Genomic DNA, 220,957 nt, shown 5'->3' with positions numbered 1-220,957 from the left:
AGCTGCAAAATAAGTCAAAATTTAACAGGCAAAGTTCCACTGTTGCATCTCCTCCACCAAAGTCATGAGCGATAAGGGATCCAAAGAATTAGAATCTGTATATTACAGCAACATCTGTAATAGATGCTGGCTTACAAAAAAGCATACGCTTTTTTGAATTTCCAAGAATTTCTCTATGAGTGAGAGGGTTAAAAATCCAGGTTAGAAGAAGTGGAAAGTGGTACAGCAGTGGTGTTTAGATCGCTTACAAACATTTTTAGATAGCATACTGAATAAATAAACAAACCTTGGCCATTACCAACAAAAGATAGCGTAGTCTTCATTTTTTAAAATGAATACAACAGCTTGCTGTTAAAGAGACGTGGAAAAGAGGAGACAACAATCATATCTCCATTACCAAAGTGGAGATATGAGAGAGGCTTGAAAACCCATTTCTTTCTTTAAAGAATTAAAGAACTAAAACTGTCTAACCAATGAGGATTGTCTGATGAAGGGAAAGACTAAACTGTTGGACCTCTCACTTCCTAAACTCTATTACGTGCTTTGGGGGTTTCTATGTGGAATATTGAAGATCAGTTGCGAGCCATTATACTGATTACATAAATGTGAAAAGGTCTTTCCTGCCAAATGTCGATAATCCTGAACTACAGATGTGGGTTGCAAAGAAATAGGGGTTGTATTCCCCTGCTATCATCTAGTGCAGTGGTTCTTAACCTGGGCGATATTGCCCCCCAGGGGGCGATTTCATTTTTCAGGGGGGCGAAGGAACGAAAAGGGGTGATGTGAGGGCGAAGGAACGAAAAGGGGGCGATATGGGGGCGATGGAGCGAGAAGTTTTGGGGACACTTTTGAGACTTTTTCGTACAGTGAATCGCTGTATATCTGTCGTACAAAAACATCAGATCGCTCGCTATTAGTGGATTGAATTGCGTTTTCAAATGTTCCTCCAGCTAGCTTCAGTACAGAATGCCGTACATATGTGAATACGCATCGCTTTTCTTCATGCGCGTTGCGCAGCAGCCTCTGCCCATACAGTGGCGCGCCATTGACCAGAATATGGAAGATACGGGAAAAAGACTGGAAATAAATTATTTGCATCGATATGTAATGATGACAATTTTAAAGAAACAAAAAAGTGTTCGCATAAATCGAAGAATTATTTCCTAGGTTGTGATTGAGAGGTTATGTTGGGGGAGGGGGGCGATGACAACTTCCTCATTGGCTCAAGGGGGCGATTCGTTCAAAAAGGTTGAGAACCACTGATCTAGTGGTCCTCTGGATTTTTGCCACCTAAATCTGGTAGCCCTACCTGTAAGGTGGGCAATAGCTGACCTACACAATCACATCATAAGGATTTCCTTAAATTTCATTACTTCTGTTTCTGTGTGTGTCCGTATGTAAAGCAATTAAATAGGGGGGGATCACTAGATGAATAGGCTACTGCTTCACTTCCATATTATTCATTCCAATTTTTAAAACAGAATTTATTAATATGTTTTTTTCCTATTTAAGGATATCTTACCATAATGCACATGTGAACAAAAGGGTTGCAAGTTAGGATAGTGTTCATCCTAGCCCCATAAAAGAGAGGGATATATAAAGGGAATCCTGTTATGCTTGGTGGGGAGGAAAATTCCCTTATTAAACCAGGTGGTGTCATTCTACCTGAATGGGGGGAGGGGAAATTCTGCTATAGGAGGAATGAATTCAGAATATTCTCGCTTGCAGTATACTAAACCATAAAGCATGATGTTAAACTACAGTGATTGAGTTTATACAACAAGGTAAGCAAAATCAAGCAAAATGGATTATGACAAAGTGGTACCTTGTAATTTAGTGCCATCTGAGTCTATGTGAACGTCTTAAAACTTAAAACCATCTACATTAGAAATTCCTATCATCACACTTTTTTAGCACTGAATTCCATAAATGTTGTTTGAAGAAGTCCTTCCTTTGCTGCTCTGAGTCTATGGCAGATTAATTTCATTGGATGAGCTGGAATTCCAATATTCCCAGGAGCAAACCTTTTGTTCCACCACCTGTGCATTCTGGTCATTTTTTTCTCTTTAAACTAAAAAGACCTCAGAGCTTTCCCTCTTCCTTCTCCAGAACTTCTTTGATCCTTTGGCCATGTTGATTACTTATTTGTGCCTCCTTCAACTTCTAATGAATTCTTTTAAAGGGAGAGCAAACAGACTTGCATGGAAATCTTTAGAAGGATCCATTAGAGATTGAAGGAGATGCAAAAAATGTAACTATCATGTTCAAAGGGTAGTAGCAACAGATTTATGTGATGGTATTCCGATGCCAGCAGTTTTATTTTATTTTATTTAATAATCCCTAGCATGAATTTTTTTAAAAAGGCATTATTGTTTCGGATATCTACTGCTAAGTGTTAAATTCAACCTCATTCAAACTCCTCCTTTTTATTGCTGGATTATTGTATCCAGTTTAGATTTTATCTTGATTCTTAGCACAATCTAGATAAGTGACAGTAAGATTGCACCTTTAGACCAGAGGTCCCCAATCGTTTGGGCACCAGGGACCGGTTCCGTGGAGAGAGGTTTTTCCATGGACCAGAAAGTGCATGGTTTTGTGCGCTGTCTGCATCCCGCAGATAGGGTTTTGCTTGTTTGTGTGGCCTGGTTGCTGGCATGCTGCGGCCCAGTGCCGGTCCACGGACCAGGGGTTGGGGACCCCTGCTTTAGACTATAACACTTGGCCTTTGCTTGATTCAGAAACCTCATATGTTCTTTTTGTCTGGAAGACTTTTTTTTTCTGGAGCCTTTCACAACTCACACTAGCTTTCCCTATCCAAAATCTCTTGACCACCTCGATGCTCTGCCCTACTCTATTTTTGCACAATTTACTACCAAACTGAGCAGTTCGTTACCAGAATACAAATTCGAAAACAGATCTTGGATCCTTGCTGCAACTCTCTTCCTAAAGTGAAGCAGCTTGCCCTCCCCCCCCCATCCCGCCCCCGCCATCTCGCCCAATTATATCCTTTTTGTGTTTTGTCTATGGACCTGAACCAAGTTTTAAGTCCCCCACTGAGCAATAGCTAAGAAATGTTGCAAAGTCAAAGTTATCAAAATAATCCGGAGCACTGCAATATCTCTGTCACATGCTAGTTTGTGGCATATTTGAAATCACTCGGCTGCCCAATAAAACATGCTGATTAGTTGCTGAACTGGCTCATTCCTCAGTTTTAATATTGTGTTCGGCTGAGCCAAGCCAAACCCAAGCGACAACTTTGGGAACAAGTGTTGTATTTTTTCCCTTCCCTTATCCTAGTGATTTCTTATCATGTGGTGATTTTATTTTTTTATTAAACAAATATATACGGTTCCCCCACAAGTCAGACAGGGTGACTCCTGTTGGGGATAGACGCTACCAATAAAGTTGCTCCTCTGATTTTGTGAGCTGTAATGATTGCTTGCTTCCCTTAGAGGGGTGGGATTTCATTGACTCAGGGCTGTTCCCTTGAATTGTTTGTTTTGATTTTGCAGAAAATCCAAGGAGGAGAAATGTTATGATCAGATGGATTTGGTATCACGTTCCCTATAAATCTGTCGCTGTCTGCAGTTTTTGATAGACAGGTAGATCTCATGCTTGATTCCATATTTTGACTTGATTTCTTCTTCCTCTGAATTTATTCCAGAACTCTAAGCAACTCTCATGGTTTCCAAAATTAATTATAAACCCCCAGATTGATAGGTAAATAAGGATTAAAGGGGAGGAAAAAAACCCAAGTGATGAATATAAAATGTAACTGATAGATGGAGTAAAAGGGATTGTGGAATCTAACATTTGCATATCTGGCTGATTCTGTTGCATTTATTTATTTAGCATATGGCATCTACAGATGCCATGCAATCACTGATATACAAATTTAGCGTCAGCAATTATACATACACACACACACACACACACAATATAATATAGGACATAATATATTAAATTAAGATAAAACCATAATAAAATCACCATAGAATTGCAATGAGATAGATGTTATAATTCAAGATCTAAGGAGCAAACCATGTAACTGCTTCTGGTGTGGCTGCGATGAGATCATCTCAGGTACCTTTCCTAAGGAGACATTCTTGAACTATATGTGTTATAGTTTGTTCCAGTGCACTATAGTCACACTATAGATTCCTGGCCATTCCCCACTTAAAGAGATTTGTCTTAGTTCTGGCATGGCTTGTCTTGATTCTACTCAAGTGGCTCCATACTTTGGGGGGCAACTGCATTCCTGGAAGTGGTTTTGTTGGATCTGTGTGATCTGTTTGGTTGTGCTTATTAAAACGTTAGTCACCATTCTTCATTTAGATCAGCGGTTCTCAACCTGTGGGTCGCGACCCCATTTGGGGTCGAACGACCATTTCACAGGGGTCGCCAAACAACGCAGTCAGCCATTTTTCCCCCTTTTCCTTAGCTGTGCTACTCCCTTTTAGTCTATTGGCTTTTGAAAGCCAATAGAATAGACTCACTTGAATAGAGTCTAATTCTATTGGCTTTCAAAAGCCAATAGGAATTGTCCAGGCTGTCTCTGCCCTGCGGAGCCCGCCAAAAGTCCCATTCTGCAAACGGTGCTGCAAGTTGTCTGCAGCGAAGGCGAGCTGTATGGAAGTTTCCACCCCTCCCTGCTGAGCAACTACTAAAAATGTAAGTAAAAGAGGGCCAGGGGTGGGAGGTGGGAGGCCGGCGGGCGCAGGGAGGGTTGCTGGCGCATGTGGGGCCCGGCGGGTGCCTTACCTCCCTTGGGCTGGGCCAGCTGGTGGCCCAGCCAGTGGTCGGCCTGCTCCGTTTCTGCCACTTGCCAGCTACGCCTTGGCCGGTGCAGGGGGTGGCACCACGCATGCACGGTGCTCCAGGGCAGGGAAAGTCCTCGACTTATGACCGGTTGGGTAATCCTCGACTTACGACCGGTTGGGGTCACGGCATTAAAAAGGTTGAGAACCACTGATTTAGATTGTAAGACTATGGTATGTTATTCCTAATTGATTTCCTAGATTTAAGCCTAGTGAGAGGTAGAGAGTCTAATATTTTGTGTACTGGAAGATCTCTAGGAGTTGGTGGTGTTGCATGACTTGATATAAGGCAGAGTGTACATTAGATGCCTTCAAGTATAGATGTTTTTTTTTTTTTTTGTCTCAGATATCGTCTTCATTTCCCCTGAATATTCCTATAAGGTCTCCAAGCAGCCCAGAGGCATTGTGGGGAAACAGAAAAGATGGGCACAGTTCAGGTGCAGGGGTATCCAACTACCGGCCCGCGGGCCGGATGTGTCATCCAGAAGCCGCGCCCACCCCATTGCTGGCAATGGCAAAACTGTGCTGATATATTGCGCGATGTCACGTGACGTCGCGAGTTTGACATGTCTGGTTCAGGGTATAACTAAATGTTTTAAAAAAGAAAAAGTATTGCTTCTTTCCACCGTGGGCGAAACTGGGGTTAAGTAGGAAGGATCAGAGCAATCAAAGCATCAAGACAGAAAATTCAGCAAAACCTAGGTAATACGGTATATACCTTGAAAATGATTAGAAAGAAATGTTTTAGACAGCACCTCTACATTACAATAGCCTGTCCCCCTTGCCCTCCACCCTTTTTTTTTAATCTTCTGGCGATTGTGAAGAAAGGTGTGGCTGCTTGAAGAGTCCTTGGTTTTAAAGAACTAGCTTTTTATAGCAGCAGTGGGTTTTTTTTTTAAAAAAAAAAACGGCTTGGGTTAGAGACCTGAACAAAAATGGTTGCCTTGACAAATTACAGAGTTCTGAAGCACTTCTTCAAAATCATTTTTGAAGTATTCATAGTCTTAATAATAGTTATGGCTCTTCCTTCGGTGCCCTAGTTCAGGGCTTTTCAACCAGTGGTATGGGTACTACCTGTGGTACATTGGCACCTGGCAGGTGGTACGCGACCATCCTAGAAAAGGGGTAGCGGGGGAGGGGAATGAGCTGAACCGGTGGCAGCACCGCACAAGCCTGAGCGAGAGATGACTGGAGCTGCAGGGCTGTCAGGGCTCAGCGGAAATGCCAGGATCAACACTTCTTCGGGACTGTCAGGGCTCAGTGGAAGCACCAGGATCAGCGCCAGGCTCCAGCTGGAGCTCGGCACTGATCCTGGTGCTTCTGAGCCCAGAAGAAGCCCCGATCAGCTGGAATATTGCAGCATCTCCAGGGTCTTGTGATTTACATTCAGATGCTTGGCAACTGATTCATATTTATGACAGTCACAGTATCCCAGGGTCATGTGAAGTGACCAAAACTTGCTGCAACCACCCAGCAGATGGGGGAAATAAAAGCCAAACACCCCCCACCCGACCCCCGCTGCCAATCCTCAACAGAAATGCTCACAACAATGAAAACCTCGGACAGGAGGAAGAGCACCGCTGGGTGGGCGGGCAGGTATCTTGCTCGGTTGTGGCTTGGGGGGCACTTTTTTCAGTGCCATTGTAACTTCGAATAGTCATTTAGCAAACTGTTGTAAATTGAGGACTACCTGTACTTATCCCTTTTTTTTTTTTTTTGGTCACCAAGTTTTTGACATCTTGCTAGGCGACTGGTGGTACTCGGATATTGCCATATCCTAAAAGTGGTACAATGGGTGAAAAGGTTGAAAAGCCCTGCCCTAGTTTACCCAGCACAATAATCCATGATATGTTTTTTTTCCCCCTTTTGTGTTGTGTGACTCCAGTGCTGAAGAAACGGGTAAAGCTGCTATAGCAGGGGTCTTCAAACTTGGCCCTTTTATAACTTGTGGACTTCAACTCCCAGAATTCCTCAGCCAGCTCATGAGCTGGCTGAGGAATTCTGGGAGTTGAAGTCCACAAGTCATAAAAGGGCCAAGTTTGAAGACCCCTGTGCTATAGCTTGGTTAGTGTGTGATCCCTGCAATGAGGGCAACGTAGACAAAAGATGGTTTGAAGTGGCTACAAGGAATTTCCACAAGTACTTCGCTGAGAACAAAGAAGGGTTAAGAATATAATTTCTAGCCAGCCCTGAGTTTCCCACATCACTGTTTTAAAACAAATTCTGGAGTGGAGGGGGAGAAGGGTAGGTGGGATTGGAAACCTTATAAGCTCTTCATTTTGTGCTGGCATCTCTACTGTAGAACCATCATGATGATGGATAGGGTAGACTTATTATTACAGCTGCAAACATTCACGTAACAAAACACCGTTTGCAGATAAAAGCAGACTGAATAAAGCAAATTTACTTGCTGGCAATTAAAATTAAGAATGTTTATTCCAGGGTTAGCAGCAGGATTCGGCTGGGTTTTGGTCATTAACTGATGAACGGGTTGCAGGCTACCTAAAATCAGATGATTTTAATCAACTAAATCCACGGAATCAGATGACAGGGCATCTTAGGTGTACATTTATTCCCCTCCTTTTATAGCATGGCTCCCAAGCTTTTATTTATCTGTTTCTACAGGGCTAAGACCAATAGGCAAGCAGCATACAGGAGCCTGAGGTTTCCTGCTGTCCTGTAATGCATCTGCATTATGCATTAATTATTGCTGTTAAGTGACGACTATGTTGTGCACTTAATCCTGTGGCAAGAGCACAGCAACATTCAGCGGAGAGGTAATTAAATGCCACATGTGGCACCGCTTGCTACTGGGAAGGCCCAATAGGAACTTTGTCATAAAAGAAGGGAATGGGCACAATCAGGCACTAAAAATGAAGACATACTGGAAGCTCTCAGGTGGCTGTTGCCATTAAGAGCAGCATGTCCTGCAGATCTTACTTAGGCAGTGATAATATTGTCTTCTTGTGCTGAGGAAAGCTTTACCTGTAGATTTTGGTAGATGAAGATGCTCTTAAAGGTACAGAAAAAGAAGAAAAAGGAGAGGGGAAGGTTGTTTGCTTCGCAATGCTAGGACATCTTTACTATTTGTGATCAATAGATACTTGCCACTCTAATCTTAGGCTAGCTCAGTGTTTCCCAAACTTGACAATTTTAAGGCATGTGGACTTCAACTCCCAAAATTCCACAGCCAGCGTTGCTGGCTGTGGAATTCTGGGAGTTGAAGTCCTCGTGCCTTAAAATTGTCAAGTTTGGGAAACACTGGGCTAGCTGAAAGTCTTCTACTGGGCTCTTCTTCACGGCTATATTCCTGCAGTCCTTGAGTGGGTAGAAAAGTATCCTTTTGTGTTACCTGATAGCCAAATTCTATTTTGCCTCATTGACAGGATTGGTGACTGTCTATAAAGTTAGTGGATTCCCCTGGCTGTGTTTCTCTTCCTACCCTGTATTATATGCTAGCTTCCTGGAATGGAAGCTTTAGCTACCTTTCAGATTGCTGAGGGGCTAGCAAGGAAATTATTCCCCAAGCCCAACACAATGGATGGCCAGTTTGTGAACTGGATGGGATAGGAGTATCCACAGCAGCCAATAGGAATTGACTCTACCCTCTGACTGCGTTATCACCATCATCAGTGAAGAATCATAGGTCATTCTTATGTTTATTCATATGGCCTTTTGAAGAAGCTGGAGACTAAACTCTTCAAAGTAGTGGCAGGGGCCAGGATGATGATTAAAACTGATTTAATTTCATTTCCGTTAAAATTGAATAAAAATAAAACTCGTTCTATCATATGAAAAGTTACAGTTTAGTCACAAATAATTAGGGGAGTCATTGGACAGGACTTTTGGAGGATGAATGTGATCCTGCAGTCTGAGGTTGTACCTCTCTGGGCCTCAAAGCTTGGTACTTTCACCCTGGCCTGAAGTCCTTGCAGGTGTGTCTGTTACATTTTCAAATGCATCTGGATTTTGGGGTGAAACCAGTGCGGTGGGTCATCTTGCTGGAGCCCAGTCCTTTTTTTCCCCCCAGCTTCTCCTCATTTCACTTTGCAGACCAAATGCCTGGCTAGATGGATCATTGGCCTTACACTGTCTGGCAGCTCTTATGTTCCTGCACTGCTTGATTCATGCTAACGTGCCCCGGGGCCTCTTGTTCAGGATGAAAGTTGCTTTATGATGTAGTTACTGCACAAACATATCCCAACCACTAAAGATCACCCCTTGCAAGAATTGTGGCTTTAATTCCAACAGCCTGCCGGCTTAAGCCCAACTTGGGTTATTGCTTTCTCCTTTGTACTCATTTCCTCTGCTTTCCAATGGACATGTTTACACTTAATGGAGATTATCAATAACTAATTATGCTTGCCTTATCCTGAAATGGGCTGCATTTCAATCCAGGGCCCAGAGTGAGTCAGGTCTAACAACAGTTTTGGAAGTTGAAACCTGGGCCACGGTGAAAAGGAAAGCTTCCATTTATTTCCTTGAGTCATCAGGAAGATTGCTGCAGTCTGGTCTTTGAGACTGATAGATTGCAGCTATTGGTATATGTCCAGGTTTTGTGTTTCGGATTTCCTTGGAGCAGTTAGATCTGGCAGCATTGCCCATTCTTGATACTCTGCTTCTGTGCAAAAGTACTCTAGAGCAGGGGTCTTCAAACCTGACCCTTTTAAGACTTGTGGACTTCAACTCCCAGAATTCCTCAGCCAGGCACGCTGGGATTCTGGGAGTTGAAGTCCACAAGTCATAAAAGGGCCAAGTTTGAAGACCCCTGCTCCAGACCATTTAGAATAATTCTAGCAAAAACAGAATTCACTTTTCTCTTGAGTAAAGGCTTGAGGAAGTCACGTGCGCTGGATGCTAGAAAGGGGAGATTCTGGTACAATTATCTAATTCAACAGTTGGGCTTAGCCAAGCTTCACATTTCCAAAGGGCCCCAGAATGATGCTTGTTCAGAAACATCAGGGACATTTAAAAGTTGGCTGGATGTAGTTAGTACAACTCAGAGTGCTGGACAGGAAACATAATGGAGGTTGCATCCATGACTGGCATTAGGATAGTTATATACAACTCAATCTTTCAAGAAAGAGGAATGGGGCTGTTTCTTCGTAACAGTGAAACTGCTCCATTCTATCTAATGGCAAAATTTGCCTCGTCCAGTAAACCACAGTTCTCTTTCCCTTACCCTTTTCCATAGATCAGTCACCTGTCTAGGAAATTGCCAGGAGGACCATGAGAAGCTACAATCTCAGCACATCTGGGGGCATCATGTTGAGGCAGATCGATGTCAATGCCATTGGGAGCCCTTAGCGAAGCAGTCACTAAGTTCTTGCATCTCCTGTTTGGCAACACATGGTTGTGGCCACAAGGTTCGTTTTTATCTTTTTCCCCATTTGGCAATTATCAATCACTAAAAACTCTAATTGCCTTCTTTTTCTCCAATATCCCTTTTCTATTCGCTGGGACTCTCTCCCTTTCCTCCTGCTAATGTCTGGCGCTCTTTTTTTATCATGTTCTTGAAGCAATAACGAGACTTTGTGAAAGCAGTAGCTGAACAGAATCTAATTAAAATAACAGAAGAAAAACCAAACATCTGGGCTCAGGAAATAAAGATTTCACAGTGGGAAGCAGAGAGATAAATTGCACGTGACGTGTCATCTGGCAAGAATCGCACTATATAGGAGCAGATGAGGAGAGAGAGAGAGAGAGAGAGAGAGAGAGAGAGAGAGAGAGAAGAGAGGAGAGGAAAGGAAAGGAAAGGAAAGGGAATCCACAGGGGTGGGGGTAGTCAATTCTATTTGTCACTAGTGAGAATTTGAATGTGAGTGGTTTGTTTGTTCCAGGCTGATGGGCATATCAGGATATGTTTCCAGCAGTGTCTCCCAATACATTCCATGTATAGTTAATTTGCTGCACAGTTATGTTTCCCATTAGTAATAGGACTTGGAAACTCATAATTTGATTTAATACTGATACACTGATTTGACAGAGGAAAACAAGAAGATTCAGGTTAGTGCGGGTGGAAAACTGTGGAGGCTGAAGGAGCAATAGCAATAGTAGTCTTTTTTTTTTTTTTAGGGAAATTTGGGAAAGATGCTTAGGGCTTGCTTACAGAATGAGAGTCAGCATACAGCTTCATGCTATAATGGGCAAGCTGTCCTCAATTAAAGACAGACTCTGCCCAGTACTTGGGAGCTTTGTCAACACATTTTCAGAAAAATAAATAACAATTCACTTTTGTGTTCCTAGGGTTTTTCTCTCCCAGCTCAAAATATTGGCACATGCAAGTTAATTTCACATTTTGTGCTATGAGTCACAGATGTCTGTAATAAACCCCAATAATGTCACATGCATTTGAGATGTCCTATGCATTCCAATGTCATTATGCAAGTGTCATCATGGGGCATATGGCGTTTCCTCCTCCCCCCACCTCCTTTGTGGACCTTTATGTATACAGCCTGACATTCCCAACATCTTGTGCGGTGAAGAGTCACTTGGAAACTTAATTCTCTTATTTGAGGAATAAGACAAGTTGGAAGACAGGAGACAGCAACTCTGTGAGATGTATGCAAATTGCAACCAAGGAACCAATTCCAAATGATAATATATATTCCAGATAAAACAGTGCTTAGCTAGAGCAGTACTATAATCATGTAATTCTTGTGTTTCTCTCTGTCTCTCTGTCTCTGTCTCTGTCTCTCTCTCTCTCTCTCTCTCTCTCTCTCTCTCTCTCTCTCTATATATATATATATATATATATATATATATATATATATATATATATAAACATTCTTTAGTATTTAGCAAACAGCATATTGCCTGGATTCATGTGTTTAAAAAACAATAATAATTAGTTTCTATATTTTCATAATTAATATATTAGTTAATAATATATTTCTTAAATCTTCTCTTCACCCGATAGTCTTCTTCTTACTAATACATATTTGATGTTACATAGTACACATTACATTCCTTTCTCTCTAGCTCGTTTTTCTAGCCATTGATAAAAATTGTCCCATGTTCTAAAGTATACTGAATCTTCTTTCTCTTTTATCTTCAATGTTAATCTGTCCATTTCTGCACAATCTAAAATTTTCTTAATTAATTCTTCCTCCGTTGGTAGATTTTCATTTTTCCAATATTGAGCAAATACTATTCTCACTGCAGTTAATACATGTAAAATTAAGTATATACATTCTTTCTCGTAGTTTCCTACTATTATGCCTAACAAAAACAATTCTGGCTTAAAAGTCTATGTATTTTTTAATCATTTTCTCTGGCATATTTCATGGGCCTCTAACCTTCTGAAGATAGTGGTAGAAATCAAACCCTGCTTCACATTCACGGAGCAAAACAGGTATTTCCAGAAGCGGGACCTTGTATGTGTTGCTGCTTTCCAACACTGCTGTTGTTCATTGCTGTGTTATTGCTAAATGAGCCGAGTCTGTTATTCATCCTCCCACCTTAATTGCAGGGGAGAAAAGTCTTGTCAGATGGTGGGGGCAGGGAAGCACTCCCCTACAGTACCAGGAGCTACCTTTCAAGGTCATCCCTTCTGTCAAAGCATGGGATGGCTGACCAGGAGAGATGGCATTTTCCTACGGCCACTGACTTCATCTCCTTTGCTCCAGAAGCATTTTCACCTCATCCCACCTGCATCTTCCGTAGTATAACTGATCAACGGGAAAGCACAACCTATTCTGATCCATTGCCATCATTGTTGCAGTAAGGAAGCAAGTGGTCAACCCTCTGGTGAGATGATGGATGGGTGCTCCCCTTCATTTCAGTAGGGGAGGGAGGACGGCCAATCAGGCAAGAGCTAGGACAAAAACAAAAGTTCCTGCTGGAGCATAATTGCTCACCCTGCAGTTCCAGCATTCATGCTGCAGAATTGTTCCCATGGCATTTGGTTTGGAGGCAGAAGGACTTTAATTGGTTCACTTACATTAAAGACACAGAGCCAGTTGTAGAAATATAGGGTGGCACCAATTCTGGATGTGGAAAAATGTTTAAATAGACCAATATCAGATTGTAAAAATGAAAATAATCCCTAGAGGGAAGTAATGAATAAGTCTGCCTCTGTGCTCTATGCTGCCATCTAGTGATTCTCTGGATTTTTGCAGACCAGCTATGGAATAACCCAGGGTCTTCAAACTTGGCCCTTTTATGACTTGTGGACTTCAACTCCCAGAATTCCTCAGCCAGTGTGCCTGGCTAAATAATTCTGGGAGTTGAAGTCCACAAGTCATAAAAGGGCCAAGTTTGAAGACCCCTGGTATAACCCTATTATAGCCCTGTTATAACAGTGTAAAAGCAGAATTGCATAGTATGGGCCCAGTCGTGCTTGAAGAAGCAAAGAGCTAGAGAGCAGTAGCAACAGCCTCAATATCTTAGCAACTGGTTTTTGCCAAATTGGGATAAGGACTGTAGAAGACTGTTTTCTACCTGCTAGTTTTGTCCTGTCCAGCAGAGAAAAAGCTAGCATCCTTCCATCTAGGCCAAGAAAGGAGAATTCATCTCACTGAATGCTAGCAATATCTGCTTCTTAGGTCCCCAGGGATGGATGATATACTTTTTTCTAGATTGGACCCACAACAGCATCAATACAGCAACAGCCAATGGTAGCTCTACTACCTCAAGGCCTCTACAGTTAAAATGGAGAAGGATTAGTGTGTGTGCCTGTCAGTGTGATTTTAGGCCATGGTAAGTTTGAGCCAGGGCATTCAATGAGCCAGTGGAGCAGAAAGTCAGTCAAACATCTATTCTCTGTCCTCCACTGAGTAGATATTTTTTTTCCGGGATTGGGGGGCAGCAATGGACTCCTGCAGCCAGTCCAAGGGCTTCAAGAGATGTGGGTGGAATTTTATTAACATCACAAAAAAGGGCAGTTGTAACTTTGAACAGTTACTAAATGAACTATTATAAGTCGAGGACTACCTGTATTCCAAGTTGTGGACAAGGAAGGAAATGGGGTGATACTAGAACACTGGATAAAAACATGTGGAAACTGATTCAGTACAGGTAAAAACTCATTGGTAAGCTTTTTCTGTGGTAGTGAGTGCAGCAAAGAAAACTTTTTTTTTTTAATCTACCTCTGTGGTATCCTGAGGAAATTTTCCAAGTTGTAAAGAATATCTTGCAATCTGGCACAGAGAGAAAGATCATGGTACCCTTACAAATATGCTAGCTAGGCCTTTCACATATTTCTGTCACCTCATAAGAGACTTTTTTTCTCTGATAGCCAAGTGGCAAAGATGTTGCTAGTGGACTTATCACATTGACCCATGGCAATTGTGCTATGAGATTCCTCAGAGTTACATTTCTCCTCTATGGAATGTATGAGATTCCTCAGAGTTACATTAACCTCTAAACTGAAATTTTATCAGGTTAGCAGCAGTATGGCCCTAAATTCACCATTGTGGCAATGACATCCAGATAGGGTAGGGTATTGAGTTAAATGAAGGCTAACTGAGTAAGATTCGATGCAGGGAGAGATACAGGGATACTTTTTGGGAGTGGTTCACTTCTCACATTAAGTAGTGGCTCTGAAAGAGGGTTAATTCCATCTCAAGGATTAGCTGTGTGGTCTGAGGAAGCTGTTGAATCGACCATGTATCGCCACAAGTGGAACTACAGTTTAATCTACCTGGCACACCTGACTGCTGGCATGCAGTCTCATGCATATGTTTCTCTACAACAAGGAACCTTGATGCAGTATCCATTCCACGAAAGTGTGCTTTATATGAACCTCTTTTTCCTGTGGGTGCCTTTTCACAGAGGTGTCTTTGCAGAAGCTACTTTTCCACTAACAATTTTTTTTCTTTCCATTTTCTTTTCCATTAAGAAGCGGGGGGGGGAATGTAATGATTTGAGGAATTAATGTCTTAAGGTGTGCTGAGCAGAGGTTTGTTCCTCAGTGTGAAGTGTAGCTGGATAGCTTAAACTGAGAGAGGGGCTTCCTGCAGTCTCAGCAAGGTAGAAGGTTAATCTAGCAGACTGTTCAAGATTACTATTTAAAACACCAGTTAATTCAGTGTCAATGAACAAAAGTAGACCCCATGCAATTTCATTTTTATTTATGAAAGTATAAACTCCTTCAGTTGAAAGATTTTAAGTAGTAACCAAGAACAAAAGCAAAGCTATAGCAAGGCGACTTTAGGCCCTCTGCTCCTGTTGAGAATATTTAAAATATAATTCCCATTCTGGATAGAAAATATCACTCTTTAATTGCCAATTCACCAGGAAGGAGTGGGCTTACCGACCCTCCATTCAGGCCCCTCCCAGCTCTAGCTATTGGGTGAAATTCTGCAATGTATTCCACAAATGTTCTCAAATTGTAATTTTTTTTTCTCCTTCATTGAAAGAGGAAGGAAAAGTTGCACTGATCATGATAACCACAAGAATAACTGTGACCATCACAAAGACACAGTGTGGAACTTTAAAAGATGGACTATATAACATTTAGTCCCCCCCAAAGTAATTCACAAGCCTGTGGGACATGGTGAGATTGGTGAAACTCTAATAAATTAAATTGCATTTTAAAGCAAAATGAAAAGAAGAGTCTAACTTGGAAAGGCTAACCAGTTGGGGCCGCATATATTGATAGGAAACACAGAAAAATATGGTCAGAAATACCAAGCTGTAATCCAAAAGGTATATTGAACGCTGTAAGACTCTTTGGGCCAGGTTTATATAGTGATATCTACATGAGTATGTTGAGTCAAAGAAACTACTAGCCTAACTTTTCCTAACCATTCATTCGTAATGATTTTTCAGGCAACAGAAATGGGAATTGTGAGGATTGAAGTCTAATACATCTGGAGGTTTTCAGGCTGGACCCAAAATGAAGAAAATAACAATAACAACTACCACATCAACCATAATGTTGTTGTTAATCAGAGCGAATCAATTCCCTGCAGGACGAAGGCCCTTTCTTTGAAGGTTATATACGATGATCTATCATGCTGGTCCAATGCAGATTGGTAGGCAGACATTTTTTTAATTTCCCAGTCTAGGCCAGAGAGAAAGAGTCTAGCCTAAAGTCATCCAGTCAGCTTCCGTGCCTAAGAAAAGACTTAGGCCATCATCTTACCCTTCATACCATCATCTTACCCATTATACCAACCCGTGTGTGTGTGTGTGTGTGTGTGTGTGTGTGTGTGTGTGTGTGTGTGTTTGGTGCCTTTGAGTCAGTCTTGCACTAGCCCCTGGAGTTTTCTGTTTTACCATTGCTTTCCTCTCTAGGGCTGAGAGAAAGGGATTTCTCCAAGGTCACCCAGCTAGCTTCATGTCTAAGATAGGACTAGAACTCACGGTCTCCTGGTTTCTAGCCATCAGGAGACAGAAATCTTGAATCTTAAATCATGGACGCAAAGCAGTGTTGCAGCTTCTGCACATAACCTCTTTTACTCAGAGCTGCAACAAATATATCAGTGACCAGAATTTATGCAAATTCTTTTCTGGCAATGGTTAAACTCTGTTTAATATAAAGAGAAGCTACTGAAGATAGAAACATTTTTTTTTTTTAACAACAGCGGCTTGCTTTGTTCTGCTGCCTGGAGGGTAAACAGAAGATTGGACTAACAAAATTGGTTTGACAGGGATGGGGTGGGAAAGCTGGACAGTGATGTGGTTCTTGGAAGAGACACAAATATCTGAGTTACTATTTGATGACATCCCATGAATGCAAACGTTTCATCACACGGGAAAAATTCAGAGCAATAGCCAGGAACCTTGCTTATTGGTTTTGTTGTATTCCCTTTGCTCTGATAGGATTCACCCTATGATTTAAATATCTGGCTTTTAGGACATAATCCATGTGCTGCAAATTTAAATTGGGGTTGGGTTGGGTGGGTGGGACTTATTCCTTCTCCACAAATATATTTGAGAAATCTCCTCTTGTCAATTCCACCTCTTGTCTCTCCCAGAACACCCAAAATACCAAGTTGTATACTGAAGTAGTGTTATCAATTGCTGTGTGGTTGAATAGGAAACCTATGTCTCTCTGCATAAAAAACAGGATCGCCAACATGATCGCCAACGTCCGATAACGGATATGGCACAAGAAGTCTCTCTGCAGGTCTATTAATGTAGGGCAAGGAGCAGTATAACACAACTTTGTGGTAACCCCTTAAATATTGGAACACTGCCCTTAAACACTGGTTCAAGGTCACCTAGCTAGCTTCACGCCTAAAGTGGGACTAGAACTCCCAATCTCTAGCCCCTTAACCACCAAATTGGCTCTACTGTCCTGTTACCTCCGAGATTTGGAATGATTTTTCGCACAAGCTGTGAACCTTGGCTCTACAAGCTCACTGGCACAGCAGCAATCTGTTCAAAGCTTTGCAGGTCCCAATCTGGAGCTCTCTGCTTTCATCTTGAAGGCCATGAGGCCTTTGCCCTGTTTTTGGCAGCCAGGTGATGACAGCCTTTTGAAGAGAGCTGCTTAGAAGCTTTTGCCCATATCTCCCAGCTGAAAGTCCTGCCTTCTTTCCTTGAAAAGCAGGGTGGAAAGAGCCCTTTGTGCCATGCCTTGAAGCCAGCACCTGAGGGTTTTCATAAAGTCCTGGTTCAGGGAAACAGATTGGTTCTCTGTGCTTTCACCTCCTTTCAAGTGTGTCATTTCAGGTACAGGTGTGTGAGTAGAACATGTTGTCATTCTCTACCTTCTGCCATTGACAGAACAGTCACCACTGCTTACCTCAGGAAGCTGGGGGAGAAGGAAGCATCAGGTTATTTGAGACAGAAATGGGGGGGGGAGCTCTTCTGAATCCGAAAAAGAAATGATAATGGCAGAAGCCGTTTGAATTTCTTAGAACATGGGAATGGCTCAATATACCTTTAATACTTTCAGATCCGTTTCAGTTATATGAAACTTTCCCTTCAGGAATGTTGCCCCATTTTACAACCTTTCTTGCTACAGTTGTTGAGTGAACCACTACAGTTGTTAAGTTAGTCACATGGTTGTTAAATTAATCTGGCTTCCCCATTAACTTTGCTTGTCAGAAGGTGATCACGTGACACACATACCACCGGGACACTGCAACTGTCATAAATATGAGTCATTTGTCAAGCATCTGAATTTTGATCACGTGACCATGGGGATGCTGCAACATTCAGAAGTGTGAAAAACAGTCATAAGCCAGTCTTTTCAGTGCTGTTGTAATTTTTAAGTCACTAAATGAACTGTTGTAACTCGAGGACGACTATCTGTATAGCATTTCCAATTTTTCCTACACAATCTAGCAAGATAGTGTGAAGTGAGAGCAAAAGACCCAAAGTCTCTGATATGCTTAAGCCATGAAGAATATTTGACAGTAGTTAAAATAGCAATACCAATAGCAACAAAACTTATATACTGCCCATAGTACTTTACAGAACTCTCTGGGCAGTTTGCAATGTAGAAGCATTATGCGCCTATTGCCCCCCCCCCCCAAGCTTGGTGCTCATTTTACCAACCTCAGAAAGATGGAAGTCTGAGTCCACCTTGAATCCCGTCGAGATCAAACTCCTGGCTGTGGACAGAGTGTGCCTGCAATACTGTACTGCATTTTAACCACCGCGCCACCATTAGTGTTTGAAATCAAGTCTCCATTCATATCCTGAAGATGGTAACTCACTACCTTGTGATCTATGAAAGGGTCTCCCCAATAACAATAAAAAAAGATTTAATGTCACTACTGGAACACAAAACCTATTAGATACTTGTTATCTACAGCTAGATTCTTGGGGGCGGGGAGTTCGAAGAGTTGCAATAGCAATCTGGCATCATAAAATTTTGTTCGTATCTCTTCTTGAAAAAAAAAATTAACATATGAAATTAATTGTTGAAATACAAATGGAAATATGGACCTATTTAAAGAAATTTGGGAAATTTTTGATAAATTTTATGAATGGCAAAGAAGCTAAAGCTTATGTGAAGGTTTGGGAACCACAGTCTCTTGTTCTTGTTCAACGTCACTTTGTAATCCCAGTTAATCAGCCGGATAGTTAATTAATTTGTAGGCTTTTTTTAAAAAAAAGTTGCATTTTTTTTTCTTTTCTAATTTGATCTGAATGCCTTACTGTAATGCCGTAAAAACTTAACATTTATTATACATAATAATAATAAAAATGAGTAATTAAAGATTTCAAGTAAAAAGACTAAGGCAGGAAGCCCATTAATAACAAGGGAATGTAAACACTTCTGATCAGTTAACTGCATACATCTGAACTACTAAAAGATCTTAAATTTTTCCCCTTGCTTTATGCCAGACATATCAAACACAAGACCCGGGGGCCGGATGCGGCCCGCGAAGTGGTTTCATGTGGCCCAAAAGCCATCCTGGAAACAGTGAGGGAACAGCCCCCGCTGCCTTGGCCCTGGCCCAGGCCAGCTGGGAGCCAATGTACAATTTTGTGGTGGCCATCTTGGCGCTTGCCCTGGTCCCACCCCCTTCTGCCAGAGACCCTCAGATCTGTCCCACTCCTACCCAGGCCCCCATAGGCATCCTTGACGCGAATGATGTAGAACTGGCCATGCCCACCCAGTAAGCCACACCCACTCCATCCACGCCCACTCAGTAGGCTGCACCCACGCTGGCCACACACCCCCGCCCCCCCAGGGCAACCGCAATGCTGATGCGGCCCTCAGTGAAATTGAGTTTGACACCCCTGCTTTATGCCCACAAAATGTTAAAGTGCTTCAGGTAAATCACAAAAGTCCTAGTAAAAAGCACTTGAGAGTAAAGCCAACTCATTCCTGCCTGAGGCAGTACAGTACAGTAGGTTAATTCCTGAAATGTACGCTTTACTAATGGGCAAAGAATTCAGGGACAAAGCATATGCCTTTGTCCACAGAAGGTCCTGGATCCTTGATGGATTCATTGTCTCAACTCAAGGTCAACTCATCTTGACCTTGATGGACTCATGTCTCAATTGATGTGAGGGTAGCTTCCCATCTCCAGCTTAGCTGTATGCTTGCTTCTCTATTGTATGCCCATAAAAACAGTACACCGTGGCTTCCATTTATTCTCTTTTATTTAACTTAAATATATAAAAATATGAGGAAGTCCCCATCCAGGCAAAGGGCACAATCAAGGCAAGGGAATGGGAGATACTTTGCAGAGGGTGCGACCATCCTTGATAAAGTCCAGACTCAGCCCCTGCCAGCTTTCCCAGTTCAGCAGCTTCCAGCTCCTTTGCAGACTGCAGACACTCTATAGATATAATGACAGCGGAAAATGATTGACAGTCCCAAAAGATGGAATGGGAAGAGTATCCATAAGAGTCAATGACAGTTCACTCTTGCTTCCTCATAATCTGACCTCATTTATAGGCACAGAATTCCTGCTAATTCCAGGCAGAAGTGGTTGTGGCTCATTTCTATATCCAATTCTTGACTTGTCCTTCCAGCAAAAGGACCCATATTCTTTATTCATATACATGCCTCTTGCAACTTCCCCAAGAGGGTGCCAAGTCTGTCACAACCCGATAGTTTGTCTGAGGCATGTATGCATCCTGAACATTTCCTGGTGTACCTTATCCAATAATTAGCCCTAACTAAACTTGCTCATACACAAGTAGATGCATACATGCATCCTTGCCCGTGTATACCCATCAACACACACAATAGTCTCACAAACGAGTGTTGTAGCAACTAGACAGATGCAATTGGAATAATCACTTAAGAGGATTTAGACTCACAGTGCACCATACGATGCTCAGTATGATCTGATGCATGAAATGGATGTTAAAGGCAATGTAACCGGAGCTCAAGAGCAAAAGCTTATGTAATGATGCTTCTTATGCCATCAGCAGCAGCAGACAAGAGACCAGATGTAGAAATAAGGCAAGAATGGAACAGGCCAACCAAGGAAAGGGTTGTTTCTGTATCTGTCCCAGTGCACAGATAATATTGCACTGCCGCAGTTCCGATTTGCCCAATTGTCAGTAGAGCTCTTTTCTCAGCCTTGTTTCCTTCCTGAAAGCGGGATTTAAAAAAGGAACAAAGTGTTTGCAAGTATATTTGATTTATTGGTAGGCCAGTGATGTAAGCTGTATTAGTAACTGTTGGCCTCTTTCCAAGTTTGGCTACCTTGCCAACTAAGGACTTATGGTTCTTTCAAGGTGAAAACCGTGTTAGGAGTCACTGTTTGTGCCATAGCCCAACAGGAGAGATGTGTATGTGGCATTTGTGCAGTCCTAGATTCAATTCTTGTCTTTTTTTGAATGGATCACTGCTAGGATGAGCCCATATCCTTGGTCTGCCACCAGCATTCAGCGTAACTGAGAATATTTTGGACTCAAGAGCCTTATCAGGGCCCTTTAGAACCGATACCAATCTTGCCTGCTCCCCCTGGTGACTGCTTAGCTCAGTGTTAGCAATGCTGGCTGTGGAATTCTGGGAGTTGAAGTCCACATGCCTTAAAATTGTCAAGGTTGAGAAACACTGGTTTAGCTCCAATCTGCATTGGAGAGCCATCATAGTTTCTTAGTACTCAATGTCATGGATTGCCTAACATAACAGGGTTATTTTCACTTAATTTTAAATTTATGATTTATTGTTTTAATGTTTTATAACAGAAGTCCCCAACTTCTGGTCCGTGGACCAGTACCAGGCTGCAGCATGCCAGTAACCGGTCCACACAAACAAGCAAAGCCCCATCCGTGAGATGCAGGCAGCACACAAAACCAGACTCCCTCCAGTCCACAGAAAAACCTCTCTCCATGGAACCGGTCCCTGGTGCCCAAAATGTTGAGGACCTCTGTTTTATAGTACATTTTATTCCATGTCTGTAAGCCGCCTAAAGTCGCCTTTGGCGAGATGGGCGGCATACAACTTTGAGAAATAAAAGTAACAGGACTATTTTGAATGATTTGTGATGGCTCCCATAAAGTCTGAAATCTAAACAATACGTGTGCATTTGTGGAATACATTCAGTGAATGAACTATGCTTTCATTTGGAATTCAAATGCAGTAAAAGGAAATTGTGTCCTTTATATAAAATGACTAGAAAATCTAGGTGGAATTAGGCAGATTCATCCATAAAATTGCCTAATCTCACTTGTTCAATGTCAAAAGCTATTGCACAGTCAGTGATGGACACAACCACCTGCATGATTCTTAGATAAAGGTAGCTGCCTTTCGTGGGTGTGTGTATGACGCACCAAATATAATAGCCGAGAGACAAGCTCTCACAGAATTTTGGCTGTCTGCAATTTTGTTTTAACTTTGATGTAGTTAGTAGAAGTCTAGTTTGTAGACTAAAACCAATGTGGGTGTGATGATTCACCATTGGTCAGGCAGAAGCTGGGATAAACATTTGATTCATGATTTCTTATATTGTGCATTTTCTTTGCATTTTTTCTTTATGTGTAAACATTTCCCACAGAGCTTCCCGAGATATCAGCCCTAAATGGGAAGTCATAGTATCTTCAGATTAGATACCTGCCATTAATATGAGTTTGCAATCCCTCATTTCTGAACATGACATGATAGAACTTGCCTAACCAGTATTGTTATCACATATTCTTCACTTGTGGAAGTAAATATATTTAGGTGAAGGAAAAGTAAATTTTTCTAGGCCAAAACTGTCTTCACTAAAGGTGCAAGTTAAAACTCAAGTCATTCTCCAAGAAGTCAGATTGGGTTCCTAGATTTGATCTGGACATTTGAACAGCAAACAATTTCTAGTGTTTTATCCCCTGTAGCTGAACTGTAGGGATATCATGTAGTCCTGGGACTGCGCTTATTTTGGAATCTGGGGAAATAATTAAATGTTTGGATATTATTCTACTTCAGCAAAATTAAATGAATCAATCCAAGTTCTGCGTTCAGATTAGATGTAAGTAAAAGGCTTGAGTATGTCTCTTCTCTTTGATGTGCTAGATTTATAAAGGCAAGAAATGTTTGATGTAGGAACGGAAGTATTTCAAGCATGTGATTTCTTACCTACTTTCCCCAAAGTAAAGCAATTCAGAAAACATGTGATATTCCATATTTGTTCTTTAAAAAAAATAGTGGTATTTTTTTTTTAGTATAGCAGAAGATAATGTTCTCAAAACACAAACTTATCCTTCCTCTATTGATTTACACACCTCCAGAATTGATTTTTGTAATCTTTGCAAGAAGAGCAGCTGACAAGCAGTAAGAAATATAATGAAAATTCAACATCAAAGAGCCAGAATATAACCTAGTCATCCTGCTGCCCAAATTAACAGGCAATCCAAACAAAGTATCTCCTATATTCTTTTAAAGCCTCCAAACCATTCTATGCCACAAAGTGGCAGAGCAGAAACATAATAAGTTGCTTTTAGAATAACTCTTCCGATCGTGTGTTGAGTAAGGGAAGAAATAAAAGGGGACTAATGGGGGTTTTGTGGGGGGGGGGTTGGTCTTTTTTGTCAGAGTTGGAGAGAGCAATCTTTTTCTGGTAAGGCTTACATTATAAACTAAACCTAAATTAATGAAGGTTAATCTGCACGTTTACAGAATATGGTATGTCTAAACAAAATAGATCATATTCTGGCTTAATCCAATGAACTGCTTTATATAACATAACCACCCAATCCTGTTGAGTATGTTGTATGAAAATAGCTTTTCCATCCCTTAAGATCAAGTGAAAACTGGAATCAAGAACATTGGTACCAATGATGTATTCAGTACCCAACCTTCATCTTGGGAATTGCTGACTGAAACATTGCTCCAATTGCAAAAAAATATTCTTTGTACCTATTGAAAATTGCTGAAGGGATGTCCTGGATCGCTATTAAACAAGAGGATAGTTGCAATTTAATAAGCAAATATAACTATTTGTTGCTCTGAAAAGCCTCTTTATTGCCTCCCCAACACAGAGCATCTCTAACTATAGCAGCACACCAGAGCCAAAATGCCTTTGAATCTGAACAAGCTCTAATCTCATATGTAGTGGAGAATTTACATTTAAAAGACACTGTCACTTAAAGGTAAGCACTCCCAATCCTATCTGGACTGGACTCTGCCTGTCATAAGGAAAACCCAATTGTACCACAATGGAACGACTTGCCTCCGGACGTTGTGGGTGCTCCAACACTGCAAGTTTTTAAGACGAGATTGGACAGCCATTTGGCTGAAATGTTATAGGGTTTTCTGCCTGAGCAGTGGGTTGGACTAGAAGACCTCCAAGGTTTTTTCCAATTCTTGTTATTCTGTTAAATTAAATCCAAAGTCAGTTGATTTAGGAGGAAAACTGGAGAGAAAACCAATCCAGTGCAAGAAAAGACTTGCTACACTTGTCTCGATTACCTCATGGGGTGCCTTTCAATCTTGGGCCTGCCAATCAACTTTGAATCTGTGATGAAAGATCTAGTTAAGTGATCTGCTGAAATCAATCACTGCAAATCTGCAGATCTAATTCATCTCACATGCACATGCACACTTAACATATATACAGTGTATGTTTCTCCCTACATATACTAAATGATCTTGTGGGTACATGTCACTAAGGTGACAAGTAGGTGCCTAATGGGATACAAGTTTCTATACATACACGCTTTAGATTTTGCACACACATACATATTTTTGATTAATTTCAATCACTGTCTTACACATGGCTTGGATGTCATGATTCTACTCTCTCTCTCTCTCTCTCTCTCTCTCTCTCTCTCTCTCTCTCTCTCACACACACACACACACACACACACACACACACACAATCAATACTGTCCTGTCAACATACTATCTTACAACTTCCCATTTCTCCTGCTTTGCTCAGGCATGTGCCATATGCCATGATCTCACTCACATCCCAAGTACCCTCTTTACTTTAATTCCACTTGCCACATATTCCTAGATTTTATACGATGCTACCTCCCCCTTTCATCTCTCCTTATTGGAACAGGAAAGTTCAGGCAGCTGAATTTCCCACCTTAGACAAGTGTCCCTCAACCCTGCTGACATTTGCTCTTCTAAGTTATCCGATGAGACTTGAATTAGTGCACTTGGTTAATATTCTATTCCCCCACCCTCAGTTAGGCCTACGAGAATTCCAGCTGGATGATGTATGATATAGCCTGAGGAAGAGAGATATCTGTCACTGCTACTTGAACCTTCACATTCCATCTGGGAGGTATGATCCTTAGGGATGTGAACATGTAGTCAGTGTAAGAACCCCACCAAAGCAGCAGGGATTATGTATGCACAAAAGAGATACAGCCACGGCAAGCTATTTCTTTATCTTGCAGGGAATCCCCACGAGATGCTCACAAATGGCATCAGAAAGGGGAAGAATGAGTTGTGAAAACAATATTGTCCCTCTGGCCACTCTTCATCTTCCTAACGTCCTGGGAAAATTCACTGGCTACTGGAAGTGGAGTGTCTGATGGAACAACATCCAGTTCCTAAACCAAACCAGCTGTTCTTGTCCTATCAAGCATGGTTGGGAGTTCATATTTTTCTTTCCCAGTCATCCAAAGTTCTCACTCTCTGCTGGATAAAAATCACAACTTATTTCATCCCCACATCCCCATCCCTCCAAGGCCCAGTCCACTCATCAGCCAAAGTAAGGATTCTCGTTCTGGAAGTTATAGTCTGGACAGACTTTCTGAACCAGCTTGTAATCAATGCTGAAGAATGAGATGAAGATGCAGATGACCTTGAACGGTTTAGCACAGAGCCAGGCTGCATGGCTCTGTGTATGCTCAGTGAAACAGATCTTGGATGGATCGTACAGGCAGGGCTTATTCTTGCGTGCCCGGTTGGTCTTCTCATACTCCACATGACAATTGAAGGTCTTAGATTCCTTCGGCTCAGCTAAAGTGGACTGCTGGGGATGGAGATGTTGGGTGGGGATAGGAGGAACCAAGACATCAAATTCTACAACTTTGGTGGGTGGCACAATGCTTACTGAAACATTGCCCAGGCTGGAGGAGTTGTGTCGGAAATAGACACTGAAGGTACCATTAATGTGATCCACAATCTTGCCTGTCACAAGGAGGCTAAACTTCAAGGTCTTGATGTTGAAATAAAAGTCCCCCCATCCAAAGATTTTCTTGGTACGACCTGCCTTCATTGAGGGCTTCCTTTTGGCTCGCTGATTGAAGTGCTCCATGGCTGTCTGATTCTTGGTCCAGTCCCATGGACTTAGTGCACCACCAAAAGGGTCCAGCTTGGCTTTGGATGGCTCATTGGAAAATATCCGGCCAGGGCTGAGTGGGTGGGGTTTGAAAGAGCTACCATATGGTCCAGTCTTCAAGACACTCGAAGGACTCATTTCAAGATAGTTCAGGGTCTTGGTTACATGGCCCTCGGCACATACAACCTATCAAAGAGTAAACAAAGGAGGTTATATTAAATCAGCGGCTCCCAACCTTTTCTATTCCCCGCACCCCTAGAACACTTCTGATATATTCTCGCACCCCTTGCAAAAGTTTAAAATAAGGGCAATGAATTATGCATATACACTATAATTTTGAAAACCCAAGTTTTTGCACCCCCTGGAATATCGCCTCACATCCCCAGGGGGTGCAAGCACCCCTGGTTGGGAACCCCTGCATTAGATCATACGTACTATGTGATTCTTCAGTTATCCATATGATACACCCTATCTGAATCATGCTGAGTGCAAGTCATACAGAAATCTATGGAAGAGCTGCCTCCATCATGGCGCTTTCAAAATTCATAGAATAAAATCTCCCATAATCCATAACCTTGTGGCTGACAAATATGTGGAATGAGAATTATAGGAGCTTCAGTCTAAACACTTGAAAGACATCAAATTTGGGAAGTCTGATTTAAAGTTTGTGCCATATTATATTAGTATCTCAATGGGAGGTTGCATTGCTCTCAATCACTCCAGACTAATCTTCCCAAACTAATGCTCCCCAGGTATGTTGTGGTCCAACTTTGACACTTTTCAACCAGTCCATAGATCTGGAAGGGGGGGGGGATTAGAAAAAAGAATATACTGTCAGAGGATACTGACTCTGAAGCTTGGCAGCAAAGATTCCAAAACTCCACAAACTCCAAAAACTGGATCAAACTTCACAACAAAAAAAGGGTGCATATATTTATCCACACTACGTGCTTTTGGACCATCAGAGAAGTGCTGCCAAAACATCAGAGAAGTGCTGCCAAAGTGATAAATAAGGTCCACGAGAAGCCATGTTTAATTTGAACTCCATTAAATAAAATACAAATATGCTTAAGGCTGTTGAGTATCTTTCATAATACCCACCACAGTACAGCAGTTAAACTGAAAAGAATAACAGAATACCATCATATGTGAGTGGCCATCAGCCTAGATGGATACCAATGTGTAGGACACTGGGAAAAGCAACTAATGGTAAACAGCTTCTGTTTCTCATAATCATTTCTCAGAAGCACCCAATTCTGTCACAATTCTGGAGTCTAAGCTAAATGAACCAGCAGGCAGGCTAAGCCTAGCAGCTTAGATCTGCTGCAATCAATCCTTATAGTACGCTGGCTTTCTGCAATTTCAGAGACATCTTCTGTTTTTCCAACTCCTCTTGCCTCTTTCATTTGCATTCCAACCCAGTTTGTTTCATAGAATCTGTCACCTCTTTTCCCCCTCTTTTTTTTTTTTTTTTGCCAACACAACAGCTGGCTGACATCCCATGATGGATGAATGGTATTCCTTTGCCCAACAGCAGAATTATTTGATTTGCAGGCATGCTGCCACCACAACAGCAGCAGCTTTTGCTGGCCACACATGGACAGGTGAATCCTTCCAAGTGGAAAGTCTGGTGGGATGATTCATGAAGGGGAATTTATACTTTCAAAAACACAAGTCGGAACCACGGGCTCACAGGTAAGGGTAGGTAAAGCTGAGACTGCAATACTGCTTTGTATTTTTTTACCGGAACTTGCCTCCAGCTGAAGGGAAAACTGAAAACAGCAGTGAGGGAGATACAGCATGTCCTGAATGATGGTACAGGGAGAGACTCCCTGAGACAAACTGTACCTCTCAAAGCACTCATGATCGAAACCTACGAGAAATAGAATGTGGTTCAAGCCTGGAGGCACAGATGTCTATTTCCAAGAACTTTCCTGAGACCACAGCCAAAACTATGTATCGAATGCTCAGTTCAGCTCAGCCTTGATCTGGCAAAGTTTGTAGAGAGTGGGACACCTAATACTTGTCATTCTATGTCAGTGGTTCTCAACCTGTGGGTCGGGACCCCATTTGGGGTCGAATGACCATTTCACGGGGGTCACCAAACCATGCTGTCCGCCATTTTTTTCCCTTTTCCCTAGCTGTCCTACTCCCTCTTACTGGTGGCCACATCCACTTGGGGGTCACCACAACATGGGGAACTGTATTATGGGGTCACAGCATTAGAAAGGTTGAGAATCACTGTTCTATGTCATTGTCCTCAATGCTTAATGGCTGGGAGGGAGTAATGTCCCGAAATGATAACCTGAGCCAATTTGAATGCACTCCCATCTTCCTGCTATCAGTTCTTGCCCTGCCTCCTCTGGGAGATTAAGGAGACCGTTGGTTCCTAATACTTCACCCAGGGGAGGAAAAACATGCCGGCTGTCACCCGTCTTTTCCTGACAGAGGGTGAGGAGAGAGACAACAGGGCAGAATGATGAGGGACAGCTCCCCAGCAAAGTTATGCAAAACCTTGGACAAATGCCCACCCCCCCCCCGTCCCTTGGTTTCCTTTATGTGATGGAACAAAATCAGTCTATGTTTGCTGGGCCACCACCAAGTCCTCCCTGAGGAAGGAAGCCTCAAGGAACCATAAATCTCAGTCCTACAACCCTTCTGTATGAACAAAGGCCATGTAGTCATCCTGATTAAGCAGGTGGAGAGGAGTAATAAGAGACAGCGCTGTTCACAAGTAGAGGGAGTACATGCTGGGATACTCATTAAGAGAGAGACAAGAGCAATGAAAAGTGATGACTGAATCTGCAGGGAAGTTTGCCGGCTTAAGGCCTAAACAGGAGGAAAATGGAAGGGCCAAGGCCAACTCTGGTGTAAACCTGGTTAAATCAGCCCATAATGGCAATACTGGTCACTTCTGAACTAGGAGATGAGTGCACATCTGAATCCGCCATTTTGTTTACCATCAAGTGTGATTCATCCCAAAGATCAGAATTACTTGTCTAACAGCATAGTACAAATATACCTATCCACCAATTTTATATATCTGCTTGGCATAAAAATTATTTTAGAATAATTTCCCCTGCTATCCAACCCACTTTTAAAAACTATTCCTTAAAAGCAAATGATGGACGTTTTGCAATAGGGATTCTCAGCATGTTTTATTTAGGTACAGATATATCTGGTCAGTTCTAGTCAATATTAATTTTCTGAGCATTCAAACGTAAGTCCACTCCCTGCAGTCTTTTTAGAACTTTTAAAAATAAGTTGTATGAAAATTATCATTTAAATGATGTGTGTCGCCTCCTGGATATCATTTGGCCGGGCATCTTGATCAGAGAGTCTCATAAAAATTTGGAAATACACAAAATTTGTAGGCATTCCAATGCACACATTAATGAGTGAGACACTAATGAGGTTGAGTTCACTTCCAGAGTGTGCCAAACAACTTGACAAAGTGCTTAATGTTTTCCTTCCCTTTTCTTCCCCTAAGAGAAATAATCCAATATTCTTAATACAGAAACATCTATGGACCTTGAAACCTAGATCTACTCCTCCTTAGTCCCCACTTCCACACTAACTGTAGTGATGCACACAAGTAACACATCATATATTCTCTGCAAATCAAACAACTGGATTCAGCTGAGTTAAAAGTCCAGTCTTTGCCCTTGTGTGTATATATGTACATACATGTATATCATTGTTACTCCCAATTCTGGAGTTGAAGGAGAAGGATAGGACAGTATTTCTGTCACTTCCATCCAAGTAGCTTATTCAACCATCAAATTTTTTTTCCTACTTGATGCAAGATAAAATTAAAATCCCATTGCTCTGCCAGACAGAAAAGCAATGAATGAATCGTTCAGGTGTGGGACAAAAGGCATACTATTCCATAATGATTTGCTACTGTCTCCTTGTAATTAGCAAACCATTTGGAAGAGATACAGTGGATGTTCCCACTTTAACTGGGGTAATCTAACCTTGGGTGGGGACGGCAGCTCTGAATTAACCCATGACCCTTGGGAGATTTTATTTTAACTTACATTGCAGCCTAATGTGCTTAAAATGCCAAACTAAAATATCTTGGTCTGGAGCTGCCAACCGAAGAAGAGATCATCATTCTGAACATTACTTTTTTCGCCATTTAATCCACTTCCAGAAACAGCAGGACCACTTTAGAGTTTCAAATTCGTATATAATTTGCCCTTCTTGTTTTCACTCTTTGGCTAGAAGCAAAAACCACACATTCTTTGAAATGCAGAAACTTCCTGCCCCCCCCCCCCCACAATTTGAGTTTCCCCTCCTTTCCAGTGGTCTCCACAGCAAACTCTTATAACAGCAAAAGGGCAACACATGATGATGTCGTTATTCTGTGGTGGCATAGTGGTTGGAATGGAGTATTGCAGGCTAATTCTGCCGACCGCCAGTAGTTCGATCCTGACCGTCTCAAAGTTGACTCAACCTTCCATCTTTCCCAAGTCGGTAAAAAGAGGACCCAGATGGTTGGGAGCTATATGCTGACTCTGGAAACCACTTAGAGAGGGTTGTAAAGCACTGTGAAGCAGTATATAAGTCTAAGTTTTATTGCTATTGAAATGCCTATGTACTTTGTCTTGAAGTATGCTGAATTGGGTATGTAGTCCCTTCCTCCTCACCCAAGTCCATGCACACTAAAGTTCCATGCACACTAAAGTTCCATGCACACTAAATTTTCTCAAGTTCCACGCACTAAATTTTAAGCCTGTTTTAGTTCTAAAACATTGTGAGCGTTACAGATAGTCCTCGACTTACCACCATTTGTTTAGTGACCATTCATAGTTACAATAGCAGTGAAAAAAATGACAGGACCATTTTTCACATTTACAACCACTGCAGCAACCCCACGATTACATGATCAAAAGTTGAACACCTGGCAACTGACTCATGGTTATGACGGTTGCAGTGTCTTAGGGTCATGTGATCACTTTTTGTGACTTTCTGACAAACAAAGTCAATGGGGAAGCCCGATTCACTTAACAACCGTGTTACTAATTTAACAACTACAGTGATTTACTTAACAACTGTGGCAAGAAAGGATGTTAAATGGGGCAAAACTCACTTAACAAATGTCTTACTTAGCAATGGAAAGTTTGGGCTCAATTGTGGTCATAAGCTGAGGACCACCTGTATCAAATTCTCTGAATGAGAGCAGCAAACATTCTGAGCAACCTTAGAAAATATAGTTGTGCTTATGGGTTTTCCATTTCTTCTTCATCATCGTCATCGCTGTGGAGCGAAAGGAAAAGGAAAGCAAATGCAAAAATTTTTTTGCATAACAGATGAGTTGAGTCAGTGAAGGAAGAAATTCACCTCTGTGTGTCTCAGTGAAACGAAGGAAAAGAAAGCTCTCAAGAGCAATTGTTCAGTAGGAATTTACCTGTGAACAAAGTCTTGGTCTGAAACACTACAGCGAAGTCATGTTCTTACAACAACACATTTAACTGGGAGAATGGGAGGGGTGGCTGTGTTGAAATTATCCCTAGTCTATTACCTCCAAAGGGTAAAATTAACTCCAAGCAGATCCATTAATTCACAGTGTTAAGCTATCTCCACCTAGCCAGTTAAGCTTATGGAACATCTAATTCCAAACAACTGGCCTATTGTACGAATGAAGGCAAATATACATGTTCCGAGTTTAGTCTTCCAGACTTGTCCTGGAGCCCATCCTCAGGGAACTACTTGTGACTAACTCAGGTTGGATCCTGGCCCATCTTGTGTCTATAGTCTTCCAAGAAAAAGAGACAGAGAGAAAAGGGGGGGTTGAAAAGGGAAACTTTATTTCCAGAATTATGAGTGGCAATCAAGAACTCTCTTCACAGACAGGCGCTGACTTCAACAATATTAGCCATGGTTACAGCTACCCAGCAAAGAGGGAAAGGTTATATGATATTTTGTCAGTACTTTCATGCACAAGAGCTTATGGGATAATAATAATGATGATGATGATGATGATGATGATGTTGGAAGGGACCTTGGAGGTCATCAAGTTCAACCCCCTGCTCAGGCAGGTAACCCTATACCAGTGATGGCGAACCTTTTAGAGACCGAGTGCCCAAAAACTGCCCCGCCCCCGCTCCACCCCCTACCCCGCCCCTGCTCTCCCCCCCATCCCCCACCCCACCTGCCCACAGGACCACTCACCGCCTCCAGGGCCCACCGCAGATCGCCCAGGCAGCCCAGTAGCACTATGGTGGCCACACCCTCTGCCCACGCCCTGCAGCACCAATTGCATGATGGGGTGTGAGGGCAGAGTCTTGTCTACGCTGCCTGGCTACCATGTCCTTAGCTGCACTGCTCCGTGTGGACCACGCTCGAGGGCGACTCTCCTTCAGGGGACTGCTGGAGAGAAGGGGGTCGCGGGGGGAGGCAAGGCTGGGGCAACGGCACGTGTGCCCACAGGGAGGGCTCCAAGTGCCGCCTCTGGCACCCGTGCCATAGGTTCGCCACCACTGCCCTATACCATTTCGTACAAATGGCTGTCCATTTCTGGAGAAAAGAGTAGGATTCAAGTAACACCCAAATAGGTTACTTTGAATGCAGTTAGTATGATTATGTGTGTATGAAGCCACTGGTAAACAGGACCTAACTAATGCTATGCATGCTTACTTTTAAATAAGACCCACTTAAGTAAAAAGAATGTGTTCCCAATAGTAGCATTCAGGACTGCAGAATAAAGCTAACATCCTATACAGTAACTTTCTTCAATCTAATGCCCTCCCTCTAGACTACAATTCCCATCACAGTCAGCATGGTAGTTGTAGATTATGAAGGTGGTCATTTTAGCACCTTCATAATCTTCATAGTGACTAGGGAGACCAATATTCAAATTGACATTCATATTACAGATTAATATGAGGTTAAAGATTATAAATAAGGAAACCACCATGTCAATAGCAGTTGTTTGGCAACCTTTAGCCAGTTTTAATCAGTTTAAACAGGTGACAGGTCTGGGAAAGAAAGTGATACTTTGCAGAAAGAAGAACACTACTATAGCATCACAAAGCTCACTTATCAGGCTAATTATGAACAAAGGCTTAGCATTAAACCTGAGTTTTAAAAATAGCCCACTTAAAAGCTGGTTGTGTTGTACCATAAAGTGGGAATTTCCCTCCCACTGTGTAATGCAATTCCTACACACATTACAAGCTCATGCCTATCCTTATAGCACAATGCACAAAAGCCATTATTTTAAATCTTCTATGGTAAAGTAGAAACAACTGGCAACTGGTAAATTTAGCCTATTAGAATTGTGTAATCACCCTAGGTTGCTCAGCCAGGAGAACTGTACACTGTTGAACTCTAAGGTCCTTACCAGTTTAGCATCAGGCTGAAATAGCATAATAGCAATAGCACTTAAACTTATATACCGCTCCACAGTGCTTTACAGCCTTCTCTAAGCGGTTTACAGAGTCAGCCTATTGCCCCCAAACAATCTGGGTCCTCATTTTACCGATCTTGGAAGAATGGAAGGCCTGAGTCAACTTTGAGCCGGTCAGGATCAAACTACTGGCAATCGGCAGAATTAGCCTGCAATACTACATTCTAACCACTGCGTCACCATGGCTCATAATTGTGGAATGAACATGGAAGAGTAGCGAAGTTATCATTTGGCTGCCTATATAAAGAAATGAAAGGGAATCTTAAATAAAAATACTGCTTATGGTTGAGCTCCCTTCATGACTCCGAACTTTATTTTATTCCGTTCAGGCTACACAAGAATACATTTAGTAGGAGGACTACAGGAAAGAACTAGAGGTGACAGACAGTATTTTGCAGCCAAACCCATCCTTTTCCTGCTGTAATGCTGTGACTTAATTGTTGATATTTTTCCCTCTGGCTGATAATGTGCTGAAAAGAGAAAGGAATCAACCAACGTCTTTAGCTATCACACACTGCATACACGTAATCACCACAGTATCATTTGCTGGGGATTTGGAACAGAGTCAAGAGAGGCTATTTCATGCCAACACAATTTTCTGCTCTCTCAAAGGTAGGTGGAGAACACCAACTTAATTCTGATCAAAAATTCAGAGACTTCCTAACTATCATTGACCAGGCCAGTATCCACCATGGCCTTTCTTTCCTGCTAACAAAAAAAAAAAAGGGGGGGGGTATTTAAAACTAATTCTTGACATCAGTAATACATTTCTGATTTTAGCACCTAACCTGTCCGCTTTTCCTGGTAGATCAGACAGGCAACACAACCAGATGAGCTAATTCCACTTTATTCTAAGCTGCATGAACAGAATCTTTCAAGTCTGTAAGGGCAAATCTCCTGCCGTCTCCTTTACAGTTTAAGAAGCTAGGGAAGTCCCTCTTTCTCCATCCAATATGCAGCTGTAGGCTATGTCCTCTCTTATCTGACCATTCCATAGGCAGCACTTCTTTGCACCACTGCTTCAGATAGGAAGGCGGTGCAGAGAGCGGTGAGAATGGCTGAAAAGATTATTGGCAGTTCCCTCCCTTCCATCCAGGACGTAGCACATAAGCGTTGCTTGAGAAGGGTCCGCAAGATTGTCTGGGACACTACACATCCTCTTCATGACCTGTTTCCCTTGCTACCTTCTGGGAGGAGGCTTCGTGGTGTCCGTAGCAGAACATCCAGATTCAGCCATAGTTTCATTCCATACAGCATTAACCTTGTGAACTCTAAAGCTTCCTCATTCCATTATGTATTCAAGATGGACAGTGATTAATATTTATATGTTACTTATATGTAAGAGTGTAGGTCTATAAATATGTTGTATATAGTATGTTTAAATATGTGTTATGTATGTGTACACTTTGAAAGAAAGCAACTAAATTTCATTTTTAATGTGTGCCATTGTGCCCACAGTAAAAAAATGACAATAAATGTTATCTATCTGTCTGTCTGTCTGTCTATCTATCTGTTTATCTATCTATCTATCTATCTATCTATCTATCTATCTATCTATCTATCTATCTATCTATCTATCTGGAGCAGGGGTGGGGCAGTTTTTGGTCTCTAAAAGGTTCGCCATCACTGGGCTAAAGTAAGATATGGAAAGTCTAATTGGAAGAGCACTCTTATTGTCCTCACACAAACAATTTAAAGGACCTGTTCTAACTCAAGGCCTGGGGGAAAAAGTAGTGTTTAAGGATCACTTGATGGCAAGAAAAATATTTGATTAGGTTTTTGCTGGATAAATTAGCTGCAGTTAATTCTCACCAACATCAACAAGAGATACTAGATTTTTTAAAAAATTACTTTAGTGGGATTTAACTGTAACTAATTTAGCCTATCTTATTTCTTAGAGTACATATAGATGAATATTTTGGTTACCATGCAGTACACAGAAATTTACTCTGATAATATGGAGTTGGGCTCCCCCATCATATTGTATAATAGTAATGCTTTTCCAGCCTTTCTCAGCTTAATGCACCACAATTCTATGATGGGAATTGTTACCCATCACATTTGGAATGTTAGCCCTGTCTCTTTTATAAGAACAAATAGTACTGAGTATTTGAGCATCAGAGGCAGAGAAAATATTTCACTAATATGCAATATAGCAGAAGTAGTAGGACTTCAAACAGTAATCCAATTATAAAACAGAGGTGATAGAAGTACACTCAATTTATTAGTGGAATGATAGCAAATGATTATGTTTGTTCCATCCTCTAATTTTTTTAGAGGTCTTCCAGATAATCAGCCTTTCTACAATATTTAGCAGCCCTTTTCAGGCAACCTTAAAATGCCTCCAAAACTGAACTGTTTTTGACAGACCTATTCAGACTGAGCAAGGCCATTATGATAATCTGTGACTCAAGAGCAGCATTTCTCAACCTTGGCAACGTTAAGATATTCCCAGAATTCCCCAGCCAGCCATCCACACTTCTTAATAGTTCCCATATCTTAAAAGTTATCAAGGTTGAGAAACGCTGCACTAGAGTTTGCACAGAACCACCAGCCAATTCTTGCTTGCCCTTTTTTGGCTAGTTGCTGAACTCAAGATTACAGGCAGCTCAACTCTACTCATTTGCTTGCTGTCCTTTCAAGATGGCCAACAACGGAGCACCTTTTCCTGCCATCTCAGATTAAACTTGTCCATGTGGAAACCCCAGTCTTTTCTCCACCAGATAAAAAAGAAGGGAAAATAAATTGCAAATATTTGCCCCTCTCTCAACTTTCAGTTTTGGTTGGGTTTTTTATTTAAAATAAGAAAAGAAAATCCAGAGGCCATTTGAGTAAAAACTATACAAGGGGAAAAATGCAATGTTAAAAGATGAACATAAACAGATTGAAAACCGGGAGAAGTTTCCAATTTACCCACAGCCACAAACAAGCGTAACCTCTGGTGACATAATCCATTCAGGCACATTTCCCTGGCCAAGCCAACCTTGCTAGGAAAACTGAGGAGCTGGGAGACTGGGTGAGGCAAGATCCCTTCCAGTGAGAACTTCTCTTTGAAGCTCAGGGCAGGGGTACTGTCATGCCTCCTTCGGAGCCTGAATCTGCAGAGGAAAATGAGCTGGAACGGGACCCTATGGAGGTGGAGAGAGAGGTGTCTATGGTTTCAAGAGTAATGTAGGGAAGAGCAGGCCGAGGCAGGCCAGGGCCCTTCAGGATTGGGACAAGATGAACAGGAGAGACAGAGTTCAGGCAATGAGCAAGGGCCACCCCCACCTGATCCTAGAGCACGGAGAGTGGAGAGAAGGAGGGAACAATGCAGGCAGGCCCAACTACTCGGGAGGAGAGCGTCCCGCCCCTCTCCACAAGGCACACCTGGAGACTGAGACTTAAGGAGACGCTGTGGGGAGAGGAACAAATGCTGATTCCTTGAAGTTTTGTGTGTGTTGTTCACTTGTTCTGTGACTTCTGCTTGGAAATCCAGAAACTCTGATCATTGGACTGGCTGACAACATTGCTTGGATGTTCAAAGATCTCGGACTTTATTTTGGCTTCCCTTTTGACACTGCTCAGGCAAGCGTGTATTCACACAAACTCGTTAGGTTTATGATGTATGTATCATTCCTTGTTATCTCCGTTTCCTTGAGTAAATTCCTCTCCTAATCAGACTGTATATGAAATTAATTGCAGCCAGAAGTGGCTGAAGGTGTGTGTGTCTTCCTTTGTTTGGAGGCTTGCCAGAAACGTGGGAGCATTTGGGGAAAATCTGGAGCAATTAAAGGGTGGTTTGAATTGCCAGCTGACTGCATTGCCTCTGTTCTGTGCCCTGGGTCTTCATAGGTACATTGAAGCAGGAACTTTCCTGCGAAAAAGAATTTTGCCCCTCATGAATTTTTGCAATTGTTTCCAATTGCAAATCTTATCTTGTTTTCACTACCTGGAGTGTCCTTTTACAAGTTACCCTCGACTTGCAACAGTTCATTTAGACCATTCAAAGTTACGACGGCACTGAAAAAGTGACTTATGACCAATTTTCACAGTTACGACTTTTGCAGCACTCCCATGGATCATGTGATCAAAATTCAGGCCCTTGGCAACTGACTCATATTTATGACCGTTGCAGTGTCCCAGGGTCATGTGATCCCCTTTTGCGACCTTTTGACAAGCAAAGTCAATGGGGAAGGCCAGGTTCACTTAACAACTTATTAACTGCCGTGATTCACTTAACAACTATGGCAAGAAAGAGTGGGCAAAACTCACTTAACAAATGTCTCACTTAACAACAGCAACGTTGGACTCAATTGTGGTTGTAAGTTGAGAACAATTTAAGTAGGCTTCCTAATATTTAAATCTCAAGAAAACCATGGTTGTTTCCAACATATCAATGCTGGAGAAGAAAGGAGCTTGCAAGCACTACAGGAAGTCCTCGACATACGAGTTCATTTAATGACCATTCAAAGTTGCAACAACACTGAAAAAGGTGACTTAGGATTGTTTTTCACACTTGCAACCTTTTTTAACAACCTGATGGTCATGTGATCACTTTTTGTGACCTCCTGACAAGCAAACTCAATGGGGAAGCCAGATTCACTTAACAACCGGGTTAACTATCTTAACAATTGCAGTGATTCATTTAGTGACTGTCACAAGAAAAGTCATAAAAAGGGGACAAGACTCACTTAACAAATGTCTCATATAGCAACAGAAATTTTGGGCTCAATTGTGGTCGTAAGTCGAGGACTACCTGTGTGCTGCTCCCTCCCAATGTACATTCAAGCTTATATTGAGCTTGATCTCCAAAAATGAGAAGCTATCACGAGCACTTGGCTTTCTAATTTCAGGAATGTGAAACAAATGTCGTCTTTACTTATAGAAAGTCTGGATATTATACTAAAAAGTCTCTTGACAGTATTCTGAGATATTGAAAGGAGATGTGGGGAGAGCAGCTTTATTTCAGCTCCACTCCAAGGAAACCCAAGTGCAGGATTTACCGCATGGCAGTCAGTGAGAAAGACACTGAGCAATGTGTTAACACCTGCTCAGGGGAACCCAGAAGCCCATTAAAAGGCAGTGGGGGGCAGCCTGCATTGCCTTAAGCAGAAGCCACAAAAGCCTTTAATTGTGTTATTTTACCAAGGCTGCCGTGACTTGAGCCACAAAGCTCCTGCCCTCCTTGAGTGCACGCAGCGTCTGTGTGACATAAAGCTTCCTTGGGGGGCATGACATGTAGAGAATTGGAGAAATGGGGGGGAAGGGTGTCTGAGGCACAATGCAGGTGGGAGGTTGCAAGGCCACAGATTGCTAGAGCTCTCTGGAGCCCAGGCCCTGGATGCACAAGGAGGAAGGAGAAATCCTCCACGAAGCCGACTTGTGAATGTTCCAGTAGGTAAAACGGCCATATGTGGTCCATCCCACTGGAGAAAAAAGGGAACTAGAACCAAAGCAGAAATTCCTTTTAGGACAAAGGGATCTGTTCCTGGCAGCTGCATAATAATTGATCCCGGTCACATTTATACATCTGAAAATGTATAACATTTTCTGCCTAGCGGGCACTCAAACACTCCCGATGTTTCAGGAAGTCAGATTAACCAATCAGCATGAAGAGCATGCACTCTGCACAACGCACAGTTGGGATTTGGGGTGTGTGCACATTGGTCCCTCTGCAGCCATTGGCAACCCAGCCTTACCCATCAACCCCTTTGCAATGTAGGTATGCAATGATGCTTGCGCACAGTTGCGGACAACTCTAAATCAAGCTTAATTCTGCACCTCAATTCTCCTTCCTCCCCCCACTCTGAGGCCCAGTTTCCTTAACCATCTGACTCAGTCTATGGCAATCACACTTTTCAGTTCCCTCCCTGCCGGTATGGAGTTGTGTCAGGGCAAAGCAATTGTAGGAGTGGGCTACTGCCAAATGGATCTGGGTTTCTCCATGCTGCTCCAGCTGCCTTGAATGTCAGGTCAGCAGCGTCTCTCTATCGGGATCCAATCTGGCTTTCAGCCTGCCATGCTTTAATAACAGACTGAGCTGGAATTTTAAATCAGCACTGCTATGGGCTGAGATTGGCCTTAGGGAAACTGGCAAGAAACACAGCTTTAAATAATAATATTGTCATTTCCTTAGCCCACTCTTCTGAAATATGGAACTCGCAAATGGCAGAACATTCCACAAGCCACTGTAAGGAAAATAACCAGAACGCCTGGATCTAGAGAGCAATCAACCTTTTGAACAGGCCACTGTTTCTTCTGTAGCTAAAAGTAGCTGAAAACAAATACGCCGGTCTTTTCTGTTTCTGTAATCAAGTTTTAATCAGATTGTGCCATGATGTGGTTTATTAAACTTCCACCTAGCATTACATTTTAACCTAACTGTTATGGTTTACAAATCATATGTGTGAATTAGGGCATAATACCAGTTAAATAAAAGGTTAAAATACTAGCTATTGTATTTTTGTTGTTGTTCAGTTGCTAAGTTATGTCCAACTCTTTGCACCTCCATGGACCATAGCACCAGAGGCCTCCCTGCCCTCCATTGTCTCCTGGACTCTACTCAAACCCATGTGTGTTGCATTGATGACCTATATAACCACCTCATCCTCTCCTGTCCCCTTCCCCTTTCACCTTCAACCTTTCCCAACATCTGGGTCTTTTTCCAATGAGTCTTCTGATTTGGTGGCTTCAAAGTGGTGGCTTCAAAGTGGTGGCTCCAACACTGGAAGTTTTTAAGAAGAGACTGGACAGCCATTTGTCCGAAATGGTGTAGGGTTTCCTACCTGAGCAGGGGGTTGGACTAGATGATCTCCAAGGTCCCTTCCAACTTTACTATTATTATTATTATTATTATTATTATTATTATTATTAAGTATTTGAGCTTTAGCTACTTTATCTGTCCTTTCAAAGAACAATCAGGGTTGGTTTCCTTTAGGATTTACTGATTTGGTCTCCTTGCAGTCCAGAGGACTCTCAAGAGTCTAGCTCTTGTATTACAAACGATTAATTTGGAGTAATAGATTCTCCTGATTCCTGATTCAGATTAATGATTTTGCACAGAAGCGTTAACGGAATGTGGTTTTTGCCAGTTGTTGCTAACTTCTTTGCAGTTATCCCAGATCATATTGCACTGTTCCCTTCCCTCTATTTCTAACTTCCTTTGCTATCGTCATTGTTTCCTTTTTTATTACAACCACACCTGAGCTCCACTTTACATGGAATCAGAGAAGTCAGCAACTGCAGCATTTTATTCATTTAAGCAGTTTATATGTCACCTTTCACCAGTGGTTCCAAGGCGAGATCCAAATATTTCGCATACAAGAAAAGCAACAGTAAACGCAAACAAATCTAAATAGGGGATATAAATATAATTAAAAACCACAGAACTGTAAAGATGCAAAGATTATTTTCAAACACCCCAATGAATTGTTTTGTGAAAAATTAGCACCAGGCAAGCCTCCTTCACAAACACATTGCATAGCTTGGACACAATCCCAGAACCTTCACTTTTATTTTTGGAGGAAGAGGAAGTCAGATGCAGAGAAGGGCTAGAAGGGATGTTGAAAAAAGATCCTGGAAGAACGCAGTGGCACTTTACATTCATATCATGGCAAGAAAACTGCATTGATGGATCTGGGTAAGTCACTTGCAACTGAATTTTACTCTTACGGCCTGAACCTCAGGCTGATGGTGATTCCATCACATACCTGGGCTCCAAATAGATGACCTGTCCAATTAATTCAGGTTTGTACATCACACATACTTAGACTTAACACAGGGATGGGAAGTTTCAGCCCTCTGGGTGTAGCTGAATACAACTTCCAGCACCCTTCATGACAGGGAGACCATTTGTCCAAAATGGTATAGGGTTTCCTGCCTGAGCAGGGGGTTGGACTAGATGACCTCCAAGGTCCCTTCCAACTTTATCATCATTATTATTATTATTAAGGTGATCAGTGTACAGGTGGTCCTTGACTTATGACTGCAATTGAACCTGCTCATTATGGTTTTAAGTTGTGACACTTGCAAAGGGGGACACCGATGTGACCGACCTGATTTTATGATTTTTTTTCAACAGTTGTTAAGTGAATGTGGCTGTAGGAGATGACCAGGCTGAGCCTGAGGGAGGGGTCAAACGTGTTCATAATTCTCGAGTTCATGAAATCTAAGTCCAGCCCACCTTGAATTCCTTTGATGGTTGCTGGAACTGGGTATGTCTAGTTTAATGAAAAGAAGGAGGAGGGGTGACATGATAGCAGTGTTCCAATAGCTCAGGGGCTGCCACAAAGAAGAGGGAGTCAACCAATACTCCAAAGCACCTGAATGCAGGACAAGAAGCAACGGATGGAAACTAATCAAGGAGAGAAGCAACCTAGAACTAAGGAGAAACTTCCTGACAGTTAGAACAATTAATCACTGGAATGACTTGCCTCCAGAAGTTGTGTATTCTCCAAGACTGGAAGTTTTTAAGAAGAGATTGGACAACCATTTGTCTGAAATGTGGTCTGGGGGTTTCCTGCCTGAGCAGGGGGTTGGACTAGTCTCGTAGAGAGCTTAAGCTTAAAATAAACCTTTATATTCATTCTAAACAGCCTGGACTTCCTGAATTTCCTGTGCTTGACAGAGGCAGTTGTAAAGCAACTGCTGTGATCATTAAGTGAAGGCAACAGTCATTAAGTAAACTAATTGTTTGCTCTGGGCTGGTGTTGTCAAAATATAGAAGCAAATACCGGGTTTGTGCAAAAACGTCATAAAATGCAGTCATGTGACCACGGGATGCTACAAATGGCCATAAACAAAGGCCATTGCTGAGGACCTGAAATGCAGTCATGTCATCACAGGGGGAGCTGTCAGAACCTCAGAACTGGTTCATAAGTACCCCAGGGGAGGACCGTTGTAACTTCGAATGGTCACTTAGTCCTAAGTCGAGGACTACTGTATGTCAATAAACCATGTATGTTTGCATCCCTAGGAGGCTAATTTTCCAGCATCCTCAATGAAAAGACCTTGGAGAGAAGCACACAGGCAATTCCCTACATCAGACCCAGCAAGCCACTGAGGGGCCATTGCAGTACATCAGACAAAGCCCTGGTCTCTGTGACAATATCCAACAGCTCATTATAGCTAAGCTTTTAAGCTCCGAAGTCTTTAAATCTTTCCACAGAGGGACGCTGCCTACACCTTCCCGTCTTGCGCTGGAGGCCATCGGCCCCATCTTCAGAACTGCTCAATTTTTTTTCTTCTACAAAAGAATCTGACGGAACAAGACAAATGTATTCTCCGCAGCAAAAGAGTTTAAGGCACAAAGAAAGTGGCCATTAATATCATATAGACCCAGCTGTAGGAATACAGGTATGGATGATTTATCCAATTCGAACAACAGCCTTTTCATTTTTTTTTTTTTTAAGGAACCTATCAGGATAAAAGGAGGGAAGAGTCCAGCCAAGTAGCCTAAAATGCTAGCTTTCCATATGGAGGGAGTTTTTCATTTACACTCAAACATGCAATCATAACCCCCACTTTGAAGATGCTAAATAGGAACAGGGCTGCAACCAAAGATTATTAGAAGGAGCAAGCGCTTTATAGGCTAGAGTCCAAACTGTAACAACGCAGCAAAACCTGTGCTTAAAAAAGCTTCAAGGGGAGACTTTTTAGCCTCCAGCAAGAGATAGCTCAGCACGCATATAGGTAGCTGGCTTTGTAGTCAATTGTTCTGACCATCAAGAAGTTTCTCCTATTACTTCAGAACAAATCCTTTCCCCGAGGCAGCAAAATACTCATTTTTGTCCTCTTCCATTGACAGCCCCACTGGTATTTGCTTTCATATCCTCCTCCAGGCTCTTTTAATTCCTGCAAGTTCTATCTTTGAATATGCATTATGTGATTGGATTAAGTGGCCATTGCAAGTACTACTTACAGGTGAGTTTGCTTCTTTTTCCTCGTCTTTCCTCTTCCCTTTTTCCTTTTATATCATCTATTTCTGACAGCAAAGCTAGTCTCTTTTTCAATGCCATATATATAAGTTACTCCTCTCTTTTCAATAAGGAGAATGTTTCAAGCAAACAAACAAAGGTAACTTAAAACTGATACATAATAAAATAATACCTGCCTGCCTGCAGCCTGGAAGTTTTTAAGAAGAGATTGGACAGCCATTTGTCTAGAATAGTATAGGGCAGGGGTCTTCAAACTTGGCCCTTTTATGACTTGTGGACTTCGTGAGCTGGCTGAGGAATTCTGGGAGTTGAAGCCCACAAATCATAAAAGGGCCAAGTCTGAAGACCGCTGGTATAGGGTCTCCTGCCTGAGCAGGGAGTTGGACTAGATGACCTCCAACTCTGTTATTCTAGTAATTCTTACACTGCTGTATCTATAAATGACAGAATTTCAATCCAGGAAAATGTGAACATCAAGAATTTCTGCCTGTTTTGTCTGTTGGTCTGTCTGTTTATCTCCATCCATCCGTCCATCCATCCATGCACATACAAGGTCCCAAAACCTTCACACCACTCATATCATTTCTACTTGCCAGGTCTAAATCTGCTATAGTAACCAACTTCAAAAAAAAGAATTAATTCTGCAGCTGCTTTTAAGAACATATCCACAACTCCTATAAAAAAAAACCTGTCTGGCACCCAATTCCCAAATTTAGACTGGTGCTTTTGGGAAGCTGTTCAATTAAAAGAAAGAGTTCTTACATACGATGCTTCATTTTCACAACATCTTCTTTGACAGGACAAATCTGTTTCCCAAATCGGGAAAAAAGTGCCAGTCAGATGTTTTGTGAAACCCAGGGATTCAGTTCCCAGCAGTCAAGAGAAGAGGGGCTTACCTAAGGCAAATCAAAGTGGCCTATAGAAGCTGAGCAGATGCCAGTCCCTCGCCATACCATTAACCACCCTGTTGATGAAACATGGCAGATCAGGTCCACAGCAAAAATATTGGGGGATTGGTAAAAACTGAAATAACTAAGGATGACTTCAAACTGCCTCAGCTATGGGTTCAAAGGAGATAAAGGCAATGGCATTTGTCCACAGCCCACTTCCACCTGCCACTCTGCATCCATTTGTCATGCCATCCTCAACAATAGCAAGGAAAAGGAAAGGGAGAGGTGTTTTTTGAGAAGCTAAAAAGATCTTAGGAAAATTTACAGCCCAGGGAGTGCTTCCCAAGGTTAATCATGAAAGCAATCTGATGGAGGCAAATGAAATTAAAGGAAAATGAAAAGACTATGCTGAGAAACATTCAAAAATGGGATTGCATAATGAAAAAACAGAGAGAAGAGATATTGAAGAAGCAACACTATTAAGGGAAGTGAGAAAGATAATAGACTAGGTATCAAAAAGGACAGCATCAAACATAAAGGAACTGTTTAAAAGTTATAGAAGAGTCAGTTTAAGTGCTAACAGTTCCATGTCAACAAGTGTGGGGCTTCAGAGCCAAGAGCTTGGAAAGGAGCTTTATCAAATGAACGTGAATGTACAAATTAGCCACCCATTGCACTAATTCACAACACAAGAAGTGCTTTCTTCAGAACGTACAAAGAATACAGCTGTACACATAGAAGTAATGCCAAATGAACATGGGTTTTGGAAAAAAAGTAGAGGGACATGAAATCAGAAAGATAAAAGAAGAGGGATAATGAAGACAGCAAGAGAATATAAGGAGGAAGAACCTCTGTAGTGAGCCAGAAGGTGTTGTAAAAATTGAATTTAAAAAAAAATCAAAGTGGTTTAGAATAGAGAAGGGAACGAGGCAAGGATGAATATTATCCCCCTGTATGTTTAATTATACAGCAAATTTAAGAATAGCAGGATTGGGAGAGAGGACAGCTGGAATCAAAACTGGAGGTTTAAAGAATATGGGATTTGCAGGTGACAGCACTTTGTTAGCTGAAAGTGAAGAACACTTAGAAGAGCTCATTATGAAGGTAAAAATGGAAAGTGAGAAATCTGAGTTAATGTTAAATATTTAAAAGATAAAGGTAATGTTTAGGAACTTACAACTGATAGCAAAGAACTTAAGGCTGACAGTGAAGAAGAGATTAATCATAGAAAAGAAGGAAATAGCAGACGAGATCATGAAGAACAGGAATAATTCTATGACAACAAAAAACAGAATATCTAAAGCAAGGGTTTTCCAAGAACAATGTACAGTTGCGAAAGCTGGACTTTGAGAAAGGAACAATTGAAGAATACCATGGGCTGAAAACCGGTCAATCAAAAATTTTGGAGCAAATAAAACTAAATGCTACGTTAAAATGAGGATTAGCAAGCAGAAGCAAGAAAAAGCAAATGCACAGGTACAGTATAGGTGGTACCTTGCTCAACAGTAGTAACTGTGAGAGGGATCTCAGAGTCCTAGTGGACAATCACTTAAATATGAGCCAGCAGTGGGCTGCCTCTGCCAAAAAAGCCTAACACAGTGCTAGGCTGCATTAACAGAGGGATAAAATCAAGATCACGTGAAGTGCTAATATCACTTTACAATGCCTTGGTAAGACCAAACTTGGAATACTGCATCCAGTTTTGGTCACCACGATATAAAAAAGACGTTGAGACTCTAGAAAGAGTACAGAGAAGAGCAACAAAGACGATTAGGGGACTGGAGGCTAAAACATATAAGGAACGGTTGCTGGAATTGGGTATGTCTAGTTTAATGAAGGGAAGGATGAGGGGGACATGATAGCAGTGTTCCAATATCTCAGGGGCTGCCACATAGAAGAGGGAGTCAAGCTATTCTCCAAAGCACCTGAAGCAATGGATGGAAATTAACCAAAGAGAGAAGCAACCTAGAAATAAGGAGAAACTTCCTAACAGTTAGAACAATTAATTTCCAACACTGGAAGTTTTTAAGAAGAGATTTGTCTGAAATGGTATAAGGTTTCCTGCCTGAGCAGGGGGTTGGACTAGAAGACCTCCAAGGTCCCTTCCAATTATTATTATTATTATTATTATTATTATTATTATTATTATTATTATTATTATTTTGAACAGGTGATTCAAGTGGATGATGAACTAGAAAAATAGTACTGGGAAGGATGAGGAAAGTAGAAGGAGATCAGATAAGGAAGATGTACAGGACCTAAGAGATAATTTAAGCGACCTTGGAAGAGTGACATATTACCACTGTAGATGCTTGATTGGGCCCAGCTCAGTGCTCTAAGTATAGTTAGACTGATACTTGTTAGATACTTGTGGAGCCCTGGTGGCACAGTGAGTAAAGTGCAACATTGCAGGCAAATTCTGCCCACAGCCTGGAATTCAGTCCTGACTGGCTCAAGGTTGACTCAGCCTTCTATTCTTCCGGTCGGTAAAATGAGGACCCAGATTGTTGGGGGCAGTACAGTATGCAAATAATGCTTCAACATTGTAAACTGCCCAGGGAGTGCTGTGGATGTATATATGCCTAAATGCTATTGCTACACCCGGTTTAAAACCTCCAACTCCACCTTTCTCTAAAATGGTAGTAAGCTAGCAGCAAGCTACATCATATACCATGAGGGAAACGGATAAAAAAAGCAAGGAAGTGGGGAAGGAAAACATAACATTCTTTTTTTAAAAACAACTGAAGACAAAATAGCTGTTTTCTAGACCGGGATGTGGGAACAAGAGTCTTCTGCTTACCTAAGAAAAGAAAACCTGCCTTTACCATTTAACTTATTACCATTAACTTAACCTCACCCATCACAAAATTCATCACAGACCCTCACTTGACACATCCACACCTGAAGCCCTTATAAACAGAAGAATACCAACATCCCCTAAACTACGTTAAAGATGTTACCTAGCCTGGTAATGAAACGTTCAGAAACCAACCCACAAGCTCGGAGAACGAACCTTCACCCACATTTAACTTATTTTTCAGTGATCCTTGGTAGGTTTCACTTTAGTTCCCCTACCCACAACCCTCCCCCCCTTAATTTCTAAATCTCACCCAATCCCTATTACATTTAAAGCAAACATAATATTTCCATGGAGTCATAAAACATACACAAAGGGACTAAATCAATCTAGGGTTAAACAATGTCTAGACTATTCATCATCACCACCTCAGTCTGTAGACTATTTATCAATCTTAATTTATACCACTCACTGCTCTGGCCCACTACACCTTCCTGCACGCCAGCCACAGGCAAAGTTTTTTTCCATTCTCCACCTTGGCCTCTTACTCTCCCATCCATCACTTGGAGATCACTGGCTATAGTAACTCTCTGTTCACCCTCTCCATCATACAGGCATCTGCTCTGATGCCATATTTCTCCCCCTTCCCCTCCCCATAAAGCGTCCTCTGCGCTTCCAGCTGGTTCCTCCTGCTTGTTTTTTCGGCTATGCTCTGATGGTTTTTGATCATCATGTAGGTCTGTGTCAGCTTCGTCAATCAATGTCAACCACTGTCACATCTGACTTGGCAGACTTTTAACATTTTTTGCCCCGTTTTAAAAATCCTTAGGCTTGATCATAGGCAGCCCATTATCTTAAAAACTGATGTACTGGAGCTTTTCAGAAATGGAATAGCCGCAGAAGAACTGGATTGTCACTGGAGCAAGACTTGGAAATAAGGTAGCTTAGCAGCTGTATCAATTCTAATTTGTTCTCTTGACTAGAACCTGTTTTTCTGCTGGCATGATAAGTTGCCTGCCTCTCAGCCTAACTCCCTATCAACAAAAAGTCTGGCAATTTAGGTCTGTAACACCATCCAATTTTAAACACATCTTGTCCATAGAATCATATAACCGGAAGGAGTCTTTTAGGATATCAACCAACTCTCTATTCAGTGCAGACATTCTGATTAAAGAATCTTACAAGAAGATTCAGCCTCTGCTTGAACATATCTAGTGAAGAGAAGCCAGCCAGCACTCATCCCCTCCCAACCCCAGTCCAGACAATACAACTCAGTGCATCGAACCACCACAGTAATCCCATGAAATTAAAAATAATTCTGAAATCTTAAAAATGGCTGGTGTAATAATTCCTGAGACTGTGACCATTTTATGCCAGAGATCTTATTCAGCCTCATGTGATGATGTAACAATCTCATGTAATTCATACAAGCCTATCTCAGTGTTGGAAATTTCAACCCTAAAACATCTCTACGGGCAGCCTTCTTCTACCCCCTCATTGCTGAAGCTCAACCATGGAGGCAGCACAAATGAGATCAGTGTGCTTTTTGGTTGGCATACGGATAGAAGGAATACATTTTAATGCAGTCATGAAGCATTGCCCAGAGTTATATTGACCATACGTTATGTGCTTGTGGAACTGTGATGAAGCAGATAATTTTGTGTCTTGAAAGTAGAAAGAAATTGCTGAAACACTGACTGGGAAACAGTACCATTTGATTAGTGTGGTTGAGGTGTGATTTTATAGGGATATGTAACTCGGCCAACTGGCATCTTATCAAACAATATGGTATGTAACACCAGTGCTCTTGGGATTTACTCCGCTCACAAACAGCAGGCAATGAAACAGAGTGTGGCAAGAATTCCAGGCATGATGCTAGTCCATTGTGTGTTTTCTTTATATCATTGGGAAGATTAGAGAGGACAGGTATCCCTTGCCATTGTCCCCTGTATTTTAGCATGCCCCTACGTTTGTAACAAATTAAAAAAGAAATCACCCATACGAACAGATATGCAAGTGAGTCAGAGCCAAGGTATTTTATGCTATTATGTAAAACAACTTTTATATTTAATATAATGTCAAGTAGGGTTTAGGATGTGCTCAGTGCTGAACTAGCAGACGTGAGAAGAGCTTAGAGGAGTCATGTTAGGTTCAGTTCTAATTGCATGATAAAGAAGTGGAATCTATAAAACTACCATAATAGGTAAAAGGAACTAAGATAGGGATCCATGAAGTACAAAGGTGCACCTGTGAAGACTTTCATCCTGCCACGAGAAACACTTGCCAGATCATTTTGAGAAAACTGAGCTACAGATTACCATGAACCGTATGTTACGTATTACTTAACTTTCCTTGCATTGAGAATCTCCCTCCATCTCCAGAATAATCATATGAAGTAGGTTAAGTTGGAAGAAGGACTGGCCCCAAACCACCTAGGGAGCTTTGGTGGCTGAGGGTGGACAAGAACCTGGATCTCACAGTCCTAGACCAGCACCCTAAGCACTTACACCCTATCGCCTCTCATTATATTATATTATTGCAAGCCATTAATGGCATAATCCTATCCACGCTTTTACAATAAAGCGGGTGATAGAGTTGCTGGGAGACTCGCTCAAAATAAAGAATGCTGGCTTGGCTTCCAGCCAGGTGACCAGTTGAAGCAATCACCTGCTTATTTATTTATGAGACTTATATACTGCTTTAAGTGCAAGCACTCTCTAAGCAGTGTACACCAGTAAGCAATGTATATATATATTTACATTGCCCCCAACAATCTGGGTCCTCATTTTACCTACCCCAGAAGGATGGAAGGCTGAGTCAACCTTGAGCCGGTGAGATTTGAACCGCTGACCTGCTGAACACAGTCAGCTAAAGTGGCCTGCAGTACTGCACTCTAACTGCTGCGTCACCTCTGCTTTTTGATCTACATCTTCTGAAACAGGGATGGTGCTTTTTGCTCCCAACTCAATTGCTCTCTCCAATCCAAATGCTCCCATTGCCACTGAGTACAGCTTGCCTGCCACAGAAAGGCCCAGGTTGGTGCATGTGTAAACACACTAACCTTTTGGTGACAAATGCTTTCTCAAGGAGAAGAAGCCAGAGCGACTGTTCAGCTGGGCTGCATAGCGAGCAAATTCATAAGAGAGCTGGGAGTCAGTTGTAAGTAATAATTCCACTCAAGGTCTCCAATACAATATCATTGGTCTTTCTCCAATCAGCAGGAAACAGAAATTAAATGGTGTTTCCAAGTGGCACTAAATAAGAGATATTTTATTCCCTATGGCAGGCACTCAATGAGGCAAGTTCTCAAGTACATTTTCTCAAAATGAAGTCCTATTTGATTACTGTATAAAAGATGATGAACTTCTCAAATTTTAACCTTCCATATTGTAATTTATGCAACAACATGCCATCGTGCAAATGCCTCATGACACAAGTGTGCAATTGCAGCATTTGTGTGATGACATCATCAGGCACTATTACTGAAATGTTATCACAGTTTCTTACGCATGCTGATGGAATGATATGAGGGCATTACCTTAGGAAACATGGGGAAGAGCCAAAGGCCAGGGGAATGGTTGGATAAGAGGCAACTTAGACCACAGAAGAAATGTGGGTGCAGCAAATATTTCAGAAGGGACCCTCCCTAGTTTCTAGGGCAGTAAAGGCAACAGGGCAGAAATATTACTTTCAATCTTGCAAGATTCTATCTATGTAACCTTACAATAAAGTAGAATTAATTCATCTGAGCATGCTTCCTTTCTGGACTACCCCACAAGGGTAACAGCTGCTGCTGGTAGTATATTTATTATTATAAATATTCTGTTTTATGGTAGTAAATTTCTATATACTATAAATTTACTATATAAAGAGACCTGGTGACGCAGTGGTTAGAATGCAGTATTGCAGACTAACTCACTGCCAGGAGTTTGATTCTGAACGGCTCAAGGTTGACTCAGCCTTCCATCCTTCCGAGGTCGGTAAAATGAGGACCCAGATTGTTGGGAGCAATATGCTGACTCTGTAAACCGCTTAGAGAGGGCTATAAAGCACTATGAAGTGGTATACAAGTCTACGTGCCATTGCTATTTATTATTATATACAAAATAATGTGTATATCAGTTGCCAGTTCTTTAGCTGGTATTGGCCTTCATATGCCCTGAGTTCTAGAAACTAGAAGTAATGTATTAGCACAGTAGATGCACCCAAACAGTGTGGCTTTTTGTAAATGACAGATGGAAATATTGTTAATATGCAGATTATATTGCTAAAATTGGGACCTATACAATTGTTTCCTGTCAGCATCCTATCTCTAGCCACTAGCCTAACTAAAAACTGCCCGTAGCGAATTTAGTGGACTATATATTAGGGGTCCATGAATTCTACTTCTGCCTTAGGCACAAAGCCAGCTGTGTGACTTGGGTCCAGTCATTCTCTCAGCCCTAGGAAGGAAGAAAGGGCCAATAACTTCCAAGATCTTGCCAAGAAAGCTGCAAGGACTTGTCAAGAAGTCAAGACTGATTTGGATGCATGCATGCTCATACACATACACGCGTGCACATGCACACTCACAAACACAATCACACAGGACTTCACTATTTGAATGATAATTTCCCTTTTTTCACATCTAAGACAAATAATTCTGCCATTATTTTGCTCTAATTCTATAGCAATGGCACTTAAGATATATATAACATATATTGTTCCACCGTACTCAGCAGTTTATAGAGTCAGCATATTGCTCCCAACAATCTGGGTCCTCCTTTTTCCGACCTTGGAAGGATGGAAGGCTGAGTCAACCTTGAGCCCTGTCAGGACTGAACTCCAGGCTCTGGGCAGAGTCAGCCTGCAATACCGCATACTAACCACTGTGCGACCATGGCGCCAAGGCTATGTCATTTTCATGCAACTGAGATTTAGTGAAAAAGAAAATATGCATCTGGTTTAGAGTCCTTCTGTTTTCTTACAAATATGAAATGAAATTACAGATAGTCCTCGACTTACGACCAGTTATTTAACAACCATCGGAAAGTTACAACAGATGCCTTCAAAAGGTACTTACAAGCTGGTTCCAAAGGCTGCTCCCTCCACAATCGTGTGACAGCATTTTGGGTGCTTGGAAACTGGCTTGCATTTATGGCCCTTTCCAGCATTCCACAGTCACGTGACTGCGATTTATGTTTTTGCCCCAAACCAGAAATTATTTCAGGTTTTCAGTAAAAACACCCCAGAGCAAACAATAGGTTTGCTTAATGACCGCAGCATTTGCTTAATGACTGAGGAGTCACTTAATGACCATGGAGATCCACTTAACCACCACCATAGGTCATAAAATCAGGTCAGTCACATGATGACCTACTTTATGACCATCATAACTTACAACTGTAATAGGCAGACTCCTATTAAAACATCAGGAAGACAAACCTTTGGGCCTGGAAGGAATGGTCCTTCCTCCGGTCTGAGGTGGTGATGGCTTTGCAGAGTGGCCTTAGTCCAGGGGTAGACCACCTTGGCTCTTTTATGACTCGTGGACTTCAACTCCCAGAATTCCTGAGCCAGCATGGCTCAGCTTGGAAACCTCTCCCTTTCCCCTCAGCATGGCTGGCTCAGGAATTCTGGGAGTTGAAGTCCACGAGTCATAAAAGAGCCAAGGGTGCCTACCCCTGGCCTAAGGCCACTCTGCAAAGGACAGGGACCCTCTTTCATTTGCCAATGAACGTGGCTACACGTACTCTGCTTGTGGCTGCTCGTTTGTTACACAAATGCAACTTTTTCTCTCAGGCGTCAAATGTGGCTTCTTGGAGGCTTTGGATTTCATTCTGAATTTGACTGTGGCCTTTCCTTTTCCTCCGTTTGTCTTGGCAACACCCTAATACCGTAAAATAAAATTCCTGATGGAAAACCCGACACATGGAAGCAGAATGAATCATTCACAGCCAGGTAAATGTATGCATATATATTTAATCTCTGTGATTCCTTCTGATCACAGAATCTGAGCTTCTTGAAGAGGCCAATTTCTTTAAATACATTAAAACTAGATACTGGGGGCTCAAGTGTAAAAGCCTTTCTGTGCAGGAGCAAACAGTTGGTACTTGGGAGAAATAAGCATTCCATAGGATCAAAAGAGCCATTTTCTTTAGTATTCTTTTTGGCTGCAAAATGTCCCATATTAAGGAAGGTAATGAGGAGGAAAGGCTCAATGTTACGGAGTTGTCAGGGAGGGGCATATAACACGCTTTGCATGCTCCATTGTGTCCATCGCAAGGGAGGTCATGCCACAGCAGGAGAGGTTGTGTTCTCTCCCCTCAGCACCAATCCATATGGACATTGTGTCTTCTTCCCATGAAAGAGAAGGCCAGTCTTTGATCATAGGAGCCCTATGGATCCTATAGGAAGGATAGGTGACAAGTACACATCCTTCCACTTCCTACTTCATAAAGGTACCCGAAGGAACAAAGGTTTACAGAACTGCTTATCTGCAAGAGAGCAGAGACCCAATATGCTTTTCAGGCTGAGGGCAACACTAGACTTTTAAGGATCAGGGAAGGAATGTTCCCACAAATGGGCAAATCCAGGAAAAAAAATGGGCGGGGTCAGGACACAAGAGAATTATAATGCTAGCATGTTGCCCCCCCCCCTGCAATATATTCTTCCATGACCTTAAGAATTAAGAGCCATCTACTTCTAGGTGAGACACTTGGCTGGGCAAGGTCAGGGAAACAATAAAGTCTCCAGGGAAGATTTTTTTTTAATACAGGTAGTCCTCGAGTCCTGCGAGTCCCCTGGACTGCAAGGCGATCAAACCAGTCAGTCCTATAGGAGATCAACCCTGACTGCTCTTTAGAAGGCCAGATCCTGAAGTTGAAACTCAAATACTTTGGCCACCTAATGAGAAGGAAGGACTCACTGGAGAAGAGTCTAATGCTTGGAAAGACTGAGGGCAATAGAAGAAGGGGACAACAGAGAATGAGGTGGCTGGATGGAGTCACTGAAGCAGTAGGCGTGAGCTTAAATCAGCTGTTCTCAACCATTTGGGGTCGATTGACCATTTTTCGGGGGTCGCCAAAGGCGGTGATCCGCCATTTTCTCCCCTCTGGGGGTGGCGCTGCGCATGCGCGCCGCGCATGGGGGCGGCGGCGCGCCTCCGGGGGCAACGCCGTGCATGCTTGCCACACATGGGGGCGGTGCTGCACATGCACACCACGCATGGGGGCGCACCGCGCATGCGCATAACGTTTGTGTGACGGGGGTCGCCGTCACACAAACGTTGAGAACCGCTGGCTTAAATGGACTCCAGAAGACGGTAGAGGACAGAAAGGCCTGGAGCAGTGGTTCTCAACCCTTCTAATGCCGTGACCCCATAATACAGTTTCCCATGTTGTGGTGACCTCCAAGTGGGTGTGGCCACCAATAAGAGGGAGTAGGACAGCTAGGGAAAAGGGGAAAAAAATGGCGGACTGCGTTGTTTGGCGACCCCTGTGAAACGGTCATTCGACCCCAAATGGGGTCCCAACCCACAGGTTGAGAACCACTGGCCTGGAGGAACGTTGTCCATGGGGTCGCGATGGGCCGGACACGACTTCGCAACTAACAACAACAAAGTCCTTGACTTACAACAGTTCATTTTGTGACAGTTCAAAGTTACAACAGCACTGAAAAATGTGACTTATGACCGTTTTTTCACAGTTGCGACCTTTGCAGCATCCCCATGATCGTGTGATCAAAATTCAGATGCTTGGCCACGGGTTCATATTTATGACTGTTGCTGTGTGCCAAAGTCATGTGATCCCCTTTCGTGATCTTCTGACAAGCAAAGTCAATGGGGGAAGCCACATTCACTTAACAAAAGGGTTCCTAACTTATCAACTGCAGCGATTCCGTTAACAACTGAGGCAAGAAAGGTCGTAAACATGGGGCAAAACTCAAGTTAACAAAGGTCTCGCTTAACAACAGAAATTTTGGGCTCAATTGTGGTCGTTAAGCCGAGAACTACCTGTCTTAGGATTATAGATAAATACCGAATTGTGGAAAAATCGAGGAATTTCCAGCCCTCATTTATCACTGAGCTCATTAAGGTGGAAGATTTGAAATGCTTCTTCCCAGGTTTCCTGCCGCCTGGGCTGAGATGCCATTCATGAGATCAGCTGTCAACTGGCTCATCCTCTATTTTTTATTTATGGGTATGCTTCCTTCCATTCCTTCCCAGCCTCCCCCCAATCTTGCACAGTATAACGAATGCAACCTTCAAGCAGGAGCTTTTCCTCTACCAAATTGTTTAGGGACTGGCTATTATAAGGCATGTATGAAGGAACGATGGGAGTCGGGGATTGTGGCACTAAGCAGGCCAACCAAGTACAAAGAGTTCCCCACTAGCCTGCTCTACCCACCTCTTTCCCCTTTACTTTTCTGCATATTCTCTCCCTTGGCTTCACTGGGCCTTATCTATATTTCAAGGCATCTTCAAAGGCAGGTGTCTAAAGAGAGAGACAGTTTGGAAGATAGAGGGAGGTAAAGGAGGGGGGGAAGGGGGTGCAGGAGAGGTTAATAGCTAATTGAAGAGCTGAGAAAAGAATTTAATTAGGCCGAGGGAAGGTGGAGAAGAAAAAATGTGGTACAGCAAAACTGATTAGGAACAGAGAAAAGAGCAAAATGTAAGAGAAGCGGAGAAAAGCAAGAAGACTGTGTTGTGGTTGCTGCCTTTCAAATATTCACTTGGGAGGGGGGAGGACAAAAATCCCTGGGTTCTGCCAAAAACAGAGGTGGGTAAGCAGGGAACCATCATCCTTGCCTTCATATTCCATGAGGAGAGAGATAGATCAAGGGGGGGGGGTGAATCAGGAATAGAGTCTGGAGACTCTGGACAGGTGTAGAGAGTAAGAAAAATGTTCTTCATGGAAATATGCAGGAACTCTTACTTAGGCAAAAAAAAAGGTGGGGGGATGAAACATTTTTAAAGTCCAGAATATCACAATGACATTCAGAAGGAGCTCAGGCAGATGCCTCCCTAATTCACAAGAGTATAAGAAGCAGGAAGAGGTGAAGCACAGTCAGGCTTAGGAGAGTCTGTTATTATAATCAAGGTCAACAAAAATAGTTTTAGTCTTCCTGTGGAGTTGACTTCATTGTTATCAGCCCCTATCTAATGGGGCTGATAACAAGGAGGCAACTTATGTGCACACACTGTCACAGTTTCTAACAACATTCCTGAGTAACAGGGAATGCCAGATTGAGCGAAAGGGAGCAGCCCCCAGGAAAATAATTTACCCAGGAATATTGTTATAGTGCAGTGATGGCGAACCTTTTAGAGACCGAGTGCCCAAACTGCAACCCAAAACCCATTTATGTATCGCCGGGTGCCGGGTGGGTGTAGCCACTGGATAGGTGTGGCTGCAGTAGTCATGGCAGACTGGGTAGGCATGGCTGGGGTGGGCGTGGCCACAGAGTGATGGTGAACTTTTAGAGACCACGTGTGCTGGGGTGATGGCGCGTGCCCACAGAGAGGGCTCCGTGTGCCGCCTCTGGCACGTGTGCCATAGGTTCGCCACCACTGTTATAGCTGGTCTTTTTTTGTTTCTTTTCTTTGGTCCTGAACAAAGCATAATAAAGATGAACAATTTAATAGCAGCTACCAAGTCTATTTTACCAAATACTTTTTTCTCTGATTTAACCCCTAACTTAGTGTTGCTAAGAGAGGGAGGGAGGGAGGGAGGGAGGGAGGGAGGGAGGGAGAGAGAGAGAGAATAAATCAATCCATGCAGGACAAAGGTCTCTCCACTGAAAATTATGGGCCCTAATCTCATTGATTATAACTGTTGATTATGATTAGATGACCCAGGGCAGATTGACACATATTTTTTTGTACCGGTCCAAGATGGGTCAGCTGACTTCCATAATCCATTCCTAAGGAAGGATGAGAAACTAGGTCTCCAAGTCCAGCACATTAACCACTACACTACACTGGTTCTCAAATATACTACAAACATGTACAGATAGTCCATGACTTACAAGAGTTCGTTTAGCGACCGTTCAAAGTTACAACTGCATTTTTCACACTTACAACTTTTGCAGCCTCCCCACGGTCACATAATCAAAACTCAAGATGCTTGGCAACTGGTTCATACTTATGACCATTACAGTATCCTGGGGTCATCTGATCCCCTTTTGTGACATCCTGACAAGCAAAGTCAATGGGGAAGCCAGCTTCACTTAATAACTCAGTTACTCACTTAACAACTGCAGTGATTCACGTAACAACTGCGGCAAGAAATGTCGTAAAACGGGGCAAAACTCACTTAACAAATGTCTCACTTTAGCAACATAAATTTTGGGCTCAGTTTTGGTTGTAAGTCGAGGGCTACCTATATGTCTAAGCCGTGTTTCTCAAACTTAGCAACTTTTAGATATGTGGACTTCCAACTCCCAGAAACACCACCTAAGTAGTCCAGGGAGCTACAGTAAGTTGGTAAAATGAGTAATACTGATATGACATTGCAGATGTTTGCTATGAGACACAAGGAAATAACTGGGGTGCTAGGAATTTAGAAGCCCAGATGGATGTGCAAGGTGAATATAAAGATAACTGGGAGAAATAAGATAATTAAATCATGGGATAAGATCAGGTGCTTCTTCCTAGGCCAGGGGTAGGCAACCTTGGCTCTTTTATGACTCGTGGACTTCAACTCCCAGAATTCCTGAACCAGCATGGCTCAGCTTGCAAACTTCTCCCTTTCCCCTCAGCATGGCTGGCTCATGAATTCTGGGAGTTGAAGTCCACGAGTTATAAAAGCCAAGATTGCCTACCCCTGGCCTAGGCAAAGTGTAGTCAGCATACAAAACATAATTGGGGACCTTTGGAGGGGGGGGACATAGAAGAAATAAAAGTTGTGAAGCAGTGAGATGTGGAAACCCAAACGAAGGAGACCATGGTAGTCTACTTGTGACCGATGCTTTTGATGTGGAGATTGCAGCCCTGGATAGGAAAAAGAAAAGGAAGTGGCGAGTGTAGGAAAACCTCTTCGGGAGATAAAAGGGCATGAAAATGAAAGAGGAAAGAGGCAGACGGAAAGGTTAGGTAGCTTAAGAAGAAAGGGAGACAAGAGACAAAGTGCTTGTTGAGTTCAGAGACAGTCAGAAGGACAACTTTTGAGCAGGAACAAAAGGAAAACATCAACAGGTTTTCCTCCTCGCTGCTCTACGGACCCAAGTGGCATGGTAGCAAGCTCGCCCTGTGGAGGGAATTGCCCAGTATGTTGGCTGGGACAGAACTGAAAGTATTACATGCTTTTTGTGTGGCAAGTTGGGACTGGTAAAGCCAAGGAGGACATAAGCAGCTAAGCTAGGTTTGGACTGGAACCAGCAACCAGAAGTACTAAAAGACTTTTTTTTTTTTTTTTTTGCAAGACAGCTATGGCTGAGCCATCTAGCTAGGTGAAGAAATGGACTCTTGCTGTGTATGTATTTGTGTGGTGGAAAATGTACAGGTAGTCCTTGACTTACAACAATTCGTTTAGTGAGCAAAGTTACAACAGCACTGAAAAAAAAGTGACTTATTGCCATTTTTCACACTCATAACCGCTGCACTATCCCCATGGTCACACGATCAAAATCCAGGCGTTTGGTAACTGACTCCTATTTATGACAACTGCAGTTATCCCAGTTGTCATGTCATCATCTTTTGTGACCTCCTGACAAGCAAAGTCAACGGGGAAGCCAAATTCACTTAGCAACCATGTTCCTCACTTAACAACTGCAGTGAGTCGCTTAACAAATATGGCAAGATTAAAATGGGGCAAAACTCACTTATAACAAATGTGTCACTTGGCAATAGAAATTTTGGGCTCGGTGGCGGTGGTTAAGTTGAGGACCATCCGTTATTTCCTCTTTCAGAAAAGTATCGGGCGATGGAGACACTGAGCAAGTCTCCAGTCACTTGAGAGGAGGCTCTCGAATGACTGCATGAAAATATTCTCGCATCTGGGATGAGATTTGTATTGCTAATTCTCTCACACAAACAGCCAAGCAAAGCTGCTCTCGGCCTTTGGCTTTCAATACAGGAAAGTAAAGCTGTTTTCTCTTCATATCTAGAAATGTCCTGGGTCTAACTGGATCCATGAAGAGAGGGGACTCACCTCTTAGACCTCCTGGTTGGTTGGAGAGTTAGCAGCAGGTAAAGTGTTTGGTATTGTAGATAGGAATTAGGAAAAACAATTGATAAAGGACCCTATTGGGTGGGGGAGGAATTCAAAGACAGTTTCTTGAGCTCAGGACTAGCCATTGTGGACAAAGCAGAGTTTCCAATACAGCTGCACACAATAACTCATATAATTTGGCTATATCAAGGAGTAAATGAATGACTTCAGAAAGGATTGTTGCTGATTCTGCTAAGGGGCAGAACTTGGCTTGGTGCCAAGCTTGCTAGGAGTCACATGTCATCTCAGATGTGGGCTTGCAGAACCAGCAGCACCAACATCTCAGGGCTTCAGGGTAGGCTGGACAGTCAAGTAAACATCCAAGAAGATTATGGCAACCCCCATCAAGCTGAGCTTGATATCTGAGGTCTTCCCCTTAAGGCTGTTGCTTGAACAGAAAGCAAGAAGATCTGAACACGTAGACTGAAGCAGAGCTGCTTAGCTTGTTTTAGCTGTGGAGACAGAAAAGGAGCCTGGCCCTGCAAAACCTCAGACATTTTGTATGCAGTGCTCTTGGTGGCTAAATCAATCTACCTGCCTGGCAGCGCAAAGCAGAGGGCAGCAAATATTTGACAGGCTGCAATATAGGGTGGCAGAGCTGCCTTTCACTTGCTGGGTGACAAATTATATAGACCTGGCCTGGTGAGTTTAAGAAGGCTGGTGATCACAGATCTTTCTTTGCCTGAGGCAGCAAGCAGGCATAACTGCCAGCTGAGAGTTTGAAAACAGCAGACTCACCATGTGAACAAATAATAAAGTGGATGAGCAGGGACTAGAAAGATAATCTGCTGTAATCTTTCTGCAGTTATTAAAGTTCCAGTTTATGCATATTTATGGGGCCTTTTCAATACCTGGTGCAAGGGACCCAGCCGACAGCACAGGAAATTACCAGGAAATTAGCATTGGCGCTGATATGCGATCAAGGCTTCCGTTATCCAGGGCCTTTCTTGCTTAAAATGCATCATATTTGTGGAGGCAATAGCTTGTGTCTGTGCTGTATCTTCTTAGAAAACCCTGGGAGGTCAAAGACTGGCAGTTCAATAGGACAGATGGCAATGCTGGCCAAGCCAGCTTCCCAGCCAGGCCTCTGGTCCTTTTTTTCTCGGCAGGCACTCTGGCCACCTGTCTTATCGTGTGTATTCCTAAATCAGTCTTTCCCAACTCAGTGCTCTTGACCTATAATGGACCACAAACCCCTAATTCCACTACTCTCATGGCCAGCCTAGATTATGTCGTTCAATGCATCTGGACAGCATCAATCTGGGAACGCTGATTTAGCATGGCGAAGGTCTCATTTTGGCTACCGTAATCTAAAAGCCCAGTAATGATGGGATAGTTCTCCTTTCTTCAGGAAAGATGGCATTTGCTTCACGATATTCCACAAGTTTCTTTGCCACATATTATGAATTGGACCTTGGTGAACATCGTTCGGTTTATGGAAACCTCAGACGTGGAGGGAAGCCTGGAAAATTCATACCCATATTCACAATTCACCAAAGCAAGGGAGACACGGGTTCTTTTGCTAATTCCCTCTCCTGCTTCGTGGCAACTGTCCCCCTCCCATTAGAAAAGATTGGGCAAAGGGGTGAATGATGGGAAGAAAGACGGAGGAATCGGAGAAGCTATAGTTGATCAATCTCTTAACATGAAGAGAGCTTTTAGCCATATATAATAAGCATTCTCTGACTTTTGTATTGGTAACGCCCTCCTCCTACCCTTTTAAACTGAGCAAAAACAGTGCATGGCTCCTTCCCTGTGGGAAATTTCATTTATCAACCCCTTCTTCTTGGTGGGGGAGCAGAGGTGGGCTGGGACATGAGAAAGACCCTTCTTGAAGGTCCCACCAAAATTACACACATCTCAGCATGCCTACCTGTTAAGCCCTCTGGTCCACTTTCTACTGAAAAGTTTTCCACAACATATTGATGGCACAATCAATTTGTTTTACCACCGTACCTTTTTCTGTGCTTTTAATTGTTATGTTATTTTGCTTTATGCTGTTATTTTTTTTAAAAAAAATTGTTTGATGGCTACATCAATCAAGATAATACAATGAGAAGTTAAATTCCATGCCGGGGTTTAAGGGTTGCTGCGTGGCAATAATTGAGAATATTCTGCTCAGCTTCCCCGAAAGTATCATAATGCTGGAAAGGTCACAAAAAGAATAGAATTATAGCCTCTTCCCTGACGTTTGGAGGCAATTTTTTTTTAAGTTCTGAAGGTTAAAAAAGTAAAGGCAGTTATGAGAGAGGTACTGCTGGGCTCAGTAAAATTATGAACAGTGTGGCATAGGGATTCAGGAAGACATTTTCCCTCTTTTTAACATTAGATCATAATGGTACATAGGAATGACCTTGGGAGGGAAGAGTTGTGGCCTAGATCACAATCTGATAAATGAAATCTGAATCTGAAGGAGAAGTTGGGTGGAGGAAATGTCTCAGGAGCTTGAGAAAGTTAAACTATGATTCTGTTACTGTAACTTTACCGTAAAAGTAGTGTAAGCACTCATGGTCGATGCTTCTTTTCTGGATTATTTTGAAGGCAGGCATCAATCCTTCAAGTCTGAAAGCACCTCTCCCTGCTCTTATTTTTACTTTCTTGAAAACTAGGGAGAGTCCCTTCCAAGGCACTTTATCCATCCCCACCTCTCCTTTGGACTCAGGTTTCGTTTATCAGACCATTGTCTAGATTGCAGCTCTTCCTTCCGTCTCCCAAGGTGATTCTCAAATACATTACATGGACCTCAAGGCCACTCAATGAAATGAGCTGGCAGCGGGTTTGAGATGGACAATAAAAGATACTTTCTTTCAATAATGCTTGATAAACATAGGTCACTCGGAACCACAGGATGCAACCCCAGATATTAATCTAGCAGAAGAAAAAGCTAGGATACTCCATCACCAATTCAAAGAAGGAGAAATAAAGAAAATGGTATGATAATAGATGGCCAGCAGCAGAGAAATCATTATTACCACTTTGCTTTCACACTAAAATATTTTTGAATAAATAATATACCTACATACATACACCATTTTTTCATTCCAAAGAAAGCCACCCATAACTATATTTGCCTATTTCCTTGCATGTGTTTTCAGAAAATAGCAGTATAGCAGTGCAAGCATATTCTTTGGATATGTATGAAGTTATCGTCTCTCAAGGTATTTTTCTTAATGTTTATTTAGTTTATCATAGTCACATCTCACAAAAAGTGACTATGGCTGGTACACAACAATTAAAACAATAAATATATAAAACAATCATTATTAAAAATATATATAAAAGTCATTATTTTTTTAAAACAGAAACCACCAGGCATAGGAAAGAGTAGATATTAATGATGGAGCCATCTCAAAATGTCACCTTTTCTAATGGAAGACATTTGCCTAACAGCCTTTGAAGTCTGGTAACTACCAGCTTCTCCCTTCTGCTTGTGAGTAGATCTGAAAGGAGCAATTTGGCAGTTTGGCACCAAGCCAGACAAAGTGGGGAAAAAAATCATGCTTGGGCTTTGCATCTGGATGACAAGCAGCAGCCTTGGGGGAAACTGCCAGGATACAAGCTTATGGATAAAACAGATGTGACTGCCTGCTCTACTCAGTTCCCAAATTAGCAAATGTTGCAAATTTCCAGCATCTTCCTCAGCTGAAAACACTGAGCCGGATATGCTTTTCACCCATATATTTTTTTCGTTAAGCAAGCCCACTCCAAAAAGGTTTCTTATGTTCAAAGTCCCTGCATTTAAAACCATCATATTGATTTTATTAAAGCAGTCTAGAGGGTTGTTAAAACAGAGTTAAGCCACTTAAGTGCCATGCCTGTATACACACCTGTTCACCAGTGACAGGAATCGATGTCAAAGCTCACCAACCACTACCACGTAGACTACAACCCACTTCAATATTTAATCCAGTGAAGCTCACTGCGTGTGCAATTAAGAGCCACTTTCCTCAGAGTTATGGTGGCTTTGTTAACAAACTCCGCCGGTGCCATACTTTCTGAGAGAGAGAGAGAAAAAAAAACATGTGCTTTGAGATTCCATGGCATATGTAAATTTATCAGTCCCCCAATGTTATGATAGCCGAAGAGGACAGGAAAAAGTCCTGAATGCCTAGCCAGCACAGCTCATGAAAGTTTTGATGCTGCTGCTTGCACATTTTTTAACATATCATCTCCTTTTTTAAATGCAGAGCTGATTCTTAAATATCTGTTTGGTATGTTTTGGATAAGACTTGCAAGATTAGTCTTGGTACTTTAACTGAATGGGGCTGTGCTTAGAGCAGGGGTAGGCAACCTTGGCTCTTTGATGACTCATGGACTTCAACTCCCAGAATTCCTGAGCCAGCATGGCTCAGCTTGGAAACCTCTCCCTTTCCCCTCAGCATGGCTGGCTCAGGAATTCTGGGAGTTGAAGTCCACAAGTCATAAAAAAGCGAAGGTTGCCTACCCTGACAATTCAAGAGCCAGTTTGATTTAGTGCAGGGGTCTTCAAACTTGGCCCTTTTATGACTTGTAGACTTCAACTCCCATAATTCCTCAGCCAGGCACGCTGGCTGAGAAATTCTGGGAGTTGAAGTCCACAAGTCATAAAAGGGCCAAGTTTGAAGACCCCTGGTCTAGTGGCTAGAAACCAGGAGATTGGGAGTTCTAATCCCACCTTGGACATGAGAGCCAGCCGAGTGAATTTGGGCCAGTCACTCTCTTCTCAGCCCAATTCACCTCATAGGGTTGATGCTGTAGGGAAAATAGGGGGAGGAAGGAGTATTAGATATTCACCACCTTGAGTTATTTATAAAAAATAATAAAGGTGGCTTTTAAAATAAAATAAATCTTTTTTTAAAGTATCATTTAAGAACCAAATTTTTTTTTTTGAATCATCTATTACTAGCCAAGAAGCGATCTTATCTCTCACCCTACACTTATCTTCTCAACTAGGAAACCACCAAGTACTGCCACCTTCCATTTTGGAAAGGTCATCACCAATTAATTATGTTTTTGTTGTTAAGTTTTAAAGTTAGGCTTCTCTTTTGTCTGAGTATCCTAAAAGTGATCTGCATGTTTAATGGACAGCTGGAAAACAGGATTGGCTAGGCTAGCAGTTCTACCCTTTACTTGAAGAGGGTGTCAACCTATTCTCCAAAGCACCAGCAGGAAAGACAAGAAAAAATGGATGGAAACTAACCGAGGAGAGAAGCAACCTAGAACTAAGGAGAAATTTCCTATCACTGAGAACAATTAATCAGTGGAACGGCTTGCCTCCTTAAGTTTGGGGCGCTCCAACACTGGAGGCTTTTAAGAAGAGACTGTCACTTGTCTGGAATGGTTGGACTAGAATGGTTGTGCAGGGGGTTGGACTAGAAGACCTCCAAGGATCCTTCCAACTCTGTTAAGTGCAACTACTCACAGGAGTGTTGTGAGCCCCATAGCCTCTCTAATCACTACATCCCGATAGCCAAATGGGTCCCAGGCAGGTCAAATTTCTGCTGAGTGGTTCAACATCTTAAGGGAGCTGGCAGGATCTTTATATAAATTCTAGATTCTTTATGTAAGATTGGTAACAGGCATTGTGCTGAATTGGCACAGAAATGACCACCCACAAGCTCCTACTTAGTAAAATGGCCTGGAACTTTGGACACGGGATCTTTTCTTATCCTGAACAAATTGCAAGTTCTGCATATGCTTCCTCAGGTATATAGATTCTACTGTTCTACTGATTCCAATGCCCCCATTAAAAGGGCAGAGAGGTTCAAAAGTGCAAAATCCCTACAGCGACACTAACAATTTTAAACATTAGAATGAAACCAGAACTTGGTTGCTGGGACCAATCGACAGGCAAGTAGAAAAGACTTGCGGAATATTGTTTTTGTACATGATAACTGGAGCGAGATTATTACATGCACAACAATGGAAGGACTCTGAAATATCCACAATGGCTGCTGAAGGTGACAGAATTTGCAGAGGTGGCAAAACTGACTTGCTTGATTAGGGAAAAGACAACAATAACATTTCTTAGTGATTGGAAATCCTTTGCAGACTTTTTGCTGAAAACGGGGAAAAAATGAGCTTGTGATTTATGGAATGGATGATTAGAAAGCGTTCTAGATGGAAAGAAGGAAGCCAAGATGTACAGCAACTTTAGAGAGAGAGAGAGAGAGAGATGATAACATATAAATGCATTTATGATTGCTGTAAAGAAGATCAGAAGCCGCTTCTTCACATCTTTTATTCTTTCCTTTTCTTCCTTTTGTCTTTCCTTTTATTTCTTTCTCACTTTTCACTTTACTTTCATTTTTAAAAATTTATATTGTTTTTATTCTGTTAAAAGATATCCTTGGTTAAAGTCAATAATAAAAGAGGGCAAAATGCCTCTTTTGTAACATAATCAAAGACACAAGAGCCACATCCTCTTTTTCTGTCTTGACTGGGTAACCTCGGTATAGTAAAACTGCCGGCCCCACTCGCTCACAGAACTTAATGCCTGTAAGTTCTGTAATAGGCTTTTCAATCAATAATTTGGTCTTCTTATTACTATAATATAGACATCGTACACTGTTACACAAACATCCACACTCAGTGAGAGTATGTTTCTAAGCATCGGTTATGCTGAAGAAAAAAACAAGGAATGATGATCATAACCATGGCCTTGCCAGTTGCAAATTTCAGTTGTAACACACAAATGCACACTCACACACATAAAGCAGATCAGGGCTATGTTCCTTACCTAATATGGATATTTCTTTGACCTATGTGGCTGCTTGGTTGTTGCTTATTCATTTATTTATTTATTTAATCTCATTTTCATGTCTATTGGCAGACAAATGCAGAATGATGCACTCTCTTAATCTGTATTAATTTTCTGAAGAAGCTGGACACCAGGTTGAACATCATTTCTAATGGCCAGGAATGATGGGAGCTATAATTCTCCAACATCTGGGAAGACTTTGAGGTTTGAGCAGAAAAATCCCCCCCCCCATGGGAACAGATTAAGCGTGTAGGTAATGTACAAGGCTAAATCTTGAAGAAAATAATTCAAATACAGAGTGATGTGCCAAAAGCAGGGTGATCCTCCCTGAATGTAAGCAAGAGATGCATCGTCTAGTGAATTGGGGATAATAAGGAGGCTTGGTGTCGGTTGTGAAGCTGGGTCATTGGTACCAGCATGCCAATCAATTGTTTAGCAGAGGTGTGTGTTTGTGTGTGTGTGTGTAAATTATTAGTTCCAGGTGTCAAATAGGTACCTCATTGATTCTCCAGCATGGAAGAATGGAGAATCCATGAATGGGTTAAATTAGTCCTCTAGCCCAATTAGACCAAATCAGTCAAGTTGCCATGGCCATGCTGGACTAGGTCACACCCCAGTTTCAATTTGGTCTTAGCCCAGATGGATGTGGAAACTTGGCTCCCAGAACAAAATTTCAGGAGAACAGGTTGTACTTTTTTCACCCTTGTGGATTCTTCATTCACTTACCGGCTGATCAGTGTTGGGATCAATGCTGTTCCAGCTTGGTAAGAGCCTGCAGAGATCTCATCTGCCTAGACAGCCTCCCAGCATTTGCCCAGCTGATCGTCGTGATTGCCGCTTCTGAGCGCGGTGTGACGATAGGAGGATTTTCCCCTGACTGCTGCAGCCTCTAACACACTGATCAAACTCTCGATTTGTCTTCCTTCGTTTTCGTTAGTCAGGAAACAGTCCCCGCTCAGTCATTCAGCCTTGCATCGGAATTTTCTTCATCAGACGCCGCAGACGCCATTTTGGACCGCCATGCGGTCGGCGACTGCAATTTTTTTCAAGAATAAACATTTAACATCTATTAAGTATAGAGGCCATAGAGCGGGTACCATTGGACTAACGGGGGCAGAGCTTCTACTCCATCCTGTTCATGGTTCCGAAGTCCTCGGGGGGATGGAGTGCGATACTCGACCTCAAAGGTCTGAATTCACACCTATCATATTGCAAATTCGAAATGCAGGCACTCCAATCCATCCTAGCCAGCATTCAACGGGGAGACTTTCTGACATCAATAGATCTCACAGAGGCATACCTTCACATTCCCATTCGCCCGGATCACAGACAATTCCTCAGATTCAGTTACTCCAGCCATCATTACCAATACAAAGCTCTACCATTCGGTCTTTCATCGGCCCCCAGGGTTTTCACCAAGGTCCTGGCAGTACTTGCCGCACATCTCAGGTTGGTACCAGTCCGCGTTCAATGCTACCTGGATGACATCCTAATCCAGTCATCCTCTGCACTGAATGCGCTGTCGGACCTGGCATTAACAATAGCGACACTTCAAGGCCACAGCTTCTTGGTCAATTTTCAGAAGAGCCACTTGATTCCTTCCAACCGCCTCTTACACTTGGGTGCGATAATAGACACAAACCTTTGCCAAGTCTTCTTGTCCTGGGAACATCAGGCCAGCATTCGTAACCTGGTCCTCAAGGTCTGCAGGGAACGATGCGTGACCCTGGCCATGCTTTCCCAACTATTGGGAAAGCTGATTTCCTGCATTTCCATAGTGCCTTGGGCCAGGCTCCACACCAGACATCTCCAGTGGTTCTTACTCCCCTTCCAAAGACGGGGCATAAGTTCTTCCTCCCTGAGAGTACGACTTCCATCCCAAACATGCAGATCTTTTCTTTGGTGGATTTCCCCAGCATTAGCCAAGAGGTCCCTCTTCAGGGAGCCCGTTCGACTGACCCTTACCACAGATGCCAGTCTGTTCAGCTGGGGGACGCACCTCCAATTTCAGTTGGCCCAGGGCTGGTGGTCCCAGCGGGACCTCAGGAAAAACATCAATTGGCTGGAGCTCAGAGCTATACATCTGGCCCTTCGCCACTTCCACAGCACGATTGCGGGGCACCATGTGTTGGTCCTGTTGGACAATGTGGCGGCAAAGGTCCATGTCAACCAGCAGGGCAGCACTCGATCTTGGTCCCTCATGTCCGAGGCTCAGTTACTGGGGTCATGGGCAGAATGAAATCTCCTCTCCCTGAAGGCCAAGCACATATCAGGGGAGATGAATCAGCAGGCAGATTACCTGAGCCGCTCTACAGTAGACCATTCAGAGACCTACATCCAGGTCTATTCAGGGAGATCACGCAGAGGTTCAGTCAACCAAGTTGTGACCTATTCACCTCTCCAGCGAACACCCAGCTCCCATGGTTCTTCTCCCGTTTCCCCTCTCCGGGGTCGGAGGGAGCAGATGCCCTCCGCAGTCCTTGGCCAAGGGGACTACTATATGCCTTTCCACCTATTCCCCTGATTCCGGCAGTCATCAGGAAGATGCTACAGGAACAAGCGGAGGTGATATTCGTGGCCCCACACTGGCCAAGGCGACCATGGTTCGCAGATCTCATGAGCCTCGCTGTAGCCCCTCCATGGAGGATTCCTCCAGATCGGATAATCCTGTTTCAAGGAGTCATACAACACCCAGATCCGCAGTGGCTCCAGCTAACCGCCGGGCATCTGAACGCCAATTCTTAGCACGAGGCTCCTACTCCTCGAGAGTGATTTCAATGATTCAGGCTTCCCAGCGGCCGGCAACAAATCGCATTTACGATGCCACGTGGAGAAACTTCTGCCGCTGCTGTGAACGGAATCAATTGGCTATCTCCGCGATTACCATTCCACAGATACTAGAATATCTATTGGAGGGCGTGGATAGGGGCCTAGCACCCAACACTATCCACAGACAGGTGGTGGCCTTCTCCACGGTCTTCACCTGTGGCAATTCTGCGCCGCTGGCCCAGCACCCAAAGGTTTGATCCTTTATCAAGGGGGTCACCAACAGTAGGCACCCGTGGTCCATCGGTACCCCACTTGGGAGTTATTGCAGGTCCTACAGGCCATTACCGAGTCTCCCTTTGAGTCCATCAGGTCTTGCAACCTACGGTACTTGTCCTTTAAGGTGGTCTTCTTAGTTGTGGTTACATCAGCTAGGCGTGTTTTGGAATTAGCAGCTCTTTCCGTCAGGGAAGACTTATGTGTCTTTCACCAGGATAGAGTGGTCCTACGATTGGACCCTTCATTCATCCCTAAGGTCAACACCATATTTCACAGGGCACAGGAGATCGTGCTGCCGGACTTCTGTCCCAACCCGTCACATGACTTGGAAAGGCAATGGCATACTCTGGACGTCCGCAGGGCACTGCGCTATTACATCAAGCGGACAGCTGCCTTTCGCAGGTCGGAAGCCCTCTTTGTCTCTTTCCACCCCACTTCTAGGGGTCAAAAGGTCTCTTCTTCTACCATTAGCAGGTGGATTAAGGCCTGTATTGCAGAGGCGTATCAGGCGCGCTCCTTGCCAGTTCCAAATCATCTGACGGGGCATTCCACACGTAGTGCTTCTACATCGGCTGCTTGACATATGCAAGCCTCTATTGTTGACATTTGTAGGGCGGCGACATGGTCCTCGCCTTCTCCCTTTACCCAACATTATAAACTCGATAAGTTTACTTCTGCAGAGGCTTCCTTCGGCTGCCGAGTATTGCAACAGGTGGTTCAGGTGACGTCGGCACTGGCCCAGCCTGCTTCCCACCCGTAGGATCAGATGGGCTTTGGTACGTCCCATTCGTGGATTCTCCATTCTTCCATGCTGGAGAAGGGGCGTTGTCTTACCTGAACGCCTTTTCTCAGCATGACGAATGGAGAATCCACCCCCTCCTTTTAAACCGCAGTCAGGTCCAGTGTCAGGGGTCTGGAAGCCAACACATTGTACAGTCATTAGCTTCGCCCTCTTCGAAACTGGGGTGTGACCTAGTCCAGCATGGGCCTGGCAACTTGACTGATTTGGTCTAATTGGGCTAGAGGACTAATTTAACCCATTCGTGGATTCTCCATTCGTCATGCTGAGAAAAGGTGTTCAGGTAAGACAACGCCCCTTCCTTCCTTTCAGCCTTGTCTGCATTCAATCTTCTCCCTTATGGAATTAAGTCAGTGGAGGGAACCCTTATTCTGTGAGCAACACACTGCCTCTCTGAGCACGGTATTGTCTCTCTGAGATTTCAGAACCTCACTGAAGTCTCAGAGAAGAAGAAGGTTGCTCGCGAAATGTATATGGGTGTATATGTGCTTTGTTGTATCTTATGGGGGGAAATAGGGCAAAAATTGCAAAAAGTATTTATGAGGCTCCTAGTCCCTTTTTCATGCTTTCTTGGAAGGCTATGGCTAAGACAGAATATTTATTTGGTTTATTTGCATATTTAATAAGGCCGTGCAGCAATTTGGATTTGAAAGGAAAAAGGAGGTTCAGTCCACATACCAATATCTGCCAATATCTCTTCAAACCAAACAGGTCCTTTCCTAGGATATTACTGCAGATGCCTAATCCCAGGTAAAAAAAATCTACTTTTTCGACTTAAAGCTACCTTTTCCTTTCAAATCTACAGTGCCACCTAGCCCTAATAGTTAGTGAACCAAATATTCATCTCTATCCTTTTAAAAATTGCTTTGGCCTTGTTTTTAGGGATGCGGTGGGGGGGTGGGAGGGAGGGAAAGGAACAAAAGGGTAAGGACAGATAAGCAATCAGGAGAGAGAGGCTGAGTCAGTTGGCAGCTTATCTCACAAGCAGCAGTTCAGCCCAGGTGGCAAGGAACCTGTGGAGAAGCATCTCAGAACAATCAAAGAGACTCCGCCTTAATGTACTGCCCTCAAAGGAAGATGGAAAATTCTTAAGTTTCCAGAGCTTTCCACTTACCTTGGATTAGCATTAAAGATGTCTGATGGAAATCTGAGTGTGTACAGATTTATGACTGTTCACTCAGCAACCCAGAGCCTCCCCCCCCCCAGGCACTCCATGCTCCCTAGAATGAATGCAGTGGGGAGATCCAGGATTGCAGGGTGCCTTGCTTCATGACAACAACAACTTAGTGGTTCTAATGCTGGGTTCAGTTGTGGTTGTTAAATCAAGGACTTGTTGGAACACAGTGTTCATGTATTTTGTACAACTACAGCAGTATTCTCCAACCAGTAGATGGCAGTGTTTGTAAGTTTGTAGTTGGTATACTCTACGGCTTTTCTCTATATAAAAGTTTCCTTTTCCTTGTCACAGTTAAGCCGAAAAGCACATATTGATTGTACAGTTTGTTCTTTAGAGTTATATACAGAATTTCTAACAGGACTACCTGTAGTGCTTGCTTCCTTAATTTTTGCCCAGCTGGGTGGGGCTTAACACCCATTCCTCCTGTATGTCCCACCCACTTTTGGACTTAGGTCTCAATACAAACTACGAAGATAAAAACACGTCGTAATGTAGCCAATGACTGAAATGTCCTACTAAATATATAGAATAGGGTTTTGTTGAGACATATGAAACAGATTTTGCCATTTGCTTCCCTCCCCCCCCCACTCCAGATTTATTTTTGAGTGCAGTTCTAGACACATTTCACAAGACTTTCCCTCAAATGGCCGCACACTCCATTCCAAGGCATTATATAAAAATTCAGATTAATATTCCTTCTAAGCTACTGGAACCTTAATACTTCTCACTAAATTGGTGTAATTAAATTAACCGAGGCTTGCAAGGAGCAATCCTTCACGATCCAAGCCCCCTGCTCTGTTTGCCCCTTTCTTCCTGCCTTCCCACCCCACTCCCTGTAGCTTCAAGCACAATTCAGAGCCAGGCACTGTGGTAGATCCAAAGGTTAGGAGTGAACACACAGCAGTTGACAGATACCATTTATCTTGGCTCGAGCAAGGACGCCAGAGAGTGCTTTAATGCTATCGCCTCAATGAGGCCAGAAGAAATGGCACAACAAGGCACATCTGTCAGGACCTGACAAGAGCAGACCAAGAACAAGCCTTGGTGGGACATGAAGCCAGGGAAGGGAGAGGAAAGGAATAAGACATAGGGGAGTTCTGTTGTGGGTACACCAGAGAGAACAGGCTGACATCTGCTCTCTTGACCGACCAATGCCCCTCTCCAGAAGAAGTAAGTAAGGTGCAGAAGCCTTGCAGTTTAAAGTGCAGGACCGCAGCGAAGATTTCCAGATTGGGGACTGTTCACCAAGAGGGGACATCAATGCAAGTCAGGGTAGCTATGTCAATCAAAAGAGAGGGTCTGAGCTGGTACACCAGAAACCCTGAGCATAGCTCAAGGAAAGAAAATAGGCGGTGCACTCCTCCAGGAAGGGAGATTGAAGGATTTTCAACATGGGCTCAAAGAGATTGAAATCAAAGAGTACTCCAGGGTTGAATTATTTCTCCCCCATAAACATTTACCCTGTAAAATCCTGATAGAACCCTATGCATTTTCCACGGAGGTTGAGAGAGAAGGAACTTAAAATGTTCAATTTTGAAATGAACAATCCTAATAGAGCAGAAAAACTATCAAAGGCAGGCAAGCAGTCCAAAAACGATAGTTCAGAAGTATTAAACCATCTTGTTGGCATGCTAGTCTTCTGAGAGCATGAAGGGTTTTTTAATTATTTGTCATGGGGACATTTATCATGCTAGAGTGGACATTGAACAGGGACATCGGTGTGAAGGGAGCACAGTATCCCAAGCCGAGAATCCATGTTGTGGTAAAGCAAGACTGTGATAAGAGCTTGTTTACAAGGGGATATTTCTATGCAATGAATGTCAGCTTTCCTACCGGATCCTTGCAGGAAAAGGAAGACACAGGAACACCTTCATCCAACAAACTCCAGTTTACTTGAGGTAAAGCGATGACGTTCACACAGACCTTAGCAATCAGGTTCTATGCTTTACAAAGTTTGTGCTGGGAGCAACTGCCTCCCAGCTCTGTTTAAATACACTCTTGTAATTATTACCACACCCTTCACCAATTACTACCCCACCCTTCACCAATTAATCCTAAGCCACACACCCCTTACCGCTCTGCCTAACAACTTACAACCCCACCCTCGCGTCTCCCAACCAGCACTCGGCAGCAATCAGGGAAACCTCATCAACCTTGGAAGCTTCTCAGGGACGCCCTTGACTTTTATGTCCAATTGCCGGCTACCGCCTCTCAGCTGTGCACCGGCTCGCCGCTCATCAGCTGTTCGGCGGCTCGGCCTTCTTCTGCGCAGGCGCAGCTCGCCGCTCATCAGCTGTTCGGCGGCTCACCTTCTTCTGCGCATGCGTGGCAGTAGGGGCAGTGCTTTTACAAATTCATTTTTGTTTTCAGCCACCCTAGCACACTTGTCAATGCTGACTTTCCATTTCAATGCCTGGCGATCAGCTAATGTATGCTTCATACATCAGCAGCTTGTTTCAAGATACGCCCATGTACACATCCCATCAAAGATCAGGAGACATGCAAAAAAGCAGGAAAAGGAAGATATTTCATTAGCTGTCACTCTATGATCCTGGAAGTTTCATGCAGGCATTGAGTCTTTGTAGAATTCACTGAGAATTACATTAGCAACCCAGGCAAGCTATCTCAATATCTAGGTTCAAAGTGTCTGTGTGCAAACAAATCTCACATGCATGCATGCATACACACACACACACACACACACACACACACACACACACCAGCCAGGTTTATATTTGGTGTCTCCTGAAATCAGGACACATACTCCTGCTGGTTGAAATGTGCATCCTAAGATAAGACCTTCTGAGGTTGAAACAGATGTCTCTAGGGACCCAGGGCTAGGAATTTAGGTATTTGTCATACATCTCAAAAGCTACTAGGAGAAGTTGCAATTTGGAGGTGCAATTTGGAGGTGACAGGCTTGGGAAGATCCCTTAAGCTTTTCTGCAAACAAGCACAAACACCACCCCTCCTTTAAAACCATATTTTGTTCCTACCTCAGCAAATATGTCTGAAACTCTTGGTTAGATGGATGGGTGTGTTAAGAAAAAAATAATAATGGGCCCATTCTGCTCTCAGTTCTGCACAGCCTCTTGGGACTGGTAAAGAGATGGGAAATTCAGAGAGCATGTTGTGGGTATTTTTTTTTTAAAAAAAAAATAGCTTTGATAAGTGTGGGGAGGTGGGAGTGCTAATTTAAAAAAATTGATGTTATGTCACCAAATGCCCTTTCAACAACAACAAAAATATATACTGTAACCTACTCTCTGTCTCTTTGACGTTTGTTTCTGGGCAAGGAGGCCCATTTTTAAACAAAGCAAGGAGGCTGCAACCAATCACATTTTTTTTTTTAATGTTTCCAATCATGCCTAAAGAGGTGCGTAGATCCAAGAGACATAAATAATGACGATGCTAAAGACTGGTGCTTTGCTTCAGGAAAATACGGGTTTCCTGGGATATTTTTGAAAAAATATTTTAAAAACTCTAAAATAATTCAAAAATTGCCTGGAGCATGCTAGGCAACAAGAAAGGTGACTGATCTGACCTATTCACTCCCGGTTTTTTTAGAGCTTTCTTTTGAGTCCTGAGTTATAACCAAACATCCAATCTGGCTATAAGCTCTGATTTACACCAGCAACAGATAAAGAAATGAACATTAATAAATGCTAGAATGGACTGTTCCACTTCAGGACACTTCAGAAAAACAGATTCCAGATAAACAAGCACACTTTACACATTAAAGAGAAAGATTTTTCCAAGTCTGCCTTTTTTCTACTTTCTACTGCAGGTTGTTTAGCTTTTTTTGTGTGTAATACAGAAAACTATTTAAGCATTTCTTCTTAGCCAATATTGTGGTTTACTCTACTTCTCCTTTTTCTAATGAGTAAATCAGATCTAAGCATTGTTTTCTAATCGCTCTCCTGAACAGCATTAGAGTGGATGGCAGTATCTAGTTGGGTGTAGCAAGATTTGAAAAGAACTGCTGTAAAGAGTCAGTCCTTTTAGTAATGGGAAGGAACTGCACCAGGAAATTCAGGCTTGTAGTAGACTAAACTAGGAAGTTAAAAAGTATCCCAAGAAGGCAATGGTAAACCACTTCAATATTGTTATTAGGTAAGGAGCTGATCTGGACGCAAAGGCCTTTTCATATTCACTTAAGATAATACCTTTCAACTGTTAGCACTATATGTGTGAGCTACATTTTATTGCAATATATCACCTCTTAGAACGGTGGTTCTCAACCTTTTTAATGCTGCGACCCCCAACCAGTCATAAGTCGAGGACTACCCAACTGGTCGTAAGTCGAGGACTACCCAACCGGTCGTAAGTTGAGGACTTTCCCTGCCCGGAAGCGCTGCGCATGTGTGGTGCCGCCCCCTGCGTTGGCCAAGGCGTAGCTGGCAAGTGGCAGAGACGGCACAGGCCGACCACCGGCTGGGCCATTAGCTGGCCCAGCCCAAGGGAAGTAAGGCACCCGCCGGGCCTCACGCGCGCCAGCAACCCTCCCTGTACCCGCTGGCCTCCCACTTCCCACCCCTGGCCCTCTTTTACTTACATTTTTAGTAGTTGCTCAGCAGGGAGGGGTAGAAACTTCCAGACAGCTCGCCTTTGCTACAGACAACTTGCAGCACCGTTTGCAGAATGGGACTTTTGGCAGGCTAAGCAGGGCAGAAACAGCCTGGACAATTCCTATTGGCTTTTGAAAGCCAATAGAATTAGACTCTATTCAAGAGAGTCTATTCTATTGGCTTTCAAAAGCCAATAGAATAAAAGGGAGTAGCACCGCTAAGGAAAAGGGGAAAAAAATAGCGGACTGCATTGTTTGGTGACCCCCGTGAAATGATCGTTCGACCCCAAATGGGGTCCTGACCCACAGGTTGAGAACCGCTGTCTTAGAAGAAAGTGGAATGTTTAGAAGAGAAGTAAAGAATAAGAACACTTAAAGTCAAGTTTACGTAATTTTTTTCCCCAGGCTGTTAGCCCCATTTGCCTAACAGTCCTTTGTAAAACAATCCTTTTGTCATGAGGACAGAACAAAGAGATCAGCCCAAAATCAATGTAGACCCAGTTCTCGACTTACATCTATTCTTTTAATGACGATTCAAAGTTACAAGCAGCAATGAAAAAAAGTGACTTATGACTCACGGCATCAGCATCCCCACAGTAATGTGATCAAAAGTTGGGTGCTTGGCAACCAGTATATATTCACAACGGTTGCAGCATCCTTGGGTCATGAGTGACCTTGCCATCTGGATTCCGACAAGCAAAGTCAATGGAGAAGCTGAATTCGCTTAACAATTGCAGTGATTCATTTAACAATTGTGAAAAAAAAGACATAAATCAGATACAACTGATTTAACAACTAACTGCCTTGCTTAGCAATGGAGATTCTGGTCCCAACTGTGGTCATAAATCAAGGTTTACCTGTATAAATGTTAAATAATTAAAACTAAATTTATTGAATTTAATGGAGTACTCCCAACATATTAATTTTATTACAGAGAAAAAAGAGCGAACCAAAGAGCAAAGGCCCACAAAAACCTACATCTCCCACATCAGAGGTCCCCAACCTTTTGGGCACCAGGGACCAGTTCTGTAGAGAAAGGTTTTTCCACAGACCAGAGGGTGCGTGGTTTTGTGTGCTGCCTGCATACCATGGATGGGGCTTTGCTTGTTTCTGCGGACCAGTTGGTGGCATGCCGCAGCCCGGTACCAGTCCACGGACCGGGGATTGGGGACCCCTGTCCTGCATACTAAATAAAGCTAGTTTTACTTACATCTTCATGACATTTTCTAAAATTATTTACATTTAAAATGTTTTTTGTTAAAAATGGAACATTAAACATATATGCACTGCTTATACGGCTCAAAGTTCTAAATAATCCTGAAACTGGACAATAAAGTCCTTATTCCAATATGCAAAAAGGAGAGAGTCCTTTAGATTTTATTAGTCAGAGAATAACCTTCACATCCATTTCTGCCATCACAAAAATGTGTAGTGTCCATTCACATTGTTCTCCAAAGTGTTGGTATGAAATTCAAAAAATCACAGGCGTACACAAAAAACCAGTGAGTCTTCTCAGAATTTTTGACATATTCCCTGTATTTGGAACCTACCAACGGACACAGTTTTTTGGGGAGCTGGAGCTGGCAGAAAGAATGATCATAAAAGTGATTGACATGTGATATGCAACAGTGAATTGCTAAGATGCACTGTTTGCTCACATCTGAACACTGTAATTTGTTTCTCAACAATGGACCAAGGAAGAGCAGTATGGTCAAATGTTTTACAGTTATTCTGTTTGTAATACAATTTTCCGGGACATTTCTTCCTTTCCTTTCCTTTCCTTTCCTTTCCTTTCCTTTCCTTTCCTTTCCTTTCCTTTCCTATCCTATTTGTTTTGAAGCCACAGTATACAGCAGGGGTGTCAAACTTGCAAAGTCACGTGACATGTTGCAATGTATCACAACATTTTTGCCATTGATGGCAATGGGGTGGGCATGGTTTCGCTATGATGCATTCGGCCCGTGGGCCGGCAATTTGACACTCCTGGTATACAGTATTGCTAATACTGCTGTATGTATCTATTCTATTTCTTCTGAACATCTTCAGTTCATCAAGTCTTCCCAAAGAAAATGAATGTAAAATTGCTGTACTCCCAAATGGAGCACACAACCACAAATCACTCCTTTTGGGAATAGAGCAATTTGTGTACCATTACTGCATTTTAATATATCTCCTACAATTAACATCTAAAAGATGTGTGTATGTGTGTGTGTATTTTCAAGGCTTATAATAATCATTCAGTTCCATGTATGTATTGAATAATTTCTCCCTTCCATCACATGGAAAATTCCAACTTTCTGCCAAGCTGGAAGCTACCCTCAAGGCTGTTCAGAGCTACAAATGACTTTGGGCCATCAGTTGGGCAACCAACTTTCCTGAGAGAAAAAAGCCCTCCACCAGACAACAGCTGACTCTTACTTAATGCTGGGCATCACAGAAACCCAGGATAAGATCTGGTTCTTTAAATCCTTGGGATTTCTCTATATTTAATTCTTAGGGCAGCTGCCTCCCTATGCTAAAAGAGAGGGCCAGTCTTCTAAGAGGGAGAATTCTAGTAAATAAAATATTGCATATTTTAAATGGGAGGTTCTTTGAACTCTTAGGAAAAAGACATTATGGAGCGATTATGTTATTTCCCTCTTTCTTTTGGTGTGAAAATAAAAAAAAGAGCAAAACAGGAAGAATACACAGGAACTTTATCACTGAAGCATAGCAATCATAGAATAAAAGCTACATGGAGGAGTTGATGATATAATATTCATAATCACCCTCCGTGGTAAATTATAGGTCAGTGGTGGCGAACCTATGGCACGGGTGCCAGAGGCGGCACTCAGAGCCCTCTCTGTGGGCATGCACGCCGTCACCCCAGCCCTAGGCCTTCAGCTGGGTTTTATAAAACCTTTTTGCTTTAGGCCTCCCCCGCCATGTACAAAAAAAAAGGTTCAATCAATCAGTCAATTTCAACTTCTCGCAGGAAAAAAAAAGATCTTGCAAAGTTGGAATTGATTGAACTTTTTACTCCCACCCAGTCTGCTGTTACCACCGCAGCCACACCCATCCAATGGGCCACACCGACCCAATGGACCACACCCACCCGGCACCCGATGATGCATAAGTGGGTTTTGGGTTGCAGTTTGGGCACTCAGTCTTTAAAAGGTTCGCCATCACTGTTATAGGTTAAACCAATGCAGTCCATTACCAGGGCCAAATATTCGTCTCATCCATGCAACACTCATGTTTGATTGCTGTTCAGCAAAGGCTATGGGCAAAACCGACTGACAGGATCATCAGAAGTCAGCCTGGAAATTGTGTGATGAAGTCAGGGAAGGGAGCAGGAGATCCAAATCTCAAAAAATAGGAATGTCCTATATTGTGATCTATGGGAAAGGTGACACAAGGGAAGAATGTTCCCAAGCAAATAGCAAGGAAAAGGAAGTGGAGTTGGAAGATATGAGGATGATGGTAATGAGGAGGGGGGATGATGATGATGAGGAGGAGGAGGAGGAGAATGTTGGCTCGGTGGGGCCAAAATCTGAGATAGGATCATCTGAGAAGGCTCTCAACAGCTGGTGCTTGGTTTATCTCCAGCTTTTACAGTAATTAGCCTTCTAAAGTCATTCCAATTAGAACAATGACAAAAGTTTACCTAAACATAACACTTGTTCAGATAAGAGTTGATTTTAAGCGTTTGCTGTGGCTAGGTGCAAGATTTTGGGTTTACTAACAAGAGTGTTACAGAATGCCTCTGTAATAGACTTCTTTTTCTTTAACATATACAGTATTTTTAGACAGGCACGAGGCCCAGAACCAGAGTGAGAGACTGCCTCAGTCAGGGCAGGGATCAACTTTCAGTGAATTGGCACTGTGGAGTAACAAAGTTGTGAAACCCAAGCAAACGGGGGGGGGGGGGAAAAAAACACCCTAAAAGCTCAGCCCTTTGAAACAGAAATGAGCAAAAGAGAGATTGGGATCTACTGCAATATTTTAGATAGCATAACAGTGAATAAGTTTCTTCATGAATGAATGAACAGTAAACACACCTTTGGTAAGTGAAAGTAAGTGCTTTTCTTGGAATGTGTTCAAAGGGAAGGGCTACCAGTTCTGGGTGAAAACAGCTTACCATTACTAGAGGGCAGCAACAAGTTACATAGTGTTCTCTGTCTTCTTGTGGCCCTCTAGTGTTGACCCACACCTTTGCAGCTCAGATCTGCTAGCCCAGGGGTAGGCAACCTTGGCTGGCTCAGGAATTCTGGGAGTTGAAGTCCACGAGTCATAAAAGAGCCAAGGGTGCCTACCCCTGGGCTAGCCCTTAAGCAATGAAGAGTGGATTAAAGGCTTCTTGTAGATTCAGCAACTCTGAAGTCTGCTTGTTGAAGGCTTCCCTCAGCTTGCTGTGTGCAACACTTTTTATGACCACAAGCAAGGCAAACCCAGATAGCTATTTGCAAACTTCACATGCTTATTCTTTGGGGAAACCTCTTCAACTTTTCCTAGGTCTTAAACTCTTTGGTGTTAACAGCAAGTTACAAATTTCCCACACTTCAGTCCATTCCCCAAATTTTCCACTGATCAGCTTGCCCCACACAAAACTTTCAGTTCTTCATTTCACCATCCCATCCCCATGGATGCTCCCCTCCATTTCGCCCCCCCCCCTTCCATCCCAACATCCCTCCTGAAGGCAGACCTTTGGGATGTCAACCCCAGAGCTTGCTTGGCAAAAGGCACGCAAAAAATTCTCAGCTCAGGAGAGCTGGTTTACTGGCAGTGGTGGGATTCAGCCAGTTCGTACCAGTTCAGCAGAACCAGTAGCTAATTTTTTGTTGCCCAGACCCAGAATGGACTTCCAGAAGCGGCATCCACACAGAAAACCAGTTGTTCACCACTGTTTACTGGGTTTTGCAGGAAGTGAGAAAAAGCTTCTTACTATTTAAAAAAAAAGGGGGGGAGGGAGGTGCAACACAATTAAATCTGGGGGCTAAAAATACTGACACAGTGCTAATTCCTAGCAAAGTACATCTCCAATCAAAAACATTGAAAGGTAGCCAGCCTCTGGCTATGTGTGGAACCAGCCAGTTACTTTAACTCCCCTCCCCATCTCAATATTTTAATCACTTCTTGCCAAGGAGCAGAGCCTGGACACAGTGTCCTGGATCTGCTTATTCATAACCTGGGCAGACCCCAACTTCCAAGGCTTTGATCTCAATTTCAAAAAAACACCCTATTGAGAGTGCTAAATAATGGTGTGTTTGGTTTCTGCTCTTCCCCCTATTCTTTCTGCTTTCCTTTCCCCTTTCATTTTGGAGCTACCAAACAAAGCAACTATTTCTGGGAAAGGGAACTATCCCACCCCAAAGGGATTGGCTTGCTCCACTTGCTCCAGTAGAATGGGCATGCTGCAGACCCCATCGGCCAAGGAATTCTAACAGACAGGTTCCAGGAGAAGAGCTTTTTCTGCTTTGACTCCCACCCTCTGGAACATTGTACCTCCCACCCTTTTAGCCCTCTGAAAGGGCCTTAAAACCTGGCTCTACCAATTGGCTGGGACCTGAATGGGGTATACCACTCTGGAGGCAGTTACTGGATTAAATGGAAGATCCCACTTCCACCCATTGTATACTTCCCCTATCTTAATGAATTCTCAGTTAATTTTAATGTTATAACAATAGCAATAGCACTTAAGACTTATATATCGCCCCATAGTGCTTTGCAGCAGCAGTTCCCAACCTTTTTGGCACCAGGGACCGGGTTTTTTTTTAATAAAAAGTTTTTATTTTCCATTTATTCAACATACAAAACACAATTTACAAGATAAGATAAATTCATAACCATTGGTGCCACTTGCCCATTTCCCCCAGGCTGCGTCCACCCTCTCTGGTACCTTCCCTACTTCCCTCCTCTTTCTCTCCTCCCCCCCTACTCTCTTCCCCTCCCCTACTCCTCTTACCATCCTACTTCCTCCCTACACCTTCCTCCCCTCTCATCGCACCAGGGACCGGTTTTGTGGAAGACAATTTTTCCACCAACTGGGGGGAGGGTGGAGAAGCGTGCAACCTAAATCCCTCACCTGTGCAGTTTACAGTAGGGTTTGCGCTCCTATGATAATCTAATGCCTGATGATGTGAGGAGGAACTGAGGCGATGATATTGGGGAGCAGCTGCAAATACAGATGAAGCTTTGCTCACTCGTCTGCTGCTCATCTCCAGCTATGTGGCCTAGTTCCTCACAGGCCACAGACAGGTTCCAGTCTTTGGCCAAGGGGTTGGGGACCCCTGCTTTACAGCATCCTCCGGGCAGTTTACAATGTCACCATATTGCCCCCAATAACCTGGGGCCTCACTTTACTGACATGGGAAAGATGGAAGGCTGAGTCAAATTCAGATCGAACTCCAGGCTCTGGGCAGGGTTAGCCTGCAATATTGTGTTCTAACTACAGCACCAGCAGGGCTCCTATATTCACTGTTTTAGAATACTGTTTTTATTATGCTGTAAGCTACCCAGAGTTACGTGACAGTGAGTTGGGTGGCATATACATTTAATTAATTAACAGGATTCCTGGATTCAATCCAGGACATCCGGACAAAAGTGGGCATGGTCCCCCCTCTGCTTAAAACACAAAATGACAGTCCAGGCTCCAACTGGCTGATTGCAAGACTGCACCCTCCTACTGGGGTACTTTGTCCCTCTAGAGCAGTGGTTCTCAACCTGTGGGTCGGCACCCCATTTGGGGTCGAACGACCATTTCACGGGGGTCGCCAAACAACGCAGTCCGCCATTTTTCCCCCCCTTTTCCTTAGCTGTGCTACTCCCTTTTATTCTATTGGCTTTTGAAAGCCAATAGAATAAACTCTCTTGAATAAAGTCTAATTCTATTGGCTTTCAAAAGCCAATAGGAATTGTCCAGGCTGTCTCTGCCCTATTGAGCCCGCCAAAAGTCCCATTCTGCAAACGGTGCTGCACCAGTTGAGTAGTCCTTGACTTACGACCAGTTGAGTAGTCCTCGACTTACGACCAGTTGAGTAGTCCTCGACTTACGACCGGTTAGGGGTCGTGGCATTAAAAAGGTTGAGAACCACTGCTCTAGAGTGGTTATTTCTGCTTTGGCTGTTTTTGAATCTGCTTTGAAGGAGAGGGGGGAAGAGAACTTTTAGGAATATGGGGAGCAAGTTTGTGGAGAGTAAGCTTGTAACCCTTCTGAAATCTTGGCAAATTTTAGATATATTAAATATGGATCTTCATGTTCCCCCTTGAAAGCTGCCAGATGCAGTTGATTATTAATGGATAAGGTGCTAAAATGTGATCCAAATCACATGAGAAACTGGTGTTGTAAAATAACTTAAATTCGAAGGTAGTGGGAAAGGGGTTTTATTGGAATATTTGAGACAAACAAGATATCAATACTTCGAACTATTTGATTTTTTATGGTTGCTTTAAAGATTTTGAGAGATTGTGCTATGAATATGATTTACCTGTAATATCTGCTTTTCAATACACAAAACTGAAATATAGACTGACTAAAAAGTGTGGCTCAGATGCTTAATAGCCTCAGAGGTACTTGCAATCTTAGGATCTTTAAGAGATGCAGCACTTGAACTGACAACAATCTAATTTTATAAGAAACTATAAAGCAGAGCAAAAGTTAGTATTCGTTCTATAATTAATTCTATGACTGAATTGTAGAATGAAGACTTGCAGTATCAAATTTCAGAAAAATCAAAGAGGTTCGAGTTTTAAGAAGTGTGAAACATTTAACAATGAAATTCATCAAAATGTTATTTCATATCTATTGAGCTCCTCAAAAACTGTTTAAAATTATTGGACATTAGATTTTTTTTTTTTTTTGTATGTGTGCTGGGATTTTAAGAATGTTGAAGTCTTTCTAACTCAAATTGATATTGCTTTGTCCAGGTATAGATTTCTTTTGCTTTCAAATCATACACAGAAATATAATTTTGGAAATATAATAGTTTGGGAATATAATTTTGGAATACAGTATAATAGTTAAATCATAATGCTGATCAATAATCCTAAAATGTGTAGCTTTTCATTTCCAAAATTGGTGCAAGAACCATACAAGTTTCAGAAAGGCATCTTTAATGCTAGCTGGGGTCAAAACATAATCTTGAAACCTTTAAGAGTAAAATTCGCAGTCAGACTTTATATACTAAGTCAGTTAAAACAGAGTGTTTTGAAACACGTAACCTCTTGTTGTGTTGTGTAAACTGGCTACGAGCCAGCCAGAGATTTGTTTTTTTGTTTTTTTTTTACTTTATCAATTATTTTTTTTATTGAAAATTTTTTAAAAACTTTTACAAAGACAGAAAAAAAAACAATGACAACTACAATAAGACAAAACAAAACAAAACAAAACAATACAACCCTTCCCCAACCCCTCCCAAATCACCCCCTCCCTCCCCCCCCCGAGCTTCCCAGAGCAGAATATAGGCTTAATTAAAAGAAATTAACAAAATTATAAGATAATTAAGAACAAAATATATATGAATAAAGAATTATAAACCTTAAAAAGAAAAAATATTTTTTTTAAAAAAAAAGGGCAAAGAAAAGAGAAAAAAAGTAGAGTTTTTATACAAGTTATAAAAAAGCTAAATGGTATTTTTTCATATCCAATTTAAATTGTATAAAATTTATCCATTTTTCCCATACAGCAAAAAAATTTCTCTTGCATTTGCTCTTTTAAGAAAGCCGAAATCTTTGCCATTTCCGCCAAATAAGATACTTTAAAAAAACCACTCTTGCAAAGTAGGCAAAGATTCCTTCTTCCAATATTGACCTACTAGCAGCCTTGCGGCTGTAATCAAATTCAACATCAATATAACCTCCTTAGCATCACAATCAGTAACAATACCAAGCAAAAACAATTGTGGAGTAAATTTTACCCTCTTTCTAAAAATTCTCTGAATATTCCACCATATCTTAATCCAAAAAGCTTTTATATTTTTACACGACCACCAAATATGATAATAAGTGGCATCCAAACAGCCACATCTCCAACATTTAGGCTGTAAGTCAGGATACATGAGAGACATCTTTTATGGATCAAGGTGCCATCTATAAAACATTTTATAAAAATTCTCCCTTAAATTCTGGGCTTGTGTAAATTTAACATTTCTCACCCAGATAGTTTCCCAGGTATCCAGTAGAACTGGTTCACCAAAATTCTGCGCCCATTTAATCATACAATCTTTAATTAATTCTGATTCTGAATCCAGTTCCACTAGCACCCCATAAATTCTTTTAATATGAGTTTTTAAAGGGGTAGCTATACAAATGTTTTGAAGTTGCCAAGATTGGACAGCCCTGGTTTAGACAAAGAAACAAACAAATAAACAAACTCGTCTCCTCCTCCCCACCTCGCCATAGCCAGGTGCCAGATAAGAAAAGTGTGTGTGCGGTGGGGTGTGTCCTGTGGCTAGCCCTGCCAGAAATCAGATGCTGAAAACAGGACCCCTGGGGGGGGTCTAATATTGCAGGTCTTCTATTACCATAGTAGAGTCTTATTGGTTACCATTTTGTAGGTTCATTTGTTTGGCATGCCAGTTTTATGGGACTTAACTCCTCTGGCCTTTCTCTTACCTAGGAAATGGGTCAAATTCGACAAAGCTTTTTTGGCCACAAGGCGGACACCTCAAGGACCCATGAGCTACCCATGAAATATATGCGCTAAGACCCACAAATGATAAATGTGCATGAACTCTGCCAGCAGAACATGCTTATTTTCAGAAAGCAAAAGACCATTTTGGAAAGAATTTCCAATTCTCTCCCCTCCCCCCATTTGCTTATTCTCCCTTCCTTTCCATGTCCTGCAGGCAGGAAGTATTCCAATGCACAGAACACCCTAGACAGCCTGGTGGTCCTACATTTGAGGACACTCAAACTGGAAAAGTGAGTCAGATTGATGTAGTGGTGCTAGCCCTGCGAGGTAGTCCAGACAAGAAGCACAGCCAGCCCTATTAACTCTTATCTTTATTAACAGGTTGTTATACTAATCTTGCAAACCGAAAGTATTTCTCCCCTTCTTTCCTTTTAATGCCTGGAGGGTCCCTTCTGAAAAGTTTCTCTCACCCTCCCTCCTTCTATAGCCTATCTCTTACATGCTGGTTGTCCAGTCTGTGGCTCTCCCATCACCTGAAGTCATTCCCACTTACCGTTACAAATGGTTAAGACACCAGGCTAGAGACAGGGAGACGGGGAGTTCTAGTTCCACCTGAGGCACAAAGCCAGCTGGGTGACCTTGGGCCAGTCACTCTCTCTCAGCCCTAAGAAGGAGGCAAGGGCAAGCCACTCCTGAAAAATCTTGCCAAGAAAACTGCAGGGACGTGTCTAGGCAGTTGCCAGGAGTCAACAATGACTTGAAGGCATACTCCCCCCCCCAAAAGCTATAGAACACTGCTTCAGAACAAGCCCTCCTCGCCCCCATTATAAGATATAATCAATGAATCAGACTCAAAACTGGACTAACCTAGTACCTGTTTCCCCAGTAACAAACTGGTTGCAAATATGTTGTCCCTCCGCACCCGTTATTAAATGGCCTACTGAGGCTCCAGCTTCCACAAAGCTTGCAGGCCGAGGAACCATCCATCCACCAGCCTGCTGCACCGTTGGCGAAGCAATTTTCCTATCCCTCCAGTACAAAACTGGCCCCTCCCTCTCCTAGACTCCATTTCAATGTATTCCCATTCTTCCCCTGTCCTCCACCCCATATATACATGGCAGTATCCCCGACAGGAGACCAAAAGTGGCACTGTTATTAATGTGCCCGGCACGCACTCCAGCTAATAAATATTTCATCTCTACTCCCACCCCGCTCCCCAATTTCTCCAGCGCTTTATTTCTGCCACTTGTTTTCTGCCTCTTTCCTTCCCTTTATTTCTCTCTCTGTTTGAACATCGTGGCTGGGAGGTAACTCGGGGAGGAAAAGGGGGGGAAGCAATGCTTGATTTAACTCCCCCCTCCTCAACATTATCAAGCACCAAAGTCTGGAAATGGAAAACTGGGGTGGGCGAGCGGGGGAATGCAGTCACAGAGAGGACAATGAATCTGGGCTGGGGCTGGGTGATTCATTGGGTGCTTTAAAAAAAATGAAGAAATAAAGGAGGAAAAATATGAGAAAGGAATAAATGAACAGTCAATGGCGGCAAAAGAAAGGCAGGGATGTGATACGCAGAAGCTGGCAAGAGCAACCGGGCGACTGGTCAAAAGAATATGTTTGGCCACAGGCACGCCTCCTCCCACAGAAGCAGCAGAACTGGAGCCCAGATTTAAGCTGGCTGAAGAAAACACAATTTCTTCATGTTTTTAATCTAAAGCTCCAATGGTGATCCCAGTTTGACTCATCAGGGGAGCTTTGCAGCTTCAGGTTGTCAAATTGTGAGGGGACAGCAATATTGGGAAAGTCAGCTTGGCTGACGGCAAGGGGTGGTCCCTGGCTCAAAAGTTGACAGGATCAGCCATGGTCAAAAAAGTCAAGATGGAGGGCTGGGATGTTATTATGGAAACGCTGTGCATAAAAACAGGGCAGGCTTTGGTCAGATAGGCACAGCCATCATCTTGACATTTTCAATCATACCCTACAGATATTTCTGGGATCTGCCTTATTGTGAGTCTAAATGAGGCAAGGTTCAGGAAGAGACCCAAGTAAAGATAAGACTTTGCTTGAGTCAACATCAGCTCCTGATGAATACCTGGGCACATCCATGGGTTTTTTTTTCCTGCAGTACTAATGGGATTCCTTTTATTTTTTAAAATGTCCTAGTCCAGCCTTTACAATAGTCCTTAGATTTCCTAGTGGTGCCCATTCACAGCTTAACTTGTCCTGATCCTGTTTAGCCTTTTCAAAGCCAGCTAGGTACTATATACCGTAAATGCCGGCGTATAAGACGACTTCCGCGAACGCTGAAATCGGCGCCAAAGACGGGGGTCGTCTTATACGCCGAGTTGTCTTATACGCCGGTAATACTGGTAGTTTCCGGCGTATAAGACGACGTTCTAGGAATGCGGCCCGGCTATAAAGACGGGGGTCATCTTATACGCCGGGTCGCCTTGTACGCCGGCATTTACGGTAATCTATCCTGCATGTCCTAGCCCAGGGGTAGGCAACCTTGGCTCTTTTTTTTTGACTCGTGGACTTCAACTCCCAGAATTCCTGAGCCAGGAGTTGAAGCCCACGAGTCATAAAAGAGCCAAGGTTACCTACCCCTGTCCTAACCTAAGCAATCTTGCTGAATCATAACCTGTTTCGATGGTAGTTTTCTAGACAAACAGAAGGAGCCCTAACCTTCCAGAACAGAGACTTTTGTAAGGAATTTGCATAGCAAAGAAGATATGTACAAATTTTGGGACTATAAGGGGGCAGCTGGTTTGCCTGCCAGAACCTAGGGAGACAGAACAATTAACTATATTGTCTTTTCCCAAGAAAAGAACACCACTTTGTCTTCTATGCGAAATAAGGACCATCTTGGCCAAGTCTGGGTTTTACAAAGGGTTTTATACAACTGTTAGAATCAAGTAGCTGCTTCTTCCACCCAAACATTGGTGAGTCTTGATCAATGTATAAGAAAACTGGTGAAGTCCCATATTGGATTATGACCAAGAAAGCCAGGTCCAAATCCATCCTTAGCCACTGATCCTTATTGGCTAAGTTTGGACCAGTCATAAACTTAACCCAAGGTACTTCTTAGGGTTGGGGGGGGGACACTAGCATGCTAAGTATGCCAATTTAAATTCCTAAAAGAAAGGCCGGTTATACATCTAAAGTAAATAAATATTAGGTGGCTCATTAATCTTTCAATTCATGTCTGCATACATTAGAGGGACAAAGAATTAGGTGAGCTATTACTGGCTGTCTCTGAATATTCATGCACGGTCCAACATGCATATGCATGCAGGCAGCACATCCCAGCTAATCCCCGTGCCATATTATGTTGGGGGAAAACATATTGGTGGGTCACAAAATAATTATTTTATGTTCTGTAGATAGTGGGGAAAATGTGCCTAGTATTTGAGGGTAAATGATGTACTTCACATGAATCAGGCAAATCAAGAAAGTATATTTTGAAATATAATTGAAAAGGATTCTTTGAGGGAAAACTCACGGTCAACGATGGCTCCCTCTTTGTATGGAAAAGATGTATATACAGATGTGGTAGGTGTCCATTGCCCACCTCTGTAAGCTTATTTGCTAAATTTACATAGCAAACCATGACAGGTACATGAGGCTCTAAGCAGTTGTCCAAAGCATAGTTAACAAGAGAAGAAGGGCAGCATAGGTAGTCCTTGATTTACGACCACAATTGAACTAAATTTTCTATTGTTAAGTGAGACATTTGTTAAATGAATTTTGCCCCATTTTACAACCTGTCTTGCCTCAGTTGTTATGTGAATCATTGCAATTGATAAGTTAGTAACCTGGCTTAAGTGAATCTGGCTTCCCCATTGTCAGAAGGTCACAAAAGGGCATCATATGACCTTGGGACATTGCAACGGTCATAAATATGAACCAGTTGCCAAGCATTTGAATTTTGATCACATGATCATGGGGATGCCGCAAAGATCGTAACGGTGAAAAATGGTCATAAGTCACTTTTTTCCGTAATGTCGTAACTTTGAACAGTCACTAAACAAACTGTTGTAAGTTGAGGACTATCTGTACCTCCCACCCACATGTAGGAAGAACAACATAGTGCAAGGTCCTCCTGGACGCTTTCAAGGTAACAGGGGTTGCTATGAATTCGCTTAACACCCAATCTGAAATAGCACAGCGCCTGCAAAATAAGGGACTGCAAGGGAGAAAAAAATTGTCACATTTCTACAAGACAATATGATAGACACTAAAAGCAATACCATAGATTAAGACTTGGTCCCAGACAGCCATTTGCATAAGTAGGAGAAGAAGCCTATATCCGTCCAGCCAGAAGTGTTTTCCAAGTTTTTATGTTAGCTGATTACCTGCAGGAAGAGACAATCCTATTCCTTATGCAAAATCAACTTCTCCAATCTCTTGTCTGGGCTGATCTGTTGCAGTTAAAATTTCTGAAATGCCTCTAATGACTGATATGCTCCCTACCCCCATGACTAAAATTCAAACGAATATTTTATAAGGCACTTACAACAGCAAAGAAACTAACACTGATTGAGCTGGTGTGATAGAATGGGATGTTCTTAAACATTTCAACTATTCATGGGCCAGGAAGAAAGGGAAAACTGAGCAAGGAAATGAGATAAAGGAATAATAAAAGTCTTATGTCTGTAATAATATAAAAAGAGCATCTGATGATGTGGCTTCTGCTGTCATTGCAGATGGAGAGCTAGAAATCCAATATTAAAAAGGCAGTACCTAACTAATTTGAAACTTACTGAAACTATGGTTACAGGATTCTAATATCCTCTTCTATTTTTCTTTGTTCTGTTCAGGATTTCCTATTTGCAGGCTTGGCCAGCTGAGTCTTCCATTGAGAACTACTGTGTTTCCCCCCAAAATAAGATCCAGTCTTTTTTTTTTTTTTCTCCAAAAGAGGCATCAGGTCTTATTTTCAGGGGATGTCTTTTTCAGTCTCACCTCGCAGCAGCAGCACTGACAGGCCCGCCCAGCCGGCCCACTTCTTTTGCAGCCGCTCACCACCGCTCGCGCGCATTGCCCCCAGCCTCTGTTTCGCCATCAGGGGCCTTCAGGAAAGGCCTCTGCAGCCGAGAACCGAGCTCTGGATTGACACGTACGGTGCCCCCTGAAGGCCATGGGGGTGCCGCATGCGTCAATCCAGAGCTCCATTCTGGGTTGCAGAGGTATTTCCTTCAGGCAGTGATGGCGAACCTTTTAGAGACTGAGTGCCCAAACTGCAACTCAAAACCCACTTATGCATCGTCGAGTGCCAGGTGGGTGTGGCCCATTGGCTGGGTGTGAGCCATTGGGTGGTATGGCTCATTCGGTGGGCGTGGCTGCGGTGGTAACGGCAGACTGGGTGGGACTAAAAAGTTCAATCAATCAATTCCAACTTTGCAAGATCTTTTTTTTTCCCTGCAAGAAGTTGAAATGGACTAATTGAACCTTTTTTTTTTTTTTGCACATGGCAGTGGAGGCCTAAAGTGAAAAGGTTTTATAAAACCCAGCTGAAGGCCTAGGACTGGGACGACGGCGCGTGTGCCCACAGAGAGGGCTCTGAGTGCCGCCTCTGGCACCCGTGCCATAGTTTCGCCACCACTGCCTTAAGGCCTCTGACATCAAAATAGAGGCCAGGGCTGGCGCACACAAACGGTGGTGAGTAGCTACAGAAGAAGTGGGCTGGCAAGGGAAGGCAGGTGTTGGGGCTTGGGAGGCCTGGCTGCAATAGTAAGTGGGTGCAGGGCATGTGGGGCAGCTCCACCCCCCACCCCTGCCCTAGCTTGATTTTAGGCATGTGCCTTGCTCCAAAATTAGGGCTTATTTTTGGGATAGGGCTTATATTAGGCTCACCCCCCCAAAAAATCAAGCTAGGGCTTATTTTCAGGGTAGGTCTTATTTTCAGGGAAACACAGTACTACAAAGACCTAAACTGGAGTATATACACTATACATAGTGTTAGTATTTAGTACTTAAAAAAAGAGGGAAGCATATTTTTTGTAGCCCTTTGCATTTTTATAAGTGTTAGGGAACTGTGAGGAAATCTGGAAGTTTAATGAAAAAAATAAAGGCCTGCACTTTAGCTGACATGATGCACTTTTGTCATGCATCTCCTAACAACAGTAATGCATCAGTCTGTCAGTCCATATCTGTGAGACCATATATCCATCACCATCAGTGATTTGATCACATAAGAAATACCACAGTCATTAACATGGATTCAGAGATAACGTAATGAAACAAGAAAAGTAGGCCAAAGGGATTGCAAAGCAAATGAACTGAAATGTGTTATATTGTACTATCTGGGAGAGTTAACAGACTCATAACTAATTGAAAAGAGACACCTGTAAATCAGGATCAAAATGTTGAGCACCGTGGATATGTTAATTGGCTAATATGGATTTGCAACTAAATGTTGTGCATTAGCAGTGAGTATACAGGACATGTGCAAAGACAATAAAACAAAATTGGTAATTCAGAAGCTCAAGGGGGGAGTCAAGAGCTCCAACGGCCCCAAAACAAGAACTATCCCATTAGCAGCTTTTGAGAATGCAGATGGGTGGTGGAGACACACAATAACTGTCAAGTTACAAAAGTTAAAATGTCTATCTAGTACACTTCAACATCCTTGGATGGTTCTTAGCAGGTTTTGAATCCTGATCTTAATTCCTAAAACATTACAGAAGCCAAAAAAAAAAAAAAAAAAACGTAATTGGGAGCCAACCTTTTCTTTCTTTCTTTCACGGTTCAAATCATGTGATTGGGAGAGCAGATTTCTTAGAATGGCTCTGCGCCCCTTTGCTTTAAGCAAAGTTTATCAATAGGCAGAGAATTAATCCTTGTTCAGGATTAATCAAGCCGCACATGCCTTAAAGCAGAAAATTCCTGCTTTAATGTGGGAAATGTTTTTCCACCCGAGATTTCTTTGGTCTGTCAAGTGGACGTGGACCTACTGGAATGGGAGAATCCGGGCAGCCATTTCTACAATATTCTACCTGGAGATGGGAGAAAGGATATCATTTTCCTGGAAATGACAGGAAAACTCGGGGCAAAACATGTGAAAGCATCAGAAATGAGGCTGTGTGAATCCACAGCTAATGCAGGTGGCTGGGACTGAAATAGGAGGGAAGAGAATCCCCTAAGCCAGGTCTCCTCTCTGATGGCCGTGGGCAGGTTCCAGAAAGCCGGCCTTCTCTGTCTCTTTATCCCCTGTAACAATGGGATCGATAAAGGCCTCATCATTTAGAAATCCATCTTCTCCTCTAAGCGCACACTTTGGAAGCTTATTAAGACTTTTGCTTATCCTTGTGAGAAGGTAACGAGGTAATGCCCTGGTTCATCCTGGCTTGCTTCTGGAGATGCCAAGGCAGGACCTTAATCTCCTTCAGGCAAGTTTCCCTGCTGTGAATTGAATATCCAGCAGTCAGATGATTTGAGAAGCAATCATGACTTGTGTGCTTCAGTAGAGCCATCTTGCTCATCAACAGCCCAGCAATGTATTTGCGTTTGAAAGCTAACGGAAAAAAATGGCAGCTGGAAACAAGCACAACCATATCAGGCTGCAATTTTGCACGAATTTTCCTGGGAATACATCCCTTTGGAATCAAGGGGACCTAATGCTAACTAGGTATGAGATAGGCTTTAATCTTCACCAAATTTAGTGGAATGTTTGCCTGAGCCCACACGCTTCATCAGAAATATTCCTGTTTGTGGAATTCTTACAGGCCACTGCGAGGTGGATATGATGTCTAATCCAGCAAACTTAAATATGGAGAAGGAATGCTGACCTCAAGGAAAGGCTGTTGTAAAAGGGCCACCAAGATTAACGCTTCTCAAGAGGTCAGAACACTCTAAACTTTCTGACAGCTTATGTGAATGTTAAACTTCATTTTCCAATGATTTTCAAGCCTAAGTAAAAAGAGAAGAGTGAGGAACATGAAGCAGGGTGGAACAGAAAGATCTCTAGGCTGAATGCTAACAGGGAGCATCTTTTATTTCTAAAATGGAAGACTGATCATGCGACAGTGGGTGAGGGACCATTCTGAATACAAGGAATAATTGACTGAACTGGTGCAAAATGGAGAGAAAAAGAAACAGAAATAAAACAGAGAAACTGAAGCACCTTATTATCCGCATAGCTAATTTTGTGTCTTGCACTAATATCTCAGAGCCTGACTACAGCAAAGAAATCAATGTCTCCATTTGCCCCTCATTGATAGTACTGAAGAACATGTTATTTTATGCTCTTTTTCACTCCATTCTTAAGGCAGAAGGTTCTTAAAGAAAGGCCAGTACATATTCTAAAAAAGAAAATTCAAGGCATTCTTGATACTGAAGAGTGGAAGGGACCGTACCAGAGTAAATAGAGCAGATACAGTAATAAATAGCTACCAGATCTTGAATACAAAACAAATTGGTTTCATATATCCCTTTGCTGCCACCTATTGATTACCTGGGTTTTTGCAATCTTTACAACTTTTGGCTGCTGCATATACCAAACATAGCAGAGGAGTCTCCAACTTCTTTTCCATAACTCTAGAGTGTTGTCCAGTTAGATGAAGATGAAAGTGTGCAGCTATGTTCTCATCTGCTCTATTATTTCTGTCTGCGCTACAGCCTGGGCAAGACAGCCTACTTCACTGCTACAGCCATTTCAGAGGTTGCACTGCTTAGTTGAGAGAGTCGTTGCTTATAATATAATATTGTAGCAGATCATAAAGGGGGCTGAGACTCGTACGGTCTGGCAAGGCTGGATTATAAGTAGTCCTCAACTTATGACCACAACTGGCACCAGAATTTCCACTGCTAAGCAAGGTGGTTGTTAAGTCAGTCGCACCCAATTCTACAATCTTTTTTTTAACCACAGTTCCATGAATCACTGCAATTGTTAAGTGTACACCTCCTTCTTAAGGTAATTCAGCTCCCCCCCCCATTGATTTTGCTTGTTGCAAACTGGCTGGGAAGATCACAAATGGCAATGATGTGACCCTGGAATGCTGCAACCCTGTATATACACGCAGATTGCCAAGAGCCCAAATTTTGATCATCACTGTCATAAGCGCAAGTACCAATCATACATCACTTTTTTTTCAGTGACATTGTAGCTTCCAATGGTTGCCAAATGAATGGTTGTAAATAAAGCAGTACTGTGCTTAGTTTGTTCCCAAAGTCCAATTCCGAACCAAAATCAAGCATTCTGCAGTCACAGTTTCCATCTTCTTGAATGTAGATAGGCTGCCTCTTCCAGTATTCAAAACAGAAGTTGACATACGAATTAAGACCAAACACTGAATCAGGAACCTACTTTGTGGATGCCAGCTTTTGTATTCAACCTAATTTATAAGTTTAAGTACTGTAATGCACATGGGGATAATCAGAAATATGCAACAATCCTTCCCTGAGGGAGCCTACTAGCTATTGCTAAACCCAGGTTCTAGCTGTCAAATTCTGGTCACTTGACAATGGAAAATAAGCTTTGCATATGCTAAAGAGCACTCTTTTCATTGCTGTATTGCATCACATGTTGGAAGACTGAGTGCAAGTTTAATAAGTAGACATTAACAAATAGCCCCTAGCACCAATTTACAGCAAGATTGAACAGAAACTGCCCGTGCGCCTCGTTCTCTGCAATTGGCTCGCAACTAAAGGCTCAGGGAAAAACCCAGGAAAATAAAAGCAGCACTTCTCCTCTTTATGTCACCTTCATTTTTGCAAACCATTAAACAACAACTCTGATAGGGAACAGCAAGTGCCTTGGAATGCAAAGGCATTTTTCTCCTAATGTAAGGCACCCGTGCCTGGCAGCTGGGTCATTCTTGCCAAGGAAAAACAAAACTTTTGCCTGATGCTAAACCTGAGTGGGGGGGGGGACAAATGCCCCAGTGTTTCTGGTTTCCTCCGCTATACCACCAAGCTCACCATTTCACTTTATTATTGCAATAAATGTAGCCATAAAAATGGCAAATATCATCTACTCAAGGAGATCAGTGCGAGAGAGAGCTATGGAAATGTAATTTCGACTGTGCCCAGGAAATTTTATAAGATCTTATCAGGAAGGATCATAAATTGCATTTCTGAGGTGCCTTTCCTTGCATCATGCTGCACATCTCTTGATTTGTCAGAAAGCCAACTGTGGGTGGTATATAAGCTTAGATGAGGGAATGAAACAGTGGGGAAGCAAAGGGACACATCAGCTGCCTGCTATTCCCCAAAAAAATTCAAGATGAGGAACGAATTAAACACTGTAACTGCAGCGCCCGTTGTCCCAAATAATCCTGGCAATCTAGCCAGACTTACTTCCCCCACATTCCTGTTTGGTGGGTTGCCCATAAGGCTTCAATTTACGACAGGTGGCTTAGTGACCATTTAAAGTTATGACTGATTTCCCCAAAACCTACTTACAACCTGGTTTCAAAGATACGACATGTCCTCCCTATGGTCACGTGATTGCATTTTCAGCTCTTGGCAATCAGCTCACATTTTCAGCGCCTCATGATCATATGACTGTGATTCACAATGGTTTTGCCGGAAACCAGCATTTACTTCCAGTTTCTGATAAAGGATGCCCCATTGTGAACTAGTGGTTTGCTTCACAACTGCAACGTTCACTTAAGGACTGTGGCCTTTGCTTTAAAGCTGCCACCAAAAAATGTTGTAAAATTAAGTCTGATCACACAGTGACCCGTTTTATTTCTGTCACAACTTACGACTGTAATTGTAGGGCTCATGTAAGGTCCATAACTCAAGGATTATCTGTATTCCAGTTTGCCCTCCATCCTGTCTCCCCCTGTCGTTCCACTGAGGAAGGATAACATATATCAATCCTTGAGAACACAAAAGGTACCTGCAAAAGATCTCAAGCTCAGACCTTGCATTTCCTACTCCACATAGTAGCAGCAGGGCTGGGGAGAATTTGATGACCTCTAAATGTATTCAGTTGACAAAAACCAAGCTGGCTGGTCTTTCTGAGGAATGCCATTTAAAGACATTTGGAAGGGTGTGGATTGGAAAAAGCTGATGAAGACAATGTGGACTTAAGATCTCAATCTGTCTAATGAAGCTCCTGATGCAGAGGCCTCATCCAACCATGTCTGCCCATTATGATGAAAGGTTTCTGTCACAACAGCTTTAAAGGGTGGAAGAATGCTACATCCGAGCCCATTGCATTGTAAAAGCCTGTTAGGGAACATAATAAATTTGCTTGCATAGGTGGACTGAAATATTTGTACACCTTCCCTGTCTATATAACCCACTCTCCCTTGGGGCAGGAGGAAGGAAAATAGGAACGCAGATTAAAATCGCCATGGGAGAAGTCTTGCTTTAAAAAAAAAAAAAAAGCAATCAAAGCAGAGGAGCCAGAGAGAGAATTTGTTTTGCTGATAAATATAGTCAAACAAAAATAGCTGAGTTGGAAGAATGTGGAGGGGTGGAGCCCGAGGCATTTGGGAAAATGAGGCAGGGGACAGTGCTATTACCCTGTCTTTATTTATTTATTTTTGTCTCCCGGCTTTGCTCCTGAAATGAAATGAAGAGTTTTAGAAGATGTTGGAAAGATAGTGAAGAAATAAAAGGAAGTTTCTTATTCTCAGGGCAAAGATCAAATATTATGATGGAACAGAGCCCTACGAAGAAAAGTGGAAGAAAAAGCAAGCATCTGCATGCTTCTGTGATTTGTTTCTGAATTTCTAAACCAGAGTTGCTCTGTGAGGGAGATGGGTGGTTTCTAAATTAGATAGATAGATAAACAGGTAGAGCAGATGATAGATAGATAGATAGATAGATAGATAGATAGATAGATAGATAGATAGATAGATAGATAGACAGAGAGACAGACAGAGAGAGAGAGAGAGAGAGAGAGAGAGAGAGAGAGAGATAGATAGATAGATAGATAGATAGATAGAGATAGATACATTGATAGACAGACAGACAGAGATAGATAGACAGAGAGAGAGAGAGAGAGAGAGAGAGAGAGAGAGAGAGAGAGAGAATAGAATTGCTTATTTAGATCTTTGCATGCTGTCTTGTCAGAAACAAATAACAGCAACAATCCATCACAAGTCTCTATAAATCTTAGGACCAACTTCCACTAATTAATCCTTCAGCCAAAGAAGGACTCTCCTTTAACAAACATCTTCAGGACATAATTTGTTTAAGTAAAACAGTGAAATGTCGTGAAAGGGACTGGAGGGTCTGCCTGTTCTGATTTTTTCGCCCTAAAACTCACCGATGGTGTCACAGAGTGGCATTCCCATTCAGTGTGCATGCTACAGATTGCCCCTTGCCTTATTAGCAGCAGGAAGGAATCTGCAGTAGAAATAGCAAATTCCACCCAGAAGCCCCACCAAATAAAAATGGAAGTTTTGAGCTCATTATAGTGCAAGCAAAGCCATATGAACTGACTTCATTTCATTAGCCTTGCAGGAAAAGTTCAAGAATTACTAAAAGTGAAAAAACGGAATGTACTCTGATGCAGACGCTTCGTATTAAATAAGATGTTACAGGAATGATGCCTGTTCCCCCTCTCAGGGCTGCTTCCCATGACATTCCAGGATTAGAGAGAAAAGGGACAATGAAATGACAAGGCTGACATAATTAGCTCCTACATCAGCCAGAAGCCTGCCTCAGGGAACCAGTCACAGCCTGTAATACAATCATTTCTCACCAATCAGCCTGGAAGCATTATGTTCAAAACTCAAAGTGGTGGTACATTCCCAAAGCCTCTATTTTGCTGTCTGAGAAATGGATTCTTCACATAATGCAAATAACGACTCTGGGAACATAAGGCCCTTCGGTTTGGCAAACATATTTGAGGTAGATAAGTGAGCTGTATATTGAACTATGCTGAAGTCCCTTTATCCCAACAAAACAGACCCAGTTTGCTTTGTGCACAAGCCCACACGGGCACAAAACCTTCTCCTTTTTTTCCATTCAGGCTAAGTACAAGTGATAAGACGGTTACTTAAAACTTTCTTGCCCCTGATTTGTTACAACCAGGTTTCAATTTCAAACCCCAAATACAGAAAAGTGACCATAAAAGGATTGTGGTTGCTAAGTTACTGAAGCCTAACATAGACCAAGTCCCAAGGAATGGAAAAAATTAAGCCCACCAGGATTGGATGTGACAGGAATCTCTCTAATAGATTCTATCGAAAGAAGAGGATGCCTCTGGGGTTAAAAGAAGGCCACTATGTCATGAAGATAGGCTGCTTGTGTGGTGCAAGTAAGCAATCCTGGCCAGAATACACACTTAGAGAGTGAGCAAGAACCAGAATACATGTGCTCCTAGCAGTATCCCTTACGGTGCTACTTAGTGGCTCAAAGTTATCTTTCTTTGCAAAATGGGATGGTCTCCATGCTATTTTCTAGACAGGATAAACAGAGGATCAGATTCTGCAACTGTCCAGCTGCATTGTGAACCTTTAATGTTTATCCTGACTCCTTGAATAAAGGTTCTCGCGAGCACTTCAGTAAGGAGGCTGACCACTAAAGGGGTCACCTGAGCACCGTCTAAACCTTTCAAAGAGGTAGTTCAGTCTTTTTGCTTCCCGATCTATTCAGACTGAATTCAGTTCCAAAGGATTGTTCAGCCAAAGCAATCCACACTACAAGAAGTAGATGGAGGCTGATTTCTGGCTGCTGCTTCTTTGTATAGAACAGTGGTTCTCGACCTGTGGGTCGGGACCTCATTTGGGGTCGAACGACCATTTCATGGGGGTCGCCAAACAACGCAGTCCGCCATTTTTTCCCCCTTTTCCTTAGCTGTGCTACTCCCTTTTATTCTATTGGCTTCTGAAAGCCAATAGAATAGACTCTCTTGAATAGAGTCTAATTCTATTGGCTTTCAAAAGCCAATAGGAATTGTCCAGACTGTCTCTGCCCTGCTGAGCCTGCCAAAAGTCCCATTCTGCAAACGGTGCTGCACCAGTTAAGTAGTCCTCGACTTACGACCGGTTGAGTAGTCCTCGACTTACGACCGGTTGGGGGTCGTGGCATTAAAAAGGTTGAGAACCACTGGTATAGAACATTCCTTTCCTGATCTGGAAGATAAGCTATGGATTATACTAATCCTTGACAAAGTCCTACAAGATCTAGACCAGTGGTTCTCAACACTTTTAATGCCGCGACCCCCAACCCCCAAGTAGTCGAGGACTACTCAACCGGTCGTAAGTCGAGGACTACTCAACTGGTGCAGCACTGTTTGCAGAATGGGACTTTTGGCAGGCTCAGCAGGGCAGAGACAGCCTGGACAATTCCTATTGCTTTTGAAAGCCAATAGAATTAGACTCTATTCAAGAGAGTCTATTCTATTGGCTTTCAAAAGCCAATAGAATAAAAGGGAGTAGCACAGCTAAGGAAAAGGGGAAAAAATGGCGGATTGCGTTGTTTGGTGACCCCCGTGAAATGGTCGTTCGACCCCAAATGGGGTCCTGACCCACAGGTTGAGAACCACTGTCTTAGAAGAAAGTGGAACGTTTAGAAGAGAAGTAAAGAATACGAACTCTTAAAGTCAAGGTTGAGAACCACTGATCTAGACCTTGCATGAAGAACTAGTGATGATGGGTAAGTGAGGCATCAAGCCAGGAAAACAAGGTATTCCATGTCATGAGATCCAAATTCTTCTTACACCAGATCAGACCCCTTGCCTATTTAGGTCAATATTGTTCATTCTGATTTGCAAAGGAGAGGCCAAAGATGATCCTGAGCCTTATGTCTCCCACTGAGCTGCATCAATATTTTTCAAACTTAGAAACTTTAAGATGGACTTCAACTCTCAGAATACCCAGTGAACATACTGGCTGAGGAATTCTGGGAGCTGAACTCCATAATCTTAAAAGTTGCCAAGTATGAAAAATGCCGAGCTTCATGAACTCTCTCTGCCAAGAGTCCATAACTTTGCATTCCTTTCTTTCTCCCCCACAGCTTGATTCTATACTTGCTCAATCATCTGAGCCAACAATGTAAGTATATGCGTGGCTTAGCATACAAGGAGACATGCCAATTGGCCACAGCTTTAATAATTCTGTATTTGAATAGATAGGTCTGAAAGACCCTCTTCAGAATAATACTAAGGCAGAGACTGAGCTTGGGGAGACGTTACCAGCAACCATATTGCTACAATATTAGCAACTATTACCATAAAACATGTTTCTATTCACTTTTCATGTGTTTATCAAATAAAGGCATCCTGTATATTTGTGTATTTGCTGCTTAGGTTAAGGCAACAGGCGTTACATTTTGTGGACTTACATAAAGCATGAAATGGTATTAGTAATCTCATAGTTACAGGCTAGAAAGAGGAGTCTGAGCAGAAAGATGCGTGCTAAGTGTGAACTAAGCCAGTTCAGAACACTGAGTAACCTGGAAATACCAAAGGCAAAGGATTATGGGAAACACATCCAAATCCATATATCTAACTATTGATTATTTGATTATGTGCCATCAAGTTGTTCTCAATTCATCGCAATCACAGAGAAATTTTCTCCATTAGAGACTGCCAAACATTTGGTGTTTTAAGTGCAGCATTTGCAAAATGTCTCATTTCAAATGTGATACTGACCATTTCAAGAATATCGAAAGCGTTTCAGATCTCAAGCTGGAGTGTTCCAAAACCTTGCTTTTAAGCTTGAGATCATTCCAAAAAGCTTCAAGCGACCCATTTCACAACATTATGACCTCGGAACATTTTGAAATGAAATATTGTGAGCTGCTTATTTATTTTGCTTGCCCTCCACTGACAAAAAAAGCATATTCATTGCATTTATATTTTTACCTAACCTGATTCTAACTTGTACATTATCCTGGCCACACCTTGTGTAATGTTTTACACCAGGCTAGGCGATTCCAGGGGAGAAAGAGGGAATGATTCTGCATATTTGAATCTGAAATGCATGTGATTGATTGTGGGGTTTTTTTAAATAACAACAATAATAAGTGAAATTCTGAAATATAACTGATTCTGAATGACAACATCTGTCTCCAATGTGTAATAACTAAGGAAACAAGAGAGGGCAAAGGAAGGAACAGAGGCATACATAAATGTTCATGCAGCTCTTTTAAAAATAAGATGGATCACCTGCCTGAAGCGCAGAAGCATTGGAAGACTGATATGTAATTCACTGATATCTTCATTGGTATTTCATTTGTAGAGTTGGGCTCAAGAAAAAAGTTTGCTCCCTTATTTTTTCCACATCCCAATTTTTCTATAAGATAGCACATAAAAGTACACTTTCCTGTTTTATCTACAAAACAAATGCATGAAGTGAATTGGGCTGAGCGATGATAACTAGTCCAGATTCATCTACTTCAGATTCATAGCAAAACAAGGATATGAATGGGGGCTTTTGGAGATTACATTCCCCCCACCAACTTTATTTTTATAAATTGGCAGGAAGCTTGCCTGCACAAAATTCTCTCCAATCCTTACAGTTTAAGCTTCTTAAATACTAATCAGATGGGGTCTCAAAACAACATAGGCCAATTCTTTCCTAGCACAAAGTAGCAAACTTTTAATAATGTCTTGGGTGAACTTGACAAGTTCATAAGGCTCCAAGGGAGAAATTGTTTCTTCAGCTTTTTATGTCTTGAGTGCCAGACCAACCTTCCAGCTCCATTTTTTCCTTGAAATGCTCTAAAGTGAACTTCTCAAAACCGATATCTTGCTTCGCACTTACCAGAGGCCTTCTCTAACAACATGTCCCTTTATTCAATGATAGCACTGGTGGATTGAAATGAGGAAACGGCTATGTTCTGTGGGCACAGATACTGGTGGACATAATGGGATTTGACACAACTGACCAGTCTAGACTTCGTCATCTCAGTTAGGTTGGGTATCCTGACAACTAAAGTTTTCCCTTTACAAGTCATCCTTAGATGATAGTCTAGTCTAGTGCAGGGGTGTCAAACTGCCGGCCCGCGGGCCAGTTTCATCTTACCAAAGCCGTGCCCACCCCATTGCCAGCAATGTAAAAAGAGTCATGATACATCGCAACACGTCACGTGACGAGTTTGACACCCGTGGCCTAGTGCAATTCAGATTTGACTGCTGAGTCCAAGTTTTTAGAGAAGGTAAATCGGCACCTAGCTGAGAGCTTGTGGTACTTTTCAAAAGCAAAATATTGTAACTTTATATATTCCAAAACATGTACCTACATACACACAAAGAATTTTCCTCCTTACCCCCATCCCAGTCCTTACCATGCTGGATATTACATAGGGCTATCAAATCAGGCCTGCAAAACTGCAGAGGCCCACTAGGTAGCACAAAAATGATAAGAGATTCTTGTGGTCATCTGAATTTTGAGCAACCAGATGGAAGCTTATGAGTGAGTATGAAATAGAAAATACACCTTGTTTCTAACCTGAAACAAAACTATTGTGTTCTTGAAGTCCTGAGGAATCATTTTGGTTGGCTGTGGTTTGGCAGAAACAAAATCTGGAAAGGTTTTGAGGAATCCTTGGTGCTCTCTGAGCTTGTTTTCTTGCAGACGTTTCATTACCCAAAACAGATAAGATCATCAGTGCAAGGAAAGCTTTAGTTCCTGGTCTTGACAGAAACGAAGTCTAAAAGGATCCTGGGGGGGGGGGACTTTAGAGGGGGAGTAGAACAAAACCAGTGTGTCTTGATCTGCCTTGCCCTATTTCTTCATGACTTGTGTAACTCACCCATCCTAAATTCCAATACTTTTCCTCTACTTTTTTCTCTTGAGTGTTATGAAGATATGAGCTTTTCCTGGTCTTCTCCCCCACCATTATTTTCACCCAGAATCCAATATCTGGAACAGAACCAACCTATTTTATTTCATATGTATGCCAAACTGTCCAAACCACAGACATTTCAGTTCAGGCACAGGCCAGCTGTTCCAGGCACGGAATGGTTTGTGCACAGAAAAAAAATTGCACATCCCTACGGCAGCCTCAGGCTTTCAAAATCTAGTCTGTTCAGCATATATAAGGTGTGGGAGGGGGGCACATATTTTTCTCCTCTTCAATTGAGCAAAAGAAAGAAGAATTTGTCCACTGTGAAGGACAAATGTGAACCCAGCTGCCTCCAGCTGGTACCTGGAATACGTTTGGCAAGAGACAGGACGCTACAACAGGACAGAGCCTCCTGCATCGTTCCTCCAAGCGCAAAAGCAACAGTTTTTACAGCATCCCCTCCATAAGAGGAAGAAGAGGAAAATTAATTCCAATTCTAGAGTGGGGCTTAGCAGCTCTTAATAGCCAAGACTGCAGTCTTGGCGCTCGTTTGCTGAATGGCTTTTCGCCCAGCAATCTGGGGGTTGATTATTTCTTTAGCATCAATCCAGCCGGGTGCAGAGAAAAGTTTTCATCTTCTCAGGGCCATTTAGCCTTAGAGACAGAGGAGAATGCTGAGCAGAAGCAATTGGGGTGGGAGAGAGAGGGAGAAGGAACGGCTTTCCAATAACTACACAGGAAAGAGACATTGGTCATTTGTTCTAAGGGTCTCTCGCCCAGATGTGGGTGACCTTTAAATCCTGGTGTCACCAATGCACAAGACTTTGCTAAAGAGGGATAACAATTTTCCGTTTAATGTTCATTTGTGGCTGATTATCATGTTGTTAAGGAAAGGAGCATAGCATTGTAAATGTTGGACTAAGAAGCCACCTAATTGAGCCTCACAGCTGGACCACCAGTCTCAGGTTTCAACCCCTGCATCTACCCGTCCCATGGTTGTACTCCCCAGGTGTGCCGAAATTATCCTTCCCAATTAAAGAAGGCTGGGATCCATGAATATCTTCACAGAAGAAATAGCTCTAAGAGCATATAAGCAAATCGAGTCACAAGAGTACAGAGAAAAGTGCCACTTGCCTTTCCACAGAGGACTTTTGCCTACCTCCTGCTGTACTCACATTTTAGTGTAGTTTGGCCTCTTACCGAGCAAGGTGCAGAGCAGTTAGCTGTTCACTGTGGGGCTGGTTGTGTGTCATTTAAATAAATGTTCTTGCTACTGGCCAAAATCATCTCAAATCTCTTACCTTTTTTTATATATTCACTTGATATGCAAAAGGCCTTGGATTCAAGCCCTGATGTTAGTCCTGACTGCAACCTTAATGCTGCTGCCAGTCAGTGTTTCTTAAATAAAAAGTGAAAGACTTAGTTGGTATATTACACTAATCATGTCTATGGAGATTCTCAATCATCCAGGTCACGATTGTCCCAAAGGTACTTTTCCAAAAGGCAGCTGGACTTGATCGTTTTTTTCTTTGAAAACATTGTGCTTCTCATCCAAAAAGCTTCTTCAGTTCTAACTAAAGTCCAGTTGCCTTTTAGAAAAGCACCTTTGGGACAATCATAAGCTGGATGATTGAGAATCTCCATAGACATGATTAGTGTAAGATACCAAACTTCAGTGTTTCACTTCTTATTTAAGAAACTGGAGAGCTCTTGGGTGAATATGCTTATAGAGAAAAAAGCATCATTATATAATGAAATACCTAGCAGATATGCAGTAAGTAATATGAGAGCCGTGGTGGCGCAGTTGTTATAATGCAGTATTGTAAGCTGACTCTGCTCACTGTCAGAAGTTCGATCCTGACCGGCTCAAGGTTGACTCAGCCTTCCATCCTTCCAAGGTTGGTAAAATGAGGACCCAGATTGTTGGGGGCAATGCTGACTCTGTAAACTGCATAAGCACTATGAAGCGGTATATAAGTCTAAGTACTATTGCTATATACATACATAACATATATATATATATATAAACCTCAGAAAACACACACACACACACACACGTGTGTGTGTGTGTGTTTTCATAGATTTTCATGGGTATAAGTATGCAGGTCTTGGCGTATTCGGGTCTTTTCCCATGTAAGATTGAGAGTATCTTGGTGATGTTTCGACTACCAGACATCTGGAAACTAGCCCTAATCAACAAACGAGTCCTAGCCACGAAAACTGACACCGGACCCAGAACAACACAGTACGCCACCACCTTACCAGACCCAAACCCAAACCCAAACCCATCCCTCAGACAAAATGCAACCACCATCCAGAAGCCAAACCACGACGACATCACCAGCTGCTGCACCTCCCTCCGACCCCCACACAAAGCAAATGGACACACGCCATGAACACAGAGCTAGACCGCAAACTCGGAGCCAAACCAAAGCCCGGCATGTTACTTCACAGCCTTCTGCCCTGGACATCACACCACAGAACTCAGGAGGTTACAGTGCTAAAGCTCAGGATGTTACAACACAGCCTACCACCCAGGATGGTGCAACACAGAACTCAGGATATCACTACACTAGATCTCAGGATGTCATCACACAACCCATTACCCAGGTCGTTACAACACAAAAGACTAATGGGCACACAGCCAGCACCTCAGCTACTCAGGATGTTACGAAACAGCCAAACAATCCACAAACAATAACTCCAACACAGCCAACAAACCCTCCTACAGCAACTAAGGCAGCACTCTACACCCCCCCACCAATATTTATAGAGAGACGGCAGCTCCGATCATACTTTGCTCGCACAAGCATGAAGCCAAAGACCCCAGCCTGAAGATGACGAGTGGGACCTCGTCAAAACGTCGCCAAGATACTCTCAATCTTACACTGGAAAAGACCCAAATACGCCAAGACCTGCATATATATATACTACTAATTTAATGAAATTTAATGTGTGTGTGTGTGTGTGTGTGTGTGTGTGTGTATACACACACACACACACACACAAACATACATACATATACACACATACATACACACATACATTTTCCCCTCATAAACTTTTCTTCTACAGCCTCTCTAAATGAACAGCATCCACATATGGATTTCAGAAGAAGAGAAGTCCACATTAGTATCTAAAGCCCTTTTCTGAAATATCTTCAATAAAAATGATGTGACTGATAGCCTCAATCCTTAGCAAACCATAACTAAAGCACAACAGATGGATGGCTGGAATGGCACAGTGACACCAGCCCCGCTCTTGTTTTTCCCAGATTCTTCCAGGAAATTTAAACCTCTCTGCCTGAATGCTTGATTTTTCCCACCACCACCCACTTCAGGGATGCTGAAAATCAGGCCTATGTTTTCACATTACAGAATAAGCCCAAACAGCTCTTGTGGACTCTACTGCCTGATGGCCTGCCCACCAAAATACCGTGCTCTGCTTCCCACCACATTCTCCGTGCTGTCAATCTCTTGCTGCAACTTTTCATAACCTCCTTCAGATGGGTCTCCTCAGTTCTGACCTCCAGCCTCCCTGCTGATTCCAATTCCTGAATTGCTTTCAAATATAATCAGCTGCAGAAGGGAGGGGGGAACGGGGGGGGGGGAGAAGCAGCGAAGGGAGTATATTTCCTTCTTATTAAAAAGCCCTCCGTGTTTTTCATGGAAAAGAAGATTTTGCTCCTGCGTAGCCCCCCCCCCTTCCCCACCTTAGCTAGCAGTTCATTTCCATTCTCAATGAATGTAGCAGACGGGGTCCTGTGCCTCTTTATTGAATTGCTTGCAGCCAAGGGTTTAAAGGCCACAGCAGGGGGAGTATTATTAAAGGAGGGAAATGAGTCATATTGGAAAGCTTCAATCTGAATTAAAGTGTGTTTGTTCGGCAATATATTAGCTCTGGAGATGGCTTGAAAAGAGATTCAGCTCTTGAGTCTCTTAGAGACAACTTTTCAATCAAGAGTAGTCCTTTACATCAGCACCTTGGCTAGCACCCACAGAGGCAGAAATCAAGGCAGCATGCACTGCTTATAAAAATAATTATTATTTATTGTATATGTATCGGGGTCCTCTGCTTGCAAGCATAGTTGGTCAAAAAAAACCCACCAAAAAACAAAGATTCTATAATCAGAATAAATTTATACAAATGTAGGTAGTTTTGCCTATTTGACCTTATTTGCATAATTCATTCCTTTTGTTTTTTGTTCTGTTTTTTTTGTTTGTAGTGAGAAGTAGTGATCAGAAACCTTGACTAGGCAGAAATTTATTTAAACTGCTATCCTTTAATCTATGAGATTTTACCTAGCACTACCCATACACTTATCAGCCCTGAGGGTTAGAAACATACATGGAAAAAAAAAAGAGGATACTAAATTCTGCACAAATTCATGCTTTTGTGAGATATTCATGGAACTTCCCCTATCCCAGACTTCCTATGCCCATCAATAAGGATAGAAGCATTTTCCATATGTCTTTCTTTCTCACGAGAAATCTCCAACTTAAACCATAAAGATTGCAGTTTTTACTGTATAGGCATTTTTCCAATACAGTCATTTCTCTAACATGGTGACGGCGAACCTATGACATGCATGTCATGGGTGACACGCCATGTCATTTCTGGTGACACGCCAGGCCTCCAGACCCTCTGAAAGTTACATGAGAGGGCCTTGTTCTTGTGCCGCCTCTGGAATGTCTGAAAATCAAACATGAATGGATCTCATTTTGCTGCTCTTTTTGGAGGCTGCAAGGCCAAACAAGACCAGCTGAGTCAAGGTAGGTATATTTTCTGCTCCAGGTTTCTTTCAGTCAGGAAATGGGCAGGGGCTTACCAAGAGTCCCTCTTAGGATGGAGAACAACATCCTCTCTTTTAGGAGCACAATCTAAGGAAAGTAGTGGGACAGGAAAGCAATGGCTGTATAAAATGAAATGGGCATGTCTTCAGGGACCAACTATTTTGTTTACATGTATACAGACCTCTTCAGAGGTTTATGCAAGACACAGAGAAAATAATGGAAACCGGAGGAGTAAGAGATTGCAAGAGTTGATAAAGATTTGGCAACGTTCAATTGCTGTTTGCTGCTGTTATTTCTCAAGAGGCCATTGTATTAATAACTGCCCCAATGGGCTACACCAGGGGTGTCAAACTCGCAACATCACATGATGTGTCGCGACATTTTCTCCATTGCCGGCAATAGGGTAGGTGTGGTTTCGGCATGATGCAGCCGGCCTGCGTGCCAGCAGTTTGACATCCCTGGGCTACCCTGTACCTTGGGAGAAGAGAGCCAGTTTGGTTAGTGGTTAAGGTACCAGACTAGAAAGTGGGAGGCTGTGAATTCAAGTCCCGCCTTAGCCACGAAAGCTGGCTGGGTAACCTTGGGCCAGTCACTCTCTCTCAGTCCAACCCACCTCATAGGATTGTTGTTGGGAAAAAATAGGAGGAGGAAGTTCATTGGATATGTTTACCACTTGTAAAAATAATAAAGGCAGAATATAAATTAATAAATAAATAAAACCTATAGAAGGGTATTCCCCTTACGTTAGCTATTTATTTCATTTATAAATGTATAGCCCACCCTTGACATATTTGGCAATCCTATGTAGCACTGAAGTAATGTGGGACTACGCAAGGGAGAAGAGACCAATCCCACAATTATTCCGTCCACTGGATAACTTTTAACTCAGCCTTTTTGTCTTTTATTGCCAAAAGTTGGTAGCGATTCTGCACACAGCAGAAATTCGAGATTTGTTCAACTCAGAATCAATTATATTTTGGATATAAAACTTCACTTGGAGGGCAGGGGCAAGAGAAGAGCCAAGGCCAATTAAAAATACATGCACAGGAAATGGGGGAAAGGTTGCCTTACTTCTGAGGACCAATATGCTTTGAAGCATTTCTTTCAAACATCACAGGGGCTAGAAATTTATTTTTAAAATGTGTTACATAACAATTTTATACTAGAATCAGCTCTATAGTCTATTCAGAATTTACGTTTCTATTTAGAATTCATATATCTATATTCCATATTGGTTTTTTAAAAAATGGGAGAATTATTCTCAAGAAACTTCCAGGGGAAAAAAGTTAGAGGGGGGGGGGAGGTCTGGAACAAAAGATTGAAAGGAATGGAAATCAAGAGCTCCCCCTAATGGACGAACATGGAGCACGCAGGGAAAAGTGAAGATGGAAAAGAAACTAGAAGCAAAACCTTACTAGAGACAATGGCTTAAATCCTTGCTAATCTAAATAACAAGGGTGACTGGATGGCTTGGGTTAGCAGCCCCCGGGGTTCAAGGGTGAACAAGCCATTTCATAGTGATATCCCCTAACTCATACTGTACTCTTATTTTTTTTAGCAGTATGTTTGCATGAATTCAGGTCAAGTGCAGGTTGATCAAATTACAGATATACGGGTCCCATTTTATTTTTTACTGGGATCCCAAGATACCACAAGGCAGCCTGGTTCAAGAAACACACTTATAAATAAAGAATTGCAAAGGCCAGGACTGTCTTTTGAACATTAAATGAATTGCCAGTAAAAATATAGTTCTGGTTAACTGTGCCTTTAAAAACGTATTTCAGCAGCATAATTTGTGAGTAGCGTTTGGAGGGTTCTCTTTGTTGCTGTTGCAAGTGCTCATAGAAACTAGGGAGTCAGAAAAACCTGCTTAAGAATTGCAAATCCCTCCCAAGACTATTATTATTATTGCAAACCTCAATCTTACCTTTGGCGGCTCACTGATGATCTAACACAGAGACTAAGATGAGAAATGAACTCCAAGATCAGGCTGGAAAGAGGGTGGACTAAATTCAGCTGAAAGCCCATTATGCTTCCTAAATGTGCGTATTGTATTTACCTGAAAGGAAGGCAAGCTGTTTTGTTCTAAATACTTTATCATTAAAATGGAGGATTGTCTTAAATTCACTGAAAATACAGCAAGGGAGCTTTTTAAAAAAAAACTAATTTTCCTCTGGCAAGGGCCATCTTAAATTCAGGACCATCTCCTTTTCTAGTAATTATTTTACAATTCAGTGTTTATTTCAAATATGAGTCTGTCTTTATTCCAGTCCTCCCAATAACCCTTCAGAATAAGCCATCACTAATTGTTGTTAGAATAGATCCTGAGGCACCAAAACTCCCCAACCAGTCATTTCTCCAAAATTCAGCTGGATTTTAACTTAGCCTCAGTATCCTACACACTTCTATTTCCTATACAGGTGCTTTTCAACCATGGTTACTTTTTTAAGATATGCGGACTTCAGCTCTCAGAATTCCCTAGCCACCATGGAATTCTGGGAGTTAAAGTCCACATATCTTAAAGTAGCCAAGGTTGAGAAGCACAGTTCTACAGGGCTGACATTTGCTCAAGGTGGAGACTTTGAAGAAACAGAACAAACATTAGGAGAGTGAAAATTGTTTTACACAAGAAGGGCCATCTGGATATACTGTAGGATGCCGGATGTGCAGAGATTGATCCTCGGCCATTCATATATAGCCAGCCTACCTAATATGGGGCACCAGTCACATGCATCTAATTTTATTCAGCCATTTTGCAGAAAATTAGCCACTAAATGCTCAACTATACATCTCCCCCACTTACCCCTTCCATATCCTGGCTTAACTCTTAGTACCCCTTACTCTTTTCTCCTTTTCCTCATCATCCAAACAGTCTTTCTGTCTGAAACCAACTTGGTTAACAAGACTGCTTTCTATGGGATATAAGTTCCCCTCTCTCCAACTAAGAGTTGCTTGCTGGATGCTGCTTTCTTGTCAGTCACCATTCTAATGTAGTTGTGTCAAAAGTGGGTTCCCTTCCAAGCAGGAAGTGTGGACTTGGAGCACGTAGGTCAGTGATGGCCAACCTTTTAGAGACCGAGTGCCCAAACTGCACCCCAAAACCCTCTTATGTATTGTCGAGTGCCGAGTGAGGGTGCCCCATTGGGTGGGTGTGACCAATTGGGTGGGCATGGCCCATTGAGTGGTTGTGGTGGTAATGGCAGACTGGGCAGAACTAAAAAGTTCAATCAATCAATTCCAACTTTGCGAGATCTTTTTCCCGCGAGAAGTTAAAATTGATTGATTGATTGAACCTTTTTTTTTTTGTACACAGTGGTGAAGGCCTAAAGTGAAAAGGTTTTATAAAACCCAGCTGAAGGCCTAGAACTAGGGCGATGGCGCGCATGCCCACAGAGAGGACTCTGCGTGCCACCTGTGGCATGTGTGCCATAGGTTCGCCACCACGAACGTAGGTTGAGAGCCAGACAATTCGGCAAATAGCCCAATTCAGATCAACAGAGGGCCTCTGCATTTAGGGGCAGGATAATTTTAACTGATCTAATATTGCTGCAATGAGGAAAGCAACGGACACTTCCATACTACCACTCTTACCATATTACATACATAAAGACCCATATATTGTGTCCTATGATGCACCTGCCAACTTGAGTGCCTCAATTCATCCAGGTAGAAACCAGCCCCATTTCTCTATGGCAGGGGTAAGCAAGCTTGGCTCTTTTATGACTTGTGGACTTGCTGGCTCAGGAATTCTGGGAGTTGAAGTCCACAAGTCATAAAGGACCCAAGCTTGCCTACCCTGCTCTATGGGATTTTTAAAAAAATAATAATAAATCCCTCTGCCTCTCCAGATCCTATGGCAGTGCCCTGTGTACATGGATGATATGCTCCTCTGTAACCATGGCTGAGAGCAGAAAGAGCCAGGAAGTAGTTAAAACTAAAGAAGGGGGGAGGAAATTTATTATTTTATCAAAATGAGGCTGTGACAGCTGTTTAAATGCAGGAACATCTGGCAGTCGCATGACCCTGAGAAGCAGCAGGGCCAGAAGGGGCTCCAGGCACCCATCAGCTACTTTAAGTGGCTATTGAGCATAATAAATGGAAAAGAAGAAGAGAGCCAGTTCTTTTCCCTCAGAACAGGGCAGCGCTGAATGCAGCCAGCGAGGAGACCCAGCGAGAGGACGAGCTGAATTATCTGGGAAGGAGGACATATGCCCTTGTCCAAGGGTCAGAAGTATAAAAGCTGGCTATGTGCCATTATTTTAGGAAACTATTTCGTGGCCAGTAAGTGAATAACCCTGAAGTAGAGCAGACTGTCCCATTTTCAAAGGGGGGGGGCTGCTTTCTAAAATAGGTCTTGGTGAGGTAAGCCTGTTAAGTTCACAAGCCTCAATACAGGTAGTCCTCAACTTACAATAGTCCACTTATTGACCGTTTGATGTTACAACGGCTTTGAAAAAAATGACTTATGACCGTTTTTCAACTGTGTGACCATAGCAGCATCCCCATGGTCATGTGATTAAAATTCAGATGCTTGGCAACTGACTCATAGTTATGACAGTTGCAGTGTCCGGGGGGGGGTGTCACGTGATCACCTTTTGTGACCTTCTTTCTGACAAGCAAAGTTAATGGGGAAGCCAGATTCACTTAATAGCCATGTTACTAATTTAACAACTGCAGTGATTCACTTAACAACTGTGGTAAGAAAGTCCATTAAATGGGGCAAAGCTCACTTAACAAATGTCTCACTTAGCAACAGAAATTTTTGGGCTCAATTGTGTTTATAAGGCGAGGAATACCTGCAGAGGCTCCCCCCCCCCAGGTTGGAAACTCAGATGTTCATTGGAACCAGGAATAAGAAATCCTGAGAAACTCAGAATCAGTCACAACCCTTCTTCCTCCTTGAGAACTGAAGATAAAATTGACCTTTCCCTCAAAGTTATGCTCTGCCCGATGAGTTATGTGGTATCAATGTGTCTAAAGCCCCCAACGCTCACCAAGGGGATACAGGGAAAAGCGAGAAATGCAATCAGGCAATAACATCAAAAATTCTCCTTGCAGAGCAAAATTGGAAGCGTGCCAGTCTGCTTTGATGCAGATTCAAATTGTAACACGAAGGCGCTTTCGATGCAATTGAGACAAGAGCTTACTCATTCTTCCCAGCCACGCCAGAGTGTCTCAGTCCATCACACCTTCAACACTTAAATGTGATTACAGAAGGAATAGGGTCACAGGAAGCAAAGCTGGATTCAAGGAGGAGGAAGGAAAAAAAGGACTTGGTGTATCAGAATCATTGTAATGTACCAGTTGCAATTGTCTCTGGTTTAACCTGACTTGTTTTGTTTTGTTTTCTTAAGACAGTTCTCTTATAACACTGTCTCATAATGTTGAATTAATATATGAGGGCAGATTTCAGAAAATGGCTTCACTACAGGTATAAAACTCAGTTTTCTAGAATTCTAGAGTGTTTTTTTCTTTTTTAAGATTTTTTTTATCCTATCTTTATTATATTTATAAACAGCTCAAAGTGGCAAAAATATCTAATACTCTTTCCTCCTCCATTTTCCACACAACAAAACCCTGTGAAGCTTAGGCTGAGAGAGACTGACCCAAAGTCACTCAGGTGGTTTTCATGCCTAAGAAAGGCCCAGAATTTACAATCTCCTCGTTTCTAACCTGGCACCTTAACTAAACCAAACTGGCTTGCTGTTAGTTCAACTGTGCCTTCATTTTGCCCAAAAAACAACCTTCCTCCAAACATAGATAACTTTTCCCCATCATGCCAAAGCAAATGCTTTTTTTTCTAAACGCTCAAAAATCAGATGGTTACATATGGCTCATGGTAGAGATCATCTTCAGCCATATGTCTTCTAATCGTGTCCTTTCCAACGCCTTTACTTACTCAGTCACTATTTTCCCCTCCCCATAGTACAGACTGGGTAAGTAAATTCAAAATTGGGTAGTCTCCACTACACCTACAAAGTATGCATTCTAAGCAAAACTGCACGCTTCTTTCTCCTTGCAGTGTTTGGGGTGTTTTAATTTTATTTTATTAGCCACAAGCTCTGGATCGGCTTCTCATAATCTGCAAACATCTGTTGACAGTATCTGCTCAAAATCAAGGTAAGTTAAAAAAAAATAATTGAAGATGCAAAACCACAAGAGAAGTAAGGCAGCCCCATTCTTTAAACTACCAGCGGGCATAAGTATAGCTAGAAAATTTCCAAAAGTTGGTTCCCTGAGTAAGTACCATAAGTAACAAATTGGGTATAAGGTAAACCTCACCTGAACAAATTGCACCCAATCCTGTAGATTTTATTAGCAGAAGATGCCCCCGTTTTATTTTTATTTATTTATATTTCATATTTTAAAACTGCCTGACTCCCTATATTCAGTGTATGATGGCCAGTTGGTCTACCAATTTTATCTCAGCTTGAAGGCCGATCATGGTGGCAATAGGACCCTGGGCTCAGAATACTTCAAGCAGAATCACCTTGTAGCGCCTGCACTAAGATGCTGCCCTCTTTGGAAAGTGGATGGACATCCGCTTGTTAGTAACTGCCCTTAGCACCCATCTGCCCTGGCTGTAAAAGACAGCCTCTCAGCCATACTCTTTTATGCCAGGTAAAGAGTAGGATGCTTGTAACAAGGCACTCTTATGGGGCTTATTTGAGACTGAGGATAAATCCTAGAAAGTCATCTGAATTTTTGCAAATGATCCCTTTTGGGCAATATCACTAATGAAATTTAGCCTTTGTTCATCACTGGAATAAAAAGTAAGGCCTATCTTTTATATTAGTCAACAGATATAGCCAGCAGAGTGACTACTGATCAATAGTAGATATCACACTTTGCATGCCAAAGATTCTAAGCTGGTGTCTCTCGTTTTTGTTTAAAAAAATGTAGCAATGATATGGAAAAAGCTGTCATTCTGACACGCCATGGTGGCCCATATAGTCCAATCTAATACAAGTTAGCCTCCTAGATTTATAATGCATGAAACTGATTCTGACTCGTTCGTAGGTAATCTAAATTTAGGTAATCTAAACTAAACAAAATCCAGATCAAATTCTACATAAAAGTAATTGTAAATTTTGAACTGAATAGGAAGGGAGACATCCAGACACCAGAACCCAAATTCTGAATTCACTGGAATGCGTTTGGTTATGATCTCATGTGCCTTAAAGGAAAGACATCACCTCCCATGAATGCTGTTCTAGACTTTTTGTAAAAAAAGTGGTTACTTGAAATTCTGTGCTTAATGAAAATCAATAGCAACAATTATTAACTAACAGGAAATCACTAGATGCTAATATAGTGTTTTAAGGATGGATTCTACCTTCTGAAGACTAAAAAGCTGACCTTTTTCTTGCATGGACTGAAAGGAGATGTCAACATGATTAGATTGTGAGCATGGAGTGGAAACTACTGGATTCCACATGATCACATTGTATTTTAGATTCTACAATGTGAGATTGAGTTTATATTCTTCCTTCTTTGTTGTTAGATGGGGTTCCAGTGGGTTTGAACAGCAACTGTATCCTGAGATAAAAGCATCTTGTTTTTCTTAGGTCTAGAGTCTAGACCATCATGGAGGACTGTGGATAGGGAACACTTATTTGTTCCCCCAAAAAAGTATGGAAGACAGGAAAAATACAGAGGTTTAGAATGTAGCAGCTAGAAAGGAAATAAACAATGTCTGAATAAAAAAATCAAAATATAAAGCAGCCTAGATTGAGGATTACAACTAAGAAAGGTCTTGCAGACCAAGCATATCCAGTAATGTTTTAATACCTGGCAGGGCTTTCACATTTCTTAACTTGGTTTAAAACAAAAACCAGTTGCCAGCCATTTTCCAATTTAATTAGATGTACATGGGAAGGAGGGGAAAGGGGGAGAGGATGTCTGCGCTCATAGTGTGTTTTTACACAGATACACACTAGGTGGTTTGAAAAGCATCTCATTTATGCTTTCCCTAGATGCTCTTTTTTAATGCAAGGTATAAATAAATAAATAAATCCTAACACAACTAAATAAATACTAAACCTCTGCATTAGCAGCTACATCTCTTTTTCAAACCCAACACAAATCTAGTTTCTTTTATCACCTTTCCCACTCCCCTCCCCCTGCAAAAAAAATATATATCACTGATTATCTGTTTAAAACAAAGGTTTTTGCCATCTTAAAAGCAGCCTCTTTTGCTGATGAAAAAGGCTGGAGGTAACCTCCAAAGAATTTTCTCCTTTCCTCTTCCTGCCTTAAAGAACAGGATAAGCCAAAGAACCTCACCTAGTTAGATCTCTTTCCTCCTGGAGGTCTGAATGCAATGCCTTGAGAGGAGGAGGTGGGGGAGCAGATCAGCCTTCATGAAATTGTTGAAAAGTAAAAATTGATTGTTATGAAATCTGATTCTCACCGGCCCAGTGCTTAATGAGCCCATTCCTTATTTCTCCCTGCAACATTATAATGCCGTAAAAAGAAAAATAAGACACACAGAGAGAAAAATTAAAAATGAAGCTGAGGCACTTCGACTCCTGATTTGCAAGCACTAAAAATGGCAATGCCATTTACCTGTGAAAGAATTATTTTGCACACAGGCAGCTATGGATGCAGCAGGCAGAGAAGAATCAAAATTTTATGATCCTTTCTGGGAGCTACTGTTTGTTCTAAGAAGAAATAAGGAAGTTATAAAGTTCCAAGCCACCAGAAAAAAGCCACCAGACAGAGCTTGCTTTTTTAAAAAAAAGAAAAGAAAAGAAAGAAAAAAAGAAAAGACTTTTTTTAAAACATGGCACCTGATTTGGTAGAAGGAAGAAAAACATTCAAAGCCTAAGGGGATAGTAGCAGAAAAAGATGAAATGTCTGGGTAAAAAGGCCTCTGCAATTATTTAATATCACTTGCATTAAATGCTTCTTTATTCAGCTTAAGTAGATAAATTGGAGGCACAAACTTCCAGGTTAATAGTTAGCGGGACAAGTATATCCTTGGTTTAACAACAACAAAAAAAAAAAATCCAGGCTAACCTATTTATAATACACTTAGTGTGCTGTCTTATAAGCAAACTAATCTGGAAACATTGTCTGCAGCAGCACAATTGCCCCTGGTGTGTGTTATAAAGGAAATGATTGGGTTTTGGGGGGGGGTGCATCTCCTTTTCCAGCCATATTGTTTCAGAAGATGGGTGCAAGTGGCCCATAAGATCAGGAGGGGGGCAGGCAGGTTTTGTGCCAGCAAGAGGTTTACGAAGCCAGCTCCTTGGACCACCACCCCACCACCCCCCACCCCCACCCCCACCCCGTTTTCATTGTGTCTGCCTAGCCAAAATTCTTCCCTACAGAAATCTAGGGAAGCTGGCCTGGAAAATCTCCTGGGGGAGACTCAACAATGGATCAAAGGCTTCTCCACACCTGAAGACCGTATTTACACTGATAGAACTAAATTCACAATTAGTGAAAACAGGTACAAAAGGTCAACGCTTTGCCTTAAAATTACTCTGTTTAATTTGGATGCCAGGAATAGCCATTAGCATCTGCGAAGGTTGGGGAAAGGCCAGGAAAAGGGCCTCGGAAAAAAGCCGTACCCCTTCTTACTCCCGAAGCTGTGCTCTGAAAAAAGTGATGATCTGGAATTTAAACAAAAACGTCTTGGATTGCGGTGGGGATCTGGCCTTACAAATGATCCGTTCCATACAGCCTAGGAAATCTTCCCTACACATATAGCTGGATGTGTAGCACTTCCACGGAACCCTTCCCAAGAATATATACATCGATTGGAATTTCTGTGGGCGGGCTCACAAGTACAAGTAGACAACACACACGGCTCCCCGCTATTAGCTTGCGTGGTCTCTCCACCGCGTTGTCTATTAACGAGCCACAGTACCTCCAAAAATGTCATTCCCACGTATCGACACCGCACACCGTTACAATAAAGCACGGATCAACCCGGCCCCACAACAGCTAGCGGGAAGTGCACGGCCACGTGCCTGCGTTTGTACACACAACCAGTAGTACGTGACGGCGCAGCCGAGCTTCAACAGCTGGACCCGCGGAGCCCGAAAAGTAACGCTATATCCTATTCCGACCCTCCACTCAGAAGTCCCGGGCACGAACACGGGCAAAAGTCGCCCTGCCTGCCTCGGCTGGCCCGATCAGCTGCTCGAAGGGGACCGAGCGGGTGTTTTGCTTTCGGCCAAAGAGGCGCGAGGGGAGAGCGCGCGTCTCGTCCCGGGCTTCCACCTCAATCTGCCCACGCCAAGCCGCTCTGCAGGCGAAGATTAAACCCGAATTGGCAGGCCAGGCTGTCTTTTACGCGATTCACGTCTCGCGAGTCGCCAGACAGGTCGTCGTCGCCCGCCAGAAGGTGGTTGGTTTTTGTTTTTTGTTTCTTTATCACCTCGGCAATCGCGGCCCTCCGCCCCATTTTGATCGTGGCGGTGAAGCAGGCGACTTGCTGGCTGCCTCGCCGATTTGTGTCCCCCCCCCCGCGAGAAGGAAACAGGACTCTTCCACGCTTCCCCCCCCCCTCCATCCAACTCGGTTTGTCCCGCCACGGCGAGTCTCCCCCCCCCCCGGGTTCCAGCCGCTCCCCCAGCCACCAGCGTCAAGCGCGAACTTTGGAGACACGCGTCGAGTGTCCTCCGTTCGCTTCTTTTAACAGCCCAGAGTCGAGTCAAAGTTAGGAAAAGAGTCGTCGGGGAAAGCTCCCGACAAACGCGCCCTCCCGATCCACCTCGCGGGAGCCAGTTTCCCATCGAACCGGGCGCTGCCGGCTTCTCGACGCCCCGCTCCCTCTTCCTCCCGCCCTCCGGAACCAAGTTTGGTCCGGTGCGAGCCTGCCGTCCCCGGCCATGCCAACTTCCCCTCTCGCCCGGCGCTTTCCCCGCGTCTGCCGGTCGTCCTCCCGCCCGCCGGTCGACCTCCCCGCGCGCCTTACCTCTCGCACAAGCCACTGGCTGAGGGCGAGCCGTACCCAGCTGAGGACCTTCATGTTTCGAGGGAGAGATCTTTCACCAGCATTGAGAGCGGGGAGGAGGAGAGGAGAAAAACTGGAGAGAGCCAGAGGGAGAAAGAGAAGGAGAGAGGTTGGAGGGAAAGATGTGGGGAGGCCGAGTGCTGCTCCTTAAGAAAGAGCCCCCCCTCCCCCCCAAAAAAGAGAGAGAGAGACAGAAAAGCAGGCAATCCTCGGGGTGGGGAGCGGAGCGCGAAAGAGCTGAGCGGGAGAAGAAGGATGAGCAGCAGGTTCTCGGAGCAGCAACCCAAGATGCAATGAGCCCTGACAGGAAGGGGGGGGGGGGACAAATGCAGAAAGTTGACTCTGCACTTGATTGGGGAGGGGGGGCCGCCAGCACCGGCGGGGGTGAGTTGCACGTGCCCTGCCCAAGGAGCCTGGGAAAGGGGCGGGGTGCCGAGTTTTACCAATCCCACCCTTAACCGCAGCCCTGGTGGGAGAAGGTGTTGCCATCTTCTTCCAGGCCGTTCTGAGGGAGGTGGTGGTGGGGGGAGTAGGATTAAGGAAAGAACCCTCTCTACCATTTTAATAAGAGGCATGGGTGGGGGGGGGAGAGAGAGAGAGAGAGAGAAAGAAAATGGGGGGCGGGGTGTTCTTAAAATGTGGGGTGCAGCATAGGAGATTTTTTGCATAGGAGAATTGGGAGGTAGCTGGGTTGGTTCTGAACATGTGATCTCAAAAGGGTGGGGGTGGGGTGTCAAAGTTTACCCGTGCCACAAAATGACCATATATATATAGTCATATATATATATATATATATATATATATATATATATATATATATATATATCATATATGTGTGTGTGTGTGTGTTTTCTGAGGTTTTCGCGAGTGTATGTCAAAACGTCACCAAGACACTTCCAATTTTACGCGGGAGAAAACCTGAACAACATATATATATATATATATATATTATATATATATATATATATATAATATATATATATATATATATATATATATATATATATTATATATATATATATATAGGATATTTCGCATAACCCTGCTTGGTGTTAACTGGCAGAAGAAATGTTGGGAGAGAGTCGGAGGGATCCACGAATAGAAAAGAGTTATGTTCTGAGCCTTGGCCTCTGTTCTCAGCCTAAGGTCATATGGAAAGAAAGAAATACATAAGTACATTTTCATCCCGATGTCTTTCCATTGTGAGGAAGCGGTGGAGGGGTTTCTCCGAGAGCTTCTGTCCTGACTCAGAAGTGCCTGCCTGTGTGTGTGAGAGAGCGCATCATATATTTTAAGGAGACTTTACTTCAGTAACAGCACTCAATCAAAGCATCTTTGACACACATCCCCCTCGCTTTCTATAACATCTAGCTGCACATCTGAGATTTCGGAAGAAGGAAAACCAGAGTAATAATTAAGAAAACAATGACCAGAAGGGCATTATGATAAACTTGTTCATCTGCCACCAAACAATATTCTCCAGCTCATGCAGAGCTTCCTTCCTTTGCCCTTGAGACATTATAAAAATTTTGGGAATGCCGCTTCCCCAGCAGAGAACATGTATGTCTCTAGGCTTAAAGCCCAGTCCACCTGGTTGGACCCCAGGTCACATAAAGAATATGGCATCCCTCTGGATCTTCAAATGCACCCAGACACACATACTACAGAGAGTTATTTAGATGCCAGCCATTCTAATTCAGAGTATAATTATTGCAGGCTCTTAGACTGCCCATTCCTATTCTCAAGCCGGCATGAAAAGGTTGCCTCTTGTATATGCGGAAGGTGCTGTCTCATTGGCAGGCAGTAATTCTTTCATTTCAGCCTAAATAGGTATTCAAGGGTTATTTTTCTTTTCCCTCCCCTTGAAGGCTGACATGGCTCTTCTTAGTGCATAAGCAGCTGAGGCAGAGGGTGACTTGGAGAAAAAAAAGAGGAAATAGAGATTGGGGGGGACAGAAAGACAGAGGAGCCTCTGTCCCCCAAATCTAAGGTCTTTTGGCTGCTGGCACCAGCAGGTGCTTAGTCTTTAATTGGCCAGCTGGCTGGTTAGCAGCTGGTGTAGCAGGCATGCTGTTACCCCAACGGTGGATGTCCGGCCTGCTTGGTGTATGGAAATGGGAGCTCATGCCCAAGCTGAATAACAGATCTCCCATTCAACGGTTTTCCAGGCAGGGAAGACATAGGGCTTGAGAAAAAGCTCAGAGGTAGCCTGCGGTGGCAACCCATATTCTCAACGCTGTGTGCTTCTTGTGGCAAAGTATTAGCTTTTAGCCCAGGAGATTATGGACATCCTCTAGACCAGGGGTAGGCAACTTTGGCTCTTTTATGACTCGTGGACTTCAACTCCCAGAATTCCTGAGCCAGCCATGCTGAGGGGAAAGGGAAAGTTTCCAAGCTGAGCCATGCTGGCTCAGGAATTCTGGGAGTTGAAGTCCACGAGTCATAAAAGAGCCAAGGTTGCCTACCCCTGCTCTAGACAGAAGAAGACTGGATGTTCTATCTCTTTACAGTTAATGAATGAATGGTAAAACTGGATGCTTTTAGTCCTGGGAAACTTGATTGGCCAATTCCAAGTACCATCAAACTGTCCTCGTTTGCTAGTATTCCTACTAAAATACCCAGGTTGTCCAGCATCTCTAGCTTCTCTATTCTTTAATTGTTGGTGAGGGGTATAACCTGCTTGATGCTCCTGAAATAGAGGGCTGATGGATGTACAGGCATATAATGCCTTCAGGGCTACTAGGTGCAGTACAAATCAGATTCGGAGTCCAGAGAGATCAGGATTGACTGTCCATCTAATCTGGAGCATTGCAGTGGATGATTAGGAGAGATTGGAGATCCTGCCGGTGGACCATTTCCTTTGCTCCTGTTTATTTCACCAGCCAAGCTGACCTGCCTGTTCTTGGACAAAAGAGGCCACGAACTTCTGCAAAACAACTTTTGGGACACACTGGCGGCAGAGTGGCAGACTGAAGAATTTCACATCTACATTTGAGTGGCTGAGATCTCCATGTTACAATATGGTCAAGGTGAATCCCTACATTCTTCAGTGTGTTTTCTTTTTTAAATCTCAGTTGTTTCCCTCAGAAAGGCTTGGTTGTAAGGGTCACACACTTTGAAAATTACCACAAGAGCAGTGTTAGTTGCATCTTCCCAGGGGCACAACTGGAGGAGAAAGGCTCTTTTTTAGCAGATTGCAGCTGGCCTTTTTACTAGAGGAATTATCTCCTCCTGAGTGGTTTTTCCTTCTAAAACTTCTAAAATTCACCCCAATACACAGTTATTACTTGGTGAGTTTATTTTATTGACTTTATTCTCACTATCTATCTAAAGCAGGGGTGTCCAACCTTGGCAACTTTAAGACCTGTGGTCTAAGTTGCCAAAGTTGGACACAACTGATCTAAAAAGTCTCATTATCAGGAGGCATATAAATATTGTAAATGAAATAGATTTTCTGATATTGACCTGACATTGAGATCTCAGTATGTTCCAGGTCTGTCTCGGGTATGGCCCTACTCACACATTGCTTTTTATAGAGTTCCAAGTTTTTGATTATATCTAATGAAATTTAAATATGCTGGAAAAAATATGAGCCATCTATAAAGTTTTTGGTGCAGTTGTTGTAGCCCATGATATGGTGTATCTTGAAACAGACCGATTCCTGCTCTCGGATGTTATTTAGAAATGTGCCTGTAGGTCATGATAGCATTCTAGCAACCATCCCGAACCGGATGTCCTTTAGATACCTTGAAATTACAGCTCCCAGCACTTCCCAGCAGGAATGTATTACAGTTTGTTGCCACTGGATATATATATCAAAGGGTTTTGTATTTTTTTTAAATGTTCTGCATTTGCCAGGGGTATATTTATTCCATCTGGAGTGAAAAACATAACGTTAAATTGATGTTTTACTCGCTTGGGGTTCAGCTTTCCTCTCTGAATGGATGAGCTAATTGCCATGCGTCAATCTTACAAATGCAGGCCTGAGAATATAAATACAATAAAGATCGTGAGAGACCTTTGTCTAAAGGTACATATGACTAGTCTTGAGTATGAAACATTGAGCTAAGGCAGCGCTAGAGCTTGGATACAGCACATGCCTTGCATTCAGAAGAACTCTAGCATGACTTCCGTAAAAAGCAGCAAGGCCCAGAAAGACCTCAACCGGACCCTGGAGCCTCTATTAATCACAGCAGTTAGATGCCATCAAGCCAGGCCTGAGCCTTGATTGCCATCTCGCTTTCTCTGCTGATAAGCTGCAGTTCTTCCAAGCAATTTCCAGAGATCTCTTTCCTCCCAGTTAGCCTGTTGGCATTTGTGTTCCATCCATTACTGGAAGCTTTCAAAAAGAGACTGGACAACCATGTGTCTAAAATGATAGAGGGTCTCTTGTTGAAGCAAGAGGTTGGACTAGAAGACCTCAGGCCCCTTCCAACTATGCTCTATATTCTATGTTCCTATTTCTTAACCACGCCAAGTGGAGACACGTATTCTAGTCTAGCCCACCACAAAAGTACATGAGTTTAGTTCGTCAATCCTCAAAAAGGCAGTCAGGGGCATTTGATCTAGGACCATGGACTGGTTTTTTATGGTACTCCTGGAGTCAGTTTTGTGAGGGAGGGAAAAAGCTATATTCTCTGGCCAGCCAATCAAAATTAGGACTTTTCATTTGTCTTTGGGATAAAAGGAAGTGAAGGGACTTCAAAAGTGAAGGAAGAACTTTCCTGAATTTGTGGCCAGGTAGGACAACTTGGCCAATCAGATAAAGCCTGTAGGCTAAAACTTCTCTGGTCTTATGAACAGCATTATTCATACACCATGAACCATAGATCTATGAAAGAATGAGCAGATACAAAGAATTCTAGGATGTGAAGACAGTTGTAACGTTAAACTATAGAAGGGCATTTGTAAACTACTCTCGCCCATCAGCAGGGCTGTGCAAACCTCAGTTAGTTTTGAACTGTCCATTCCTCGTCTCATTATGCCTCCAAGAAAATTAAAGCTATAGAGCAGCAGAAAATGCAAGGGAAAAAAAGCCAAAGAGCAGTGAGGCTCATAGAGCAGTAAATCGGTCCATGGAGTCTCTGGTTTTCCAAACAGCCCTTTTTCAGTGAAAATGATTGTGCGCTGCCAGATCTAAAAAGGCAGGAACTTTGAGTCCACAACTGTATTGCAAGCATAGCCTGAATGTGCATTTCCAGAGTCGTGCATTTGAGACGGTCAGCTATGTAAATTGAAACAATCAACAAATAAAACAAATGTATGTCTGTATATCTGTTCCAATACCTTACACAAGATTAAAGCAATTCATTGGGTTTCCACCTTTTGAAAATAGCATATTGTTATTTTTTTTTAAAATTAATGGAGTGCACTTTGGGATTATTGCATTTAATAATGAAAAAGTGCAGTATAAACGGTAGAAATACATACATATAGTACATACATACAAAATAAAGACATTTAATCAATACTGTTAAGGACTCAAATACATCCCTACTTAGCAAATCTTCTCATAACCTCCTAGGAAGAGCCAGTGTTAACTGTATCTTTGCAAAGTCAGGTAACAAGCCAAGCCAATAAGAATGCGGCTGAAAGAATCAGCGAAGAACAAGAGGGAGCCTGTGTGCTTGGGAAACATTTGAGATCTGCAAAATGGCAGAACAAAATAAAGACCCAAAGGGAGAGCCTGGGTGGGAATCCTCTTAAACCCCAGACCATTTCAGCGAAGGCTGAACCATGGTGACTAGTCACAAGTAGCACAAGATGCAAAGGAAGATACAAAAAGATCTGAGGAAATTGGGGGTGTCGTAGCCTGAAAAAAAGAATCCCGGAGAGCATTGACTGTGTAGATTCTTAGTCATCCAGTTCTGACTGGAACTCAAGAAGCTTCTTGGATGAGAAGCGAAACGTCTTTAAAGAAAAAACGAGGTCCAGTTACCTTTTGAAAAAGCACCTCTGGGACTGACCGTTGCCACATTTTCTTAGAGGTTCCATTTTCTTATTCTAAATACATTTTGTGGATGGAATAGAAAATATTTCTTCAAAGCCAGCTGGTGGAGTCAGAGGTGAGGCTCCCTTTTAGTCAGGGATTTCCAAATGACATTATGTTTCATTTTCTCTGGCATAGATAATTATGGCTGGCTTTTTACTCAATTCTATTTCTCATCTAGAAGTCTATTAATTTTGTTCCCAGGTTACATATTTTCCAGAGCAACTGAGCTTCTCTTATTTGTGTCTCCCAGGCTTTCTCTAACTCCACCTTCCTCACGATGTGCGGCAGATGTTCCATCTTTGTTGTCAAAGTTAGGCGATACAGAAGTAATACGTTGGCTGAGTGTATCATGTTATTCACTTTTTTTGCAAATGAAATAACTGCTTCCTCATTATTGTGTTTGTTGCATGAAACACGTTACCTTGTCAAAATGTTGATATTTATTTAAATGGGTTCTTCCTTGTTGTCTACAAATGTAAACGTGTCTGTAGAAACAATTCTGTCCCTATAATTTGGGTGTCTTGAATGTAAATTGAGTAAATGTCCCCAAAGTAATAAATCGGAGAGAACTCTTTCCCCAAATAGCAAAAGGACTCCTTTCCAACAGTTCCATAGACCGATTCCTGACCAGACATATGCTACATTGGACATACAAACACGTTGGAAGATGTGTACTTCCAGCAACTGAGATGACATATTCAAAATCACACAGCAAGGTTTCAGCTGTTGAATCCGAGACATCTGTCTCCATTTATTCAATCATTTATTCATCTGATTGGCACATTGTAATGGCTGAAACAAATTTACAGAACCTAGTAGAAGGACAGGCTCAGAATTCCCAGGCATAAATTCCCAGGATCTCAAAGATGACTCTGACTCAAAAGTAAAGGAAGAGGGGGAAAAATTAATGCTTTTGGGTGATAAAGGAGAATCTTTAATCATGAAAAGGGGTTGACCTCAGAGTAGCTATTGTTGAGAAATATATATTAAGGTTCTTGTTCTGAAAGATGTTCGGCCTTTAAGATCTGCTGACAAGTAGGTAGGTGTTGCTTTCTTTCCAGCTTAATCTATTTTTGGTGTCCGGCATTCGATGTTGCTCTTTCAACGGTGATTATTGATGTTGTTATTTTAATTTCCCTTCTCTGCATCCACATAGATTTTTGCAGGCTGCCTTGTCTCGCGTAAAATTGCCCTAAAAATGTGCAATGAATAGGGCAGATCAACATCCGAGTTTCATTCCCATCCTGTTGAATGAGCAGATGTCCAGAGCCACAGAAGCATCTAGGAAATGGAAAAGATAGTTGGGGACCTTCCACAGGGACCTTTGGTGCAGCTGAAGAATAGATGCAGCCCTCTGGGCATTTTAATATATTTTTTTTCCTACCATTTCTGCTATTTCTGCTATCCCTGCTGAATTATTTGTGATGCAGTTGTAGTGTGACAGAAAATACAAAAAGAGGCGGCATTGCTGGAATTCCTCAGGGCCTTGCAAAAAGGAAAGGCTAACACCAGACCTACCCCCCCTCCACAAACACACAAACACTTCGCTCATCTTTTGAATGGCTTTCCTGTACTAAGCAGGGAGGTGGTGCCGCAGCACCTCATCCAACTCATCCCCTCCCCTTGAACGTCTGCATTTAATCTTTTCAGAATCACCAATGAAACCAATGTAATGTGGAAGGGAGGCAGGACGATCACTATAACCAGTGCTTTTTTTGTAAAAAGAAAAAAAAAAGGTGCCTGAACTCACACACGTCATACAACCCGCCTTGCCTACCCTACAAGGTGCCGGAACTCCGTTCTGAGCGTTCTGTGAGAAAAAAAGCCCTGATTGTAACAGACTTAGAACAATTCATTCAGTGACCGTTCAAAGTTACAACAGCGTTGGGGGAAAAAAAGTGACTGATGACCATTTTTTACACTTAGAACTGTCGCAGTATCCCCACGGTCATGTGATCAAAATTCAAACGCTTGGCAACAGACTCACATTTATGACAGATTCATTTAACATCCGTGTGACTAACATCTGCATTGGTTCCCCTAACTGTGGCAAGAAAGTTTGTACAATGGGGCAAACCTCACTTAACAAATGTCTCACTTGGCAACAGAAAGTTTGGGCTCAATTGTGGTCATAAGTCAAGGACTACCTATATTTCCTCCCTGTGGTAGGTTGGTTGGAGGGAGAGCACTCTCTCTTCTAAGATTTCGACAATGGAGGCACCACAAGAACATTCAAGTGTGTCTTAGCCTATTCCACAGGTTTAGAGAGTCAGAGTGGTGGTAGCCTAGATATGTCCTTAGATGTGTTTAAGAATGAATGGAATAATTACCCAAGGGAGAGAGCTGTGGATCATATCTGAAAAGAAAAGACTTCACAGCTGTATGCCTCCAGCGACTCAAGTAGCGGTGGCGTTCAGAGGATCGGATCGTAGCAGGCCTTGCAGAAGCTGCTCAGATATTTTGTGGCATCCCTACCTATAAAACTTGCACATCTGCTCAATCCAGTGAAATTATTCTGGCTCTGAACAGGTATTGCTTTTCCTCCCCGCCAGTAAAAATGCAATAGTAATAAATAATATAGTTAATAATGTCCTGCTCTTTCATAACTTTCTGAATCAACTCTTTACGATTTATTTATATATGGTGCCATTTCATTTCAAATTATATTTTTGATGTCTTAAGGTGCAAGAGGATCAGAGTTCTGAATGTGCCGAGGTTAAGCAAATGCCTGTAATTTCAAAAAAAAAATGGAATCATGAATAACGAGATATCTGAATTTTGCTTCCAAGCACCTAAGTGCACGAGAGTTGTACTACATTATCAACTATAGCTTTCCACAGGAAGTCTGGAGTTTGGGGCTTGGGTGAGAAACTTAGGAGAGTTTTTGTTTTGCTCTACCTCACCCACCTGCCCCCACCCTTGAAACTGTCAAAAGTTTCTTTGGAAAAAAATATAGATGACATATTTAAAGTTACCAAGTTTGAAAAACACTGATCTCTAGAGCATACTTGAATCCATGATATCCAAGGTGGGCCAGTTAAGGGCATTATACCATAAATACTTTAGGAAATTTGGGGTTTTGTTTCTGAAAAGCAACAGATATATTTTAAGGATTATTAAAAACCGATTGCATTAAGAAAATGTTGACTTCAATATGGTTCTTGTTTTAATGCAACTGAAAAATATAATACATGTGATATATAAATAAATATTAATGTAAGACAGGCATGTCAAACTCGCGATGTCGCACGACGTATCGCAACTTTTTCCCCATTGCCGGCAATGGGTGGGCACGATTTCTGTATGATGCATGCCTGATGTAGGAGATAGGATGAGCAGTAAGGCCAGCCCAGCTATTAGATAAATACTTGGTTTTCAGGACAGGGGTATGTTTATGTGCGTTTTGGGCCTCCCATGAATCTCCTCAATTGGCTTCAGGTGGCCTCAGGTGGAGTGAAAGAATCAACCCACCACTGAACTGAATAATGTGTCAACTGTCTGTCTGATCAATTTCTGTCCATGCACAGTTTGTCCTTGGTCCTGGGCAACCAAATGTCTTGGCCTCGCCATGGTGAGGGTTAGTTTGCTGACTTCCCTTCTAAACTGACTTCCTGGCTAGTGTGGGCAGTGGAATTCAGCATGACAGCTGTAGCCTCTGTAGGTGGGTGACGACGAATCTCAGTTTGGGGACAAGCTGCTGATGGAACTGCGGACAAAATCATAGCGGACATCTCTCCCCTGGAAGCAACAATGTCAAATTGGGTGTGACAGATGGGAAAGGAGCGAGCAGCATGAAATTGCTGTATAGAATGGCCTGTGTGGGTGAGAAAAACAGAAGAAAGGCCATCAACATTGCTGATAAGAGGAAGTCTCCAAATATTTGTTAGGTAGAGTATATTGGGGGCAGGATACCCCATTCAAAAGAGATTTCAAGAATAATTGGATCAGCTTTCATTGCCTTAGCAAGGTCTTATGTTCTCCAGCATTTCCCACATAACAGAAGAAAGTTCAAGCCATCAAAAGTAGCCTGATGTGTAATGGGCTTCTTAAGATCTATGACACAGGTGTCAAACTTGCCACGTCATGTGATGTGTCGTGACATATCACGACTCTTTGTGTTGCCAGCAATGGGGTGGGCAGTTTCGGTATGATGAAACTGGCCTGCGAGTTGGCGGTTTGACACCCCTGGTTTATGAGATGAGATTAGAATTAATTGCAAGCACATTTTTATCACATAGAATCCACTGATTATAGATACTCTCTTGAAAACATCTGAACTCCATTTTTGTGTTAGATTTATATTCCACCTTTCATCCAGGAGGCTGAGGTGGCATAGATCAGGGGTCCTCAACCTTGGCAACTTTAAGACTTGTGGACTTGTGCCCAGGACCAAGGACAAATTGTGCATGGGCAGAAGTTGATCAGACAGTCAATTGACACTTTCTTCAGTTCAGTGGTGGGTGGATTCTTTCACTCCAGCTGAGGCCATCTGAAGCCAATTTAGGAGATTTGTGGGAGGCCCAAAACACACATAAACATATACCGTAAATGCCGGCATATAAGGCGACTTCCGCGAGCGCTGAAATCGGCGCCAAAGACGGGAGTCGTCTTATACGCCGAGTCGTCTTATACGCCGGAAATACTGGTAGTTTCCGGCGTATAAGACGATGTTCTAGGAATGCGGCCCGGTTATAAAGACGGGGGTCATCTTATACGCCGGGTTGCCTTGTATGCCGGCATTTACGGTACCCCTGTCCCTAAAACCAACTATTTATCTAATAGCTGGGCTGGCCTTACTGGCTGAGGAATTCTGGGAGTTGAAGTCCATAAATCTTAAAATTGCCAAGATTGAGGACCCCTGGCACAGATAACAGTCCCTCTAATTTTATCCCAAGATGACAATTTATGAGTAAAGTATGTTGAGAAAGTGTTGCTGACCCAGAATCTGCCAATGAATTTCTAGGGCTGCAGGTGTATTTGACTTTGGTCTCCTTAATGCAGGCCAGCACCCTAATCTTTACAGTCCCTGACTCTCAATTTATTAATTCCTGGTGATATAGGTACCCCAGACAAGATGCCATAAAAGTGCAATACTTTGTTAGCGCAAAAGTAATGGTGGCATTCTCTGTGTTCTTTAAAACATCTACAATTCTACATTGTACACCTATAGTAGATAAGAAGGGCCAGGTAACCATTATTGCTTAAGCCCTCACTGGCTGAGGAATGCCTTTGCCAAGTCCCGTGACCTGGTTTGCAATTATGGCAAGTTCACCTTGCCTGTTTGGTGAACCAGATCAGTCTGTGAACGAGATCAGGGTATGACTTTCTCAAATATTAGGCTAAGGGCACCCAAACCACAGCACTGTGAATGTTTGTGAGATGCCTGGGCAGCAAAGGAGATGCCAATTTATGTTCTTAGTGTCTTCCTCAGGCATGACCTTGCCAGCTTCCCTGAATTAACCAGAAAATAACAGAAATCCCTCCCCCAAAAAAAACCAAGGGAGAGGGATGGAGGGAGAAAACACTTGCAATCTCCATTCTGATAATATTCCCCCCCCCCTCCTCATTTGACCTCCAGTGAGCCAAAAATGCTGCCTGGCATTTCAGCAAGTGCCTCAATTCCATCACTTGGCACCCCTTCAATTTTTTTGGGTTGTCCTCACCTGAATTTTTCTGGGTACCCCATTAATACATTGCTGAAGCCTTCCCTGTTGTCTTTGAAAAGTAACAAACACCCATATTAAATGGGTTGACAGCAGTTCTGAGCCTCAGATCTATTTTCATCTTAGCTCTTTGTTCGGTTATCGGCTCTGTAAATCTCTTCTAAAGGGTTTATTTTAGAAAAGGGAGAGAAAGAAACGGCTTTATTTTTTTTCCCTCCTCCCCATTTATTTCCTTCCCTTTTTAAATCTTCAGATGTTTCTTAGAATCCTTTTAATTCAACGATTTCCAGCCTCTTTGGAATATTAAGCTATGAGGACATTAAAGCCTCATTGCATATTCCAGGGTTTCAGGCGGCAAGGAATTGCAGTAGCAGACAAATGTTTAATTTTCGCCATCTTCAGCTCAGGAATAGCTGAGGTTAGGAGGCAGAGGTGGGAACTAAGGTGCTAGACTGGAGGCAGAGCTGCACGCTGCATTTAGTCTCACTTGTGCTGGTGCAGTTCTAATTTCTTTCTGGCCAACAAATGTGACACGTGCTTCTTGCTTTGCCCTCATTTGGGGAGCCCCCCAGATAGACCACGGTTTCTGAGAGAAGATACACAATAGGGCTTAAATCCTCAATTCTATCATGGACGGTTCCACACAAGAGTCTGAGAGAATAGGAACTTGATGAAAAGTCTTGAGGTTTTACTTCTCCTGGTCCTTCAAGTAGTTGTCCACGGTCAGAACTTCCAAATTCATCTCATTAGATTTCTCAAGTCAGGTGGTTGCAGCTGCCTACATAACAGGTATAATTTTCCAATTACCGACCGGCAGGTTTATCCAGGGGCAAGGAGAATACAGATAAGTTTCATTTCCCATAGTGTCATTATTTACCTGCGGGATTGCCTGTCACCCTCTGCCTTTCCCTGGCCATGCCAGCCCTATGAGAAACTAGTTTGGGAGGTGATTTAAGGAGCTGCTGCTGGTGAGGGAGATATAAATTCAGGAGTGCCCCTTGCCCAAAGGAGTCATCACACAGGGCTGTGTGAGATAGCCCAGTATTGTCTACATCATATTTCTTCAACCAATGGCCAGGCTGCCTGAAAATTAAGTCCAGCCTATCCAGAGAGCAACCATTTCAAGAAAACTGGCTTAACTGGTTTTTAACTGGTCTTTTAACTGGATTAGGAAAGACTGCTGGGATGAAGTCTTTGAGGGAGTTTACTGTAGAAAGTTTGGATCTGTTTGTGGCAGAAGAGACAAAAGCTTTCTCCAGAAATGGGATGATGCCTGATAACTTCCTGACTGTGCCAGATCAGGCCAAACAATTTGATCCAAGGTTGGTATCTTAGAGCAAATATGAAATCTTTTAAGTCTGGATTCTACCTGGGGTGTTTATCTGTTTGTCTGTCTATCTATGTATCATCTTATCTTCTCTCCCCTTTTTTTCCATTAATCTTCCTTTTGTCTTAAATTAGATTCACCTCAGGAGGAAAGAATAATTCCCTAATAATGGAATTATTATTCCTTCTTGCTAATGTATGATTTTTGTTCTATACTAGTCTTATCTGGTATAGTTAGCTTTTACCTACAGTATCAATAGAAGCACTATCTTTCTTCTTGAACATTTATAGAAAATGATTCCATTCTGGGCAAAATCCGTTTCCTTTCTTATAATTTTAATCACATATTTAATGCCTTCTGTGTGCCAGGTGTTGTTGACCCTTCTCCTTTCATTTAATCTAACCACACTGGGGAAAAGAGTGAACATTAGAACAGTCTTTCTATGTTTACATGGAGAGGGGAAGAATTTCATAGGCTTTGCATTCAGAAGCTAGGAGAGTGATCCACCGACCCTGTCATTTATTTTATCCTGTGCTTTTAACTGGAAAAGCAAAGCCCAATTTTAATTGTAAGGTCTTTTCTGCAAGTATCAAGTATGTCTTACCAAAATCTAGACATTGGGAAAAAGATAACATCTGAAGTGTCCATGTTATTGTAACTATATTGATTATATTGGAGAAAAGCAAGGTTTTACACTTATGCAGGAAAAAACAAAGGTACAGGTGAAACCTGGCTCAAAAACAGTAACTGTGAGAGGGACCTTAGTACAAGTGGATGATCACTTAAATATGAGCCAGCAGTGTGTGGCAGCAGCAAAGAAGCTGATTCAATCCTTGGTTGTATAAACAGAGGCATAGAATCAAGATCACGTGAAGTATTAGTGCCCCTTTATAAAGCCTTAGTAAGGCCACACCGGGAATACTGCATCCAATTTTGGTCATCACTTTATAAAAAAGATGTTGAAGCTTTGGAAAAAGTGCTGAGAATATAGTTTCCCACATTCTCAATCAATCAATTAGAATAGAGGTGGGACCTTGGAGGTCTTCTAGTCCAACCCCTTTCTCAAGCAGGAGACTCTACACCATTTCACACAAGTGATGTTCGGTCCTTCTTAAAAACCTCCAGTGATGAGGCACCTACAACTTCTGAAGGCAAGTTGTTCCACTGATTGTCTTCACTGTTAGGAAGTTTCTCCTAAATTCCAGGTTGCTTCTCTCCTTGATTAGTTTTCACCCATTCTTTCTTGTCCTGCCCTCTGGTGCTTTGGAAAATAAGGGTCCTCTTTGCAGCCTCTCAGATACTGGAACCCTGATATTATGTCCCCCGTAATCCTTTTCTCTAGACTAGCCAAACCCAAATCCTGCAACCGTTCTTATATTTTAGTCTCCAGGCCTTTAATCATCTTAGTTGCTCGTCTCACCGGTTTGCTGTGGAGTATGGAAGCTGGATAGGCTCTGAATATAGGGACAATCAAGTCCATATCCACAAATAAGAAAAAAACTTTATAGAGATACAATCTTGGCTTGGCATGTATGCCTCAGAGCAAGATTACATCGCCCAACCATACTGTAAATGCTGAAGTCAGGCAACTATAGAACCTGGTTTGTGCATTTCAAATTGGTTGTCTTTTTTCTGCTCTACAAATGAAGAAATTAAAACTTTGTAGCTGGATTTCAGGATGACACATATTTCTCATGCTCTATCCCTTATTTCGCACCCCCACCCCCACCTGTTGTGCCTTGAGCAATTTTGTGACAGACTGATTTTTGGGTGGCATGCTTGTCATTTTTGTCACACCATTAACTAAGAAAGGAAACAGCTGTTGAACTTCTGTCTGTTAAAGGCAACAGGTGCCTGTCAGCTGTGTGAGAGTGGAGAAATGGTAGAGAGGAAATTGGGATACATAAAGGCGTAAACTGCAAGAACAATGTTGATAAAGATCCAAGCCGAATTCTGGATTTTGCTGGGGGCAGAAGTATAGAGTTGAAGACTGCAGGAAAAGAAAAAGAGCAAAAAGATGGAGAGGTTTTATTCAGAACAGACAAGATTCTTATTACACCTATTAATTACAGTATTAGATTAAAACTGTTCCGTTCTGTTCTCCTATTAGATGAGAATCTCTGCTAGGGCCCTTCCTTCCTTCCTTCCCTTCCTTCCCTCCCTCCCAGATTTTACAGGGTTAATATTTGCTTCACTGCTCATTTTCCATCTGGGCTGCCCACTGTGCTAGCAGGAGACACATATCTTACATCCAGACATCCCTTTTGGACTATTAACATCAGGGTTCTTTTCACCTTCCTGATTCCTTTGCTTTGCTGGACTTATATTGGGGGGTCACCTTAGCAGGAGTGACAAGACACCATTCCATATTAATATATGGTACTACCCAATCCATCATGTATTGATTTTTAACTTCCAGTGGGAAACAATTTGCTCTTACGAGTTGCAGAGTCATGTGAGAGCAAGATGTATACGGGGATGCACAACCTCTTCAAGGAGGATGGAGCAGAAACTAGATAAATGACCTGTAGAGGGGGAGCACGCCCCTCTGGGCCGTTGTGAGCTATCCATCCACCCCACTGACAAAGCCAGATTCCCTTTGTCCTTGTCCTTCATGTTCTCAAGCAAGGCAGCTATAAAAGAGAAGCCAGAAAAGTTGACTTGTTTGCTTACCTCAGGCATAGATGGACTTAGATGGAAAAGAAGGTATGGGTGAAAACACCAGATGGAGCTCACAGGCATCGTATTACTTGCCTTGATTTATTAGATGCATCTTGTGGCTATTCATTTTTGTTCAGTTATTGGGCGGATTTTTTTTAACCTGCCTTTCCTCCAAGAGTTCAAGGCAACCTAGGTAGCATTCTCCTCTCCCATTTTTCCCACAAGGACTAAGAGAGAGCATGTGGCCCAAAGTCACTAGGGAGTTCTGTGGCTGAGGGTGAGTTTGAACCAGAGTTTCCCTAATGTTAGACCAATAATGACACTATAGCCATGATAGCATCATGGACATTCAAATTAGGCCAGGAGTTGTGTGACACAACGACATTTTCTGGCAACGATGGAGAAAGTAAGTTCCAATCTCCCATTTCTGCATGCCATTTAAAAATATAGGGGAGGAATGTTATTTGTAGATCCCTGAAGGTGGCATCTTCCAACAGGATCTTAAGTACTTTTTTCCATCACAGTCTTTCCCCTTGAAAGAGTGAATCTTTTTTTTTCCTGTCAGAAAGCAGAACATTTCTTAGGTTTACATCTATCATCCAGATTGTGAAAGGCAATTGTAGCCTACCGTGTTATATACATGCCTCCTAAAAATAAAACCTATTGAAATAAGTGAAGAGACCTTCTGATACACTACCATGCAATGTCTCTCTGAGTTATGTAGTCATCCATTCTTCAGACAAGACAGTCCAACTATTGTTACTCCCCAAATTTCTTTCCATTTAGGTTTGATCCCAGTATAGACAACTTAGTGTTCTATGTTCTGGACTTTAGTACCCATCAGCCCCAAATTTCATGAGACTTTAGGAGATTTACTTCAAAACATCTGGAAAGCAGTAACACCAGATCTTGGACTGATCTGCCTTGGCCTTCCTCATATTCCAAATTTGGCCTGTTCCTGGGGGGGGGGCTTCTTTATAGAAGAAGTTTGCTCTCTGCCAAGCACAATAACCAAACATATAAAACACTATCATAAGAGGAATTGTAGGAAATGACACGCCTACTCAAGCTGAAGAAGAGCAACTTGGCATGTGTGTTGGGATATATAAGGAAGTCACAGGAGGGTGTAAAACATTTGACAGTATTGGGGATGAAGCATTCATCACAGAACTACATTTCAGTTGAAAAAGGTCAACTGAATGTCCGCAATGATAAATCGGCAGCGGCTGAGGTGGGATCAGTACAAATATTATATTCTAGATATTGCCTTGAAGGTGTTTCAAGCAACCATTGTTGCTATGTGTAAGCGCCCACAATATGTCCTACATGACATAACATACAAGTTAAGAATAGAGAACCTTCTCACTGATAAGAATTTCATTTTTAATTTTTTTAAATAATGGCAGCGTCTGGGATGATATGTTACCATTGGAATTGAGAAGGGGGGGAGGGAAAGAGAGACCTAAAATACCCTTTTTGCTTCTTAAACCCCTCCAACCCAGGAAAAACTGAACTTATCAATTCTTGGAGGAGGTCATGGATATTTAAGAAATGGAGATTCCTTAGGCTTCAAGGTTTAGAGCACCGAATTCATTCTTGGAATATTTCCAAAGCACCAAGTCACCAACAATCTCATCCTCAAATCCTGGCCTCGTTCACTCCAGAGGTCGTTGGGCTCCACAAAATTGATACATATTGGGGGGCACTGCACACATATAGTAACTCATAGCTTGTCCCCCTCTAAACTACGTTAGAGTGTCATTTGGCTTTTTTCTTAGCATGTGGTTTCTCATCTGTGATTAGCATTCTGTGAAACTAGCCCTTTCTAATTTTTCAATAAAATGTTTAACAAGCCATGCCTTAATGCAACAATGAAAAGCATCTAGTGAGCTTTCTCCCACCCCCCAAACATGCAAATTTGTGTAGTCATCCTGTTCACAGAATTGCGAAGAACCCGATTACCCAATTTTCTTTTAATATTCTATTATTCAACACTGTCAGCCAAAACTGAAGACATAGTAAGAAGTAATCTGATCATAAAAAGGCAGCTCCGCTACTCTAGTCTGAGAATTTGTGGTCTTAGATTTGTTGTAGATGTTGAAAGAAGAATAAAAGCAAGGTTGCCTTTGGGGAATGTGTAGGGTCAGAAAAGATAAGGCAAATCTCTAAATGTACATATTAAGCCTCAGATCACCTCCAGAGGAAAGCTGGGGGTTTATACGCTCAGAAAATGTTTTGAGTAAAGTATGGGACTTATTAAGCATTTATGTATAGATTGTGAAAAGAGAGGAGAAAAATTGAAGGATAAAAAATTTCCTAACGTGTGTGGGCTTGTAGACTAGAGGTATATTTCTAATGATGATTTGAACCCCATGAGTTGGAAGCGTTTGGGAAGAACATTCTTGGTGGAGCTGAGTAGCCTGCAAAAGGCAGATTGAAACCTGGCTTGTGCTTGGATTACATCAGTGTTTCCCAAACTTGACAATTTTAAGGCATGTGGACTTCAACTCCCAGAATTCCACAGCCAGCGTTGCTGGCTGTGGAATTCTGGGAGTTGAAGTCCTCATGCCTTAAAATTGTCAAGTTTGGGAAACACTGGATTAGATGGTAAAAGCCTAGGATGCTAGTTGAATGTACAGATGCTAGATGGCACCATTTTGAAAATTAAAAATCTAACACTCCTTTGGGTGTTGAGAACAGATTATTCTAGCCTCATTCTTTTCTGAGAGTATTATTTAGTAATGAGAGTTAAATAAATTCTTTCACTGACAAACACCATTTTGTCCATTCCTTAATTTGGCTCCAACTTGCAGGTCATATTCTCTGCATGGAGAACAATCAAATCCTCAAGATGGCAATGCATACAATGCCAGGTAATGAGGCAAGGCAAAGTTACCAACTTTGACAAACTTCTGGACCAGAGAAGTCCTAGATTTTCCTGCAGAAATCAAGCTCATCTTGAAATGTCTACCTGAGATGCTGTCTTCCTCATTCCCTAAGACTGGAAGTGGATTGTGTGTACATGACAATCTTACCATTAACTGGGAAGCCCTCACAGATGATTCCTTGCTCAAACCCCTTATTTTGGATGTCACATTGCAAAATTGAAAATTGGAAGCCATATAGATTCATTATGGTTGTTTTGAGTGATTTCCCACCCCAAAAGAAACCAAAACTAACCTCTCAGAAACTGAAAGGGGTTTGGCATAGGTTAAGAAATCTGACTCAGTTGTAAAGTTCTTTGTTGTTGTGATATTGTGCATAAGGCTCTTATTTTTAACAAGGGAATCATAAACTTTAATTTCCTATTAGGCTCAGCTTTGGTCTGCACAATCTTTATCTGAAGTTGTTGGTGCCACCTGGTGATCAATATAGAGATTGAAATCATGTTGATCCTCCACATAGTTCGTGGAAAATAGAGGAAACATGGGGAGGGAGGTGAATCAAAAACATGGGTCAATATTTATCAAGACTTAGTTCAAAAGTAGAAAACTGTAGAATAAATTTAGAAATGGGGAATTGCATTATCATTATCACAGAATCACTGGGCTGGAAGGGACCATAGTGGTTTTTTTCAGACCTCATTTTAAGGAATCCAACAAGAATATGGCTTGGAACCTACATTTTGTAACAAAATTCCTTCACACCATCACAGTTTCATCAAAGTGAATTGTGGTAGCCAGGGCAGAATTCTTTCCACAACTTTGTCCTTCCCAATTACCTGTTTCCCTACAATAGGAATCTAATTTTATCTAAAGCAAGTTGTTAAGAGAGATGAAGGGAAAAAAGGGAAAAATACAATGTCTGTTAAAATGAATATGGCTAGATTAGCAGGGAAGAAATTTCAGACTAAGCTGGTGAGATGCAGAAGGAAGTTGTGCATTTTGTAGAGCTACAGTAGGAATTTCAGCTGTTGTTGCTTGAGTGGTTGGTCTCTTTGCATCTGGCTCCTTGTCCTTGCAATCACTCCTAGTATTTGATGTTAAAAGGGGGGGGGGGGGATATTGGCAGTTTATTGGGATGCTCCATCCATACTTAAGAGGCGTATGAAGTTTCATAAAAACTATTTTGACCATTCCACTATCTTTGGCGATTCCATCTTTAGAAGAAATCAAAATTCTGTGAAACAGCCTTCATTAATCCCCAGGTATGTTTGTTATACTGGACAGCGAATTCCAAGAACTGTGGCTTCTCTACACACAAGACCTCAAGCGGAGGAAGAATGCTACTAATCAAACAAAAGCTAGAGACTCCTACTTGACTCTTGCTAACTGTGTGTGTGTATGTGTGTGTGTGTGGATGTGTGTTAATGGCAACAGTGCAGAAGGGGTTTGTCATTTTCTGGAATATTTTCTGACCTCTCAGTCTAGATTTCATCCCCTAATTACCCCACAAAGCAACCTGACAACTACGAAAACTTCTCTAAATAGTTTTGGAGAGGGAGAAAAGATTACAGCAAGTGGTTTAAATCTCAGATTTCAAGAGAAAGCAAATGTAAATCGGGAAGGTGATTTCTCTGTCTGCCTGATACCAAATTGAAGCAGAGCAAAACCTTGGAAAGGTCTTTCCCTAGAGCAGGGGTAGGCAACCTTGGCTCTTTTATGACTCGTGGACTTCAACTCCCAGAATTCCTGAGCCAGCCATGCTGAGGGGAAAGGGAGAGGTTTCCAAGCTGAGCCATGCTGGCTCAGGAATTCTGGGAGTTGAAGTCCATGAGTCATAAAAGAGCCAAGGTTGCCTACCCCTGGCCTAGGCTGAGGCTGCCTAGGCCATTTACTTTCCTGAGATAGGGGCATCTGCTGTTTAGTTGGGATTTCCCCTCCTCCCCGTGCCTTCAAGTTGACTCTTAGCGGCTGCCTGAAAAAATCCCTGCACTTTTCTTAGCAAGTTTTTCAGAAGTGGTTTGTCCTTGCCTCCTTCTTAGGGTTAAGAGTGAGTGACTGGCCCAAGGTCACTCAGCTGGCTTTGTGCCTCAGGTAGGGCTAGAACTTGCCATCTCCCAGTCTCTGGCCTGGTTCTTTAACTACCAGACTAAGTTGGCTTTCCTGCTGTTTGGGATACAACATGACAAAACTGTTCAGAATTTGCAATTTCCCATGGAATAAAATCAGCCCCAAATGAAATAAAGAAGAAAATGTTTAAAGGTGTTTAGTTTTTAAAAATTTTATTTATAACAATATCTGTTTTTTATTTTTAATGTTTTGTTTTTAGTTGTAAAGTAATCTGGCAAAAATTATTAAAACATTTGGGCCCCCTTCCCAGGGAAAAAAAATGCTGAGGAGACCTCCTTCCCTCCCCCCCTACATGCGTGTAATTTCTACTATAAAAGCTAAGTTTATTTACTTCTGATCCAAGTTCATCTTTTTTTAAAAAAAAAAACAAAAAACAAAACAGGTTGGAGAGAAACGAAAGTTGAAATAACATTTGAACCTCTTTCCAGAAATAGGAATGATGGAAATTGTGGGGAGGGAGGGAGGGAGGGAGGGGGGAAGGTCAGAAAACAGGGGAAGAAATGGGACCTTTGTTGCAATTCACAATTTGTAAACTCTGCTTAGTCTTAGACACAGACACTAAAATAAAGTGAGATACAGTCAAAGTAATAATTCTCAAAAAAAAAAAAAAGAAAAATACGGTTTCTGGAAATAAAATGATTTTGGGGAAAAAAAAATAAAATTAGTGTAAAGGTGAAAAGATACAAGAAAACCAGTTTGGGTGGTGGCTGATGGGATAAGAGTAGATTTAAATCGTACTGGTAGAAAAAAAAATGATTAAGGCGTTGCAAAGAGATGATTAGACTGGCTGGGTGCTGTAAGAGAAAAGGCCATTGTTGGAAATACACAGGGGAAACTATTGGGGGGAAAAAAATTAGAATGCACTTGATGGGAAGAACATTTACACCAGTGGTTCTTTAATTCAACTCTTAGATAGCCAAGGGACCTTTTGTGGACTTTCGGGTCATCTGCGAGGACCTGATGGAATACAGAAAGAAAACGTTGAAGGGTTGGTTTGGTATTTTTTTTTTAAATGACAAATGATCAAATTAAGAGTCAGCTCCTTTTGCTCACTGATCAAATGGAACTGCTGCCCAAAGCGGGAGGAAAAGCAGGCCAGGATAAGCTATTGCCATGTCTGCGCACTGCAGAGAAATCTGTTCCTTAAGACATCCTGATATAAGGCTTCTTTGTTTAGAGGAATCACAAAATGGAGCAAGAATTTGAGGGTTCCTTGGGGGAAAATACCTTAATTTTCACAAGGGATGAGGTTCACAAACAGCACATCCACAGGTTACTGTGGGATTTTCTCCAACCCCAGTTTGTGATGGATGTGCAACTACTGACCCACTCCCCATTTTCTTCTCAAATGGATCAAGTTTGTGGAGGGAGGGAGGGAGGAAAAAAATGTTCAAGTTGACTTGCACCCTAAGAACAAATGGAAACGAGCAAATTAAAATCGTGGTTCCCCCAGTGCCCCAGAATTAAAGGATCACTGGTGTGTCTGTCATGGGTTCCTCTTGTCCAACAAATCTATATTGAGCTATTGTCAATATTGGCATCATATTGTGATCCACATTCAGTGAAACCAAGTTTCAGTGTGCATGAGAAGGAAAAAAGCTGTTCCCCTTCCCTACCAGATCTAACATGCACTTTTCAATATGGTCCATCTCTGACTTCTAGCAAGAGAAAAGTCTTCCCCAAACATCTCCCTTGATTCATCAACAGCATCCTGAGAAGGGTGGGAAACTATTGCAAAACTTTAAAAGGCTAGCAACCTAAAGCCGTCTGTAGAAGAAGCAGAAGTGGATTGATTTGTGCAGCAAGCAAAAAGATCCAGCCCTTTAATCTAAAGTGGGGTCTTCTTACAATTCTCCCTCTATTCCCTCTACATTGCCTTTACTTCAATCACCCCCGAGTCCAGTGACAGAGATTCAGTGGCTGGTAGATGAAAGGGAATATACAGGTAATAATACTGCTCACATATAAAAGTAATAATCCTTCATTTGTACATTTATACAGTATCTCTTGCTCCCTCCCCATCTGGTCTCTTTCCACCTGGTCTCTGTCGTGGGCTGATGGCCCATTCCCCCGTTCCTTATGCCAGGGGGTTGCCAAGATCATCATCTGCACCTCTTGACAGCAGCTCCCGCTTTTCATCTGTGCTGGCTAGTGAATTGCGGCTGTTGTGGGCACCCATGTAAAGTGTGGCGTACACTGGGTTTGTGAAGTTTGTGGGCTAGAGGAGAGAAAGGGGAAAAAAAGAGAGTAAGAAGATGGCTGGGAAACGGATAAGGCCAGTCTCTCTGATACTCCATCTTTTTGTTATCTCCAACACCATCACTATCTCAGAGCCTGTCGTTCCCTTCCTTCCCACCACAGTATGGCAACAAGTAGTGTGGCTTTAAAACTGCAGCACCTTTCTGTATTCATGAAGGGAACATTATTTTTTTTTCAGGCCTCTCCATCATACTTGTTAAAAAAAAAGCTTCCTCTAGTTAGTGACACTCCTACATGAAGAAGTCTGACAAAAACGGGGCAGTTTTCATGAACAGTGGAGAAGTGCTGTTATGAACATTCAGAAGCACTTATTCCAAATGCTTTCGGAAATCTGAGCATCCTTTTTATTTATCACTTTGCAGAGCTGCCCCTCTCATCAAAAAGTGACTCGAAGTGGCATACAACACTCGGTTGAAAAGGAAAACCAATCACTTATTGCTTAACAGCCATAATGCTGGAGAGATGGCATGGATCATTTCAATGAAGGTGAGACCTAAACGATCCAAAACTCAGGTTTTGGCCAAAGTTAATGGGTGTTCCACACTACATCCGGTTGCCTCCCTTCTCTGTTTTAATTTGGTCATCCAAAATACTAATTGAAAAATGTATTGCTCAAATTGTTGGGGTTTGGGGGAATAACAAAGCACATTACTAGCTGTTGTTGTTTTTTGAAGTTACTATTAAAAACACAGACCAATACTAAACCATATTGTATGATTAAGCATGAAAGTGGAAGATAATGCTACTTAAGTTTCTCCAGTTCCCTGGTGCAAGTACATCGATTGCCAGGTAGTTTAAGGCTAATATTTCTGCCCAAACATCTGCCTTTGAAAACTGCTAATAATCCAGTTCATGGTGGGCTATAAACCCAGAGCCTTAAACCCAGAGCCAGTAGATGCCAAGGCCCCCGTAGTTTTCCCAGAGATAGTCTACAGAAACACTAAATAAAACCTCCTTTTTAAATTGCAAACCTAAAATTTAACAGATTTGAAGTAGATGAGGTGAAATTATTGAAGATTTGCAAGTTTATGGCCATTTGAAAGGGGCTATCTATTTTCCAACACCCACGTCATTGTGCGAAAATTACACAATGGCATTTGATCTCTGTCCTCAAGAGCGGCCCTTTTAATCTATGAAGATCCTGGGATGGGAGGGGAACTGTTGGGTTCATGTCACAAAATGTACAATTGCAGCTATTCATTGGGGTATTAATATCAATTATGGGTAGTCCTCGACTTACAACCACAACTGAGCCCCAAATTTCTATTTGCTAAGTGAGACATTTGTTAAGTGAGCTTTGCCCCATTTAATGGACTTTCTTACCACAGTTGTTAAGTGAATCACTGCAGTTGTTAAATTAGTAACATGGCTATTAAGTGAATCTGGCTTCCCCATTAACTTTGCTTGTCAGAAAGAAGGTCACAAAAGGTGATCACGTGACACACACCCCCCCGGACACTGCAACTGTAACACGGTTGCCAACGGAATCTGGATTTTCCATTCACTTCGTTTGTCAGGTCACAAAAGATGATCATATAACCCGGGGACACTGCATCGGTCATAAAGATGAATCAGTTGCTAAGTGTCTCAGTTTTGATCATGTGACCATGGGGATGCTGCGATGGTCATCTGGAAAATGGCCATAAGTCTTTTTTTTTTTCCAGTACTGTTGTAACTTGAATGGTGACTAAATGGACTGATGTCAGTTGAGGACTACCTGTAAATTATCCTCAACATGTGTAACTACAGATTGGGTAGTGCAGCTTTTCCAGGCATTAAGTTTCTCCTATAACAATGATGGTGCACAACATCTTTGTGTAGTCTGGGGTCCTTTAATCATGTGCTCCCACTTCCTCTTCCAAACCTTATCAGGGTCCAGAGCGAAGTCGGCATCTAGCAGCTCCCCTACGTCATCTGCGTCGGGGTCCCCCTCATACATCTTGTAGGTAGGATTGCCAATCTCCACATTCATGGCTCCGTTGGTCATGCGCTGGTGCTGAAAACCTTTGGCCCTGCATGAGAGACACAACAGGATTGAAGGGGGGGGGTCAAATACCCATTGGGCAGCATCTGGCAAAGCAGTATTACCGAGTAGGACCTGAACTGCAAACGCTAGGCAGATGGGGCAGAATTATGCACTAACTTGGCGACTGCGCTCCCCAAATTTGTGTTTGTTGAGGTAGTTTAAATGCCTTGAAGGAGCATGTGTAAAAGGATAGGGTCCTTAATCTCTTCTGCATGTATTGATTTTGTTCTGAAAAATATCCTCCCCAGGGAAAAATGTTTTGTGTTTGCTGGAAATTGCTGTTTAAGGAAATGGAAATATCTCTACCTACCCAGTTTTATAAATATAGGAGACTGGAATCTTGGGTGTTATTTGTAAATTTTAGTTTGGCCCTCATAATAACTTTTATGCATATAATAAGGGAGGAGTACAATGTTGGTCAATGCAGAAGAGTTTCTGTTGCAGAGTGACTTCATTTCATGGAAGGCCACTGATTAAAAAGGAATAGCAACAGTTATTTGCAACTAAGAGAAGGATGACTTGGGATGGAGAACAGTTTGCCTTGAATGTATCTAGCCAATTGCCCTTCCCAATCTATATGGAAACCAGAAGGCACATGTATTATCTTCCCTGTTTTCCACAATTGTGTATTTTGGTTTGCAGTTAAAAATGTTCACAATAGATGTATTGGGAAAATACAGAGAAAATGGCATATTGGAGATAAATAAGTAGAAACGTAACTGGAACTTAGTAAAAAAAAATTGCACAGATTTTTTTTGGGGGGAGGGAGGGAGCTAATTTACAAATTGGTGCAGAAATGGAACAAATTAAGTTAGGACTGGGAAAATTAGAAATTAAGGAATGGCAAATAGAACAAATTTTCAATCCCTCTAAATGGCACGATCCTGAACTTGATTTAGCTGTATGACAATATAAAAATAAAATAACTTTCTGTAGACTTGATTTGTCCTTATTATGATCTCTGCCTACTGCATCTTTTATTTTAAGTTGCATTGCAGCATGGACTATCTGAATATTTCAGTGATGTTTCTTCTCTTAAGAGTTTCCCAGGACTTGTCTGAAGCCAAAGATTCATGCGCTTTGGCAGAAGATTAAGATCTAAGTATGCAAAAGAGACACCTTCTCCATCCATTTCCTCCAAGACAATCCAGATACTGTATTATGAGGCTACATATACTCTAGTACAAGATACTTCAATCCAATTTGGCACCTGAAAGGAATTATTGACCCAAGGCAAAGGTGTCATCGGTGAGACCAACGGTGCAATAGACTGGCTTATAAACACAATCAAGGCTGAACCTTTGCTGGGAAGGTTTTTGCATCTGTCTAAAAGCCGGCTTATATAAGTAAATAAATAATCCTGTATTTAAGAATAGAAAACCCAGTCTATACTATGGTAGTTATACAGGACTTCTTAGACCATCTGCATTCGTTGTTCGGGAATGCTCAGCTTACCCTTTAATCCTTTTTTTGTACCAAACCACAGCACCAGCCACTAGTACCAGGAGCAGCAGCAGCAGAATTGGAATGACAATAGACACAGTTCCTAGAAAAAATAGAGAGATGTTGGTTGCCTCTGAAACCTAGAAAACGTTCGCCCCTGCTCTGAACACATGCGCCGCTTACCTTCTATTTATATATGTCTTTTGCTATTGCTTCTTCTTTTTTTGCCAAATGATGACAGTAATGTATAACTATTTGAGAGAGTATATTCCTCTCCATTTTCAAATGAGAGACAGTATGGTGTAGTGGGAAGGACTGTGGAGACCCCCAGTTTTTCCTTCAGAAGCAAAGTGCCTTCTAAGCATGAATGTGAGCCAAGCACCTTCAATATAACTTATTCTACCATGTGATTATACGGGTGCAATAGCAGTGTGGGGGCATATGCCTTTCATTTTTACATCCTTCGTTACTGAACTTCTTCTGTCCTCTACAGAACTCCAGAATGAGAACAGTGAAAATATTATCTGTTCTCCCTATACCAGGAGTAGGCAACCTTGCCTCTTTTATGACTCGTGGACTTCAACTCCCAGAATTCCTGAGCCAGCATGTTGCCTACCCCTGCCCTAGACTATGGTTGTCTTTCGAATCATTTCAATGGCACCTTTTGCGGAGGAACCACTCTTTGCTAATGCCCGCAAAACCGGTTGACCATCCTCCTATCATCTCACCAGAGCTTGAGAGATAATCTTAATGGATTGTTCCACATGTAAATATAGTGGGAGGCAAACTCTGAGACACTGAAGCACCATGAGTCACATTGTCTGCTTGATTTGAAACCTTATCAATTTTTCCTACAAACAGATGATCTCCAATCTCCCAATATACCTTTCCAACACACACAGAAACACACACCAGTCCCTACGACAGTCATGTCTGATCTCCCCACTCTACTTACGGCTGCTTTGTTGCCCACTGTTCACAGATTTCTCGCAACGCTCCCCAGTCATTTCCAAGATACACCTGTAGAGTGAGAAGCAAAAAAACTTAAGTATGGTGGATGCAAGATAAACCCAATAAGGGAAGCTCCTTTGAGCAGGGAAGATGCTGGCAGGAGCTCTGGGCAATATTGGGGAGAAACGAACTGAGAGAAGAATAAATCAGGGCCAGTTTACCTGAATTATGTAGCTTACGTAAGTTATGTAGCACCATGGTGGCGCAGTGGTTAAAATGCAGTATTGCAGACTGACTCTGCTCACTGTCAGGAGTTAGATCCTGACTAGCTCAAGGTTTACTCGGCCTTCCATCCTTCCGAGGTCAGTAAAATAAGGACACAGACTGTTGGGGGCAATATGCTGACTCTGTAAACCACCCAGAGAGGGCTGTAAAGCGGTATATAAGTCTAAGTGCTATTGCTATTAACAACTACTGTAAATGATCTAAGGCAATAGGGCAATATTCTAAGAATATCGTTAGAATGGAAACAAAAAAGAATTGGGATGACACGGGAAGTCAACTCCCATTATCATTCTGGAAAGTGGTAGGTATTCATCTCTTTTATCCCGAGCACATAGGCGTATCTCTTCCGTCATTCCAAGTTTCCTGCCTACTCACTGGCACTCTGGCATGGAAGTTTCAGCATTCATGGTGCATGACCCTCCATTCATGCAGTAGTTGTTACAAGTCAAACAGCTGGGGGCCATCTTGCCATCAGGGCAGCTGCAAAGGTCAAAGGGAAGCGTAGTCAATGGAACCCAGATTTCCTACCCTGATTCTCAGTCTTTCAACGTTTTTAACATTTCGCAAGATGTTAGCTACTGACAGACTTTTGCCCTGGTCCCACTGTCTTAGCCATTTCTCCTCCTTCCCTCCCTTTTCTTCCCTTCCTTCTTGTACGTGGTTCGGCTATTCCCTCAAACCACTTTGACTCTCCTCGTTCCACACCCATCAGCACTTCCCAACAAATCCCACCTACTTACATGCAGGTGACATTGCCGGTCTGCTTGTTGATGGAGCATTTGCCCTTGAGACAGCGGTCACACTTGTCATGCTGGCAGCGGTCACCGTAATAATTTGTTGTGCAGCGGCACTGCTGAGTCCCAGAGGCTGTCAAATGGCACATGCCATTATTTTCACAGTAGTTTGAACAAAGGCCTGAAAGTGCAAGAGAGACGGTGGTGTAAGAGGAAAGGATTCATTCCAGATTCACAGCAGAGATTCCGCCTTAGCCTGATAGTCACAAACAATTGACTGCCAGCTCACTCGGAATATGCCATTGATTAGTTATTATTAAATGATGCTGTTATTTTAAAAAGTGCTACCCCGTTAAGGATGTGCACAGCAATTCACTCATTTGCAAAAAGAATGCTCCGGACAGCTTTGGCACGTCCCAGTCTTTCTCACCCTCTCCCCCCACAGAAGAATATGGTAGATCTCTTTCAGAACATGCCATTCCCTGAATGGTTCAATGGTTTCCAGAAATAAGTCATCTTAACTGGAAGCTGTTTCAAAGGATAATCCAGTTCCGAAAAGGCCTGACTCATCTGGAATGCCACTTAAGATCCTTCTAATTCACAGGATTTGACTTCCAAAAACCCTGGCATGGTCCAAAGAGGAAATGGAACTCTCTGAAGTTCTCTGGCATGTTTGGGTCCAACATCAATGAGTTGTGCAAATCTTTATGGTGTGCTCAAAGATCGGGAATGTGACGCAGGATTGCAAGCACACTCCAAATGTGCATATTTACTCTAGTGATAGATTAGGCACTCTATATTGAATGGAAAGTAACAGCAATTCTTGGTCAGAAATGTATATATTCTCCATTCAATTTCACCTTCGCTGTTGCTACCCACCCCAAGAAACATCCAAGGAGGCAAGGCAGGGATTTCAGCTCCAACTTCCTGCAGATCAGGGAAAAGACTGCCTGACTACACTAGTTGATCTCTCTGTACTTCCTTCCTTTGGTTAGAATTTTTTTTTGCCGGGGAGGGGGGATATTCTTGGCAGTGACTGATGGGCAGCCCTGCCCTTCGAAACCTTCAGGACATCCTCTAGGACAGTGGTTCTCAACCTTTTTAATACCGCGACCCCCCAACCGGTCGTAAGTCGAGGACTACTCAACCGGTCGTAAGCCGAGGACTACTCAACGGGTGCAGCACCATTTGCAGAATGGGACTTTTGGCGGGCTCAGCAGGGCACAGACAGCCTACTGGCTTTTGAAAGCCAATAGAATTAGACTCTATTCAAGAGAGTCTATTCTATTGGCTTTCAAAAGCTAATAGAATAAAAGGGAGTAGCACAGCTAAGGAAAAGGGGAAAAAAAATTGCAGACTGCGTTGTTTGGCGACCCCCGTGAAATGGTAGTTCGACCCCAAATGGGGTCCTGACCCACAGGTTGAGAACCACTGCTCTAGGACTTGCTTGGGAATACTTACGAAACTGGCACTTGTCACCAATGTAATTGTCTGGGCAGCGGCAATTTGGCTGATTGCCCTGGTTGACTGTACAACTGCCGTTGTTAAGGCAGTAATCCAGGCACACCGGCTTGTTGCACTGAGAACCAGTGAAGCCATTGGGGCAGCGGCACGTTGGCATTCCTGGGTGGATGGGAAGAAAGAGATGGTCAATTAAGTGTGGTTTTGATTTTGCAGAGGGCTTCCCAACAAGCAACACAAGCTTTGCAAGGCGGCATCTGAATTCTTGGAGCAAACCAAGCATTTCACCGAACGCTGACATGTTGGCTGTCAAATGTTTTCCATGGCTCAGAGTCTCCGTGCATTTCAATTGGAAAAGTAGAAGATCATTAAAAAAATTGACTCCACAGAGAAACCAGAGACATTTACAAAGAATATATCTAACTATAAGGCCTGTGGGGGGAAAGTACTGTAGTTTAAAATACAGGGAAACAATAGTAGAAAAAAAATAAACAGCAAAGTGAAGGATATGTTGGAGTCCAGTTGCATTTGTACCCAACAGAGCAGTATTATAATTTTTGTTGGTTTTGTAAGCCAGGGCTTTCTACTTTGCTTCTCCCTGTATTGATAAATTCTGGGCATGCAACTCTTCTTGTAAATTTTTACAACAACTTACCAGATAAAGAAGCAGCACAAGTGCCTCCATTCTGGCAATAGCCAGAGCACTGGTCTTGCTGGCACCTGTCCCCGGTGTAACGTGGCTGGCACCGGCACTTGGGCTGCTTCCGTGCATTGAGGAAGCAGCTGCCACCATTGAGGCAAACGAGATCACAAGTGTCAGTGGCTGGAACTGAAGAACAAAGCATGCAAAGTCATGAAAAGCGGGTCCTTCTTACTTTTTTTATTATTATTATGCGCTATTTTAACAGCAACACCAGTGCTTAACATTCTTACAAGCAGAGAATTTCCTTCTCTGAAGAGCTCAGAATCCAAATTGACTTGTGGAAAGGTAACAGAGGAAGAGGAGGGAAAGTAGCAGCAAGAAACTAATGTTTCCACTGCATGTATTTGTGTTGAGATACATGGTTTCACGGAACTGCCTAGGGCAGGGGTGTCAAACTCAATTTCACTGAGGGCCGCATCAGCATTGAGGTTGTCCTCGGGGGGCTGGGTAAGTGTGGCCAGCGTGAGCACGGCCTACTGGATGGGCGTGGCTGGAGTGGGCGTGGCCTACTGGGTGGGCATGGCCAGCTCTACATCGTTCCCGTCAAGGGTGCCTGTGGGGGCCTGGGCAGGAGTAGGACAGATCTGAGGGTCTCTGGCAGAAGGAGGTGGGACCAGGGCAAGCGCAAAGGCATGGTCCACTGGAAGAGCCTGCTGAAACCCCTCCCCTGGAGCCCATCAAACCGGATATGTGAAGTAGGCGAGGGCCATTTGCTGGCCACTTCCAGGCGATTTCTTCATTCCTCACAAAGGGTGACACCTCCCCAGTGCGTGCCCAGGGAGCGGGGCCAACGTGGCAAGGGCCAGTCCCTTGCTGTTTCCAGACGGCCTTGTGGAGCTAAGGCTGAATGCGTTTCAGCATAGATGGCCACCACAAAATTGTACATTGGCTCCCGGGCAGCCAGGGCCGGGACCAAGGCAGCAGGGGCCATTCCCTCACTGTTTCCAAAATGGCTTCATGGGCCACATGAAACGTCGCAGGCCGCATCCGGCCCCCGGGCCTTGTGTCTGACATGTCTGGCCTAGGGCTTCACAGCTAAAGGTGGATTTAGAATCCATCCTTTTCTATAACCTGCACCCCCTCGAACGCTTCTGATATATTCTTGCACCCTTTACAAAATTTTGAAATAATGAATTATGCATATACACTATAATTTGGAAACTTCTAAACCCAAGCTTTCGCACCCCTTGGAATATGGTCTCACACTCCCAAGGAGGTGCGAGCACCCCTGGTTGGGAACTCCTGATGTAACAGAAGGATTAGTTCCAAGAGTTCTGTATATACACAAGGAATGCACAATTAAGCCACACAGGTTCTGGGAACCAAAATCTGAAGAAGTTTCTCCTCATTTGTATTAAAGAAGACCCAAGATTTGGGTAGACATTACAGCTGGCAACTTCACTGAGAGCAAGTAAATATGATGAAGTTTCTGTGCCCAAAGAGGACTTCAACTTCAAAATGTATAACCCCAGCCCACGTATAAATTTTACACTGCACAGATCCTCAAGAGAAATTACTATTTTTATTTTTAACGACATAACTAATCTGTGGCCAGCTACAGATCAACGGAATAATGCAAGAGTCTACAAGGAATTCTCAGCAGCATTCCTCTACAGACTACAGGATAAGTGGTCAATGTTCAGGATAGGATCCATGGTACAATGGTGGGGTGGAAAGTCTCAAGTTCAATGCCTGGAATATATTAGGAAGCAGGAAATATGGAGACCTTATCTGCTTGAAGCCTTAGAAAACTGAATAGAGCAGAAGACTGAAATATCTCCCTATGTTTACATGGTCAACCCTGCAATAGGTAGTTCTGAATATTCTCCCAGTTTTTTAGATTCTTCACATGCACAGGAAACTTCTCAGTAAAGGTCCCTATTCCATGGGCTACGTGGCATATGTAGAACTTGCTTAATTTGTATCTCCTTGCTCTTAGATAGAAGCACAAAGACATTGATTCTCCTATCATGTGACTGGCAACTAATGAGTTGGGGGTTGCAAGACTGTAAAGTAACCTGAACAGTTTCTCTTGCTTATGTATGTGAATATTGTACTGCTCTTCCTGATCAGAGTAAAAACATAACATTACTTGCTCCACAAGAGATAAAAGAATGCAAGGGGAAGTCAGAAACTGAGTAGGAAAGAAGCTCACTGTTCTCCTGGGACCTGAAATAGCTCTCTATACCAGTGTTTCTCAACCTTGACAATTTTAAGGCATGTGGACTTCAACTCCCAGAATTCCACAGCCAGCATTGCTGGCTGTGGAATTCTGGGAGTTGAAGTCCACATACCTTAAAATTGTCAAGGTTGAGAAACACTGCTCTATACCCTTGTGGCACATAGATTTGCGTTGAGGCTTACTTTTCCTAAGAAATATCAGCCCACCAGGCAAGAAAAACATAGGACAGTCTAGTCCGCACTGTTGTACTTGCTATTAATTTCAGAAGTAGCAAAAAGAACATTAAGGCAGGAGGATGTAACTACTTGTAAGCCTCAACTGCAGTTTTGTAGTACTTTTAACGACGCCACTGAAATCTGTTGATTTCCTGCCAAAAGCCACTTGTCCAGCGTTCTTCCATTATTTATGTAAAAAGGCAGAACAAAATTACTGTTAAGCATTAAAACAGGCTTAAAATATTTTGTGCTCCTCCTCCTCCTCCCCAACTCTTCCCGTTTGCATGGTGCATCCTGCCCTCTTTTCATCATGTAACTGAGCTCTCCTTTGGAAACAAAGAAAAAGCTATGGTTCCTGATCTGCCTGTCTTGGGTTAGGTCAGGGGTAGGCAACCTTGGCTCTTTTATGACTCGTGGACTTCAACTCCCAGAATTCCTGAGCCAGCATGGCTCAGCTTGGAAACCTCTCCCTTTCCCCTCAGAATGGCTGGCTCAGGAATTCTGGGAGTTGAAGTCCACGAGTCATAAAAGAGCCAAGGTTGCTTACCCCTGGGTTAGGTCGAGCACAACATTTTCTTATTATCTTTCTGGGGGGGGGGGAGGGAAACCACCCTTAACTGGAAAAAGCCACTGAGTCTGGATAGTCTGCATACAAAGCGTGAGCTTTATGAGTAAAATGCAAAGTTGGTATATTTTCCACACTGCCATTATTTTCACTTCTTCGACCCTGTGAATAAACCACGCAAAATTTATCTGGGTGGCTTCTCACAACCACCAACTTCAACTGGTGAAGGAACGCTGGAGCCGATTCCATTGCCCAATAAAGAAACCCAAACTATGGTACCCTTCGTGTTAAAAGTATTCGTCTTGCAGGTCTTGTCAGAGGCTGACTGAGAAGGACCAATGCTGAGCCACTAAAAGGCCACGAAGTTCAAGCCTAAAGGACACAGTTACAGAGAGCAGAGAAGGGAAGATAGACCTACCAACAGGCGGAACAGTAGGTGAAGGAGCAAGTACACATATGCCGTTGTCCAACCTCCTGCCATTGGGGCAGGTGCACACAGGACCACTTGGGCTTAGGAGGCAGAGCCATTCACACTTCTTCCTGTCACATGGGTTGGTCACTGGAGAGGAAAGACAGCAAATGTAAAAGTTCAGCGAAGGCCTCAGGTAAAACTTTCTCTGTCGCTTTGGACTTTCAAAAGGGTGGGAAAAAGAACCCCAGGAAGTAGAGTTGATTTTCAAGCTTTTGGACTGCCTTGTTTTCATTTGGTTTCTGAAGACTCTTTTTACAATCTAGCTTGTGTTTTCCTGGCTCAGAGCCCATGCAATTCTTGGTGATCCGCTAGACCAGGGGTAGGCAACTTCGGCTCTTTTATGACTCATGGACTTCAATTCCCAGAATTCCTGAGCCAACATGGCTCAGCTTGGAAACCTCTCCCTTTCCTCTCAGCATGGCTGGCTCAGGAATTCTGGGAGTTGAAGTCCACGAGTCATAAAAGAGCCCAGGTTGCCTACCCCTGCGCTAGACTAATATATCTGCTTATTATCATCCTGAAAATGCACACTCTCTCCAGTTTAGCCAATAATGTGCCTAGATTAATGCAAAAATTTAGAGAAAGCTAATTCCACACAGATGAAATCTTCTGAGTGGAAAATGTAAATAGGAATGAATGCACATAACCAAAATCAATGGATCATCTAGCCAACGTTTCTGACGTTTCAGCCATTATATAGAACCTTTCCTATTCCAGCTAATGTACTTCCAGAATTTTATAAACAATTCCAGAATGCACAAATGGCTGCATTCCAAGGGACGACAGAAACTTTATGCGGAAAAAACTGAATGTTCCCTTGCCCCATTTTGCACAAGTCTTATTTTATTCTTATGGCTATTTAATCTGTTACAAAAAAACCCAGGAAAGTAATGCATCCAACTCCCTGAGGGCTTCCTTAACTCATCTGTGCTGAAGGTATTTTAAATACCTGAAAAAAAGTTCAATAACTCCACTCTCCAACAAACCAAACCCGAATGATGGACAGGCTGTAATTTAGAATCCAAACTATAATTTGAGCCTCCGATATACAGGCAAAAATCTCCATGTTTTGTTGCAGTTTCTTGCCTTTCGTCACTTTTTTTCCCCTACGCTGCAGGGACCTCTAGAGGTAAATCTATGACAGTAATCAGCTCTGTCAATACAGACACTGAATCCAACCTAGATATCACGGCCTTGGCATCTACTTTGCAGATGGTCAAATTATGAAATCATGGCAACCCCACCCCAACACATATAGCCTTACCCATGGTTGGTACTAATTTCTTTTTTTCCTAACTGATGGTATTTATGGCGAAATATCTTAAATACCTCACTTATTTTTTTCTTTTATGCCTTTCTTAAAACTGCACTTAACCCATATGTCAATTTTGTTCTTAAAAATGAACCTAGTATTCCAACTGACATTCCAGCTTTGCCCAATCTGGCGCCTTCCATATGTAGCACATTAAAACTCTGAGAAAGTCAGAATGGCTTTTTTTTTTTTTTGCCACAGGTTCTGCACTTGGCTGCCCACACGATATAATACTAAAAGCTATGTGTGTGGTGCTCCGTGAAGTGAAACTGACCATCTGGCTGTTTATACTGGTGGTAGAGTACCACATCGGTGGCATGGTTTAGTCCAGCTGTAAGATTGGTCACCGTGCCATGGCCAAACTTGTTGATCTTGAAGATGCGATTGTTGATGTAAGTGACACCATAAATGTAGTCTTCAAAAATGTCAATGCTGAAGGGATGGCTGAGTCCTAGAGGAAAAAAAGCATGAAAGAAGAGTAAGAGTCTGTTTGGACAATTCTGTTTGTTGTCATGTCTGGGTGAGCTAAATATCTGTCCCTAAAACCAAGATAGGGAAAGAACAACAATCTATTGATTGCCACCATGAAGAGAAAAAGAAATGTCCTATCTTGTATTAGTTGCAGTGAAAAATACTCTAGATCAGACATGTCAAATTCGCGACGTCACGTGACGTCGCACAATGTATTGGAGCTTTTTCCCCATTGCCGGCAATGGGGTGGGCGCGGTTTTGTTGTGATGCGTCCGCCCCGCGGGCTGGCAGTGTGACACCTCTGCTCTAGATTGTCTAAAAGAAGAACACATTCAACCGATAACAACTTCTTAAGACTGCAAGGAGGAGGCAATGTTCTATAATTCCAATTGCACTTCTGGAACAAAAATACTTCTTTAAAAAAAAGAGAGAGGGATGTAGCATTGCTAGTTTGGATTGATTTAGTTGATTTATCTTGCCCGTTTGATTTAAAAACAATAATTGCATTATCATTTTTAACAACAAGAAAAAGAGATACTAGATACATGGCCTAGGAGAGAGAAGAAGAAGGTCTTAACGATGTTCACCAGGAGTATATCATCACCTCTGTTTCATATATATGCACACAGGTATGCATAGATATACAAAGCACAGGCATGCCAGATTCATTTACAGCTCCCCCCCCGCCCCGTTTTTACCTTTCTTGCTGTCAATGGCCACCACTGGGTCAGTGCCATTGAGCCTGATGCTGCCAATGACCGAGAGCTTGGCATCTGCCCAATACAGGCGCTCGTTGTGATAATCAACAGCCAGACCTGCAAGTGAACCACAAATGTGGATTACAAGACTTTTCAAAAGTCCTGAAAGTCAAGTCTGTTCCCGCTATCCCCAGCTTAGATGAGAAAACTGGGCTCCTCAAGCACAGCACAGATTATCCTCTTAACTCACCAGTAGGCCACTGGATATTGTCCTGGACAAGGGTCTCTCTCAGGGTCCCATCCATTGCAGCCGTTTCAATTTTAGGGTGGTTCCCCCAGTCTGACCAATACATGACGCTATAAAGAGAAAGGCCTTCCGTGAGATCATTCTACAGGGACAGGGCAAGTTGGAAGGAGTACTGGGGCCCCTCTTACCCTCGAAGTGGGTCCACTACGATTGCATGTGGCTCGTCAATCATGCCGGAGATCAGGGTCTTGCGATTCTCTCCCTTCATCTGTGCTACTTCGATGACGTCACGCCCCGAGTCTGTCCAATAGATGTTCCCAGCCACCCAATCCACAGCAATGCCCCGTGGCATCTTTAACCCTGAAATCTGAAAAGAGAAAGCAGGAAGCAAAATGAGCCTTGAGGCCTTTTTCTAAATCATTTAGCTTTGGGAGCTCCTCCGTCATGTCTTCCTTCTGAATTTCTGCCACTTACATTGAGATGGGTGACACCGCCGTCAATCTGCCGTCGGTTTCGATTGGGGGCACTAGAACCGGCTGAGGACGGGAGATCTCGACAGGATATGCGCCCCGTGTGCCAGTTAGTCCAGTATATCTTGTTGCCCTTGACGTAGACATCCATGGCAGCAATCCGGACAGTCTCATCGCCTTGGAAGGCAGGTTCATAGGCCGAGTTTGGGTTGAAGGGATACATGCTGCGAATCTTGTTGTCATCGGCAATGTAAAGTATCTGATACTCAGAACCTTAAAAGGAATAGAACCATTACACTGATTTTTAGGAACCCCACATTAAAAAATGAGTGAATCTTCCCACAGAGAGATGAACAAGACAGAAGAGGGGAAGGCACCATTTTCAGGAAAAAGGAAGCAAACGTGACCGCTCTCATTCTCATAATGAACTTTAACCTGAGAGATAATGATATATGTTTCCACACCTCAGGAAAGCAGTCTAAATGCTCGCAGGCATGTAGTTCTCCTTGCCATCTAACAACGCAAATTTTTATAGGCTTTCCATAATAATTATTTGGTCATGTGTCTCTCTTTGATGCTGGTCTACCGCAAAACTGTGAAAATACGTATGTGCTGTATAGTACATCCCAATATGAAAAAGAAAATTAAATTCCTTGGCAAATGTAGGTCCCCAAAGCACAGCAGGGCGTTAAATAGGCTCTTTGTTCCCTCACAGAGAGCAATATACAAACTTTCTTCAGGACTGCCCAGGAGCTTATAGAGAACCTGACTCACTAGGCCCCATAATGAGAAAATGGAGTTCTGCAATCAGCCAAGTGCTTTAATATTGCAGTCACCTTACTTTAGTTTCATCCTCAGCTCTGCTTCAGCTTTACCTCTCATTTTGCTCGGATCAACTATAAGGCAGACTGTAATTTGTTTTTGTTTTTCTTTCTTAGAAGCAGCTAAAGAGAATTTGGCTGCAAAGGCCAGAGTTCTCTGCTCTTGAATGGTAATGCTCCACAGTATGAGTCATGGCACTCAATACTTTATCATATATGCCAATTAAAAATGGGGATTAAACAGTATTCGGCCATTGATCCTGCTAGGAGCAAATCTAACTGTTTTGTTGCCAGTAGGACAAAAGTTAATAGCAACAAAGTTCAGCTAGCTTATGTTCTTCCAGAAAGAAATTCAGGGAAGCAACTTCTAGAATACCAGGACCAACATAGCTCAGAGGAAAGAGTATCAAGCTGAGAAGAAAGGTTTTGAAATGTTGGCCAACGATTTTCTCTTTGATCTTCCCTTAATTTTTATAAGAGCCACCATGATTACAGCAGCACCCTACTCTTTCCATACAAAAGGCTTCTATCTAGGGCAGGGGTCCCCAACCCCCAGCCTGTGGACCAGTACCGGGCCCCGGCAGGCCAGCAACTGGTTTGCACAAACAAGCAAAGCCCCATCAGCGAGATGCAGGCAGCACACAAAACCGCGCCCCCTCCGGTCTGCGGAAAAACCACTCTCCACGGAACCGGTCCCTGGTACCCAAAAGATTGGAGACCTTTGATCTAGGGTGTTTTCTACCACGACACAACTGAGCTTTGCGGTGATTCCAGGAACCACTAGAAAATGGCAGAAGCCTCTGTGAAAACAATCTTGCACTGCTCTAAGAGTGCTGGCTTTTAAAAGGCTACATTAAACTGGAAAAGATCCCTTGACATCTCTTTTTTAAAAAGCAGAATCAATTTCACTATTAATATTTCTGGGTTTATTTTTTTTACGTTCAGAAAAACACGCAGAAATGGATAGGCAAATGAAGTAATCCTATAGCGATCTGTTCAAATCTCATTAAGCCCCACCATCAACTGATCTCTCCGATACACACCAGGGACGCCGCACTGCATATTAAATAAAGCTCCCCACATAATGCCATTTCCGGTACCTTCAGCCTTGCACATATGATGAGTCTTCTGGAAGTTCTTGGCACAAGTGCACATGTAGGAGCCTTTGGTGTTGTTGCAGAGATGACTGCAAACCCTGAAGTTCAGGCATTCGTTAATGTCTGCGTAGAACAAGGAAGACATGAAAGCCAAGATCGCCGAATGCAAATCACGAGATTTTTTTTTTCTGCCATAAAAGTCAGGAGTAACAGAACAATAAGTAGAAAACCTCCAATGTCCCCTCCAACTTCTGTTGTTCTGTATTCTAAAGGTGGGAACCTCTGCAGGGCACATGAGAACTTGGTTCTACCAACATTATTTATAGCTCATACAGTTCATACAGTTCCTATTGGCCAGGGAGCTCACTGTAATGTATGGTATGAATCAAATGCCATCATATAACTCATTAGACTGGAGGGATGTTCCTGTGAATAATGCTGCCCATTCCAAATGGAAATGTGATGGCTACCAACTGTACGTGTATAAAAATCAAAGGGAATAAGCTTGGCTTTGTGGGTACAATGAAAACTTGGGAAGAAGAGTTAAAATACTCATGAAAGAGATTTGGGGATATGAGCACAACTCATGAAGTCAAGAGCCATTCTGGCATATTTTCTGCCAAGGAACTAGTAAAATTCCTCCCAAGAAATGTATGCTCATGCACGCATGCAACCATAATATCAGAACAAAAAACTCAGTTTAGGAATGTCTAAGAAAGTGCAGCTGGCTAGCTTCTAGCCTTGGATTATTCCTAGAAAAATAGTCTTTCCTCCTTATGTCTTCTTTCCTCTCTCCTTATCTGTAGATGGATTGTGAGCTTGCAAACAAGATGCAAGCCATTCAATACCATTCTGTGCAAGCACCACCAAACAAAAAATAAAGCATTCCAGTTAAAAGAACAGATCTTTCCATGGTTACCGTTGTTTTGATTTATCATCATCATCATCACTAAAAAAAGGAGAAGCTGGAGAAGTTTAGAATCCCCAAATGACTTCGTTCCTTCCCTGTGCTCCATCTCACTGCCAATCAGCTGTTAATTTAGCACTAAGGAGTAGATTGCAAAAATTGATTTTTCCTGCAGTTCCTATCATTAGCAGAGGGTGGGGGGGGGAAGGATTAATGTAAAGTTTTAGAGGAAAGCTCAAATTATAGTTGAAGCACATCTGGCAAGCAGTGAATACCACTGGCTGATGAGGATGCTTATCAGTCTAGTGCTATTGGTAGACTTTCCCATGCCTTGCATCAGCCACATGGAGTCCAATTAGGGACTCTATAATCCTGTGGCAGCTGCTCCCCTTATTTTGTTTCCTTAATACAAAGATTCCAGCCTTTAGTCCTTGAAGACTGCCAGAGCTGGAAACAATTTTAAAAAGCAATAATGCAACACACACACACACACCATGAACAAAGATTCAAACAACTTGAAATCAAAATCAACAGCACAAAAGGACAATCAGCACTAGTTTCAAGAATTTGAGAAGGAAGGTGTTTCTCCTTCCTAAGTGACTTCTGTACTGTTCCCACCCATTTGCTCCTCTCTCTTCCTCCCTCTCTCTCCCTCTCCCCCCTCTCTCCCCCCCCCATGAAATATATAGAGGTGATGACTTCCCCTTGCTCTTTGCAAGGGAAGAGCAGATGCACAGACCATAACACCAACAAGGTGGAGAGGTTAGAGATATTGTCGATAGATCCCCCTCCATAGCGGGTGCCTAAAGATGGAAACTCCTGTTGCTGCATGTCAAGAACAACAAAAAGACCTGCTTAAATAGAAACATTTTTCACCAGCCTTAATTCACTAAGTGCTATCAGACACAATGGCTTCTAAGCAACCCCTTGCGGAAGATGACCCAGCATATGCTCAGGTGCTGTTTCCAGTAGTCTTCCTACAGAGTAGCAATGAACACGGAACAGAGTATAAAAATTCTAAAGAAATATAAATGTGGAATCTAGGTAGGATAGAATAAAAGAGAACAAAAGGTGGAACAGGAGGCAGGTGAATAGAGCAAAAATATAAATACAAAATATAACTACTAATATAACTGTCTGTTATATCTCCACACAAATCACTGCTCCAGTCTTGTCTCTTTTTTACCTCAGGAAACCTAGGACTGTGGCTCATGCAGAAACACAGGGGGAACTCCTTAAAGACCGTTCTAGAGGGACCTACCCAAACTTAATTGATTCCAAAAACCCAGAACAGGTTGCACTCAAGTAGTTCCTTTCCCTCATGGATTACAAAAGGCCTTCTTTCGTATTGACAAAAGGTGACACAGATTTCCTGAATGCATTGATGTTGCTACAGCCAGACAGCCAAAACATTTTAGATTTTGTTTTTAACAAATGCATATAATGCTAGGCTGATTTCCTACATTTTTGTTTGAAATGGACCAAGCTCTGTTAGAGACTTAAAAAAGGAGCAGGGAGTTTTGTAAAAATACCTTTTTTTTTAACACAATTAATATATTTATAGCATCCAATGGACACAATTGGTCTCATACCTTGGCAGAAATTCTTGCCTGGCACTTTCTGAAAGCCACTGCGGCAGGTGCAGTAAACAGATGAGGGGGTTTGGATACATTTGGCTTCATCGCCACACATGGTTACATTGGTGTGACAGCCATACGTCTTGGGATCTGCAAGCACAAAATGGGAAATGAGCAAATGTTACGTCAGCGGCACCAACAAGAGAGATAGGACAACAGCTGAGGGTGTGAGCATGTAATCGGTCAAACCACTTGGAGTTTCATCATACCATACTGACAATTCTCCTTCTGTGCTCCAAGCTATCCCTCTCTCCCACCTCTGCTACCCAAGATTATCCACATTCGATGATTTGTCCCCTCACCCTGCAAGCAATTGTCCTCGTCAGACCCATCTCCACAGTCGTCGAAAAAGTTGCAGCGATGCTCAGCGCTGATACATTTCCCATTTGTGCACAGGAACTCATTCTTCTCGTGGCTGCAGCTCCTAGGCCTGGTGGTTGGTGAATCTGTGATTAAAATGATGCCAGTGAGAAGCTGAAGAAATGCATTACAATGCCACAATTCGGTCTCTTTCGTTTCCTTGTCTTCCCTTCCAAAGAATCATAAATCTAGTCTGCATCTCCACAGAGGCGACTGGATTTTTCTATCACCTCAGGTGGCAAAACAAGTAAATACATCCACTGTGAATGCTGTTTATCTCCACACAAGTCACCGCTCCAATCTTGTCCCTTTTTCTCAGGATGCTTAGGGCCGTGACTCATGCAGAAACACAGGGGGAACTCCTTGATATGAAGACCATTCTAGAGCAGGGGTCCTCAACCTTGGCAACTTTAAGACTTGTGGATTTCAACTCTCCGAATTCCTCAGCAAAGCAAAGCTGGCTGAGGAATTCTGAGAGTTGAAGTCCACAAGTCTGAAAGTTGCCAAGGTTGAGGAACCCTGTTCTAAAGCAACCTTCCCAAATTTGATTGATTCCAAAAAAGCTAAGCAGATCAGACTTGGATGCATCTGGAATTACTCAGGCTATAACTGATAATATCTCAGAGTGAGGTAATGGCGCACCACTGCCATTGCCAGGGCTATAGTTGGTAATATCTATTGTCAGGGCTGTAGATGGTAATATTCCAGTATGAGGTAATGGCAAACTATATGTAATCCTTGATTTAGGACTGTAATGGAACCTGCTCATTATGGCTGTCAGTTGTGACGGTTGTAAAAATGGGCACTGATCTGATTTTATTACCATTTTTTATGGTGGTCATTAAGCAACCACTGTAATCATTAAGTGAACCCAGAGCTTGTTATGGCTTGATTTTGCTGAAAACCAAAAATAAATGTTAAAATTTTGGCAAAACGCAGTCACAAGATTGTAGGATGGTGCAAATGGCAGTAAATGTGGGCCAGTTACGGAGTGCCTGATGAGCAGTCATGTGACTGCAGGGGTGGATATTGGAACTTTGGAATTGGGTTGTAAGTACCCCTCAGGAAGGTCTGTTGTAACTCTGAAGAGTCATTAAGCGACAGTTCATAAGTTGAGGAGAACCTGCATTTCAGGATTGCTGCCAAGTTTATTTATTCAGAAACTTGAGTTTGCTTTGACAAGAGCCTTTGTTTTAACTTAGGAGTAAATAGTTAGAAGTTTAGGGATAATTCTAACGCAGGAAAATACCCAAACAGTCTGGGAAACCTTGCTTTAGCTACTCTACCGCAGTGTTTCCCAAACTTGACAATTTTAAGGCATGTGGACTTCAACGTTGCTGGCTGTGGAATTCTGGGAGTTGAAGTCCACATGCCTTAAAATTGTCAAGTTTGGGAAACACTGCTCTACCGTTATTGGCTTCTTTCTGACAGTTACACAACAGGATTAGTACAAATGACCCAAGATTGTAGTTTATTCGTATTACTTGTGGGGAAGAGTTTGCCGTGCTTCTGCAAATCTTAGGAGTTAGCAGAAAACACTCACCACAGAACTGCTCATCAGTGCCATCGCCACAGTTGTCGATGCCATCACACTGGCGGCCAATCCACAGACACACGCGATCGTTCTTGCAACGGAATGGCCTGTTGGGAGGGCACTGGAATTTCACTGCATTAGAAAACAGGAGCAAAGAGAAAGAGTAAAAAAGGTGAACCAGAATGATTTGGATTTTCCGGAGCCATAATTTCCCATTCGTTCATTCCACTGTGGAAAATACAAATAGGCAGGCCTCTATAGGATTCTGGACCCTGTCTATTTCTTTTCCCCCTGGCCTTTCACCCTCCGGTTGAGAGAATGGGGGAGTATAGCAGTAGTTTCTGGCTGTGTTGGAAGCCCACTTTTTACACCTCTGACTTCTGGAAGACTACGGTCAACCTCTCAGCTCAGCTGCCTTCTTTGAATGGTAAACTGTGGAAGACATGAGACCGTTTCACCTGACAAGTAAAGAGGTGACTGCCTTCCTATATGGATCTACCCAGCTCTGCCTTGAATGTGCTGTGGTTAGCAGCTTTCCCAAGCCTCCCTGAAGGTCTTTTCTACCTCTAGGAATTCAAGGTGGTTTATCAAATTCTCTCTTCTCTTTCCCCGCAGCCCCTCCTTCCAATAACGCATGTCCCTGCAAGAACGGTTTAAGAGCAGGTAACTTCAGATCAGCCTGTGGCTTTGGTGGATGATTGGGGATTCGAACATAAGGGATGTAAAGAATTGTCACCAGAAATTAATTGGACTTTGCACCATGGGGGGGACTTCAGCATTGGTAGAGTTGACCTTTCAAATAAACAGTGTTAGGACAATTTACATTTTTATTTAGAAAAATTCTTCGGCCATTTTTACTGGATGCAAATTACAAGAAATATACACTTGTATATTTTGAGACTTGTAAATATAAAACTGTTATGAAACATTCTTCACGTTGTTGTTGTTGTTTTGACCTGTAGGAAAAAATGGTAACCTAAACTCTGACCTAATAATGTAGGCAGTTTAACCAACAGGAGTTTTAATATTTGCATATCTGTAGTGAACAAACAACTCACAAGTTTTGGTTTTATATTCTAATCCCTGCAATATTTTGTCTTGGCTTGACTTGTTTCTCAATGTACCAACAACTTTGTGGCTGATGTAGAACAATGTTTTTTTCAGATTCTGCATCTTTAAAGAAACCCTCTTTCATGAGATCAAGGGACCCGGGTGAAATTCCTCCAATTTCATCCTGTGTGAATCAGAACTGCTTCATTTTCGAAGTGACAATCTTGTAAGCTTTCCTTATACTGGATACAGTATAGAGTCAGCTATCAGCTCCTCCCAGAATATGGCACAAAACCCATTGCTTCTTTCCCAAAGTCACTCTGGAATTCCTGGGAACCTCAACTCCCGAGAGTAGGATGTTCCCAAATGGAAGCGTGGTGATAATCTGAGAGAAGGAGGCATTGATTTTGGTTTGTATAATTGCCAAAGCCCATGTTCTGGGTATCCCTAGTTCCCTCTGAACCTCCTAGCCAATCAGCTGAAAAGAGAAAATGATGATCAAGAGAAGCAGGAGTTAATCACAGAAGCAAGGATACTCACAGCATTCTTCGGGATTTTCATCAGAATTATCACCACAGTCATCTTCACCATCACATTTCCAGGCCAGTGGCTTGCACAGAGTGTTGTTACACTGGAACTCATCAAGAGGGCAAGTCCGCACTATAAAGAAGCCACAAAAGCATGGAAGCTGCAACCTGATTCTTGAGCATTGCATATCCCACCTAAGTTGTGAGTAGTATCAAAGGATGTAAAAAGGCAGTGACAAGTTCCACAACCAGGAATTCACACATACTACCAGATCCAGCACAGTATTATGTCTGGCATCCTTGCCTGGCTGAAAGGGCCTCGGTATCCTAACAGGGATCCTTGTTGGTACATGGCCTGCTCTCCACTTACACCAGTGTTTCTTAATCTCAGCAGATTCAAGATAGTATGAACTTCTATCTTGCTCTATGGAGTAGGGAGTTGGTCTCTGACAGAAGGCCACCTGGAGAGACTAGAAACATTTGAAATGTGGATTTACAGGCAGCTGTTACATATAAGCTGGGCTGACAAGATCAGAAATGAGGAGGTGATAAGCCACCTGGGAAAGCCAAGGGAAAACAATTAAAAAACAAAAATTAGAATATTTCGAACATGTGATGCGACACCGAGAAAAATACGGCATACTCCATTTAATCCTCCAGGGAAAGATTGAAGGCAAAGGAGGTCCAGGCAGAAGAAGAACATCGTGGCTTCAAAAGCTAAGGGACTGGTTTGGACAAAATTCAGCAGCACTTTTTCATGTGGCTGCTGATAAAAACAGGATCGCCAACATGATCGCCAACGTCCGATAACGGATATGGCACAAGAAGAAGAAGATGAACTTCAACTCTCAGAATTACCTAGTCAGCATATCATATGGTCAAGGGCTGTTTAAAGACTTTGCCCCATAGATGAAAAACTGAGATCTGGGTACTTGGATCTGACATCTAGTTTTGGAATAGAATTCTCATCCATTCTTACAAGGGAAAAAAATTATGGTTGCCTTTACCTCTCGTGCCACAGTCTTCCTCATCACTGCCATCCATGCAATCGGCATCAGCATCACAGCGCCATCGCAGTGGGATGCAGTGGCCACTCTTGCAGTGGAATTGGTCTTGTTCACAGCGTGGCTTGCATTCTTTCTGTGGAGGAACAAGGTTTGCAGGCCTTTCAGGTCAGAGAGCAGAGATCTGGAGCCGTTTTGTATCACGTAAGGTTATTACTCTATCCCAGGGGTAGGCAACCGTGGCTCTTTTATGACTCGTGGACTTCAACTCCCAGAATTCCTGAGCCAGCACAGCTGTGCTGGCTCAGGAATTCTGGGAGTTGAAGTCCACGAGTCATAAAAGAGCCACGGTTGCCTACCCCTGCTCTATCCGGATCTATAATGCTTTCCTAAGCAGCAGAGGCTGTTGAGTCTTAACATCCTAATAATTGCAATAGGACTTTCAGAATGTAACAAATTGCTTTACGGAATTACACAGGAAGGGAACAAAGAATGCAAAATGAAGTGGATGTCATATAAAAATCAAAGTATGATTTTTTTCCCCCTTAGAACCAGCATTAGATAAAAACATTCATCTAATTTCTCAATTCCATCAAAGCTTTCTGATGGGTTTTCCCCAACAGTTACTTATTCTGTTATTCAGTAATTCATGTTTACACTTCCAGGTTTTTTTCCCCTAATATGCACGCCAAACTGGCCCATGTTTTTTCATCTACAAAAACTCCTTGAAAGCAATATTTTCTTAAGCTCAGGCTATGCTGATCCCAGCACACAAGTACAATTCTATTTACTCGTAACGAGACCATTTTCCCCAAGTAGATGTTAATTAGATATGAAAGCTACAATTTCCATAAACATTTGATCCATGTCTACAAAGACTATAGATCAGCAGCTGTGCCCGCTGGACCACCCGCCACCTCCATGGCCCGCCACAGATCACCCAGGCAGCCCAGCAGCACCATGGTGGCCATGTCCTCCACCCGTACCCTGCAGCATTATCTGCGCGCAATGGGCTGCAAGGGCGGAGTCTTGCCCCTGCTACCCGGCTACCATGTCCTTGGCTGCGCAGCATTGTGTGGGCCGTGCCCAGGGGCGACTCTCCTCCGGAGAGCTGCTGGTGAGGAGGGGGCCGCAGGAGGAGGCGGGGCTGGGGCGATGGTGCGTGTGCCCACAGAGAGGGCTCCGAGTGCCACCTCTGGCACGCGTGCCATAGGTTCGCCACCACTGCTATAGATATAGAAGTTATACTCAAAACACTTTTGGACAGCTTCAAGAGGGTGAGGGCTACTCTAAGAATTCAAGCCAAAGAGCAGAAGCTAGTTGTGAAAGCTGCTGCATGTTCATCATATCTTCTTTCTTGGCACTTTCCACACTTGGACCTTACCTCATCAGAGCCATCAGCACAATCATGGTCCCCATCACACTTCCAACGGCCTGCAATGCAACGGCCATTGGCGCAAGAGAACTCACTTTCAGAGCAAGCCCTGGGCTCTGTAAGCAGAGAAAGCAGAGAGAAACATGAGTTGGAAAGCTTGAACACATATATAAGGAGTTGTGGCTACTCTATAATTCACAGATTAACACCACTGCTTATTTTCAGCATAATTTCACAGAGTAGGCGTAATTGATTATTGTAACATAGCAAATTCTTTAAGTTTGACTAGAAACAGAACAGAGGAAAAGCCAAAAGAAAACTTAGGGTGGGAGTAAAGAGAGAGATAGCAGGACAATGGTTTCTGAGTGTGTTATCAACCATATTACCCACAACAGTCACCTTGGGGCAAGATAGGTGGCAAACAAATTTAATAAATAAATAAATAAAACAGCAGCTTCTGCCACACTAACAATCTCAGCTCAACTTTCTCAACGTGAACTTTGGCCTGTTCACCTGATGGCTGAAGAGCTTGCATACCACACCATATTCATTAAATTTCTTAGTCTCTGCTCCTGGTAACAATTAGGGGAGTAAGTCTTGTTTTTAAATAGAGATCCATAAAGGAGAACCTTATGCAGGATAGGGAACATACTTAAAAGTCCTGAAGTCACAATCCTTTCCCGTAATATCTATACCTGCCTTTATCCTACTTTTGTTTTAACTGCCTAACTCTGAGAAAGTAAGATTGTTTTATTATTTGTTATACAACTGAGAACAAGAGACACTTATGAAACTACTATAAATCATCCAGAGTTCTACCAGAAGATTGCAATCTACCTTCTGTCTACTCCTAATTTAGAGATCCTTAGTGGGAGATTCCACACCATTATTGAAAGTTTCTGCCTGTCTCCTTGCCTCCCTGCCACATAAAAAGTTAATGTGCAAAGAACCCCCTAGATCAGGGGTATCAAACCCGCGATGTCACGTGACGTGTTGCGATGTATCGTGACTTTTTTTCCATTGTCGGTAATGGGATGGGAGCGGTTTCGCCACGACACATCCGGCTGGCGGGCCAGCAGTTTGACACCCCTGCCCTAGATTTACAGAACCAAGCAGATACTATTTTCACTTTCAACTTGGTTATTAACTTATTTGAGAGTTTTGTTGTTTTCACTATATTACTATAATTATTTGCAACACAGGAAACTGCAATAGAGAGAGGCAATTGCTACAGTGGCATCATCTTTATTGATAGGAAGTGAATCTTCAGAGTTTCAGAAAACAAGTCTAATTTCCTAAAGTCTGCCCCAAAGGAAGCGCTAGGACAGAACCAATGCATACATCCCCAAATAGTAACCACTGATTGTCCAGTGTTTACTGTATCGCAATTGGCTGCTTCAGTCTTGGGCTCATTCTCAAAACACTACAATAAAGGGAGGGATAGTAGAGATATTAAGAGGTAAGACCGTTCAGCCTGGTTTGCTACAGTAGAATCAACTTGAAAAAGAATTAGCAAGCATGACATAGAGAAACCTCCATTACATTCCTGCAAAAGGAATACAGAGGCAAATACAAGGGAATAGAGATGAAGCCTCCAAATAATCCCCTTTTTTCCCTCCTTTCAACACAGTTAAAAGTTTTAAAGGGGAAGGAAAACATTTTTGACAGAAACCTACCTCTGCAAGGCCCGATACGACAGTATGAAAATGGAGAAAAACATAAGATGAAGTGAAATGGCACAAACTCAAATTACACAGTATGGTAAGGAACAAACCAAAAGAAGTCAAGTCATGTTCTAGCAGCTAAAGGAGTTAGTGGGGAGGGGAAAGGGATGAGGCATGCTATAGCTATTTTAAAGATTTATAATTTATTGCTGGAGTCCTTGGTTCATTGCAACATCCAAAGGTTTTATGAAAGCATTACTTTGTGACAGATCATTTGTCTGACTTTTATCTTTATCAGAGCCTGTTGGGACATTTTTATCCTGGTCATCTGATATCAAACAGCAATAGCAGAATGATTACCATACAGTCAAAGCAAAAGTTGTCTATGGAATTCCCTTCCATCTTGAGATACCAAAGACTGATCATCTTTTTGAACATCTCATCAGCCTGATCAATATCCAGAGCATTCAGCAAGTTTGCATTCTGGACAATTCACCCAAGAATATTGCATACAACCGTTTAAAAAAACTGGAGTATTCATCTGACCAAGGTTCCTCTTAGTTATCTTGGGAAGGGCAAGTGTACATGAAAAGCACACCCAAAGGTTTGGTACCAGCAGAGGAAAACTACGCAGATAGAAAAGACTATTTAAGATAGTTTACTAAAAAAAAAAATGATTCTGTAAGATATGGAGTCTTCCTGTTACCTGTCCTCTGGCCTATCTGGTTGGGGATATGATAATTGCAAAGAAGTTATTTTCATGCAGGTACCACCAGCTGAGATGGTCAGAGGAATTGGCACAGAAAAAAAATGCAAGGGGAATATTTGTCTAACTGAGCATCTTTGGGGTGTATGGCTCAAGCAGCACACAACATTCTTCTTCTCAAATTACAGCTATTGAATTTGAAACTCAGCCAGTATTTTCTCTAGCTCAATTCTTTATCGCTTCTTACACTCACTCATGGGAATTTTTCCGATGGGAAGAGATCCCTGCTTTATTCAGTACCCATTTTTCTACAAGCAATTCTTGTTTTACACAATCTTCCTAAGATTAGGCATGAGTAGGTAAGAAAAGGTCATCTCCCTCCCCACAGGCAAACATGGTAGCATAAGGTTGAAGTGGGCACATACTACAGGTCTCCTCATCCGAGTTATCCCCACAGTCGTTGTCATAGTCACACTTCCAGCGGCCTGGAACACAGCGGTTGTTCCTGCAGCGGAACTGGTAGGGCTCACAAGTCCGCTGATCTAAAAATGAAGAATGTGCAATTGTGGAGAGGTAATGGAAAAAAGCAGAAGAAATGAACAGCATTGCTAAAGAAAATTGCAGTAAAAATCAAACTGCACGTGCTCCCAAGGAGAATTTTCTAATTGTATGTGGAATAGTTTTGCACCACATTGTTAACACTGGGAAACCTTTATCCCTCGCTGTAGCACACAGTGGGCAACATAAAGTGTCCAGAAATAGATTAAGATTAGAAATCAGCTGCTGTTAGCAAAAGAGTTTGAACCAAACAGCCTGTCCCAAAAGGGTGTATCTGCCCAAATTCTTGGGAAGGAGGATGCGCATGCAGCCCGCCAGCCCCTATCCTTTCCAAATGTAGCCAGCCACCCATGGGATGGTCAACTTACCACATTCTTCCTTGGGCTCATCTGAACCATCCCCACAGTCATCCTCGCCATCACATTTCCAACGCGCTGGGATGCATCGGCCAGAATCCTTGCACCGGAATTCATCCAGACCACATCTCATTTGTGCTAAATGAGTGAAAAGGATTGAAGAGATGAAAGGGTCCTCCAAAATGAGGCACAAGCCGGCTGCGTTTTTTAAAACTGCACGCGTAAATAACACAGCCTCCAAGGCACAGAAAGCCAGCTAGTCATTATGAGCTTTCTCATTGCAGAAATAGTCAAGTAAACAAAAACTGAGCGGATTTTCGATAAGCGTTATAGTCCACAAAGGCTAAGGCCATTAAATAGTTAGTTTTTCAGGTTTCAAATTAGTGACTCAAATGGGCAAAGGAAGACCAAAGCAAGACATTGGGCATTCTTGGGGACACAAGACTATTCTCTCCCTCTCAGAACCAGCCCCCATAGTACGCATAGTGCCTTACTGCAGTTGGCAGGCTCATCGGATCCGTCCACGCAGTCGTTGTCACGGTCACAAACCCAAACTCGCGGAATGCAGCGTTTGGTAATGGCACACTGGAACTGGTTTGGAGCACAAGTCACTTCCGCTGTAAAAAAGAAAAAAAAAAGTGGAGACAGAAGATAACCCCAGTATATAATGGGAGTTCCCTGTAATGAATGCCAACTCTATACAATCAGACAATGACCCACAACATTATATATGCTGAACTATTGCCCTTCCACTGAAGAAAAAGATAGAGGTAATCCTTGACGTAGGACCACAACTGAGCCCAAAATTGCTGTTGTTAAGTGAGACATTTATTAAGTGAGTTTTGCCCCATTTTTTGACCTTTCTCGCCACAATTGGTAAGTGAATCACTGCAGTTGTTAAGTTAGTAACCCGGTGTTAAGTGAATCTGGCTTCCCCATTGGTTTTGCTTGTCAGAAGGCCGCAAAAGGGGATCTCATGACCTTGGGACACTGCAACGGTCATAAATATGAACCAGTTGCCAAGCATTCTGAATTTTGATCACGTGACTCTGGGGATGGTGCAAAGGTTGTAAGTCTGTAAAAGGGTCATACGTCACTTTTTTCAGTGCCTTTGTCATTTTGAACGGTCGCTAAATGAACTGTTGTAAGTCCAGGACTACCTGTATATATATATACATTGCTTACTGGTGTACACCGCTTAGAGAGTGCTTGCACTTAAAGCGGTATATAAGTCTCACAACTAAATAAATAAATAAATAAATGTTTAATGCCATATCTGTTCACTTTTTTCTTCTGAATTCAGTTCTGAACCACAACACCTGCAGATTTATTTACTTTGCATCGTGAGGACCGATGGCAAAATTCCATCTTTTTGCGTGCAATTTTACTAGCGTGATGCAAAATTAGCAATAAAACTGTAATTTGGCTGTCCCAGAGAAACAAAATCCCCAGGATGTTTACTGAGATGACGCTAATCGTGCAAGCAACATCTGATCTTTTGACAAGCCTGGCACGGAGACCGGCAGGAAAAAGGGACTCTTGTGCGTCACTTACGACAATCCTTCTCATCTTCTCCATCACCACAGTTGTCTTGCCCGTTGCAACGGAAGATGCCCGGGATGCAACGATTGGTATTTGTGCATTTGAACTGACTGGGCAGGCAGACATGGACTTCTGTCAGAGAAAAGAGAGAAAAGAATCCAACTTTAAGGAAGAGAAGGCTGACCAAATGCATCCCTCAGCCCTAATATTTGTCAGACATTCTCATGGGATTTATTTCCATGGCAGTCATTCTTGAAAGATCGGCCCCTCCCGTGTATGTAGACTTCTTAGGTTTACTCTGAAATTTCAGGGAAATAGAGAAGTAGGGAGGAAAAGAGCAATTCTGCCTCGGATCTTTTTGCTTTTCCTGGTTTGCCATTCTTATCACTTTAAAAGGTTAAGGAAAGCAAAAGGGAAAAATAAAATGAAAAGGGAAGGGAAAGAGAAAGGAAAGGTTTCGTCCAGAGGGCTTTTAGCGTAGCATGGGGATTTGTGGGAATGGAGGCAATTTTTTCTGATCTTCATACCAGGCTTTGAGAAATGACTGTTTTAAAATCACCATCACCACCACCTCCTTCTCCCCAATTTCTACTCTTTTCTGAGCGAGTCAATGGTGAATTTGGGATGGCTTGGTCACCTAACATCTTTTACGGTTTTGAACTTCTAACTTTTTAAAATAAGGGGTTACATATTAATGTGGCTGGTTTGAACTGCCCAACATCTTCTGCGGAATTATCCAGAAAGGCTGAGGATATACTTACCACAGTTGGCTTCATCTGAGTTGTCCTGACAGTCATTGTCCCCGTCGCAAATGAAGGCTGGGTTGGTGCAGATCCCTGTAGAGCACTGGAACTGCCCTGGGCGACACTTGAATTCAGCTGGAAAGAGGATGCGATGCTTTAGGAGAAGCTCCCTATGAATTCTACTTCACTGGGAGAGAACAGATTTCCGAGCAAAAGGTCCCAGACTTCAATCCCACATGCAAGTTTGGGCCAGGCAGCTAATGAAGGGGGGAACGGGACTTTTGACTCTGGAGCAACCTTTTTAATGCCGTGACCCCCAACCGGTCGTAAGTCGAGGACTTTCCCTGCCCGGGAGCGCCACACATGCGTGATGCCGCCCCCTGCCCCGGCCGAAGCGTAGCAGAATGGGACTTTTGGCGGGCTCAGCAGGGCAGAGACAGCCTGGACAATTCCTATTGGCTTTTGAAAACCAATAGAATTAGACTCTATTCAAGAGAGTCTATTCTATTGGCTTTCAAAAGCCAATAGAATAAAAGGGAGTAGCACAGCTAAGGGGAAAAAAATGGCGGACTGCGTTGTTTGGCAACCCCCGTGAAATTGTCATTCGACCCCAAATGGAGTCCCGACCCACAGGTTGAGAACCGCTGCTCTGGAGAATCACCATCATTCGGACTACAGTAAGGTAAGCAAGAGGGTGTCTATGGGCCATGCAGCTCACAAGGGTTAGAAAAATGGTGGTGAGGACCAACATTTATCTAGAAGAGTATTCATAGCTTCTGATACTGGCAGAGAGGAAGTAACCTCATCACTTTTGATGCAGATAAACAGACAAGCCTCTGGGGGCTACTCTACGTGTTCTTAGTACACCCAAAGTTTCAAAAGACCCCAAACTTCTCACATCAATGCCAGTAGGGTCAATGATCCATCACAATTTAAAACAGTTTGAGGTCTACTTTATTTCTTTTCAGCTGGTCAGCTAGTGAATCTTACAACCATTTGTTACTAGGCACTTTATTCCTTCTTGCTCATTTTGTAAATGTTCTGAAATAGCTGACCACTGGTAGCAATAACTTTTAATTTTAAAATTAAAATTGTATTTTAATTATATCAGGGAAGCTCATTTTTCCCAGATTACTCCGTTACTGTAAGGAACCTAATTTGTCAATCAAATTCAGGGCATTTTCAGTTTTTGGGTTTTACCTAATTGGGATTAAGGTCTGTGCAAAACACACCCGAGTTACTTTTAGCAACAATGAGCTGCTACTCATCGCACAGCAAGAATACTTCTTTGAAGGATTGCTGGCGAGTTTAATATATGGCTAGAGGAGTTATGTCCTCCATAAGGTATATTTCCTTTATGTTAGTACTCCCTGGATTTCATTCCTTAACAGGTGAAAAGCACAATAAGAGACTCCATGATGTCAGTGTTAACACTAGGCTTGGACATGCTTTATCTTTGGAAATCAGCTTCAGGGTGCTTATGAAATCATGAAACACCCTTGAGAAATCAAACAAATGATCTTTGGGCAATAACTCAAACCCAAAAGCACAGGGCTGTCATCCAGGAGGCTGATAACACAAGGAAGGATAATATCTTTGGGTGATCTATTTTAGCGCTATTAACACCTTAGAAATGGAGCAATCAGTGGGAATCCTGAATGAAGGAGATGCTCATTTGAACCCTGAGCTTGCCGTTTCATCAATGCTGCTTAAGTATGTTGACCCAAAGTAGTATCAGTTGATCCTTAAAAGTATGCAGGGCTGGGTCTTGTTAAAACGTGGATGGGGAAAAATATCAGGCCTGTAGGCCAGAAGTTAAGAAATAAATATTCTGGAAGAAAGCAAGGACAAATTCTTTCTGTAATGTTACCAAAGTCTTAGAAATGTCCACTAAGTCAACAGAAGTAGACCTTAACTCAAAGGAGACTTTGTCTTACAGTTCTAGAGTAACCAAAGTGCCTGTTGGGTCTCAACATCAGATACAAATTTTACTCACTTCAATGCTTCAAAATTATTATCTAGGCACTCTCACTGTTTTGAGCCAGGATTATCATCTATCTAAAATTAAGATAAGGGATTCTCCCTCCTAAGTCTCCTCCCAAAAGTTCACTTACGGCAATCCTCCGGCTCATCCGAACGATCCCCACAATCGTCCTCGGTGTCACATTTCCACCAGAAAGGGATGCATTTGTCATTCTTGCAGACAAACTGGCAGGAAGAAAAGGTAATGAGGCTGAAATAATGGCCAAGTGATGATCAGAAGAACATAAGCCATCACTCCGAGTCAAACCCGCAGCCAATGACATTGGCCATGTTAGAGCTTAGAAAGGTTCTCCAAAAAATGCCTGTTAGAAGCTGTGATAGGAACTCAATCTCTAATCGCCCCATACGTTAACTCATGGCTCTTCCCCAATTAAAATAAAAAAATATTTTTTAAAAAAACCCTTGTTTTGTCCCAGGAGGTCAGTTAAGAGGGATTATTTTCTCCAACTGAAGATCAGTTGAATGAATACACTGGTTGGAAGCTTTATGGATCGAACAAATGTTCATATTTGGATGAAGCCTTCCGTTTCATTGGCTTGGAAGTCTCCCTGTAACAGCAGCAAAGGGCAATTTGATGCCTACAATTAAAGAGAGCCCCACAATCCTCTTCGACATCTCATATAGCCTCCTGATATGGTGCTGCTGAAAGTTGGTGGTACACCTAAAATACAAAATCCCCTACTCTTAACCCCAAGAAACCACCATTCCAGATAACCAGACCACAGCATGATGATGTCTCTGAGGGATCATTGGTTTCTACCTCACTGAAAATTGTAAATTGTCTCTTTCACCAAAAAGTTGCCTGCCCGGTGCTCAAGCACGTTAAGAATCCCTTGACAAAGCAATGCACGAGAGGTATCAATACAGAGCAAGGGTGCAAACAGTGAGACCTAAAGATTACATGCAGTCTCTCAGCATCTCTTTTAAAATGGCCAGAAAATATAAGGCCAAAAAAAAAAAGGGCACATCTTTTGTATCTTTGGGATTTTGATAGGATATCAGAGTTTTAAAAAAAAAATCCCTTATGCCTTGTAAATAAGTCATCCTTTTTTTTCAAAAGATTTGGACTTGGTTACTTAAGAATGTGGCCCTCAGGGGGATGCTACCCTTGAGCAGATGGAAGCTGCATCCCTGACAAAGAGTTTTTATAAATAATAGAGCAATGTTTGTGTGCCCCAGCTGGTTACCTGACTAGCAGTGCAGTTGGAGATGCAGGTTCTGCCATCAGCACCCAGATAGAAGTTGGTAGGACATGCACACCTGAAGTTCCCTCCTGGTGACAGCAGGCACAAGTTGCTACAGCCGCCATTGTTGGTTTTGCAGGGATGGTTAGGAACTAAGGGAAGACAACAAAGAGATGTATGTTACAGTAATTAATAGCTGCTTGTGGTGATATGACCTTTGCCAAAGACATCCGATCCCTGCTCTACTGCACAAAGATATCAAAATATCCTTTGCCATATATAAAGGAGAACCTGACTCCCCCCCCAACTTCTCTTGCATTCACAAACACACTTACCCGCTACCCACTACAAACAAATGAATGCAAAAGTTACCGTGCATGTGAGAGAAAGGAACAAAATCTATCTGAAGGAAAATAAAAAGAAACATGTCCTGATCAACAATGTTTGATTTTTCTCCATCACTAAAGTGACTGCAGTTGGTTTATTGTGCTTGGACCTCCAATATAGCAAGAGCACTTACTTATATATATTCCACTTTACAGTACTTTACAGCCCTCTCTAAGCAGTTTACAGAGTCAACCTATTGTCCCCAACAATCTGGGTCCTCATTTTACCGACCTCGGAAGAATGGAAGGCTGAGTCAAGCTTGAGCAGGTCACAATCGAACTGCTGGCAGTGGACAGAGTCAGCCTGCAATACTGCATTCTAATCACTTGTCAACTGCCCCCGTGGCTCACTGAAGCATTTACCAACTGCTAGCACTTGGCAGTGTAAGACTCCTTGCTTTTACCACCAACAACCTGCCTTTCCATCTCTGCCCTGGCAATGTCTTGAAGGACATTTCCACATTTTATTGTGTCTTAACACTGCCCCATGATACGGTAACTGAGACTGATTCCTACGCATAACGCCTTTCTTCCTCCTTTCAGCACCCTTACAGAGAATACTTACCATCTGGCTGCCTGTAAGGATGGTAGATGTGGATATCCATGGGCCGATGTAGAGTGCTGATTAGCACAGATTTATTGGCCCCTGTGGTTTTGTGGGCTCGGTTGATGGATTTGGTCTCCCAGTCAGTCCAATAAATGTAATCTTCAAAGAGGGTTAAGGCAAAGATGTGGGGGATATCTTGGTTCAGCACTACAGTGGGAGAAGAGTAATTTTTACTTGGTGGCAACATGAAAGCCAAGTGAACATCTAGGCAATGGGCACGGAGAGCCCTAGGGTCAAGGATATTATCTGCTCAGTACTATGGCAAAATATTCACAGCTTGAGAATGCTCCTCCTGTTCTGAACAATATGGTCCTTGCTACCCAAAAGGTTCCCTTTTCCTGTTTTTTTTTTTTTTTTTAGAAAATCCATCAAAAAACATCTATTCCATTGGGCTTCGGGGGCTAATATAGTACAATTTATTCCCTAGAGCAACAGAAGTTATCTTTGGCTTGGTTGAATGGATTAGTGCTATAACTCTTTTATGAAATATGCTTGCTTTTCATTGCCCTGTATGCTTTTAACCTAATTTATGACGGTAGGAATATACATTACTCAGTTGGATTTGATTTGAGTAGCTTATGAGCCCAGTATGTTTATTTATATATACTATATATATTCACGGATAAGACCATCTGGGAATAAGCTGACCCTTAAATTTTTAACCCAAATACCATGAAAAATGCATCACCTGAGCATTAAACCATTTTCATAATAATAATTTTCATAATTGGCTTATTTGCAAGTATATATGGTAGTCATTTATGACAGGTGGGGTTCAACTGAAACGCCTCTTTCCATTTTGTTAATCTAGCTCTTGGAATGAAAAATAGGAATAAAAAAAGAAAAAAATATGACAGTAATAGGTGGAAAATTTTAAGTATTGAATTCCATTTTCCCTAACTCCTCATGCTTGCTAGTTGCCATTTTTTAATTCATTGTATTACCCCTTGGAATCATTTTATGTATTTGTGTCAATCAGAGTAGCGGTTCTTGAAATTAAAAATAGTGGTACTTTTAACAGTGAGGAACCAGGTAAAATATGTATACATGTTGCACCTACTGATCTTAAAACCAGCTTCCAATTTGGGGAAATTCAAAGGACTAGGCATAGTGTTATCCTATCTTTTGCCAATGATATCCAGATAAGTCTGGACTCAACTTTAAAACTTTGGTTCATTCTCAGCTATGAACAAACCAACCATACATCTCTGTTCCAGTCAAGACACTAATTTATAAGTGGAAGGAAACTGCAATTCAGCTCTGGCTGGCACATCTGCTGTCATGATGATCGCCACACAGATTGTTGCTTCCGTTTCTCGATTTGGCTGATCCAAAGGTCATTACAGTGAGGAAATACAAATATCAAAATATAATATGGGGCAATAATCCACACAACAACTGCAATTCACCATGTGCTTAAAGTGATAAAAAGCTGGCATTCAAATGCCATTGTGTATGCACAGGAGGCAACTCTTCCAGTTGCAATTTCTATTTCAAAAAAAAAAAAAAAAGATTACAGCACTTATTCCTCTTTATGAAAAAACGTTCCAGATACTTTAATCTTACCACAAACAAAATCTGACAGGAGAAATGAGGATAACCTGCAAATCCCCTCCCCCCAACTTTTAAATAGGCAGATCCCAGAAATATGGTTCTGCTGTATTTATTCTCTGTGTGTAATGAGCTTTATTATTGATGCTGTCATTTTGAATTGACTCTGGTGAACACGTATTTTGAAAGGTGATATGTAGGCTGCTGTTATTATTTGTCCCACTTGTAGGATCCATTGTTTTGCACTGTGTTTGCTGCAGACAGCTTGTAGCAAAGCTGTCAATGCACGGTGCAACAAGGAATTTTAATTTTCAACCAGCTTGTTACAGAAGCCGATGCTGATTTGTTTGCCCTAATAGAAATTGACTTGCTTAAGATCATCCTGGTAACTTGTGTGCCTAAAGGAAAACTAGAACTCAGGATTCTGCATTCCTCATCTCGCACTACATCATACTGGCTCTCAAAAGGTGATATATACGTAACAGTAATAAAAAAAAATGTCAGCGACATACACAGAGAGAGAGCCTCAAAAGTAATAGGGAACAAAGGAACCCTGCAAAATGCTACTGGAGGTGCAGAGGGAAAACATTTAAGAGACAATAAAGGGGAGGGGGGGGCTTTAAAAACAGACTCTAAAACCAAAATTAAGGCTAGCTGTCTCCAGAAGTTGTGAATGTTCCAGTTTTTAAGAAGAGATTGGACAACGATTTGTCTGAAATGGTATAAGGCAGAGGTCCCCAACTTTTTGGGCACCAGGGACTGGTTCCTTGGAGAGAGGTTTTTCCACGGACTGAAGAGTGTGTGGTTTTGTGTGCTGCATGCATCTCGTGGATGGGGCTTTGCTTGTTTGTGCGGACCAGTTGCTGGCATGCTGCGGCCTAGTACCGGTCCACAGACTGAGGGTTGGGGACCTCCAGTATAGGGTTTCCTGCCTGAGCAGAGGGTTGGACTAGAAGACCTCCAAGGTCCCTTCCAATTCTATTATTATTATTATTATTGTTGTTGTTGTTGTTGTTGTTGTTGTTGTTGTACTAGTTCTTGTACTTGTTGTTATCAAATAGAGAGAAGTTGGAAATCATGGGAGGAATATGCATCCCATCAATCTTCTGTGCAATCTTCTAAGCCCTCTTCTGGCTACTTTATTCAGTTTCTCTGCATATGAATGTGAGCTGTTACAATTCACTTACCAATGTGGCGGTTAGAACCATCCAGGCTAGCAAATTCAATGTAGTCCTCTCGGGCATCGGCCCAGTAGATGCGACTGTTAATGTAGTCCAGGGTGAGGCCATTGGGCCAGGTGATCTTAGTCTCCACAATGACACTCCGGTTGGTACCATCCATACCTATCTTGCCAATCAGGGAATGGTCACCCCAGTCAGTCCAGTATAAATATCTGGAAGAGAGCAAATGGAGTGGGCAAGAAATGGTATAAACGTAGGACTACGACTGTGATCACTCAGGGTTTTTTTTTTTTTTTCATCCTAGCATTTTCCATTGGTTGTGACAGGAATTAATCAACCAGCTTTTTGCCCGAGCCTGAAGTTGTGGCCTGAGAGAGTAAGTGACTGGCCTGAAGTCACCCAGCTGGCTTTCATGCCTAAGGTGAAACTAGAACTCACAGTTCTAGCATGGTGACTTAACCTCTAGAGCAGGGGTCTTCAAACTTGGCCCTTTTATGACTTGTGGACTTCAACAAGGCATGCCTGGCTGAGGAATTCTGGGAGTTGAAGTCCACAAGTCATAAAAGGGCCAAGTTTGAAGACCCCTGCTCTAGAGCAAACTGACTCTCTTTCTCCCATCTTGTTAAAATCTTAAATTCACAATGGTATAAAATAATACAGGTAGTCCTCAACTTACAACAGTTCATTTAGTGACTGTTCAAAGTTACAACGGCACTGCAAAAAGTGACTTATAACTGTTCTTCACACTTCCGACCGTTGCAGTACCCCACGGACATGCGATCAAAATTCACATGCTTGGCAACTGACTCATATTTATGACAATTGCAATGTCCAGGATCACGTGATCACCTTTGGTGACCTTCTTCCAGGCAAAGTCAATGGGGAAGGCAGATTCACTTTAACAACGTGTTACTAACTTAACAACTACCTGTGATTGTGACAGTAAGTCGAGGACTACCTGTTTTATAAAAATGGACATGGTGCTGATAATGGGCAACAAATTCATTGCATTAGAGAAGTGAGAGAAGCTTCCCTATCCAATCTAACAAGATATGAAAAAGGGTCCTATCCCCCTCCAAGAAGGTTAACACATTGGGAAACATTATACTTGTTCTATGAAGCCAAAGCCCCCAGCCTCCACTGCAGAACGGTTGTCAAAAACTGTAGCCAATTCATGCACCCAATTATACTATATCTAAGGCAGTGATTCTCAACCTGTGGGTCGGGACCCCATTTGGGGTCGAACGACCATTTCACGGGGGTCACCAAACAAGGCTGTCTGCCATTTTTTCCCCCTTTTCTTTGGCCACGCCCCTGGCACCTGGTGATGTATAAGTGGTTGGGGGTTACCACAACATGGGGAACTGTATTATGGGGTCGCGACATTAGAAAGGTTGAGAACCACTGATCTAAGGGGATCTCACAAAGGGGAGATCGTCTGCTACTTCTGCTGCCCCTTGTCACTTAAGCAGAACCTGACTGTCCTTTAAAAGGTGGCAATAGATCAAGAAATGGCCTATTCCCAGAATTTTCTGCTCTGGTTCATTAACTCTTAACATTTAAGCCTTATAGGCCGGCGTACAAGGCGACCCGGCGTATAAGACGACCCCCATCTTTATCGCCGGGCCGCATTCCTAGAACGTCGTCTTATACGCCGGAAACTACCATTATTTCCGGCGTATAAGACGACTCGGCGTATAAGACGATCCCCGTCTTTGGTGCCGATTTCAGCGCTCGCGAAGTCGCCTTATACGCTGGCATTTACGGTATATGGTTTTAGTGACTAAATTAACTAGTTAAGAGTAAAACAATGAAACATTACATCATTCATGCAATGGGGGTGTCAGGGATGAACAAAGAATGCAGGTGCTGGATAAAGAAAGGTGCCAGCCAGACTAAGTAAATGAATCCTCATGCATTTGGGAAACTTACCCATTCTGTACATCCACCACTAATGCTCGAGGCTCCCGGAGTCCTGTGTTCACCAGCACGGTGCGGTAAGCCCCGTTGAGCTTTGACACTTCAATAGTATCCCTTCCCTTGTCACACCAGTACAAGTTTCCACCCACCCAGTCCACAGCCAGTCCATCGGGATTGCTTAGCCCAGTGCGGTGTAGAACCTGGAAGTGAAGAGGAGAAAATGTGGATATCAACGAAAGCTAAAAAAAAAAGGAACTGGGATTTCTCTCCTATTAGGGACCAGCCGTGTTTGCCTTAGAATGGGAAGAGATAAGAGTTTCACTTCAGCAGAGTTTTTCTTGAGTCTGGAGTGAAAAACTGCTTGGGTATAGAAAAGCTGATCATACCAGAAAAGAGCACAGGCTTCAGCTAGAAGGCAAACAGGCCACATGGACCAGGGAAACTCACCTGTACATTGCTGCCATTGATGTTCATGCGGCGGATCATACTGCCCTGTGTGGTAACATCAGTCCAGTAGATCATTTGTTCCCGGTAGTCAAAGTCCAAAGCTACAGCATTATTCAGCCCCTAAAACCATCAAGACAAAAAAAAAAAAAAAACATTCTTACATGTGGCTAAGGAATAAACCATTCCAGTATTATATGCAGACTTTATATTTGGCCCTCACCCCCCCCCCAACGTTACCTGTTTAATCAATGTGTAGTTGGAGCCATCCAGACTAAGCTTTCTTAGGTAGTACCGATTAGCAAAAATCAAGAAAGGTTCATCATCTGTTAAAAGGAAGTAAGGGAGGGGTGTCAGAGGGTCACTAAATGCTGGGAAATCCCAGTGCTCCTCTAATTTCCTCATTTTTCACCTTCCCATCACTTGCAAATTGAATCTGCCACAGAGAGATGCTTCAATCATTCCCATTATTTATTTATTTATTTATTTTATTTATGAGCCTTATATACCGCTTTAAATGCAATAAGCAATGTGTGTGTATGTGTGTATATATATATATATATATATATATATATATATATATATATATATATATATATATATATAGGTCGTTCTCTTAAAATTGGAAGTGTCTTGGCAACGTTTCGACGAAGTCACATTCGTCATCTTCAGGCTGGTGTTTTTAGCTTCTTGCTTTGAGCAGCAATTTGCTGCTCAAAGCAAGAAGCTAAAAACACCAGCCTGAAGATGACGAATGTGACTTCGTGTGCCAAGACACTTCCAATTTTACGCGGGAGAAAACCCGAACAACCAAAGACCTATATACAAATACCCGCGAAAACCTGTATATATATATATATATATATATATATATATATATATATATATATATATTTACATTGCCCCCAACAATCTGGGTCCTCATTTTACCTACCCCGGAAGGATGGAAGGCTGAGTCAACCTTGAGCCGGTGATATTTGAACCGCTGACCTGCTGAACACAGTCAACTAAAGTGGCCTGCACTCTAACTGCTGCGCCACCTCAGATTATTCAGGAGATACAACATTTAAGATCTTTTAAAGAGACAGAGGAGATTTAAAACAGGCAGCAGGCAACTATGATATGCAATACAGCTAGTCACCCACTTATGGCCGGTAGCTTAGTGACCATTCAAAGTGACAATGTACAATCCCTTGGCTACTTGTGACTCGGATTCAAAGTTCTGATGCTGCTCTATCATCCCACAGTTATGTGACTGCATTGTGTGGGCTCGGTAACTGGCCCACGTGTATGGCTGTTTGTAGTGTCACACAGCCTGAATTTACGATATTTTTGCCGGAAATTTACATTTAGTTCTGGTTTCCGGCAAAAAACAATAACAAAAAAAACCCCGACATTATGGAAAATGGATTTCTTTAATGACTGCCACGTTCACTTTGTGGATGCTGCATTTACCTAACAACTGGTGCAAAAAAAAGTATATAACATCTGCTGTAGTTATGTGGTAACCCATTTAACATTTGGCACAGCTTATATGACCATAATTTGAAGCTCAATTATGGTTGCAAGTCTAAGTCTACCTGTAGGGGAATGTGAAGATGGTAACTGTTATATTTGTAACTTCTGGAAAGATGATTGGAAGTCGCTCTTTCCAGTATCTTTCTTTTTCTTGCCTTTTTTTTTTAAAAAAAAATGTTCTTCACTTTTTCTTTTACCCCTTTATAATCTTTTTTCCTATTTCTTCTTTGTTGTTCCTGTAGTTTTTAAAGTCTTTGTAAAGTTTTCTTCTAGAAAAAATTACTTAAAAAAATAAATAAAAAAGAAGCAGGACCGACAATTCACTGAACCAGACACAAAGAGAAGCTATGGGACTGAGATTGAGAAAAGAGTGGAGCAACATTGTTTCTCAGAATCTCACATTTAAAGCTTGAATTTCCAGGAAAAAAAGAAAGGCAGATAAGAGGAAGCAAGAGTTTGTGCTTTAAGATAAACGGTTATTTCTGCAGAAAGAGCTCTTTGTGTTTTGCCCAAGGTTTGTCTTAAATTGTTTCTTTTGTGTGTGTGCTGCTGAGTCAAGTCTAATGCTCCAATTGATAAATTAGAAAAAAATGATTGTGTATCCTTGGTCTTGCATTACAATTCATCAGACTGGCTGGGAATATTTTTTTAATAATCTTTTGGTAATCTGTATCTTAAATTTCATCATCTTCCATCTTGCAGGGAAACAGTGTTTATTTGTTGTCTGCCTGGAGCATCTCTTTTTCACAATTATGGATTTTCTGCTCAGCTGCTATTAAGCTGCTGATTCTGATCAAAGAACGTGCCTAACTCCTTTTCCACAATGTTGCATGTATACATTTTAAGGTTTAAAGTTAAATGGCAGTTTGATATTTATCTTTTTAAGCAAGATAGGTAGATAGATAGATAGATAGATAGATAGATAGATAGATAGATAGATAGATAGATAGATAGATAGATAGATAGATAGATAGATAGATAGATAGATGATATGTTTATCTGTAGTAAGATTGGTCAATTTCCCAAGCAGAGAACTTAGCTGAAAAAGTAAAAAGGCGGCATTATTGAAATTATTTCATCTTTTGCACTTTTGATGCAAAGAAAGGAAGGACACCAGGTGAGGTGTCCTCTGAAAAACAGCAGGAATTATGAAGTTAGTAGCTCAGCATGTGGTGGGGCTTGAGTATTAGACCCAAATGGCTTCTCAGATAAACACAGCCTAGGGAAGGCCCAGGCTACACCTATATACAGCTTTTCTATTAGAAGCCCTTTGAAGCTGAAACAATAGTTCCAAATTTGATGTGGGTTGTTCTGAACTCACTAGAAGTACCTGAGGCTCTTTGGATTATTTCTGATGTGTTCCAAGGCCCCAAACACTTCCACTATGGCTGAGGCATAGGACTAATTCCAATGAGGTCAGAAGCAATCTAAGAGACACTCTTTCAATTTGTTGCATCTTATTCAACTCTTGGCCCACCAAACAAATCTTGCCAAACTCTGAATCTTTGACTCACACTCCCAAATGTCAGGAACTTTTGCAGTTCGTAAGAGTCAGTATTACCTGTGACAGCTTTGCAGCTGGTTGGATCATCAGGCTTCAGAACGTAGCCATCTATACACATACACTTAAAGCTTCCGTGGGTGTTGATGCAAATCTGGCTGCAGGGGAAGGTGGTTGTGCACTCGTCAACGTCAATGCAAGTCTTGCCATCATACTTCAGCTGGAACCCAGGGCGGCATCTGCACTGCAGGGGCAGCAGAAAGTCACTACATGTTTATAGGGAGGACCCTGGGAAACACAATCCCTCTCTCATTCACTGGGGGGAGAAGAAAATATTTTCTTTCCCTGACTTTGCCTTACAACAGTGTTTCCCAAACTTGACAATTTTAAGGCATGTGGACTTCAACTCCCAGAATTCCACAGGCAGCATTGCTGGCTGTGGAATTCTGGGAGTTGAAGTCCTCATGCCTTAAAATTGTCAAGTTTGGGAAACACTGCCTTACAACAAACTCAATTGACAGGACGACACAGGCTATGGGATAGATATAAAATACATACTGATCTCCTGCTAGTTCTCAACCAGAATCGATCATTCCCAACTAGTCAGCTGTAAGAGTAATTTTTCCCTCCGAAATTCTTTCTATATTATAATGATGAAGTGAAGAAAATGTTGCACAAGGATTTGCAGTGAATACCTATTCAACTCTGGGTGCAGATGCCTCAGCTGTGAAACCTCTATTTCTACATCTAGAAATATGTTATTGATTTGGCATATTTAAGAACCTAAAACACTCAAGGTTTTATGGCATATCAAAGTAGATTCATCAGGTATGGCCAATACTTACATCTTCTTGAACCTAAGCCATGTACTCTGCCCATTAATTTGTAACTCCATGGCAGGAAAACTAACAATAAAGTATATACCTAATCGTTTTCTGACTCCAACAGTGTATCAAACAGTATATCACCTCTAACTGCCTGGCGGTAGGCCTTGGTCTTGATACACCCTCTTCCCCAAAGCAGAGAAAAAGAAACTACAGCCCAACCTTGTAGCCAATTTTGAGGTCCTCACACTCCTGGGAGCAGCCAGTCTGCTTCTTGTTCAGACATTCATTGATGAAACAGTTCAGCTCATCAGAGCCATCCCCACAGTCATCGTTGTTGTCACAAAGCAAACTGTTGGAGATGCACTGCTCATTGTGGCAGAGATAAAAGGTATCATTGCACTTGCTCTCTGAAATGATAGTGAGAAATCATTAGGACTGATCTCAAAGCAGTGGGTTTTTCTTCCACCCACCAAGTACCTTTCCATATTTACAACTTTAAAGCCATCTCCCAAGAGCTAACGAGCACAACCTTCTCTGCATGTGAGTCAACCTGTTTCCAGCCAGAGTTGTATATTTAAACAACTTCCTGTAGACATGACACCCAAGGGGCTTCATTACAAAGCATGATCTCCCCCTCTAAAATTCCAAGTGTATCGCTACCCATGATATTAAACACAATTCAGTAACAAAAGCACTTGATAATAAAAAGACCTCACTATCTAAACGACATACTTAATGAATTATCCTTAATAATTCAAGCTTAGATGGCAACCTAATTTGTCCCTCAAAGAGGGCAAGTAGTGATTTTTGCAGCGTTCTCTTCCAATCAGGTAACAAACCTTCTACAAAACCTCTCTCAGTGTGGAGGATGTTCTTATTTATAGCTTTTTAAATTAAATATAACTTTTTATAGCTTTAAAAAAATGAGAATGGCATTGATCTGTGTTCATGGAACAAGACAGGACACCTCTAGGGTGGTGGGATCAGCTCCCATACTATACAACAATCCGACTCCTCCCTCTAGATCAGGGGTTCCCAACCAGGGGTGCGAGACGATATTCCAAGAGGTGCAAAAACTTGGCTTTTCAAAATGATAGTGTATGTGCATAATTTGTTGCCGTTATTTCAAACTTTTGTAAGGGGTGCGAGAATGTATCAGAAGCATTCTAAGTGTGTGGGGTATAGAAAAGGTTGGGAGCCACTGCTCTAGATTAATTGAAGATTCCCAGTGCTTTTTAAAAAGTACATAGAATCCTGTTGCTGGGTTACTAATTAACTAGGAACAGACCCATTAAAAGAGAGCTCCATTTTGTTCTCACTCTTTCTGACCGTGGACTTGCTATAAACCAACAAAAGTACAAGTGGCCACCCCCCCCAACCCCAAACCTTTGGAGACCTACCAGGGCTAGAGCATCTTGGATTCTTGGGGGCTTCATCAGATTGATCATGGCAGTCAAACTCGCCGTCACACTCCCACAGTTTGTTGCTCAGACATCGGCCATTAGCACAACGGAACTCGTTGGAGCTACAAGTGGGGTACTCTGGGGAAGGCCAAAAGCGGAGGGGATAAGAAATCAGGCCATGACACAATGGTGCCTTTTTTTTTAAAATCATGTGACAGGATCAACATACATTTGAAGAACACTCTATTTGCTTTAGTGTAAGTAATATTATGCAAAATGCAGAAAAAGCGTAAGAGGTAGTGAGGCAACGAAGAGATAAAAATAGAAACCTAACCAATCTAATTTATACCAGTATTATTTATTGTACTTCTCCGTTTTGTTCTATCCTTGAAAACCATCCTTGCTTCCATAACAATTCACCAATTCGTACATTCTTTAACCTTCCCACCTCTCTCTTTTTGAGGTTCTCATTAATTCTGTCCTTCTTTCCTTTCACTCATTCATCCTTCTTTTATATGGTAGTCCTCAACGTACAACCACAACTGAGCCCAAAATTTCTGTGGTTAAGAGAAACTTTTGTTAAGTGAATTTTGCCCCATTTTACGATCTTTCTTGCCACAGTTGCTAAGTGAATCACTGCAGTTGTTAAGTTAGTAACATGGTTGTTAAGTGATTCTGGCTTCCCCACTGACTTTGCAACCGTCATAAATATGAGTCAGTTGCCAAGTGTCTGAATTTTGATCACGTGACCATGGAGATGCTGCAACAGTCTAAGTGTGAAAAATGGTCATAAGTCACTATTTTCAGCGGTGTTGTAATTTCGAACAGTCACCAAATGGAATGGGGTAAGTCAAGGATTATCAGTATATCTGTTCTGTAATTTGACCCCCATTTATACTCTCTATATCACTAAACGTACCTAAACATAATTCTTCCATACTAGTTACTCAGTTTTGTAAATTCATTCAGCACTTACAAATTCCTGGCCTCTCTCCTATTTTATAATATACACTTCTTCAGTACCCCAAACCTGCTGCATTCAACTTATTTTCATGTTTCTCCTTACAGCCCTAAATCTTACTTCCAAGTGATAAAGTAGATATAGTCATCCATGACCATTTTCACTTCTTTTGAGAAACATATTGGATACTACCCACCTATCGATGTTTGCATGTATTAGAAACCTATCCATTTCCCCGCCTTCAGTCATCATTCTACCCAGGTACACAAATTCACCAGCTTCCTCTACGTTTTCACCATTTATGTCTAACTTGCAATTTTTCACTCCATTTTTCTTGTCAAACACAACTACCTTGATATTTGATAGATCAATCTTCAGGCTCCTACCCTTCAAACCATCATGCAATCTATATAACATTTGCTGGAAAACATTTGAGTTTTCAGCAAGCAACGTGGCATTGTCTTCCCATCAAAATATGCACGTGTTTATATCTCTGACCAGCACATCTTTACTGCAGCCTTATAATTTATTCATAAATATACTAAACAGATTAAATATCACATATCCGTGTTACACACACATCCAGGTTAGGCTTATAGTCCTTCACTTATGCACATACAAATCTCAGATCCCTTTTGTTTTCTGCTTGGGTTTCCCAGATAGATGTGTCTGGAGCATATAAAACACTCAGCCCTAGTTATCAAACTGGAAAATAATTAGGAACACATACAAATCACTTTCAACCAAAGATTGGGGCACTTCAGGTTTTGATGGAATACATGAAGATTCAATGGTGTGATCTTGCACATTTATACAATTATTCTCACTTACCCAAGTCCTTTTCAACCAAACTGTCCAGGCATTAGCTACAACAGTCCATACACCTTAAAACTGCCAATGGAGAAAAGCACTGAACTAAAGGAATTGAAAGCATCAAATCTAGATCCAGGATGACTAAAAGACTGGGTGGGGTTCAAAGTTTTTCTCCCAAAACTTTTTCTTCACAAAACTGATAACTGTGAATTGATTGGGGAGGGGGCACCTTGTACGCTCAGCACCTAGATTTCTTTGTCTATTTTCATGTAAATGACCTAACTTGCAAAAGCAAAAGAGTCTATGCTATCTGTTAGCTAAAATTACAGTATGGTCAAGGGTTGTCTGGAAGTGCTTCTGGGCCCCCAAAACAGCCTGCTCACGTAAGAACCACTATAGCAAATTGGCTCTTAGAGAACAATTGGGGAATGTCTTTCGTACAGGGTGAAAGTTTAATTACAATCTAACTTCTTCAAATTAAGCTATCATAAAAGCCAGCAAATAGTTTCTTAATTTGCACATTTTTCTCATAGCTCTTAAAATAGTCTACATAATAATTATATAAATAATAAATTAAAATATAATTATTTTGCTTTCAGCTGATTTCAATTGCCTTCAGATAGCCAAATTTGATTTGGCAGTAAGCTAATAAAAATTGCTCCCATGGTTAAGCTAATTCTAGGCCGGCACTTACCACAATCTGGGGATTCATCAGAACCATCACCGCAGTCATCATCGTGATCACACACAAAATGTTTTGGGATGCACTGCTGGTTGTTGCACATAAATTCCCGTTCATCACAGGTGTTGTTATATACTGAAACCACAGATTACAAATGAAATCAGTTATGCCATATCCCTCGGTGTAGTTCGGTTCTTTTCACTGTACCACAATCAGTTCTTATTAATTGCAAAATGCATGACATGTGTACATTTTAATAAAGAGAACTGTGAGCAAATTCATACAATTACTTCTTTCCACTGTGCATTTGTTCTTATCACCGTCACAGAAAAGAAAACCAAAGATGCAACCGTTTTGCTTCCAGACAGCATTTCTTCTCCTAGGAAGAAATGGTGAAAATTGTTCCCCTGACTTTTTGGGGATAATTTACCCACCACCGCCACCAGAGGCAATGGTGAATGTCCGCCCGTTCTGAAGAAAGAAGAACATTTTCAATTTCACTCTTTCTGGGATGATGCAAATTATATAACTCATGCATGATACAACGAAATTACTGAAACAAAATAAGATGCACCAAAATACTGGCGCTATATGTGATTACTAAGAATATAATAATAATAATAATAATAATAATAATAATAATAATAATAATAATAAGAAGAAGAAGAAGAAGAAGAAGAAGAAGAAGTAGTAGTAGTAGTAGTAGTAGTAGTAGTAGTAGTAGTAGTAGTAGTTGGAAGGGACCTTGGAGGTCATCGAGTCCAACCTCCTGCTGAAGCAGGAAACCCTACACCATTTTGGACAAATGGCTGTCCAGTCTCTTCTTAAAAACTTCCAGTGTTGGAGCATTCACAGCTTCTGAAGGCAGGTTGTTCCACTGGTTAATTGTTCTAACTGTCAGGAAGTTTCTCCTTAGTTCTAGGTTGCTTCTCTCCTTGATTAGTTTCCATCCGTTGCTTCTTGTCCTACTTCAGGCACTTTGGAAAATAGCTTGACTCCCTCTTCTTTGTGGCAGCCCCTGAGATATTGGAACACTGCTATCATGTCCTCCCTCGTCCTTCTCTTCATTAAACTAGACATACCCAATTCCAGCAACCATTCCTTATATATTTTAGCCTCCAGTCCCCTAATCATCTTTGTTGCTCTTCTCTGTACTCTTTCTAGAGTCTTGATCAAAGCAAGATTGAGATTTATACAGCTGACAATACTATCAGTTACAGATCTTATTGCATCATTTCCCCTTTGCTTCCTATGACAGGCTATCGAAATAGGGCATCTCATTATCTCAACACATTAGGCCCTCTTGTATCTGGTCATGGCTATGTGAAACATGTAAAACTGGTCAAAGAAGTCAATTTTTGAACGCAGTATCTTATTATTTTATCCCTAACTTTCCCAAAACACTATAGGAAAACCAGCCTCTTTCACAAATAAAACCTCCTGATCCAAATCATCAGAAAAGCATGAGGTGCCCAGCTTTGACTGATATCTCATAAGGAGGGATTTGGTACTCATCATTTTTATTCTCCTTCCTCTCTGACAGCCTTTATCACCAAGTCCTATTCTTACACACAGTGGGACTGTGTACTAAAATATACAGACAAAGTCTTGTTTACGAAGATGAAATACAGCAGAAGCTTCGCTTGCCTCTTAAGGTAACCAACAGCAAAATGAGTAACAGCAAGAATTCATCAGACTTCCAGCAAGAGACTATAATCAAATATAGAATGTTAAGAAGAAGAAGAAGGAGGAGGAGGAGGAGGAGGAGGAGAAGAGAAGGAGAAGAAGAAGTAGTAACTCACAGCATCCAGCAGACACAATTTCATCAGCCCCATCAGGACAATCTCTATCTCCATCACATAGCCAGCGTTGTGGGACACATAGGTAGGTGTTTGGGCACTGGAAGGTTCCTGCAGCACAAGTAGTATGACCTAAAGAAGCCAAAAGATGAACAAGTACTGAGCCTGACAAATTCAAAATTCAGAAATTTGTGGTTTTTCTTATAACCTTCCCACATTTTTTTCACATCACACACGCATTTCACACATCCACACCTCCCCTTTTTTTTAACTGCTACTGGAACGAAGAAAGCTTTGATCTCAGCTTTTCTTTTTCTTCCCTTTTACAAACAACACATTAGTTTTTTTTTTAATTTTTAACTTTCAGGGCATCAAAAATGACTTAGATCAGGAGCAAATTTTTATTTCTCTACGAATGTATAGACTACTTTGCTCAACTGACTTAAGCAGTGTGTAGGAGTGTGAGATAAAGCCTATGCAACCTGACAGGAAGCCAGTGCAGCAGTAAAATACAATAAAAATATATAAACAATAAAACGTTTAAAGTTACAACTAATTACAGAATATTCTACGCCTCAGGAGCTCTGCAGAGTTCAAACCCAAAAGCCTTCTAAAGAATCATCAAGCTTCCAGAATGCCATGACAACGGAAGCTACCTTTGCTGAGGGGAGGGGAAGAAGAAGAGAGAAAGCGAGCAGTTACAGAAGAGAGGAAGCCCTTATCACACGGGTCACTATAAGCAGGCATCTTCAGCAGAGATGTGCTTTGGGCTGGAGCAGGCAAAATCTAAACAGAGCAGGCTTCAGACAGCTGAACCCTGAGCTATGAGGTTTTACAACCGAGTGTTTGAATGGCATTCAGATATAGAAGGGTTACCAATGCAAATCCCATAGCTAGGGCGTCACACGGCATATTGAGACTGTCCAGTCAGTACAGGGGCGGCTTACTGGAGAAGCTGATTCCCACATAGGAATCGACAAGGGCATGAGTGGCAAATTTCTGTGCTCATTCCAAATAATCACGAAACTCGGTGGTCCTGTATTCTGTTAATTTCTGTTGGGAAGACATATTGAGCACTAGAAAGGATTTCTCCAGAAATCATGATCTGAATTAGGCATTATTTCGATCTTGCACTGAATTGTGCGTTCTTTGGGGACTGAAAGCAACTAGGACTGAAAAAGGATTCAACCCACCTTTTAACACCTGTTACCATCTTTTTTCCCCCCTTTGATTTGTTGTGAAGCATCTCTCATCATAATCAAAACCACACAGGTTGATTTTTAAACTAGTAAATGGCAGGGATGGGCAAATTAAGGCTCTGGCACCATATTCTGCCGCTAGGGTTTTTGTTTTGGTTTGGGGGTTTTTTTTGGGGGGGGGGGAGGACCCTCTGTATTTTCCTTCAATCAGCTTTACTCAAAATCAGTGGGAGTTCCCTGCCTTTTTTGAGGTAGAAATCATTTATAAGCTTAAGTTATAAAACGGATTTAACATTTTTTTAAAAGAAGGAAAAAATAAAAATCAAAGAAAAAAAAAACCATGACAATGTTAAGCTAAATGATAGAGATCTGCCCACTTGAATAATTTCCCCATCCATTACAATAGCAATAGGACTTAGACTTATATATCACTTCATAGTGCCACACAGCCCTCTAAGCAGTTTACAAAGTCAGCATATTGCCCCAAATAATCTGGGTCCTCATTTTACCAACCTCGGAAGGATGGAAGACTGAGTGAATCTTTAGCCAAGTCTGGATCGAACTCCAGGTTGTGGGCAGAGTTAGCCTGCAACACTGCATTCTAACCACTGCGCCACGACAGCCCTTCAATACTATCATGTTAAGAGGCCTTCCAGATACCAACTGATTGTTCACCTCATCAAACACTTGACGCTTTTCATGATGTCACAAACACCTTGTTCTTAGCATCAGTCACTCAACCTCTCTCTTAGATTAGTAACTAGAATTCCATCCAATCCTACCAAACTCCTATCGGGGCATCCACATTTTTTCTTTTCGTATTTCAACCTGTATTTTGTTAAATTCTAACCATTTTACCAGCTTGCCGCCTCCTCCTCCTCCTTTTCAAATCAGGAACAAAACTTACTGCAACGGTGGTCTTCATCAGAGCCATCACCACAGTCATCTGCACCATCACACACCCACTGTTTAGAGATGCACCGGTGATTATTGCATTCAAACTTCACTGGGAAGCAGAACTTATCTGGAAAAAGAAATCAGGCATTTGTTATAACCACTTCCAAACAATTCCAAAGTTTCTCACAAAGAAGTCCATGAAATTGGAACATTCTTCCCAGATTTATTTAGTGTATGGCATATCATACATGGACTAGTGATATATATATATATATATATATATATATATTAACATTTCATCTAGATTAACAGAAGCCAATAAAATATAAATGTCTAAAGGATCCATGTTCAAATACCAATGTCTAGGTCATCTATTCTAACCACTGAAGCGCAACATTGTTTATAGTAAAAAAAAAACAAAAAAAAAAAACCAGATACTGGACCGGTATAGGCCCTCAGCTTACAACTGGTCGTGATGTGATCTACAGTTTAATGTGGGATGCAAGCAGTCACACTGATGGAGAATACTATGCCCCATTTATACAGAGAGACCTGGCAGACACCATGTGAGGTGCAAATCCTATTCAGAATAGCAACTTCTGGCAGCCAGACTACTCTGTAGATTTTCCTGGCTTTCAAAATACATGGCAAAGGAATTGAAAACAAAGCCCAGTCCTTTTTAGGCTCAAATGACTAGAGAGATCACGAATGTTATTTGAATTTTTTTCCCCAGAATTTACTGATTATTCTATTTTAAAAATAATATTATTTATGGAAAAAAAAATAACACAGTGACTTACTGCAGTGGGTTTCATCCTCTCCATTCTCACAGTCATTCTCTTTATCACAAGTCCAGGTCATGGGAATACATCTCCCACTTGGACAGGCAAAGTAGTTAGCTGGGCACTTAGTTTTTGTCGAGCCTGAGAAAGACAATGGGGGGGGGAGAGGCAGGAATAGAAAATAGAAAATGCATTATATTGTATTATGTTGGTGGGAACAGAGAAAGAGAAGCATTACACAATGATCAGAGGCTCCATGTTGGTGTTTTTCACATCTTTGTCATCAGATAAATGGATGGATGGGGCAGGCCAAGGAGAAGGGCATTTTACTTTTTGCTAGCAACCAAACAGGTTTTTTTTAAGATACATTTCTATTCAGAAGTCCCTAGAATAACTTACAAGCAATCTAAAATGTAGCAGGAAAATCCATATGAAATAAACACATTGCTAAAAATGCCCCCTAGCAATAGAAACAATCAGTGTGCTCTACTGATTCCAAAAGTTTACAATTACTTATGTCCTGTCTTTCAAGATAGCAATGTCTGAATAGTTTAAAGAGTAAGGCAAAGGTTCTTGTTGTCACTAGAAACGTTCCCCCCCTCTTCTTATGAACGTTCCCCCCCTCTTCTTATGAAAAAGGAATATAGATTACAGACTTAATAGATGGGAGTACATGTGCAGGTAGATTCAAATGGTAGTTCTTCCTTGGGGAGTGGGGGTGGACAGGGCAGACTAAGTGAAGGTTGAACGTGTGTGTGTGTGTGTGTGTGTGTGTGTGTGTGTGTGTTTTCTTCCTGGTTGTTCAAATTTTAGATCATCTTTCTCTTTCCCCAAATAGTTCTGTGGGAAAGATAAAGTGACCAAGGAAGGATTCTTCTCTAGCTTAATGGCTAAGCGTGCTAGCTTGCTTGCATATACAAGTTCTCTGAATGCTTGTTCCATTTCACCAGATTTCAAAGTCCTTCAGGATTTGGATGGTCAGAAGGCTGACTTTCATTAGAAGGTGCTTACCTGGACAATCCTGCTCATCTGAATAGTCGCCACAGTCATTACTGCCATCACATACCCAGGATGGAGCATAACACATCGATGTATGCTCACATTTCTGAAAATTGACATTTTTCACTCCCAATCTGAAAAAGCTGCTGCAGTCGGTGGCAGCTACCAAAAGAGAAGAAACAAACTGAATGTATGTAAATTCTGAGAAACTTACTGAACAGGCCTAATGGAGCAAAGGCAAATCAGGCCCCTGTGAGTTGTGTTAAAAAATGTGGAGCCACAGAATAACGCCACCTCAATTTCTAATCCTTAGCAGCATTATAATTGCAATTATTTATATCCTGTCTTTTCAGGGTACAGTTCTCCCAAAGCTGCCTATCAGAATATGCACAATTGAAAATAAAAACAAACAATATTTAAAAACAAAGAAGGGGTCGGTGGGGTGAATGGGAGAGTGACCCCTGCAGGACTGGCTTTTCAGTATCAAATAGGCAGACACATTTCCATGGTGGAAGAAATTTATCTTATCTCCATCCACAGGTGTGTGTGTCAGGTATAGTAGCAGCCAGCTGCCAGAAAAATGGGGAAACAATCTCCTTTACCCTAGTGAGCTCTTTCATCCAAAAGAGGAAGTTGCTTTTTGAGCAATGGTGAGATATTTTTCCTCTTGATATCATCATATAATGGAAAGCAGGTCATTCAATGCTAACAAAACTTCCTCAGTTACAATAGCAACAAAGTACTAGACACCTTCAGCTTGATGGGGCAGCCTATTTTTTCCTAATTATGTTAGCCCCTTTTATTGGTATACCCTAGCAATCAAATTCTGACCCACTTGTATAAAATATGGGAGTTTCTAGTGTTATGTCCAATTATGGAACTATGATTCTTAGCATAGCTGCCTAATGGACATCTCTTGCATCTTCCCTGCTTGGCGTGAGAAGAACGTTCACTACTGACTTTTCTTGAAGAGTTCAAAATCCAGATTTCCACAAGGCTTCACAGAGGATCACTCCTTCCAACTTCTCCACATCAGAGAACGCATGGCTAAACCCCTGCCAGAGTGAGGCTACCCAGACTATATTAGGGATTTTTTGGGGGGTGGGGGCTCTGGAATCCAAAAGCCCTCCTCCTGAAGGAAGAGTGGCCTTCACTAACCCAAAACAAGAAGAATGATCTACAGGTAATCCACTACTTACAACCATACAACCATTCCAACCGTTCAAAATTACAACGGCACTGGAAAAAAAAGTCACATGACCATTTTTCACACTTAAATGACCATTGCAGCACCCCCATGGTCACAGGATCAGAATTCAGACGCTTGGCAACTGACTTGTATTTATGACGGTTGCCGAGTCCCGTGGTCCCCTGATCACCTTTTGTAGCCTTCTGACAAGCAGAGTCAATGAGGGAAGCCAGATCCACTTCACAACCACCTTGCTAATTTAACAACTGCAATGATTCACTTAACAACTGTGGCAAGAAAGGTCACAAAATGGAGGCAAAACTCGCTTAACCACTTAGCAACAGAAATCTGGGGCTCAACTGTGATTGTTAAGTCGAAGACTACCTGTACGGAGTGAGTGAACTGACTGGGCAAAACCTGCCTTGGGCTATAAGATTGGGGAGGGGCTGATGAAAAAGACACGTATCAACATTTTGTGTGTCTACTGTGCAACACTCACTGCAGTTCATTTCGTCAGAAGCATCTTCACAGTCAATCTGTTGGTTGCAGCGGCTGGAATTGCTAATGCAAGTCCCATCCCGGCAGCGGAACTCAGCCGGAGAACAGCTTGTCTCTGGAAAGAATGGGCAGTCCAGTCAGGCTCATTACGGCAACTGCCTCCATTTTCTCTTCCCCTTCCTCCACAAAGAAGGCAAAAAATGGTGGGGCACTGGCAAACCCCTGGGTGACTTCCATCTTTTCCCTTTAATTTCCCGGTCGAGGGATGGCTTAGGGATGTAACAGCTGCCTATAAAACAGCGGAGTTTTCAAACACTGGATGTGGGGGATGCTGTGGAAGGCGGCTGTGTAAGCTTTAGCATTTTGAGGCAACGGGCAACAGCCGACAGACAAGCAGGTCTGCTGCAGAATTTAGGAGAGAAAAGGAGCAAAGCCTTGCAAAGACAAAGCTTATCTTTCTTAAGGAAAATGCTGGGTAACTGGACAAGCCAAACAGAAAAAGAAAAAGACTTTCTGTGTCCAGTATTTATTTGGGGCTTCAATGAATTTAGGGCTAATCTGTCACTACAAAAAAAAAAAAAAAAAAATCCATGCTCCAAAACGCCCTGGCCATATTGCATGTTTTCCCTACTCCCAGCACCTCAGCGTCATATATCTTTTTATTCTCACAGTAAGTTCCAAGGAAAATTAAGCTGAGGCAGATTGGCAAGAACAAGGAGGGCAAATAAAGAGTTAACACAGCACAGGGACTTTATTGGGGTTCAAGCTTAGCCAGCAATTTTCTATATACGTGTTTAATAACTTAATTTTTAAATGAATTACTTAATTTTACTTTAATTACTTTAATTTTACTTAATAACTTACTTTTTAAATTAATTATTGAACTGTTTCAGAAAACAATGAAGTATTACTGTACTGCTTCAGAAATGAAGTTAAGAAGCATATACAATACTTCCTGACTGGCTTCCCCTCCTAAAGCTTACTGTTGCAAGGCACTTCATCCGAGTTGTCCCCACAATCATCCACACCGTTGCACCAGTCCTTGATGGGTATACACCGTTTGTTGGCACAGTGCAAGTAGCCCTTCTTACACTTGCGGCTGTCTGCAAGGCAAACACAAGCAACAGAAAGAACAGGGAGTGTGTAGCGGAAAGACAATGGATTGGAATGTAATTTAATTATTGACTGAAGTAATCCCAAAGATGCTTTTTTTCACGAGGCCACTGGACTTTCTTGTAATTTTCTTCGAAAACGTTTCGCTTCTCATCCAAGAAGCTTCTTCAGCTCTGACTGGATGGTGGGGGAATACTCCTTGCAGACAGCTGGTCATTTGCATTCTTTTAGAGAGACACTGAGGCCATTGGGAGGTTTCTTTGTGTCATCATCAGGGTCACCCGAGTAAGGCAAACGGTTGTGGAGCTTTCTTGGAACTGTTTTGCCACTTGGATGAGAAGCAAAAGGTCTTCAAAGAAAAACAAGAAAGTCCAGTTGCCTCATGAAAAAGCATCCCTGGGACAACTATAACCTGAACGACTGAGAATTTCCACAGACATTTAGCAAGGCCTGAAGTAAGCAAAAGCTAGCAAATCCTAGGAGGTTTGGCACATCTACCTCCTCTCAGCTTGCAGGTGGATGGAAAAAAATGCAACAGGCATTCCTACTCTGGAATTCTGGAAAATTGAGCATTTTGCTGGAAAGGGGAGCTACACTGCTTTGCCTATTTGTCAACTCTCCAATGAACCTGGCTGCAGCCATCTTGCTCGTTCTAGGTTGCCACAAGATTGGGAGGGGGTGCAGAGGATTTCTGCTAGTCTAAACATTTCACTGTCCCATGGGAACCAAGGTCATTTCTGTCAGTTATGGGGGGGGGGGCATGAGCATTTGGTTAGAAAGTCCGCCAAACTATTCTATTGGGGAATGTGGCTGATTGCATAGCACTGGGGTGGAAAGTTTAACTTTGTAATAGTGTTTCTCTTTGAAGGGGATTTCAGATTTGGTTTCGTTTTTGATCATGCTGATACTATGTAACCAATAAACATGTTCTTTGAGGAAACCTTTAGCCTTGGAGTTCTGATTTATTTGGTCTCATCTGTTGGAACCTTGACACCTATATTTACAAGATGTTGCATACAGGATAGCTGTGATGCATAGAAACATGCCTCTGACTCATCTCTTTCAGTTAGGAGCTTCAGATTTTTATGACTCTGAGTTTTCCACCCAAAGAGAGAGAGAGTAGGGTTGTAGAGAGAGAGAGAAAAATGGTGTAGGGTTTCTTGCCTGAGCAGGGGGTTGGACTAGATGACCTCCAAGGTCCCTTCCAACTTTACTACTACTACTACTACTACTACTACTACTACTACTACTACTACTACTACTATTATTATTATTATTATTATTATTATTACAGAGAGAGAGTCAAGCTAAATCCCAGGTTTCAGCAGAGCCTAGGGGTGGAGAAGGATTAGGGATTCATCTTTTTTCGTTCCAACTTTTGTAACCCTTGAGTGAGTTCATTCTGTCCAGCAGATTTGGCTTCCATGCAAAGGTATGTGATAAATTTACCAAATCTTCTTTTTATAAACCCCCAAACTACAAACTTAGAGCAAAACAGAAAAATACTCCTTTTAAGCTTGAAGAGAAGAAAAGAAATATTCCAACAATTTCCCTGATAACCTGCCAAGCAATGGATACAAGATATGTGCAAAAATGATTAGTTTATCTAGAGCAGAAAAGCCGGCTGAGAGAATTCTTAGAATTGAAGTCCACTGGTCTTAAAGTTGCAAGGTTTTGAAACATTGGTCTAGAGCAGGGGTAGGCAACCTTGGCTCTTTTATGACTCGTGGACTTCAACTCCCAGAATTCTTGAGCCAGCTATGCTGGCTCAGGAATTCTGGGAGTTGAAGTCCACGAGTCATAAAAGAGCCAAGGTTGCCTACCCCTGGTCTAGAGTGTTAAAACTTCTCCACAAGCAGGCTAGCTGACGAAAGGAGAAAAAAAGAAGAATGAGAGAAAGAACCTTACTGCAGTAGGATGGCTTTTCATCTGATCTGTCTTTGCAGTGAGCCACACGATCACAGGTTTCACGGAAGTCAATGCAGTCACCATTTCCACATTCAAACTCATTATGTATATTACAGGTGGAGTTGGAAGCTAAGGAAGGGAGAACCATACAAATTTGTGAAAACACATCCATCTCTCAACTCCTGTTTCACTGAAATATGCCCTTACATCCCATTCAGAAGATATGTTTAGACTGGACATCTGGAAAGAGCATAGGTTAAGTTGGCAAATGAAAATACTCTTTGTAAGAAAGTGCAGAAAAGATCGATAGCTAAACTTCTGGGCAATAAAAGACTGGCAAAATATCAGTGCAGAAACCCTGGACACTTCATCTAACTACACGCACCTCTATTTCCCTCTATGTATGTCACATTCATCATAAGAAATCAACAGTAGCCAAGAACTTTCTTTCCAGAAATCTGATGGCTCTTTTCTCTATGCATGTCATGTTAAACTGCTTCTTGGAATCAGAATTTTGACTGAATTATTAAGATCACATACCCATCTACTTGGCTCCAAAGAATAGTCACAGAACTGCCCTCTACTCATTCTGGGATTATTGCTGTATGGTGCGTGTGCTTTAGAACAAAAGAAGGCTTATGGAATTTCCCGTTTCCCCCCCAGATTCAAAGAGGCTTTGAAGTCCAAACCCTGGATGAGTAGATCCTTTCATGCTGTGCCTGCTCAATATGAGTGTATTTCAAAGGAACTATCATCCAAATTCACCTGCTTTTATTCCATTCATGTTTCATACTTACCTCTGCAGGTAAGGTCTTCCTGAAGTGTTCTGCCACCCCGGCAAGAGCATGTGACTTCTCCACTGGCTGAGAGGAGGCACAGATCCTGGCAACCACCATTGTTTACTCTGCACAGAGACAGCTCACCTAAGTGGAAGAAAACCAGAATAAGGAGAATGAAGCCCATAAAAAATGGGGTCAGAGATATAGATTGGAACTATCTAAAAGTGATGAAAGGTTGGTTGACTGGACATTTAATGGAGTTTTCGGGTATTTTTGTTTGAAAACAACATCAACCAATACCTATTTTCAAATGTGAGTCAAGCTTTTTTTTTCTGGGAAAGACTGAAAGCTAATCATAGTTCTTTCCAACCAGGCACTTGTCTCACCATGGGTCTTCTGAATGTGACAAACCAACAGGGATAAAGCCTTAAGCTTCAGTGAGGTTTGTGATTAAGCTGAGCATCAACTATCCAAGATATGCACCACTAATGAATGATATCTCCAAGTCAGAAAATTAAAATCCCACAGAGCCACAATCAAGAGTCAGAACTGATGTAGTTCACCTGCTATTGCAGAATATGAAAAACAGAACACCAGGTTGTTTCAGACTGTATTACCCTACAGCAGGGGTAGGCAACCCAAAACACTCAAAGAGCCACTTGGACCCGTTTCCCACCAAAAACAAAACACCGGGAGCCGCAAAATCCTTTTGATATCTAAAATGAAGATAACACTGCATATATCCTTTTTTACCTTTATTATAGGTGTGTTTGTGTGTGTATATGTGTGTGTGTGTGTATATGTATGTATACACACACACACACACACACACACATATACACATACATACACATACAGGTAAAAAAAGGATATATGCAGTGTTATCTTCATGTTAGATGTCAAAAGGGTCTCTCTCTCTCTCTCTCTCTCTTTCTTCCTCCCTCTCTATCTGCCCTTGGTCTGCCTGCCACTCCTCTTCCCCCACTCTCTTTCTTTCTCTCTCTCTCTCTCTCTCTCTCTTTCCTCTCTCTCTCTCTCTCTCTCCCTCTCTCTCTCTCTCTCTTTCTCTCTCTCCTATCTGCTGCTCACCTGGCAAGCTTCAAGCTGTTGTCCAACAAGCTCAGGGTAAGCAACCTCCTCTCTTTTATGACTCATGGACTTCAACTCCCAGAATTCCTGAGCCAGCCTAGCTGGGCTAGCTAGCTCTCTCCTGCCCTTCCTGCTTCCTGCAGAGACGCAGCAAAGGGAGGAGCTCCATCCAGAAAGCTTTTCAGCTCCTCGGAGAACACTATGAGTGCAATCTTTTACACACACACACACACACACACACACACAGAGAGAGAGAGAGAGAGAGAGAGAGAGAGAGAGAGAGAGAGAGAGAGAGAGAGAGAGAGAGAGAAGGAAGCAGGGAAGCGTAATTGCCTCTCTCTGTCTCTGTCTCTCTCTACAAAGGCAGAGGAGGCTGGGAGCCACTGGGGAAGGCTCAAAGAGCCGCATGCGGCTCCGGAGCCGCAGGTTGCCGACCTGTGCCCTACAGTATATTGATCTTACCATCAGGGCATGTTTCTTTTACACAATAGAAATCAACCTATATATTTTTTTTATCTGTATACAATGCAGCAAGTAGTATAGAACTATATTTAACATTTAACAATGTTGTGATTTCTCAGTGTTCAGACTGGAGTTTTCATGCTGAGAAACAATTGCCAGCTATTGATAGAAAGGAGTAAGGGAAACATTTGAAAGGAAAGTAGTAAAAGGGGGGGGGGATGTGGTTTGCTTGCTTTATGAGGGCTGATTTTAGAGACAAAATGTTGTGCAAGGTAGACATTTGGGTAAACAGTTCAAACTCTGTATTGTGCTGTGCAAGGCCAAAGATAAGCAATGTTTGGGAAACACTCAAATGAAAATAAGCCAAACACCAAGTGAAGTTTTTCTTCAAAAAACAGATTGTGCAAAATTATCACTGCTAATGTAGGGCGAATGGATAACAAAATAAGCTGCACAGGAACATTCAGGAAGGCCTAAGAATTCTCCCCTCAGGGCCAGCAAAGGGGGGGGGGGAGGAAGAGTTGCTTCCAAATTTATTACAGCAGTGCTGATTCAAGCAACTGTAAGAATGATGAGAGAAGTGTAAGATAATCTTATGGGGAATGCCCACCCCTTCCCTAGGGCAGACTGCCATCACACCCTCCTCCCCCAAGAATAAATGGTTCCTCTTACAGCTGTTGGTGTCATTGGCCACAGCAATGATGCCCATAGGTTGCTGGGGGATATCAATACGTAGGTGTTTCATGCCAGAGCCTACATATTTGTTGGCACGCTGCACAGCACGACGCACCCAATCTGTCCAGAAGATATTGTCACCATAGACAGCCAAGCCGAAGGGGTGCACTGGCTCCGCCTTCAAGATCACCTGTTGGATTGATAAGTTGATAGTTTAGAAATTTTTATACTAGTATTTTTCACAAGATAAAATTGAAAGTTATTTAACCACAATGTATATGATTGAAAGAATGCTTACCAGAAAGTTCATACACTCTATATGTATATTTTGTTATAATGTAAAGAAAGAAACTTTTTTTCTCTTTTTTTATAAGGTAATACTAATAGTATTGTTTAAACCAGGGAAGTTGTATCTTGTCCACTGTGTCTTTTTTGTTTTTAACTATATATTCAATAATTTTTTTTTAAAAAAAGATCACTTGTTGGATATTATTATCACAGTATTAGCAGGGAAGAAGCAGGATGTCAATGGCCAAACATTATCATCATACTAGTATTAAGCACGTTGCTTCTACGCATTAATGGACAATGGCTTCTTGGCAAGCATTTTCTCTTAAATCTTCCTTTTTTTCCTTACTCGACATTCCATAAATAATAAAGAAATTGCTGCTTTCCAGAAGTAATTGAAGATGCTGGTAAAGATGGTTTTTTTTTCCTGCTCTCTCTTTCTTTTTCCTCTTACAAAAGCAATTACTTTAATTTTCATCATTTTTCTCCCATTTTCAGGATTTGTGAACACACTCTACTTTGTGAACACATTTTCCCCTTCTTCTGCAGCCTTGTAGCCCCGTACACTTTCCCCTAAATCTGCTCTACCAAATCCTCAGATTTTATCAAACAGATTTTGGAAACATGTAGGAACGTTCAGATTATTCTAGTTTTCTTATTAATGATAGAAACTATTTTTATCCATTGAAGGAAATAACTGGCTACTACCTTTATGAATAAATATAAATTAGATGTATAAATTATACTTGCAGCCAAAATGAACCTGTATAGCCCAGAAACCAAAGACACTTTGAAGCTTTTTAAAAAAACAATTTTCAGCTGCTAGACAACAATGGAAAAACGTACGATCAACAACTCCAAGAGTTGCAGTTGGAGAATTGTCTCTTTCTGAGTGAAGTATAAAATATAGTCTGGGCAAAATAATGGCTAGCCTAATACTAAAGCTGTTTGACTCCCAATTTATGTACACCTGGAGCAGTTTGCATTTTAATGTGACTTTATTCAATTAAATTTAAACGTTAACCAAAAAAAGCAATGATATTCTGAATTGTGCACATTTCTAAATTTTGCTAGTCTATTTTAAATTAAAATAAAAAAATCTATTTAAATGCTTCAGAGTATATTAGGAAAGTCATGGAGAGATGGGCTGCAATTAATGTTAGAAAAATGAGAATCTGAGAAACATTTTCCCATCCCTCCTAGTTGATACATGGTGCAGTAATTATAACACTGGATAAACACGTGACATTGCAGACCTAAGACTCTACCTCCACTCAGCTCTGAGCTCTTGGCCCAGTGACTTCTCTCTCAGTCTTATCTCCACCATGCTGTTGCTATGACAATAAATTTGAGAAAGATTAAATACACAGACTTTGGCTCTTTTTCAGGACTTGATCGAGTGATCTAAAATATTAATTCATGGAAGTAGCTATGGAAAAGAGCACCAAACATATCCCGAGGATATTATAGCAGGGAGGCCTGTTTTACAGGCTTTCTGGGGGGGGGGGGGGAAAGCACAGTTGATAGAATTATGGGACATACATATCGTTTGGAGCCATCATATTCACATCGCTCTATCTTGTCCAGGGTGGCATCAGAAAAGTAGATTTTCTCTGTCTTGTGGTCAATGGCCAGACCGTTGGGTGTGCGGATATCCTTGTCAATGATGGTGATCATGTTGGCACCTGACAGCGTAGCTCGCATGATGCTGGGGTGTTGTTCATTCCAGTTGGTCCAGAACATCAGGCTGGAGGCGAGAAGAAAACAAATTACAGAGGAAGAGTGCTACATAAGTTGAAAGAGGGAAAGCAAAGGCACTGGGCGGAAGGAGGCGGTTTTTCCTAGATCTCCAGTTGCTGGTATATTGCCTGCATCCTTATTAGAGAAGGAGGATCTGACTATGACAATATATGATGCTTACAGCAAAACTAATCTAGGCTTGACTGCTGTAATCAACTTCATATACTCTGAGCAATATTTAGAATCTGAACCCAAACTGTGACAGATACACTCATGAAGGCTGTTTGTAACAGAGATTATACTTATTTTAATTTTAAACTGCAGAATCAGCCATTAACTTATATTCACCCAGTGAACGTATATTCACTAGGCCTGGTGGCATAGTGATTAAAATGCAGTATTGCAGGCTAACTCTGTCCACAGCTGGGACTGGGCTCAAGGTTAACTCAGCCTCTCATCCTTCTGAGGTCAGTAAAATAATGAGCCAAATTGTTGGGGGCAATATGCTGATGTGGTAAACCGCACAGAGAGTCCTGCAAAGCACTATGGAGCAGTATATAAGTGCTATTGCTATTACTTTTTAAACAATGACAATGGCCTTCAAAGTTTATGGCCTGAATTGCATACAGTGGGCTAATTCAGATGTATGATTTAGTGACAGACACAGGCCTCAAATTAATGTATCCCATTCCCATACTCCTTTTAGCACAACTATAAAGGTGAAATTGTAAATATTCCCTTTGAATTTTAGCTTAGTTTATTATATTCAAACCTAAACTATGATTAATCTTAAATTATATTGGCTGAGCAAGCCACTAAGTTATAATTTGAAGATGGCTTGTTTTCAGTAATGCATAATCAAAAGTAGCCACAATTCATCTAAGTGTATGATGCTAAGCAGAAATGAAATTATTTTCTATTTCATCTGGAGACCCGGGGAGAAAGGAATGCATATGCTGAAGGATTGCTTAGATTGTTCATTGCTAAATCCAAACGTATTTCATGCCTTAAGCTTATCAAAGCAAGACTAATTCTTGCTTTTCTGTGGAGCAGAAAAGATAACCTCTCTATTAGTGACAACTTTTATTTGGAACCATCTTCCCCAAAAATGAGCCTGACTTATCCTTTCATCGGGAGTTGAATCTTTTAGAAGAAGGAGGAGGAGGAGGAGGAGGAGGAGGAGGAGGAGGAGGAGGAGGAGGAGGAGGAGGAGGAGGAGGAGGAGGAGGAGGAGATGGTTGGTTAACAATGTTGTTAAGGTGCTTATTCTTATTTGAATGGATTCAGGTCATTTTAAGGCTGTCAACTGGGAAATGAACAAGGAAATAAATGAATGAATGTATGAATGAGCTGATTCTGAAGTTTTGTTTTTCCGTCACCCAAGGGATACTGGAACTTACTTCTGACACTCATCTAGCACAAAGGCTCGGGGATGGTCATCTCCGGACATAGTGATCACAGTCTCTCTTTCAAAAGCTCCGATACGCGTCTGGTTCACAGTATGTCGTGTAATGGTGGAAGTAGTGTAGCTTGTCCAGTATAAGGTGTCCCAGCCTCGGTGATAAGCCAATCCCTCAACAGAACCAACATCTGTTAAAGGGAAAATGGGATACATTTGTTGCTTGATATGCCTGGTTCCCAATTCTCACTTCTTTATTCTCGTTCTGAGCTACTCCTTGTTATTCTCAGCCTCTTTCTTATTTTGTCCTGATATTGCCTCACAGCCAGTGTCTACAATCAAATAAGTCAACTGACCGAACAAAACAGAAGAAAAAAAGATTTAAAAAGCACTGTCTGTATTGCCTGCCACCGTGAAAGCTGCCCCATCTGATTTTAACAAATTGAGAAAAGAGACCTTTTCCATGGGCCTGTTGCTTGGTTCAAAAAACCTGATTTAGTTTTGTCCCCATCTTGAGAAGCTTCTAACTATGCCTTTCTAATTATATGCCCCTGACTCCTCAGAGAGGATTCTGATTATTTGTTGCTGCTTCTTTCTGCCTTGCATCTAAAATAAATGTGGGGTTGAAATACCATCATAGACTTACACCTGATTTCTCCCATTCTTCAAAAGTAATAGAGAAGATAAAGAAAGCTATCTTCATAAGCAATTTTCAATGAGTTTCAAAATGTGGAGCACAAAATCCTCCCAAATTTATAGCAGGATAGATTCCAGAGATTTTGGATGAAAGAGAGAAGTATGTCAAAAAAGCAGCTACAACACCCCGATAACAATTTAGAGATCTCACTACACAGATTAATAAATAAATATGTAATCTGTTCTATGCATCTTATATATTTATTTTACAAGAAAATACACAGCATTCCTGACAGATATATCAACATACTGAATATATGATATTGGTCTGGGGCTTAGTCAACCCTCAAAACAAATTCTGGCACTTTAATATGGCTTTTCTTCTGACAAATTACTTACTAAATCAACTGCCACAAACAGAACTTGCTAGCTTGCCTTTTATTGATTTACCAAATATTTTTAGCACAAATAAATTACTAATCTCATTTGAACTTTTTTTTTTTTTAAAAAAATGCAATTTAAAAATTGCCATAAATTTTTTTGTATCTCTTTGGTGTTTCTCTGGTAATTGAAAAATGCCTCAAGGAAAGGATTGTATAATTGTTGGCCTTTTCCCTGTATTATTGTAGTCAAAGGCATCATGGGGATGACACCTTCAGCATGCAGTATATGTACCTTTCTCCATATTTCACAGATGCCCTAAGTTGCGCCAACGCACCCTTTTACCAAAGTATACCCACCATAGCCCTGGTCCAGTTAACAGGCTGGTCATTGCAAAAGCACTTTGGTGCCACTTGGAGAAAATTATTGTATTTTCATGGGCAGACATCCGCATGAAAAAAAATTATGGGGCAGGAGAGGCGGAAGGCCTGCTTCTCAATTCAAGACCAAATAATACTGCAGTAATGGTCCTTCCTAATAATTGACTGACCCCCAAATCTAATTCAAGTCCCAAAAATCTTACTACCATTTCTTATAGGTAGAACCGTTCCTGTGACCCCTGTGGTCACATCACCGTTCTGTGAGCTGCACTGGCTGCTGGTTTGCTCCCAGTTACAATTCAAGGTGTTGGTTATAACCTTTAAATCTCTGCACGGCATGGGTGGAGGTTAGTTGAGGAGCCATCTCACCATGGCTCTTACCCTTTTGAAACACTTTGGCCCTTGAGGTAAGATAGGCTCCCACCCTCCTGACCTTCTGCAAGAGCCTGAAGACCTGGCTCTGCCAATTGGCTTGGGCCCCCAATGGGAGAGCACCATGCTGGAGGTGGTTGACGGATTAACAGGCAATCCCACCTCCCCCACCCCACCTTTGCATCCTGCTCCCTCCCTCCCCATCTTTTAACTATAACTTTATCTTTGCAATTCCATTTTTATCATTTTTGAAGTATTTATCCCTTATCCTTTTTAATGCCTTTGAATGCTATAAGCCTCGCTTTGAAACAAGACGGGCAGCAAATAAATCTAAGAAATAAACAAACATCAGATGGGGAACCTGTGGCCATCTAGCTGTTGCTGAAAGTGAGGTCTGGTCAGGATGGCAAAAGGTGAGAGAGGTGCTGCAGTTCCCCCATATCAAGAGATCAACTCATCTCCCATGTTTCTTTTCCCCGGACTGACTGATTAATGGAGCAGAAACAACACTTGCCCAAGTCCCTTGGCAGTTTTCCATCTAGGAATGCCTATATCTGGGCATCACAACCCTCCTCCCTCAAGTTAATACACAGAAGGAAACTAATTGGCTCATCTCCGAATGAAATGAAGCACCCTCCTGGTAAGCCCCAAGCCACTGTTTGAAAAGCAAATAAGACACGCTGGGTACGAGCTTGATTTCCTTCCTTGCCAGCAGCCAGCAATGTCTATGAGCAGAGGAGGGTTTTAAATCTCATTAAAACCATTGCCATAATTTAGACATAAAATCCAATATGCAAGAAAAGAAGGGGGATTTGTTTTGCTGGAAGCAGGACAAACTCAGGAGAGAAAAATGCAAAATTAACAGAATAAATAATAAATAGAGAAATATGAGACCATGTCTTTCTCAAGACATCCCCAAAATTTTGTTACATGCACGAGCTGCTAGAAGCAACGTTCTGTTCTGTGGCTCTAATTTTTTATACCTCAAGGAAACCTCTCAGACTTAATCTTTGGGCAGTGCTCATATTTAGCAATCCACTTGCTTGGTAGGCAGCTGGATCACTCTGTGCTTGTATCCAGTGAGATGAAGAAACACCCAAAGAATTACCCAAAGATAATTCTTGAAAGCACCTAACCACCACTTATGCCACACCCAGGAGGAGGTTCCCAAACCTTTCACCATCACATCTTTTTAGTTTTTAGAAAATCTTACACCTCATATTCCCTTACTCCCTTTTAACAAAAAAAAAAAATCAACTCATAATTCAAATTAAAAACAAACTTGACCTACATTTTTATTTTTAAGGAAACTAAGCACAAATGGCTTTGCTCTTAACAATGATTTAATGAAAATATCATTTCAGTTCCATTACTAAGCTCCATTCTTTTTCTTAATAAGGTTAAAAAGCTTTCTCTGCGGTATGAGGAAGAAAAAGGAAGAACAATGCATGCCTGGTGTTCAATTAAATTGGAAAATACTTCACCTAGAATTCCCCAAGCTTGAACTTCTGAAATTATCTTTTTCCACTTGAACTATTATTCTTGCAATATTTCTGGCTGTAGTGGGAATTGACATTACTGATTGGCCCGAGTACCAACTTATTAATTTATATTGCCAGAAATGTTTTCTGGGAAACAGCAGATGTATTAATGCGCAAGACATTAATACATGTATGGCAAAATGACCTGCAAAGTCTTGTAATTAACAAAAATGTACAAATGTCAAAGCTGTCAAATCACACATTTATCTGGAAGGATTTTAGCACCATGTTGCTTGTCTGTATATGAAGCAGTAAGCTGTGATTACTTTTTTCTTTCTTTCACCTGTTTAACAAATTCAGCCTGAGCTTAATGCTCAGGATACACTTTTTAACAGATTTGCTGAATGTTCTCTAAAGCCAGCTCTCACATCTAGTCTAACACTATACTCATAAACATATATAACTTAAAAGTGGCTTGTAAGTGGCTTGGCCTTCCTTCCCTTATTTCCCCTGACCATCTGAAAGGATAATCTGACTTGTTAGCCACACAGCAACTCAAAAAGAAATAGAGGCCTTTGGAACTTCCCAAATAAACCAAGAAGAATGGGATTCAAGATTGAGAATCTCCACAGACAAGAAAGGGAGTCACTTATCCCAGTCTCTGACATGTTCCCTTCAACATCCATTGGCTTGAATCCTTTCCAAACCACCGGTCTAGCAGTGGTAAGGGAAAGTTCTGATTACCTTGATTCCTAATTCAAATTATAGAATTTGAACTCAGAAAGATATTTATTGCTTAATTTACTCTGCTTCTCAACTGTCCCTTCTATATTCTTGTTCTGAGATACTCAACTCATTTTTTTCTAAGCTCTTTCTTATCTTTTCTGATATTGCGTTCAGGCTAGTAATCACAATTAGTCAAATCAGGTTTTGAGCGCTTTCTCCCCCCCCCCCCAGTACAATTGATCTAGGTTTGCCTAGTGCAGGGGTAGGCAACCTTGGCTCTTTTATGACTTGTGGACTTCAACTCCCAGAATTGAAGTCCATGAGTCATAAAAGAGCCAAGATTGCCTACCCCTGGCCTAGTGAGATCTTTTGCTTTAATAGGGATTCAACCCTGAAGAATAGTTCGACCAAGGCTTATTATCTACTTGGTAACCATCCTGAGGGCAAACTCCTGAAGATTCTGGAATAATAGGAATAATCCTATTACTCCAATGATAGTTTTCTAACAAGTGTAGTATGCATGCCCACAGCCGTTTTGCAGAAGATACAATTAAACAAGCAGAAGGACCAACTGAGCTTCCTTCACTTCTTTTGAGGAAATTCAATTTTTGGCATTCAACACAAATGCCAAACTGGCAAAGGATCAGCATATATTCCCGGCCACAAAAAGACACAAGCAATATGGATATAGGTATACTAATACCAGAGTACGGTGTGGCTGATTCTCATTCATGATCTATGTTCTGTGAAAGTCACTGTAATCTAGGGCTATGTTTACGAGATTCTTACAGCATGCCATTAGTAATCATTTTTCCCCAGGCAAAAGACTCTTCAGTTTGGAATATATACTCTATATAAGGGAATCAAGTGCCTAGGGTTCTCATATTTTCAAGAGAGCTTCCACTCAGATTCCATTCCTTTCCCATGTTAAACACAAGGCCCGGGGGCCGATTGCGGCCCGCAAAGTGGTTTCATGTGGCCCGCAAAGCCATCCTAGAAACAGTGAGGGAACGGCCCCCTCTGCCTTGGCCCTGGTCCAGGCCAGCCGGGAGCCAATGTACAATTTTGTGGTGGCCATCTATGCTGAAACGCACTCAGTGTTAGCTCCATAAGCCCCCCCCCCTCTCATGGCCTGAGAGGAACAGTGAGGCTCCTCCAGTGGACCATGCCTTGGCACTTGCCCTGGTCCCACTCCCTTCTGCCAGAGACCCTCAGATCTATCCTACTCTTGCCCAGGCCCCCACAGGCACCCTTGACGCGAATGATGTAGAGCTGGCCATGCCCACCCAGTAGGCCACACCCACCCTGGCCACACCTACCCGGCCCTCTGAGAGCAACCACAATGCTGATGTGGCCCTCAATGAAATTGAGTTTGACACCCCTGATATACAGAGTCTGCTCATCTTTTTACTTTTGGGTGTTGAACCTTCTAGTCATCTTTCCATGGGCCTCATCCAGAATTCCCTGGAGATCAGGCAGTTCATTCCACAATCATTTGGTCTGGAATCATGTTTGAGGAATAAAAGCCGTGTGGAAGAACCCCCTCAGACTGGGAAAGCCTTGTCCCAGGATAATGTCAAAAAGCAATTCAGAGGTCATCTTACCCAGACAAAAAGGCTCGTTCCCCTCTCCCCGACCCCGCCTTCCACTGGAATCTTAGTCATGGTCATAAAACCTGGATTTACCTTAGTACACAGCCCTAAAGTAAATATCTGTTGAGAGATGCACCTTGGGAAAATAAGAGTACATTAGATTAAACTACAGATGCATCTGTATCAAGAAGGGCTTTCAGTGCTTGGCCGTTGACTACTGCAGCTATCAGTTGTAATGTAATTGTAGAAGCATGGTATCAACCACCTAATATTCAGGTAAGGGACACTGTCAGTCTGCTGTCCTCCTATATGACAGTAACAATTTACTTCATACATTTTTTTTTACAAAACTTCAATTTTACATAAAGGTTTTCCATTTAGGCCTCATATGGACCTTTTAGCTCAGGAAGAACGTGAACTATATTGTACCCTTGTCTATACTGTACCCTTGTCTAGCATTTAAATAGGATTCTGCTTTCTCCCATAGACGATGAAGCAAATGTTATGTGCTGAAGTAATTGAAATTAATAGGGCCATAGATACAAAACTATAAGTGTTCACTTAAAAACTTGTAACATACGTATTAATAGCTTTAGGAGGAACTAATTAATATTAAACAGGGAAAATGGGAATTAGGAGCAAGTTTTCACGTTCATAATTATGTTAACATTTTTATAATAATTTCATTATAAAAATTACATCTTACAATTCAGATCTTTGCTATGGTTGTAAATGCTGCTGAAGAGCTTACTCTTCCACCTCTATCTTATCTGTTGAAAAGTTATGGGAAACTAAAAAATTTGCACATATTGTATGACTTTGATCCTAATACTGATTTCAGAATGTTTGTTATAGATCACAATTACATTATCGCCATCATCATTTTTTCAAATCATATATAATTAAATAAAGATGCATACTAGAAACTAATTCTTGGTTGTTGCGTTTTCTCTGCATATTATATTCTAATTTGCCTCTTTGATTACATATGAAAGAGAGTTACTTCATAATATCTCCCTTACTTCTACAGCAATTGACTTCATGGTATTTGGAAAGGCAAAGAGAAGAACAGAACAAAAAAGGCATGTTTGATGAACATGAATGGAAATCTCTTCTGTTCAAATGCAGGAAGTTGGGAACCAGGGTATTGTCTGAACGTTGAAAAGCTTTTCCTTGCAAAAGAGCAATAAGTTATCTTATTGTCATTTCAGTGTCTACTCTAAAGATGAAACCAGACGTCACAAATGAAAGAAGCAGGATAGGACAGGTATTCTTCCTGTCTCTTTCTCTGCTCCAGCCAATGGTTTGAGAACAAAGGAGAACGTAATATTGCATGATAACATCGTATCATACATTGTATTTATAAGAAATGTCATCTGGAGGAGATGTGGAATGCAGATACCGTAATTCTACGTCTCTTGCAGTGCCTAAATATTCCTGGAGACAAGTAAGTATCGCTATACCGTTTAATTCTTTTCCCCGATGGAAAATTATTTGGCAACTCTTAGTCAAGAGCAGTCTGATTTTTAGCAGCTGTCAAAAAGCCCCCAAAGTATAGGCATGCTTTCTTCTCTCCAAGCAGACAAAACATCAAAAGAAATAGGAGGCTTCACCGCTCACCTCCTCCTCCAGGTAATATTTGTTCTCTGGGGAGAAAAGCAACAAGCCCCAAACACTTTGGAAGAAGGTCACATTTTATTCACACATTCCATTGTTTTTGAAATTGTTGCAATGGTTTCTATGGTGACAGACACTGCGCATTTTTAGTAGAGAATGCATAAGGAATTTTTGCATATTGGGAAAGAAATCAGAATGTAATCCACATAATGAGTTAAGGAATGTGTATACCTTCTCTCCAACTTTTAGGTCAAAGTATCTAAATCTGCGTATTATCCACTAATTTAATTCAGATGAGAATAAGATCAGAACTGTTGTCAGAAGGGCAGAATTAAAGAAAGTTTTAATTCAATAGAGTAGCCTGCAGCCCATTGTTAGTGATAAACACAAGAGGAAGAAGAGGAAGTTATTTTGAGACAAATTACAGATGTCTACTTCATCTCAATATATGGATTATTTTTGCGCATTTTGAACAAATCATTAAAACCGATCTGCTAGGATGATGATACAAATGCAGCCAAAACAAGCTGTGGCCAGGTTTTTGCCTCATGAAATGTCCCTGACGGTGGAGTGATGTAATCCATTTCCAGTTGTGCCCTATGGTCTTCATGAACAACACACTACATTCCAGAAGTATTGATAAACCATTCTAGATAGGCTGTGCTTTAGCACAGAACAAAACTGGGAATATATTTGTTTAGGCCGTAACAAAACCTGCCATAATCCTGGGGTGATTTTATAAGACAGCTAAGGCAAGGCTGATGAGAGTTGCCATTTCCCTTTCTCCTAAACAGCTGCCAGGAGCATATTTCACTGGCCCACTAACCTGTTCTTTTTAGCCCTTTCTTTCCTTCCCCTAAACTACACCATTGCTGGTATCCCAAAGATGCATATCCCACTGGCTGAACTCCCAAATTTTCCCTGACCTGCTGTTTTCCTGGCTTTTCCTGTTCCTCCTTTACCCCCAAAACCTGAATCTCATTATGGTCTTTATCCAAAGCAAAACAGCTATGTTTCATGGTGAATCTACACCAAGCATACATATTTGGTTTGGACATTAATTATCTGAGATCAGTTGTTCCATATATGGACCCACTTCATTCATCCTACGCTCTTCCTATGGCTGAACTGCAGCAGCTTCCTTCCCCCTTCCCCTCCTTCCGTTAGTGAATTGATCTGCAGGCGCAACAATCTCGGTGAAGTTTAAACAGTCAAAAATGGACATAAGCTGGACAAAAATTCCATCAGTCAGTAGGAAAGTTGCACAATTATATCCTCAGATACACCTATTTCAGGAAACATTCCAACTACTGAAAGAAAATCCAGTGAACTAGCCTTTATAAATTCTCCTGAATGCAGAGACTTACAATAGTCATTTAATACCTTGGACTTTTGGCTTTTAACAAAGATGGGCTGTTTCAATATCGCAGCACTAGAAATATGACGCTCCCTTATCCTGTAGATCCCTCAACCCACAGAAAAATAATCTTCCCCTGTAATTGCTGTTCTGGCACATTTAGTTCTAGAGTTTGCCTCAAATCAGATTGCTGCTTTTGTGGAAGCAGCCAGAAAATAAAGGGTGGGAGGGAACACCCAAAGTAACTTACTTTCAACTAGAGTTCTTCGCCCAGTTCCATCATCATTGATTTGCTGGATATTGCCAAAATGAATGTCACTGTAGAATATGCGGTTGCTGCCCTTGCTGCCGTGGCGGTAATCAAAGGCCAAGGCGATGACGTTTTTCATGTGCTCACTGTCTTCAAATGGCTTAATGGGTGCGTTGAGATTGTTCTCATCGGATAAGTGGATACTTTTGAGAATGGTCCGTTCTGAATAGAGCAGGTACCCATCGTAGTCACGGCAGCTTACGCCGTCCTCAGCGAGCATTCCATGGGCACAGGCACATGTCCGCTGACCTGCTCCTCGATACAGACACAATTGCTGACAGTCACCATTATTCTGCGCGCACACATTGGTACCTGTAGAAAAGGAACATAAGAAAAATTAGCTAGGATCAGGGTTAGTGTACAGCCCGTTTCTATGTCTCTGGAGGCTTTTTAACTCGGGTAACTGACTCCACCCTCATTGCTCATAGTACCACTCAATCCCTCATAGTACCACTCATAGGCTTTTTCACCTACCCTTTTGCCTGTCTCTGTTGAACACCTTGATGTCCTTCAGCTGTACTCCTATTCCTGTGCGTAGAGACACAATTTCTGTTGCGTTGTCCTTGCTGCCCCTTTTAATGGAACCATTTGCGTGAGTCCTAGAAGGGGGCAAAGTTAAAGATGCAATTATGAGATATTCTACTATGCCAGCATAGCTCTTATACAGCAAAATACAATGAGGAAACTATTGTTTATAACACTCTGACACAAAATCTTCAGTTCATATACATGATTCAACAGGCATGCATACTGATATATATTAATTTTCTTACACACAGATATTATGGATAATCCATCCATACTTCACCTCAATTAGCAGATCTAATTGACACAAACACATGCATATCCATAAAACTCAGCATATTTTCCCTTCAAAAGACTGAATAGGTTTGCATGGAAGAGGGTTGAGAAAGATGTAACAATCTAAATCCGTAATGAAGTTAGCTCTGTCTGAACACGAATGAAATGTAGTTGCTTGCAAAACACTTCCAGACATGACAAACAACACTGAGATACAAACCTGTCACTCCAGTAGACATAATCCTCAAAGACAGATACCGAGAACATATCCATGTTGTTACTGGATAGGACAACCTCCCTCTTATCGCCAGTCTCTAGGTCTATGCGTTCAATCTTATCTGTCCGAGCATCACACCAGTAAAGTTTCCCATCCTAAAAAGAGATCCAGATGACAATCCATCTTGTAAATTATAAAACACAACTGAGGATACCAGAGTGAATGTAAAATGCAGGCAATCAGTTCCCAACCATGTATAATTTCCCCTATTCTCAGCTCGAATCATACCCCAGCAAGTAAATAAATGGGCATATAAACTGCTGTTACTCCAGTGGAAGAGGGATTGTTTAAAGCCATGAAAGGTCAGAAGTTGAGACAGAACTGAGAAGGACTCCCAGCTGAGCAAGTGACATTGCTGGGTTCCTTTTCTTAACACAAACAAATGCGTTGCACAAAACTGGATTTTGCTGGATTGCATAATTCAGGCTTATCACGCGTACGAATTTTAACTTACCATGACGCTGAATTATGTTTCTGCGTTAAAGCACATAATCCTATTTATTTGCTGTTATTCTAAGGGTGCAACGGGGCAAGGCATTCCTAAGATGCTAAATGTGCCACTCAACATTCATTTTTCAACTATGATTTTTGGTTGGACAGACAGGAATCATTGTGTCTAATGCCCACAGCCTCAGGATCTTACTTCATAATCGACAGAAATCCCATTGGGCCAGCTGATGCTGCTGTTGATGAGGACCACACGCTCTGTTCCATCCAGCCGAGAACGTTCAATACGAGGGTACTGGCCCCACTCTGTCCAAAAAAGGTATCTGAAAAAGCGGACACAAGACAGTGCCAGGACAGTTAACAAATCACATGTTCAGCCAAAGTTGCCACTGGATTGTAATTTTTAATGATAGGAAAAAAAATAAAGGAATAAAACAAAAAGTTAACCCATGCAAAATCTAGGAATAGCCTTTTCCAATTGGATGGCCTTTAAAGGATTGGGATTACTATTCCCGGAACTGGGAGTCTTGCCTTTCCCCATTTCCAATCCATCATTGTTCCAATGCCTCAAATACTCCCAACCTGTTCCCATTATGACCAGTCTAAGAAATTGCACTCAATGAAAAGGAATCTTACCCTTTCTCTGGGTGTACTGTAATGGCACGTGGCTTATCCAATCCCTGTGAAATCACTACATAGCGGAATGAACCGTTGAGCCTGGCGACTTCAATGACATCAAAGCCCTGGTCTGTCCAATAAATGTTTCCTGGAGGGAAAGAGATACAAGGTTAGGACTTAATTGATTGCTCCTTCCTTGTTTCCTGTGAGAAGGAGGGTTTCCTTCCCACACTCAGTTGCTGTTGCTTGCTCATCTACGCAGCGCAGCCACACCTGCAATCCAGTCCACAGCAATCCCTTCCACTCGGCCAATGCCATTGGTCACGACATCCTCTCTCCAGGTCTGGTCCCGTTTGGCTCGACTGATTGTGCTCATACCCATGTCCACCCAATAGATAGTGTCATTATCTGAAGGAGAGAAAAATACACATGGGAGGTTGAAAGAGGGGGTTTGGAGTGATGCTATGTACCTGATAATCACCCAAATCAGTTCCTGGGTTCCCCAAACCCACTTCTTTTCAGCAGCTGACAGTAATTCAAATTAGTAAAAGCAGAATAGCAGGTTTAGTGGACCTTTAACACATTTAGCCACAAAGACCATAAACAAATCATCTTGCACTTTACTTGATAAATAATTTTTACTTTGTTATAGAGTTCTTCATAAGTATAGTTGTTTCAAGGCTAAGATTTTGTCTGCATCAAAAAACATATCTCTCGAAATAATTCTTTTTTTTTTTTGGCATACATTTACCACTTTATTAAAATGCACTGATCCCTTTCATTCACTATGTGTTCTGCCCTTAATTCAGGTGAATGAAGCACAGAGTTTGGGCACATCTGTTTTTGACATTACTTTGTAAGAGCAAACTGAGTCTGGATAGTGATTCAGAATAGATTCTGTAAGGACCCACCCCACTTTGCATCTTAAGAAGACAGAACTCTTGGAATAGCTCTTCCAACAGGAATCCTTTATTAAGAGAAAATGGTTGCAGGCATGCTAGACAGGACTTGGGGTTCAAGCTCTTCCATTCAAGGTTTTAAGGGGTTCCCCAGTAGTCCCACCCAATCAACCCCCCTTCCAGTGATAGTTTCAAGTATCACAATTCCATCCCCTTTCTTCTTCCGTCTGGATGGAGACTTCAGATAACTACATGAAAGGCAATTACTCTTCTTTGATATGTTAACGCTTAGAGGCCACAATAAACACACATTCAGTCCTTTGAAGTGTGCTGAAGGAAGTGAGGGCCATAAAGCCCCTTTGCTCTCCCCCTTTTCTCCCTCTTATGGCAGAATCCAGAGAAGGCAGAATTGGGAGTTTCTATGTTTGATAATTAAAGATGAATATAATTGGATTCTGACATCCGGCCCCTCTTAACAATAAGAGAGATCCACCTGAAAGAAAACACAAGTAAAAAATTTAGTTAGGCTTGTTAGGATACTCTGTGTGAAACTTCTTCAATAGCTTCGGGGCTCTGACGTGACGTTTATGGACCCACTCATTTTGTGAGGCAGGGAGGTGTTTCCAGGCAACTAGGTACTGAGTTGTTCCACGATATCTCCTAGAGTCAAGGATCTCTTTTATTTCGAAGTGTTGTTCCCCCTCCACCATGATTGGAGGTGGTGGTGGGGGGATTTTTGGCCGTAGAGGTGACTGATGCTCTCTTTTCCGCAAGCTGCAATGAAAAATTGGGTGTATTTGCCTGAGATTTTTGGGTAATTCTAATTCTACTGTTACTGGATTTATGATTCTTTTAATTGGAAAAGGTCCTAGATATTTTGGTCCAAGTTTTTTACAGGGCTGTAGGGACTTTAGGTATTTTGTAGATAAGTACACCATTTCTCCTATAATGAATGGTGTAGGCTCAACCCTTTTTTTATCGGCTTGTGCTTTGTATGCCCGCCTAGCTTCATCTAGTGATTTTCTGACTATTGGCCAGGTGTTTTGTAGGTTTTCCATCAATTCTTTCAGTGAATGGATCGTTGGTCCTCTTGGGGTAACTCTGGAAGGGTTGAAACTTTGGCCGTTGGCTATTTGAAAAGGAGTGTAGCCTGTGCTGGAGTGGACTGCATTATTGTAGGCAACTTCTGCAAAAGGAAGTAAGTCCGTCCAATCACTCTGTTGGAAATTTAAAAAACATCTCAAAAATTGCTCAAGTACCGACTGGCAGCGTTCCGCTTGTCCATCTGTCTGAGGGTGATGGCTAGATGTCAGTCCCTGAGTGGTCCCTAAGAGGGATAAAAATTCCTTCCAAAATGTAGAAGTAAATTGCACTCCCCTATCAGAGATGATGCGTTGGGGTGCCCCGTGCAATCTGTAAATGTGCTGGATAAAAAGTTTTGCTAAGGCCTTTGCAGTGGGAATTTTTTGGCAAGGGATAAAGTGCACCTGTTTAGGAAAATAGGTCCTGACGTCCAGATAACAGTATTCCTCGCGTTTCAGGCAATCACTTATTAAATCCGCTATTTCCCAGGGGGGAGGGACTTGCCATGGTGGAAAAGCCCTGGGCGATTTCCCTTGCACACATCTTGCTGATGCACGGTGGGCAGGCTGGCAACATAAACTCTATGTCCTTTTTTATTGATGGCCAACAAAATTGCCGTTTAATTAAGTGTAAAGTTTTTACAAATCCAAAATGCCCTGCTGATTTTGTGTCATGGCAAAGGTGCATGAAAGTTAGTCTTTGAGTTGTTGGTATATATAACTTTTCCCCTACCCAAGGCAACCCGTCTCTCATTGTGCACCCATGTTTGTTTTTCTGGAACCAGTCATCTGTTTCCAAACTTTTTCTGAATTCAATCCCAGTTTGGCTGTCCAGTTGTGGTTTTATTTTGGCTTGGGTTCTTGTGGTTACTGGCGCTGCCAGTTGTGATTCTGACATTATTGGTCTAGAGTCTGTGGTTCGTGCGCTGTTATATTGGGGCATGAGAGATAGTGCATCTGCCAGGAAGTTCTTTCTTCCTGGTCAATGTTTGAGCTTAAATTGGAATTGGTGAAAATGCTGGGACCAGCGGGCTTGTTTGGGATTGAGTTTCCTGGAAGTTTTCAGGGCTTCTAAATTTTTGTGATCAGTCCATACCTGGAAGGGGATTTTGTTGACTTCCAGGAACTGTAGCCACGTGAGTAATGCCCAACGTATCCCATAAGCCTCCTTCTCCCATACGGGCCAGCGCTGTTCTGTTTCCGTGAGTTTCTTGGATGTATATGCACAGGGTTGCAATACTGAATCATCATTTTCTTGTAATAGCACAGCCCCCACTGCCACATCACTTGCATCTGCCTGTATTATGAAGGGCTTGTCCATATCTGGGTGCCTTAGTACTGGTTGGGCAGAAAAAAGTCTCTTTAGTCTCTCAAACGCTGCTTGGCACTCCATTGTCCATGTTAGTGGCTGGCTAGGTTTTACTGAGGATGTTCCCTGCGTTTTTAGTAAGTTAGTGAGGGGCAAGGCTATCTGTGCAAATGAGGGGATGAATTGGCGGTAAAAATTTGCAAAGCCCAGGAAACTTCGTAGTTGCTTTCTTGTGCGGGGTGGTGCCCATTCTAATACTGCTCTGACCTTCTCTGGGTCCATTTCAATGCCCTGTGGGGATATGCGATAGCCTAGGTAGTCTATCTTTTCCTGGTGGAATTCGCATTTTGAGAGTTTGGCATATAGGTGAGCGGCTCGCAGCTTCTTTAAAACCGCTCTGACAAGTTTGACGTGTTCTTCTTTTGTTTCGGTAAAGATAAGAATGTAGTCCAAGTAAACAAGGACCCCCTTAAACAGGTGCTCCCTTAGAACGTCATTGATTAATTGCATAAAGACTGCAGGGCCCCTTGTAATCCAAATGGCAAGACTTTGAATTGATAGCACCCCATGGGGCAGTTAAATGCAGTCTTCCATTCGTCCCCTTCCTTGATTCTCACTCGATAGTAAGCTTCCCTTAAGTCTAGTGTAGAAAAAATTTTCCCTTTCGATAGGTGTGACAGCATGTCTTTCATGAGGGGCAGCGGGTATAGGTTGCTTTCACTGATTGTGTTCAGGGCCCTATAATCCACGCATAAACGTAAGGAGCCATCCTTCTTCTCTCTAAAAAGGACCGGGGCAGCCACTTTAGGCTTAGCTGGTTCAATGAAACCTCTCTCCAGGTTTTTTTTTATAAATCTTTCCATTTCCTCCTTCTCCTTTGGGCTCATGGAGTATAATCTGGGCTTCGGGAGTTTTGCCCCAGGCTTGAATTCAATGGTACAGTCTGTGGGTCGATGGGGGGGAAGCTCATTCGCCTTCTCCTCACTGAAGACTTCAGCAAGGTCCCTATATTCTCTGGTATTTTTTGTTAATCTTTTTTACTTCCTTTTTTAAAATGGATGCTTTTTCCTATCTGATTCTGGTAGCCTCTCTTGGGGTTTTAAGTCCATAGGGTTTCCCCCTTCGGGAATTTGATCTTCTGTTCGTCATCCATTGTACACAGGGGTTCCATTTTCAAAATTCCATCCCTAGGATCATTGGGCATTCCATGCCTGGGGTCACCACAAACATTATGTCCTCCTCATTTTTTCCCAGGGAGAGGTGTATTGGTAGAGTGGCTGGGGTAGCTGGCACACCCCCT

At 42.2% G+C, this 220,957-nt stretch overlaps 2 protein-coding genes across 2 annotated transcripts; both read right to left on the bottom strand.

Moving 5' to 3' along the window:
• Window positions 1-24,550: 24,550 nt before the first annotated feature.
• Window positions 24,551-118,672, bottom strand: NXPH4 (neurexophilin 4). Its single transcript, XM_039348360.1, has 2 exons — window positions 118,467-118,672; window positions 24,551-26,092 (listed from the first exon to the last, which is right to left on the bottom strand). Exons 1-2 carry the CDS (start codon window positions 118,518-118,520, stop codon window positions 25,325-25,327), a joined length of 822 nt encoding a protein of 273 aa, XP_039204294.1. The 5' UTR covers window positions 118,521-118,672; the 3' UTR covers window positions 24,551-25,324.
• Window positions 118,673-139,805: 21,133 nt separating this feature from the next.
• LOC120310206 (low-density lipoprotein receptor-related protein 1) lies at window positions 139,806-216,783 on the bottom strand. Its single transcript, XM_039348359.1, has 54 exons — window positions 216,641-216,783; window positions 216,386-216,515; window positions 215,946-216,072; window positions 215,246-215,397; window positions 214,699-214,823; window positions 214,165-214,536; window positions 205,374-205,563; window positions 203,776-203,980; window positions 201,943-202,135; window positions 199,738-199,863; window positions 198,941-199,069; window positions 196,903-197,022; window positions 195,921-196,034; window positions 194,245-194,394; window positions 193,252-193,374; window positions 192,462-192,578; window positions 190,359-190,487; window positions 188,569-188,691; window positions 186,098-186,238; window positions 184,917-185,104; window positions 183,931-184,114; window positions 181,092-181,177; window positions 180,855-180,974; window positions 180,420-180,607; window positions 178,494-178,699; window positions 175,714-175,902; window positions 174,766-174,914; window positions 173,650-173,743; window positions 171,554-171,670; window positions 170,805-170,924; window positions 169,745-169,867; window positions 169,263-169,388; window positions 168,762-168,878; window positions 165,976-166,082; window positions 164,595-164,727; window positions 163,601-163,720; window positions 162,020-162,142; window positions 160,419-160,562; window positions 160,072-160,206; window positions 157,576-157,695; window positions 155,659-155,927; window positions 155,373-155,551; window positions 155,188-155,294; window positions 154,938-155,054; window positions 154,043-154,219; window positions 152,403-152,543; window positions 148,975-149,148; window positions 148,320-148,481; window positions 146,865-147,039; window positions 146,500-146,604; window positions 145,844-145,908; window positions 144,901-144,991; window positions 143,284-143,431; window positions 139,806-141,378 (listed from the first exon to the last, which is right to left on the bottom strand). The coding sequence occupies exons 1-54, from the start codon at window positions 216,747-216,749 to the stop codon at window positions 141,238-141,240; spliced, it is 7,815 nt and encodes a 2,604-aa protein (XP_039204293.1). The 5' UTR covers window positions 216,750-216,783; the 3' UTR covers window positions 139,806-141,237.
• Between the last annotated feature and the right edge of the window lie 4,174 nt (window positions 216,784-220,957).

This window comes from Crotalus tigris, unplaced genomic scaffold (genome assembly GCF_016545835.1).
Source record: "Crotalus tigris isolate CLP2741 ecotype Arizona unplaced genomic scaffold, ASM1654583v1 scf7180000018146.467361, whole genome shotgun sequence".
Classification (NCBI taxonomy): domain Eukaryota; kingdom Metazoa; phylum Chordata; class Lepidosauria; order Squamata; family Viperidae; genus Crotalus; species Crotalus tigris.
Note: the sequence above shows the minus strand (reverse complement) of the source record. Positions and strands in the feature narration are given on the sequence as shown.

What these genes read in the sequence shown, in the direction of transcription:
- LOC120310206 (XM_039348359.1), bottom strand. Translation starts at nt 216,749, where the DNA reads ATGGGTATGAGCACAATCAGTCGAGCCAAACGGGACCAGACCTGGAGA. An exon ending in GTGCTGATGGCTCTGATGAG is followed by an intron (nt 164,728 to 165,975) that starts GTAAGGTCCAAG and finishes GTTCCTCCACAG; the next exon opens with AAAGAATGCAAGCCACGCTG. An exon ending in GCGGTGTCACCCATCTCAAT is followed by an intron (nt 155,552 to 155,658) that starts GTAAGTGGCAGA and finishes TTCTCTTTTCAG; the next exon opens with ATTTCAGGGTTAAAGATGCC.
- NXPH4 (XM_039348360.1), bottom strand. Translation starts at nt 118,520, where the DNA reads ATGAAGGTCCTCAGCTGGGTACGGCTCGCCCTCAGCCAGTGGCTTGTG. An exon ending in GCCAGTGGCTTGTGCGAGAG is followed by an intron (nt 26,093 to 118,466) that starts GTAAGGCGCGCG and finishes ACTCTTTGATAG; the next exon opens with GTTGTATGTGCCGAGGGCCA.